The sequence below is a fragment of the Lineus longissimus genome, chromosome 1 (genome assembly GCF_910592395.1).
Source record: "Lineus longissimus chromosome 1, tnLinLong1.2, whole genome shotgun sequence".
NCBI classification, from domain to species: Eukaryota; Metazoa; Nemertea; class Pilidiophora; order Heteronemertea; family Lineidae; genus Lineus; species Lineus longissimus.
This window is the reverse complement of record NC_088308.1, coordinates 8,621,066-8,856,843: the sequence shown is the minus strand read 5'-3', so window position 1 is coordinate 8,856,843 and position 235,778 is coordinate 8,621,066. Positions and strand designations below refer to the sequence as shown.

At 40.8% G+C, this 235,778-nt stretch overlaps 5 protein-coding genes and 1 long non-coding RNA gene across 11 annotated transcripts; 2 read left to right on the top strand and 4 right to left on the bottom strand.

The window, feature by feature from the left end:
* Positions 1-5,708: 5,708 nt before the first annotated feature.
* On the bottom strand, positions 5,709-30,667 carry LOC135487866 (transmembrane channel-like protein 5). 2 transcript variants are annotated; one of them, XM_064772013.1, is made up of 19 exons: positions 30,592-30,667; positions 24,773-25,034; positions 23,056-23,232; positions 22,322-22,550; positions 20,564-20,651; positions 19,916-20,012; positions 19,303-19,478; positions 18,668-18,849; positions 18,049-18,199; positions 17,334-17,492; positions 16,559-16,701; positions 16,084-16,201; positions 15,326-15,519; positions 14,717-14,792; positions 12,892-13,022; positions 11,017-11,181; positions 10,258-10,463; positions 9,932-9,992; positions 8,119-8,230 (listed from the first exon to the last, which is right to left on the bottom strand). In XM_064772013.1, coding segments are annotated over exons 2-19 (2,520 nt in total). In that variant the 5' UTR covers positions 24,939-25,034; positions 30,592-30,667; the 3' UTR covers positions 8,119-8,229. The 2 variants fall into 2 exon arrangements, with proteins under 2 accessions (XP_064628073.1, XP_064628083.1); XM_064772003.1 differs by lacking the exon at positions 9,932-9,992 and having other exon boundaries at positions 5,709-8,230.
* A 35-nt stretch (positions 30,668-30,702) lies between these two features.
* Positions 30,703-36,388, top strand: LOC135487881 (nudC domain-containing protein 3-like). Its single transcript, XM_064772069.1, has 8 exons — positions 30,703-30,816; positions 31,792-31,873; positions 32,030-32,117; positions 32,571-32,811; positions 33,073-33,175; positions 34,137-34,310; positions 35,026-35,214; positions 35,433-36,388. The coding sequence occupies exons 1-8, from the start codon at positions 30,710-30,712 to the stop codon at positions 35,538-35,540; spliced, it is 1,092 nt and encodes a 363-aa protein (XP_064628139.1). The 5' UTR covers positions 30,703-30,709; the 3' UTR covers positions 35,541-36,388.
* Positions 36,389-38,239: 1,851 nt separating this feature from the next.
* Positions 38,240-50,421, bottom strand: LOC135487869 (prostaglandin E2 receptor EP4 subtype-like). 4 transcript variants are annotated; one of them, XM_064772028.1, is made up of 6 exons: positions 50,198-50,421; positions 47,302-47,372; positions 46,107-47,056; positions 41,488-41,907; positions 40,591-40,810; positions 38,240-39,012 (listed from the first exon to the last, which is right to left on the bottom strand). In XM_064772028.1, exons 3-6 carry the CDS (start codon positions 46,581-46,583, stop codon positions 38,903-38,905), a joined length of 1,227 nt encoding a protein of 408 aa, XP_064628098.1. In that variant the 5' UTR covers positions 46,584-47,056; positions 47,302-47,372; positions 50,198-50,421; the 3' UTR covers positions 38,240-38,902. The 4 variants fall into 4 exon arrangements, with proteins under 4 accessions (XP_064628098.1, XP_064628109.1, XP_064628128.1 ...); XM_064772039.1 differs by having other exon boundaries at positions 41,488-41,886; XM_064772058.1 differs by having other exon boundaries at positions 41,488-41,886; positions 46,693-47,056.
* Positions 50,422-54,509: 4,088 nt separating this feature from the next.
* On the top strand, positions 54,510-75,101 carry LOC135487862 (von Willebrand factor A domain-containing protein 3A-like). Its single transcript, XM_064771989.1, has 28 exons — positions 54,510-54,636; positions 55,435-55,639; positions 56,082-56,206; positions 56,582-56,671; positions 57,023-57,077; positions 57,463-57,564; positions 58,049-58,155; positions 60,678-60,803; positions 61,264-61,372; positions 61,799-61,996; positions 62,417-62,555; positions 62,894-62,997; positions 63,466-63,641; positions 64,047-64,166; positions 64,441-64,515; positions 64,727-64,821; positions 65,060-65,305; positions 67,297-67,424; positions 67,896-67,991; positions 68,590-68,782; positions 69,182-69,398; positions 70,815-70,957; positions 71,533-71,677; positions 72,057-72,201; positions 72,636-72,787; positions 73,065-73,191; positions 73,479-73,644; positions 74,022-75,101. Exons 1-28 carry the CDS (start codon positions 54,590-54,592, stop codon positions 74,072-74,074), a joined length of 3,684 nt encoding a protein of 1,227 aa, XP_064628059.1. The 5' UTR covers positions 54,510-54,589; the 3' UTR covers positions 74,075-75,101.
* A 3,913-nt stretch (positions 75,102-79,014) lies between these two features.
* On the bottom strand, positions 79,015-129,015 carry LOC135498926 (uncharacterized). The gene is made up of 4 exons (XR_010449181.1): positions 128,909-129,015; positions 93,145-93,272; positions 80,757-80,894; positions 79,015-80,256 (listed from the first exon to the last, which is right to left on the bottom strand). It is a non-coding gene; the product is annotated as an uncharacterized LOC135498926 (long non-coding RNA).
* A 4,612-nt stretch (positions 129,016-133,627) lies between these two features.
* Positions 133,628-168,095, bottom strand: LOC135498909 (solute carrier family 15 member 4-like). 2 transcript variants are annotated; one of them, XM_064789430.1, is made up of 12 exons: positions 164,712-164,798; positions 142,384-142,645; positions 140,237-140,438; positions 139,362-139,460; positions 138,893-138,942; positions 138,485-138,627; positions 137,891-138,081; positions 137,189-137,391; positions 136,803-136,974; positions 135,972-136,148; positions 135,610-135,735; positions 133,628-134,926 (listed from the first exon to the last, which is right to left on the bottom strand). In XM_064789430.1, the coding sequence occupies exons 2-12, from the start codon at positions 142,399-142,401 to the stop codon at positions 134,727-134,729; spliced, it is 1,581 nt and encodes a 526-aa protein (XP_064645500.1). In that variant the 5' UTR covers positions 142,402-142,645; positions 164,712-164,798; the 3' UTR covers positions 133,628-134,726. The 2 variants fall into 2 exon arrangements, with proteins under 2 accessions (XP_064645500.1, XP_064645506.1); XM_064789436.1 differs by lacking the exons at positions 142,384-142,645; positions 164,712-164,798 and adding an exon at positions 167,954-168,095.
* Between the last annotated feature and the right edge of the window lie 67,683 nt (positions 168,096-235,778).

The window sequence follows — 235,778 nt, the reverse complement described above, 5'->3', positions numbered from 1 at the left end:
GATTTTGGCATTGTAATTATTGGTTGTGACAGTGGTGCCTGGGTGATGAGGACAAAGTACTGGCTGTGACATATAAAAGCTATTCTTGGACAATGAGGACATCATCATCAATGTTGATATGACAGCCATTCCTTGGTTGTGACAACCATTCCTTGGTAGTTAGGCCACAGTTCATAATGATGATTATACTCTAGGATAGTTTCTACAGGCCATGATCCTGGCTGTGAGATATTCTTTGATGATTTGGACCATGTCGTCAGTAGGATGTGACTGCCATTTCATGTATGTGACAACCATTCTGATACAGTAAGGACAGAGTCCTGGCTGTCACATATGAGACCAATTCTTCGATGATTTGGGCATTGTCATAATTGGTTGTGACAATTGATCCTGGGCAGTAAAGCAACAATTCAGATGGTGACTTATGAAAGCTATTCTTGTACAATGGAGACATCATCATCAATGTTGATATGACAGCCATTCCTTGGTTGTGACAGCCATTCCTTGGTTGTGACAGCCATTCCTTTGTTGTTAGGCCAAAGTTCAGATGACGATATATTCCGTGGTAGTTAGGACAAGACATTGTACTGGCAGTGAGATATTCTGAGATGATTGGGACCCTGTCATCAGTAGGATGTGACTGCCATTTCATGTAGGTGACAACCATTCTGATACAGTAAGGACAGAGTCCTGGCTGTCACATATGAGACCAATTCTTCGATGATTTGGGCATTGTCATAATTGGTTGTGACAATTGATCCTGGGCAGTAAAGCAACAATTCAGATGGTGACTTATGAACGCTATCCTTGGACAATGGAGACATCATCATCAATGATGACATGACAGCCATTCCTTGGTTGTGACAGCCATTCCTTTGTTGTTAGGCCAAAGTTCAAATGACGATATACTCCGTGGTAGTTAGGACAAGACATTGTACTGGCAGTGAGATATTCTGAGATGATTGGGACCCTGTCATCAGTAGGATGTGACTGCCGCCATTTCATGTATGTGACAACCATTCTGATACAGTTAGGACACAGTTCTTGGCCAATGAGGACATTATCATCAATGAGGACATTATCATCAATGAGGACATGGAAGCCATTTGGTTCATGTAGTTGTGACAGCCATTCCTTTGTTTTAGGTCACCGTTCAGATGATGATGAACTCAAGGATAGGCAAGGACGGGCCATAATCCTGACTGTTCTCAGATGATTGGACCATGTCGTCTGTAGGATGTGACTGCCATTCAATGTGTGGGACAACCATTCCGACACAGTAAGGACAGTCCTGACTGTGACATATGAAAGCTATTCTTAGATGATCTGGGCACTGGCACTTCTAGGAGTTAAGCACTGGTTGTGAAAGTGGTTCCTGGGTAGCATAAAAGACACCACCCTGGGTATGCCTTTCTTAGATAATTGGGAACTTAGAGAGGACAGGACAGCAGTTTAGTGGTTGTGGCAGCCAATCTTTGGTAGTTATGCCATAGTTCAGAGGATTTGCTTCCAAGGAAATGCTAGTTTTTATTCATATGGCCCAGTGACAGCCATTGGTGATTGTGACAGACATCAACCAATAACGTAAGGCGGATAACATCGGTCGGCCAAGATTTCACATTCGTCTTAATTTTTGTACCTTGACATAGATTGTAGGCTCATTAGGCCATACAAACTGAATATTCCACTGGTGGAAATAGGCTGATGGGACCCAAACAGCAGGCAAACTTTTAATGACAAGAATACTTTATTCAAAATGTACACACTCTATCCTTCCATACATTACAAAGACAATTCTTTTTACATTATTATATCATAATATCACGCACACAGATTTCTTTTGGTGGTACCACAGCACAACTGTCGTCAACTACCAACATCTAAGGTTTGTGTATATGTACATTCTTTGCATCAAAATGAGTTAGGAAAGACACTTTATGACTTATTCCTGGATGGTTTTTGCCTTTTGATCTCGGGTGTTGGCATAATTTATACCAACCCACATTTTCTCAATAAATCAAAGGTGAGGAAGAAATAGGCATAGTTAATATGCCCTGCACTCATTTTGATACCAAACGAAACGCACATCCAAAAATGAACACAAATCTATGTTGTCTGCTGATGCTGATAAAGTTTGACCCTAGTGGGCCAATGAAAACATTTGTCGCTGTCTTTGGTACGACGGTATGTTTGTGTTCATTTCATTCTGATGCACCCAAGAAGTGCCCGTTCAGACGCATTACTAGCAAATAATAATAATAGCCCCTTAACCTTATTTTAATTGCATGATTATTTTGCATCAAGATAAAACTTTAGCAAATTTACATAAATCTTCCCTGTGTAGTGTCCTGAAGAGGTCAGTCTTCATTGATTATGATAGGCACAATCTGTCTTCGAAGACACTTTAATTTTCGTCGCCGTCTGGTGCTGCCATCTATCTTTAGCTGATGGTAACTTTTGCCCGGCTCCAGGCGCTTTCCATAATGTGTGTGTCTGCAGATAGCAACCTTGTATTTGGGAAGAGGTAATCTCGTGTAGCATCCGGAAGGCATGGCGGCTGATCCGATTTGGAAATGAGGAGGTTGATTTCAATATATTATACAATCAGACATTCATAGTTATTACCTTTCGTTACCACGGAAACATTTGTAGCAGAGCGTAGGTGCAAACAATCTACGGAACCTGACAGGTATTAATTTTCGTCGCCGTCTGGTGCTGCCATCTACCTTTAGCTGATGGTAACTTTTGCCCGGTTCCAGGCGCTTTACGTAATGTATCTAGGCGTGTCTGCAGATAGCAACCTTGTATTTGGGAAGAGGTAATCTCGTGTAGCATCCGGAAGGCATGGCGGCTGATCCGATTTTGTAAATGAGGAACTTTGATTTCAATATAATCAGACATTTATAGTTATTTCCCTTCATTACCACGGAAACATTGGTAGCAGAGCGTAGTTGCAAACGATCTACGGAACCTGACGGGTAAAAATGGCCGAGAAAACAAGACCATGAAATGGGAAGCGGAGAAGCCCCGAGAACGAAAGCATGCATGGAAATGTACAGGAGAATTTACGTGATGCACAGGGCCAGGCCGGTGACACGGAGGTCGGTATGAAGAAGAGGATTATGAGTACGAGGTTGAGAGTGATTTTGAGGATCATATGAACAGGGTTCGGGAGTTGAAGGTCTAGAAGGCCAAACTGAAGTCTGCATTCACAAGAAACCGGAAGAAGTTGCAGGTGGGGTTGGAGCAGAACATCGCTCCTGAACAGATTCAAGAGATGTCAAAGTCAGTGGAATTTGCGCAACAACAAGCTATCGAGAACATGACGTCACTATCATACGAACTGATGGCAGGGGGTGATTTAGATGACTTCAATAAAGTCTGTAAGGAGATGGAGAAATTGGAAGCAGAATTTAGGGAGTCTTATGAAGCATTGGATGGCTATTACCAAGCCATGAGAGGCACTAATGAGACCAGGAATGAAGCCCAGATGGCCCCACGTACTCAATCAGCAAGTATGCCAAGTTATCAGTCACAGTCGCACGTCCCTGCTGTTCTGAGTCAGCAATCGTGCCTTTCCGTTCCTCCTCAGTTGCCACATGCATACTCTTCTACGCCAAGTTATCAGTCGCCATATGCTTCAGCTCAGCTGCCACATGCCACCCCTACACCACTTTCGTTAGGCTCTTCAAGCCTGTCGTCATCATTCAGTTAGTCGCCATATGAGTTGAACCAACCATCATACGCCACAGCTATACCGCAGTCGCCATTTTCGTCAACACCCGTGGCTGGGAGATTGCCTGGGAGACCATTTCACCGCTTCCTGTGGAGGGACATAGAAACTGAGAGACACCTCGACACCTATGAGTTCCAGAGGGTCGTATTTGGGGTAAATTCATCACCTTTTCTGGCGCAATATGCCTCCACGCAACATGCTGAGAAACTCAAGAGAGAGTATCCACTCAGTGCAGAGACGATTCTTGTGGGCACATATATGGATGATAGCATGGACTCCGTCAAAAATGAGGGAACAGTCGTCGAGTTATACCAGCAGTTATCCACACTTTGGGACTGAGCTGGAATGCACACCAGGAAGTGGATGTCAAACAGACCAGAGGTACTACGGAGTATCCCAGCTTCAGATTGCGCCACAGAAGTGGATTTGGACAATGCAGAGCTGCCTAATGTGAAAACCTTGGGAGTCCTATGGTTGCCTAAAAAAGATGTCTTCACCTTCAGAATCAACCAGCCAGAAGAAGACACGATCACAAAGAGAACCTTCCTGAGAAATATAGCACCCTCTTTGACCCCTTGGAGTTTCTGTCACCTTACACCATCAGAGCAAGGATACCTCTACAACAACTATGGGAAAAGGGATTGGACTGGGATGACCCCGTGGATAAAAGATGATGTTGCTGCCAAAATCAAAGGATGGTTCGCATAGTTGCAAGATCTTCACAAATTGCAAATTCCGAGATGTTTGAGATTAGAGGAGATTGTAGTGAAGACCTCACTTCACATCTTCACTGCCGCGTCTGAAAAAGCCTATGGAGCCGTGGTCTACTTCAGACAGGAATACTAGTACCAAGGAGCAGTTAGCAGTCGATCGGTCGGATCGAAGTCAAGAGTAGCGCCGCTTCAACCAGTTAGTATCCCGCGATTGGAACTAATGGGAGCTGTTGAGGGACTGCACCTTGCAGAGAGTGTAGGAAAAGCACTGAAAATTGACAGAAGCGATTGGACATTTTGGAGCGACAGTCTAGACACACTGTATTGGGTCCGAGGAGGAGGGCGAGCTTTCAAGCCATTCGTAGGCAATCGTGTCGGAGAGATCCAGAGAGCTACAAACCCCGACCAATGGAGATACGTCCCAACACCCAATAACCCTGCTGATCTACTCACTCGAGGACTCGCCGTGAGCCAGCCAGCTGACAGCACCCATTGGTGGTAAGGACTGTCATACTACATTGAGGACCCAGCGATGTGGCCTGAAAACAAAGTCCAGATCAAAAAACAGAGGCCAACTGACGCTTTGAGAGCTGAGATGAAAAAGCAGTAATGGGAGAAAAACCAGTCCCTTGAGCAGGTTGAGCAGACCTACATTGCAGTCCCAGAAAAGGGAGGATTGATGAGACTAGAGCCATCAAGATATTCTTGAAAAGAAGGTGCCGAGTAAAGGCTCAGGTTAGCAGATTCATAGAGAATTGCAGACTGCCAGTGGAGATACGCCAAATGAGCAACGCATTGGAGCGAGAAGAGATAAAGGATGCAGAAGCTTTCTACATCAGATATGGCCAGACAGCTGCATTTGGAGCCGAGAGAAAGGCCATAAAGTCGAACCAAGAGGTGCCAAAAGGATCCAAGTTATCATCATTGAGACCCACGTTGGATGGAGATGGTGTCATGAGATTGGATGGGAGATTATGCTATGCACGCAAACTTGTAGAATTATTCATAAAATTTACGACAAAAAGAGTAGAATATTTCCCTAGTTGCAACTTCTGCTTTGACAATTTTTTTACACTAATTATGCATTTTGATTATAAAAGGTTGTAAGTGATCTCATGTTATTAAGTACCCCGCAAATGAGCGATTTTTGTCACTGCAACCTGCACTCCGGATCGCATGCAACAAAAATGACTTGTTTGTGTTGGTCATTGCAGGCACCTGCGACAAGAATTGGGATTGCTGTGACTTGCAATAAACCCAGCGATTATGTTTTATCGACAGATAAGCAATCTTTTAATTACTCATCGGAGCGATAATTGTTGAAAATTGAAGCAATAAAATTTTCTTGCATAGTAAAATCAGCAGTTTTTATTTTCAGAGTGTCAAATCTGGTTAATAATAAGACAAAGGTCATGACACAGCATGTTAGAAAACACTGCATACGTTTTCGAACTACAGTCAAAGTCACAAATAACATGACACGCAACTTGCATGCGAGTTGCGCACAAATGATGCAGCAGTGACACGCTTATCTCTCTATGTTTCGCGTATATTACGCGACCTATGCGCTGGGTAGCCAATGACGCGATTTAAGGGATGTCATTTGTGATTTGGACTGTACTGTATCTTCATTTCGTAAGAATAAAGTTTTTTATAATTACATTCTTGGATATGAATATTTTCCAAAAAGCTTAAGAGCAGTTAAATACCTATTATATACATATTGAATCTGGAGGTTGTAAAACCAGGACGGATATACATATACATGTAGAAACAGTTATTTTGAGAAGGAAATGTGCACGGTTATGGTAGAAGAAAAACATACGGTTTTTAAAGCCGGCAATAAAGCTTACCGCCGAGAAGAATCGGTACCCCAGCATACTGAGAAAGAAATCGGCATTCCAGCTCTTGCCAAGCAGGCTAGTTTTCAAACAAAAACTTTCATGTATATTTATGGAGAGTGAAATAAAATGAAATAAAATTCATATGGTATGGTAATAAAATAACATTCACATTGTATGCTGAACACTGGTTGGTTGACCTGTGTCTTAAATATTTTCTTGCCTGTTGTTTGGAGAATGCTCAAAGACAAAATTGGAGAGAAAAAATTAGTTTTTGAAGGCAAACCATATTTCAGGGCACGCTGGAAACGGATTCTTCAGGGTGTGCGCATGCAACAGACAATTTCACAAAATATAATCTTGAACAAAACGTCACCCAATTTTGGATGTACATGTAATTGTAATCAATCCAATTACAACCACTTACTAAACTTTGACAAGAGCAGGTTAAAGATGGTTTGAACCAAATCAGAATAATTAAGGAGCAGATATCAAATATATAGATAGAGATCTACAGAATGTCTTTTTTTACAAATATTGACAAATAGCCAATAGGCTAGTGACAACCACGTTAATACTTAACTTTGACAAGAACTTCTTAAAAACGGTTTGAACCACATTACAAATCACTGAATAAAATAACTATAATTAATAGCAGTAATATACTTTCAGCAGAAACTAATTTTAAAGCAGATAATTGAAACCAATGTTTCATGTACACTGGATTCTCCCTTTGCAGACACCTCGCTATTAAGAACACTAGTTTTGGTCCCAAATTGATTGTTTCCATTCAATTTGACCTCTCTAATCAGGACACCTCCCTATTAAGGACAGCGCTTGTCGGTCCCGTGGGTATCCTTAGTAGAGAGGTTCTACTGTATATATTCAATTCCCTGGGGGTGGTGGTGGAGGCTCGTAGTTCTCAGGTGGGCCATACGACAAGCCCTTGTTGGGCGGGAGAGGGGCGTCATACATCGGAGGTGGGGGTGGTTCGACATAGTTGACCGGGGGACCGTAGTTGGCAGACGAACCATCTTCTTGGGTCACAGAACCCAGAGTCTTGGGTTGCGTTTCCCTATTGTCAGACGCATGACTGTGCCGATTCTCTTCGTTTTCAAGGCGTGCATCAGAGTCGTGTTTTTGGTCATCATGATATGCTCCAGGTAAGCTTTCTCCCACAACATCAGAGTCCCAGGCCATCTTCTTCAGATGTCTTTCTGGGGGAATCGCCTCGCTGGGGTCGTAGCTAGCCGGTGGAACAGGGTCTTGGGATGGACTTGACTGGGGGTGATAGGCCAGTGGGTCGGCATCTGATTCATGGTGAGATTTGACCTGCTCTGTAGGGAGAGGGTCAAAGTCGGTGGTATCGACACCACTGGCGCGTGGCGCTTCATACGTTGCTGGCCCAGGAGGTGGCTTTGAAACGTTTAAAGACGCACGACTACTAGCATGATCATCCGACACTGGTGGGAGAGCTTCCACCGACACCTGATGCCCGACAACTGACATGGGCCTTGGGGCAGGCCCGACATCATCATCTTCATACAGAGGATTTTTCAATTTTGCTTCGTCGACCATCATAAAACTAACATTCAAAGACTCTGCATGATGAGAGTCCACCGGCTTTTGTTTCAACTCCCATATATTCTCGTAGTCCCCAGTCCTGCCTTTTGGCAGTAAAATATTTTCAGATGAACCAGACACTGATACGAGGCCGATAGTTCTCGAGATATCATCTGTCGAACCGACAGAAGTTATTCTGTCTCCTCTTTGAATTTTTGGTGAAAGTCTCGGTGAATGGCATCCCCCAGTCAGATCTACGGTGCTCGTCGATAGAAGATGGGTGTCTCGTGCTTCCTGCTTAAAATCGGCGATCAGCATACTAGAATGAGCCCGTTGCTCCTCGCTCTCTTTTAGGACGGTCTTGACAAAACGACGCCCTAAAAAATAAGATCATATCATTAAATAATGTTTGGTGACCGGTTCAATGGGTGCATTTATTACAAATGGAATAATTATATTACCAGGCTGAATTTCATAATTACAAACATGCAGAACCTCTGAGCGCATCTCTGTCAAGAGAATACCCACTCTTAACAGGATGCCAACTTTGGTCCAAAATGGTCCGGTTCCATTCAATTTAACCTCTGTAATCAGGTCACCTCTCTACGATGTGTCTGCAATACAATAGGTAAGGTAGAATGGGGTATTTGTAGCACGGTTTATTTGTAGCCCCTGCATTGTTTGATGCATGGGGATATAAATCAATATCATAGGCAGGGGCTACAATTGCCCCATTCTACCCTATAGCACCAAGTATGGATTACTTGACTGCACTTACAGTATTTACACAATTCCACATTTAGTACCCGGTATATGCAGTAGGTACTTGTTTCCATTGGACCACGATATATCCAGCAGATAATTCCACATTTAGTACCAGGTACAGGCAGTGGGTACTTGTTTCCATTGGGCCACCATGTACCTAGCAGATTATTTTTCATACAGACACCAGACCGATTTCACCGTCATGATATTTGATACAGAATCACTACACAGGAGTGGTGGGCACAGAATGCCTTTTTATTCATACTAGTGCGGAAATATTTGGCCTTTGGAGGACATTGTTTAAATTTTCAACGTATCCTTCAAAGTGTTACTGAGTGGAATTTTTCAAGTTTCAAACTTGCATTGAATAGGTACATATAAGTTAACAGGAATTATTATCAACATTGAATAAAGGACTGGGGCATGCAAAATACAAAAGCGCTAATCAAAGCACCAACAAAATAAAACGAGCACAATTTTTTGTGTATATTACAAGATATTAGTGTTCAACTGTGGGATAATCAAGTGTGGGGTTTCTAGGTCACTTTAGAATTTTGTAGGGTTTGCCATTATCTGACTAAAACTAGGAGAGAGCAACTCAGATACTAAAACACTTTATAAATTTGTTGATTGCTTGGCCATAAATTTTGGTTACAGTTGTAGTCACAATTGACATACCCTCTGTGGCTGAATGGTTGTTTGTGAGTGTGGGAGGATGATTGTTGTGGGTACAAATTGGGTCCACAATTCACACCGACTCGGTCAGTAAGAGGGACGTATTGTTCCAAACAAAGTTACAATATTAAGAGACACAGAACAAATTTATATCGGTGATCAGCAAACAATACACCGCAAACATAAAGCTGACACGCATGCATAAAACTTTCAGAGGCAAAATTTGGAAACATTAAAAACCGCCGCAATGAACATCGCCACATACAAATGGTTTACAGGGTTGACATATGTTTTTAGTTCCCGCTATTTAGAATTTATTAATCCATTATTGCCGCTATGAATATTTTCTTTTCATTAGAGTGCATAAGTGACCTGTCTTGTCGATGAACTTGTTGTTTGCGCAGTCGAGTGAGACCAGTCGCTGGGTGTCTTTTATGTTTCAAGTGCAGTTGGTCGGGCGTTTTTGTTTTCTAACCTGGCCACTGGGGGTTCTATGCATGCAGCCTAATTAAACATGATGTGAAGCAAAGATAAAACTGCAAACAAAAGCAAAAGCTACTACATGTAAGCGTTAGCCCTGGAGGAAAAATACAATGTAAGCTAAATTGTGTAACGGGAGAACATGCAAGGTATCTTACTAGACACTTCGTTGGTGAACGTCTACCGGAACAGATGAGACATCTGCCGTTGCTGGATTCGCTGGAAAACATGTTATGGTATTATAAATGCGACACTTCTGTCATATATGTGACATATCTCACTGAAGCTTAATGACCATAGCCTCGAAAAATAGATCCCACAGGGCAAGTAAAGATCCCACCAGTTGTCAGAAGCCTGAATTGGCCTCCATACCGCCGGCATGAATCCAATAGGGTTACAACATTGGTAATGATAATGATGTTGATGAAATTATCATTTAGAACCTGTATCTGCCCAAATGATACAAGTTTGTTAGTTTACTTACTTGGGTTAGGTGATGGGTCCCTCTGGACATCCGATACAGTTAACGGTTTGTGCGACGGGAGCCCCCCGCCGATATCCTTACTAATCTCCTGATACATGCGCAGCAGGAAAACCTTATCCTTGCCTTCCAGTTGGACCTGGTGCTTGAGCAGCCCAATCATCTGGTACCTCGTCTTACCCAGCATCCTCAGGTAGTAGGCCCCAATGCTGTAAACAGTGACAAAATTGACATTTTTATCATTCTGTTACCTACTGCTGAAGGACAACCTTGGGACTTACAAGTGTTGTCCTTAATTTGAATGGAAACAAACAATCTGGGACCAAAACTAGTGTTCTCATTAGAGAGGTGATTGCCAAGGGGGTTCCACTCTACTTCCTAAAAAGTTCTGTTAAAGTTTTCATCATGTGGTGTTTTGAAGGCACCTGGGTTGTGTTTGAATCAGCAATCATTATATTCCCCCATACAAGCATCAATAGTTTCTCAATGTAATGAGCTAGAGCGTAGTCAGATAAGAGAGACCCCTATATTCGGACCTTTACGACATGGTGTCGTGACGATGTACAGTGGAACATCCCAGAGCAGACACCTCTCTATCAAGGACAACCTTTCTATTACGGACACTATTTTTGGTTTCCAAAGTGGTTGTTTCCGTTGAATTTGACCTCTTTAATCAGGACACCTCTCTATTAAGGACAGCACTTGTAAGTCCGCAGGGTGTCCTTAATAGAGAGGTTCTATTGTAGTTATTATTCTACTCACCAGAGGGCTACAATACATGCGGCGATGAATCCTTGGGAAGAGATGAAACTAAGAATGCCATCTATGATGCTGTGATCCTCTTTGACGTGGTCCAGTAGGACGAGGATGACATCATACGGACGTTCAAGACCCCGGAATGGACCACATGAAGCCGACGGTTTGATTCTGAAATAGACAGGATGACTATCATCTCCACCAAAACAACCTATAGCATTAAAGGCCTCAATTTGTTAAAAAGATTTAACTTTTAATTTCATAACTTTCAATTGTTCCCCCATGATGTCTACAGTGAATCCTTTTTTATCAATCCCAGGGTAAGTTAGTGTTGAAACCAAAGACCCCTAAAGCATTTCCCCCCCCCCCCGAGTCACAGTAAAAAATTTTTAGACGATGGTCATAAGAATACTACCTCAACTGAACTAAATTGGAGATTCCCACTACAGATAGGTGTAAGGTAATTTAGTTTCTCCAATCCAACAATATGTTTTGAAAATTACATTATTACAAGTTATACAACATGATCAGGATCAAAACTTTTGTGGGAGATCAGCACACCAGCAAACGATACTTGCTTTAAAAAAGACAGCACGATAAAACTATAAAGCACAAGTCAAACAAACCATAAGCTTTCTTCTCCATAAAAGAACAAAAAATTTATCATCACAGAAAAGATGAGCATGTGTTTTAGTAATCTAAGGTACATCTAGTCCAATATTTATATGCAGTAATTTACAATATTGTCCCCCCCCCATACCTCATTGATCCTATGCATTCACATCCCCCCAAAATTGGCATTATTCATCAAGTGAGATTTCAGGGCTCATCATCACAACCACTGAAAAAACACCAAGAACTAAATATTTCTTCTCAATGTATTGGACTGTTCATTAGTGCAGTAATACAAGACATACTCCATAATGCAACAAAATTCAGTGCCAAAAATAACAAATGTGAGTAAAAACCCTTACCAGTTTTGGTGAACATCCCAAAAAAAGAACAAAATGAGGAACCGGCGCGATTTATCTGCCGCGTGGCGCTGCAATCGATCATACCAAAACTCTCCATTTCCAATGCATTATCATGTTATTTCTGAGCCTGAAAACGATCGCTTATGTTCGACCGATTTCAGCGACGTTTGCATCTTCCTGTTTTAAATCTATTGAGCTATCAGTTTCTTAAGATAATTTTGCGGAAAATATGCGCGATGCCAGTTATTGGGCACGTTTTCTGTTGTTGAAATCCTGTGCAAAAATGTACGCAATGGTTTCCCGTGATTGACCTCATGCGACGTCAACAGACCAGAAAATGACGTCATGGCGTCAGAAGGTACGATCGATTGTGGCGCCGCCACTGGCATTTATCTTAACGCCGGTTCCTCATTGAAGCTGACATTCCATCTACTATAATTCATTCAACAGACAATTTAAGACTTGCACATTCGTCCGAGGCCTGACGTCAGCGCTCGCACTGTTGAAAACTTGCGTTTTTGGGACCACTTTTACCTCTGACACATGACAAATCAAGACATGCACCACATCACGGGTTACGTCAGACACATCATGATCAAAGGAGTGTCTGATGCACCAATGATTGTGACGTCATGCAACACTCTATTTGTCACCTTGTCGGAAGTCAATGGATCCGGAACACCAGAGCCCGGTTGTTTGAAAGCCTGTTAGCTTATAATATCATGTTGACATGTTGTTTCATGTACATCAATGCACATGTAACAACATGTGTGCATGATGTTTAAAGCTTACATGCTTTTTGACAACCGGGCCCAGATTTTTGGACACTGTGAGTGCAGTTGTTGGGCCTTGAACAAATGGGTCAGGACCTGTCTTTATAGAAAACGACATAAAAAGCACAACTTACAAAATAATGCTAACAGCCAAGGAGGAGCACATCATGAAATAAGCACAAAATAAATATCCCAGGAAAATGGTGTGGGCTCGTGCAGCACGCCATGGCTTCTGGGAAGGAACACAGTTCATCATAACGCTCAGCTGGAGGGAAATATAGAAAGCATTAGTTAAAATGGTGTTGGGGTGCCGTGTGAAAGTTTGGCATGAAACAACTAAATAAAGTGTCTCAGCCTAAGAACATAGTTCATCGTAATGCTCAGCTGGAGGGAAATATAGAAAGCATTAGTTAAAATGGTGTTGGGGATGCCGTGTGAAAGTTTGGCGTCAAAAAACTTAAAAGTGTCTAAGGCCACCCTTATTTTTATTCATTGGATTACAGATTTTCCTTTCAAAATGATTGTGGAGGGAAAAAACCAACCCTCAATTTGTTGTTTAAACAATTCATTCAAAGTTAACGCATCGCATTGGCAGTAAAATAATACATCAAGTGAGGAGGAAAAGAAAAACAATTTCTTACAATTTTACATGTTTAACTCAATAAGAAAGACGGGAATTGGAGAGATATTGACATGGGGACCATCCATTCATCCTCAACATGGGCAATGCCGTCAACAAACCTATCCGCCATGATGTTAGAACATGGCATTCTGGGTGTGTGGCATTCTGTGACCACGGACATGCACATAATGCCTAACACTGACTGTCGGCAGGAAAAAAATTATCACTTCTGTATAGAATTTGGGCAGTGGAACATTTTTTTTTCCACTTGCGGGTTTCTAATGTGAGGGAATTCCATAATCCAACAAATAAAATAAGCGTGCTAAGGCAACAGGAACAAAGGAAGTTTGGCATTTATTCAAGCAATATTACAACACCCTAGTTGAGGAACACCAGTGTTCAGGATTACGGCATAGTAGAGGACAACAAACAGTGTTTGGAAGCAACAAATCTTGCAGACAGGAATCCAACAATTCTCTCTCAGTGACCTTCACCCCATGAAAGTGGTACAAAAAAAATTTACTATTGACGTTACAAAATGAAGTGTCATTCTAAACGATCGAACTAATTCCTCATGCAAGTTAACAATGGTGAGTTTAAGAAATAGCTCATGCGGCCAACAAAATTAAAGGCGTGCGCCGTTAAAATGGGGTTGTAGATCAGGAAAACAGAGAAGCAGTTATGTAAAATCCAATCTGATTTGATTTGAAGCAGTTATATACAATGCTGTTGTGTATTAATCATACATGCACCTTAGCTGAAACTTGGTATACAACTATGTGTACATCTGTCAACACAACGGAAAAGTTATAATTCATATTTAGTATGTTTTGAGGAAATTTACAAATTCCAATAACAAATTTCAAATTTTTGACAAATGGCTTAGGCCTTTAAGAATGCTTGACAGAACAACATGCATTGGCAGTGGTAATTGCTTTAAGCGTCAATATCGGCGTCCATGCCTTTGTACAAATTTTGCTGAGTCATGAGTGCCAGTGATTTCTCTCTCTTGCATTGTCTTTCCATTGTCTGCCGAGAATTACCGACATGCACATTCTGAGCTATTTTTCAAGTGTGTCGAAGAACTGGTTTGCAAAGACCACTAGGGAAAGAGAAATTACAGGTAGAAATCTTGCCAAAAAGTGTCATCATATAAAACAAGATGGTGTCCACCTCCGAGAGGAAAACTTGATGACTCACCAAGGTGTTTTTCTGTTGTTCTGACCATCGTTCCCAATGTAGTGGTCTCTGTCTGCCACACTCAAAACAAGAATACCTAAGACTAGGAACAATGTCAAAAATGATGTCTGATTCAAGCAAGCGTGTTCGGTACTCACCCTTTTCACATAGAATATCACAACTAATTTAATTATTTGAATGAAAGACAGCACGGGGCAGTAGAAATGACCCAGCCTGAAACATAAATATGAACATTGGTAGTTCATTCAACGAGATAAGGAAAACATTGAACTGTAAATGGCTTTATTTCTGCAGGTCTGAACTTTTAATGAAAATTTACAACTTTACTGTCATTAATTTCGAGAATGGAGTGACTTTTCAATGATAAAACCATTGCTTGGTCATTTTCACGTTTTGTATGCGAAATTTATGAAAATATCAGACAGGTGAAAATAAAGGGGTCTAGAGTGTAACCGCGAAAAATCCTGTTGAGAGTGCAAAGTCGTTTTCAAGAATGGAAAATTTTCAAAGCAACAAAAGTAACTGAGAGAACGTCTTTTGAGACAAAATTGATCAAAAGATTGATTGCTCATTTACGATAATCGCCGATTTGTGGTGTCGTAGTGACCTGCGTGCCAGTATCCAACCTATCGATTACCGGTTTTACCCACAGACGGGAGATCCTTTCGATCTTTTGTTAGGAGTTGCAATTTAAATATCTTGTTTGCGCGGTGCTATTCATAAAGGTAGACAACCACAAAACCTACCAACACAATGCCTGAGAGTAAATAAGATTGAGCGTATTCCTTCCAATCTCAAATTCCGGACTCCCAAGTAATTTACAGCAGCCTTTTGCCATCACACTCCGAAGAAACTCGGCCACAAACGTCACCAGAAGTGACACGATGAAATCGACAATGACAAGGCGGTAGATTTCCTCACCCATAAAGGTCTCCCAGCACTGAAATGTAAGAGATATCGACTTATGATAAGCTATTTAAAGGATGGCAATACATTTGGTAAAAGACCCCACCAAGTGATAAACATGAGTAGCTTACAATGGACCCTGGGGGAAGCAGAGTCCTTAGACCAATAAACCAAACGAGAACCTATAAACTGTAGTCAGGACCGTAAAAATGTTCATCCTACCTTGGAGGAAAAATACTCCAATGAGAAAAACACTTGGTACAAAAAGAACACTGAATAAAATTAAGAAATTTCATATGATACTCATGAACAGGGCACAGCCGACTCAGGCAACACCTTCACAGAATAGGCTTTATACGAATCGGCTCAATATGAATGTGGAGCTGGAGACCCTACTCCAGCTCATGTGCTTCAGACCTGCTCCCTGATAAAGAATTGAGAGGAATACCTTGCCAAAGGGTGCCACCTTGACCACAAAGCTCTGGGGTTCTGTGGTGGAACTCACAAGGACAGCCGACTTTGTTACCAAAAACGAACTGACCGTCTACCGTGCATCACAACAATTCTGGATGCAGAAGAAGAAGAAAATGATACTCACGCCAATACACCTGCTATTTTTTGTATATTGACTCTTGTCCTCAGGGGTCGTACAGCTGACATTCTTGTACCAGAAGAAGATGAGAACACCAAGGTTGACACCCTTCAAACTTATCGTTCTGCAAAAATGGAGAGACAAGGAAGACGTTATGAGAAGTTCTGTGTCTGCTTGACTAGGGCAACTTCTCTTCTCCCCACTAATTTAATACTTTGCATCACGGGCCCACTACAAACCCATTTCTCAAATGTGGAATGCGTATTTTCTTTTTCTTCATAACACCCACCAACCAGCTCCAAAATTCACCTCTCTATTACTGCGAGAGTCAACTGGGACATATATATGTAGGTGATACTACTTTGACTTTGGGAGTGACCCACAGGGATAACTGACTTGCCTAAAGCTAGGAGTTAAGAGCATGGGATTAGGTACTCAACCTCCCAATCTTTCACTCCAATGAAAGAAATCAAAAGATTACCTGAGCATTGTGAGGTACAGCTCCACCTTTGGTCTCTCCCACTGCTCCACTGCACCAATGATGCTGAACGCGATAGGCAAGATCAGGTTAAATGCAGATATACACAGAGGCATCGCCATTTCACTCAACACATCTATGTCATTCTGAAATTTGGATAAAAAACGTATTATTAAAGGGGGAATGTAGGCATGAGCTAGGGGGTTAAATTGGTGGTCTTCAGGAGAATTATATGCACAGTTCAGGGACTTGTTTGTGTATGATTCAGTTATTGATATCTTCCTCGTACAAGCCTGATTGGTTTTGATGTAAGGTGAGATAGGAGAGACCCCTACTGGGTTTTTTTTGTAATTTTATCTTGCCTACCTGGCTACTGCCTATAGTTTCCTTTCAACTAATGAAGATACTGATCAATTGAAATGTTGAGGCAGTTTTTCCTTTAGACTTTTAGGGTTTTGAAGACATACTGTAAGTCAGCAAATTTTAGTGGGTGTTTTTTTGGGGATAACCTGGCTACATGAATCGCAAAAATATAAATTGCAAGAAGATATTTTTGAATTGGAAATCTGAAAGAAATTTTGTAATCCGACAAAATAGCAATCATGAAAATTTTATGTTTTAAAAAAAAATGTTGGCCCATTGCAAAACTAGCCTCCAAGTGGATTCGATAGGCCTCTACCCACAATGGTGAGTTGCACTAAAAGAAACCTAGTTGGCTACACCAAAACAGGTACAAAATTCAGCTGCACAAAAACGACAAGGACAAGAACTTTCTCACCTGTATTGACCTGGTGATTGATATGTACCAGATGAGGTAGCCAGAGCCACCTATGAGCGCCAACACTAACAGATTAGTGACTGTGCGTAGAAACACGAGGCAACATATTTGTCCACATGTCCTCTTCTTTTTCTCTTTGCGAGAGCTTGAGAGATATTCCTGGAAAAAACAAACAGATTCAACCGGAGTGATCGACAAAATGTATAAACCTCATCGCCACAGATGGCGTTTGTTGTGGTCCAACTGACAGCGAAGTCGTTTTTACCCATTGGGATCCAACGGACGCACACGAAAGGTTGAAGCTGAAATGCCTGGCTGATTCTTTTTCGAATGACAAAATGAGAACCACTGACCAACAGATCCTTTCCACCTTCCAATTTTCATGTAAGATTTGAAACTTGGCTCTTGGTTTCGACTTCTTTGTTCACCAGTATAAAAAATCAGAATATTGGGCTTTTCAAATCGTTCTGGCCGAAGGTACCAAGTTGAACTCAGGAATGTGACCAGATCACATTTAACAAAACACAGTGGTGATGCACGACACCAGATTATCCTTAATGTAGGCCTGACAAAATCTCTGTCACGGTGTCAACTAAAGGCGGTATAGTATGACACCGACTGCCCAGGGCTGTATAACATACTATTACAGTTTAGAGACAAGAGGTCAGCCAATTACCTTTGGCCAGATCTATCTGAAAACACTTTTTTTACTTACCTTAAGTTCATTATAGATGGCCTTATGCTTGAGTTTAGCAGTATTTGGTTGGTTGATGCTGAAGTCCCATCCACACAGCACCTTCCCCATGTAGTGATACGCAACCTCACCACTAGCTTCGATGAAGTTTTTCCTGTATGACCGCGCCAAACTGAAGGAAAATATCAAATTCTTAAAAAATAAAATAAAATTTTTAGGAAAATATCAATTGTTTTAGAAAAAAGGCATTACAAGCATCAAAGGAGTCGTTTTAGTCTAGTGGATTGGATTCTCAACAGTGGTCAAGAGGTCCTTGGTTCAATTCCCACAGTTAGCATGAGACTCTAGGCAGGTCTCTTTGTCTACATGTATCTTGCCTTACTCCACCCAGGTGTAGAAAAGGGTGCCGGTCAGAACTGATAGGAGCTCTGATTGAGCAGTTTATCTAAAGTCTACGGAAAGATAGAGGACAGACCGGGTTAGAGTGTAAAGTCGGATGATAACATCTACCGTAGTTGATTTTATACTCTAAACCCCAAAATTTAAACTCTTTTTAGCAACCAATACTCAGAAATTACTTGATATCATACTACCAACCCCAAAATTGAACCTTTTTTAGCTATCATGACTCAGAACTTACGATCTTGCCAAGATTAGGAGACACAGCAGATAGAATCCACCAGACGTGAGCAAGTAGGCGTACGCCATGTCATACGAGAGTCCTGTTAATCCTAGCCAACTGCCATTGCTGTGGCCTGAGAAAACATTGATCGTACCGTTGATGTAAGAACCATAGTACATTTCCGTGGCCTCAAACCAACCCTGAAACAGGAGGACATACATTATTTTATGGGACTGTCGCAGCAAAACCGGGTGCATGTCGCATAGAAGATGAGCCTAAATGACACTAAGAGATAATGGAAGATTTTTGGCACACAAATTTCACAAATGATACACAACAGTGAAATAAACAACCAGTCCGTCGCAACCTGCTAAGCTCAGAGCAACATGCGCCTGGTTTTGTTGTGACGGGTCACATGCCAGTTCCAGGTCCAGTGCTTGCTCCGACACAAGTGCACTGGGATTATATTCAGCCTGGTCTCTACAAGGGCTCTCTGGGGGTAAGATTAGCCTGCAAGGCATGGGGGTGTACCAGTTGGGGAAAATCGTTAGAATTCACAGAGAAATATTCACCATAGATGAAATACATTTGCTGGTTGAGCAACTGGACCCTGGCCTACAATGGTTACAATAAGATACTTTTTCCGTACTTACGGCACCAGTGAGGAGCTCCCTTCCCGTGAAATTTTGATTGCTGACATATCCGGTCGGGTCTTGCTGGTAGAATCTGTAGAGCATCTGCGGAATGATGATAAACGAGACGGAGAGGAGGAACACGGGGATGTTAAGAAACAGCAGCGTCCGCAGGAATGTAAAATACGACACCACACCTGGAAAGATGAGCAACATGGAAATAGCGCCCTGCACTCGTGTGACATGATAATCACTTGTCATCCGGATCTTGGAAAAAATCTTGCATATTGTGACAGAGACTTGACATCAACTTTGTCAGTTATACTACCTGCACTATTATTAACCAGAGTGCCACGGAGCACTTTTGCTATTTATGAATCCAAAAATTGACAAATTTGAGCCATTCACGGGATGTGGTAGATTTTTTGGTCTGGAGGGGGAAGGGCAATGGAGATGTCACTCGTTTGCCTTGGACAGCAAGACATCTAGGAGAAGGTGACTCCAAAATAAAACTCCACCACGCCACCATTGAGTCCCTACGCACACCCATGGAATGCGTCCATCTCAAAAATTCAAAACACAGAGAAGAAGAATCTAAGAAAATCATTTGTAATCTTAATAACTTTATACGAACCTGTGCCAAAGTGCCCCTCAATGAGATGCAGATGTGAGTGCCAGAGATCAAATCTGTACAGCGTATCTCTTATCCCCAGACGCACAGTTCTGAAGCCCTGGAAAAGCACAAGCATAAAATTACCCATGAACAAATCAGGGCTGAGTTGCTCTATCGGCAATATCCAGTAAATTTCATTAAAAACACCATTTTAGGGAGATCATTGGCATGGTCATTTGGGCACCAGACTTACAATGTGAATGACCTTGTTTCCTTGATCAAGTCACTTAACACTACTTGCTTCTCTTCACCCAGGAGTGAATGGGTACCGAGCTGGCAGAGATAGCCATGAATGCTGAACCCTAGCGCTCAGAGGCAGCCGGACTGCATACTCCCAGTGAGTTGACACATTCCTTGGGTTGAGATGGTTGTTCAGGATGCCCCTCCAATCCGACTGCATGCATTGAACAGGGTAGGGACCATGGCCAGAGGAAACGATGACAAAGTGTTTATGGGAATGGTTACGTGGCAAGTATATTTCCACTATAAACGAAGGGCCTAAAGCCTGATCGGACAATTGGTAATATATGTATAAACATGGGTCATGGTCAAGGTTCAGTGGTGTAGCAGTAGACAGCATTCCAAAACACCCGTATACCAAGTACTCACAAGTTGCATGTTGTATTTCACCCTCTTTAACGTTCCCGGCCTGGCTACATTTAACACTTCAGTCCTATCGAAATTGCTCACCCTCCGTCTGCAAATAAGAAATTATTATTTATTTCTCATGCCGTGACATTTCCTTTACAGTCACGTTTTTTAAATTTTGGAAGAAATTTTGGAAAAAGAGAACATGTTATGAGCTCCTTGTAGCACATCTAGCCGTTGGCCATTCCTAAAGAGTTAAAGGAGGACTATTATGAAGTAATGCCAAGCTGTCACCAATGAAGTTACGGAGTTCATGTACAGGTGGCACTCCTGATAAACAATCAAAAGTCTTCGTTTGTAGAATAAGTGAGTACATTTTCTGATCCATCCTCAAAATTGCCACTAAATTACAAGAACTCTGTAATCATTATCACAATGAGAACCCAACATTCTATCGAAACACTCTTTTGACTATTTCGATACCGGCGGGTTTTGATAGTGTATAGTACTCCTGGCCCGCACCCGGTAAAGACTGGGCCGCCTGGATCCTAACCTGACTTAGAAACAAATTCATTGTAAAATAGCTCTCAGGGCTAAGGTCTTCAATGAATTGAGTACAGTGCTGCCATTTCTGTTTTTTCTGGTGTAACCAACCAAAAACCTATAGGGACTCGAGCAAATGATAGAACTTGGGGATGATTTGGCAGTTCGGATTACTGGGGGCAAATAGTATGCGGTGCACAGACCCGGTAAATACCGGGTGCAGTTGCAAAAGAGTTAAACATCAATGTTAAATTGGTATGCAAGTACTTCACAAGTTAAATAAAATATATGTAAAATATTAAAGCAGACAAGATAAAAAGGACAAAATACAAACATGTACTTATCACACAGATGTTTTACGAATATTGTATACCTAACAGACAGATGTTTTGTATGCTGAGTTTTACCCATTATGGGTGTCTTCCTCACATCCTGAGCTGTGATCCTGGCATACTGTTCAGATTTCTCGAATTCCCCCATTGTACAAAGACCACAATTTTACGCAGATGGATTAACAATGCCGAAAAAATCCCAAAAGATGGTTTTGGAACAAGAAACAAAGTCGTCCTCATAGAAATGTCTTCGACAAAATCTGCAAGCTTGTCTCCTTATGTCCCAAATAACATAACAGTATTGAGTTGTGGAGGCCAATTAGAAAATTCCTAGCCAACAGATCTTCATGCAAGGTATCCTATTGATGATAGCAGCAGTTTCTTATCAAATGCTGAAGACATTACAGCTGCAGCTCGAGTACTACACCACAGTAATGCAAGTGGTATTGTCTTTTTTCACACCAACTGATTGGTGACAAGCTGTCAATTGGCAATTGTCTCAGTTTGAGGCAATCAAAGAGAAATTCATCAAACATCAATTGGGCAGTTAGTCATATTGTGTCATCACAAACTCATGTTGTCTTATGAGGAAATATTGCTCAAACACATTTTGATACGAGTCCCTGAATTTTGGCAGCATTGCTTAAAGCCAGGTGTTCACCAAATTTTGGTAACGACCACTTTTGAAAAATGCCCTGTAAAATGAGTTTTTGACGACATCAATACAACCTATCACAAAGCAAGAGGTATATTCTTCTAAGATGCCCAGTGAGAACAAAAGCACGGTGTATGCCAAATTTGGGCGATGACCACTTGCGAAAAATGCCTTATAAATCAAACAATAATACCTACATGTATAGCCAAGCAAGAGGTATATTTTGCGAGACGCCCTGTGACAACTCACCTTATTGTCTTTCTGTTTGTCAGGTTGGTAGGTATGCTTCGTATGTGGTCATCACGTTTGACGTCAGATGCCGTCATCTTCGGATCTGTACCGATATCCTGGATGATGCTGTCGAGGACATCTTCATCTGGCTTCCCACGTAACGTTTGATACATGGTATTCTGTCGTTGGAGTTTTTTCCGTGTGGCAGACCTGTGGATGTCGTCATTGGCTGTGGCATGTTTTCTTGCTGTGGATGATTGAAAGAATCGCAAATGTCAACAATATCTTCAGGTTTATATTGAAAACATCCACCAGTGTCCACCAGCAACCAGTAAAAAAGGTTTTTAACGTCATAAAAATAAAATTCAGAAACATTCAAGCAGGCCATTTTACAAATTTCCTGAATGTATCATAAATTTTGGGTGTGAGATAAGGAAGTAGCTGTCCTAAATTATAAGGAGAGTCTCAACCAGCGGTGGCCATGTTGGATTCAACCAGGAGGGAAACGATAGGGCAAGTTTCTGGAGGCTTGAGATTTCCTACACCTTCCACCTTCCTAGTAGAGGAGGTATGACCCTGGCTGGTTTTCCTCCCTTGACAAGGCCTAACGAAGCGCACTAATTTGTATTATTAACCCAAAAGCAATAATTGACCGGAAATGTGTAAAATAGCATCATTATTTAACTTATGATGCACACGAAAATTTCCCAGTATGCAGTATTGCAGTACTGAAATTATGGCACGAAACTCACACAATCCTCTTTCCTTGTGCCTACTGGGCATCATACTGAGGAGGTCATTGGCATCGGGAGCACTGGATTGACGATATATGTTCGGCTTGCGGTGCCGAAGCTCAGCATTACCATTGTTGTCGATATTGTTATCCCATGGTCCTTCCGCCTCCTCAAATCCAGGGTTTACATGATCTACTACGGAAGAAAGAAAAATTAGAATAATTAGCACAGTAGAACCTCTCTATTAAGGACACCCTCCGGACTGACCAGTACTGTCCTTTATAATAGAGAAGTGACCTGATTAGAGAGGTCAAATTAAATGAAAACAACCAATTTGGGACCAAAACCAGTGTCCTCTATAGAGAGGTTGTCCTTATAGAGAGGTGTCCGCTAAGGGAGGTTCCACTGTATAACTAAAATTTGGTAGCCAACAAAATGTGATCAGGATTAATCAATTATAAAGGGGGTTGTTTTCGGGATGCAGGGATCCGAAAACAGACAGGATTTTCATAATAGACACCAATATTTTAGCGGGATTTGGGAGGGGCAAAATGCTGCGTCAGGAAAACGTTCGTCGGGACAGGCATGGGGCCTTTTCGATAATGCCATAGGATCAACACCGGGACAGGTAACCCAAATTGATGTTGTCTGCGGAAATTTTTCAGGGGTCTACAGAACCTTTGGCCCGAATCTAAGAAAATGGCGTAAAAATAACAGAACAGGCTACTGTAACCCCCTTTATTTTCAGAGCCCTAAATTTTAGTGCAAACATCTTTTTCAGATTTCACTACCAATGAATTCCACGAATGGATGGATTCCAATGATTATATCATAAGATCAGTAAATTTTGTGGCATAAAGGTTTGCGTTTTCACCCTATCATCTGAAAACATTGGATCGTGAGAAAATAAACAGTATTCTCTCTTTTCAACATGAGGCCAGTTTACTCCCATTTTCCCAATTGGCTTCAGTTCAAGGTAAAGTGTGTGCAGAAGTCTTTATTGTCCTATTTACTGATATATTGCCTATAATGGCACAACTGGAGTAGCTAATGTTTTCACCTTTTATGCAAGTGCAACCACGATAGTCGATAGCACTAGCAGTGGTATTCCCCTCTGTTTGTTTGCTGCAGTAACCATTGCTCTCACTGCTTACATGGGGAATGATGTCATAGACTATCAGCACCTCTATCACTGGACGTAATATCAAAATGTTTTCATACCAGTTTAGCAAGGGAATCTTGCACGGAAACAGTGGCTTAGTATACACTAGCAGTTGGTTCAATATGCAGGCTGACTTGTGTTTAACTTAAGCCTTTGATAATTGCTTTTAAAAGCAGGTTTTATCAATTTCTAATTAGCAAGCTCATTAGCACGCAATTCAAGTGCAGTTACAGCATTCAGAGAAAGAGAGGGTATACCTTGTGCTTTACAGTCAAAATCCTGGTCAATTTCAATGATTTTTTCAAATTTACAAAATTTCATGGTCATTAATTTTTCAGATAAGACATGTGAATAAAGAAGGATGTGTATAACCTGTCTATTCTGACAGTGAAAAGACCATTTTTTACCTAGGCTCTAGTCTAATAGTGCAGTAGAACCTCTAAAGCACAGCCTCGGGACTGGAGTGCTGTTTTGCTTAGAGATGTCAAATTGAATTGAAACAACCAATTTGGGACCAAAACTAGTGTCCTTAATAGAGAGGTGTCCGCTAGGGGAGGGTTCCATTGTACTTACTTTGTTCAAGTGGAATGTTTTCTCCTCCATTCTTCTGATGTCTTTGAGGAGATTGCTGGTGCCCAGATCCACTCGGTGAAGGCTGGTAGTACCCAGAACGACTAGGTGAGCCCTGGTTCCTAGCACGGCCAGGGGACTGCTGAACGGGGATTTGTCTTGCATCCATAATCAGCTTGCAGATACTTTCAGTGTATGCGACGTTAGACCAACCATCCTCCACTGATGTCCGTCGGGGAGTGATGAATCATTGATTGGACCAGTTCTGGAGAAAGACGAAAATTGCGTCAGCTCAAGGTCGCGATTAATCAAAAGTTTATCGATAATGGACGAAGGGATGAACGTTCTTGATCTATGGCTCAGAAAGCCGTCAGTCGGATGGCTCCTAATCCAATTTGTAGTGGCGAAACAGTACTTTTCTTGACATACAGCTTGATGTACAACCGGACAAGATTGCCGATTATTGGAAAACGGCCGCATTGTACCATAAATCCGGAAATATTTGCAGCAATTGCAAAAGACACTGTCACTGGTAAAATTGGAGAATATTTCACAAATCGTGTTTTTTCATAAAATCCAACAAAATAAAAAGTATGCAAACATTTGGTGGTTTACAGTACTAGAGCACACAGTAGTCTTTATAAATTATTGATAATACCAAGAATAATTTAAAGCATAGTTTTTTTATATCATCCCAACTTATCCACCTTTGACACAAAACATGGTGCTACAAACTGGTATCCTAGGTTACGAATTCCACACAAAATATCAGGGTAACATGACTACTTGTTATCGGTGATATGGTTTAAAAGCATATTTGCTATTCTTGAGAGTTACATGATAAATGTGTAGGATGGGGAATTCAAAAATTCCCTCAGGCATTCTCTCAGAGTATGCATACTGTTCCTGAATTTCACGGCAGCATTTCTAACAAGCTCAGAAATATCTTTCTAATGATACTCTAGCTCTCCTTACACAACAGTTGATTGACACGGAGTGTTTGCAATGAATGTCAGAGTGTCTCAGAAGTGAAAAATATCAAATAAGGGTTATTTTGTCTGGATACCAAAGAAAAGATGATGAGCACTGCTATGCTGACTGTATGTAGATCATAGATAATAGATTATGATATGATTCTAGTTTCAGACTGGATTTACTGTCATCAATCAGTGTGTGATGAGATTGTCAAAATCTCGAGAGGAATATCAATAATATTATCAAAACAAACTTGCTGATGCCTAGAGGACAAATATCATAATGAGCACTTTGAGGGTAAAGGCAAAAGGAGACCAGGAATCACATAATTATACTGAATTTATGACAACTATGAACTAATACAATTCATATCTCTCAGGGCTATTCATTCCTTAAAGTGAGCCAGTTTATGCGCATCGATCATCATTGTGTGGATGCCTAGACCTTTTCGACAAAGACAAACATATCAGATGTGCACACTCAGAATACGTCAGATGGCCTAAGCAAACTTCGGAAAATACCATAAGCCACTGTTTTAGGTGAAACACATGACTGGTCAGCACCCAAAGAAAATTCATCGAAATCGTCCATTATCAAAAAGGGCTTCCTGGAAACCAGGGACATAAAATCATTGTCATGATGTCCTTGATAGCAGATGACATTGAGAATGACAAAATCACACACCATGCAATTGGGGTGACGTAAAGTATGACAACGGGTGCACGCCAAATTTTCCCATGTCATTCTGTGTGCTAAAAATAACATACAATTTTTCTACTATCTATATAAAGGTTGAGACAAAATTGGAAAAATGTCAACAACTTTCCGAAAAATGTGAAACAGGGGAAGAACAAACAATATTGAAGGGATAACCCGCCTAATCCTTTAAGACCTCATCTATGTATTCTTGATTCTACTTGCCTGTTTTTTAGGAAGGAAAGTGAAGAAAAACCAGTGCAGAAATACATTACAAACACATTCTTTACTACACAATGTAGGGAAACCACTCAGCCCTTTAAAAATGCTTTATGACATGTATGAGTAGGAAAATAACAAGTAACACTAGACATCCGCCTACTACTAGAAGCACATAAATTCTTGGAAGACCATTCAAAGATCAGCAGACGAGCCACTCATAGTCAACCAAAATCAAGATTGACATTAAACCATTGATAATCATGATAAAACAGGGAAGTGAAGAATTTTTAAATAAGTTTTTTCTGATTACATGTAATATTCGATTTAATTTTGGTCGTTTGATATGGACTTGTTCAAATAGATTAAAACTGGCCATTGACATTTAATGTCAGGAGTGAAGTAAGAAGTTCAGCTCTTATGAAGACGAAACCCCTCTATTTTTTGTAACGGGATAAAAATTGGGCATAATTCCCAATACAAATCGATCCTGTTCCTTTCATGCCATGTGATTGGCTGCTGCTGGACTTCGGAAAAGGCCTACTTATTTTTTTATTGTGACTCACGCAAAACAGCGGTTTTTCAATCTTGAACGTTCGATGCAAATTTCTTTACAGGTGCTCACAAAACACGGTGATTAACAACAACACTCAGAGAGGACATTTTCCCCAGACACCGTTACTATAAAATCAGATAGGTGCCACTCCACATGCTCTAGGCAATTGACACCCAATAGGAGAACAGTTAGAGAAATCCTAACCCTAACCCAGGAGTCAATTGGCCATTAAACAACTAACACCAGGGGCGTACATGTAGCTAGCAGGGGGGGGGGGCAGGGAGGCAAATGCCCCCCCCCCAGCCTGCCCTCCCCAGATGTCACCAAAAATGTGTGTTTGACAATGATTTTGGCCGAAAAATTTCAAAAAGTTTCATTTTGTCCCCCCCAGATAAAAAAGCAATGTATGCCCCTGAGCACATTACCCGTTATGCGGGTAGGTCGTATTGAAGTAAATTAGGCATACATGTAGTCATGTTCGTGACAAGACTGACAAGGTATAACCTCGCTTTCAACCCAAACAGCATCATAAAGTCAAGACTTGTAACTTCATAACATTACAATGTTACTGGAGGGTCAAATAATACCCTTTACAGAAGAGCGATACTCAGTCAATTGACCATTATACACAAATAGCACATTACCTGTAGTGTAAGGCGGGTAGGTTGATTTAAAGCGAATTATACATAGGCATAATGTAGGATCAATAAAAAGATTTCCCTGAAAGGATTGACAGGGTAAATTATGCTTTCAACCCTTCCAGCATACTTGTAACTTCATAACACTACAAGGTTACTGGAGGGGCAAATACCAGTGGAGAAGATTGATAGTACTTGACTGTCAATAGCCATGAATTCTATGCAGTCAATTGGTTACCAATGGCCAAGCAATTGACATTTTTAGGACTTGACATTCATTGTTCTAACAGGTTCCGGAGGTCGCTCTCAATAGAGCATTTTTTTACAAAAGGATAAACTGACCTGACTGTTATTCATTTTAACAGGAATCTTTAAAAATATGGTCTTTTACCCCAATTCAAATATTCCACAGAAGTGCATTTGCGTGTATTCAACTAATGTATATGCGAAGCTGAGCAGAATGGCTATTGTTGTAATGGAAAGGCATAACAAATCATCTTCTTCATTGTTGTGTCGCTGTTTCTGGGCGGGACGACTTATTAAATCGGGGGACGACTTATTATCTTGGGGAGACGACTTATGAAGTCGGGGGGACGCATACAGAAGCGAGACTGCGCTTATTTAACTTTACAAAACGGTTACGGCGTACACGTCAGGTATAAGCATGACGCGATTGTCCGCTGATCATGCTCCGGTATGCCGGCCGCACACTGAGCGATTCGTTTGAAGTTGAGAGCAACTCAGCTTGTTGCAGTTAGTTGCAATGAATCGATCGTGTTGATACTCTGAATGCCTCCTTGCCTAATGCTGCAAAATTGTTTAAAGTTCATAATATCAAATACTGAAATAGAGTTGGCAATTATCACAATTTGATAATTTTAGTTATCGACATTTTAGTATTCAAAATACTGTATATACAATGCCGGCAATATGGGCAATTAGTTGGTAATAAAAACTAATAATGTAACTGCCGGGAGCTTCAATTAGGTGACCTCCTCACTCTCAGTATGACATATTGATGGGAGATAATGGTCAGGGTTGAATATCATCATGAATTGATATGATGAACTTATGATGACAGTGTTTCAGATTCAGCCCAAGGGAGATAAATTTCACATTCCCACAATGCACTTTGCCAAGTGTTTGAAGGTAAGTGTTATAGGCCTATCAAAGAAGACGAATCAGAGCCACAACAAATCAAATGCGCACACTCACAGGGGTTCTGCTGGGTTGTTTGTTCTTACAAATTTGCGAAGAAGATGGTATTGCCTTGTATGTTGCCATTTGAGAATTCCATTGTAAATTTTGGAGCCATTTCATTTATCCAGTAGCCAAATTATTAAAAAAATAGCAAATGGCTCCTTTGGCTACTGGTGGCAGAAACCTTGCAGTTGCACTCAGAACACATCAGAAGGCCTAAGCCGACTTCGGACAATGCCTTAAGCCACGGTGACCCCAGGCGAAACGCATTCACTGGTCAGCGCCGAAACAAACTTCTTCGAAAAGGTCTCTAGACAAACAAGAAAGATTCATTTTTTTCAACCAACCAAGAGGTCAGCAGCCTGGCTCTGGTGCTCCCTGGTTCAACTTGAGCCCCTGCCAGTGGAAGAAAAGTTTAATATTTGAAAATATTTTCATATTTGAATACTCTGCCTTGAAACTATTTCTCCACGGTGCGGTTTGTTTATCCACAGGCCACTGAATCAAGTGTCGGTAGGCCCCAGCCTACCCTAACATGCCTAAAGGGTCAAATTATTGTAAAAAGGGTTCAGGTAGTAGAAGAGGGAGCAAGAAATCCAAAGAGGTCTCAAAGAACGGGACCTCTGCGAATTCCTGCTCCTTCTTCTTCCTTTACCCTTCATGGACATTTTACAATCTTTTTTAACCCCTTACCGACCCCTTGTCATTATTGGTGACATGTAACAACTCGACTCTTTAGACGTTAATAGTCTTAGGGCCTAGTCATTTCAATTTGCATTTGTTTTCGGCGCGTATTGTTGATTGAAAGTATCGATGAACAGGGCACAGTGTAGCCGATTGTAAGTAGACTGTGTGACGCACAAGAGGTTGACCTCAAATAAGACCTGGTTTGGCAGAACTGATCCCCCAACTGTCGACTGAGGAAGGTCCAAGCTGCAGTATGAGTAGGCCTATGTACTGAGCATTCATGACAGTATTACTGGAGTCACACTAGCCACCCCTATGTTGGCCTAGGCCTATGATCAGGGAGGGCGAGGATAGGCAGGCTGAAGGAGCCGCTGTGGTGTAGTGGCTTGGACTCTCGACCAGCGGTCAAGAGGTCCCGGGTTCGATCCCCACTGTCGGCGTGAGACTGTAGGCTGGTCTCTCTGTCTTACTTGCCTCTCTGCACCCGACCCGACCCAGGTGTATAAATGGGTACCGGTCAGAAATGCTCAGATTGTTTGTAGCGCTGGTTGAGCAGCTCATCTGAGGTCTACTGAAAGGTTTCAGGACAGACTGGGGTGAGAGTGTAAAGTCGCATGACAACCTATCGTAGTTGATATCAGACTATAAACCCTAAACTTTAAACTTTAAACTTTGAAAAAAAAGTGTAGGCCTATGCCTAGGCCTACACGGTACACCAACCAATTTAGTATAATAGTATCAAATCTTCAACTTTCACATGGCAAAATTCAATAATTACCACAAAACAACGAAACAAACTGCAGCTGAAACAGAAGCACATACTTCTATACAACATTTGATTCAAAACTCACCAAACTTTGAACACTTTTAGAACCAATATCCGCATAAATAACACTTAACTGACTTCGAGTGATTATAATTGTTGCTCCCCGGCGTATGTGGAAAACATCCCACGACGACAACAACAGGATGGCCGGCATGGATCAAAAATACGACTCTGCGCTCCTCGGAATCCTTCAAAATGAGGGTCAAATATCGAATTTTCTCGACACAATCTTCGGTTTCTTGTACAGAAGGTATGCAAGATTCTTTGAGATGGTAAACTGCAACCTTGAAAGCTGTCAGAAGTGTGAAAAGCCGTGTGAAGCTGTGTGATTTTGCAATCCTTTTAGTTTCATTTTTTTATGACAGGTGGCAGCACGTGACTGTGGCGACACATGACGGCTGAACTACAAGTGAAATAACTTGTAACAAATGGTAGAAGCTGTTGAGAGTCACAGCACACCAGCAGCAAACAGAAGACTGCATGCTCTTATATGAAGGGCCACCTACCTCCGTCTGGTTGTGGTTGGACAAGTCTAAGAGTAGACTAGACTTCTAGAGCATCATCTTCACGATCATCCTCACCTGCACAGGAGAAATGCTCGGGTTGTAGCACTGATCAGCAGCTCATCTTAATAAGGGTTGGCAATAGGGACCACCATTTTGGCTAGAACTTGAAATCCCAAAGAAATTAAAACTCCTTCAAAATGGAGGGTGTGAGTCTGTTCTTTGTCTTTCAGAGAACCACCTCCCTGCTTTAGGATTTCGAGTTCTAACCAAACTGGTGGTGCGTGTGTAAGGGTTGGCAATAGGGACCACCATTTTGGCTAGAACTTGAAATCCCAAAGAAATTAGAACTCCTTCAAAATGAAGGGTGTGAGTCTGTTCTTTGTCTTTCAGAGAACCACCTCCCTGCTTTAGGATTTCGAGTTCTAACCAAACTGGTGGTGCGTGTGTAAGGGTTGGCAATAGGGACCACCATTTTGGCTAGAACTTGAAATCCCAAAGAAATTAGAACTCCTTCAAAATGAAGGGTGTGAGTCTGTTCTTTGTCTTTCAGAGAACCACCTCCCTGCTTTAGGATTTCGAGTTCTAACCAAACTGGTGGTGCATATGGCCAACCCTTAAGTTATAATGAATGTCGTAGCCAATCATTCTCATGAATTGGATCAATCATACAATCATAAAATCACCCTATCGTCTAGAATTCTTCATTTTTATGTATTCAGAACTGATTTCTATGTCCTAATGAAAGAGAAAGAGGGAAAGATGGGCTTCCCACCCGGAGTAGCTGCAAACCTCGCCTTCTCCGTAAGTATCTAGTCCAAAGAGGGAGCAAATTTCACTAAGTTACTCATTTACTAGGCGATTGATTAGACGAACATGACCAGTCAGTCTTTAAATATGTGTGGCCATTCACCTCTTCTTTTGCCATAAATCTGTAATGATTGAAATCTATTCCCCCAGGCGTATAAGAAGTATGAGACAATGGCTGCCAAAAATGAAGAGGACAGGCAAGCGAGAGAGAAACGCAACGCCGAGGTGAAATTTTCAGGTATGGAATGAGTGATCACATGCGACATATTTTCATTGTTTTAAGGAAAGAATACCAAGCTGGCTGTCCTCAGTTGTCTCATCAAGATCTCTGGGGTAGACCGAAAATGCAGACCTGAACCAGATGCCGGTGCCACGTTCTGAATCTTCACTGTCGAAATTATTTTCTCTCCACCGAAATCTAATTTCCCCCAACACCTTACTAGTTTAAGAGGGAAAGAAAGAGCTGCATTGCAATGGAACTTTTTATAGAAGTTTGTTTGGGTGCTGACCAGTCATGCGTTACACCTGGAACTTTGGGTCAGTCACAGTGGCTTATATCACTGTTCGAAGTCGGCTTACATGTAGAACTTCTGACATGTTCTGAGTGTGCGCATTTGTCTTGTTTGGGCTCTGATTCGTCTCAGTCGAAAAGGCCTATGGAACTTTTCTCATGTAGAACTTTTCTCATTAGGTGCTGGTGAAACTCCCCCAGTTGCAAAAATCGTGGAGCTCCCAGCAGATGCAGACGCAGCTGTAGAAAGTGGCAGCCAAGACGCTGCCCCAGAACAAAAGGATACTGTTATGGAGGTTGTCCCTGCTGCGGAGGATAGTGCCAAAGAACAAGCTGCTGAAGGAAGTGATACGGTTAAAGCAAAGTCTGTGAAGAATCCAGAGGAGGAGGAGGAGGAGGACAATGATCCAGAGTTTACAAAGTTAGTATACAGTCTACCGGGTAATGTTCACAAGACCTTTGCTCATTATTCATTTGGCCTGAACTCAATTCTGGGTTTGCTGCTGAAATTAAATGCGACATCCCGGTGCAGTGCTTGGCTGCTCATTGATTTTTCAGTAGACCGTGGTTGTCATCATAGACCAACCATAGGCCTTCATGTAGTTCTCATGCTTTTGAAAGTTAAACCAACCCATTCCCTTTTCCTATGAAATAGATGTAACCTCGCATATTTTCATTTCAGAAAACAGAAGGTCTATCAAGCCAATCCGGAAAGTTACAATGGTGCAATAAGAGACAATTACTCGTGGTCGCAGATGATAACGGACTTGGACGTCCGACTGAGTGTGAGTCATTTCATAATATTTCTTTGTCCTTTTCATTATTTCTAGTCTTTATTGGCTAATTTCGATGTGAGATTGAATATGTTTTCCTTATAAATTTTCTTTGCTTCTGCTTTTGTGACCAGGAGAGCAATTGCTCTGGGCAGTACCTAGGCCCTCGCCTTGTAGCATATCGAGCTTTTCCTTCACTGTAGTCTGTGCGATTGTTCCAAGAAGAAGTTGAGTCCCCACCTTGCGCTGTTGGCCTCGCCTCTGGACTGTGCCTCCTGCGCCAATCAGATCTCCCTCTCCCCGAGTTGCTGCTATGTCCACGAACTAGGTTTTAGCTTTTGTTGTATCGCCAGGTCTTCAATTACTCGGGCAACAACATCGGAGAGAGTTTCCGAGCACGAATTTTTATGTTTGAAGTTTGACGCCAGTAGTTTGACAGCAGGGAATTTTTGGTGTCTTGAAAGTTTTATAACAAGCTGCTTGGACAAGGGAATATAACAGCTTGACATGGTGTTATGTGAACTTACTCCATTAGTTGTTGAGTAAGTCACAGGTGCGTGAAGATACTGAAATTATATATAACTATGAACAGACACATCATTACTACCAATTCAGTGTCTCCATGGAATTTTCTAGTTAATGGGGGTTGGATAATGCTGATCTCTCATTAGAAACATTGTCGGAAATTTTAAGAGGGGCGGCAGTGAAAATTACGTAGGGGAAATCTGTTACAAAATCAGAATTTTTTGTGAGGAGGGAGTCTGAGGGGTAATGGTAATGGTGATTCTGTAATGGTGCAGAGATGTGTGCTGATACTGATAGATCACGTATGATTGATTAATTCGGTCATTTTCACGTGCCTGTGACGACATGTTTTTATGGAAGCTTGTGTTGGTAGTGAGCATATCCATCATGCTGCCTGCAGAATGTCCCCCACCATTGCACCACTGACTCCTGGAATGTTGATTTTCAGGTGCCAAAGAATATATTGAAAGGAAAGGATGTGAGAGTGACGATACAGAGAAAACATTTAAAAGCGTCGTATTGCGATGGGACAGAATGGAAGGACATCATTGATGAGGACCTTATGTGGGATATCAACAAGGAAGAGTCCATGTGGACACTTGTACCTGGCGAGCACATTCATGTGAGTTCGACCTAGACTTGGTTGGAGTCATGTTGACAAAAATGTAGGTCAGTGTGACCTATTAATCAGGTCTAGGTGGGTCAAGGTGAAAAGACTCCATGATTCTTGCTCTAGAAATATTTACTATAGAACTAGAAAGTTTTAACCTATTACAGTGGAACTTCCCTTAGCGGACGCCTCTCTATTAAGGACACCATTTCCAGTAAGGACACTAGTTTTGGTCCAAAATTAGTTGTTTCCGTTCAATTTGACCTCTCTAATCAGGACACCTCTCTATTGAGGACAGCACTTGTCAGTCCCGAGGCTGTCCTTAATAGAGAAGTTCTACTGTATTTAGTTTTGCGATTTGCAAAATTTTCAATAATGTGCACTTATGATGATGCACCTGGATGACGCACAAGGTGTTGATAGCCTCACCAAACACTGCAGGGGTCAAAGGCCAAAACCATGGTGGGAGCTAAGGTTTTGGATGAAATGGCAGCTAAAACCGAGCAGTGTTTGGTGGGACAACCAATACCGGCTGTGAGGTGTCCATTTCTTTTCTAAAATACCTCAGACTTGATATGTCTGAGCCGTAATCCTCCAAGAATCTGCTATTGACCCATTTTCTACCACCCCAAACCTGCATTGTCAAAATGAGGCTAAGACTTAATCCATTATAAAACTGAAACATTGTAACTGAGGTGTTTTCAACTTACGGGCCATTTCATTTCAGGTGAACCTTGAAAAAATCCAAGAGAGATGGTGGGAGGCACTTGTCGTCTCGGAGGAAAAGATAAACGTGCGGAAAATTGATGCGAGTCGCCCCATGACTGACCTCGATGACGAGGCACAGGCCAAGATACATGAGATGATGTACAATGAACAGCAGAAGAGGCTGGGAAAACCGCAAAGTCACGAAGCGGTAAGACTTATGGTTACTGAAAACTGCCAAAATTTTGTGGCCATTTTAATCTCGCCTCAATTTGCTATAAGGAAACTTCAACATTTCTTTCACACTCCTGCATACATTATGGTTTTAAGCTGTCTGTGTCAGTATTCTCCTTTGGCTCCTGCTCGGTAACAATGCCCTCAATAATGCCATTGGTCCTTTTAAATGTCTTTCTGTTTCTATTATTTCAGAAGGTGCATGGAATGTTGCAGAAGGCCTGGGACGCGGAGGGTTCCCCCTTCAAGGGGCAGAAGTTTGATCCGTCGAAATTCAACGTGGCTCCTAGTGGTGGAACGTGATGCCATGATTTGTGACCGACGCTGGCTAAGACTTGATCTGTTTGCAATATACCATATGGGTGGGAATATCAGGTGTCAAAAGTAGGCCCAATGGAGAAAAGTGAGAAAAATAGGAAAGCAGAGGGTGCTCATTATGGTCAACTGCCGTCAGAAGTCCAATTCAGGAGCGCTCTCCCTGCAAAAGCCCATGGAATGGCTGAACAAACCTACTGTGCATTAATATTTACTCAAAACGTATCGTTGGCACCCACGAGAAGTGTGGTAAGCTCTGATTTTGAAGCAAAAACTGCCTGTGACCAATAGATTGATATCTTTGTTTACAAAATGACGTCATTTTGATGTCATTACCCTTGGCTGCGCGCGCATACTCGTACATGTATATTAAACAGAGGGGATGACGTCACGTAACAATATCAACTTCCACAATCGTTGTTGGTTTCGCTTGGATACGAGGAGGTTTTTCTCCCCTGTCTCGTGACTTGCATGACATTTTAGAATAAAACGTGAATAGAGTTTTTCACAATAACAGTCTAACATCATCGGTTAAGCATTATCATGTAGTCGAGAGAAATCTCAACAGGACGACGGTTTGTAGCAACTTTTCTTCATGAAAACCATGTTGAAGAGATACGAGAGTGCGCGCGCATGATGTTTACAAATTAGCCATGACGTCAGCAGATATCCATCTATAGACCCAAGCTGTAGGATATCACAGTCGCTATATACTTCAATTATGGTATGATATTGAGATCGATTTCTATCTCCTGGCAATGAAGACCAGTAAGACTGAGTTCCTATATTTGAATTTCCTTTATTATTCTCCAAATATCTCGATCACATATATACAACAAATTGGTGGCCTTAAAGGGGTATGCCATTTATATTTAAAGCTGGTGGCTCAGGAAAATAGGAATGCATTTACACACAATGACAGTTATCATGCATGCAAATTTGCTGACACTTGATGGCATGGTATTTGTTTCCCTGTCTACACCACAGCAAAGTTGAAATTTATATTCTGTAATAATAATGTAATTATTATTTTCACAATTACAAATTTTCAGCAAATGGCGCAGGCCTTTAAGACCGAACTGAACCAAATATTTACAACAAAACTCTAACTTATAACCACATTTGTACATTTCCATCATATTCTGAGTCAACTCATCTTAATATTGCATCAAATCTAGACTTATTCTGATTCAGTGAAGTAAGTCACTTACTAACACTCCCAGTGCCAGACGTTTTTTTGGCTACAAAAAATCCAGTGACAGATTTAAGGCATTCCTACCCCTAATTTCACCCCTTGAAAGAAATATTTCTGATAAAGCTATCTAAAAAATGTCGTTTGGCACTCTGCTCCTTTGTAACAATAGTCGTAGTTCCACCTATCATAAAACCCTGTGTTTTTTCAAGACCCGTGTCTTCGCCGTGTGTAAAAAAACCCGGGGTGCACTTACACCTATCAGTTGTGTTAGGTAATGGTTAATAGCCCCGGCGACAGGTGCGCTGTAGGTAGGGAGCTCTCCTGTGTTTCTTTCCCGTCGGAGGGGGTTTTCGCATGCGCAATACCGAGGCAACTACACCGCGCCATCTGTCGCCGGATCTTAGAACTTGCAATTGCCGTGTCTATTCAGATTCCACCTATCAAAAAACCCGTGTTGAACACGGGTCTAAATTAGCCCCGATTAGCCCCATCGAGCTCGATGGGGCTAATAGACACGGGGATTTGACACACGGGTCTATTTAGACACGGCAATTCATAGGTGTAAGCGCAAAAGACATGGGGATTTGATAGGTGGAAGTACGACTAATGACCCAAAAAAATTTCATTTGGCACAAACAGTGTTAAGTAAAACAGTAGAAGATGTACTCTGAAAGAATACTTGAGCGCAGTGATTAGACATTCATTCATAGTCACAGAGAATACCGCAGTCCTGAGGCATCCTGTTTCCCAGAGTTGGAGGCTCATCTTCTGTGCAACATGCATCTCGTTTTGCTGTGACGGGTCACATTTGGTTATTAAAGGGACAATATAGCCAGTAACTAGACAGGCAAGATAAAGTTACACGAAGTCACCAATAGGGGTCTCTCACATCTCACAGTACATCGAAATGATTCATGCTTGTACGAGGAACATATTTATTGCTGAATCTGACATGACCCAGGGCCCTTACTGTGTATATTAGTCACCTGAAGATGGCCAAATAAGCCCCTCTGCTACTGCCTGGAGTCCCCCTTTTAAAGAGGTGCACGACCAAGACATAAAGTGTGATATGTATACGTGATGTAAACAAAAATACAGAGAAGGGAATCCATTTAAAGCATACTGTTTTAAAATACCTAGGCCTAATACATCGAAATATTTACAAGACAAAATTTGTGAGAACAAGAAATCTGTTCTCAAAGGGCTTGTCAATGAACAACTGAAAGGAATAACCACTGTTCTTACATCAGCTGTTTAAAACCACTTCTGATTGGTTGATCTGGTGTTATGACACTTCTGGTCATGGTGCTGGTTTTACAAGACATCTCTTTTTTGAAGCGGTGGAAATTTTTTGTCACTTTCAAGTAAAATTAAAGGGATTACTGTAAACTCTTTCATTTTGGTGGCCCTAAATTTAAGGAAAATATGCTTTCGGGATTTCACTATCGAGTTCCTTGCAAAGGTTGAAAACCATTGAATCAATTTTTTTTCCATTAGTGTCCTTGTTTGCAGTTACAAGTACTGAGAAAAATAGCATCTTTTTGTAACCTTTTCAATTGTGATTCAGTTTGTATATAATTCATTAAAATGATGTGCTTTTTTATTTGTGAGTTTGGTCTCCTTTTGTCGAAGTCAAACGTGTCATCGCACTGGTCATCAATGGACGAGTCTCTTGTAGGTAGACCCATTTGGATGTATCTTTGCACTACATTACGCAGTGACATCATGACAGTTCCATATGTGACCCGTTCCAGCAAAACCAGTCGCATGTCACTCTAAGCTTGGCAGGTTGAGAAGGACTGTTTGTTCATTTCACTATTGTCTGCCTTTTGTGAAATCTGACGACATCAATTTCTTCTGTATCTCTGGTGTCATCTAGGCTCATCTTATGTGCAACATGCGACTGGTTTTGCTAGAACAGGTCACATATGCATCTCCAGTCATCTTAACACGACCTGCACAAAGTGTACTTTCATTCATAATTTACAAGGATCAAGCCTGAATGTACACGTAACATCGAAGTTCTTCATTGTTATCATCATCATCATCATCATCCTCGCCGTCATCGTTATTATCATCATATCCCTTGGCCTAATGGTCCTGGGGGCAACCTGGCAGTTGAGAACTAATCCTGACTGAAATTAATTTTTAGCATTCATTTCACCACAACTCTGTTGCCCTGATACACAGCTTTTAACTCTTCTTCAAGATCTTTGAACGGTGAGATGTGTATGTCCATGGCAAGGCTCGTACGAAATGTAGATTCTGAAAACAAACATAGGAATGATTAAAGGAATTTCCCTTGCTCTAAATATCAAGCAACATGCTATAAGATTATCGAACAACATGCTGTAAGATTTCATCTCTTTCCGATTACCTGTTGTTTCCCTTACCTTTATCAAACAACATGCTGTTGGATTTCATAATTCAAATTACCTATTTTCTCACTTGCCCTTATCAAACAACATGCCGTTGGATTTCATAATTCAAATTAACTGTTTTTTCGCTTGCCCTTATCAAACAACATGCTGTTGGATTTCATAATTCAAGTTACCTGTTTTTTCGCTTGCCCTTATCAAACAACATGCCGTTGGATTTCATAATTCAAATTAACTGTTTTTTCGCTTGCCCTTATCAAACAACATGTTGGATTTCATAATTCAAGTTATCTGTTTTTTCGCTTGCCCTTATCAAACAACATGCTGTTGGATTTCATAATTCAAGTTACCTGTTTTTTCGCTTGCCCTTATCAAACAACATGCCGTTGGATTTCATAATTCAAATTAACTGTTTTTTCGCTTGCCCTTATCAAACAACATGTTGGATTTCATAATTCAAGTTACCTGTTTTTTCGCTTGCCCTTATCAAACAACATGCTGTTGGATTTCATAATTCAAATTACCTGTTTTTTCGCTTGCCCTTATCAAACATCAAGCTGTTCGATTTCATAATTCAAATTACCTGTTTTTCGCTTGCACTTATCAAACAACATGTTGTTGGATTTCATAATTCAAGTTACCTGTTTTTTCGCTTGCCCTTTATGATATCAAACAACAAGCTGTTCGATTTCATAATTCAAATTACCTGTTTTTTCGCTTGCCATTATCAAACAACATGTTGTTGGATTTCATAATTCAAGTAACCTGTTTTTTTCGCTTGCCCTTATCAAACAACAAGCTGTTCGATTTCATAATTCAAATTACCTATTTTTTCGCTTGCCCTTATCAAACACCATGCTGTTGGATTTCATAATTCAAATTACCTGTTTTTTCGCTTGCCCTTATCAAACAACATGCTGTTGAATTTCATAATTCAAATTACCTGTTTTTTCACTTGCCCTTATCAAACAACAAGCTGTTCGATTTCATAATTCAAATTAACTGTTTTTTCGCTTGCACTTATCAAACAACATGCTGTTGGATTTCATAATTCAAATTAACTGTTATTTCGCTTGCCCTTATCAAACAGAATGCTGTTGGGTTTCATAATTCAAATTAACTGTTTTTCGCTAGCCCTTATCAAACAACATACTGTTGGATTTCATAATTCAAATTACCTGTTTTTTTGCTTGCCCTTTCAAACTACACGCTGTAAGATTTCATGGTTTTCTAATTAACTCTTGTTTCCCTTACCTTTATCAAACAACCTACTGTAAGATTTCATGTCTCTTTAACAACCCATCGTTTTCCTTTCAAGCTACAGTCTTGCCATAAAGTGTTTACATACACCGATGTATAGCTACCAGTTGTTTCTCTAATAATACACTTAACAAGTAACATGCTACATATCATCAATACATGTATAAGATCGCATGTCTGGCTAATTACCCGTTGTTTCCCTTACCCTCGAGCTCCATCTCCTCTCTGAACCGGCCCCGTCTCCTCCACCGGCACAGCCAGCAGCACATGGTCTTGAAGCAACTGACCACCCTCTGTCTGTATTGCTGTTTGATTAAGATGTAGATATAAGGGTCAAGGACGAAGTTCATACCAACAAGAAAGGAGCCGTAGTAGTCAAGAGACTTTGACGTCTTGATGCCGGACGCGTTGATGACAATTATTAACTGAAAGAGAAGTTCATGTTACAGAAATATATCATGCCACGAAACGATTCAAACAGGCATAGCCAGAGAGGGGGATGTCTCCCCAAGAAGTCACCAAATAATGTGTTTTGAACATGATTTTAGCATGAGGATTTCAAGCAGTGTAATTTCGCCTTCCAGAGAGCATTTTATAGGTCTAACTACAGCAGAAAGTGTCCGTGGAACAGAAGATTCTATGATTAAAAAAGCAGAGGTTGTTGGTTTCAATAGTCATGCGCTTTAATTCTTTGTCAGATAGTAGGCTACTAAGAATGACAGAAGAACTGAAGGACACAGGCTTCCTGTTACACCGATACGGAGTACAAGCATTTCCACCTTTAATGAGTTGCTAATGTGGTCATTCGGGGTCGTCATCAGAATTGTCCTACACTTAAAGGATGAGTGTGTTTAGATACTGCCGGACCTAAAATGATATATGTAGTTTGCAGAGTTCCCGAACAGACGGTACTGCTGATTTACACCTGAGGGTGTTCATAGACAATTTATTGAATGCCTGTGTATATTTCCTGATTTGTCCAAGAACGACAAATGCAATGTAAACAGAATCTTTGAACGGCCCGGCATTATCTCGAGACACTACTCCCTTAAATCACTTCGAAGTCGAACATCTTCTTGGCGCTTTCAATGGTTGTACGTACCATAAATGGCGTCCAGCAAACCAAACATACTAATGATAAGATAACGAGGATCTTTGCAAATGAACGCTCAGCCTTGAGCTGTTTCGAGTCCCTTCGTCCGCCAGCCTTGGCGCCCTGTAAGATGACATCAGGCGTCATTTTCTTCTGGCGGACCTGCATTCGGAACAAGTAGATGACAGTGACGCAGTTGGCCACCACGATGATCAGGCTGAGGACCAGGCCCGAGACTGCCTTGGCGTAAGAATAGATGACGTCGAAACTGTCCCAGGACTGCCAGCTTGATTCGCACTGGAGTTCCGTGTGCGAGGGCGAGGGGCTGGCGAAGGTGAGGGACGATAGAGCTATGGTGAAGAGGCCAAAGAATACCAGGGCCGCTTGGATGAACCTTGGCGTCATGGTCTGGAAAGACAGGAAGGTGGTCTATTTTTAGGGATGTCTGCCTGCTCTACCTCGGAGCTGACTGAAAACAACACCACTGTTTATGGCAGTGTCGAAAACCACATTCCACCCAAGAGCCTTTCTACATACCAAGGACCCTTTTTTGGATGTTTGATTATGAAGTGATATTTATAGTTTTCACATAGTGGTGAAATAAGAGTCAACTAAACATTTTTCAAAGAGAATTTTTCGGTCTTCTAAAGAAAATGTGGACCAACCTCGAATGCAAATGGATATCTTATATCATTCATTTAGGTCATTATACTGGAAGATATTACCAAAATTATGACCAATGCCCAACGCTGAAATGACTATCATTCAAGTGGGTATTAAATTTCTTTAATAAAAAAAAAACTTGGCAAAATGTCAGAAACAAAATGTGTTTTTAAAGTCTATTTCTGCCTTTTTTAAAGTTATAAAAATTCCATATAAATTTCTTAGAATTTCGATTAAATTTAGCTTCCCGGTTTGTGGAATGTGGTCCGCTTGTGGAATGCGGTTGTAGACACTGCCACGGTGGACAACATGAAAAGGAAGTTTTTACTAGTTTTTACTAATGATAGTTCTTGTTAATTGTCTATTTATGCCTTTTTTAAAGGTATAAAAATTCCATAAAATTTCTTAGAAAACAAATTTCGATTAAATTTAGCTTCCCGGTTTGTGGAATGTGGTTGTAGACACTGCCACGGTGGACAACACGAAAATGAAGTTTTTACTAGTTTTTACTAATGATAGTTCTTGTTAATTGTTAATTAGATGTGTTTAAAGTGAAGAAAATGTTGAAGTTTCGGTCCAACTGGCTTACTTATGTGGTTTTGTGGCGCCATTTATTACCCGTCGTGGTGAAAAAACTCGACTGGACTGGTCGAGGTTCCCTGGACGACATCGGAATTAACATCGCAATAGCGAGATGATTCAGCCAGACAACCAAGAAAACTAATTGGAACTGTGACCACGGACCTCTAGAAGTCTGACGAACTACATGTACATTCATTGTAACAATTTGATGGGGCCACTGCCATCATGGTGTTCCGTGACAAGATGTGATAAAGAGTCGAGTCCGACCGGTCCGTGGTGATGATTTATCTGGTTTGGTTATCGTCTTCTCCGTAACGATTGTCGGAGGAATCGATCAATCTGATGAAGATTACTAGAATCAGAGACCGGGAATCGGAGATCCTAAGGAATGATGAAGAACCAAGAGATAGGGGAGAGCGGGGTAATAGCGGAAAGAACGTCTTCAGTGGCCATATTTCTCGGTTGCTACAGGTTAAGAGTGAGCAGGGCCACTCGTGAGTGATGCATGCGCATGTTACCACCCTGCAGGAGCGCCCATGTATAACATTTAGAAAGTATTTACCTGAACGCAAAGAAAATGTCACGGACTGTTCTTACTCAATCCCGGACATTTTCGGCATTCTTTTTGTCACCACAGTAAAAAATCGGATGCCTAATGTCCTGAAAACTGTATCAGTCATGGATAAACTAATACAGGTGCAAAATTATGGTATTTATATTGTTAATTGTTAATAATACGAGTAATTTAACCAGTAATCGGAATGTTTCTTTATCCACCCGATATATTAAATCAATGTACGTGTACATTTATGTACTTGATAATAGGCAAGGGCATAATTGTTAGGTACGTTCAGATGCAATGGTGATCACATAATAATGGGTGGTCATTTCCGACATGCAAGGTGACTTGGTAAGCAGGTTCGTGCAATGACACTGAATAAGAACGTCGGAAATTAAATCCGCCGCATACATTATATTCTCAAAGCAATCGACATAGGCGTTGTCTCGTATACGTGATTGGGAAGTTGTCCGCGGAGAAGGAATGGCCATGAGAATTTCTCTCCTCGCCCCTAATGACCGCGAGAATTGACCGGAACAGTAAATGCGGTTGCCAAACACCCTAAAAAGATAAATGGCTCTGCTAATTGCCAGTGGTCGTTCTATTCATCTCAGCCGCAAAGAAATTAATGACGGGAAACGAACCACCACAGCGGGAACCTAAGAATTTTGTACGTAAACATGCGCCGATATACTATAGTATATGCATTATTTGCGGACATTGGTTTTGTCCATAAACATGCGCCGATATGCAATATTCAAAGACATTGATTTTTTTCATAAACATGCGCTGATATGCATTATTTACAGACACAGAAAGTCTACTGAATGCATAATTTTGTCCATTTACACATGCGCTGATATGCGCTATTTGTGGTTCACCTTTTGTTGACATTCGTTTGCAACCTTATATAGCCATTAGATTTAATGAAATCTGGTTCAGGAAATCTCCTGCCGGTGCATCTCTTCGATCATCATTTATGTCTGGGGGAGCTGTTCCCGTATTCGTTATCTTCGCTGCATCCTTCCCTTAACGACGCCAGTGCCCAGGCACCAATGAGAGACAGTTTCCTGCACCCATCTAGGAAATGCACTTGTTGTAACCATAAAAGGGGTGGGCGGTCGATTATCGGGTGGCCCTAAAAAACTAGTCGGAGCAGTAACTGGAGCAATAAGATATAACTTTGCATCCATATTTATGGTTGGTAATGGAAAACGACAGCTTAGTAACGTGTGTGAGGGGAGGAGGATACGACTGACTCTGGATTTTCGAAGATTGGGAACTGAGACACCCACGGGAAAGTATACGTGTGTGCAGCTGGATGAGCAAACATTGAAAAAGAAGTTAAAGCGGGGACCACTTGGGCATGACATACGGTTGGTGAATAGGATATTACAACAATGAACTGCAACAAACAATGCACTAGGATGGGGTTTTACCTTAGGCCAATGTAAGATTTACAAGTCATGTCCATAACACTGGCGAAAATCATTATCAGAGATCAGCATCAGATGGATACTACAGGTTGCGGCGCATGGTGTCAAGCAGAAGTATCATCCTCCTGGCCAGCAAGCTCAATCCCACGCCCAAGTTGTCCCTTTAAAGCGATCAAGGTGCCTCAGGACTGTCGTCACGAGTCACGTGACGAGCTGAGCTGAAGCCTGACAAAGGGTATAGCATGACCGCAACAGCCTTTGTACTTGGACGCAGGCAGCTTTCTAAGAGAGACATCTCTCTAGGGTATTGGCTATGACGCTTTCATCTTCCGGACAGAGTGACCAAATTGGGCTATCGGATTATAAAGCCAACTCTTTAGCAACCTCTTGGCGTGCATTTCCAGGTGTGAGAAGGCGTAAGCTTATATACCGCACTGATTTTTAAATCAGGTTGCCCTAGATTTTAAAGAACTGTTGCATTATATTCTCCGATTTCTTGATACTTAGTTGATTCTGATATATTTCAAAGAGATATTGCAGTGTAGTAAGGACTACATCAGTGAATTAGGTGAATGATCATTTAAACAAACCCTGCGGCGCCATCTTTCGCATGAATAATATCTAGAACAAGCCCTGCGGTGACAGCGTTCGTGCGAAGACGAATAATATCTTAAACGATATCTACGGCGACATGGTTCGCGCAATAACAGCGACATGGATCGCGCAATGACTGAATGATATCTGAAACAAGCTCTTCGTTGACAGAGATTCGTGTGATGACGACAATATCTTAGTCGAGCTCTACGGCAACATTGTTCGCGCAATGACTGAATTATATTTTAAAAAGCTCTGTGCTGACTGGGTACGTGCGATGACAAATACAATCTGAAACGAGCTCTACGGCGACATTGTTCGCACAATTACTGAATGATAAACAACCTCTACGGCAAGATGGTTCGCGCAACGACCGAATAATATATGAAACAAGCTCAACGGCGACACGGTTCGCGCAATGACTAAATAATATCTAAAACAAGCCCTACGGCGACGGAGTTCGTGCGCAGAAGAATAATATCTTAAACTAGCTCTACGGCGACATGGTTCGCGCAATTACTGAATGATATATGAAACAAGCTCTTCGGTGACAGGGGTTCGTGCTATGAGGAATAATATCTTAACGGGCTCTATACGGCGATATTGTTCGCGCAATGACTGAATGCCATTCATAAATAGCCCTGCGGCGAATTATTTCGATAACTAAGTAATGTCTTGAACAAGCCCTACGACTTCTTCACGATGAATGAATGATATCTTGAAACAGGTACCGTGATGGCTGAATAAAAATCCATTATGAGAATAAGGATAATGCAACTAAGTGTGCAACTTACCCGTGTGTACTTGAACGGCATGGACATGGCGAAGCATCTCTCCACGGCCATGCATGTAGCCAAACACTGCGAGAAGTATCCCATAAGAAGATTGGTAAACACCTTGAAGTGACAGTACAGTCTCATGTCAATTGCGCTTTTGGCCGAGAGCCCGATGACGGAAATGATGGCGCTGATCGCGATTGCGCAGAGGTCGGTCCACGCGAGGCATCGCAGCAGCGTCAACGGGATGGATCCGTCAGATCTTCGCGAGGAGAGGATGACAACTGCACATATATTCCCGACGAGGCCAAAGCCATAGAATACGAGAATCAATAGATATTTGAGGTACATGTACTTTGACCCCCTTCCTGCACGTCCTATTCCCAGGCTGGAATCAGGGTCATCAGTCACGTTAAACGCGTTAAAAATCGCGGAATCGTTGGAAAAAATCGTAGAATCGTTCGAGAAAATCGTGGAATCATTTGAAAAGTTCATTTCCAGTTAATTGAAGTACATTGTAAGAACAGTGGAATTAAAAAGAAACGGCCACACCCTTTCTATTGATACATGTCAATAAATTAGACACCAGTTTAAACTGTCTTACCAACGTATAGCCTTTATCAGAGAGAAACGAACAAATGCCAACCTGTGCCGGTGTCTGCCATTAATGGTACATTGTGGCTCACATCATAAACAACCGATTGGCTCTTGACGGACTGACAATACGCTTGCATTTATACTGGCCAGGTTAAGATGATTATTCTATGTATAGCTTTAATTTCGTCCTTGGCCGGCTTTTTTATTGTTGACAGGAGGATTGAACAGTAACATCAGTTTCGATATAGCACCAAGCTCGTCTTTAGGGACCCTGCGAAATATAGTCCGCCGTCGAATGTATAAACAAGGTCGCAAGGTTTGGATGTCATGTCATCAACTGCCTCATTGACCCCAAAACCTCCATCAGTGACCTATAAAATAATAAAGATAAACAAGTTAGTATTAAGTAGGACAAGTTCATTTAAAATAACAATTTCTTAGGCTGGTTACTCTAAGAAGATATACGTGTACTTTGTCACTACATGTTTATATCATCCCATTATCAAGGCCGGGCAAATCGGCGGATTAAGGGATGAGTAACTGTGGGGGAGTTTTATTGATAGACGGACGCCGTCGTTGGGGACCTTTGGCCAACAATGTAACAAATAACGCCTACCAGCAGATTATCAGTGGAATTCACACAAAGCGGCAGACTAAGTTGGAAATGTAGAGTATCTAAGCCGCAGTCTGAAAATTAAATAGTTAAAATAAATATTAAATTGTTTACTAACTCTGTTACAGATTGTGCATGTATATTGCACCGACTGTGAAATTAGTTGGTTTAACTATCAAAATACTAATCAATCCTTAACCATTTTCATGGTAGTTTTTACTACTTTTTTTAGGTGTAGCACCTGATTAATGGTCATTTTTTAATAATTTTACAGTTGGTGCAATAAGAACTGCCTATTAGTTGTACATGTACAAATAAATGTTGTGAGTGCATGGGGACGTGCTGACGTTGAGGGTGTGGAGTCACGTGCCGACGACGCAAGAAGTTTCGAGCCATCCCGGAAAAATTGGCAATTTCGGCCATGATGTGCTTAATTGCACAACGTATATTTGAAAAAAGACTTTGGTTGTCCCCCTTGACCCCCCCCCCTGTGACAACAAGGAATAAGTCATCTTGACCACCAAGAGTTAGGTAACCCCTCATTGAAAGGAAATATACGACTATGAGGTACATGAAGATTAATAACTATCGTAATTGGGGATGGCAGAATGGTATGTGGTGGTATCTGAACTAGTTTAAGCCTACTCTACATTCCCGTCATCACCAGTTTCCGGATACAAAAAACACCTGCCGATTGAGAAATTCAAGAGATTTTCATGGGAGATAGATCTCCCCATAAACTTCTCTGACCCGTCTACCAAGTTTCGCTTTTACTCAATATTGTTTTGCTGATGAAATATTGTTCATGTCCCGGCTCCACGTAGGGTTGGCCATAGGCACCAGCATTTACTCCTTCAAAATCGTGTGATGGCCAATTTCATGGGTGAAACTAAGATATTCCATTTCTAATGGCTTCACCTTAATTTTGCTACAGCCTCGATATAGGTATCCAAAGTGTGCATTATCAGTGTCGCGCTTTAAATTAGTATGACACCGGTTGGGCCGCCGGAGATTGACACGATTCAAATGGCGCTCCCTTTATCGCTCAATTTCCACCAGCCGAAACGTATTCCGGTGAGTGTGTTGTCAATTTCCGGCGCCCATAACCGGTGTCTTACATGTACGTTGTAATGTACTTAGAATCACCAGACTGATTATATATGTGGGTGGGCTTAAAACGAAATCTATTTATCGGCGATTCAATTCAATTCAATATCAAATAGGCCCACTTTCTAATTTTAGTTAGATGTAGGCATTGATATCATATATCATTGTGTGTATATATGGACTTTTCCTTCGGTGAGAAAATCAAAAATGCAAGTCGAAAAATGCAATTCTTGAAAAAAAAAGTTTTCGCCAAAATCGAGCGCGAATGTCAATTATGATAACCGGACAGTGGTCTTAATTCCGTTTTCGTTATTTATTCAGTTAGCAGTTATATCATTGGTCAAACATTGGCATTAGTTTCTCAGGTAAATAATTGATTGCCCAGGCTAGACTAATGAAAATGACGTCATTGTCCATTTATAGACATGTGATTGGACAAAATCCTGTTTTTTGTCGTTGTAAAAAGGGATCGTTACCTAAATCAACTTACACGTAACTAAATCCTTTACCAGCATTCGCCACATATTAATCGTACAAGGATACTAAAAAATATAACGTTCACGTACATGTACGACATTATAAAAGACAGTTAAATTATCTGACGAAAGTATGATTTAGGCCTCATGCGTTTTGGATAACATTGCTTGGAAACCGCAACAATCCAGACCATTATATGATGTCTCATCTACGACTGAATCAGACGTACATTGTCATCTTGTCTGAGTTTCAAGATATTAGCAAGAGCAACAATCTAGTAGCCTAGATCTAAAGTTAATTTTTTTTGTTTAACCCAAATGTTTCAATCAAAGGCGCCTGTTAAAAGACGATTTTGTTATAGGGTCTTATCTTGACGAATCCGTCACTATATTGTTGTAAATTTCTCCGGAATTGCATTTTTTGTCTTGCATTCTTGTTTTTCTCATGACAAAATAAAGAGTATAGGTAAACACTTGAAATGTTTTCTCCACTAATATATGATATCAATATCTAAACAGGTGTACAACTATAAATAAAGTGTTGAGAATTGCGTCTTATCGTGGCGTGTTTTTAAATTTCGGAAGGTTTTTAAAGCCGTCTCGATACATACACTGGGAAAGAACCTGATACCCCTGGTGGTGATCAGGAAAACTATTACACATGTTGGCGTTGGAAAATTGCCACAGAAACATCCTAGAAATGGTGTTTGGCTCACGAATATCATATCGAAAAGTCAAAAGGCCTGTTTTAGCGACAAACTTGGTTTTAAAACATACATGTATTGATATTTCGATCATTAAAAGGGTCAATATTTTGAAATACAAAACGTGGATAGTATAGTATATGTAGTAATGGCGAAAACAATCAGTTACACCGATTTACATTAAGACAGCCTCATTAAACCATGAAATCGACACAAAGGCCAATCTGGGACATAGACGTCGCGTTATGAGGACAGAATATTTCCCTTATGGATCGTTGTGATTAGTTAATAATCTAATAATTTAACATCTCCGAGCAATACAACAATAGTTTTTGTTGGCGTGTTTGTGATCATCAGCAGACTGTTTCATAACTAATGAAAAGGAATACGAATGAAAATAAACAAATAATGGCAGAAACGAAATATCCGTATGGGCACCATCCACTTTGGAGAGTTTTCGTCCATGTTGGCGGACTTCCGGATCGGCGCAACACAGTCGCTCACCTAACACATTGAGTGACATTGACCATGTGCATATTTCTAGAATCTCCAAAAAACGCTCTTGTATAGATGGAATCCATGAAACAAGAGAGGATATATGCGTATACTTACGGGTCGAGATGATGACGGAAGACTTTTCAGTATTTCTCGCCAAATTCAAGAAAGTTACCTGCAGGCAATCCAAAACCGATATCTTAAAATACTATCCGTCACTGAGCGGGACTGTGAAAATGACTCGAAAGTTAGCTTCCTTTTCCAGATTCTAGGTTTAGCCAGAAAGTCACCAGCTAGGTATGTTAGAATTGATGGCCAACATCACATATTCTGACGCTGGTCCTTCCCCGGCGATACTTAGTAAAATTCCAGGTGGAACATTCCGCGCTCAAAGACTCAGAAGAGTCCTCTGAATGAACGTCGCTGGCGCCGCTTACCACCGCCTGGGTCCAACATCTCGGGATGTTGAAAATAGACCTACATCAAATCAAATTAAATCAAGAGACCTCACCAATGCTCTCGAATAAATTGATATCAGCTGCTTGTTATGTGATATGCTTGAATGGATTTTAACTTCAAGAACCATTTTGATGGCATAGTATATATAATGGTTGGCAGCTTTTCAAATCTTTCACGGTAAAGTCGTGATACTGCTTTAGGGCATGAGATCTGTTGGTCTTTCATACAGAAATGGCTTCCAGGAGAAAGACCGTGAATTCTCCAACAGTATAACTGAAAAATCATTAGATAACAATAAACAATGTAATATAGAACGGGATTACAGCCATATTCAAAACTGCCACAATAGCAGGTACATCTGGCCAGGTAAATCCCACGCCCAAGTTGTTCCTGTCAGGGTGTCGCGTGTATGAACTGGTTCATGACTTGGTGACATGATATGACTTCGTTATTCGTTGGGTTGCGGAACCTGTCTAGTCCACTCTCCGACGAAGATTTTATCATTAGCCTTATCAGCAGTGTATGACCGGCCAAATGTAACCTCTTCGTGTTGTACATAAAAGAAGTCCACGTTAACGCACCTCTGCTCTTTCCTCATTACGATGCCACATCGGTCTCCATCGCAAGCGAAATCAGCTCACCATGAAAACTATTGCTTTCCTTATCTTGTGGCATGTGGCGAGCATTTTATTACGATAACAGAACCCAAAATATCCTGTTCCATTTAACTATACTTTAAATCAAAGATTACTCTTCTTCAGTTTGCTATGTACGCACACTTTATCTTGAATCGACATTTTTGTCGAATGAACCGGAGGACTCATTAGAGAGGTTAAGAGGTCGAAGTCATAACGTTAACGCTGACGCAATTTTTCGTTAGGTGTTTTATAAGAAAAGTGCATTTAGTTTCAATCAGCGCCAGTCAGCTACGCACACTTTTGAATTGACATTTTGGTCGGGTGCATGGCCCATTTGAAACGCCCTGACTCCCGCGGTTGCATTACTCATAAGAAGGGTTTTTGAGCCGTTGAAAAATTTCAAAGGTTTTAGCCAACACAAATATGCACACCGTAGGGGTTTTCCAGAGAAGTGAAAAACCCTTTGAGTTTTTTCAGAAAAAGGTTTTTCATTTTGTCAAAAACCTCCATTGGACGCATATCTGTGTTGACCGAAAAGCGTTTAGAGGTTTTCGTGAGATTAAAAAACCTTTATTTCTAATAGCGCACAAGCAATTATGACTATGGAAACGAAAGCTTACAGATTCGTTTACCTATACAGACTGTTCAAATGAATGATTTCTTCGTTCCTGGCAAAGTCTGTTCGCTTTTCGTCCTAATCGATCGTTAAGTTTACACATCAACAGATTCTGGGACAAGTCTGATAAGGACCATAAATTATGAGAAAAGTAATTCATTACGTTTTCATGGAGAGCAGATTTCGGTTACGATGGAAACCATCTTTTTTGCGATGGAAACCTTCATTTTTGGCTTCTGCCTCACAGGCGCATGAAGATTCAGAATTAGTCAGTAAATCAACTATACATGTACACGTATTCATCATTTACCTTCAATTGCTTTGATACCGACTGATGCGCGGTAAGGACATTGTATCGTACGAAGTTCGTTTTAAAAGCCTCGGGGTCAATCTGACCAGAAACTAATGAGCGCTACTGGACAGGACATGGAAAAAAATCATATGCTCTTGCAACGGATCTTTCCGATTGCATGCGAATTGTCCTGAAAGGCAGGTGTGAATGTAAAATTAGTCCCTCCTTGAGAATTAGTCATACTCTCTTGCGATTCTCAAGGACCACATAGGCAGGAGCCATGAGGTTGAGTAAGTTTCGCGACGGCGCCGATTAGGTGTTCTATTCGCGCTTCTAGAGAATAGACTTCCGGGGCAGTCCATTGCGTCATCCTATTGGATCTCCTTATGTGGCCCGTCCAATGCGTCCGGAGTGTAGTAGAGAACGACAGTTTTCGCAACCAAGGCACGGAAGTTACAGTACAATGATTAGGGTTAATTGGACCATTACCGGAACTCCATGGATCTTAATTCCTTGCCACACAACAGTAAGAAAGCAAATTTCCCCTTAAACTAATTGTCCCTGCCTCATCGACGGATTTTTATGTTCATGGGTAGTGAAACCAACGGCCTCGGCCTGGTATCGAACAGATTTGGAAACTGGAAGCCCTTTACCAGAACGTATCAAAATGTACATGTATTAATTCAATGTCACACGAGCGCAAGTAACGGCTGATTGATATGCCCGTGTACATATATTCATAACTGAATGGGAGATGTTTCCAAGTGGCAGCATCCACGAATGGAAGATTTTACTGAATGCTGCCTAACGAGCGTCTGCAGTGGCGGATCCACAAATATGAAAAGAGGGGTGGGGCGCAGCGCCACCAATACATCACTGCAAGGTACGATCTTTAAAACGAGGTGGGGTTTGGGGCCCTCCCCCATAAAATCTGGAAGATTCAAATGCCAAATTAAATACGATGTATGAGTTTCCTGCTCGAATAAGAATACTGAAATACTACTAGGGAAAAGTAGCCATTGGCCAATACAAGGTTTGGTGGAAATACCCATAGTTTCATAGTCTGGTGACAATTTGTCCGTAATTTGGACATTAAAGTATGACATCGGTCATTATTTGTCATGTTCCCCGTGATTCAGCACAAGTTGAGGTCATTACTTGTTTTGACTGATGTCATATTGACATCCTTTTTTTGGTGATGTCAATTTCTTCTCTAAGACAGCAATGCGAAATGTGTATACATGTACATGTAACATGTTCTGGTGATAGAAATTTCCGAGACGAACAAGCCCTACCCCGATGGTAGGAATATATAGACTGAGTTTATTATGGCTAATTACCCACTACAGTAACTGGGACAGGATTGGCAGCCAACGACTAATGAGAGTAACGGTAGCCAGCATCCTGACGGGCAGAAGTTATCAATAATGCTGCTCATCAGGGATTTCCTCTTGTCATGCTTAGGGGTCGTCTTTTCCGCTCGATTCTAGATTTAGCAGAAATGATGGGATATAACTGCACCCTCTATCAGATGTTAAATTAGACCTTCAGTACTTTTCAAGCATTCCGGAAATAGATCATTATATCGCCCGGCGATCCGCTACGCTGTTCTTCCCTTTTGGGGACGAAGTATACAAACCTAAAACTGACAATAGGGGGACCTACTGTTTTTAGAATTGGTTTGCTCGACCTTGGAGGATGAATGATGATGATGATGATGATGATGATGATGGAATGAATGATATGGATGATGCTGATGATGCTGATGAGGATGAGAAGGACAAATGTGAGGGGGATGAGGATGAACTGGAAGCTGGAAGAAGCTATAGAAGAAGAAGCAGCTGGAATATAGGAAGCCAAGCAAGAAGCTGAAAGAAGGAGCTGGAAGAAGCTGGAAGAAAAAGCTGGAAGAAATAGCTGGAAGAAGCAGCTGGTATAAGAAGCCAAGACGCTGGAAAAAGTAGCTGGAAGAAGAAACTGGAAAAAGCAGCTGCTGGAAGAAGAAGCTGGAAGAAGGAGAAGCTGGAAATAGAAGCAGCTGGAAGAAGAAGCTGGGAGACGATAATCGCTCGTTTACGGTGGTCATTACAGGTATCAGCGACAAGAATCGTTGGTCGTAGCGACCTGTGATCAATATCAAACCCAGCAATTACCGGTTTACAAGCAGACGAGAGATCGTCTCGCCAGCGATGTCACCCCGAACAGGAATTCAAATTTGCCGCCAAATTGCAAAGCGCAACTGATAAAAATGGCAGTAGTTCTAACTTTCAAATAAATTGCCAAAAATAACAAAAATTTTTGTAATGCTGTCAGGTTTACGAAAATGCGAGAAATAGTCAATTAGCACTAATTGATAATTGGTCACGTGACGGGCACCTGTTCACTTCCGGGTTTGTGCGGAGCTGAAGCCATTGGCAACAACAAACATAAAGCCTTGCAAAATTACATGGCTTACATCAAATAGAGACCGATTTTGCTGTTTAGCAGACCTCATCGAACAAAATATGGATAATTCGTATGAATTTGAACATGATTACGTTGAGAATGCGGGGTAAGTTGGTGATTTTGAGCCTTAGAAACGTCAGAAATTTGTGAAGATTGCATACCAGAGTGCAGACTGCTAAAATTTTGGTTGAATCATTTGGTTTTTGCCTTTGCATGTCAACTCAATGTGTATCATATTGTAATGCATTGTTGATGTATAGAAATTTTGATGTACATGAATGTGACATGGGCATACACAAAACTTTTTAAAACTTGATGGGTTCTCCGGGGCCCCCATGGTTGCCCGAAAGGAAAGACATACTATACGTGTCACATGACGATAATTGACGTTCTGATAATGATATGATGATACAAATGCTGTTGTTGACTCGGTGACAATGTCAACAACAATGGCAATGCAGGTGATGGTTGGCCTACAGTCTACTGGCCTACAGTACAAATGCTAAATCAGGTAGTCAGGTTTTGCTGGTTTCACCTTTTGTTAGCTAACTTGTATGCACGATGATGCACTACGGCATTGTGTATAACTTCTTTGCTATTTTCCTGGACGACCAGTAATAGCGAACGGCGTACCCCTAAAAGGATTATAGAGTATAGACATCTATTTTGGTGTCCTCAGTTGCACATTCTAGAAATGTGACGTCTGTAGCGTAACGTTGCCACAGCGCTTGATGTCTGGTCTGCATGGGTTCCATCACAGGCCCCTGAAGCCTAATTAGCGGGATTAATGGGCTAAACAATGGGATAGCCCGACAATCCCGCTAACTAGGCTTCAGGGGCCTATGGTTCCATTGATGAAATGGACACATGTAGTAATATGTTAGCAACTATTGTCTTGTTTCAGGGATGAAGACGAGGAGGACATTGATGACATCTTGAATGATCTTGATGTTGATGAAGAGGACGACGATGAAGGCAATGATAGCGATGAACAGAAGACGAGGAAGAGTTTCTTCAATGAGGAAGAGTGGGTTCCTGTTGATACGAAGAAGGCCATGCCGCCAAAAGAATTGCTTGTCACTCATGTTAATCAGACAAAAGATCTCATGGTATGAACATCATGTAATTTTGTGAATTTTTCATGTCGTTCTGGCCAAATGTTCTTAAAGGGACAATATAGGCAGCAGCTAGGCAGGCAAGATAAAGTTACACAAAGCCACCAATAGGGGTCTCTCACATCTCACAGTAGGTCGAAATGATTCACTCTTGTATGAGGGTTATACTTAGTGCTAAGTCTGAAATGATCAAGGGCACTGTGTATACTAGTCACTTAGAGATGGCGAAATTAGCTCCTCTCCTCTTGCCTGGTGAGTTGGCGCAACATTGATTAATTTTTATGTGTGACAAAAAAAGGAAACTGTTGATTGACATTGTGGCCTAAAAAGGTAATAGTAATTCTAAGAGTAGTAAAAATGAAATGTGCACAATCTTATCTTATACATGACCAAGATTTTTTTCATGCAATCTGTAATGAGTTTGTTTTGATTTCAGAGAGTGAGAGATGTATCTGCCTCTTATAGTGAAAACCAGCACTCGGGAGAATGGCTGGAGTCCCACAGTATCGAATCTTTACAACTGACAATCCAACAACTGGTCGAAAAAGGAAAAGTCGGAAAGTGAGTCCCATTCCTATCAATAGGATTACTGTGGTACATGTAGGACACGTTATCCCTTTCTGTAAATCATCTGCTGCATGTAATGTTGGTTTGTTATCTTTGCTATAGCTGGTTGTGAAAATGACCTGCCAATGATGGCCCGTTCGTATTGCCCCGATTGTAGCAGTGCGGGGATTGTAGCAGTGCAGTGCAGTTGCTAGAAAGGGTGTTGGCTCATAACATCATGTTGTCCATGAGTTCTCCTCCTTTGGGAACTGGGTTGGGGTGCAAGGACATTGCAGAACCTATCTAAGTATCATGAAATTGAAAGGTTTGCTGAATCTTTTATTTGATTTAGGGCTTTCTTTCATCTATTCTGTGTTGTTTCATTTTCAGTCCTGCTGTCAATAAGGAGAACGGGAAGTTAAGTCAGCACATCCAGTTTGAAGCTCAAGACATCAATGAATTTGAGTACAAATTACACATGTAAGTTCATTCGAGGAAATCATTTGCTTTTCCAAATGTATTATAGGATAATACAGATCCTCTGCAACCTACTTTTTAAAAATTTCGGAGGAAAGCTGGTCACATACCTACTGGAGCCGTGGTCAACCTCTGCTTTTCCAAGGTTGGTTTGAAACAGTAGGCATAAAATTCTAGGTGTCTCTCCCAAACAAAACTATTCACGTCTGCATAAGGGTATATTTATTGCTGAATCAAACACTACTCAGTCCCTATAACTGTGTATTTTAGTGACCTGAAGATGACCAATTCAACCCCCTAGCTCCTGTCTATATATATTGTCCCTCTTTATTACTGGTATGATCTTTATTTCAGGGCAATTGAAACTTACACAAAAAGAATCAAATGGTTACTACAGGGTAGTAAGCGAGTAAGTTATAGGATAATACAAGATTTTAAGTTTTTTAGTAAATCCACAGTGTATAGTTTGCTAAGTTGCTTTACAAAACAGGGTAAATTTGTCCTTTGATAATGATGATGTCTATCATAATCTCACTTGTCGATGTGACAATGGTCTTTAAGTGTTGCCCTTAATGTAGCTGCGTAGCACCTGCCAAAATGTGTTTGTCTATTTTTAGCACATGGCATATGTCGGGTGCCCATCCATTAGAAATCCTTGTCCACTTATTTACATCTAGTGGTGTTTGATTAATTCAACGACATCATTGCAGACTTTCTAGTGTCATTCGGGATGAACTAAGATGTTGCTATTTTAAGCACAGCTGTCTTATTTGTTTTCATTTTTACCCTTACAGACATTCGGTATGGTCAAAGGGAACAAGGTTGCCGTGTGTATTGATACATCTGATGCCAATACGGGCTTTGGTCGCCTGTCTGCCTTCCAAGACTCTTTGATGGTGAGTTTACTCTTTCCTAACCACGTACCTCCCTAAGCAGAGACCTCTGTAAGCAGAACACTGGCCTAGGTGGGCCATTTCTTTATGTAATCAGGACACCTCCCTGTCAAGGAGAGCATTGTCAGTCCCCAGGGTGTCCTTGATAGGGAGGTTCTACTGTATTAGCTTTCCTGTGGTCATGAAAATGTGACTCGCTCTACCAAAACTAGGCGCTTGTCGCATCTGAACTCGACAGGTTGATACGGACTTGTTGTTCCTTTCCCTATTGTAGACCTTTTGTGAAATCTATTACAAACTGATTTGGTCACATTTCACAAAAGGTCTACAATAGGGAAATGAACAACAAGTCCGTATCAACCTGTCAAGTTCAGATGCGACAAGCGCCTAGTTTTGGTAGAGCGGGTCACAAATAGTCAAGTGTGACCTTTCTGCTCACCTGAAAAACCTGTGTCCGATGCCAACTCTGAATCATTTATTCCTTCAGCATCTGATTGATGAACAGTTAGCCAAGAAGAAGAGTCTGTACATCACCAGCTTTGGCTCGGACGTCAACCCGCTCTGGGACGTGGTCAGAGATGTCAATTGTAGAACGTAAGTCATGCAACACACCTTTTCCTAAACTTTTCTTGACCTATTTGTTCCATATTTTGAATAATTTGAATATTTATGTTAATATCTATAAGGCATATGTATTATCCTCCCTAGCAATGACCAGGCTAACCTTGCACAAGTCATACCTTGTTAACAATTTCCTATCCTGACTTAATCAACTTTTGCAACTGGTACACTTACTTCTGTTAATGAGACTGTTGTGCGGCGGGTGAGAACATTTTGGCCGATATCTTAAATACGCTATCAATGCAGTGCTGCCATCTGTTGATGACTGTATCAGTTTGGTGAGAGTTTCTCGCCTGCCACAAGATGGCGCAGAGAGCGTCGGGTGAGAATATTTCACCAGCCGCAAGAAAAGGGTTAAAGCACCAGTATCAATGAAACCCTAAAAAAAAACGATTTTACAAAACCTGGTAATATTTTGGAAGTCAATTCACCACGTATTTCCAGAATACTTCCTGAATCTGGTACAAAATGCCTCCCTCAGTCTAGAAGGCATACTGAGGGAATCAGGGGCTAATGTTTGCTTCTCTGACCTCTCACACGAGGGCAGGGCCAAAGAAGCAAACATTAACCCTGATTGCCTCTGGATGTCTACAACAAGCAGCTTTAGGGTTCTGTACACACCTTTAGACCCATCTTCCTCCTTGTCACATTCCCTGCAATTTGACCATAATGCTTCCCTTCCTATTTCCTTAAGGCGTAAGGTGTAAGTAGGATTTATAATTCTGTGCATGCTTCATGCAAGCAATTTCAAAATTCATATTGTATATTTATAGTATGAAAACAAGAGTTACATGATCAAATAAATTGTACTCAATTTAGCGTGTTTAGAATATACATGTAACTCTTAACTAAAAAATAATAGATGAGCAAGGTCATGTAATCATTTCTGTCTCAAATATTTTTGTGAGTAAACGACTTGCATCGATATAAAATCAAAATCTTCCAATTGATTTGAATAATTTGAATTTGAATTTGAAGAAAGATGTTGTCTTATGCATGTTCCTTATAAGTGTGTTGATGAAAGATTGGTGTAACTGCAATGATTTGTCATTGAATAGTTCATGTTTATCGTTGTTATTTTCTTGCCAGTGAACTAAAAAATGTTCACTACAAATTTATACGTTATTAACACCAGATTTTTCAAAGATATTAGCAATTACATGTTGCTTTGATTTTTCTGATGATGAAAAAATATTGTTTGTCTAAGTCAATTGATGCATATAGATAGCATCTACAGATATCACTCTAAATTTTGGTTATTACTTATTATGACCAGCATCTTTTCACGTAATGCTTAACTGCCCCAAAAATGAGAGATTTTTTGTTGCAACCTGGGACTATTATCACATGAGACAAAAGTCTTTAGTTGCGGTGGTAGTTACAGGTGCCTCCAACATGAATTGGTTTTCACTGCAACCTACACTAAAAATCAAAGTCGGCAATAACCAGCTTTACCTGTAGACAAGTGATCATTTTGTCACTCATCGCAATGATAATTATCACAGGTCTATATGCCGATAAATCTCTCGTGTGTGGGGCCTTTGCTCACTGCCGCCATTGCCTAACATCACTTCTGATCAAGTCACCGTGTTTTTCTGCCGCAATGCATTCACATGTATGAAAATAAAACCTAATGGCCCTTGATTTGATCTTTACAGCTATTTAACTTGTTTGCATTTATAATATTACCAAGTCTTTATTTATTCTTGATATAACGTATAGGTTTCCTGTGTGTCTAATTCAAATTTTATGTGATGTGATTTGAAAAATGATTGTATAACATCACCAGTGCTAGGTCCAGACCCCCTCAGATCATCCCCATTTCGAAATTTTCTGAGGGAGTACTTGCAGATCCTCTGCAACCTACGTTTTAAAAATTTCTGGGTAAAGCTGGTCACAGAGCTCTTCAGAACGGTGGTCAACCTCCCTGACAAAATACCTCGATCAACCTCCCTGACAAAATACCTCGATCAACCCTTCATACCGATTACTTATATTTACTGCAGCTCCTATTTACGGCATCTGTTCTCTTGCTTTTAGCCAGATACTCCATTAAGAACTTTGAATGAAAATATTCGATTTTGTATCTGTTCAACATGCTCACGATATATTTTGCCACTGTGCACATTTGTGCTAATGTACACATATACTGTGTTGAGACTATTTAGCCGGTTTTGGTGCGTCTGTTAAACATAGGCCTATCACACATAAACTAGCCCTTTGTGCAGGCGCCCTTCAACCGGTTAAGTAGCATTTACACAGTAGTTTGCTGCTGTACACTTTCGTGCAACGGTACTGGACGCATTCGTGAACAGTCTCGACCAGATACAAATCTGGAAGTTTTGCTCAAACTTTGGCCAATTATGGTCATGATGCCGATTGGAAGTCCTGAAAATGGAGTATTATTCAAGCTGTGTATCATCTTCCCTACAAATTGATGCTAAACTTCCCAGTAATTCTCCCTAGTGGTAATTCAAGTCTCTATTGTGTTTCAGTGTGGAGGAAGCCAAGGAGTTTGTGATGGGCCTGCGCCCCAGTGGCGGTTGTAACCTTCTCAAGGCAATGAAACAAGTTATGAAACTCAAGGACATCAATTCAATTCTTCTTGTTTTGGGCAGCGTGTAAGTATAACATGTGATATCAAACAAACCTTTGAGCATTTGACCACTTAAAGGCCTACACCATTCGTTAAAAATGTTGAATTTGTAATTGAATTTCGAAATGTCCAATTGCGGAAATATGTATGAAATATAAATTTCAACATTGCCTTTGTGTAGACTGATATACAAATACTATGAATACCAAGTTTAAACAAATCTGTACTCATGATAACTGCACTACTGCATTGTGTATCAGTGGATTTCTATTGACCACAAGTTATTAAAAACGGTGTACCCCTTTAAAGACCAGCTCTTTAGCCTACTGACATTTTCTCCACCGGACCTCGTGATGCGCTCTACACGAAGTTAGCCTTTGTTTGGCTTATTGGACATTCCCATTGGTTGTACCGGGGAACATGCTATATGGAGACAATGGAAACCCGGCCACAAATTCACATTATTTTCTCTCAACTTTCTTCAGGCCTGACCAAAGTTCCGAGATTCTCTGCGATTACATCAACCAGATGGGGGCTGGGAAAGAAATGCCTCTTCACACGGTTGCCTATGACTGCAGCAATCATCTCACAAACGTAAGTTTAGCCAGTCCTTTGTCAGGTCTGAGGTTTCCTCCTGGTTGCCTGGTTTCCTCCTACTGTACAACGCGTCCAACTTTCAAAAGAGGTAATATTGAGTTTGCTCAAGTGCTCTCGACTCAAAATTTCAAATTCATATGACCACAAGCACGGTGGCACAATGGTTGAGCGTTAGCCTTGTGATCAGGTGGTCCCGGGTTCAATACCCGTCCGGGACCACTCCGTAACCCTCAACTGGCCTGATCTGTCCATGCGTACGTGTTTAGATTGTGCCCTTGGTTTCCAGAGAAGGTTTCTGGATAGGCTTGGTATTAATGTAGTATGATTGTAAAGTGCTTTAAGAGAGTAGTCAGTACATTGAAAAGTTCTATATAAAAACTCACTATTATTTCTATCATTGACCATATACTATTATATTTTCAGCTCACGCTCCGAAAGGTTGCTGAAGAATCCAGTGGCCGATATCATTGCTATACCGCCACTTGTGAGGAGCAGATCTACACCGGGACCGATATCAGCGTGCTCTTGAAGGAGATCCAGAAAGCGCAGGATGTCATCAATAAGATCAAGGAGATGAGACAGGGGATGATGGGGAGTGCGTTAGTTAGTATACTGAATGAGGTGAGTAAAAAAGGAACTACAGTAGAACCTCTCTATGAAGAACACCCTTGGGACTGAGAAGTGCTGTCCTTTAGAGAGAGGTGTCCTGACTACAGAGGTCTAATTTAATTGAAATGACCAATTTGGGAAAAAAACAGTGTCCTTATTAGAGGGGATATCCTGTGTACAGAGATGTCCGTTAATAGAGGTTCTAAATGCATCTCAAGAATTGGCATAGTGATTTGGAAGTTGAACTGAACCCTCTATCATATTGAAATGTACAATAAAAATCTGTTTAGATCAGTTGGTGATAGGCTTCAAATGACATTTAAATAGTCATGAAAATCAGAAATGCATTATAACACAATGCTGTAGTGTAGTGTTGGAGGTTAAAACTAACAAACAAACATTCCCTCATTCTTCTTTTATTCCACCTTTCAGATTTCCCTCGAAGTAGCCAAGCTACCTCAGTCAAGATTCTTGCCCCGTCCACCTGGCCATGACCAACCACTCAAAATCACACAGCCAAAATTCCATCCGTCCTCATCAGCTGACTGGCTCGCACAACATGGGCTCAAAGGTAGGCGGTGAAAGACCAATTTCTGAAAGTTTAACACTTTCAACACCATCTGACATAGATCTATGCCACTTTTTTCGGCCAAAGTTACACCCTCATGCCGCTTATTAGTTCTCTGAGGGCCTCAACGTTTGAAGAACAACAAAAATCCCATCTTCAAGGTGATGAAGGAACTTACTCAGTTTATGCCTTGAAGCCAGTTGTGAAGCAATTCTGACCTGGGAGTTTTTTGAGGGGGTCAGGGAGTGATGAAAAAGGGGTAGTTTTGGTAACTTTTAGTCACTTATGCTGATCCTACCCCGAGGAGATTTTGTCAACTAATTTCCTCCCGCTTTTTCCAGCCAAAGGTCTTGATTTGTATCAAGTTCTATCCCCTAACGCATATTCATACAAGGAGGAATTCATCCCGGTCATTAGGAAGACTGTCATCTCACAGGTGCATGAGGTATGTTACAGAACAATGTCAAAAGTCAGTAGATTGCATCTAGAATCTGTTGAAATACAGTTTGCCAGTGAAAGACCATCATGATAAATCACAAGTGATCAGATTTCTGTTCTGAAATATTGCCACATGAAATACATACATGTAGGGCATTAAAGTCAGCCATTCAAGGGGAAAATGTCTCGGCGCCTAAAAAAGGAGGTTGCCCATGTTGGCTAGGTGATGTCGCATCATGTAAAATCATCCATGTGCAGTGGAACCTCTCTATTAAGGACACCCTCTGGACTGACAAGTGCTGTCCTTAATAGAGAGGTGTCCCGACCAGAGAGGTCAAATTGAATGGAAAAACTCAATTTGGGACCAAAACTAGTGTCCTTAATAGAGAGGGTGTCCTTAATAGAGAGGTGTCCGCTAAGGGAGGTTCTACTGTACATTTTAACTCCTCATAAAATTCTATCTTCTCCTTTATAGAAAGCCATGGCTCAGTTCCAGTGGCACGACGGAAGCATGAAGAACATCCACGTTGACATGACGCAGCTTTTCGAGTACCAGAAACAGCTCGGAGCTGGGGTGAAACTCTACGAGAAGAGGGTCAACTGGCTCTCCAGTGTCAGCAGGAAAATATTTGGAACTATTGTCGACAAAAAGTAAGTTTCTTTACATTCTCAATCACAATTGATATCCCTAAACTCGCTGATGTTGTGTACAGTGGACGTTAATTGCACTGCATGTAGATTGCACAAATTCTCTGACCACAATCTACGTAGCATTTGCGTGAGCTGTGTGCTACTTTACATGCACTTCAAACACAGTAGGATTGCTGTACATTGTGTGCACACAGCTTACATGACAGCAGAGCCTAGGTTGACAGAGGGTATGTTGATTGTGACTGGGACTGTTATTACTAATATTTAAAAAAATTAGAATGTAAGTTTGGTACAGTTATCAATATGCATGACCAACACTATAGTTTGCAAAACAACGTTTATGAAAAGTCTAGCATTATTTCCATTACTCGTCAAGGTTCATTTATTTATGTTTTCTATTTTCAGCCTGGTGATTCTTGTAGATCTCTCTATCTCGAATATCAACTACTTGGTTCACATCCAGCATTCCATACGAATCCTTCTTGAGCAGCAAATGGCCAACAAGGGATACTTTAACATCATAGGGTAGGTGGAATTACCACTGTGTTGCCTTTCACCTTGGTTGCATTGTTAGAATTTTGTTGGATAGGAACCTTCAGGCCAGTTTAAGTAGAAGAGGCCTATGTGTGCATACGGGCCAATTTCCCGTGACTCCTTGGCTGATGTCTAGGCCAGAATCACCCTCTCATCTATTGCCTTTGCCAACAGTCTCTATCACTGTTTGATTTGTTCACTTACTGTTAGTGCTTATTTCATTTTGAGCTGAGAGACGTTTTAAAATATTGACGTCCTTTTTCAGCTTTGGAAGTCAAGCTACTTCTTGGAAGCCGACCATGATGAAAGTGACAGAAGAAAATCTCCAGAGTGCCTGGAAGTAAGTAGAATCGAAGGGACTTATGGCATTATTGAAGGCTATATTACCGAGCTGCTGGCTGCCCACCATCCACTCTACGGTAGTAGAGGTCCCATTATCAAATTACACCCTCGAGGTTTTGAGTATCTCAAAAAGACCCTCCCCTCTGAGGTAAACACTTAACACGTTTATTATATACTTTTATATAATTTCTATATTTACTATTTTCTAGGTGGGTTTTGGACATGCAGTGTTCAGGCAGCAGGAACTTTATGTCAGCCTTACGCTTAGCAGTTGAAAATGATGAGGAGAAGAAGCATCATATAGGTAGGCATCTCATCAGGCTAATGTCATTCAGCTGAGTAGGATTATGATGTAACATTTCTGACTCTGCCAATTATAGGAGCCATTTTTATGGCTGACAATAACCGCGTTGTGTGACGTTGCATACTTCAACAGGGCATTGACGTCCAGAGAGCATAAAATGTTGCTGTCATTCTAAAGTGCATACATGTATATGAAAAGTATCACATCAATTATTAATGATAAAACCATTATCTTGCAGAGGTTGAGGGTATCTATCTGTTCACGAGTGGTATCCCCGACCAGCCAGCAGACGTCATCTGTCAGTACGTCGAGGAATCCGTAGCAGGACGAGATATCAAGTTACATAGCGTGCTATTCAATGTGGACGACTACGACGCCTCTGGTGCTATACCAGGACGATATGCTAATATCACAAAGACGGCGGATGCATTGAGAACATTGGCGCATTGCTCTAACGGTCGTTTCCATTGGTTCAGAGAGTTAGGTAAGCTAACCATTGTGAAGTTGGCAATCCACTCTAACATGATTTCAAAGTGTATTAGTTCGAGTTCTGTCTAAATCTATAGTGCACTAAGAACTAATTAGCTTGGATTTTGGGTGGTGAGCTGATTTTCTCAACAAAAACTAATATGCTTGGATTTTGGTAATGATCAGATTTTCACTTTCTTTGATCATCCAAATCTTATTATCATTTCTAGGGTGCAACTTTCCAGGCAAGAGTCCTGTTCAAATGCTTCCTCCCATCTGAACTTACATTTGTAGTAGTGCTCTAGTTTCCTCTGAGCTGCTATTTTGGCATTAACTGTAGAGAGTGTTATTTGAACAAAAAAGTGGAAGATGTCTTACTGTTAACTGTAGAAAAAATAGTTTGACCTCTGTTATATTCTCAGTAGAAAAAGGCTTTTGAACCCTCTTATCAGTCCCCTCCTTGCTTGGTGTTATGTTTAGTTGTCACTTTCCTTTCTTTTGACAGATACTATTGGTAACAGTAAGATTTATTTTGCATGCGGTTTGGGGTTCCGGCTTATTTTGAAGCTTTCTCGACTGAAATTGCCTCTCTCACCAATTGCAAGGGTGTTTTTGCTCAGGATTTTCAAATTTTGAAACACTGTTCTTTTAGTTTGACTCTGTGTGGTTTCCACATCACAAAGATTTTGAAAACTTGTAAAAGTGTGGAACCATTCGATCAATCAGTACGAAAGTTTTAAACTATAAAAACAACAAAAAACAACAATCATGAGCAGAAACTCCCTTAAAACTTGTTCTTCTACTAATAAATCAAGCTGCTCTTCTTAGTTTTTGATCACGACTAAGCAAAGACAGAAACACAGTCACCACTACCACTAAGATTGCTTCTTGATTCCAGGTTAAGGATTTTTACCTCATTCCCAAAGTTCATTGCATGAAAGGATCCACTATGTTCCCCTTAATTGTCCAGAGGAGGTTCACACCAATTCCTGATGATAAACCCCTTAGTTCCAGATGATTTATAAATGCATAAAATGATTAAAACCCTAAATTCTCTCATGAATACCACAGTTATTAACTGCATGTAAGGCCAGACCTTTTGCCTGAGGTCCTTAGAACAGTGTCAAAGGTGCAATAGGTGTTTGGCTGGTTCCGACCCCTTTTCCTGACTCAGAGTTTTTCTATGCATGATCCACCCCTCTGCAAAACTTCTAAAATGGTTTTTGTATCTCGTGAGCTTGAAGTCACTGGCCAGATGAAGTCATCTCTGTTTGCAGGCAAAAATTACAGAGATGCGGCATAAGAGTCTAATGTCAACGAAAATTTTCATGAACGTTTTATTTTTGTGAGTTATGCAGTGTCAAAGGCAAACTTAAGGAGCATGAAAAGTTAACTCTGATGCATTTACCATTAATTTTGGCTTTAAAGGGGGACTATAGGCAGGAGCTAAGGGGAAAATTGGTTCTCTTTAGGTGACCAATATCCGAAACTAATAGCAAGTGATCCTGATAGTTTTTGCTTATATGCACCTGTATCAAATGCATTCTTGGTACGAGCATGAATAGTGTTGTTGTACTGTCTGATGGAAGAGATCCCTATTGGTGACTTCATGTTACTTAATCTGACCTGCCTGGCTCCTTCCTTAAGACTCCCTTAAAAGAAAACACCAACGTTTGCTCTAAAATGCAAGAGTTTTATATGCAAGGTGTTTGTGCAAAGGTGCAAATGTTACCAAGTGCTTTTGTCCCTATCAATGGTGGCATGCTTGCTCTAGAGTGCACTGCCTTACCATGTGTTTTTGTGGGTATCAGTGCTTGCTCTAGAGTGCACTGCCTTACCATGTGTTTTTGTGGGTATCAGTGCTTGCTCTAGAGTGCACTGCCTTACCAAGTGCTTTTGTGGGTATCAGTGCTTGCTCTAGAGTGCACTGACTTACCATGTGTTTTTGTGGGTATCAGTGCTTGCTCTAAAGTGCACTGACTTACCATGTGCTTTTTTCTGTTCTAGGTATCATAGAAAGTGATGACATCTCCCTGGTGTCGGCCGAGATCGAGAAAGCTATCAACTTCTCCAAGAAATGTGCCATGTTGGTCGACTCAGTCAAGAGGAAGTATGGCAAGAAGATCATCATCAGGGTAAGTTTTCAAACACAAAAAGTCGATAATTGAGAAACGAAAAAGAAATTGTGACCTATCGGATTAAATCGGGTAGTAAGTGATAACAAGGCCTTGTATTGAACAGTCACGGATGATGTAAACAGATCGGATTATGCCATAATTCATCATCAGTACTGATATATCAGGGCTATCATAATAACTAATAAACCCCATACACACCATATCTGAGTATTCTGCCAGCAATTTGGCAAAAATAAATCTAACACACGTTTTAAAGCAAGACGTCTATCGAACACGGCTAATATTTATAAAGACTAGTAAATGCTTTTACTACAGTTGTCTACAGAGATGGCTAGTGTATATGTACATGAAGTTTAAAGTAAAAACATTTACTAGTCTTTTATAAATATCAGCCAATGTCTGTGAGGCATCACAAGATTTTCCCTCTGTACTCATCGGATCTTTCAACTACTCTGTTATTTTCTCCAGGATGATGATATCCAGGACCTGAAGCCTATTGGTGGACCACAGAAGCTGAAGGCACTTCTTCCTCCAAAACCAACAGCACTTTCATTGGCCAGACAGGTAAGATGATGATACAGCAAGATCTGGGGTCCATATTGTAGAATTGGTGTCCAAGTCAAAATGTCCTCATGCCAAAATGTCCCTGGGTTAGAAAGAGTCAAAATGTCCTCACTTTTGAATTCAAAAGATTGCTTCTAAGAATCTACTCAGGAGGTTTTCTACTCTTCAATTGAAATTGATATTTTATTTGAACATAGATTTAAAGTGGTTGTTGCCCTTATGTTTTGGACATATTTTTTGCCTTTGCTTGCACTTACTTGCAACTTTCAATTCGACCTCCGTCTGGTTGAATTTACAAAATCTGGGTGAAAACCAAATTTTACTCTCGAAGTGACATCTAGGATCCCTGCAATAGTCATATTCAGCTTTTAAAGAGTTTGCTAAGCATGTTTTTTTTTAGAAATAGAGTCAGAGGTTCGAAAATGATCAGTCACCACCCTTGTTCTGAACATAACTGGAGCTAAAATCACCAGGAGCCATTGTGAATCTTTTCCAGCTTTGAGATTCCATTCCAGCTAGTGCCACTAAGAAGATGTTACTGCTACTGATAAAGTTCTTTATTAAGTTACCTTTTTATTTGTCGATATTTTCTCTTCAGATGTTGACCGACAAGGATGACGAAAAGCCACGCTCGCGACCATCAAGTGCGCGGAAGGAACTAACTGTCTCCGTCCCCTGTAGGCGGCGCCCCCACTCTGCCAAAGATCCCATGCTCTCGGTCAGGTCGGGAAAAAAAGTTGTGCAATCTGCATTCTACACGGAAGATAAAACGTCCAGGCCAGCCAGTTATGGTGAGTTATGAGCCCGGTGGAGGGTTATCAGCCAAGGGGCGCTCTAAATTACTTGTGTAGATTGTCATGCTGACTCAGCAGCAGTGAGCAAGTCTCCTCCTTTGACATGTTTGAAGGGTGGATATAAGCACAACGCCGGTAGATTGGCATGGTAAAACGTCCTTGTATCCTGAATTTTTGATAGACCCCTCCACCGGGGACAAAATCTCAAATCCCCACTCTCTTTTGCTGGCATATTTTTCATTACCTCCCCTCCTATTCCTGGTATATATTCACACACACGGCCTGTATGACATTATGAAATCAGAAACCTGACTGGCACTCGGCTCAGTTTTTGATGTGACATCTTTCCTGTAATTCCATCCTTGAAAATCATCCATCGTCTTTGTAATTTTTTAGGAATGACCTTCAAGAAGTACCCCGGTCAGCGATCTGTAAGAAAGGCCATTCCAGCGCCCGTCATCCCCAGCAAGGAGGACCAAGTCGCATCTAAGGAATGGCTCAAGATGTACAGCCTCAACAAACTCAAACTAGATCTGGATAAACTGGTTTCAGGACCCGATTGTAAACACATTGAGAAACAAGTGAAGAGCCTTCACAGACACGTGTCCGCAAAGTAAGTTTTTGCCCTCGCCATCTGGTATGTCCTTGATGTGTTTATCAATTTGCCAACCTTATATTTGCTTCAATCAAGACTTTAAACATGTTAAATCGAACAGAGAATCATTAGGGCCTCCTATCTAACTTTTTAGCTCACCTCTTAGCAGAGGTGAGCTTATCCCATACCGTGGCGTCCGTCGTCCGTCGTCGTCGTCGTCGTCGTCGTCGTCGTCGTCGTCGTCGTCGTCGTCGTCGTCGTCGTCGTCGTCGTCGTCGTCGTCGTCGTCGTCGTCGTCGTCGTCGTCGTCGTCGTCCGTCGTCCGTTAGCAGGGCACGTTTCGTAACTGTTAGAGCTATTGAGTTGAAACTTGGTACACATGTACCCTTATGTAATGACACCTGGGAGACCAAGTTTCGGTCCGATTCGTTTCATGGTTTGGCCACCAGGGGGCCAAACGTTAAAAGTGAAAATATGCAATATCTCCCTTAATAGTAGTCGGGAAATTTTGAAAAAAATATGATAGGTACTTCTAGCAAAGGTGCATCATATATCCTCCGGGTTTTTGATTTGACCTCCTTTTCAAGGTCACAGAGGTCAAATGGTGTAAATTGGCCGTTAGGATGTAACGATGGCACGTTTCTAAACTGCAATGACTATTGATACCAAATTTGGTACACATTTACCCCTTAGTCAGGTGATCTCAGGGACCGAAGTTTGGTCCAATATGATTCACCACTTGACCACCAGGGGGCAAAATCCAAAAACCTTAAAAATGTGATTATTCCTTAACTTCTTGCCCGATTGCCACCAATTTGATATCATGGGTACATCTAACCACCATACAGTATATGTCACACAGGTTTTTAATTTGACCTTCTTGTCAAGGTCACAGAGGTCAAATGGCGTAAATTCGCCGTCGGGCCGTAACTATGGCACGTTTCTTAACTGCAATGACTATTGATCACAAATTAAGTACACATGTACCCCTTGGTCAGGTGATCTCAGGTACCGAAGTTTGGTGCGATCTGATTTGCCGTTTGGCCTCCAGGGAGGGGGCCAAATCCTAAATTCTTCAAAATGCCATTATTCCTAGTAATGACTTGCCCGATTGGCACCAATTTTATATCATAGGTACATCTAATTCTAACAACCATTCAATGTGTCACCCGGGTCTTCTTTGATTTGACCTACTTTTCAAGGTCACAGAGGTCGAATGTACTGTAAATTGGCCATTTTGGGGAAATTGTAATTGCTTGGACCTACATCAAACCTAACACTACATGACACAAGACCATGCTCTTCATCCATCTTTCCTCCACATGAGGTGAGCACAATGGCCCTGGCCATTTTTAAGAAATAGGGGCACAATGCTTCCTAAAAATAGTGACTTTTTCATGACAGATTTCTAATCCTCCTCTGCTTGACTCACAGGTACTGCACCATCTTCCCGAGCGTGAATGTGAGAGGGACGGTCAAACATCTACAGCTTCTTCCTCACGAGTTGAACAGATATGAGGAGGTGTTGATGCTGGTGTTGAAGAGGTACTTGAGACGCTTGCAGTGGCTGCTCAGTGGTAGGTATCATCATGATCATGCAAGTAGATGTTGATCAGATGGAAGACTGATGACTTTTTTGCTTTCTCTTTATACATGTATCTGAAAGGCATCGCTTACTCCAGTTAGTTTCATAGCAAGCACGGTAGAAGAGTATGTGGTTGTGAAGTCCCTTTTGCTATAAAATAATGGTCATTGCTCATTTCGAATGGCCTTTTGATGGTTGATGACTAAAAGTGGTAGACAATCGAGAGGAAATGCTGTGCTGTGTTCGAACTGTTCAGAAGTTTCCAGAAGTTTCAAAAAAAAGGTCTTTACTGTCTAGAAAACTTCTATCATTTTGCTGCAAGTAGCTGACTTACAAACGAACTCATTCTCGATGTGTGACCAGTATTCACCTCTGCAAGACATGGCCGATTGTTGCTGTCTTCTTAATGGTTGGGCAGATATACACGACACAAGTGTCCGAATGAAGTCAGTGACTATAATTTATGGTTGGCATCCATAGCTGACAATCTCGTAGTAGTATGACTTTTGTTGTGTACTGTAGTAATATGAACTTGCTTTTATTATGAAAATGTTTTCTCCGTTTTAGGCAGTAGACGCGTGTTTGGTACCGTCGCTCACAGAAAGTGCATGATTCTTGTCGATACGTCTGGTTCGATGGAGGGTCACATGGCTGAGCTGAAGAAAGAGCTTGCTTCGCTAATCTGGGACCAGCTGCACTCGATACAGGCCAAGTATGTGAAATTTAAAAGAGGTGGTATATTAAACTTGGGCCATAGAAAGTGCTATTGTTCAAACTTGTAGGCCAATAAAAAGGTTAATCAGCCCTACTGACACTGCTCTGGGAGCAAATTTTGAACCTGGCCTTGCTGTAAATCATTTGGGCTGGGTAATTCATATCCTGGTACATGCATATTGGATTGAAAGAGTTTGAGGTGTACTTTTGAACATCGATCGTTTTCAGTCTGAAGGGCATTATACCAAGTGTTACCGTATTTCATCATGATCATCTTTGGTATTGTTCTTCTTTTTCGTCTTCTTCTTCTAAAATACCCAATTTCTTTCAGACATAATTCATGTTACTTAATTTGAGTATTTTGGTCTCCCTTTTAGATTCAATCTGATCCGTTTCTCTGGCTCCTGCGAGGTGTGGCAAGACCAGCTGTTACATGCGACAGACGAGAACTGCCACAACGCCGTCCGATGGGTGTCGACACTCCGAGCTGGAGGGAACACATGCACACTGGATGCTCTCGAGGTAAGCATATATAATCGTCATCATCATCTTCATCATCATCATCATCATCGTCATCATCATCCTCCTCTTCATCATCCTCTTCATCATCATCGTCATCATCATCATCAGTCAAGTGCAAAGAAAGCAGCTGAAAGCTTCCTCCAGCTAAATCTAGCCAGGAAATGCCTTCCGTAGTTACTGGTCGTCCAGGAAAATAGAAATGCAGTTATACACAATGCCGTGTCACAGTTATCATGCATGCAAAATTGATGAAACTTGGCATTTATAGTATTTGTGAATCAATTTAGACAACTAGAAATGTTAAAATTCAAATTCAATTTTCAAATGTTTGAATCAATAATGTAGGCCTTACCCACTAGAACCGGTATCCTCGTCCGATATATGAAAAAGTACCGGTATTCAGTCTGATTATTTTTCATCATTTATTCTTGCAGCTTGCTTTCATGGATAACGAGGTGGAGGCAGTGTATCTGCTGACTGACGGCAAGCCCGATAACTCCACCGCGATGGTCCTGAGGGAGGTGGCCAGGATGAACGCCAACAGACATGTGGCAGTCAATACAATATCGTTTAACTGCTCAGACAGGTATGTGTTGTTTTTTGTGTCCAGACCTCACCTTTTTATTGCAAGGGATCCCAAAGGCAAAAAGTAATGCAGGAGAGGTCGGGGTAATTCAGGCTGCGATTTGTTGGCTACGAGTCCTCCTTTGGAGTGGTCTTTACGGGAGGTTTCTCCTGTAATTGCCTGGAAGAACTTTGGGTTGATTTTCGCAACACTATTCAACCTCTATCTTTTCCTTTGTTTAACTCAATCATAGAATAAAAACTAGCTTTATTCTTAATTTCGTCTTCTTCCATTTCAGCACGGCCAATAATTTCTTGAAGCTGTTAGCTGTGGAGACTGGTGGGAGATACCACAGGTGTCATAGTGAGTTCGATGCAGAAATGTTTGCTCATAAGATCCTGTCGCAAGGAGTGGATGATGTGGAGGTATGTCTCAAAGTTCCTTCATGTGTCTTTCTTCCATAAGTTTTTGCACTGTTGCGAATTTGTTGCCAATTCAGTGCCTGTTTGGAATTCATTGTTGAAATTAACAAGGACATGCGCAGCAGTGTGCTTTTTTGTGCAAAGTTATTTTTAGAAATGACCTTGGTCAGACAGGGTGGCTGTCGAGTCAGCAGGTCTGTTTGCATTATTCCAGTCTTAAGCTTTCAACTAAAGCAGGAACTGCCAGCAAACATGGAAAACTATCATGGTGATCTGTTTTATTCTTTCAGTATCCACACCTGCCTGACTTTGAGGGAGATGATCTCAGAAGACTCGGGGCCGAGATTGCCCAGGCGAGGCGCTTCCTGGCCCAAGCTCGACAGTATAGGTCACTCATTGAGAAACACAGCACAAACAACGCTGACCACGATACCAACAGGAATGACCAAACACAAAGTAAGCCATATCTAAATTGATGTTTTTGAAATATCAACCTTCACCGAGTTTATTTCCTAGGGTAGTGGGGTACAGTTTGGGTATGGTGCTGTGTAATTTCATGTACATTGGAACCTCCCATAGCGGACACCTCTCGATTAAGGACAACCTCTCTATTGAGGACACTAGTTTTGGTCCCAAATCGGTTGTTTCCATTCAATTTGACCTCTCCAATCAGGACAACTCTCTATAAAGGACAGTAGGTGTCTGTCCCAGGGGTGTCCTTAATAGAGAGGTTCTACTGTACTACTGTTCCTTCATGCAATTGCTGCATGAATTGATATGGGGGACTTGTCGTAACACTCCTTTGATTCATTGTTTCTTTTCGTATTTTACAGTGCCATCAAGACCTCATTTTGTGATAGGGAGACCAAAAAGTGCCAAATACTAGAAGAACTCTGTGGAAAGCTTCATGTGTGCTATCAACCTATTGATTAGTGCATTGAAACTATTGTTCTGCATGCAGCATTAACTCTTTCAGCCCGTAACTCGTTTGATTTGAAAACCGAGGCAAGTTTCAGAAAATCTGACTTTCAAAATGAGCAGACGATAGCACTGATTGCATGATTGCAGCGCCATCTGTAAACTACAAATCCAATTATAATCGATTGAAAAGCTCGTCGACACATTGTCATATGTTGCTTGAGTCGCCACAAGTGTACTTAAGGGTGAAGGCATCATAAATGACTGTGCGGGGAATTTGAATTTGAAAAACCGCGAGTATACGGTCTGCGGCTGTGAAATCAAACATTGCGGACCGTGTATATACGGCTTGCGGACTGAAAGAGTTGCCAGGCTTGCCTCCTGGACTTGAAACCTGAGTAACATCATCCCAATCTTTCTCAACTGAGATGTGGCACAGCATCAAGTGTTGTCAGCGCTGCATGCAGGAGGATTATTGGCAGGAGTGAGGTGGACCAGTTTAAGTTTCACGAAGTCAACAATAGGTGTCACTGCTTATTACTGGTCTGGAAAGTCCTGCGGGATTTGGGAAATGATTGAGAACTGTGTTAATGGTATGCCCAAATCATGCTCAGTATTTGGATTAGAAAAGTCCTAATACCAAATGTGTGTGTGTTGTAAAGCATCCTCTTTCGTTTTACTCTTTTTCACTTCTATAAGGTCAGTGACAGATATTCAATTCTTGCCACTTTACTTGTCTTTCTACAAGGATATTGTTCCGAGGAGTACCAGGGGGCAATGGTGATGAACCTACCAGTCAGGCTGTAGTGTTTGTGAACAATTCAGTGCATACTTGTGCGAGATGTGTGTTTAAAGATCAACTGACCTATATAGTGATGTAGAGCATCTTTAGTTTTTTCGAAAAAAGTCCAGCGTAAATCCGCCCGACCGGGTTCAGAACCCACACAGACTTTTTATGGCTTGGGAGATTTTTATTTCAAATGCTTCTTTTTCGATAGTTCAAACTTCTACTTTTATGTCTACTGAGTGCATAAGTGTGACATGTATTGTCATTTGATATCAGTTGCGATTGAAATTGGTATAGTGAGTCAAGTCAAGGTCACATCTATGTTTTGTATCGAGGGTACTACCTTGTTTCGTCTTTCTACATCCTAAAGCACCACGCACACAAGTGATTTCAATCGCGGCAACCTTCGATTATAGCTGCTGCTATGTGCAATAATTCTCTTATCTGTGGGTAAAACCGGTAATCGCTAAGTTTGATATTGATTGCAGGCCACTGCGATCAGCGATTTTTATGACAGGTACCTGCGATGACCACCAGACAAGCAATTTTTGTCACAGGCAGTCAGGATTGCAGCTCACAGCAATTCAAATTGCTCGTTTATAAGGCACTTTAAATCAGATGATAAGCCAGTGTAGTATTTCATGACGCTGGTACATTTTGCGAATTTTCTCTTTCATCAAACATTTCTTCTGCTTAATCATGTTAGTCTAGTCAATAGAGAGAGATTCCTTCACAACATTCCTATACTTTTGCAGTGATCTCATTTCATTTATCTACATTATTTGATGGTGTTTTTGAAGTTAATGTGGAAACCAGAATGAGCATCATGTTTTGCTTGAACTGCTCATGGGCCAAGGAAAACATTTATGTCAGTTTGGAAATAAACTAATTTGGGATGACCTATTTTATCATATGTTATCAAATTATAAAAATCTAATTGCCGTGTTTATTTATGCATGCCAGTCCTATTATATTCCACGCCCTAATGCTAGTAGGATCACAGATTATTAAATTATCACTTAGTTGGAGACTTGTCAGGCTTGTGACACTTCTCTGTACTTGTTCACTGCCCTTTAACAATAGCCTCTAACCTTGACCTTTGCCCTGTAACCTTGACCTTTGCAGAGTTGAAGGTCACCGTGTGTCATTTCTTTGATGAAGACTAAAATGGCATTTTGGGTTTCAACTCTTGGCAGTCATATCAAGGTGTATGCTTCAAATCTATTATCTTATAATAAATGGTTCTTATCTATTGTCATATAATAAATGGTCCTTTATATGATATTATATGCAAAGCTGTTGTTAAAACGTATAAGTCTTGGAAAGGGAAACCAACCGACCAGTATTTGATCAAATCTCTTGAATATCCGTCATCTATCCTCTTTAGGGCAGGATAAAAATTGCGAAGATTTTGAATTTTAAGTTCCCATGAGCTAAACTTCTTCTTTTTGCACAGCATACAATAAAACTGAAAACTTTTGCTGAGCTGTTTCATTCTCCTGTTTGCTATGAAAACTCAACTGAAATAATCTAATGGAGATGTCAGACAGACCTAATCTGGCAAAATGAAAATTCTACCAATGTGGTTATAAAGAACGACATGTATGCACAGATGAAAAGTTGTTGTGAAAATGTCCAGCTTAGCAGTTTAACGTAAAAAGCATGATAAGGCATGCATTTTGTTTAATAAACCATTTTTAGTCATAGTTAAGACAGCTGGATCCCTGAGATATCGATCGTAAATGTCCATGTCAGTTTTCATTTGATGTTAAATTTGTACATAGATCTTAAACACTGTAAAATCATTAGGTTTATATTCTGATTGAAATGTTTTTATTTATTGTACATGTAGTATATAGTGAAACAGCACGTATAAATTGTTAAATATTTTTGTATAATTTTATCCCTCTAATAAAGAGATTTATTCTATCCAAATTGTCTCTTTAATTGCCTTCATTTCAGAATTTGGCTAAATCACCCAACTTCATTGTTATCTTAGCATTAGCTACTTTTGATTAAACCACAGTAGGGGGAAATAGCATTTAACATGTAATGATTGAGTCACCGGTACGGCGAATTCATAAGTGGCGCAGTGTCCATCGTCCGTCTTATCCTATTTAAAAAACAGTGGCATATTTTTTTACCGCTGGAGCTATGAACTTGGAATTGTGTACACATGGACCCCCTAGGTCAGATGGCCTCCTACACCAAATTGTGGTTTGATCTTGTTCTTAACTTGGCCACCAGGGGGCCAAAGCTGAAAACGTAAAAAGTGTCGTAAGTCCTACACTAATGACCGTATCGTCACCAAATCCTTTTTTTTAATTGGTACTTCTACTAAGGATAGATGACTTGCTACACCGATTTTCGATATGCAGGTTCGCTGTAACAATGGCCATTGGCCACTGGCCATTTCATTTTGACCAGCGTAGCCAATATTATGCATTGACAAATCAATTCAAATATTCCTATAACACTTACACTATTGTTCAGACTAGTACTATACAAGCCATTACCTTAGTCTGCCTCCGATAACACAAATAAGCGATATTATGGTAAGGTGATTTGTGTTGACAAGGAACTTGATCCCACTGTATTCTGCTTTATGCACTTTTCATTTGGAATCGAGGCAAATGGATCATGTTTCGGATATTGCTCCATCCATTGGTTGATTGAAGTTGCTCTCCTTCAACTAATACTACATCCTGAGATTCAGAGTTTTTCATAGATTTTGCAGAAGAGATTCGTAAAATCATTTTTTAGGCAATTTTGACTAAAAGCAATGATACAGTTTATAAAGATATCATCTATATTACTATATTATTTTAAAAAGTTTGCTACAAATATGTTTGTTTCCATTATCTGTGTCGTCTGCGGCTAAGGCCTTTTCTGTTCAAAATGTTATCAGGCCTTATACCTACTGTTGCAGAGGATTTGCAAATCCACCACATTTATTTGGTATCTGTCAAAAATATATGTTTGGCCCTATGTAGGCCTACTGTTGCAGAGGTTTGTATCCCATTTCCCATTTAGAGTCCAAATCATCATACACTAATTTGTTGTTGTTGAAGCTCTAATTTGGTTACTGGATTAATTACTGGATTAATTGGATCACTATAAAGTGTGTCACTATAAAGTGTGTCACACAACATAAGCAAACTAACTAATTTTCTGCTAATGTATAGTGACCGTACTCCTATCTGCCAGCTAAAAATTCGCCTCAAACCACCTCTGTTCATTACAAATATCCAGAAAGTCCTACCAATTCATAAAAAAACAAAAATAGCAGTAAAAGTAGGCGAAATGGCTAGTAGGCGAAAAGGCAAGTAGGCAAAATGGCTAGTAGGCGAATTGACAAGTAGGCGAAATGGCTAGTAGGCGTCATGGGTAATAGGCGAAATGGTTATAGGCGAAGTGGCTGTAGGCGAATAGGCGAAATGATTGTAGGCGAAATGGCGATACGCCGTTTTACAAAGGCCTATTTTAAAATGACTTGAAGGACTTTTGACTAAAACAATGATACTCTTTGTGAAATAAATTCTTCAGATAAGTGTGCCATATGCCTATAACAATTGATAACGAAGTATCCCCTTTGTGCAAAAGCCACACTCTCTTTGAGTGACCCATTATCCAATGGTATGTCATTCAAGAATGACATCCTCAATGGTCCTCAAGCTAGAGGCTGGGCATCTGAATGATTAATTCCGAAAATTCCGGCGTTTTCTCCTAATCAGTTATCATTCCTTTGGCAGCCCCGTGCAGTGGAGCTCAGGCTTTTGATGATTTCCTGTTTTGAAAGAACACGGATAACTCCAGGATAAATCACTTGGTTTTTTTCAGATTTTTTTGACAGACAAGCGAAGAAATCGTCGAAGAATGTACCCTTTCATGGATCTCTGCGGTTAATAGAGTGTCATCCTTTCGCCAGGTCGTTATCCACCGAGCCTCAGATAGCGCAGCCTTGAAGAGTGCATCCAGGCACCAGTGGTTTTCAATATACTCAGCCTCTCGATATTGTGTATGCGAGGCAGGAGTATGAAAAAACCCTGAAACTCAGTATGTGGAGGATGTGGTGTACGGTATCTTTTCCTGATCATCGAAAGAACTAAGACCCAAACATGTTGTAGAAAGAAATCTGTTTAATACATGGAGTGAGATATTTTAACAAGACACGTTGACATTAAGGTGTATTTTGAAAAATTATTTGCAAGAGACGTGTGTGTATCAGACTCAATCAATCAGATTATGCCAACATGACGCCATTTCATTCTTATAGGAAGAAGCTTGATACGATGAATCCTCTGGTTTTTAACTTCTCCGTATTGACTCCGCCAGTACGCACTAATAACGCATCCTCCTAGAGTCATGACGGTATTTGCCACATACTCTCAATTCTTAAAGGTTGATTAAAACACGACTACAATTGCGAAAAAAATAATCACATGTTTATCTATATACTCTCTGCAGAACTCACGCATGGCAGATACTCCTAATTTGTCGTATCCATTCATGAATGCAAGACGACGAAGGCCAGAAACCTCGAAGTACTGGCCAGGTTGGTGCGAGTTTATTCAATATGTCCTTGTCTAAAAAACATTGCTGTCTGACTTTAATTGAAATGCCATACTTTTTGCAAATTTTTCTCAAGTTGCGCTTCTTGATGAATTGCAGCGGTGAATATTATATTTTCGTGACAGAAACGGCCCTATGATATGCTCCAACATTAAGAACCACTGTCGAGAGTGTACATGAATCACATATTGAAGCTATAACTGCTTATTGTAATGAAATCAAGGGCTATTACGACCATCCGAAAATATCCCCTCCGTGAGTGCAAAGATTGGGGGATTGAAGTAAAAAAGTTTGCATTTGACGAGAATGTTTGGCACTATAGTGCATGGACATCTATATGGCTTTATGTCATGAAAAGGGCGCGGACGCTGGTCAGAGCCTCAGCCAGGGGTTATGTCGAGGACGATGGCGCGGTACATGCCAATCCAGGATGCTTCAGGCGGTGCATAACATTACATATATATCAATACTTTCGATCCGTGGTCACCGCAAGCTCGAGTTAAGACTTTTCAAGGGAAAGGAAAAAAACAAGGCAAGGCATAAAACAAAGAGAACATCGCGGCTTGTTGCGGCGCCATTTCTTGTGTCAGTGTCATTTTTCGAATCACCTGTGAGTGCGATGGGAACTTCCGGTTCCCGATCTCGTTCCCCATCTGGTTCCCCATTGCAACCGTCAGTATCACATGTACTATAGCACACCTTTACCACGTGACCTTCAATGTTTTTGTCACTGCATTCCTCCCCCACGAATGTTTTGCTGCAGTACCGGAAACTGATCTTTGGAATTTTCTCTGGAAGGTAAAATGTTAAAGACGTTGAGGCAACACACTTAAATTGCATTAAATTTTGTGTAAGTTCCTGTTGCCTTTTGACCAACAGGAAGCCCTCTGCTCAATCATGGCTGAACAAGCATCATATACTCAGGTTTCGCACGCCTAACGTCCACTACAGTCAGCCAATGTATGTGTTCATTTTGGTAGGCCCACGACGGAAGTAATTTTTTCTTGATTGATTGACCAACAGCATCAATGGCAATAGTGGCTTGAAAAGAAGGCCTATAATTTCCCCCATTACGGGCCGAGAAATGTGCACCATGTAAAGATCTGGCTGGACGTTAGATGTGGGAAACTCGAGCATATGTCTTCCGAAGCGACTCGGGACTTTTTAAAGCAAAATTTGGTGATTGATTGTCCAATCAAATGTGCATGCAATTTGGTTTACGAAGAAAACGATTCAACGTGGCAACCGAAACATTGCAAAATACGACATTGAGCTTATCTAAAATTCTTACTGTTGTCTACATGTCCAATATACTTCACGCAATACTTGGCATTTTGACTCTCTCCTTTGCATTCCTTCGGCGGCATCCGTCCGTACTCGCATTCTTTATTCACCAGCGAGTTACACTGAAGGCATTTGATGGCAGAAACTGCAAGAATAAAAACGACAAAACGGCAATAAAATACCAGTATCTTCATGAAAAAGTAGAAAACGGTGAAGAAATTATGCAGATTTGTTGCCTTAGATGCATTTGCCAAATTGCATCCAAAATCCCATTCCATCGAATTATTGCTACATTGTAGATATTTGCAAAAAACTCAGAACCTATGAAATATAAATGAAATGAGACATGACGGATACGTATTTTGAGGCCAGTCATTTGGTGCATTCGCTTCAGCAGATAAATCTGTGATACGGAACTACGCGGTGTTAAGAAATGAGGACGAGCAAAATATCACTTCGCTGGTTTCAAAAGGTTTTTATTTGAAATCAAGTGTTTTGTTTGTGCAATGGCAACATTTTTTAGCAATTCACACAACAACATATCTGAGAGTTGACGTAATTACATCTCAGATGAGCCGGATGACTATGTTCCCGTAACAATGCTTTCCAGAGGTGACAGGTGCCGATATAACCATACAGATCGACAAGCCCACAATAGAGCCTATTTGAATGGGCTAATGTTAACATCGCACAACAACAAAATGTATCTCAGATACGACAGATGCCAATGTTACTATTACACGGCAACAAAATGTATCTCAGATACGACAGATGCCAATGTTACTATTACCCAGTAACAAAATGTATCTCAGATGCGACAGATGCCAATGTTACTATTACACAGCAACAAAATGTATCTCAGATGCGACAGATGCCAATGTTACTATTACACAGCAACAAAATGTATCTCAGATGCCAATGTTACTATTACACAGCAACAAAATGTATCTCAGATGCGACAAATACCAATGTTACTATTACACAGCAAGAAAATGTATCTCAGATGCGACAGATGCCAATGTTACTATTACACAGCAACAAAATGTATCTCAGATGCGACAGATGCCAATGTTACTATTACACAGCAACAAAATGTATCTCAGATGCGACAGATGCCAATGTTGCTATTACCCAGCAAAAAATGTATCTCAGATGCGACAGATGCCAATGTTGCTATTACCCAGCAAAAAATGTATCTCAGATGCGACAGATGCCAATGTTACTATTACACAGCAACAAAATTTATCTCAGATGCGACAGATGCCAATGTTGCTACTACACAGCAACAAAATGTATCTCGAGTCAGATGTGACAGATGCCGCTATTACTATTACATGACAGAGGGGAAACACACATTCGTAGCTACAATGACCCACATTATACACGAATTTCTGACCCATGCGACATGGTTCAAAGTGTCAAGTGTGTAGAGTTTGAAGTCGGAGTCAAAATGATGCACAACTTCTCTATTATTGTCTCCGACGATAGATCATCCCAATCATAACGCCTTGCTTTCCAATTGGTATCCAATCTATGTTAAAACAAAGTCTTTCAAATAAAAAATCTTTGTTTGAATGACTCTGGTTAAAAGAAGCAAATTTTAATCAAATAACAGAACGAATCCATATATCCATCTGTTTTTAGCTCACCTCTGGGGAGCTTATACGATACCGTGGAGTCTGTCGTCCGAGGTCGTCGTCCGTCGGCAAGATGGCTAAAACTTGGTGTGATGGTAGCTTTGGACTACTTTCTGGCCTCCAGGCGGCCATGTTGGAAATAATTTTTTGCCTTTTTGAAGCTAATGGTTGTACGCAGAGTGACGAAATTTTTATGGTGGGTGTATCTAATAAGGTTAAATGACATATCACCCGGGTTTTTGAGTTGACCTTCTTTTCAAGGTCACAGGGGTCAAAGTTCACTAAATCACCGATAGGTGGCACGTTTAGTTTCCATTTGAGCTAGAAGGTTCTAAACTTGTGAGGACATATATCCAGCGACCCTCTATTCTACCCCCAAAATTTTTCCCGCTCCGACTTCAAATATGGCCGCCAGACAGTTGAAAATTGAAAATTAAACAAAGTCGGATTGCAACCAAATTCCACGTGATGGTATATATATGTACTTCTACAACATCCTTGATCTAAGGAATTAATACCGAGCTGGCGGTCATTGGTTGTATAATCAAGACCGCTCGGGTAGACCGAAAATGCAGTCCAAAACCCGAGGCGCTTCGCCGAGGGTTTTGGACGTAATTTGAGGTTCTAAAAGGTTTCAAAATTAAACAAATTAAATACGATTTGAAAGGTATATATGTTCCGTTTTCGTCAAAGAATGATCCAGCCTGGTGTCCGGAACTCCGCCATATTGTTGCTTGTGAAGATGACGTCACGCAGCAAGGGAATTCCCAGTCAAGTGTCGTGATTTCCCGAGGCTCTTGCTTCTGCTAGCTCGATTTCTACCATTTCCTCGTCTTTGACCTCTTCTGAATCCTGACTGACGACCTCGAAAGAGTCCTCGGGTATCCTCCCTACTTCACAAATCCCAATATCGGGGAATACTTCAAAATCTCGTGTTCTTGACATTGTTTTGTGGGGCTGAGTCGTTGCTTCCTGGTGAAAATAATTCGTCTGCTAAAATTCAGATTTTATACCTACCCAGGCGGTCATTGGTTACGATACCAAGACCGCTCCGATCAAAACGAGGCGTAATGTATTTTGTATTAGAAACAATGATATACTGTGACTAAGGCCTTTTAGAATTTCAGTCAAATACATCGACCATTGATATCGATATCTTGGTTCAGTAGTCAGAGTGACATTGTCTTCCATGTCATCAAGAAAATTTTCAAAAAATGTTGATATTTTGAGAACATGAAGTTGTCATTTCGTGATATTTGGAAGAATAAATAAATGGTCAATTAGCACTGATATCGATATTTCGCTTTAGCATCAATCAGATTATTAGCTCACCTCAGGAGAGCTTATACGATACCGTGGCGTCCGTCGGCGTCCTTCGTCGTCCGTCTTCATACGTAAGCGGAGCAAGTTTCATGATATGGCCGCCAGGCGGCCATCTTGAAAATTAAACAAAGTCCTATTTCTCCGAAACTAATGATCGGATTGCAACCAAACTTAATGCGATTATGTATCTATGTACTCTTATCAACATCCCTAATTTTTAGTCAAATCCCATGACAAATATGGCGGCCAGGCCGCCATCTTGGAAATCCAACGAAGTCCTAGTACTCTTAAACTGTTGAACAGATGTCAACCAATTTCCATGTGACATGTACACTCTTCAATAACCCTTTATGACCAAAAAGCTATACTTAGATGGTACCGGTAATCTTTTTTGTGCCATTGAGCCGAGAAGAATGATATTAATTCAATGGAATCAAAACTGGTGAAACTAGCCAGAAACTGTTCTCCCCATATCCACTGCAAATGACATGCATTACATTGCCCAAGGTGAGCACATGGTCCCTGGACCATTTAATTTCACAAGTGCTTATTCACGAAAATGGAATCTGAAAGAGTCGTTTCTGGTGGCTTAATCAGGCAGCACTCTGTTGGCTTCAAGGCGTTAGCGTGCCGATCTTCCTCTGATGATCTTGGCGGGATCGATATCTGATTAGACGCTAGGGTACCTCTCGGGGGTCTTATTTCAATGGCTCCTTTGATAGCGAAGATTCAACAGACAAATTGAATTGAAAGCACAAGAAAAACGCAAAGCAATCACGATGTTTAGAGTTACATTGGTGGTTCGAGAGGCAGAAGTTTAGTGTATTATCGTCGAAGTTTGAGGTTTGAGAAACTGGTCTGTAAAAAGTGGATGCGAGTTGCCGGTGTGGAAGGGTTCTTAGTCACAGGGGATGAAGTCCTTGGAACAAGATACCATCATTGTGACCTACAATGTGACTGGAAATGGAAAAGGTGCAAGACAAAGTACTTTGAAGTAATATATTAGGAACAGATAGCATAATTGTCCCCCTCCCCTCCTGGGAAGAAGGAAAAAGTATAGCGGTTAATAGTAAACGACCAGAAAGCTGAACATTTATGATGATGGTGATGATGATGATGATGATGATGATGATGATGATGATGATGATGATGATGATGATGATGTCGATGATGTAAGATCATAGTCGAAACTTGTAGCCTCCCTAGACATGGAGTCACACACCTTCAACAGTCATTGAATGGTGTGGTATCGGCCAGCTGTACTAGATTTACGACTTTCCAAGCCGACACGGCCCTATATGTCCGTCCGCAACCCCAAGGGCGGGCGTGATAAATTTACCTCTGACAACCACCGCCGGTTCACCGCTACATGTGAACATGTACATGGCTAAAGACGACTACCAATCACTTGTAGAGACTAGTATCTGCGTGACGATGGACCAAACCAGTAATTTGGCCAATGTATATCATCGCACTAACATTGGGTACGACCGTTCAGCTAATTACTGCTAGCAGGAGTATCATCTTCTGATGATGCTATACCACTTCAGCTCTACTATGATAACAGGATTGAAGAATTGCACTGTAGTTTGACCAATGCTTGTGAGCAAGCCCTTTGATTTAGGGTTGATTTATCACAGTTTGATCTCGCACATAATAATGGAATGCCAATGCAGGTTCTTTCAAATACGAAGAGTTTGATCCCACTTTTACTATCCAAATTGTCTAGGATGGTGCAACTTCCTGGATGGTGCAACTTAAACTTCAACTTTGTAAAAGCTTCGCCAGATTGGTAATAGGCAGGTTTCGCTATCCTTACGAAGAGCTACGAACGACGAAGTATGAAGTATGTAAATGCACTTTATTGACGATTTAAAATCCCCCCGGTTCCTTGTACAACTTAGTACAAAAGATGATTTAGGAGTGTCGTGTGCATGAAAAGCACAGGACGTGATTACACGACAGACCTTCGTAGTTCGTACTTGCAACAATGCTTCGTTCAAAGATAGCCTAAACGTGAGATTTTCAAAATCTTTCGTATTCGTAAGTCGTAAGTCGTGAGTAATGCGAAACCTCCCTTTTGGTGAGTTTATACGAAGAAGGAACTTGTAGTCAACATCATTATCGGCTGGTTCTTCAAGCGTATAATTGTCGGCGTAGCCTCACCTGATTGGTACGATCTAATTCACCATACGATCGTTAGCAAATTCGGTTATCCACGTGTTAACTCGCATCTTTCATGGCAACCACTCAAAAAGAACGTGGGCCAACATCGATTCGACATACCCAGGGAGTGTTGGGTAGAGCAGATTTCATTCTCTCACGGATCAAATACTGCACATGCTTACGCAGGTTTGGAATCGATTTGCGAGATAGAAGGGGCATGCCTTTTGAAGAATAATACTCCGAGTTTGTGCCATCTTGAGCCAAACTGAGATTTCTTCCTACCCGCCCGACCAACCCCGGAGGGTTAGTCGGGCTGGATAGCGCCACTGGTACCGTCATTTTGCTTTTAGAGTTTGGCAACCCGGGTAGATTTTGCACTTCGATTGTAACTCAAGGGACTCGTGTTCTACATATACTCGAGTTCCAATCGAAGTCGGCCATGATGTTTTCGCAGCTGGGTTCTCACATGCTCGATGTCTCAATCAGAAGTAAACCCATTGGAATGCAATCAAAAATAGGGTGCCGCTAATTCTATCGCACTCCTAGGGTTTCACTTCATCAAGGATACGGAAAACTTGACGAGGCGGCGACTGGTAAATGCGGGGCACAGATGGCAGCACGACGAAATTTTAGTTCGCCCGTCACGACGAAAATGAGTAGTCCGCTGAGGCTGACGAAATGAGCTGAGAGACAAGACCACAATTGATTTTTTAAGCCTTTTAGCAGTTAAATTGTCAATGTTTGACCGCGACGCATCAAATACTGCGTGGGGTTGTGAATCTGAAATTTTAATATGATATTCCGGACAGTCGGGCAAGTAAATGGTGAAAAATAAACTGGTAGTTGACCACGGAAATTTTTTTGATAATCGACAAATTAGACAGACATTGATATTTCCACTCTTTTCAGCCAACTGGCAGAAAAATCTCAAAACACGCCCCCTATTACCCAATTAGCAAAATTCGAAATTAATTTTTTCATCAATAATTTCTTTATATCTGTAGACTTGCCACAACAAATATTTTTTCAATACCTCTCCAAATATGTACTTGAGAGTTAAAAACATGCACTCGTCTAATAGATAGGCCTCGACCCTCCAACCTATGAATATTCTTTAGTGGTCTTGTCTCCTGACAGTCGGAAGCAGTGGGGGATTGACTGGGGCATTACTCATTTTTCAATGATGTACCAAAGCGCATCTCCCTGCACTCGCGGAGTGATACTCGAAATAGATCCTAAAACCCATGCTGGTTTTTGAATCAAGTTCGATTTATATTGTCAATTCATCTGGAATATAATATTGCGCTTTAGATAATAATAATAATAATAATAGAAATTATGATATTATCATTAATTAATATCAAAATCATTATATTGAACCACAGCTGATGTGATGGGTTGGTTGATGTACTATATATACGCCAATTAATCGGCACGGGTGACGTCTTCTCGAAGTGCGTTGTTATTTTTCGCAATTTCCTCAGTCGCTGTAATTCTATAGATCTTTCAGAAAAGCGCTTTGGTGATCGTGTTGCGCGTCTCAATCAGAGGCAAACCTATGGTAATGAAATTAACACTCTAAACTACCACCAATTCTATTGTACTTTTTTGGCTTCACTTCATCGAGGATATCGAAGAGGTGATGAAACGCTGGCCGGTACATGTAGAAGTTTGGATTGCCCTTTGATAGAATGTAATGGGTAACAAAGGATTTAATTATGCGCTTTAATCTCAGTGCTATTATGACGGTCATGGCCTATATACAGAGTGGCCCAGAATCATTTTCCCTCATACAATTGATACACAATAGAATTCCTGTAGTACCGGAGTTTTTTGATAAGTTTAAAAGACTCTGATAGAACTAACTACAAATGTATATACCCTAACCCGCCAGATTATTATGGGGCCTGAAACTTTTTCCATGGGTACTTTCAACTGTTACATTGATTATGCTCTCCATGCAAAAAACCAAGTCAAATTTTTATCCGAACCAAAAGGCGGTCCTGACCCTCTTTTCATGCCAAGGTTAAGTTATACAAGCCATCTCGCTGATTTGCGTGATAAACTATTTGATAGACCGGAAACAGTTTGTACTATGTAGACTCAGATTATCTGAGCCTGTCTCGGCATGCCGTATAGTGTTAACGGCATCGATATTCTGAGAAAAGATGTCGGCAAGAATATGGAAACGGAAATTAAGTATCGGATATCACGGACATGACCCCTGCGTTATTCTCAAAGATACCGTCATGTATACTTTTTGGTTGCGATACGAGTAGTTTTTTGGTCGAAGACTGCGAGATATGATATGGGGTTTCATTTGAATGATCATATGACAACAAACTTAATCAACGGCAATTTTTCCGCCGATATCATGAGTTTATGACGTCACCAGCGGGACAATGTTTTACGCCCCCCATGCATTTCCCTTTGTGTCGAAATAATGTGTGTTGTTTTTTTCGGAGTGTCAACCTCATTCAGCCAGAGAGAGAAACTAAGCAGATGGCAATAACAAAAAAACCGACCGAACTAAATTAATACCACATGTTGCCTGAAACGATACGAATGTACAAAAAAATCACTGACGACATTTCTGATATGAGGGTACTCTCAGGCTGATTTTACAATGTGTACCCATCCAATTTAGAAAAGAAACGCAGCGGAACCCGCATCGTGTCGCCTCCAAGGATTAGGGGAATGTACAGTCTAGCTCATATTATTTTCAACACCTACTTCACGCGATATTTCACAAACTACATGGCGCAGAAAATATTCAAATGTGTTTTTTTAGCATATGTATCAGCAATTTTGTTGGCTGATTATCCTTCATGGCATTGAGAGCTTTTAACGCACGAGTTATTCATAATATGTTTGTGTATACCGTTCATTTAAAAAAAATCATACTTATTACTCCCAATATAACAGGCGATGATGCAGTATGATTACGAGTTTCTCGTTCCTGTGCATAGATCTCCCTGAACGAACTGATGGTAATAAAGCACCAAGCTACGTTGTATATTCATGTAGTAAATGGCGCTCGCGGAGCTCACTTGTCATCTTATCAAGACCCCCCCCCCTGGCCGCGCCAATGCGGGTATGACATGTGAAAAAATCAACCTAATTTCTATGGCATATCATCGATAAATTGAAGATGAGCTTGGCAATTTCTGCACTTTCAGAGCTACAATTACCAGTAAATGGGTGAAAGACGTTCGAGGCATCGGCCTGGAAAATGGTAAATCGGGTATCTCGGGTCGTCTTAAAATGTGTTGTATATTTAATGCGAAGGAAACTGTCTACTCAAAATGGAAATCTGATATTCTTTTCCCGTTTTTGTTTTACGTTGTTCACATTTAACGTTTGTGGTCCTATTGTGTGACGACGCTCTAGGATAGGGTCCAAAAAATGCTTGGTGTAACGACATTGGCTGACTATTATCTCAGGGTGTTAATTTTAAGACCCACCGAGAAAGTACACGTAGCTAGCCAGTAATTCCATTTGATTGCCATAAAGGTCTCACATTGTGCGGATATAGGCCACTTCAAAACAATGCAACTGATAATTAAGGGTGATATCATCTATTGACTGGGACTTGATTTTTCTAAGAACTTAAAATCTCAAATACAGTTATTGAGAATATTCGTATTCCATTTGATTGCCATAAAGGTCTCACATTGTGCGGATATAGGCCACTTCAAAACAATGCAACTGATAATTAAGGGTGATATCATCTATAGACTGGGACTTGATTTTTCTAAGAACTTAAAATCACTCTCAATTCAAATACAGTTATTGAGAATATTCGTTAAGAATAGCAATTACAGGCTATGAAGCAGAAGGATTACGAGTTTCTAGTTTGATAAATCAAATCTCATCGCGCTCGCGGAACTTCGTTGCCTTGTATGATCTCATCGAGAACCCATCATATCCATACGCGTCAATGCGGATGAAGCGGTTTAAAAAAACCAAGCTGATCTCTATGACATATCGCAAATCAAATAAGCTCGGCAATTGTTGCACTCCCCGAGCTACAAATTGTAGTTATTACACCAGAGTGCAGTGACTGAAAGACATTTGAATGAGGCATCGACGTGGTGCCTCGAAATTGCAAAGCCGGCTGCATGGTAACGTCTTTAAAGGACGAATGGAGTTATTGAATGCATTATTATTATCAAACTGCCAGTCAGCTGCCCAGTAGTAGTTCCTATCGCCAACAGCACATATAATGGACAAATTCCAAATCCAACAGAATATTTGCGCTTTTCGGTATTTCATCCCGACTGGACACACGCGAGCCCTCCGTGCAGCGACTATCTTTGTTCGGATCGATGCGCGGAGGTGAGGAACGGCCTCATGATTCGATTACCCCGATTCAACCACGACGCCATCTTGACCGCCACGTTTTTTGCATATCTCGATCATACCCCGGTTACGTTTAAAGGGAGTATAGACCATATAGACCATAAGGTTCGCGATGCCACGACACTGTCAGACTTTGGCGTGGCAAGCAGTGTTAACCGCGAGCCGGCTATGAGGCTCCTCATGATCGTGTTGAGTCCGTCAGGCAGTCACGTAGAGTCATTCAATCTGAAATAAGGATGAGTGGGACATATCGCCTAATGAACAATTGATCGCATTACCGTATTATCGAAAAAGACTTGTATCGATTGAACAACAAGTCTTTATCATCATTTCCCAAGTTTCGACTTTATCAAGGCGATGTTGATTAGTACCACTTCCACTCCGGTTCGTCATCATTTGTGCAGTAATACCATATGGCTTCGAGACCGCTGTGATTACTGAGCTACTAAGTCATTTCCTAATGGTGGCCTCTGTTTCAATTAATGCAATTATTCGCCGTTGCGCCGGAACACTGCTTGCAGATGGCAGATAATGGCAGATCACACTGCCGCATAGACAATGATAGAAGGCATTCCACTGGTCGCGAATCGGAGGTGCACAGTGCTGTGGGACGTGATTGGCTAGCTAATGTATAGTGGTTGTAGTCTTTTTGACGAGATAAACTAGCTCATGTACATGGGTTGTAGTCTTTATGACGTGATACACTAGCTCATGCACACTGGTTGTAGTTTTTATGACGTGATACACTATAGCTCATGCACACTGGTTGTAGTCTTTATGACGTGTTACGCTATAGCTCATGCACACTGGTTGTGGTCTTTATGACGTGATACCAAGGCGTGATACACTAGCTCATGTACACTGGTTGTAGTTTTTATGAAGTGATAGACATAGGTCGTTATCTTATGACCACTCCACATGAGTTCTCCAGATGGGTGAGAACAATATACTGGATGGATACATTAGCAGTAATAATTCATGATGTAAAAAATATGGAAAGTGGGGCCATATAGATTTAGTCTGCAGTATATTCTTTTTTTCTGTTCTAGTAATACCATTGTACGCAGGGGCCGTGATCGCACCAACCTGACCGAAGTGTACGGTTGCGACTTGGAGCATCGAGACTATAAATCAAATTTACCAAGATTGGAGGAGATGACGAAATAGCCAAAAATATGCAAATGGCACACAGAGGATTGGAATCAAGGAGGATACCGCGGTGACGTCACGGCTTTTCCAAGATGGCGCTGCATATTGTAAACAAACTCGATCCACGGCCAAGGGAAAATCAAGTCATCAAAAAAGTTAGATTTTTCGCATCAAATCAGAGTTATTAGTACTTTTCTGCTATGAAATAAGTCTTCAGACAATAAGCTATCATTTGAATAATGAAAAGTGCTGTTTTGATGGGGAAAAATAGGGTTTTTTAAACCAAATAGCCGGGCACCGATCTTCCAAAATTAGCGATAGTTTCAAAACAGTCTCCCAGATATGGGGCAATCTCTTCATTATCATAATGGGATTTGGAGGCATGTTTACAGATTTTACAAGTTCGAGACCTGTATGACCTAAAACTCGCATAGATCCCCATAGATCCCCTCTGTTTGTCGAGTTAGCGCCCCTGTAAGATCATGCATTTTCGGACACTCGAACGAAATCTTCCTGCGGATATCGCGGTTTCGGTGATGATTTAAGGAGAAATTGACTGTTCTTAGAGTTGTATGGGACAGAAATGAGTTCATACTTCATGAATACATGAATATATTATGATATGGGCGGGCTTCTAAGTCAAAACAATAACAAACTCAACTGCATCTCTACTGTATATTGCGTAGTGCATTGCCTAGTGTATTTCGTAGTGTATTTTAGCAGAGACATTATTTCCGCACTTTGGCCACGCCAAACGTCTTTTTTATTCGTGGAAGTTAGCCTGCTCTGTAAATTTTATTTTACACAGGAAGAATCCATACTAGGTATTGCAATAGTTCATGTCTATTGGTGTTTTTGTGTACAGGAGCGCACCAGACAGTTAGACGTGGAGATGTGTTCAGTGCTGGTGCTGTCAGTAGACTGAATCTGATTGGCCATAGCGATCACTAATATGGGTCGGGATCACGTGATGTGACGTCACCGCGGTATCCTCCTTGGATTGGAATTGAACAATTGGGTTGAACAAGTAGAACCGGTGTAGATTTATCACGTCATTCTTTCTCATCGTAGCCGTATGTTATTTGGAGCCGATTCCTTGGTGTTTCTAAGGAAACCTTGTTTTCTCGATTTCTTGAAATACATGACCATACATGACCATAAAGTGGATAACCGCGTCACACTGCATGATTTAGTTTGTGACATTCTAGTCCTGGAATCTTATACAAATTTAATGCACAGTCGAGAAACAGATGACATGTGGCTTGAAATCATCAAGGTAAATGTTGGTACTAGGAGCTCAAATTGGATTTGTTGTTGTTAAATCATCGAAATGTCAAGGATTAATGATCATTATTAAAATGGTCTAACAACCGCTGATCCGAAAAAAAGGTGCACATTCTTATGATATCCTAATGCTGATGATGATTGAAAAAACACACCAGCCTTGCAGTATTTTCATTTAGGCACATAAAATCACTTGCAGCGATTGGGAAAATTGATTCACGCACCAAGTGTATACAGATAACGCGCGAGCGACTACTGGCGTCGCCTGGCGTTAGAAATAGAAAATAGATATACTTGGACCAACAGTCAATATATGTAAATAATTGGTGTACTATTTAAAATTATTCGGGACCGCGGTCGTAACCATCACCGGAGGCCTAGGCATTGGCTATACAATTTCAACTATCCTCATATTTAGAATATGTTATCTGGGAAAATCATCAACATTAGTTAACAGCAAACAAATTTACTCACCGTCGGCAAAATGTGATAGAACTGCTATAAGCAAAATCCATACATCCATGTCGAAAAGAAAGGTCGGAACCATCTCGATCATCGGTTAGGGTAACCCTGCAGGGGCTAGATCATCACCATATTACAACCTGTAAGACAGAAAGTGAACATTCGTTCAAAAAAGTCATCTGCAAACCAATAAAATTCGATTTCACCTTTGTCTTTTCAGTTAACGGGTTCAGAGGACTACGCCGTATTGTCAAAAATTTTAAATTTCTAATTAAAAATTTCTTAAATTGAAAACGCCCAATTGAGCATCCGTATTAAATATAAACTTCAATCTTAGTGTTTTACAAGTGGAGACAGACATACAGATACATATACTAATAGGTTTCAACCAATTCGTATGATTGCAAAACCGCACTGTGTATAACACCATTTTGATTTTTCTGGACCACCCGTAATTACGAACGGCGTACCCATTTGACATTTGACCATTTTCCTGACATTTTAGGAAAACAGTCGAAAACCTGGATGTTCTCTTTGTCTTTTTAACTCATAAATGCAGGTCAGTGGGTATTATGTAGATCTCAATATTTGCGAACAATAAGAAGCTACAAACTAATACATTGTAGAAGTTTGTCTGCTCCCTCTTTCTCTATATCTAAGACAAATTACTGGGGGCTGCTAATTGCGGCTTACCATGAACCGTTCGGCAACCTTCGCCTGCAGCAGAGCTGTGGTCGGGCAAAGCTTCGAAAGACTATCAGAGACCCATTCTGTACTGGTAATATTATCTATCTAATGGGTTTCTATTCTTAAATGTTTACGTGCCCCACTGACGTTGAGCAATAACAACATTCTGAACAATAAATACGGTCTGCTATCTGTTACACCACTCGTATGCTCTGGCGTTATATTCGTAATTTGTTCTCGAATTTGAGATATTCCAATCATGTACATACATACTAAATACCAATTTCAACACCGCTGTTCTGAATTCTAATGAAGAAATTTTATACACACCAAATTTCACGCTTAAGCATGTGTAATAACAGCAGATATCCTGTTTTGAGCTTTGGAGGCTTTCAGCAATATGCACACCCCCACAAAAGTTTTTCACAGCAACGAAAAATCCCTAAATCCCTAAGTGAGTTTGTGGAAAACCTCAACTTTACTGTTGATCCAATTAAATCTTTTTCCTATATTTCTAACGCCGGGGTGTCAGAAGACGCTAATAATAAGTCATAGTGCATGTCTCATGTATCATGCATGCTCGCGTGTTATCTGTATACAATTTTTTGAGCGTGTATAAATTTTCTCGATCGCTGCATGTTTAATATTCAGCGTATGTGTGGACTCGATTTGACATGCAACAATCATCGCAAATCTGCCCAAAACGGCAAGTTTTCTCTAGTTTCGGCGCCGGCACGGCAGCGGCGCGTGTCATTTTCATGATGGAAACGATCATCTGAGTAAACAAACGGTGCCTTTAAGAGAGCAACGGCAAAGTTTGTTTCTGGTCAACAACAGCCTTTCATCCAAGCCAAGAATGGAAGCTTTTAGTTATAAGTACTGAATACCCTGCGATGCCACCATACCCCGCAATGAACTCTATAAAGCGTTTGGAAATTCACAATGCAAAACGTAAATGGAGAACAAATAATTGTACATAAACTAAAGAATAAAAAACAAACACATCCTGTCAACAACAGAGGCAGATGGATTTATTCTTTAGCTTTCTTCACACGAATATAGCTATCGGCCTTTGCAATGTAACTAGCTCCAAACTCATTTTTAAAACTAAGTCCATGTCAGTTTGTGACATTAGTTTTTGCGACAAGTTATACTGTGGCATTACCATTTTACCACCTCGGTATTTTTATATTCATGGCCTATTCTGATTAACTTTTCATCTTTATGGCCAACTCTGATTGAATTTTCATCTTTATGGTCAATTCTGATTTAAATTTTGACTTTATGACCAACTCTGATTTTCAGCTCTGGTCGCCTCGACTGATTTTATTTTTATCTTTGTGACAACTCTGATTTTCGAATCTAATATTCCCGTCTCCTTCTGTTTAGTACGGTGGCTGGGAAAGGACATGGTGATTTTTTTTCTTCATTGACGATATTTAGTTTTTATCTCAGGCGCCTGACTTACAAAAACGAGGCTAGTGAGTTCAAGATGGATGTCTTCGTAAGTCAGTCGCCTGAGATATAGAAATAAACTTCGTCATTGAACAAAAATTCACCATGTCCTTTCCTAGCCACCGTAGTTTAGCATCTGGATAGAGCCATTTTCACGGAGGGACTCTCTCATGAGATACCGATAGTGTATTACTCGTATTATCACTGAATCAGTTTCAGGCGCTAACTCCTCATATTATCCACATCATTCATCCGATATAATTCATTTGTCAGCATCCGATGGTGTCAAACCAATCCTACGCCTTGCTGCAGAATTGTCAATGACAGGTGATGAGATAATCAGCAATCAGTAAAGGTGTGCAATTGACATTAAACCAATACTTGTCCGATTACCAAAGCAGCGGAATGTCCTAAATTACACATTACGAGGGATGAACAGCTGGAAATTATGTCACGTTGATGGAAATGGTTGTTACGTGCAGCAATTACTTCCGTGTCGAAATGGTTCGCAAGGTTATCCGGACTAAAACGCCATGCCTGGCATGCTTTCCATATCTGTACATGTATGAATGAAGCTATATCAGAAAATTTGTCTCATGGACGAAGCATCATACCAACATGACGAGTGTGACATACAAAAAGCGGCAAATGTCGCAGCATGCACAAGAAACTTTCCTGAACGTTCCACCCCATACGTTGACGAAACAGGTGTGTCTGACATCCCCGGGGCCCATTTCCCTCATTGCTGCCTTGCTGATTGATATACGAACATCAAACGGCATGCACCGTCGACGTGATTGTGTCCCGGAGACATATCAGCTCGAGACGGGACTGGCTCAGTGGGCTCTTGGAAGAGGTCACGGTTTGGACTGACCTTTTCGTTTGAACTATTTCATTAGGCAGGTTTCGCAACCCTTACAGGAACGACGAAGTATAAATTACGAAGACTGTTGTGTTATCAAGCCCAGCAGGAATTCAGATACGCGACACTCGTAGTGTTACCACGGTGGCTAAAGGTACCGGTTTGCGAAATTTTTTTCTGCAGGATACTTCTGGCATAGTGTACATCTGACAGCCAATCAGAATTCAAGGCAAGCACGTGTCTTTGTTGACATCATCTTTCCACATGGCGCAATAATGTCAACAATGCCACGTGTTCTGATAATCTTGGAAAGAACAAGTTAGCAAATGGTTAGAGGAGTATATTAGCTAAAATATATTTATTTGCAGTATCTTAACATGTATTTTCATTGTCGAGTGGACTGTATTTATTGGACTTGTCTGTTAAAGGCGCACTGTGCTCGGCAAAATAGCCGAGGTTGAATGTTTATCTGTCAACCGTGTAACTAGTTCTGCTGCATGTATATGCATAGGTGACGCCACCATTCAATTTATTTTGTTTGCTTGTCAAAATGTGTTTTATACAATGGCCCTTCAACAATGTTCAAACTACCAAAATCAACAGCAGACATCGGATACACTGTCCCTTTAATAATTATCAACATTGGCAACACTGTCAGTGTCACTGCCCCTTAAAATTTCACAAATCGCGAGACATCGGATACACTGTCCCTTTAATAATTATCAACATTGGCAACACTGTCAGTGTCACTGCCCCTTAAAATTTCACAAATCAATGCATGCACTGCAATGTAGCGATCAGATCAGCTGATGCCTCTTTTGTACGCATAATATCATCAATTTTACAATGAATCTGTGCAATTCATTCCTAAACACGACGACACAAACCTTGAGTTGTGCATAATTGGGGTCAGACAATGAACTATTGTCACATTCACAGTTGAAGTGGCACTCGGCATGCGACTCGGTATCGTCCATTGTATTTGCATCATCATGCATAAATAAACTGTGTGACGTCAAAGATCGCGCCAATTGTGATTGGCTGTCAGATGTACACTGTGGCAGAAGTATCCTGCAGAAAAAAATTTCGCTACCGGTTTGCCTTAGAAAAGTACGTGCTTGCCTGGAGAGGAAATGACGACACAAAAGAAACATACAGAAGATTAGTTTGCGGGTGAGGGGCCTCACCCGCATTTATTATTTTTATCCGATTGCACCCCTTCAACATTGTAATGGGAGAGCCTTGTTTCTATGGTGTTGCAAGGTAAACCAATACCTTTACCAACCGTGAGTTAAATGCAAGCTTTTCCTTTTCATGCTGATGACCACGGTCGAAATCAATACGCTTAATAGCTATAAATAACAAAAATGACCCGGGAGACAATTTCCGGGGCCACCGCGTTCTTGCCGTTACATTGCGTCCTGTGATTATTACCTATCATGACAGATATACCTCCATCCAATTATTGCTATCATGTATGATTTCGAACCCAGCGTGGTCAGCAGTCGTGGGAGATTAATGGAAACGGACAAAGCATCTTCAAAGCGTCTCCGCTGGATTGGGTAGGTTTTGCGAGCCTTATATACGAAGCCATGATGCCACAAACCACGGAGGGTAATGGTATTGGTTTACCTTGCAACAATAGAAACAAGCCCCCCCCCCATTACAGTGTTGGAGGAGTACAATCGGATAAAGATTATAAATGCGGGCCTTAACGCCCCTCAAAATGAACCAATCTTGTGTCTGTTTCTTTTGTGTCGTCTTTTCCCTCCCGGAAAGCACGTATTTTTCTTTGGCAAACCGATACCTTTACGAACGACGAACGACAAAGTACATGTATGAAGTATGAATTTTATCGACAAGTTCTTTTAAAAACATTCCCCGATTATCACGTGGCTAATGCGCCCATCATTACTTTTAAAATAGCAATTATTGCCTGTCCCGTTCACCCAACAGCAGACTTCATATTGTAAATTCCGACCTCGTTTCTCTTTACACGACATCTTTGGGCCACGATGTCAACTTCCCATACAATGCATCAATAAAGAAGCGGTGGTCATACATGTATACCAAATATTTAATGTTGTAATCATATGAATAATTTTAACATGGAAGCTCTGCGACTAATACTTCATATCGAGAAAATACTAACTCGTCCCGTGGAAGCCCGGGGATGTTTCTAATTAGCAAGGAATCTCGATAGGAAAATGAAATGTCAGTTTTGGCAGGATTACCTAATCCTAACCATAATGTGCGGATGCGAAAGATGAATGCTTTTTCATGATTTTTGCATATTATGGATGGATACACATACATGTAATGTAGGTTGAAATAGATGTACATGTATACTCAGGAGCCGCCGTGGTCTAGTGGCTCGAACCTTGGTTCGATCCACGCAGTCTGATTGGTCTTACTCCACCCAGGTGATAAAAAAGGGTAATAGGAGAATAGGACGCCGAGGTAAGGTGTTTGAGTTACCTCTGTTAAAGTGCGTGTCCATTGAGTACATAAGTATACGATAGGGATGCTATTCGCGGTGGAGAAGATCTTAGAACAGAGCACTTTTTTAAGTTAAACTTTATACTTCCTGTATACATCCTGATACTTAAAGGTATCAGGATACAGGGGTTGAATTAAAAGTAAGTGGGATAAAATCTATCTCGTAGTTGATATCAGACTAAACCCAAAACTTGAACTTGTTTCATAGTTACTCTTTGCGACATGTCCTCTATAGCACACAGTCTTGCAATTATTATTGGCAATATATTATCGACGCGATATATTTATTACCCGACAAATGCCCGATGGCGATGGATAATCGGCAGATTCATGTAATTGGTGGCAAGACAAAAAATCAAAACCTCCGTTTTAGTCTGATCGGAGCTCAGGTCATTCTGATTCCCAGGGTTTCATACCGGGTATTCGAAAAAGCTGGATCGCTGGACTGATGGATTCACTGGTTTGTGACTCATGGATCACCACCGCCTGGATTGGGCGTAGCTGGCACTGTATGAATATATGAGTGTTCATTTATCACAACTGTCTAATCGAATGCCCCGAATCAAGTACATAATCATTGATATTCACACATTGACTCAGGATGTTCTTCAGTTACGATCCAAACCTTCTGTCAGCTCTGCGGTTCATGTAGAACCGCCGGTAAAAGCCGGCGATTACTCTGGTGAAGAGTCTGAGACTGAGGAATCATTGTCGGCAGTGCCAGTGTGTGTACTTGAAGCACATGGTGGGAAAAGCTAAGGGATTTGGGAATTGTGCAATCCATCCAGGCGGTGGTGATCCATGAGTCACAATCCAGTAAATCCGGCAGTCCAGTGATCCAGCTTTTTCGAATACCCTTTTGTACCACCTCATACTATTATTAACAGCAACTGTCATTGGCGAAGTTTAAAGAGCCATTTTGGGCGAGATATACATGTTTGTTGGTTTTTCATACAAAATTGCTTCCAGCAAGACCGTGACTTCTCCAGACAGGATAAATGAAAATTAATCATGAATTGCTTTGACCAGTGCGGGAGAACAGGATGTAACAGTAGTCTTGCCTGATATTCACAAGCCCCATCCAAAACCACCTCGCATTACTTGCAAAAATTATTTTTAGAGACCTGCATTAGTAGGCAACTATGCCGACGCATGGTGGCAAACAGGATCATTGTCCTTCTGACGAGGTAAGTTCGGCGCCCAAGTACTTGAGCCCTTTTAGGGATGCAAGGAGGAAATAACGATGTTTCCTCTTGGCGATGACAAGGTCTTGGGAGTCAAGATCAACCTTGGCGGAAAGAAGACACTCCGTTTTCAATGAAATCTGATCGATTGCGAGGGGGGGGGGGTCCGGTGCTAATTGATGGGTTCCATTGCTCTCGTGATCCCTGGCTGAAGGATAATCAAGTCATACTCGATTGGATTAACTGGGCTCTAAAGGATATGGCCGCCTATTGGGCAAAGCATCTGGTTACTTATTGGCTCGTTGATGTTTCGCCTTGATAAAAGTGAAGCGCAAGATTAAAACGGACGTTGACCACCATCATGGTAATTTTGCCTCGATATAACTGCGATTGTGGTTATATATCACCCTCTTATGGCATTTAAGGCGTGATAAATGGACCTAGACGAGCGCCTAATAGCGCTTTGAAGAACATGACCGCCTCAAGGGTCTTTCGTGACCGATTCCTCACCAGACAGAGCGCAAACACGATCATTAGTTAGTTCTCCTGCGGACCTATATATGTGAGGAAACTCACGTATACCAGACAGATCTCTCAGATCTCCTCTTTCACAAAAAGGAAAATCTCGGCGTGCCTCAACGCGTTATAATAATTGACCTCCTCTATCCTTAACACGATAAGGAGTGCAGGTTGAAAACGTCAGGAGCCATTTCGTATTCTTCCAATCAACGAAATGGGCGGCTATTGATCGGTGTGCGAAGCTTGCGATAAAATCAAGGGCCGGTTGACTTGCTTTGGGTTATCGCATTTCGCCCTCTCGCCATAGGTTATAAACAGATGAAATACTGCTTTTTCACTCAACGTAAATTCATTTTGCAAGTGATATGTACAATGTCCGTGAAACTAAAAAAGGAATACAAAGCAATTCCCGGCTGTCAAGGTGTTGTATATAAGAACATCCTTAAATGATGTATAGCATTGAATTGTGTTCTCCCTGTTTAAGGCATTATTTATATTTCTCATCATTGTTAAGATGGCTTTCGGGTTCCTGGTGGCGACAAATAAATGTTAACAAATTCGGTTTGTTTTTCAACCGGCACATACGGATAAACCTCACTGCTTCGTCGGAGGGTATGAATCGGACGTCAAATTCATCTGTACTCAAACCAACATGTACATGTAGGTTGAGTTGAGCATCGAACATAAGGCACCTAGATAGTCAACTATGTAATGACAACAACAACAGCAGCAGCAGCGATGGCAACGGCGGCGGCAGCATCAGGGAGTAAAAGCAACAACAACAAATACTCTTGAATATCTATAGATACAGAAATGCCGCAGTCGATCGATTTGAGATTCTGGGAAAGGTTTCCATTGTGCTCGCGATCCATCATGGCCCGAGGAGCAAAAGTCAAGTTCATTTGGACCAGAATATCGAAAGGGAAACTTTCTGTATAGCCATATTGTTTGGATTAACTAGGATCTCCAGGCTTTGTGGCCGTATTACCAAGTAAAGCATTAATGGTTCGCTTATTGGCTCATTGGTTTCGCCTTGAGCTATCCTTAACACGATCCTTCAAAGAAGGAGATCACCACTGGTAGTTTTGCCTCTATTATTGGTCCTTTTGCCTCTATATAACTGTGATAATGGGTATAAATCACTCTCTTATAGCTTTGGTACATTGCAATTATGGTAAATGAACCAAGATGCGCGCCCGTTAACGCTTTGACGAACCCGACCTCATACAGGGTCATCTAGACTTGTAGTAACAAACTCGCAAAAGTAAGGTCAGCAACGACAGCTCCAACGGACATTCATGACTGCAATCGAAAGGCAGGGACGGATCCAGGAGCCGTAATGAAGGTTCTCATCAAAGTTCCATGGTGTTTTTAAAATATCATGGATTAATTTCTCAAAATCTTTTTAGGAATTAGGGGGGGATGAGTCTGAGCCCAAAGACTTAAAAAAAACTCTCATCAGAACGCTGTTATTTCAAAAAAGATGTCGACCTCAAATGTTTTTATTTTACTTTCATCCTGTCAAACGGATTAAGGAATGCATGATCAAAAAGAATGTTCAGAGCTTGGTCGCTTTTCAAAAGTTTTTCAATAAACTTATTGTTTGCCATTGAGGATGGCGTGCTGTTATTGGTAATGTAGGAGGGTGGTTTCTTTAGATGATTGATACATATCATACATTGTGCCCTGTAGCGAGCGCATGGACATCTCGAGAACCTTGCCGATTATCAGTCAGTCGATAGAGGGGTGGTAGCCAGATCAAGCTATTTCGCCCCAGCCCGCCGATTAGACTACGCCAGTCCTGTCCACCGCAGCTAGTGTCACTCCTAGATCGACCGACCTTTCCAAACATATTTTTACGAAAAAGAGTCCACATCCTCACAGTTGCATGCCCGTTTGATTTCAGCGATGATTTCCCAATTAGCACTGCAGAGTGGTGTAAACACTGCCAAACATCGGTAAGATTCGTCGAGGTCTCGCAAACTGTTTGAAAAAACGACTTCGAAAATACTCAGTGTGCAGTTTGGGTAGAAACACAAACTATTTCATTATTTGGCCATGCTGGCACAGGTCGATCGAGCAGTACGTTGCCTACAGGAAGTAGAGAGAAGAGACTGACGCAGGTTGATCGGCTGGCGATGGCTTGGTCGGGCAACGATCGGCCCATTGAATATCTTTGCCCGATACGCCTCAAAGTTTTCAGTACCCGGAGTGTTCCGCTGTTCAGTGCTTCTGCCAGGTGACTGATAATCGGAAGAAACCACCATATTTCTGGTCATGGTAGATTACATAATTCTGGGAAAAGTGTACATTCGTAAGATATTGGTCAGCTGCTAATTTCTTCACGCTTTACATCGGTAGGTCGCCACTGGTTTCTGCCAGCCCCATACGTAAGGATTACTAAAGTTTCTCTCTCTGCTCCGTCTGCAGTGGTCGATATTTTTTATTCTTACTATCTTCTTATTTTACTCAGGGTGACGTTTTTGGAAATTTACAACCATGAAAATAAGATATGGATCGGGGCTTCTGTATCGAGTGTAGTTCCATGCATCATACATATACTAGTTTCAGCGATTTCTTTTCTTACCATCTCGAGAAAGCACAATCCATGTAGCTTCGACATATAGCTTCAGGGAACAATCACAGTCTGATATAAATCTATTGTTTCGACTTTCTTATCTTCTTTCTTAGTGCTTGCCAGGATAAACGTCGGCATACATCAAAAGAACAGATGATATTCTGTATAAGTGCACTTCGCAAAAATACTCGCCTGACAGTCAAAACCTTCTCCATCTTACGATATATCGGGTGGCCGAGAAAAAAACGCAGTGTAGTTTATCGCTAGATATCTCAATGAACAACGCATGGAATGACTAGATATGATATCGGCATAAATAACATGTAGCTGCTTTTCTGTGTCGTTTGGTGTGTAGTTTTGTTTTCGTAGTTTTAAGGAATGGGCGGCTTTTCACTGCAGTATGTTTGTTCTTCTTCTGGTTCATCAGTAAACAATTTTTTTGAACGTGTCTGATTGTTCAAGCAAACGCAAAAGTTTGTAAACGAAAATTGCTATTCCGGAAAAATGGATTCTTGCGCTTTTTTAGTGCCCCTATGGAGTGATACTTCCAGCAGTCACATCGAAGGCCTGGATCATACCACAAAAATCCCTCATACAGTCGAAATCACATGTGTTATCCCTAAATTCGCGTAAGTTGCGCGTACATGTAACTACCAAGAGATGGATTGTATATCAAAGAATGATCGATCGAACAGCAGACCATTCAATTTATTTCTTGACATATACGACATTGTCATCTTGACCATTTGGCCAGGATCTGTCCGAAAGATGAAAGATGACATAGAAAACCCCGACATCTCTATCGCGCGCCTCCGAAGCCATATCGGCAAAGGCAATCGAGAAGGGATTTGAAGGGGTTCGGAGGGATTTCTTGTTAGCGTTCCTATTATACGTTTACCGTAGAACAGAAAAATATTTCGCGGCAAAACTTTTGGCGAATGCCGAATGGTGGGCATATTCGCGGCAGTTTATTTTCTCTAATCAAGGCAACTTTTTACCTCCTAAAAATTTAAAACTGTCTAGACATTTGAAATAAAGATCTGAGTAAATAGGCGCTGTCGGTAAGATACCCAATAGTATACTCAAATCCACAGGGCTCACTCTTCCGAGTTATTAAGTTTATTTTTTGTTTTGTTTTCATTTTTAGTTTTTTAAATTAATTAATTGATTTTTAAACAAAGATGGGCATTAAGTACCCAAAAGTCATTCAAGAGATGTGTAATTTGCGTTTGTTAGGTGTAATCATGATACAAGCAGAGTACATGTATATGCAATTGCTTCAAACACCGCTTCGTATGTTTTTATTTACTAAGCTGAGATCGACACAGTCCAACTGGATGTAGCGATGCCTCTGCGGAAACAATGGCAACCTTGTAGCTGAAAAGCAAGAGATTTTCGCAGCAGAATGTTAAAAACTTTCTGTTCTACAGTATTTTTGTCTACATGTATGAACTAGACAACAAACTATAAACTTCTTTGAAATCAAGGTTGAGATTATCCTTTGCCTCATTCCATTCAAGTTCTTTGAGATCCACAATAGAGCCATATCATGTACCGGAGGATTGCAATGGCAAGTCCGAAGCTCTTGATCGGGTCGAGGAACAATTATGTGTTGAGTGCACGGGCTGAGTGGGAAAACATCAAGCTTAGTGAGTCGAGTCGAGTAGCATGACCTTTCCAGGCGATTTTACCTTTTACTTAATACCATTCCCTTGTGCAAATACCTTTTTATAATACCTTATAAAAAGAGTGGCAAGAACGAATTAACGTGCCCATTTGCATGTAAGTCGTACATTGTGTTATTTTGCCTCTTACCCGGCGAGCAGTTTAGAAGAGTTCAGGCCTCGCCCAATACACGGTATATTGTCTTTGAAAAACCCTGCTCGCATTTAGCCCCAAATTACCATTCTTCTACAGTCTTATCAAAGGGTCAGCAGGGCAAATCTTTATATAAATAATCTACCTCCACGAAACAGCTTTATTGGGGGTCGATATACCTTGTGAATACGTCCGTCAATTGAATTACGTCGAATGTATACATGTAGATAACTGTCGTTCGAACTCGGAGATAAATTCGGAGTCTGAGTCGGAAAGCGTGCGCAATATCTCTAATAATCCAAAGATTCCTTTAAGGAAACTGATCATCCAGAATGCGTCAAGACGGCATGGCTAGACAGTAAGTTGAGTATCGTGAAGGCCATTAGCAGACTGGTCAGACTATAATACTAATCGTGCAGTTGACATAAAGCCGCATACTGATGAGATTGGCGTGTCCGGTAAATAGCTACTGTCATTGGCATTCTTAATCCGTGCCTATCACCCATATCCTGTAGCGCTATTATAATCTGAGATAATGTCGCCGGACGCAAAAATCGCCGGTCTATTGCATTCCTGAACAGGCTTTGTAATATATGGCTGGGGTGGCTTTTCTTATGTTTTTAGTCGGGGACCCTAACCTCACTCTTCCTGTTGTAGGTTAGGTCAGGCATCAAACGCCACCTAGGCCTATAAATAGAACGGCGTCGAAAATAGCGGGTTCTCACAAAAATTCTTACATAATATGTACGGTGGATCGGAACTCCTATTTATTGTCACAGTGTATCTATTAAATCCGTGCATCCAAAATGCAAAATCAATTACATAAATCAATTGACTCCGACAGTTGATTATCAGTACAAAAACAACAAACAAACGTTGAAATGAATATCAATTGCGGGCTTTAATGATGATGAGGCAATGGCGGGGTTAGTTATATGAATCTTGAACGCGTGATACAGATAACGAGAAGACCAGCAACCTGTAGAAAGACGAAAGACGAAAGACGCAGTATATCCTGGGTATGCCTGGTATCTTTAGGATGTTGATGTGCGAACCTCCGATCAAGGTAGGCCAAGGGCATAGGAGAAATTCGTGGAATGGCTGCTTCTTCTCATTCGCAATGTTAAGTTTTGCCGCAGTTGCTGCCATTAGCAGATGTGTTGGTTTTAGTTTTGCAGCTTTGGCTGGCGTAATGGTATACTCGATCACATTTGCTCCCAATGTTCTGGTGGGATCTTCATGCCATCGGACTACGCTCCCCGTCTTGAGACGATGCAGTAAATATTACGTCAGTCACCTTGTTATTAGAAATGAGAACTGGTTGTTCGAAAAAGTAGCTGATCAGAGTTACTGATCAAAGTTTTAACCTCATTTTGTGGAATTGAGACGACGTCTACACAAAGATGTTCTCGTGTTGAGACTGGCCTCTCGATCTGTCTTAAGCCAAGGTAAAAACGGCCTAAGGTGTGTTCGGAATTTTGTCTCCATATTCCATGGAAGACTGTAGATAGGCGAAAGACGCGGTATGGATGTCGGTAAGTGCCTGGGTTTAAGGGGATATATGAGCGACTGCTATAGACACATTTTGTTGAGATGCAAAATTTATAGATCCTGAATGTCAGATTGACCTCAGTCAACAATATGTCAATTTGACATCAGTGGATCTTCTTATAATGAAGCGGACAGCACATATATATGGTGACTTATATGTTCAGTTGAGATGCAACATCTATAGTTCATGTCGGGAAAATCCTTTGATGTCAGATTGATCTCGGTCAACAATATACGAATTTGACATCAGTGAATCTTCTCATGTTGAAGCGGACAGCGCATATATATATATATATAATATATGGGGACTTACGGATTTTTTTATCTTGCCATGAAGAAACCCGTAACACAACGGTTTCCATATTGAGAAATCTATAAGACCTGCGTCCCCGGTGATTACTGGCCATCATGGACGCAATACGTTCCTCTTCATTTCGACGAGAAGCTGTAATTGATGTTTCGGTTCGTAAACCAAACCTTGGAGAGCTTACCGTGTCATCGGTATTTCAGTGCAGTGCAATCTGTGGTATATTGGCAAAATGTACGACTCTCAACATACTGCGACAGCGTTCACATAATTTGTGTCAGCTTAGCAGTTTTACAATCTTTCAACTCAGATTTTCCAATACTGGCCGATCTTCTGGTCGTCTGTACTCAAATTGCGCGGAATTGGTAAGTGAAGGTTTAAAGAATGAAAGGTACATTATGTATTCCCTGAATATATTCGAAATGTTGCAGTTTTCTGAACGTGTTTGACGTTTTCCAATTTCGGTTCAACTCTTAGTAGATAGGAAAATAGTTAGTCGAAAAACATGGTGCACAATTGGCCTACATGGTAAAACGCAGATTTTCCACTGTTCAAAGACAGGCACTGATTCTGAGCAAAATACGGTGAAAGAAGGCAGTGTCTCTCCAGTGCATCTTTCTACCACATTTTGGAGATGCTGCCATTTACCATTGTATGATAATGGCGATAGGGTAGAGTTACTACTGATATCGATGATATATCTGTAAATTACCTATGAAACTGAGCATAATGTCAGTGCAGGAAATAGTACCCGAAACGCCAAATACGTGGATTTCACCAAAATGTAGAGTTACTGCTATTTGCCAGTGTTGGGATGTGTTATGATCTGCCATACACATGCAGGGTGATAAAAAACCAACGACGGCACTCAGCCCCCCCCCCCCCAGAGGCCCAATACGGAAAATACCAGTTGATGAGAATCTTCCCAGAAAAATAAAAAAAACGACTAAAATATCTTGGTCCAGTTGGTTTTGTAAAGCGAAGTCGGGAGTAAGTTTGCACTGCTGGTTTGCTTCACAGAATTGAAGAATACTGAACCTAATCAGAATATATAATTTTCCTTCAAGAGATATTGACCATCAACAGGTACAACCTCTCCTAGCGGATACCCCTCTCCAAAGGACACCTTCTCTATTAAGGACACTGCATATGATTGCCGGTAGTCATGGTATAGTACATGTATATGTAAGGCCATTATTTTTTGAGCCAGTCTATATTATAATAGGCAGGTTTCGCAATCCGTACATACGACGAAGTGCGAAGTACGAAGAACTGTCTGGGCACCCAGTCCTGTTCTATTCATTTACGGAAATAACCGAACATTGCCGATCGTGATTTCAAATAAGCGTCAATGATTGCGCAATACCCTGGACACAAGGGTCACAAGGGTAGTGGTGTGGGTCCTTGGGCGCTTGGTATGCAGAAGGGTCACCAAGTGTGAGGTGAAGGTATTTTCAAAAGCAAAGGTCGGTAAAACGCACTCACATACGTTGTGGTAAGGCTTACGAAACCTACCTAACAATACAAGTTCCAGTGACCCCCCTCTCCTCCCCCCCGAAAGAAGGTGAGGTTATGTGTTTGGTGTTTCTATCATCTTTGCCAATCAATATTTCATAGGGAAGGAATCCTTACACTTTACAACGTGTCTTTAACATGGAACCTCCATCAGGATATCACTCAATTTACTTTCATACCCACAACACCACCTTCGTAGCACTCCGTTACACGAAAACGGGCTCAATCGTCAGCATTTTACGATTGAATGCAACGAACAACAAAATCGAGCTGGCATGCTCTCTCAATAAACATTTCCATATCAAAGTGGTTGGGGAGTCTGGAGAATACGTACTTGTGACAAGAATGTACCAAGATGCTGTTGATGCTATAGATGGCGAGGGAAATGTTAAAGGGGAGATAAAATTCACAGGGGTGGCAGGATGGCGTCGATCGTGGTGCAAAAATCGACTACTGATTAAAACATTTCGCACCACTAAATTATCTTGTAAATATAGGGGATTTATAAGATGCTTCGAGGGTAAAAAGGAGACATGGCAGTATCTTTGTGTTGCGAAAATTGTCAAGTTAAGCACATTTTTCGTCGTGGAGCTGACGTCGTATGGACCGGGTCCATATAGCAATGACACGGGTCAAGATCGGTCGATTGCAAGCGCTGGGTCCGAAGACGGCGAATTTATCGAATCTCCTCCGAGATGGTCGGGACTGATAACTTTGAGTGGGTGACGGCTAAGACTACTATTTATGAAATATGAAAAGCGAAGGGTGCTGTTTTCGGGCGTGTACCTAATAGATGATATATTATTGGATTTGAAAAACGACAGAATAGTTTTTGTGCTCTCCGGTGGCAAAATGCTGGTCATGAAGCATTTAATATATTTTAACCAAGGTGTAACTAAAGTCGATAACAGGGACTTCGTGAGGGTCTCAGGTAAAAGCCAGTTTGTCATCCACAAGGACGGTGGTCTAGTACAATTTGATGATAGTCGACCACGTGGTATTACCCAGCTGAGCATGGTTAAATTATATGGGGCTTGTGACAGGTGCCATGTAACAGATGAGAAGACATTCCAACATTGAAGGCCTGAATGCAATAGAGCGTGTCGCGGTCACCGCTTTAGGGAAACTTTGCTGGTATGGTGGAGTTGGCACCTTGATACTTCCGCTTCCCAACAGCCGCACTAGCGGGTAATTTGATGAGCCTAACTTGGCGTTTGAAGTGCCGTTACTTTTAACCCTTGAAAAATAAACACGATGAGAAAAGATATGTTGTATGTTTCATTCAGGATTCAGGAAACCAGAAGCAATGAAGTTTTATGCATTTAGTGCGTTCAGTAAGTTTATTAGCTAATAAAATTGTTTATATAAGATTGGGACAGACGGTATGACATCACAAAATCAGCATCTCATTATCCGTAGACTCCTTTTTAGGTGTAGCCAGTTTGATCTCTAACTTTGGATATTCATAACTCCCTCATCTTTTCATGAAATAAAATACGAACCCTTTACACTCTTGGAAAATAATGGTTTGAAAAACGTTCGTCATCCATATAGAGAGGGTTTTCAGGACAAAAACAACACCCTTATATATTAAAGGTTTTTGATAACGGGCTTTTACCTTCTCTCAAAAACCTTCTACGAGGTGCTTGAATATATTCGTGTTGCTCAAAAACCTTTGCTTCTAAAAGCCTACCACCTCTGGTCGCCTTGATAAAGTGTGCTGAAACCTTAATCGTGCTTTGCCTTCAATCATTAACTGATGGTATTTATCAAGATACTCCGGAACAGGTGCAAAGACAGTTACATGTAACTAAGCTGTCACGTATAGACATCTAAATAATTGATGACGCCCTTGGTCCCAGTTCGACGCAGATGGCTTAATCTGGACATAAGTAACATGATGATGGTTGTTCGTTTAAGTCAGAAACTGACGTGACATTTTTTCTTGCTTCATTAAGAAAATTATATGTATGCCCTTGGTAAATCGTTAAGCGCTGCGCAAACGAGTGATTGAAGTGGCTGCGACCTGCTACTGAGACATGACAACATGACGAGTGCCTGCTATTCAACCAATAAGCATCCTGACATAACCAGTGGCTTTCAATATACTCCGCCTTTCAATATTTCAGACCCCTTGTGGAATCCATACCGTTCAGACGGATCGTAGCGGTAGAAAAAAGCGCCCAATCAGAGCGCCGCAATCAAACGTTGCAGCACAGCTATCCAAGAACACATTTCATTGGTTGTTAGCTCGACTGCCGACGTGTTTGCATTGTGTCTACATGCACTTCGATCGGCGATTTCCGTCATAGCAATTATTCTTCCCCCGCTGGTGTAGGTTAATAATAAATTTTACAATAAATACTCTAAATCAGTGTCAGGCTCTGTTATGTAATGCTACCAGGTGAACCAAGGGATACCTGTTGCCAGAGAATGATTGAATTGAACAAATCTTATATACGAATTATCGGTATTTCGTCTTCTATACGATAGTAATCGAACCGATAGTCAATATGCCATATACTTTTTTGACAGGAAAGGGTCATGGTAATCAAAATGACCAACGAAAAACAAAAAGTCGTCCTAAAGATCGATTCACGTAATTGAATGGGAAAAAATTCTTCCTCTTACTTTTTCCTCGGCGTCTACTCACGCATCCATAGATGAGTTATCCAGGGAGAATTGCCCCTCCAATAAGCGTTTCAGTACCAGAGCAGCCCGCCAGTTTGGTGACTTTGACGGCATGCAGCTTCGGATTGACGCCAGAGAAAGAGCTGCACGCTACAAATGGACTTTGATGGGGTCTTATTTTGGCCCTCCACGAACAAGGATGTTGGTTTTAAATTATACGTCTCATTCAAGAAAACGAAGTAGTCAACCTGCTCAGGGTTGCAAACGAGCGTGGCAGTGCCTAGCATGTGATCAATATGCCATGACCGTAGCCACTACTACGACCACGTTGCTGCTCAAGAAATGATTTGAGATGGGTGTTCCAATTTACTGGATCCTGGACACGGGATTTTTTTGCATGCTGGATTCTGTGGACATCCAAACATTTTCTTTATGATAGCGTATAAAAAGAAAGTGTTGACGATTCTCCCAGATATTCATCGATTGTTCATTCTCCCTCATCGCCGAATTGGTTCTTTTCAATGGTTCACGTAGTAATGACGCATGGGGAATACGTTCACGTTTATGGCTGGCGCGAGTGGACAGAATTCAGAATTATGCCACGGCATAAATAGGAATTGTGGTGCACCATAAATCGACCAATCAAAACCTCGGATTTCGTGAATTATGCCGCGGCATAAATAGGAATTGTGGACGGAAGTGTCATTTATGGAGGACGGAAGTAAATCAGAATTGTGGTGCACCATAAATCAACCAATCAAAACATCGGATCTCTAACATCCGGCGTCCATAAATAGCACTTCCGGCGTCCATATATCGCACTTCCGGCGTCCATAAATCGCACTTCCGTCCATAAATTCGGCTCTCTGATTGGCTGTCTGCTATTACGAATATAGTCGTGGGTCTAAAACGATTATAGTCGTGGGTTGATTCATTTATGTCGTGGTATAATTCAGATTTAATGGTCACCATAATTCATGAAATGCGGGGTTCTGATTGGCTGTCTACTATTATGAATATAGTCGTGGTATAAATCTGATTTATCCCGACCCTTAATTCAGATATTTGTCCACTCCCGCCAGCCATACACGTTGACCCCAGTCATCACTAGAGGAAGAGGTTGTCTTGACAAGGACATCGCCACTTTGTTATCAAAGCGGGTCATATCATAAAAGATACGGGGTGGTTGAACTAGCTTTAGAACATCGGGAATAAAATTGCATTGCAACTAACATGTACGGACATGTACATGTACATGCACACGACCAGCGTATGCACCGTTATTTGGGCCTACTAAAGTTCAATCGTGCTAACTGGCTAGCGACAAGCATTTATAGTTTTAGAAAATATATGTCTTTAAGAGGCATATTCCTATTTAGAATCCATCCAATATTTAATTATTAACTCCCACTTTCACCCATCACAACCATGTACTGATCACAACTTTACATTTCAGTATAAGGTTTTAAAGGTCTACGCCATTTTTTTAAATTTGAAATTTTGAATTTGAATTTGAAAATTTGAAAATTTCCAATTGTGCAAATACGCCCTGAATATAAGGTTCATCAATGCCTTTGTGAAGGCGGATATAAATATACTTCAAAGAACAAGAAGCCTTATCAAATTCGTATGCGCTATAACTGCCCTGTAGCATTGTGCATAACTGCATTTAGATTTTCCTGAATCACCAGTAAACACGAACGGCGTACACCTAAACAACGCCACACTCCTGTCGCCGATGCATACCAAGTCTCTGCCCAAAAAGAATTTCTACTAAAATAATAAACAGTTGACAAAGTTACGTGAGAATCGCGGCATCTTTCATCCTATTCCTTTTCAAAAAGGCTGAGCGGAAACATGGTAACACGAAATCGGAATTGACACTAATTTATCGACCACCACAGGGGTATACTTTAACGTCATTTCACGGAAATTATAGCAATCAAAGAACCAATTTCATTCTCAAGTTGGCGGCACCTTAAATTTAAACGGGGTTAGGTAGCCTTCTTTAGCGCCATCATGACGTGACTTTGAGCTACATGTAAAGTGCATGCACTGTATAAGTACTATTCCGCTGATGCTGACACCAATGATGGATATAAATAAAAACTTTTAGTTAGAATCGGCGATTTGGAGGATTTGGTATCTTTACGGCTTTATTTCATTTTTGCGCTCAGGGATACAATATTTCAGCCATTAAAATCTATCTTTATAAATGTATTTAAAGAGCTATGCTAAAACAATATTCCTGTTATTCTGCATTGTATGTCTGAATTCTCAACGTATTCTGGGGACTTGTCTTTATAGTGATGTTTAGGTTATAGCTCGAGTACGATGCAGGTTTTTTCTGGCCAACCGAAGACGATCTAGCATGAAAGTATATGTAAGAGATCAACAACGCCTTCACTGTTTGCCAGAGACTCAGTGCATAATTTGATCTTGTGCTAGTTATAAAGAAATCGGACCGCGATGTGGGGGCTTCGAGTTAGAATGTCTTTGACGTCTGGGGATCAGGTGGCCGCTGGCCTGGGGATGCTATTAGTAATCTTCATCTTTCTGAGAAAAGTGCTTTTTTCCTATCGGTGGATTATATAAAATCGGATGTCTTTTGGTCTGAGTCTATCGAATTTCTATAAAGGCCGGGACTCTCCCTTCGACGAGCCGGAAACTGGATTTTTACTCGATGAGAGTCTTTCAACTACATGCATCTCCTTTGTAAGATGAATCCCCTCGGCGACATGCACTTTTATATGTTGAGAAAGGCTCGAGAGATAAGCAGGTTTGTCGCGTTTAAATTGTATTCAAAATCTAACGAAAAAATATTTCCTACAGGGCGACCCAAAAAATGCAACCCATAATAGAACATGTAGAAGTTTTTATATTTTTCACAATACATATAATGAGATTTCAGCTCCCGATTTGGTACATGTTATCTCGAGTGGATGTGTGAGTGACCACAAAGGCTGGTTGACTCCTAGGCTTACCCCGGGGAATCATAATCCTGAACTCCGGGTATTCTGTGCCATGTCCAGATTCCGAGTCATCTGGTATTCCTGAATTCCGAGTGCCTCAAAAGGTTTCTCTTTAGTTTTGGATCAGCATTGAACACATTCAACTCTGTTCCGTTTTTCATCAAGTGGTCAAAGTGTGGTAATAAACGGGAAACTATCGACTGCGAAACCACTTTGCTTTGGTGTCCCTCAAGGATCGGTCCTTGGACCGATTCTTTTCCTCGTTTACATTCTACCACTCGGAGAACTGCTTAGAGGATGTGACATTCAAAGGCATGGATTTGCGGATGACACACAGGTCTACAGGGCCATTACTGCCTTGCGCGACAGATCTGCTATCCCTCATCAGGTGAAGGAGCTGAGTGAGAAACTGGCAATCATTCACCAGTGGCTTGCCGATAACAAGCTGAAAGGAAATCCAGATAAGACTGAAGTCCTCCTGTTTGGCACCCCGCAGTCGCTCAGGTCACTGGACATGCATTCAATCGATGTCGCGGGAACTGGGATTAGTGTCTCAAATGTTCCTATTAGAAATCTAGGTGTGCTTTTTGACTCATCCCTCTCTATGGACGCCCATGTGAGCAACATCGTCCGTGTGTGTTCTTATCACCTGCGCAACATTGGCAGAGTAAGAAAAGAGTTGACTGATGAAGCTGCTGGGTGCCTGACTCGGGCGATGGTCCTTTCTCGCCTCGACTACTGTAATAGCAGCCTTGCTGGCTGCAGTCAGTCATCCGTGGCCAGACTTCAACTTGTCCAAAACCGTGCAGCCAGACTTGTTACCAGAACTAGGCGCTCTGATCACATCACGTCTGTCCTGAAGGAATTGCACTGGCTGCCGGTGGAGCAAAGAATGATTTACAAGTTGTTGGTCCTGGTCTACGGAGCGATACATGGCACAGCCCCCGGGTACCTTTGCAGCCTCATCACTCCCTACGTGCCAACCCGGCCACTAAGATCAGGGTCGCAGGATATTATAACTCAGCCAACATATAGACTCAAAACGTTTGGTGGGAGAGCATTCGAGATTCTTGCTCCCCAAATGTGGAACACTTTGGACGCCACACTGCGACAAGAGACCTCATTGGCCACATTCAAAAGTTCTCTAAAGACATTTCTATTTCGAGACTATTTCGGGGTGTGATTCAAACTAGGTGGGGAGCGCCACAGAACATTGCGACAGTGATATGGGGCGCTATAGAAATGCTAATTCTATCTATCTATCTATCAAATGTATTTACTCTGTCATGTCTGTGTTTTATTCTAACGATGTTGTAACGTCCGAATACCAAAAGCTTTCTCCTATTTCGCCGAATGTAGTACATCACAAATGCTTCTTTTGCATTGCCCTGTACTGTTATCTCATTTAAAGAGAGCAACTCGTCGTCTGATTGAGGTAATTCTAGAGAATATGAGCCAGCGTCATGCCCATTATTAGCATTCATGATGTAGCACTTTTTCGCTCCTTTAAATACAACTAAATTTCCCCGAATAAATTTAACCCTATCGTAACACAAATGTCTTGTGGTGAACAGCAGCTTCCTCTCATAAGAATAACGTCTTCTGCGGAAAAATATAGACTACACTTCTTTTAACTCTCATCTCTATTACGTGAAAATTTGAAAATTCATCAAAACAGGCTTCGAAGCCGTTGAAGGTACCTTTCCCGGGCGACCGCATCCGGAAACGTCGCTAACTTGCCCGATGGTCAACACGTTACCGGCTTCGCCTTTTTGTCGATTTCGAAGTAATCAACGAAGAGGTCTTAGATCGGTAAACTAGAGTAGAGGAGACCAATGCTGTCTGAACTTGGCGTAAGCGTTGGTGACATAACCTGTTTTTTGAGCAAAGAAGCCCTGATCCATAAAATACCTTTACATTACTTTGTACTTCGTCGCTCGTAGCTCTTCATAAGGGGTGCGAAACCTGCCTATTTTCGATATTTTCTGATAACCCTTGAAAACTTGTTTCAGATTGTTGCTTGCGAATCTTGGCTGTTTTGTGTAATCAGGAGGAAAATCGTTTTTGTGCTGTTTTCGAATTGGACATATTCAGTTTGTGGAGTCGTATCTTATAAGATCTTATTAGATGTTTGATGTCTGATTTTTGAAAGAAGTTAATAGCTTCTCTAAATTAGATTTAGAATCAACAGTCTTTAAAGAAAACCTGATACATCAATGGTGCTACTGACATTAAACGATTCGGTACGAACCTACTGGCACCATTAACAAAATTAAAACCTGATCTCTGAATGTCAACATCCAATTATGATGCCTATTACCTTTTATCAAAAACTCATTTGAAGCAGTACGTTTTTGCTTTCATCTAATAAGCAATAGAGGTTAATATTTCCCATGTAGTTAATTAAAGGTTATCATATTTTCAAGGGGATGTTTATTTCTCGTTGAAGTCGTTTATTTACAAGTTATCCTTATTTTGATAATATGAAAACATCTTAGGATAATTGAATTGATCAAAACCTTCCTTATTATGGAATTAATCATATTGACTACCAAGTATTTTGCATTTTATCAAGACCCCGGTTGCATTTAAAGGGAGTATAATGACCGTCAAGTTCAGGATAGAAATTCAAATAGCACATTGAAATATTCTGACAACAGTAAAAATATCTGATTATTATATATACTAAGGTTACTTGCAACAATCCTACCGAATCTCTAGCAGAACAGTCTAAGGCTAAATGTCTAAAGTCATCGACTATAATGAATTGGACAAAGTGAGAAGTAAAGTCAAAAGGCTTTTGCCGGAGTTCAAAATATTTTTTGGTCGTTTTTTGTTATGAAATAATAACCTAAATAATAAGAAAAAATTGACGTCCAATAAACATTAGCTGGCTGTTGTCAAGGGACATCTTATAGATATCTTTTATTGAAATATTCTGCTAAATAGTAAAATGTTTTTAATGGATGTGTAAGTTGGAGAAAAATCTCAGCAAGGGAAGTAACGAATTGCCGAATTCCGCTGATGGAGGATGGATGATCAGACGAAGACAATTCAAACCATCATAGGGACTTGCGTCCAGAATTCTAAGTACAGCGTTGTGGTCTTCGTTCAAAGGTAATTTAATGCGGCCAATGAGACATCCTTTCGTGTGGTATTCCACCTTCCTTTGGGCAGGACAGTTTGGTTCAATAGACTCAGATTGATATCAAAGTTCCGTGACTTGCATTAGAAATAATAAATTTTCTGTCTCGTTTGAGCGTCAGCCGGCTCCTATTTCATTTATTTACTTCAAATGGATCCAAGGCGATAATTTGGTTGGGGGCAATGTGGAATTACTATAGATTCAACGGGTTCAGCGCACTTTAGAGCCAGGCCGTCTGTCTGGGCTGGAAATTTTGATGCTATAGCCTTTTATTGTGTCACTCTTGATCGAGTTCGGCCAGACATCGATACTGTAATGGAGTTAATAAGGAATGTTCTGAGCTGACTGTTTACGAGGAATGCTCTATAAATTCATACCTGCAAAAAGTTCGATCCCAAATTTTTTGTGCATGTGTCTGATTTGTTTATTGCATAATCCAAAACTATTATGTTGTGATACTCAAGAGTCACCTCTTTCATATCCATGCTTGCGTTGGCTGATTAATTTCATGGTAACCGGAATATGAATCAAAAACATTGCCAGGGGCTACAAATACCCCATTTTACCTTATGTATATTTTTACTGGAACTTTTGTTTCAATGTAAAAGTTACATTGCTTCCGATTAGAACACTTTCGAATTCACTCATGCCTCGAAGTGTTGTCACGAAATAAAAAAACTAAGCTTTTTTGCGATTGGCCATCGACCTCTCAACAGACAAAAGCGTATCTAGAACATTATCCTCTAAGCCTTCTCCAAACGTTTACCTTAGCAGTTATCAACTCACAACAGGAAATGAACTGGAAACTTGTACCACGTTTTGTAATATCCCCTCAGCACGACTTCCATGGTGTGTTGTTGGCGAAGCTGATCACTATTTGTGCAGCTGATCACGCCGCTCATAAAAATTCATCACGGAACTCGTTAGTTAATCAAACTTGTTAACGAAATTCAAAACCTGTTTTAAAACTATCGATTATCCCAAGAGACCAGTCTGCGTCTTTGGATGACCCACGACATATGTATGAGTACGAAGAGGTATGGGCATTTAAACCCTGCACGGGGGTTGCGCTACAGACGAAAGCTCAACATAATGGCCGCAACAACCGAGAGCTGGAGTCTGTATCCCATTCGAACGTGGCACCATTGCTGCCTTCTCTTATTCGGATTGTCTCTCGAGGTGGACTAGGTTCCATCTTCGATAAAGTACGCCGTCATCACGCCCCTGCTGAAGAAGCATTGCATTTGATAAGAACGTTCTATCTTAGTACACGCCAGTATCAAACGATAAGACATTTAAGTAAACAATAAAAAGGATTAGATAGGCCTATTCCGCTTGTTTACTCTTGTGGTCATTTCCATAAAAATGACACACGCCACTACCGTACTGGCGCCAGAGAAAACTTGCTGTCTTTGCCAGACTTGTGAAGACTGAAAAAATACACCTTACATGAAGCGATCGGTAAAATGCATACACAAATTGCATGTCAGATTACGCGAGAGCATTATGGCTTTGGCATGCATTATGCGGACTGCCTTCTTGCCATCGAAAATTGGAAATAGATACAGTTGGAACGACAGTTTTTTATGTGAACGAACGACTGAGCCCTTTTATCCCTACAAACCGCCAAAATCCTGTCTTCTCAAATAGTACATGTAACCTCTGTCACTCAGAATGCACTTAACACGGGTCTGGCGAGACATGGTTCGAAATGACGTGAGTTATCAAACACGCTAATTGTCAGATCCCGCCGACTACCTCCGTGTTAGTTTTAAAGACGGAAGCAGCCCTCGGCCAACAATCGATGGTTGAGGTGCCTGTGGCCATTATGATTGTGAAAATGATTAAACTTGCACTCGCTTCTCAAACTCATTTTCGAAAATGCAACCTTTTACAATTTGTCTTTTGCAATGTAATTTTTTCATGTGTTTGCTTTGTTGGAGAAAGATCACGCAATATTCGCCGCTGATCAATCCATTATTGTTAATGGTACAACTCATCTGAAATAGTTCACTCTGATACTGCTCGCATCAGCCGTTGAAATCTCCAGACGGGTGAAACTACGCCTGACTGCTTTACATGCTCTACCGTCTGCGTAGTTTCGTGGGCCTGGATAGTGTCATTAAATTTGAACAGGAAGCCAGGTTCATGCAGCGGCATTGAGTTTGCATCATGTCAATATTTTCACTTCAGGGCATTATCATGCCTTGATGGCTATAATAGAAGTGCAATAAAGGAACTTCGTCACTTGAAGATCAATATGAGAAAATAATATGGTTATGGGCCATTTATACACTCTTAAAAATAGTGAGGGTTTTTGATGTTTTGAAAAATCTTTTTGAGTTCCCTAGCCAAGACAAATATGCACCCCGCATAGGTTTCTGAGAAAAAAGAAAAACCGAGCTCGTGAAAACGTCAATGATTTTTTTATTTCCCTGAAAAATCTTTCGGGTGAATAATGGTGTTGGCTAAAAAAATTAAAAGATTTTCAAGCCTCAAAACAAGAGTGTTCTACGTGCCCTCTAATTGCACTCATACAGTTTTTACCAAACCAACGAAGCAGTTGCTTTTATCAACCACCAAGAAATTTTCCGCATTGGCAACCTCCCTGACTATTTCGAGCTCCGTACCCCGCGGCATATCATTGGCTTCGCCCCAATGAGTTCACTTGGCGAGATTATTACGAGAAATGAAAGGAGAAGCCAATGCAGAGTCACATCTTTCAGCATCTCAGAATTGATTAACTTCAGTGGCACAATGTTTCATTCATCATTTCATCATGACAGAAGAATGTTGTAAAAAAGAACGTCAACGCATCTTTTTTTCTGGAGAATTCTCAATATTCAAGATTCATACCGTCAAGTGCGTGAAATTGTCCCAAGGGGTCCAATTGCCGCAACTCTCAAATAAAATGTTGAGCTAAACTATGAATAGGTTTAACACACTGAGTAATATCTTTACACTGCATCTTTCTGCACAGTGATTCAAATGAAATGGACGTTTTACGTCGTATGGTTCAAGCTGTTGGATGGAAAATGAATGGGACCATTTCACCCCAATTAGGACCAATATCGACCCATCTTACGATAGGTATAAATTTAATGAAAACTCTCAATAACAAACTGCACTCACCGGTGGCTGTGTTGCTAGAAAACGAATTCCTCAAATTGGATAAAAACAACCAAAGCCCATTATTGTCCTGAACTGTCACGTTCAATAAACAAGGAAAGATACGACGGTACGTTGACGGGTGTTACTTGATCGGACACAGCACTACCTCCAGGTCAGGAAATTGACATTGTCTTCTTGGCTCTAAGTAACGGCTTATTATAAACCGCGAGATGAGAAATCGCGAAATCGCGAGATGAGTAATCATTATTTTCTGCCACCAGATTTTCTACTTCCCTGGACCATGACAATGGCCAATTTAAATGCTGCTGTCCACTTCTCCATTCAATGATAGTAGGGCCGAAGACAATACAAAGGTTACATGCAAGTGCATGTTCATCTTGACCACAAAGGTTTTTGCAACTTATCAAGATATACTGTGAGTATAATACCACGAGGTTCAGGATGCTGCATGTATCAAGATTATTTTCACGTTACGCCTGGCGGCACAAGTCACCATACACATGACTGACCGATAACACAGGGCATGCACCTGGTGAACGTCTGGCCATCCCTAAAAAATAGCGCGGGATAGTCTGACCATCGAAACTAGGCTATAAATTAGGTTAAATTCCATACATCGCACAGCGGAGTCTATTTCAGTGGGTCAATCAAAACAAGGATAGCTCCCTACTACAGCCTCGGTCTCATGAATGTTCGCCTTTTCATATTCCATATTCATAATACATCCTGTGGCGCATGGTACTCTCACCGAGGTTGGCATCTGGCGATTTCGCATTCCGCATCTCGCGGTTTATAATAAGCCCTAAGAAACTATTAAATGGGCTGTGTGGCGCATTCAATAGGGGATACATTTATGTTTTATGGCCGCTATTTGATACACCTTGTAACTAAACTGCATTATTTTGCACCTCGAGGCGTTTTTTAAACTTTTTGTTTGGTAAATTACCGCAAGAAAGGTCATCAAGTGTACCGCCATGACGTCACCTTAATCGTCATTTATTCCCGTCACGTTCGTGGATAACGAGTACATAGTAAGACCCCAAATAGGAGAGGCGCAGGCAATGCAAATTCATCACCATCAACGCAGGCACTTCCTTCCCAGTTTTAAAGTACCGTACCGTATGTTCATTTTACAATCAAACGTTCAACATAAGCGAATCACGAACGTTCCCGAGCTGTGGTAATCACCGCGTGGTGGGCATATTGACACCATCAACCGTCGGAAGCGGTGTCAAAGGACTTTTCCTGTCACATTTACGCCTAATCTATTGCATCATGTTGAACATGAGAGGAATGTTAAGTCTCAAACGATGCATGATATATATTTTGAAATTGCAAAACAATTTTTTTTGAATCAGCGCTAAACCTTGAGGATACTGACCGATACCCATGTCCGCACTGATCAGTGCAGTGGCGGAGTCTAGCTGCGTCGAGTCTCATGCCAACAGTTTGGTTCGAACCATGGACGTCTTGAACGCTAGCGGCCCCTAGACTACAGAGACTCGTTTCTATATTTCGAATCATAGATGCACATTGCTGATATATGGGCAGAAGTAATTGTCCAAAGCTGACATTAGGTTCAATTCACGTTCACGTCAAATTAATTTCACTAAAAGCCTCCGCAATTTCGCTTAAAATGATGGAAGTCGTCTGAGGACATGTCATAACACGTTATTCACTGTGTCTGAAAGATTACTTCTCCAACAACGGATGCAAAATGAATCGTTTTCGAAATGTCGTTGGGCGTGAATGGGATTTAGTTTATCTGATTTCGTTTACATGCAGAATTAGGGGGGCAATGTGAAAAATCAGTCTTTGACATTAGGGATAACTGCCTGACAAGATGGGTATTGCCCTGCCTCGAATTTAATTGGTCAATACGAGACGGTCGAGTTGGTCCTGCAGTAGCGAAATTTAGTATTACTGGATCGGAAGAAGGTGATGTGAAGTAATAGCCGACAGATTCAGATAATCGACTGGGCACGAACGCCGTTTACTACGCAAGCCTCCTACTGAACCGGCGAGCCAAACGTTGTTTTCAAGCCGACAGCATGGGTCTGTACATTTCTTTGTATACCGCGTGGTGATTGATAAACTAATACACTTCGCGTGTTGAAATATCCTCGACACTTCAGACCCAGGCGCGGATCGAGAATTATAGGGAGGAGGGGTGCAACCTTTGTGAAAAGGGACTGTATGTGCTGGCGATGCCCCCACACTGCCAATATTGCTTAGATGCGTTTACCTGCCATATGCATGGGAATGTGTAACCATGTATTTCCTAGTTGCAAAAAAGATTGTTTTTTACTGAATACTTTTGCACGGTTGCCAAAATGTTATTTCACCACACTGGATCAAAACATTTTGGAATCAGTCCTGACTGGTTTATTGAAAAAATCAAGACAGATTTAGCTGACCGATGAAGGATACTAGGATACTTGAATTCATAAGTTAGGGTTTCATTAAACCAAACCGAACTAAAATTTCCAGCCTGCACTTATCATCGAGTAAAAATCTGACGAAAGTTCACACAAATCCATCGTCTGAACTTATTGTGATATCCATCGCGGAATTGCGCTTTTGTCATGTTTTCTTTCGAGATGTGTTTACTTTGCTCGAGAAGGTTTTCGCAAATCCATTATTGCTAATGACACCACCTACTTCTGCCATTTGATGCACCTAAAATTACCATAAACCGCAAACAAATCGTACATTGTGTGTAAATTGCGCATTGCCGGCATCATGTCAATCATCTCCCTGCTGTGACAGTACATCAGGATAGACTGCAGTAAATGTACACCAGCAGGGCCGTACGTCAAGGCACGGTCGTGGTGATTCACATTTAACTGTACGAAGGGTATTTCGTTCCCTTCAAGCAGTCGGTAATCTTAAGAGCGGTTCAATATACGAATGAACGACAATTCAGCGTTGATAAATTTGTCAATTTACCTTTCAATGAGTACTTATTTAGCCTTACCTCATGTTTTATGCATTATGCAGAATATTGAATAAAGACACGAAATACGCAGTATTGTCGCGTAATACCTCCTACTAGGCCAGGGCACTAGACCACAAGTTCACTTTAAAATGATGGTTGACTGACCTAATCGAACTACAGTTTCTCGCATCACCAAGCACACCACTTCAACGTTCTACACATTCCATGATAAATAATATCACGGATCTATAGATACGTCAAGATGTTGCTGTTTGCATATACGTGTATGAAGAGTATGTTATGTTGTGTCCTCTAACTGTTAACTACACTATAATTTTCTTTGGTTTTTGAGCTGAAAGGTTTTTCAGCCGGCACATGTACAAATATGCACTCCGTTAAGTTTTTGGGTAAAATGAAAAACTAAAAAAGGTTTTAAAATACTTTTTTGAGATTGTTTTTCATATCGCTGAAAAACCTCTTCGGGGTGGAGATTTGTGTTGGACGAATACCATTAAAAGTTTTTCAAAAGCTCAAAAACCTTCATTTCTAAGAGTGTATGCATGATATGCACCTTTATATCGAATACAATGTAATATAATTACATGTACACATGTATATCAACAACAATCTCACCACAGCCTATTATCCTCGTTTACAAATGACATCTTTCTCCCCCCTTCAGTCATTATTCTATGAAACGATACAAAATGGCCATTGTTATATCAATGGCAGAATATGAAGCAAGGTCAGGCAAGGTATCATATTTTCGAAGTCGAGATCTTCCATATTCCATTTGGCAACGATCAAACTACAATGATACATTTTACAGTTTTTCTTAAACGAATAATTCCCAGTTCACGTCGTCAATAAGCTTTTCCTGAAATTCGAACACGTTGTTCCATAAAAGATGTCACTCTAACGGGTGAATGTGACCGGATGAACCATGAAAGATAAAAGAGGAAGCCATGCTAATGAAGCTGTTGCATCTGCTGGCATCGCAGCATTTCGCACAAAGATTCATTCGATTACTTTACTGACAAAAGACTTCATGATAAGAAAACGTTGTCATGTCTCATTGTGTTTTTCGACTGGTCGTAAATCGCACCATTTTTCTTCCGTTTCTGGTGAGGCTGCCTTCACCTCAGCATTTTCTTGTTTATAGCCTCGTGGCACGGTGTACCAACTATTTCCAGACCAATGAATGGTGAAATTAAACTAAGTAGTGGGTATGACACTAAACCTCTCAAATGATATGATAGGTTGCCTGATAGATGCTGCTCTAAATGAGTCCCGTTTAGCCAGATTCATATAATGATGTGCATATCGAGATAAACCCTCACATGGCAATAATGGCCTAGTCATCAATATAGCTAATCGAACATGTTATAAGGTATGAATGATGTGGTGACCTTGGTTTCGTTTACCGGCTAAAGAACAAGAATAACTCCACTGCAGCGGGTTGTAATTGCCAAGAAAGACGTTGGTTTCCGTTCGCCAGAGTGGCAAAGCCATCACTGTCAGGCTTATATCTTCTCTGTGAGAAAGAAATGAGAGCGCCAAGACGTAGGACAGGAAAGAGGCGACTGCAATCTCTCGTTTTAGGACCTGCCACTGCAGACGTAAAGCATCACAAGAGGATGAAAATGGCAGAGTCCGGAAGGTGCCAGTGCAACACATCGGATGACACACCAGAGCATGTGCTGCAGAACTGCCCACTATAGGACACAGAGAGACTAGCCACATGGCCATACGGTGCATTAGTGGTGACAAAGCTCTGGGGATCAAGGGAGGAACAAGATACGAAAGCGAAGTTTATAAGATACATAGACAATGAAAAGAAAAAGAAGAAGAGCGCCAGGAATAGACGTCCCATTAAAAGACTCAATTGTAAGGTATGCGATGAGATTGACCTTGACAGTCTTGAGCCAAAATATAGGGACTTGCATCCAGAGGATGTCATCGGCATGGGTGCCGCTGCCACACTGACACAGTGAATATTTCGCGAGAAATTCCCGAAATCGACCAAACAATATGAATTTCACTGTCGCTTAATCAGCATTAAGATGTCCACTCGTATCCTCCCACAGCTTGCAGCCATCCCGCCCCAACCACTTCGAGAGATAGAGGGCGCACTAAAATGCATTACTGCGTGCAGAATTTAAGACTCTTTCATCCCGATTTGTTTCAAGTAAAACGGACTAATTTAAAACGAAACGAAACATGAGCAAAGAAAAGCACAGGGTCATGCTTTGAAGCAGCTGAAGTGGTCTTTGGATGTGATTCAGTCGATCACCTGTTAGGCAGTTCGGCTACAGCAGAAACTTAACTTCCAAATTGGCCGTTGCCTCATCAAATAAGCGTCACGTTTTGCTCAGACCACTTACGGGCAGCTGATGACTTCTTTACACAGGAGAGCTGGCCAATTTTCCAAAGACGTGGAATGACAAGCACTTAGTCGGACGCTTGATGGACATGACGAATATAGTCAGTCCATCAGTTTTGTTCATCAGTCATCCCGCCTATGATATCGCAATCAGAATTAACAAGTGCACTTCAGTATGGCTTGAATGGATGTCCCGAACACACTAACTGGTCGAATTTGGACTGTACTATTCAACCAGATGATTTATAAAAATCTTTTCACAAAAAAGCTTATAGATTAGGTTTTCTTTCCAGATGAGCGCAGTGGAGCTCTGTTGTGGAGAAAGAGAATGGCCGACCTACTTTTATCATGTGCATTGGTACAATAGGGAATCCAAGTGAATCCGAGGGAAATTGTTGATAGAATTTCTTCTTCGGTATCTGCTCTTCGAGGCAACCACGTATACTAATACAGTATCAAAATATCACAACCAAGTATGCATGAAGAGACTAGCAGTCAGGAAATATAATTGAAAACATAAATCTAAACGCAATAACGGCAATTGAGACAAAAATGACGTGGGTGACTTCCTTTTCAGGAAGCGCAGAGAGGTTACAGGAAGTACACTATAGGTATAGGGCGAGAGAACGTTATTGATATGCCATATTCGTCGGTGTGTGATCTCGTAAATAAGTAGAGTTGCGCTATAACTCACTTACATTACATCTGGAGAGGGGTCCGTGACTAGGAAGTAGTGGCCACCTATCGGTAGCGAATTAGTGTAAATTATGAATGAAACCTTCAACTGCTTTGAAATATTTACTGTCAGGAATTTTTTTCCTGATGGATAAATACAACATGTAGAAATTACAGTATACCGAAGAAAGATCGTGCCACGACAAACGCTGTCGTAGATAACCGATAAAAAGTTATATGAATTAGTCCCCGGTGTATCCAATACGTTTCCACTCGGGGACTAATGGTAATAGCTTTGTAAATAAGATGAAGAGGTGGTGAAACCAATAACGACGGTAGATTTTATGTGAAAAATTTAAAATAAGAGGTTTGAGCTCATAGGGTATTTCTGCCGACAGGAATATTCAACCCTAGAATTTCTTTTATCATGTTTATAGAAATGAAATGCCCCAAAGGGTTTCTGAACTTGTAAAAACCTCGATTGGGTTTCTCTGGTACATGAACAAGTACTTCTGAATATTTTGTGAAAGATGAATATAAATGTGCTATTAGTTTTACAATCTTATCTTTCTTTTAGATCAATATTAATGTTTGGTTATCTTAGCGGTTTGTTTTGTGATCATACATGTCACATTCGACCGGGATAATCGGGTTTATCAATCAACCTTTTCACAAATTCTTGTTCACCCGGAAGACACGCATACATACATGTATCACATATCAGCAGTAAATTACATTCGTTTTCGCAGACAGACACGGATCATCTTATTTGCCCGATCTCGTAGGCTCTGTAACGTTGTATAGCAACTCGACAATTGCAACACGAATCTAATACCTAACCTTGTTTAAGCATTGTCGTGGCACTCTTGTATCAATGTATGTGGCATTGAGGAGGCTGCTCATAGAGAAGGAATGACATTATCCTTTTATTGTTGGTGCTTGGATAAAGGTTGATGTGCCAATAATAGGATAGAATTAATATAATACATAGATTATGCACTGAATCTATGTCCATACCCTCCTCGACACGCCACTGACAATATATCAAAACTTACCGATATTGCATGTCCAGGCCCCCCCCCCCCCGTCAGATCCCCTGGACACATCGAAACTTACCGATATTGGACTTTATTATGCCTTCAGTTCTATCGACAGGTGACAATTGACATGCCTTCATTTGAGTCCGAAGCATAATCAAATCAAACATTTGAAATAAATATAAATACCACGAGACGAAATAATTTCGAGAGGAGCAACCCAAACATGGCAAAGCGGTTTCAAAATATTTTTTCCGATAATTCACGGGATATTGAACAACCTTATACATGTAAAGTAACGTGCTGGTAAACGAATTACGTCTACGTTTTTGACCCATGACATTTCCGGAAAACGCTTTATAAAAATTCAATTCAATTCCTACATTGAATGGGTGTACTAATAAAAAATATAGATACAGCGAATTTCATATCGCCTAGTGCAACCGCAATCTCCATTTGGTTGACTTGGCTTTCCTATTGACAGCAGTACTGGGCGGGACTTCGTATCACTATACAGTTATCAGTAAAACAAAACTATTTCGTCCCTCAAACGAGCAATTTTTGTCGCGCCGACCTGCGATCATAATCGCATGTGACAAAACTCGATCCTTTGTGGGCGTCGCAGGTGCACATATCTCTGCATAAAACATAAAACGATATGCAGCTTCTTTTTACAAAATAATATAATATTGCCTACAACGCTACACTTTCACAAAGCAATTGCACCCGGCAATAGATTTGAACCATCCGGCTAGTAAATTAATGAAACCATATAACACTCACATGTAAAATGCTCCTAAGTGGCTACCTCAACCTGATATTACTCAAAAGTGGTTACCTCAACCTCCCCACTACTTGATAATTTCCTTACATTTTGAAAAATGCACCTTATACATGTACAGTACTTCGCTGATTACACCAAAAATATATAAAGTCTAAGAAAGTGGAAGAAATACAGCCAGCTTATTGGTCAGGGGTGGGAGATGGCAAATACATTTTTTTTTAATTCTTTGGCCACAATCATGTGAAAAACACATTTTTGTATGATTTCTGGGGGGTATTCTCCCCCGCCCTTGCTTGCTTCGCCCTGTAATAACACAGTGTCTTATCCAGCACTCGGTTTATGTATACCAAGTCGGACAATAGGCAGATTTTACTAAGATAAATCCGCCCCTATTAGCGATCGCTCCCAAAGACTGGTTGTTGCTTGACTGTTGTCACAAAACATATGCCTCAAATGATTAAATCAATCTGGTAGTGCCTACTAGGCAAATACGGAAATGATATTATTGAGGTCCTAAAACCCCTCTGGGACATGCGAGTATCCAATATCACGAAGCACGACGAAAGATTTCGCAGTGTGAAATACCCTGTACATGTATTTCTTATCTTAAGGACTTCAGGCCTGATGCATAATTTTATTGTTCGTTTTGATCACATCTTTCCATCAGTAATAAAAATAACGGTCTCGGATTTCAGAAAACTGCCCTTTTTAAAGCAGAAAAAGATTTTGGTGCTTCTGGCGATCAACATTCTAAGTCTTATCCGTTCTTGATTACAGTGATTGCAAATTATACTTCGGATTTTACGCCTTTTATTGAAGTCATTAATATTGAGGGGATAATAATCTGTAGAAATAAAAAGCGAGCCACCGTTACCCGGGACAGAAAATGTAAAGTGCTTAAAGATTCAGAGTGACGCAAAGATCATCACTAGTTCGAATACCTAGATTTTAAAAATTGACGGCGAAAAAATTGGGGCCAGTTTTATGCATTGCTCACTAAGTTATTGGGAGATAGACCCCCCCGACTCATTTAGTTGTCCTGGGTCGCAGTCACACTTTCGTTTTTCTCTGATATATCTGACACTGTAAGAAAGCGTTACTTACCACTATTTCTTTATCTAAAAACACAGATATCCAATGTTATGTTCTAATCCAGATAAGAAGTAAATACAAATTATGTATGGTATCCCTGTCGCAGGGTGGCAACCAGACTGCGGTATTGCCGGCCGCGCTGACGGTTTTGTCTACCATTGAGATGATCAGCGCCACTGGCAGCTGGTCGTCCAATGGAACTACATCCGCATCTTCCGCAATACCCGTTAATGTGTATAAGCTATAACGGCACTTTGGGGGGGGGGGGGTTGCAAAATGCCACTTTAAGAAAAATTTCGGCCAATACCACTGTCAAAACACATTTTTTACGCCCATGTTTATGCTTGTTAGAACCTTAAAGGTGGATTTACTGAGCGCTCTCTTACTATGCATTGCTGCTCTAGACTATAAAACCATCGTTCAGAATGCAATATCAACTTTTCATTAATAGCAAACATACACAAACCAATTGGACGGCGCGAATATCATCTTTCTGCTAATTGACCATTACCGTGCGGAAATAAGGGAAGGTCGCACTTTCATCTAGATGTACACAGTCACGAAAAAGAAATTTCAAAAATAGCAAACAATATTCAGGAACTTATTACACACGCCCGAGGAGAAGATCTTGGTTATTATCCCTAAGGCTGACGTTACATAGGCCTCATTCGTTCACTTCCCACATGTCACGTTCCCCTTAATGCGTTCGTTCCTCACTGAATGCATGCCACAAGGCCGTGCATTCACCGAGGAACGTTAACTAAAGCTGGAACGTGACATGTGGGAAGTGAACGAATGAGGCCTATGTAACGTCAGCCTTAGGCATAAGTTGATGTTTGATTTTCGTCACTGCCCTCAACTAGTTTTGAGCCTACACCAAACAGTTCAACACTTTTACATGACTAAACCTGATGACAGCTGGGTGAGCATTTTCACCCCCCCCCCCCCTAGCTTTACGCCCCTGGACACGTGACTTCGCATATTTTGGGTAAAACGCCACGGAATTGAATTGATAACGCAACAAAAAGACCAGCTTGCCATCACTGATAACATAAAGGAGTATTCCTTTATGATGACTTACGCTTATAACCAAATTACCAACATCTGTTTTTAACGTGACTCAAACACATTGGCGAAGTGCAATGCAGATGCGCCCCTTGTTTCTACTTTTCAGGCTGGAGACTGATATACAAAGCACTTTGAGACTGTTGTACACTATACAGCGCTGCATTTTAGTCCGACTTTCCTGCTCTATCATCTTATGCAGCATATTGCAAAAACAATGTAACATTTGAATTTTTGATAAGCAAGATATGTCTTGCTCATCAATTATTGATTTCCGCCAGGATGACAACTTGATTGGAATCTTAGCAATTATAAGGGAATTTTTGTGATAAACGGTGTGATTATGATGATCTATCGTATCTGTTGGAACCAGGCACTGCGACCCCAAAGATCAATAGTAGGGAGTTTTCGCCTATCCCCCGAAACGCCAACGTGAATGTATATCGCATTGCGAAAACTCCCTGCTGTGAGATTGATTAGTAAACAAGCCGGGTTCTTTTTGGACTGTAACCGACCTTCCGCGAGATCATTGAAAAAGGCTGGTGGGTGTCATCGTCTCTACACAAAGAATGTGCATGTTACAACGACATATACATAAATTCGTACGGTACAATTTAAAAGTACCTGCACAGGAATTTTGTGAATATCTAAAGTTCTCTCTAACTACCAGCAGCCATACGGCGGCTCTAACCAAATGCTTTCTAAACCGGCGTACTCAAAGGTCAGCAGCGCAAGGACGAAATTAGAATGCTTATTTTGTTTCGACAGCGAGGTGGTGTTTTGACGGCCGATATCGCGTTGCCTGTTGTCAGAATTTAAAGTGAGTGTATTTCTATTGTCTGGTATTCATAGAAACCTGTTGACGTCAACCAGATAAAAAAATCACCCCACTCTCATTCTCGAATCAAAATCTAACCCATTTATCAGTAGCTCACACAATTCTTATCTCATTTTTTTTTCGTGAAAGTAACTATTCGTTTTGAATTTGACGGAAGTACATGTCATAGCAATCGACCCACCTTGTCGGTTAACACAGGATTACGTTACGCGAAGATTGTGGTGCTCGATAAATAGCTTCTAGCGGTATGCTATCAGACTCCTTGTCCTGTTTTAAATATCGAATTCAGATCTTCCATTACATAAATTGCTGAGTTGGCTTCTCTTTCGATGAATAGAGGTGAATTTGATTGCCTTTTCGTGTCAGAGGAGGATGATGCGCGAGTTAAGATACAATTGCAAATGGGCCACGAACACAGCAGGCCACGGCCATAAAATCACATGGAAGCAGCATTATTGCATTCTGAATGGATCATGGATCGCCACCGCCTGGATGGGTTGCCCAATTCCCTAATCCCTAACGTTTCTGACCATGTGCTTCAGGTACACACACTGGCACTGCCAACAATGATTCCTCAGTCTCAGACTCTTCACCAGAGTAATCGCCGGGCTACGACCGTCAGTTCTACATGAACAACAAAGCTGACAGAAGGTTTGGATTGTAACTGAAGAACTTCCCAAGTAAATGCGTGAATGATTATGTATTTGTCTACTTGGGTCGGAGCATTCGATTTAGGCAGTTGTGATAATGGCAGTATGTGGCTGAGTTATGCACGGTAGGCCTACCAGTTGGCTACACTATACAATTAGTACAGCATGCAGTGCTAGCTACAGCAGCTGTGGCTGTGTATACGATGTCGATGAACAATCCCCAATCAAGGCGGCGGTGATCCATGAGACACAACCTAGTGAATCCAGCACTCCAGCGATCCAGCTTTTTCGATACACTGGAACAAACCAGACAAGACCAGAACAGACCAGATCACATCCGTGCTCGTCTACACGGCACAGACCAATGTTGATCGATCCGGATCGATCGAGATCGGTTTGGTTCCTTGCTAACGGCCCATTTTTCAACACATATTCTCAGAATAATACTTATACAGATATAGAAACCGTGCGCAGGCAGTTTGTTTGTGGCATGTTTATCCAAACATTTCAGCATACTCAAGCATTTGACCTCGCCCATTATTTCTTGTTCATTAGCCAAAATCAGCCCAGGCGGATACATCTCATCGCATCTCTATTCACCTCTGCCGCATCATTAGCTGGCTAACGTGATCAGCGGGAGCCCACGAGCTGCAGCTGGCTCGTCTCTAATTCGAGGAGATGGTTGTATAGTGACATGTCGCGGGAGATACTCCCTTCCCTTTATGCCCTGTAATTACCGGTGGTGTTTGCCTGTAGTGAACGGGCCCGCTTGCCCAATAGGCGTTAGCAGTAACGCTGGCATTAACTCACCCTTCTGGTACTATTATCAGTGAACGTTTGCGTAACAGAGAGGTTACGCATTATTTATGACTCCCACTCCGACTTCCGCAATCAAATTTGAGAGTGAATGAAAAGTTGTCTATAATAACAACTTCGTCATCGGTCTTACGAACAGGTTCAATTTGGAAACTGAAATGCTATTTTACTGATGCAGGTTGAATATTGACATGAAGATGTTCGACGATTACTGGTAGTGTGCACGTTTTTTTGTGGGCCATCCGATATAAGATAAGAGCCTTTTCTTCACATAAGCGTTTGACTCAATTTCATCATCTTACATTGTATCTATAAATTAGAGACGAACCGCCTTGTTCCAGGTACATTTACCAATGCAACAGATTATAAAAACGATTGGAGTGAACATTTATGTTACGTGAGGTAGCGATATTTTGTTGCGAACAAAACAGAACGCGATTCTCCTACGACTAGACTCCCGGGGCAGTCCATTGCGTCATCTTAATCAGATCTCTTTATGGATTTAAACGTGTGGGACGAGACCGGTCCTCTGTGTCCGGAGTGTAGTTGGGCATGCTTGCAACCCGCAATCCTTCGCCTTCACCGCCATCATCATCTCATATGGCAAATACCAACATGTCGGAGGAAATAAGATGATGGCCAGCCATCTGGCCTTGAAAGCCTGACTTCCTGTGGCGGGTATGCACCCATTACGCCGACATATCTTGCTCAATCCTTTCTTTCTGCGGACGGATGGGACGCAATAGTCTGCAAATTGGAGAGTTTGCGTGTGGTCACATTCCCTTAAGCGAACATTGGTGTTGTTTTGTAATAGAATGAAGATAGGGCTGTACTCACGCACGCTTCATACGTGATAGAAAGGCATTGCCATTTGGAATAGGATCAGTTTACCATGCCTATGAGTAATTCGTTAGAACAGGTGGCCCACGAAAAAGAGCAGACTTTTTGGGCATTACAGCGTTCGAGCAGTTGACCTGTGATATTGCAACTCTTCAGGCGTCAACACGGTGGGTAAAGGTATTGGTTTACCCTGACACTGGTTTACCTCTGCAACACAATAAAAACAAGACCATCTCATTACAGTCTCCAGTAAGCACGTATTTTTCTTAGGCAAACCGATACCTTTTTAGCCCTGAGGTCAAGACATTGATCTCTGTTGGTAGTTCAGTTATGAGGTGTCAATTCGTTCGTGAATTGCAACAACTACATGTACGAGAAAAACCAACTCTCTAGCATTTAAGAAAATGAAATGCCACGAAGAAGATATGTTTTCTTGCATATGCCACTACATACATGCACATGTGGTTCAGATACATATTCGTTGGAAGAAAAGAATCTTAGATACTTAGTTTTAGTTTGATAGTTTATTATATAGCCAAATATAGACTGGGTCGAAGCAAAGCATTAGTTGCCAAGTAGAACAGAATATCAACGGTATAGAATGGTAGCATACAATCCCCCTTGAGAGATAAGAGGTCAGGCCCATGACCCGATCAGCGACCTCCCAGTAAGGACCCCGCGGCACATGTTTGTGGTACACGAGATGCTCGCGGAACCGTGTTGATCTGGCTATGCTCGGAGCTTATTAGGATTTGATTCTCCAGGGTGCAAATGTATCGATGTGTCATGAACATTTTCGTGATCGCAAGTAAGAAAATAGCGAAAACACAGTACAATAATGACAAAGTGAGCCTTGTTGCTATCCTGTAACTCTATGTTGGAGCATGGACTAATACCCTTTAAAACTTATAGTTGTGCTGCCCGGATTCAGATGGAAGCACAATCTCGTCACCCCTTTACCTTTTAGTTATAAATCGTTTAAAGGGGTACGCGGTTCGTAATTACCGATGGTCCAGGAAAATAAAAATGCCAGTGCAATTATACACAATGTCGTACTGCAGTTATCATGCAAACAAATATTGCTGGAACTTGGTATTTATAGTAAGTATTTATTTATCTTTCTAAACAACGGCAATGCTGAAATCTATATTTGGTACGTATTTTCGCAATTGTAAATTTTCAAATCCAATTACAAATTACAAATATCAAATTTTGAACGAACAGCGTTGGTTTTTTGATAATGTATTTTGCATACTCTTATATAATCTTATAAATTACTATTTAAGTGAATGTTTGATGTGGCCCCGTGCCATTCATTCCAAGTGAATACATGTGTACTTGTAAAACACTACCTCACGAATCTATATGTCCTTTCAGTCATGCACATACGTGGTTTCACGTCCGAATTGTCACATGGTGTCAATTGTATATTCTGTATTCAATACACACCATTCTATTCCATATGTCTAAAATGCATCTACTTCACGAATCTGCAAGTGTATACATCCTTTCAATTATTTTGGCCACTGACCGAACCCATCGGTCACAACAACACCGCTGTACGGTGATAAGGACGCAAGCACATGTCAATGTATTGTAGAGTTCAGGTTCTCCGTTGCTTTCATGTTTCAAGACCTCGTTCCGAGTCGCGGGTGTTAAACAAGTGAGCCAGATCATCTGCTAGAGGGTCAATGGATTTTTCCTTGAACCGCCTGTAGATAACGATGATGGGAAGGACGAGGAATATCGCCATGCCGACCGCGGTGCCAAGCAGCGTGTAGAAATGATACTCGAAAATGACCAGCAGCTCATCTGTCACATCTGTAATAAATTAGGATAGTTGTTTGAAGGAAGAAAGTTTACGTAGACGTAATATCTGTGTCTTTTTACTATGCATACTACATGTACATGTAATGTATATTCGACGTCATACAACCCCTCCTGATGGTCTCCGCCTCGTGAACGGAAGGTAGAAGCTTTGAGGCCCGCTGGTAACCCTTTTCCGATGTGGCCGGTTGGTTAGCCGCCAGCTAGTTGAATACAGGGTACTCCTCGCCAGGCGCCTCGCAATAGAGTCAGGAGTTTCGACGAGAAGTAAAGAGTGTCCCATAGCCTATAAGTGTCCAATGGCTATTTCATTCGGAGTTACACAATAATAAGCAAACTATACAATTAAATGTTCAGCAGTTTTTTGAGCTCTAAATGAATCCAATTCATTATTGATTTTGGCATCCTTGTGCGTTAAGTGTTCTTTATGCCCGACCCCCCCCCTCCCAATACATTTGTGTATGCCCCGGAATCCGCGTGTCTCAGCAGTATGAAAGAGAAATATGGGGTCGGGGTTAGGGGTAAGCAATAGGTTGACAAAGTACCAGCTGAAACATGTCAGAAACTAACCGACCTTGCCCTATATATTGGACACATTTTGTTACGGTGCATGGCCTATTGAAGTAAGATAACACCACAATGTCAGGTAATGAACAATGTCTCTTTTTGCAACTTACACTTCTTGAAAATAACTGTCTCTACGACAAAGATGGTCAAAGCTAGGAATGATCCTGTGCTATAGAGCATCCCAACGATGAAGCCCTCAATGTGACGTGGACTTTCCCTGTAGGCAAACTCGGTCCCTGGAAAACAAATAAAAAATCTTTTGATACTAGTCTGACCCGGGGGGGGGGGGGGGGGGTTAAAAGGATGTGTCTTATGACTTCATTTGTCATCTCCAAAAGTGTAATTGTAGGGATTGAATGAAAGGTGGCGGTGGTGGGTCACTCACTTTTCGTTTACATGTTCATGAAATTACCCTTAAAATGATGAGAAAGACCTAAAATAACGCAACAAGCCGATTTTGCACTTTTCGTACCTGGTATAAAGGATAGCACGTCCGCCAAGCCGTTCAAGACATACTGTGGTCCTTGGGCCAAGAACGAGATGCCACTGTCGTGCTGAGTGTCGGGTAGGTCCGTAAGAGCCCCTTTGACAAACGTCTCGAGAATCGCAGCAGCGAGAGCAGAGCATACTAATGGAACCAATCCCGCCACTAAGAAACAACAAACAAGTCAAGCAGTCACGGTGAGAAATTGCAAAAGAAGAGCAGCTGGTTTCTAAATCTGGCATGTTTTCAAATCAACGGTGAGCCGTGATTGCAAGTAGAATACTTTACTCCAACCACAGTCCGTTACCTTAAGGATGTTTCAGTCCGAGAGAAAGCAAAAGGGCTAATGGTCCCAGTACCATGATTACCAATCGTGGTTATTTTTTTAATCGTAGCTGAAAGAATACTAAGAAACTTTGAACTCAATAAGTGCTCCGAAGTGAATTGTTTTCATCATCTTCTACATGCAAAGCTTTCTGAGAGACTATTTTGATTTTTAAAACCTTTCACATTTTTTCTCTCTAATTCGCCAACGTTTACATTCGTTTCTGTTTTGTCCTCATCGCTTTTGGCTCTTGGGCACGAACAACTGGTTGGATTTTCAAAAGTTTGTATTGATTTTTAGTGATCTTAGCTTGGCGACCAGTGAGTAGTTCGCCTTCCACTCGAGCCAAAATCGATGCGGAACGAAAGACGAATGGGCAATAGTGGAGATTTGAAGAGATTCAGACATGTTTTTCCAAAAAGTAATTACGTAACTGCTATACGAGCGTGACCAGATAGCCCAGTTCCTTTGGTTGTGTTGGGGGAATCACTTACGCATGATATCCAAATTAGTCATATTCTTCCAGTGTTGCTTGTATCTGTTGTAAATCTCGATCAGAGGAACGAAGAGCAGGACGACCAAGGGGCAGAACATGTTGATGGAGATGGCTGGAAGTGGGCTTGTATTGCGAAGGTACTCGGCTTGGATAACAAAGGTACTGGTCAACTGGAAAATGAAGAGCTCTGTGTAAATAAGCGTTACCTTTTTGTAGTTGAACGCAGCAGTTATCAACTTATAATATAACTCGTTCCACACTAAAATATTGTACATAGGGTAGAAATGGTTTTTGCGCATCAAGTTTAAATTGGCATTCCCTAAGTTCTCTTTTTCAAAACGAAGATGCTGATTAAAGTGTTTAACATTCAATGTTATACCCTACCTGAGTGCGAAACATATTGAACCCTCCACATATTGAGAAGAGTGCAATTAGAAGTACGACGTTTTTCAGGAGCAGGCGATTGTAGCGTCGCTCGTTCGTGAGTGATGCAGAACTTTCCAAAGAGACATAGTCGTGGTTTTCCCGGCAGAAGCAAGGTAGGCAACGGGAAAAGCCGTTCTTCAGGCGCTGAAATGTCGTCCTTCCTGTAACAAAAGAATTCCAAGCTGCATTTAGTAAGATTATGATGTTAAACAAGAATATTTATTCGGATTGGACAGTACTTTATCTGAGTTGCCCTGCTCATAGTTGCTCAGGTGTCACGGACCAGTTTCGCGGGCACTGTCCGTACAGCACAGTAGTTCCTAAAAAAACCCAAACCCGGCATCGTCTGATAAGGGTATAGTATCAATACCTGTAAATCGAATTTGACGCATGTTCATGAAGGCAGCATGTTTCTTGAGAATTACCTCGAATTAAAAAAATGTTGTCCTTGAGACCACTGGGCGGTAGCATAATAATACCGTACATGTTCTGCTCCGTCCCTCTGCAGGTGAGGTGAATTAGAAGATGAATTGTGGATATTGGACTAGATTAGGCATTTTCTGAACTCGCTTTTAAAATCAGATTGACATGGTCGACAGGGACGTATGGAATATGTAAATCCGAGTTTCAGTAACAAATGGCTATTGATGTTTTTCTTACCCTGTGGTTGGACGATGTTAATCTGTCGCTTCCCGAGAAGAAGTATTGCTAAAGACAGACCGACTGCTATCACTACAACTATTGCATTGGGTAGCAACGTGTTCTCCCCGAAATGCGCCCCTAGCCATCTTAGAAGGAACGGCAATGGCAGGTAACTGATGAGCTTCCCAAGGCTGAAGAACCAATGCTTCCTAGAAGAAAAAATAAAGCATTGAACGACATTTTTATTTCCTCTAGTCTCACTATCGGATTACACTGAGCAAGTGTGGTGAATCACATAAAATACTAGTTGTTCCGTTTGATTCTGCATCAGCGGGACGTAGACAGTGCTTGTGGTATGTCACATTTCTTTTTGTTTCCAGGCTTAACATTTCCTAGACGGCAAAATAGATTTCTGCGGGATACGGGGAAAGGTTACTGATGACATTGGTCATGGTTATTCTTTTACTCGATCGGTAATCCACGGGAGGAAAATCCATCAACATACAAAAATCGAACCCGAGAAACATGGAACCCATAACAAATAGAGCCCTTTTCATTTGGAGAATCGATCATAGAACTCGAGACGACAGGGATCACAGCGCTTCCGCTTACCAAATGAAGAAGGACCATACATTTCTCAGCGTTGGATGAGCAACTTGGTCGATTCCAATCGTATACATATTCGAAATACTGAAACCGTAGCCAAGGCCCATGAACACCAGGGAAACCACATAAAGGGCAATTTTGTTATTGCGCTGAAATATAAGAACAATAGCACGATGGAAATTATTAATTTTTTTAATAATAGGTAGACACTTAAAAAAACCTATGCGAAATGATAATTTTGTCAGCTGCATAATCCTTCTTTAGAATCCGTTGCTTTTTATGTGGACCAAATAGAAGAAGAACGGCTTTCAAATGCCCTGTGTTAGACCTTCTTGCCATTGTGCAGATGCATCGGGTATGTTGGGTCGGCAGGACTACGAGAACAAAAGATAGACGTAATCATAGGAAACTTACATCGATATCGGTCGTCAGTACCAGTGCCAGACTCAGCAATACAACGCTTCCTAAAAAATAAACTACATCATGACAGTTTATATATCAAAACAATACGGAAATAATGCACGGTTTTCCTCGAGAACCATCCGAGAATTTAATAAATCTATATCTCTAAGAAACCAATTCTAAACAAAGATTATTATCAAAATTTCCATCCTGGGAACCTCTTCATCGATACTTTCTGATCATGAATTCACTGCAGCATCACGACTGTAGTTGACAGTTATCATGAGCTCCTGGTATTGACTAATGTTTGTTCAATCAAAGAAATTCCCTATACATGGGAGATATTGTATCGCCACATCGTGAGAAAATTGTGGATTTATCGCCACTTTTTAATGGGAATTATTAAACGTCATGGCGTTTTAATACGGCGATATATCGCAGAAGTGGCGATACTATATCGCGCAACGTTACATGTACATACCAATGAGGAAGAGCACTAAGGAGACGAGAAGGCATGTGTAGCGTGTGATGGCGGTGTCAGAAAGGGCCCCACTTGCACAGGGCACCATGTACACAATCCCTGCAAATAAATACACAGCTAATATGTCTTTTTGTACGTTCATATTCGTAATATAAGTAATTGATATTTTCCGCAATTTTTCGATGTGGATACTTTAATGGTGCCGGATCATGCCATGATGATTGTCATTACGCATGTCCTCATGTTTCTCAACTCGTATAGTTTTGGCCAAAAGTGAATTTGTTAAGCTTATCATTTGGGGACAACATTTCTTTACGTTTAACGTCCGCCCCGGACTAGACTAAGTTTGTTCTGAGTTTTTCAATGATATGGGGGAAACTTATTTTTCTCCCAAAAAATTGATTGTCAGACATTTCTTAAGGTTTACGAAGAAAGATAACGAATTTGATGCAGTTGCTTGAAAAATAGCAAAACTGTTCTGCAACTTAATTGCTCGTCTGTTAAAATGCTGACTACAAGAAAATATATGTTGACAGCTGCAACTCATAGTATCCAACCTAAACAACTGCCCCCGGACGTCTTAAAAGCAAGTTCTTCAGGCAGATCTGGGGCCTTTTTGGACGAGAAGTGATGTTCTGTCCCGAGAGAGGTCTTCGCATGCGCGAACTGAACAAAAATTCAATACGGCCCCAATGAAAATCCCGATGAGTTTCCTTTTTCAGTTTTGCCATATTCAATTAGTCATGTATGTACATGTACAATCATTGCCATGTTTACAAGAATATCTTTAAGTGAGACCTTAACTGAGAGTCATTATCACTAGAGGGAGTATTTTACTTTTAATCACTATTTTTAAAATCCTTGACTGTATTTACCTGAGAAAACGAGATATATGATAACAGCGTTGGTTTTGCTCAGATCGAGACCATCTCGACAGAATGTCGCCACGAAGGGTAGAATGGTGTAACACGCCACACCCTGCAACATCTCTATCAGGAGGACAGCAGCCAGGCCGTATTTATTCCCGGATATTCTTGGTGAAGAGTCAACCACCCTTACAGAGTCCTCGCCAATGATCTATTGGAAGTAAATAAGAGGGGATATACTGACTGTGCAGAGTTAGAATCTTTTGCTTTTTATGTGGACCAAATAGACCAAGAACGGCCTTCAACTGCCCTGTGTTGGACCGTCATGCCATTGTCCTGAAGTATCCGTAATGCTGGGTTGGCAGGACTACGAGAACACAAGACACACCCAATCATTTCGTCTATTTACGGTAGCAAACCCAATCTTGGTATACGAGTATAAGTTGATTTACGAGCGTTGCGTCCATGAATAGCATTCCGCGAAGTTACTATTTATAGCTCACAAGGTCATTTGCATAAGATATTAATGACGTTTTAGGCCCGTGACAGTCGGACATCGATACTTATATCTACGCATTTGAGCTTATTTCAAAGTCAATTATCTTTGACCCTGCATTGTTTTTTTGCATGAATGATACCATAGAGTCAGAGAGAAATATTCAGAACAATTATGTAGTATTTCCAACATTCGGACATGTGCCAGATTGAATCTAACTGCCCTAGTTAGAAAGCCTGAATCCATAACGAAACCGCATGTTTGTCCGACATTGCCTGTAATTCAGCGATGGGGAAATAGAGGGCAGCAGCTGCAGTGACGTCATCTTCGCGGAATGCTATTGGTGCAGGACTTAATGACACGTCAGACCTTTGTAGGTCGCCGTTCATAGGGCTTGCGAAACCTGTCTAATGTACACAGATAATGAGGACGCCCGACAATTGTACCAGTAATCGGCGTTCAATAATTGCTCATGTCTTGCACAAATCGAAATACAATATTTTAGATAACGAATAACCTATTCAGCTGACAGTGAAATATTGAGTGCTCAAGAAAAATCACATGATTGTATACAGATTACCGGTACTACTACTTGAGACATGCGTCATCTCTGTTTATACGCCAGGTTATTAAAAAAATATAAATTCTAACATGTAAGTTTACAATACATGTCTTTGAATCTCGAGGACAGAATAAGTATGTATACATTTGTTCGAACGAGCATACATAGTTCAATCATGATTACATTCTGAGATCAGGTTTTTGATATTCCTACGTCGTATACAAAATATCGAGAGGCGGAGTATATTTAAAACCACTGGCTATGTCAAGATATCATAATTAAGGCCAGGTCCTATCCGTATTTATGCGGAACAACAATGCTACCGACAAATAAAATAAAATTTGTTCACTGACCTTATACATGTATATAGAAGTACGACAGAGCATCAATAAAATTTAGTTTCATAAGGCAAGAGGTTTAAAGGGAATCCAAATCCGCACTGCCCTCATCAATTTAGCTAGAAGTACTGCAGGCCCGCAGCTAGAGTAGGAGGAGAGCGCTAACACCCCACCCGCTGATAAGGGTAAAACGATTTGATCCCCACTATACTCAGAAACCTGTGAAGAAAACGTATAAAATACTGTACGTTAACTTTCTCTTGCCAGTTAAGGCTTATCGACCACCCTGAAAGACGTTTCGTGGGGGTCGATCTTGTGAAGATTTTCCCTTATGATCCTTTGATGAGGCTGTGGAACTTGGGCCTACATGTCGGTGCGAGCAGACTTTGTTTAAAGACACTAGACCGTGTCTTGGGCAAGGCCTGAATTCTCTTAACTGTGAGGTAAGACTTCAAATAACATAATGTATACCTCAAAACGAGAATTTAATACGTTTGACAAAGCAATTGTAAACTGCAAACTGACAAATTTCCACCACCATTTTTTGCGATTCTCAAATAACATCTGAAAAAATTCAAAACTTGCCGATTTTTATCGACGGATTTCGAAATTTCCTTCGTCTACGCAATCAAAAGGTTTTTCTTTGATCAGCAGTTATTATACTCGAACTTTCATCGCGTGGAATTGATACATCTTCGAAATGATGATTTGGCCCATTTTCATACATTAAGATACATAAAATATCTGACAAAAGTATTACCTCTCCACTTTCCATCATGCAGTCTCGTGAACAGTCGCCTCTTGAGCTGCCCTAGTTGGTGCTACCGTGGGAAGATACTGACTTGGCCGGTTCCTCCCAATGGTCTACCGCTGTGACCTGCTTGCTGCCGCCGTGGAAACTATGATTAGCTTGCTGATTTTTCGGAACTGTCTCTAGATTGGTTGCTACTTCCGACGACAATAATTGTCACCGTCAAATAAAAGAACCAGGAAGTTGTCGAAGAGTGTCATGCATATAAGTCCTTCATTGGGGAGAAAAAAAGTAGTTCCAGTTCAGGAAGTTGAAGAGAGAATCATGCTAGAAAGAATTTATTTTTATCTCATTGAGTTTTAATTACTTAATCATGCCTATTAACTACTGAATCATTGCATGCAGGACACAGAGAATAGGCAATAGCCTACAGCGCTCAACTGATATCGCAATGTTTATTTCAAAGCTTTATTGATCGAGCACCAACAACATAAAATGTAAACAGAAAAACAACAACGACGACGACGACGACGACGACGACGACGACGACAACAATACCCTCCCTGACCCTTTTCCGCAGAAAATGAAACTGCAGCTATCTCAAACATTCGAAAACTCTTACAATTCCAATACGATACTAAACGAATTTAAAGTATACCAAGATCCTCTATGACTATTTTAAACTATATCTTAAGTTGTTTTACACTACTAATTGGTCGGATTTTATTCTCGGCCTGACTCTTCGTTCCCGCGCTCCCAGCACTGTGATTGCATAGTGCGATGCACTAGGCACCCGTGTACATTCTGTGAACAGCTGAGCAAACATGGCCGACTTCGAAAATCATTTCAAACTTTTGAAAGAGCAAATACGCAGTGTGGATAATACGAAAAAGCCAAACACTAAGACGAGCATTGGACAATTGAAGGCACAACCGGAAACCCTGTTTTATGATTATTCATGGCAACGGGCCGACGGAAATGACGCGTACAATGATGGAGCTGGAGAAGTAGTCGGAGACGGAGGAGGTGCATATTTCCCGTGTAATGCTAAATTCTATAGTGATCGCTTGACTACATGGCGGAATATGACACTCGCATACTTCAAAGACGCTGAACTCTCCAAATCTATGCAGGTTACAGAATCAAAAATCGCTGGAGGCTCTGCAATCCGCGTGACTATGATTCAGTCGGATTCAAATGATGTAGATACTGCTGATACTGATAGTAAGTTGTATGTTATTCTGAACTTCTATCAAAAGAACTCTTTTGTGATGATACAAGGAGGTGGTTTCATGGATTGGTGCAGTCGCCATTTCACACGCATAAGGAAATCTCTCTCTCCCTGCGAATCGTTGAACCCTATTGTAGCTGATAGTGATACATGTAAGACTCCAGACGAAAATCATACTGCTGATGTGGTGGTTACTGCTGACGTGGTGGTTACAAACTCTGAATCTGATAAATGCAACCTGAATGACCCTGATGATGTGATTGTGAACGCAGAAACGCTGCCTTGTGATGACAATACGGTCATCGACAAAACACCTTCGTCCTCTCAGGATCTTTTCTCAGATGAAGATGTTAATCCTGACTCAGGTGCTGCACAGGGGACGAAAACGCTTACCCCTACTCTACCCTCGCCCTCGCTGGACCATGTTACCAGTTCGAAATCGTGTAAATGCGATGAGGTCATGGACAAGTTCCACTCTGGCTTTCAAGCTCTGGAGAACAACCTCACCTCACTTTCTAAGATTGTGTGTGATATTCAAAAGGACTCTCATATCTCAGTAGATATGGAAGCCATGGAACAAAACTTCGTGTCTTTTGTAAAATCAACACAGAAACTGTCATCTGACATTTCATCTCTTAAGAAAACAATGGAGTCTAACAAGTCCGCCAATGCCAAACGTTTTGAAACTATGAGTGTCCGACTGGATAATACTGACTCGAGGCTGCTTGGTTTCGCTGCCAGTAATGACACCATCAAGGGTGAAGTGAAGACAACAAACGACAGACTAACTGCTGCTTTCGAAATGATCAAATCTATTCAAGGTCAGTTATCTGTCAGAGGACTACACAAGTTTCAAAAACGACCAACTAGACTATTACTCTAAACCATCTAAACGTGCAGCCAAACGTGCAGAACGGTCAGAGAAGAAAAAAATTGAGGTGCCCTGCGAAAACAGATTCGACTCCCTCCCCGATGACGAGGAATTTCACAATGAAATCAATGCGTCCCCTGTAAGATCTATGGTCCGGTCCATCTGCGACGTCCTTCTCGTTGGTTCCTCGCATGTTAAGAACATTCATGCAGGGGCTATGTTTTGAAAAGACAGGGTATCCGTCAAGAAGCACATGCTGGGGGATAAATCGTTTAATGGTGCCTCCGACTTCGTGTCAGACTCGTACATCCAAGCTGAAAAAGCTGTTGTCTTTGTTCTTGGCACAAAAGATGCAACAAACTTTAATCCCGGTGAATGTCGTAAAAACATTCAAACCCTTCTAAAAACAGCGCATGAAAAACATCCAAATGCGAACATTTGTATGGTCAGTGCGCCAGCTACACGTGGTGATCTGGCACTCAACGACACGATAAAGCAAGTGAACGCAATGCTTCAAATTCAGTGCGAGGAGTATGAACCCACAAAGGGTGGCGCATGTTTCCTTGACATCGGTGTCTTTGCAGCTGATCTATACCACGACACTGTACATCTTAGTGTGAAACATGGCGGTGTTGCTCGGATGGTACGTAGGATCGCTGCACAGGTTCGCCCTTTGATCGGTCTTACTGAATCACTCTCTCAGAAAAACACTCGCTCTCGAGGCTCACATGGTTCAGATGACTCATCTTCAAATGAACGATCTAAGTTTCAACAGAGTAAATCGTCCCGCCAGCCAATGCAGACCAGACACAGTTTTGACAGACGGCGTGATCATAACAGTAATACCACTTCGTCTGATCATCCAACACATGGCGTCTTCCTGACTTTTCAAAGTCCCGCCAATCAGTGCAGACCAGTCACGCTATCAGCGGACAGCGCCGTCCTGTCACCATTCCGTCTGCCAATTCAATGCATGATCGTCAACCAGACTTCTCAGAATACCGTGCTATGCCACATTTCGGATATCATCCCGCAAACATGAACAATTTTCAGCGCAATGGACCTTTTCAGTGGTCAATGCCTGTCGTGCATGATCACATGAACATGAAGAACTTCATGAACAATGCAATGCAATTGCCACAAGTCCAGCCTGGTCCTCCACATATGTATGGACCCTACTCTGGCATGCCTGCCTTTCCTCATTTCCAACGTGGATGAGCCTCATGCCTGAACTCTATAGAACTCTGTTATTTCATTATGGTCACAAACTTTTGTTTAACATGCGTAATTGTATTACAGTTAGCACTCTAAATTTAAATGGTTCTGGCATTTACGGATGGAAGCTTTCTGACTCTAGTTTACTGAATAGAATCGCCAAATGTGATATCTTCGGTGTATTAGAATCTTGGACAACAGAGAATTCTTCAATTCAGCTTCCTGACTATTATACCTACAACAAATCGAAACCTATCGAAACATGCCAGACGTGCCTCGGGTGGCATGTTATGTTTCATCAAAAACTCTATCAAAAAGGGTGTCAAAATTCTAGGCAGTAAATCCGAAAACTTACTGTGGCTAGAACTCAAATCTAATTTCTTTAAATTCAAGAAATCAATATTTCTTTGCATTTCTTATATTCCACCTTCTGGTTCACCTCATTTAAATGACACCTGGGAACTATTCCAGGATGAGGTACTTATGTATAAAAGTCAGGGTATGATAGCTCTATCCGGTGATTTCAATAGTCGAATCGGTGGAGAACTCGACTTTATTCAGAAAGATCCCGTCCTCCATTTGCCAATTGGTGACCATTTGAATTATGTATGTGATGATGACAGTATCCCAGTGAGGCTTCATCGTGATAATGTTCTCAACAGACATGGTAAATCCCTGATTGATATTGCTGTTGGAAACAAACTTAGATTTTTGAATGGTAGAGACATTGGTGATTATTTTGGTAACTTCACATATTTTAAAGTATGCCAGGATAAAGTGTTTAAAGCGCAATAGACCACAAACTTGTCTCTGAAGAGCTGTTTGCGTCTGTAAATCATTTTTGTGTACATCCTTTTGATCTTGCTCTGTCCGATCATTGTCAGATTTCTTTTGACATCAATGTACCGGCAGATTTATCAACAAAGGATAGGATTGATGAGTCACTGTGTGATTTGACTCCATTACCAAAAAAGTATTTATGGAATGATGATGGTAAACTGAGATTTGCTAAGGTATTGGAATCTAAGGCAATTAATGCACAGTTACGGTACTTTCAAAGTGTACAATACAGTCACGAACAATCTGGTATAGACGCAGCCATTCGTGATGTGAACCGTATTTTTACTGAAGCTGCTGAGGTCAGTCTAAAAATATCCATAGGCTCTAAACCTCATCAGAGGACAAATCCCAAGAAGTCGCACAAACATTGGTATAACGAAAACTGCAAATCTCTGCGGTCTAATATCCGAAGTTTATCAAAGACTCTCTCCCGCGAGCCCAATAATACTTATCTCGCAGGTCGTCTTCGAGCTATGTGCAACCAATGTAACAAAGCGATCAAAAGAGCCAAAAGAGAAAATAAGGATTTTCTTGTTAACAAGCTATGTGAGTCCGAGAAAAAAGACCCAAAGATGTTCTGGGAAACTATAAAACAATTAAATGACTGTGCTCAGACGCCGGCCCAAAATAATGTCAATCCATCGGTTTTATTAAAGCATTTTGAGGATCTTGCTCTTCCTTCAGACTTTAAAGGTAGTAGTAGTCCTACATGTGGTTCTGTACAGGGATCCAATCCTCAGGCTCAATTACATGATTGTTCCATCTCTGATTCAGAAGTGGCAGAACTCAATAAACCATTCACTATTGGTGAAATTAAAAAAATCCATTAAAAAGCTCAAAAATGGTAAGGCAGTTGGTTTTGATTCAATTTCTAATGAAATGATTAAAACTGGCTCAGATCACCTTTTGCCTCTCCTCACCAAAGTTTTCAATCTAATTTTAGGTAGTTCACTTTCTCCATCTCAATGGAGATATGGTTATATTGTCCCTATTTTTTAAAAAAGGTGACCCCATTGACCCTAATAATTATCGTGGAATTACTATTTCCAGCTGTTTGTGTAAACTGTTCTCATCTGTACTAAATGCCAGGCTCGTATCATATATGGATCGGGATAATGTTATCAGTAATTGTCAGAATGGCTTTAAGAAAAGTGCAAGAACTAGTGACAACATTTTTATCATCAAAACCATTGTTAACAAGTACTTCAGCAAAGGTAAAAAAATATATTGTTGTTTTGTCGACCTTAAAAAGGCATTTGACAGTGTTTGGCGTAGTGGTTTATTCTCTAAAATGATGAACGTCAATATTTCTGGCAACTACCTTAATTATATAAAAAACTTTTATGGTTCTATGTCAAGTTGTATCAAATTCCCTCAAGGGATGTCACGGTTTTTTAAAGTCAAAGTTGGTACTCGTCAGGGGGATGTTCTTAGTCCCACACTATTTGATATTTTTATCAATGATATTGTAAATGTACTGGATCAGACTAATCCATCGCCAGCACTATTAGATACAACCAAATTGTCGTCTTTACTGTATGCAGATGATTTGGTTCTCTTCTCCCTAACCTAACCAGGTCTTCAGACATGTCTCAATGGCTTGTCACAATATTGTAAAACATGGAGACTTCAAATCAATTTGGACAAGTCAAAGATTTTGGTTTTCGAAAAGAAACTCTCAGATCAGGTACCTTTTACACTGGACAATGTTATACTTGATAGGGTGTATGACTTCACATATCTTGGAACATCCATTGACTATAAGGGTTCTTTTAAGTCTGGAGTTGAAGTACTTACCAAAAAAGGCTCCAAAGCTTTTTTTGTTCTGATGAAAACAATTAACTCCAATCGAATAGAACCTCGTACTGCTATTCGTTTGTTTAATAGCTTTATCAGGCCAATTCTCTATAACTGTGAAATTTGGAGTTTCGCTTTTCTCAAGTCACTACGTGACTTATCAACGACAGCAATAAATTTGTCAAACAATTGGATCGTTTTCCATTTGAGCAATTATTGTCTAAATTTTGTAAATGGATCTTGGGTGTTAATAGATTTACATCAAACTGCGGAGTGAAGGCAGAACTAGGACAATATCCTTTCCTTGTATTTATGTTCAAACACACTTTTGATTACCTATCTCATGTTAAAAACTCCAGTAATACAATCCTTAATGAAGCTTATGAAGTTGACAAAAAGCTCACTTCGTCCTGTAGTATCAACAAATCTGTATCAGCAACTATTGATGTGTTAAACACTAAATTTCAGAAAAATCTCGATCTCTCGTCTAGTAGTACTAATGTATCAAATTCACTCGAATTATTGTATCATTTTCATTTCTTCTCTGTATTACAAAATGACAAAAGGTCAAATTCTAGTCAAAAAAACTAACTCAGAATCTACAGAACTTTTAAAACTGAGTACCAATTTGAGCCCTACCTTAATGTTCTAAAAAACAGGGGGCTGTTTTCAAAAATGGCTAAGTTTCGCCTTAGCAATCACAACCTACTCATCGAAAAAGGTAGACACTTTGGTGCTCAGTTAGAAAAGCGTCTCTGTCCTTTTGGATGTAACGTTGTCGAGGACGAGTTTCACTTTTTTGCACGATGTCCCTCTAACAATAAATTAAGAGACGAGTATCTCACAAGTATAAATTTTTATAAATGTAGTCAGTTATTTTCAAATCTGGATTTTATTTCTATTATGAGTAGTACTGACAGTAAGATTATTTTAGATACCGCTATTTTTATCTCAAAAGCCTTTGAAGAAAGACAAACAGCTCTTCAGGGGCACTTATTAATAAGTCATTGTGGTTTTATTTTAATTACCATATACATGTAACTTTCTTTTAAAAATATTTTTGTATGTGTTGTATTTGTATATATGTACTGCCATATTGTCTTATCCTTTGATAGTTGTGCAATAAATTGAATTGAATTGAATTGAATTGTCTTCGTCTAGGCATCTTAAAAACCTACCACTTTGTTTGCTACAACATCGAATCATTGTAAGGTGTCGATGATCACTTCCTGTTATTTTTATTTTTGTTTCAATCAAAAAAGATTGACTGTACGGTTAACCTACGGCAATCCACGGGTGGCCATCCCAGATATTTGAAAAAATACGTAATTGCAATTTATGGGATTTATTCAGCTGTTGGGAAAGGCAAACACAAAGGCCATAGGGCAACTGGAGATTTATTCCTCTCGCGTTTGCTGAACATCTGGCTTGATATATATATTTCTGCCACTTTATTCTCGCTGACTGACAGGTGTTGCTCCTGCTTCGACTCGCATTTAAGTTCATCACACTAACATCAGAGTCCTGAATAGAAAGAATGGGAGTCATTTTTGGACGAGCTATACCATCTTCGAGCCTGTCGAGTCGGACTAACGACTGTGACTTTCTGACTACGAGGGGACTACAAGGCAGGGAGCTCGGTTCCGTAGAATGCCTATTTGATCACGGACAGGCTGAATGCGGTTGGCAGATTATAGCACAAGCTCTCTTCATCGAATGCGAGGCAAAAATGACCGAAGAAAACGTCAGAGACGCACTCAGAAAACTTTACACACGACATCCCATCTTGCGCATGGGGATCACGATGGGTGAATCCGTCAGGGAAAGATATCTGACATATTTCAACAAAGAAATCGAGGCAAATCTGGAAGTCTTAGAATCAGCTGATTGGAAAGAAACCATGCGCAAACAACTTACTGTTAGTTTTAACGGAGAAGGTCTGCAGTGGAGAGTGAAGATGCTGGAAACGAGGTGGAATTCCGAAACCAAAATGTGGCGCCACTCGTTCGTTTTCTGTTACAATCACGCCATTGTTGATGGTTGTACACTGATGAATGTGATCGTGACAGATTTTCGCAGATTCCTAGAAGATAGTGTAGCTGGTCGCACTGACTGCAAGAACATAAAAAGTCTTGAATTGGGGCAATGCTTGGAGAAGCTGTTTCCATCTCTAACGGCCACTAGCTTGGAAAATAATGCTCGTAAGTTACTTGTTCCATTAATCATACCCTTTTATTGCGACAATGTGGCTAATGAATTCATCAAATCTGTTCGACCAAACTATCTGAATGAAGAGGCATCAAGTTTCGAGGGGTCCGATATTGCTATCTTTGAATTAACAAGCCAACAGACGACACGGATAGTTACCAAATCTAAGCAACATGGGGTGACGGTCAACGGGTACATCGAAGCTGCAGCAGCTATTGCTATGGCAAAATTAGTGACGAAATACACAAGTTTGCGTGGTGCCATCTCCCTCAGGACTTGCTTTATGATCAACATCCGGCGCTTTGGAAATCCGCCGATACCGCTAGAACAGGCTGGTTATCTTAGCGCGATGTCATTCATGAATATCTCGGTGCCCACCGTAAAAAATGAGAAGCACGAGGATCGCTTCTGGCGAGTCGCTGAGAAATGCCACAGCTTGGTAAAAAATGTACTGAAGAAGAGAACATTCCTTCACAACAAGAAAGATTATTGTTGCCTTATTCAGAATGAAGACCTTGACAGATTTCGAAACTTCAATCAAGGAAGCATACCTTTCATCAGTTCATTCTTTGTATCCAACCTTGGAAACTGTGAAATAAAACCAGATTGCTCAACAGGGAGACAATTCGCATGCCATGTTGTTTCAACATATTGTTGCAACAACAACAACGATGATTATCGAATTTTTTGTCATTATCCTGTGACACTAAATGGCAGATTATCTTGGACGACGACCTACAGGAAGGATAGATGTCCTGGCGAAATTGCAAGTGAATACCTAGATGACATTCAGGCCATTCTTATCAAGATGGCGGAATAGATGTTCCAATCCTATAGTTAGGTGAAATTAAATCTCCTTAACTGATCTCATGTGTATAATATACATTGTACAAATTAACTGCACTATATACAATGAGTGTGTAGCAACAGTTGCGTAATATATTTTATGGCAAGATACACCAGTCTTGCAAATATATTTGATGTATGAATATATTCCTGTTCATCGGAATATAAATGAGTACGTTGCATACTAGGATACCTATGTGTGATGTTATGCCACTCGATGTGTGTCTGAAGATGACCAAAGTTGACATTTTCCAGCAATTTGATTTTTGGGCTATGATTTTGAAGTAGGATATTTTTCTGTCGAGTCACCCATCTCCTCTTTCCTGGGGATGTGACAAATATCCGTTATGGAATAGCTACGTCCTATTCTTTCGAGCATAGTATTTTGTGTCTGTCGTTTGTCTCCTTTCGTTTGTCGGTGTACGAGTAAAACATGTTTCCCTTGAAAAATGACCAGCCCTATTGCATATTTATTTTTTCTCATATTCTGACGGATCTAGCAGCTTGTACGTATTCTCCTTGAAGGCGCCGAAATGTTACTACTCGGTGTAGCAGTCTTAAATGTGTCTTTCCCTTTTGTCACCGGTTATGGTTTGATTCTACAACCATAACATTCAATACCCGAGAGATAAAAGCCAACAGGAATTTCATTATTTGTCCCGGGACACTCTATCCACTATAAGGTATAAAAGAGTTAGCACACTTACATCTGTGTATGAATGGGCGCATTGGTCCCTCCGCAAACGCCGCCAAATTTGTCCAATGATTTGTCGGCTTAACTATAACTTTGCCGGTGTAAATAAATCGACCAACACGTCGCGAGTGGTCCAGCGTGGCGTTGTCATTTGTCTAGTCATACACGGGAAAGTATCCACCGAAGGTTTAAAAACTCCAACGACAGTTTTGCAACAAGAAAACGCCCGAGTTTTAGCAACTCGATCAACCGAAGGTTTCTCAACGGCAATTAGAAGTTTTAGCAATTCTGCAGTTTGAAAAACTCCAACGAAAGTTTTGCAACAAGAAAACGCCCGAGTTTTAGCAACTCGATCAACCGAAGGTTTCTCAACGGCAATTAGAAGTTTTAGCAATTCTGCAGTTTTGGCACGTCACACATCGAGCACCTTCAGAAAAATAGGTTACTAATGCAACAAGAGAAGAGCAAATTCATTGAAGGAATACATTAAAAAACGCGTCGTGAACAAGTTTAATTGTACATATTGTTTTAATTGGGTTGTTTATATGGCTTGATGAGGCTGTACACTTGGCGTAGTCAGTGTTCCATGTATGCTCTGACACTGCCCTTGACGACAATGTACAGGGGAAACCTTATGAAAATTGCGTTTATTTAGGAAAATTAGCATGCACGACTTGAAATGACATGAGCTTCTATGTTCGAGACGTTTCCTTTGATTTCGTGCAATGGCAAACTGAGAACAATCGAATAAAATCACCTCTGAATTGCTTGCATGCTACGAAAAAAGTGAAGAAATACATATTGTCACGAATTTGGAATGTAAACATTGCCACCGTGTGAGACATACGAGATTGTTCTAACTGTGTTGGAGTAAGTTCTGTAGAGGCGAAGGCAAAATCCCACACCACGACATGAATGGTGTAGGGGATGGCAGTAATGATAAAGATAGCTGTTACCAAAGCTACTAAAGTCATTGCTGTCCTTTCGCCAGCTCTCTGTTCTTTGGTTACAATTGCTCCCATATTTCCCCTCTCAGAACCTTTTGTCTTTATTTTAGCAATAATGATGAGGTTTAGGACAGCTATTATGGCAAATGGTATTATTACTAAAAGGAACACGTGCGTTATTTCATAAAGCCAAGCTATGAGAGAAGGGACGTCAAAATAACAACCTAGTCTCGCAATTTCATCACCCTCAGCCATCCTTTGAAAAATAGCACACGGTAAACCCCAGGCACAGAATGCAATTACAATGACTAGCTGAAATCGCTTAACGGCACCTGTGGTACAAATCGTCGGTGCATTCAACGGGAAAACAACAGCAACAAATCGTGAGAACGTCATAAGAACAATGGTCCAACTAGGTAAGTTTACACCACCATAGGCGATGAAGGTGAACTCTTTACAAAAAAAGTCACCGAGATAATTTGCAGCACTGCGAAAGCGCATTGAAATTAAACCTGAAATATGACAAAGTGAGCTAAACAGCTCCACCATGCTAATAACTTTAGCAACAGGCAACCTTGGCTGCCACTGTGCCGCCGATTTGAAAGCACTATCAGGATGAAAGAATTTTCCAACCATCCAATAGATATCTGCACTGGAGGTAAGTAATATCCAAGAACCTCTTCGAGGAGAGATGGTGCACTTTCCCCTCTGGACGCATTGAGATTGCCAGTGATGCTAGTTTGGGCCATCGGAGGTTTGAGACGAACGCTATATCAGTTAGACGTCAGTAGAAGTCTTTGGAAGGACACTTTTCGAAAGACTTACGAATCGTCCAAATGTATCGTTAGATCACCACTGCTTGAAATATTCTGAATGAATACCTCATTCCATCATTTTTAAACGTCTCCTTCGGCAGCCAAGACTAATGATTACTCGATGACACTTTCTTTCTAGTTTATTTTCAACTCTTTCGTTTCATGAACAACTTATTTTGCATTTCTTATGGAAATTTCCTTCCTCACAAACACAGGCGAAATCGAACGAAAAAATGTATCGGCTGTAAATCAAAATGTGCGGCAAAACAGATCATGCTCATATCTTCTTCCTTATTTGTCACCGGCACTATTTAGCTGTGCAGTCTAAAAGTCTATAGGGGTTGCAACAGAGTAAATCATCCATTCCACTAATAGCAGTTTCCCGCGTTTATTTCGTCTCAACCAAGTCTCGCAATTTCATCATCCTTAGCCATCCTTTGAAAAATAGCTGACGGTAAACCCCAGGCACCGAATGCGATTACAATGACTAGCTGAAATCGCTTAACGGCACCTGTGGTACAAATCGTCGGTGCATGCAACGGGAAAACAACAGCAACAAATCGTGAGAACGTCATAAGAACGATGGTCCAACTAGGTAAGTTTACCACGCCATAGCCGATGAAGGTAAACTCTTTACAAAAGAAGTCACCGAGATAATCTGCGGCACTGCGAAATCGCATTGAAAAGTAAGCTTGAAATGCGACAAAGTGAGATAAACAGCTCCACCATGCTAAGAACTTTAACGACAGGCAACTTTGGCTGCCTTTGTACCGCCGATTTGAAAGCACTATCAGGATGAAAGCATTTTCCACCCATCCAACAGATATCTGCGCAGGAGGTAAGTAAAATCCAAGAACCTCTTCGAGGAGAGATGGCGAACTTTCCCCTCTGGACGCATTGAGATTATCAGTGATGCTAGTTTGGGCCATCCGTACCTTGATACGAACTCTGTATCAGTTGGACGTCAGAAGAAGTATTTGGAAAGACAGCTTTTAAAAGACTTACGAATCGTTCAAATGTATCGTGAGATCACTAATGCACGAAATATTCTGAATGAATACCTCATTCCATTATTTTCAAACGTTTCCTGCGGCAACCAAGAATAGTGATTACTCGATGACATCCTCTTTTCTTATTTATTTTCAACTCTTTCGTTTGGTGAACAATATATTTTGCATTTCTTATGGAAATTTCCTTCCTTACAGGCGAAATCGAACAAAAAATGTATCGGCTGTAAATCAATATGTGCTGCAAAAACAGATTATGCTCATATCCTCTTCCTTATTTGTCACTGGCACTATTTAGCTGAGCAGTCCAAAAGTCTATAGGGGTTGCAACAGAGTAAATCATCCATTTCACTAATAGCAGTTTCCCGCGTTCACTTTTCTAATGTCGGCTTTACATACATTGACATAGAGCTGCACGGTATACGGACACACCGGCGAACAGTGCCATCATAAAGGGTTCTTGACGAAGAAGCCTTTTTTCGCTGCTTTTTTCTTTTACCGTGTCGCTCGATGTAAATCCGGCCTTTATTTTAACGTGCTAAGTGCGGATGATGAAAGTGAACGTATGATCACAAAACACCCAAACTGCACCGGCGTGTATTTTTGAGGGAAGTATCTGGCAAGCCCTGCTTCCCATTTCAGCAACCGGTTATCTACTTTTGAAGGAGAGCCGAACTTGTTGATACTAAGCCTTCTCGATCATTCATGAAAACGCAGTCAAAATGTTCTAGAGGTCTAGCGAAGGCCATTTAGTAATTTGCTGAAACGCTGATCAGTTTCTTGCATTGTAAAGCTAATAAATTACATGTATATCGAATCTAAAAAAGCGAAAATTCATGCATGAGATCGAGGCTACATTAGAAAGCTGTCTTGATTGTGACTTCCACCTTGATGTGGATATTTTTTTCATTCATAGTGAACTGTTACAACCAAATCCCTCTGTCACAATTTTCTTCCTGCAAACATTTCAGATTCTATATATATAGTTGCCGTGAAGCTCATCTCTTAATCAGGTGTCTAGATGTGGTATTATCACCAGAAAAAGTTGAACCTGTTGATTCATAAATCATTGGAAATCCCCGCGCGCGAGCGTAGCTTTACAAACGTCTTTAGGCTAATGTGCAAACGTTAAAATATAAAAAAATAACCCCACTGCATCATTCATCCACAAATTAGGCTCCTGCACTAGCTATACTTCTTGCGGCACAATTTGAAGCGAAAGAAGATCATGTTCCACATGGCCTCTTCGAAATTCTACACTGCGGCACGCACCTGGTATGCAAGAGGACAGCCTGCAGATGCTTAAATGCAGCCGAGTCAGAAAATACTGAGTACTCATCTCGCCATTTCGCAGTTTCTCATCTCGCGGATCGTGATATGCAGATTTTCAGCGCTGTTCGACAGGAAGTTATGTTACTCCTAGTGCATAGTACCATAATACCAGTTTTACAATGCATGGCATATGCTCAGTACAATCAGTGGTGATCAAACAGCAAAATACAAGGTGACCTGCTTACCTCAAATTTTTGTATCACAGGTCGGTATTCGAAGATGATGTCACAAACTGCCCCTGTTAGGTGGTCATGCCTATAAGCCTGATACATGTACATGTATCTTGTTACAGTATGAAGTTTGTACTACGTCTGTCGTCTCTCTTATACATTTAATATTCCAGTTATAATCTACCGAATAGCCTTCGATAACGATACATTTACCAATCTCAAGTATCAACCTTTTGAATTCGATGACTTCCCAAAAAGGAGCTTGATATAATACAACAGATTTCGTATCAAGTGTTTTGTCAAACAACGGCAGTGGAAAACACAACTACTTTATTAATACCTTATCGATTAGTCGAAATAATCCACTTCCGCTGGTAACGTTTGCATGCATTTGATAACGTTAAAATTATTTGTTAACTAGACTATGCGAAAAGCAAGCACATGAATGCACACAGTTCTCTCGCTGACGTTTTATTCAACCATTTAACAAAATTCAATGAAATCTATACCCCAAAATTAACAACATCCACAGTCCTGAACTGGGGAATGCTCGGAGAAGCTGTCTCCGTCTCTAACGGCGAGTAGCTTGGAAAATAATGCTCGTAAGTTACTTGTTCCATTAATCATACCCTTTTATTGCGACAATGTGGCTAATGAATTCATCAAATCTGTTCGAACAAATTCTCCGATTGAAGAGGCATTAAGTGGTCCGCATGCTCTGACACTGCCCTTGACGACAATGTACAGGGGAAACCTTATGAATATTCGGTTTATTTACGAAATTAGCATGCATGACTTGGAATGACATGAGCTTCTATGTTCGTGACGTTTCCTTCGATATCTTGCAATGGCGAACAGAGAACAATCGAATAAAATCACCTCTGAATTGCTTGCATGCTACAAAAAAGTGAAGAAATACATATTGTCACGAATTTGGAATGTAAAAATTGCCACCGTGTGAGACATACGAGATTGTTCTAACTGTGTTGGAGAAAGTTCTGTAGAGGCGAACGCAAAATCCCACTACATGACATGAATGGCGTAGGGGATGGCAGTAATGATAAAGATAGCTGTTACCAAAGCTACTAAAGTCATTGCTGTCCTTTCGCCAGCTCTCTGTTCTTTTGTTACAATTGCTCCCATCTTTCCCCTCTCGGAACCTTTGGTCTTTATTTTAGCAATAATGATGACGTTCAGGACAGCTATGATGCCAAGTGGTATTATTACTAAAAGGCACACGTGTGTTATTTTATAAAGCCAGGCTATGAAAGAAGGGACGTCAAAATAACACCCTAGTCTTGCAATTTCATCACCCTCAGCCATCCTTTGATATATAGCACACGGTAAACCCCAGGCACAAAATGCGATTACAATGACTAGTTGAAATCGCTTTACGGCACCTGTGGTACAAATCATCGATGCATGCAACGGGAAAACAACAGCAACAAATCGTGAGAACGTCATAAGAACGATGGTCCAACTACGTAAGTTTATACCTCCATAGCCGATGATAGTTAACTTTTTACAAAAGAAGTCACCGTGATAATCTGCGGCACTGCGAAAGCGCATTGAAAAGTAAGTTTGAAATATGACAAAGTGAGCTAAACAGCTCCACCATGCAAATAACTTTAGTAATAGGCAACTTGGGCTGCCTCTGTACCGCCGATTCGAAAGCACTATCAAGATGAAGGCATTTTCCATCCATCCAACAGATATCAACACTGGAGGTAAGTAAAATCCAAGAACCTCTTCGAGGAGAGACGGTGAACTTTCTACTCTGGACGTATTGAGATTACCAGTGATGCTAGTTTGGGCCATTGGTACGTTGATACGAACTCTTTATCAGTTTTTTTACGTCAGAAGAAATCTTCGGAAGGACAGTTTTCGAAAGACTTACGAATTGTCCAAATGTATCGTCAGATCACCACTGCATGAAATATTCTGAATGAATACCTCATTCCATCATTTTCAAACGTCTCCTGCGGCAACCAAGACTAGTGATTACTCGATGACACTCTCATTTTCTAGTGTATTTTCAACTGTTTTGTTTAATGAATGTATCGTTAGATCACCACTGCATGTAATCTTCTGAACGAAAAAATCGTTCAATCATTTTCAAAGGTCTCATGTGGCAACCAAACCAGCGATTACACGATCGGGCCGTTTGAACGGGACCAAACCAAACCCGAGCAGACAAGACCAGAATCTGAAGTGAAATAAGTTGATGTTCAAGGTGGCTTTTTCGAAATGCCACCTGTGCCTGGTATGCAAGAGTACTTTAAAAATGCACCCGAGTTAAAAGAGACGGATCCAGTTTGGGTCCTTCTCCCTCCCGATCTCGGGTCAAATTATTGTTTCAAAGAACATTTCAGGATTTTTGTTAAGTTCTTTCTGCTTGGATATATGCAGTTGCTTACATCAGCCTTTGTATTGTCTTCGGCCTAGCGTGAAATGGAGATATTGACGGCAGCATCGGAAATGGTAACTGCCATAATCCAGTGAAGCAGATCAAGGGTCAGATAACAATGATTACTCATCTTGCTATATTTCGCCATTTCTCACCTTGCGGTTCATGAAATGCCGACTTTCTTTGCCGTTCGACAAGCAGTTAGATTACTCCTAATGCATTGTACCATAGTACCAGTTTTAAAATGCATGGCATAAGCACTATGAGAACCTATCACTACAGTCAGTGGTGCTCTAACAGCAATTATAAATTCCAGGTGGATATTTGAAAACAAAGTGATCACAAACTGCCGCTTTTCGGTGGTCATGCATATCAGACTGATACAAGTATGTTGTTACAGACTGTAGTATGTACATGTTCCGTCCTCTCTCTTAAATATCTATAACCAGCCAGTTAAGGTAACGGAATGAATGAGCCTTTGCTAACACGATCCATTAACTATAAATCTCAAGTATCAACCTTCTGAATTCGACGACTTCCCAAGAAGGATCATGATATAGTTATACTGTTCTACAAAGTTTTTATACCATGTATACCAAGACGGAGATCGAGTTGTTTTGGTCTCAGAGAGTCGTAAACTCACTCAATATCCATGCCCACATGGTCGCTGGCATAAAGGTCAATGGGTGATATGAATAAAGACTAGCAAATGCTTTTACTCCGGTTTTGTACAAGAAGGCCTAGTGTAAATGTACATGGAGATTTAGATAAAAGCATTTGCTAGTCTTTATTCATATCACCCAATGTGTCATCTGACCCAGTCAGAAATCTTAATGTTATGTTTGATCAAACGCTGTCAATGGGCCCACATGTGAACAAGCTAGTACAGTGTGCAACATTTCAAATCCGAAACATTGGCCGCATGTGAAAGCTCCTTACGCAAGGAGCTACGAAACTTCTAGCGCAATCAACTGTCATATCCAGACTAGATTATTGTAATAGCCTGCTCGTTGGTGCCGATGAAAATGTACTTGATAAGCTACAAAAGGTTCAAAATCACGCAGCGCGAGTAATCACAGGGACGCGTAAACATGAACATATTACCCCCGTGCTGAGAAGTCTACATTTGCTACCAATCCGTGAACGAGTTCAAGACAATGCTCCTAATATACAAAGCAAGAAACGGACTTGCCCCTGCTTACATATCCGAGCTCCTCCCATCCTGTGACTCCGGGCGATCCCTGAGGTCCGAAGACAAAAATGTATCCTGAGGATCCCCAGGTATCGCCTGGAGACGTACGGTGGCAGGAGCTTCCTTGTACAGGCGGCCAGACTTTGGAATGAGCTCAGCATTGAGATTAAAAAGGCTAAGACTGTTGCTATTTTCAGGTGTGGACTAAAAACCCATCTGTTTAGACGATATTTTGAAACACCGCATTAGAGCAAAATTTGGATTTTGTGGTATATAAATGTAAATTTCAATTCAATTCAATTTTTCAGACAACGGTAATTGAAAATTCATTTACAGAATACTTATCGATACCTCATCAATTAGGCGAAATAATCCACTTCCGCTGGTTTCATTTGCATGCATTAGATATAATTAAAATACGTTATATAACAAGGCATTGCGAAAAGCAAGCACATGAATGCACACATTTTATATTCCACCATTTAACCAAAATTCCCAATTTAATTTATACCCAATTGCTATCGAATAATTCAGTAGTTTCCAATTTTCTGAGATTGATCATAGTCAATGTTTTATGGCAAAGATTTAAAATAGTCCTTTTCTGTCATTGGGCATGCTATATGATACAATGATACAATGTACAGGGGAAACCTTATGAAAAGTACGTTTAGGAAATTAGCAGGACTTGGAATGCCAAGAGTTAATATGTTCGAGACGTTTCCTTCGATTTCACGCAAAAGCAAACGGAGAACAATCGAATAAAATCATTTCTGAATTGCTTGCATGCTACGAAAAAAGTAAAGAAATACATATTGTCACGAATTTGGAATGTAAACATTGCCACCGTGTGAGACATACGAGATTGTTCTAACTGTGTTGGAGTAAGTTCTGTAGAGGCGAAGGCAAAATCCCACACCGCGACATGAATGGTGTAGGGGATGGCAGTAATGATAAAGATAGCTGTTACCGAAGCTACTAAGGTCATTGCTGTCCTTTCGCCAGCTCTCTGTTCTTTTGTTACAATTTGCTCCCATCTTTCCCCTCTCGGAACCTTTGGTCTTTATTTTAGCAATAATGATGAGGTTCAGGACAGCAATGATGGCAAATGGTATTATTACTAAAAGAAACACGTGTGTTATTTCATAAAGCCAGGCTATGAAAGAAGGGACGTCAAAATAACAACCTAGTCTCGCAATTTCATCATCCTTATCCATCCTTTGAAAAATAGCTGACGGTAAACCCCAGGCACAGAGTGCGATTACAATGACTAGCTGAAATCGTTTAACGGCACCTGTGGTACAAATTGTCGGTGCATGCAACGGGAAAACAACAGCAACAAATCGCGAGACCGTCATAAGAACGATGGTCCAACTAGGTAAGTTTATGCCTGCGTAGCCGATGAAGGTAAACTCTTTACAAAAGAAATCACCGAGATAATCTGCGGCACTGCGAAATTGCAATGAAAAGTAAATTTGAAAATTGCTAAAGTGAGCTAAACAGCTCCACCATGCTAAGAACTTTAGTGATAGGCAACTTGGGCTGCCTCTGTACCGCCGATTTGAAAGCACTATCAGGATGAAAGCATTTTCCACCCATCCAACAGATATCTGCACTGGAGGTAAGTAAAATCCTAGAACCTCTTCGAGGAGAGATGGTGCACTTTCTCCTCTCGACTCATTGTGATAACCAGTGATGCCAGTTTGGGCCATCTGTACGTTGATAAGAACCGTTGGACGTCAGAAGAAATCTTCGGAAAGACAGTTTTCGAAAGACTTGCGAATCGTCCAAGTGTATCGTTTTGTCACATATACCCTATTACGTGCGCTGGTCCGGCTGAAAAGATATTAGAAAAAACGCAAAACAAATCCGAAAAATTCATCTAAAGTTGACCAAATTCATCGACAGTGCAACAGAGCCCGACTACATAAGATAACATCGTAGGTCTACTCGCCTGACCTGATAAGATTGCAGAATGGATTTTGAGAAAGATTTGTAAAAGATGCACGAAAAAAAGTATCGCATGGCTGAGAGTGCAGTCCGCCCAGGCAGTAATGATAGCCAGACTGCACGAGATTTTTTCTCGTTCGGTTCGGACCCTGCAACGGTGAAAATCCTTTTCTCTTTTGCAACATTGCAATGGTTGCTAGTTCTGACCCTTTAGTCGTTAATTTTGTGTGACATCGCCGTCAACTTATTAAAAAGTTACGTCATAATTGACGTCTTCACGTCAAAAAACGTTAACTTTCGATGATATTCTGATCCGGCGACTCGGACCGGTCTCTCAGTCGGTTTTCTTATTAATTAGATCACTACTGCATGAGGACAGCCTGCAGTTGCTTAAATGCATCCGAGTTAAAAGCGACTGATCCAGTTTGGCTCATTTTCCAACCCGATCTCGGATCAAATTATTGTTTCAATTAGAACATTTTAGGCCATTTGTTTTGTTCTTTGTGCTTGGACATGCAGTTTCATACAGGAGCCTTTGTATTGTCTTCGGCCTCACTGGCGTTAAATTGAGATGTTGACGGCAGCAACGGATATGTCAACTGTCATAATCTAGTGAAGCAGAAAATCAAGGATTACTCATCTCGCTATATGTCGCAGTTTCTCATCTCGCGGTTCGTGATATGCCGATTTTCAGTGCTGTTCGACAGGAAGTTAGGTTACTCCTAGTACTTCCAACGATAATACCAGTTTTACAATGCATGGCATATGCTCACTACAATCAGTGGTGCTCAACAGCAAATGATAAGGTGACCTGCTTACCTCAAATTTTTGTATCACAGGTCGGTATCTGAAGATGATGTCACAAACTGCCCCTGTCAGGTGGTCATGCCTATAAGCCTGACAGATGTACATGTATCTTGTTACAGTATGAAGTTTGTACTACGTATGTACTCTCTCTTATACATTTAATAATCCAGTTATAATCTACCGAATAGCCTTTGATAACACGATACATTTATCAATCTCAAGTTAATAAACCTTTTGAATTCGTTGACCCAAAAAGGAGCTTGATATTATACAACAGATTTCGTATCAAGTGTTTTGACCGAAAAAAGGCGATGGAAAACACAACTTACTTGGTTGATACCTTATCGATTAGTCGAAATAATCCACTTCCGCTGGTTTCGTTTGCATGCATTTGATACCGTTGAAATTATTTGTTAATTAAACTATATGCGAAAAGCAAGCACATGAATGCACACAAATCTCTCGCTGACATTTATTCAACCGTTTAACAAAAATCCAATGAAATTTATACCCACAAATTAACAACATCCACAGTCCTGAACTGGGGCAATGCTCGGAGAAGCTGTCTCCGTCTCTAACGGCGAGTAGCTTGGAAAAAAATGCTCGTAAGTTACTTGTTCCATTAATCATACCCTATTATTGCGACAATTTGGCTAATGAATTCATCAAATCTGTTCGACCAAACTATCTAAATGAAGAGGCATCAAGTTTCGAGGGGTCCGATATTGCTATCTTGGATTTAACAAGCCAACAGACGACACGAATAGTTACCAAGTCTAAGCAACATGGGGTGACGGTCAACGGGTACATCGAAGCTGCAGCAGCCATTGCTATGGCAAAATTAGTGACGAAATACACAAGTTTGCGTGGCGCCATCTCCCTCAGGTCTTGCTTTATGGTCAACATCCGGCGCTTTGGAAATCCGCCGATACCGCTAGAACAGGCTGGTTATCTTAGCGCGATGTCATTCATGAATATCTCTGTGCCCACCGTAAAAAATGAGAAGCACGAGGATCGCTTCTGGCGAGTCGCTGAGAAATGCCACAGCTTAGTAAAAAATGTGTTGAAGAATAGAGCATTCCTTCACGACAAGAAAGATTATTGTTGGCTTCTTCAGAATGAAGACCTTGACAGATTTCGAAACTTCAATCAAGGAAGCGCACCTTTCATCTGTTCAATCTTTGTATCCAACCTTGGAAATTGTGAAATAAAACCAGATTGCTCAACAGGGAGAGAATTCGCATGTCATGTTGTTTCAATATATTGTTGCAACCACAACAACGATGAAAATGGTGTTTTTTTTTCATTATCTTGTGACACTAAATGGCAGATTATCTTGGACGATGACCTACAGGAAGGATAGATGCTCTTCGGAAATTGCAAGAGAATACCTGGATGACATTCAGGGCATTCTTATCAAGATGGCGGAATAGATGCTCCAATCCTATAGTTAGGTGAAATTACATTGTACGAATTAACTGCACTAAATACCATCAGGGAGTAACAACAGTTGCGTAATAGTCTTTATGCTAAGATACACCAGTCTTGCAAATATATTTGATGTATGAATATATTCCTGTTCATCGGAATGTAACTATTAGGACGTTGCATACTCGGATACCTTCGTCTGATGTTACGCCACTCGATGTCGACATTTGTGATTACTCGATGGCACTCGCTTTTTCTAGTTTTGTTGCAACTGTTTTGTTTGGTGAACAATATATTTGCATTTTTCATGAAAATTTCCTTCCTCACAAACAGAGGCGAATTCACTGAAGCAGAAAATCAAGGGTCAGAAAACAATGATTACTCATCTCGCTATTTCGCAATTTCTCATTTCGCGGTATATGATATGCGGATTTTCATTGCTCTTCGGAAGCACTTAGGTTAACTCTAGTGAAGTGTACCATAGTACATGCACCAGTTTTACAAAGCATGGCATATGCACTATGAGAACCTATCACTACAGTCAGTGGCGCTCAAACAGCAAATGATAAGATGACCTGCTTACCTCAAACTTTTATATCCCAGATTACTATTTGAAGATGAGGTCACGAACTAACCCTGTTAGGTGGTCATGCCTATAAGCCTGAAACAAGTACACATGTATGTTGTTACAGGAGGTAGTATACTTGGTCCGTCCTCTCTCTTAAATATCTATAAGCAGCCAGTTAGCACATTAATTATTAACGAAATGAATGAGCCTTTGATAACACGATCCATTAACTAATCTCAAGTATCAACCTTCTTAATTCGATAACTTCGCAAGAAGGATGATGATATAGTTGTACTGTACTACAAAGTTCGTATCCCATGTATTCCTCAGACAACGGCAATTAAAAATTCATTTACACGATACTTATCGATACCTCATCGATTAGACGAAATAATCCACTTCCGCTGGTTTCATTTGCATGCATTTGATATCATCAAAATTCGTCATTTAACAAGGCATTGCAAAAAGTAAGCACGTGAATGCACACAGTCCTCTCGCTGACAAGTTTTATTCCACCATTTAACCAAAATTCCAAATTTAATTTATATCCAATAGCCATCCAATCATGCAGTGTTTCCAATTTTCCTGGACTGATCACAGTGAATATTTAATGGCAAAGATTTTAAATAGTCCTTTTCTGTCATTGGTCATGCTATATCATACAATGATACAATGTACAGGGGAAACCTTATGAAAAGTACGTTTAGGAAATTAGCAGGACAAGGCATGACATGAGTTACTATGTTCGCGACGTTTCCTTCGATTTCGTGCAATGGCAAACAGAGAACAATCGAATAAAATCACCTCTGAATTGCTTGCATGCTACGAAAAAAGTGAAGAAATACATATTGTCACGAATTTGGAATGTAAAAATTGCCACCGTGTGAGATATACGAGATTGTTCTAACTGTGTTGGAGTAAGTTCTGTAGAGGCGAAGGCAAAATCCCACACCACGACATGAATGGCGTAGGGGATGGTAGTAATGATAAAGGCAGCTGTTACCAACGCTACTAAGGTCATGGCTGTCCTTTCACCAGCTCTCTGATCATTTGTTACAATTGCTCCCATCTTTCCCCTCTCGGAACCTTTTGTCTTTATTCTAGCAATAATGATGATGTTCAGGAAAGCTATGATGCTAAGTGGTATTATTGTTACAAGGCACACGTGTGTTATTTCATAAAGCCAGGCGATGAAAGATGGGATGTCAAAATAACAACCTAGTCTGGCAATTTCATCGCCCTCAGCCATCCTTTGAAAAATAGCACACGGTAAACCCCAGGCAGAGAATGCGATTACAATGACCAGTTGAAATCGTTTAACGGCACCTGTGGTACAAATCCCCGATGCATGCAACGGGAAAACAACAGCAACAAATCGTGAGAACGTCATAAAAACGATGGTCCAACTAGGTAAGTTTATACCTCCATAGCCGATGAAGGTTAACGCTTTACAAAAGAAGTCACCGAGATAATCTGCGGCACTGCGAAATCGCATTGAAAAGTACGCTTGAAATATGAGAAAGTGAGCTAAACAGCTCCACCATGCAAAAAACTTCAGTAATAGGCAACTTGGGCTGCCTCTGTATCGCCGATTTGAAAGCACTATCAGGATGAAAGCATTTTCCACCCATCCAACCGATATCTGCACTGGAGGTAAGTAAAATCCTAGAACCTCCTCGAGGAGAGATGGTGCACTTTCTCCTTTGGACTCATTGAGATTATCTGTGATGCTAGTTTGGTCCATCCGTACGTTGATACAAACTCTATATCAGTTTGACGTCAGAAGAAGTCTTTGGAAGGACGGTTTTCGAAAGACTTACGAATCGTCCAAATGTATCGTTAGATCACTAATGCATGAAATATTCTGAATGAATACCTCATTCCATCATTTTCAAACGTTTCCTGTGGAAAACAAGACTAGTGATTACTCGATGACACTCTCTCTTTCTAGTGTATTTTCAACTGTTTTGTTTAGTGAACACAAAATATTGCATTTCTTATAGAAATTTCCTTCCTCACAAACGCAGGCAAAATCGAACGAAATCTGCTCCAAAAACAGATTATGCTTCCTTATTTGTCACTGGCGCTACTTAGCTGAGCAGTCCTAAAGTCTAAAGGGTTGCAACAGCGTAAATAATCCATTCCACTAATATCAGTTTCCCGCTTTCACTTTTCTAATGTCGGTTTACATTGACATAGAGCTGCACGGTATACGGACACTCCTGCGAACAATGGCTTCATAAAGGGTTCATGACCATGACGCGTTTGTTTGCTGCCGTCTTTGTATGCCGTGTAGCTCTATGTAAACCAGCGCCCAGTTGTTCAAAACAAGATTGTCACTAGCATTGGCTTTAATCTAACTTGGCGTTAAGTGTAAGGGCTTAACTGAAGGAGATAACGCTATGTTAAGTTAACGTCAACGTTAGTGACAAAAGTTTTTTTGAACAACCAGGCACAGGCCTTTAGTTTAACGTGCTGAAGTGCAGATGATGAAAGTGAACGTATGATCACAAAACACCCAAACTGCACCGGTGTGTATTTTTGAAGGCAGTATCTGGCAAGCCCTGCTTACCCACTTCAGCAACCGGTTAAATCTACTTTTGAAGGAGAGCCAAACTAGTTGATACTTAGCCTTCATAAGTATTAATTATTCAAAACGCGGTCAAACACGTCTGGAAGTCTAGCGAAGGCCTTTTAGTAAATTGCTGAAACGCTAATCAGTTAATGCAGTTGTAAAGCTAATAATTACATGTATATAGAATCTGAAAATGCAAAAATTCATCAGATCGAGGCTACATTAGGAAGCTGTCTTGATTGTGATTTCCAATTTGATGTGGATATTTTTTTCATTCATGGTGAACTGTTAAAAACAAATCCCTCTGTCACTGTCACTATTTTTTCCCTGCAAACATTTCAGATTCTATATATATAGTTGCCGTGAAGCTCATCTCTTAATCAGGTGTCAAGATGTGGCATTATCAGCAGAAAAACTTGAACTTATTGAGTCATAAATTATTGGAAGTCCCCGCGCGCAAGCGTAGCTTTACAAACGTATTTTGGCTAATAAAATGAAAATAACCCCACTGCATCATTCACCCACAAATAAGGCTCTTGCAGAGCTAGACTCCTTGCGGCAAAATTTGAAGTGAAACAAGTTCATGTTCAATGTGGCCTCTTCGAAATTCTACCCGCACCTGGTATGCAAGAGGATAGCCTGCAGATGCTTAAATGCAGCCGAGTCAGAAAATACTGATTACTTATCTCGCCATTTCGCAGTTTCTCATCTTGCGGTTCGTGATATGCCGATTTTCAGTGCTGTTCGACAGGCAGTTAGGTTACTCCTATAGTGCATAGTACCGTAATACCAGTTTTACAATGCATGGCATATGCTCACTACAATCAGTGGTGCTCAAACATCAAATGATAAAATGACCTGCTTACCTCAAATTTTTATATCGCAGGTCGATATTTGAAGATGATGTCACAAACTGCCCCTGTTAGGTGGTCATGCCTATAAGCTTGATACATGTACATGTATGTTGTTACAGTATGAAGTTTGTACTACGTCTGTCCTCTCTCTTATACATTTTATAATCCAGTTATAATCTACCGAATAGCCTTCGATCACACGATACATTAATAAGTCTCAAGTATCAACCTTTTGAATTCGATGACTTCCCAAAACGTAGCTTGTTATGATTCAACAGATTTCGTATCAAGTGTTTTGTCAAACAAAGGCAATGGAAAACACAAACCACTTTATTAATACCTTCTCGATTAGTCGAAATAATCAACTTCCGCAGGTTTTGTTTGCATGCATTTGATACCATTAAAATTGTTTGTCAACTAGACTATGCGAAAACAAGCACAATAATACACACAGTTCTCTCGCAGACATTTATTGAACCATTTAACAAAAATCCAATGAAATTTATACCCACAAATTAACAACATCCACCCACAGTCCTGAACTGGGGAATGCTCGGAGAAGCTGTCGCCGTCTCTAACGGCGAGTAGCTTGGAAAATAATGCTCGTAAGTTACTTGTTCCATTAATCATACCCTTTTATTGCGACAATGTGGCTAATGAATTTATCAAATCTGTTCGAACAAATTATCTGAATGAAGAGGCATCAAGTTTCGAAGCGACCGATATTGCTATCTTGGACTTAACAAGCCAACAGACGACACGGATAGTTACCAAGTCTAAGCAACATGGGGTAACGGTCAACGGGTACATCGAAGCTGCCGCAGCAATAGCTATGGCAAAATTAGTGACATAATACACAAGTTTGCGTGGCGCCATCTCCCTCAGGATTTGCTTGATGGTCAACATCCGGCGCTTTGGAAATCCGCCGATACCGCTAGAACAGGTTGGTTATCTTAACGCGATGTCATTCATGAATATCACTGTGCCCACTGTAAAAAATGAGAAGCACGAGGATCGCTTCTGGCGAGTCGCTGAGAAATGCCACAGCTTGGTAAAAAATGTGTTGAAGAATAGAACATTCCTTCACGACAAGAAAGATTATTGTTGCCTTATTCAGAATGAAGACCTTGACAGATTTCGAAACTTCAATCAAGGAAGCATACCTTTCATCAGTTCATTCTTTGTATCCAACCTTGGAAACTGTGAAATAAAACCAGATTGCTCAACAGGGAGACAATTTGCATGTCATGTTGTTTCAATATATTGTTGCAACAACAACAACGATGATTATCGAATTTTTTGTCATTATCCTGTGACACTAAATGGCAGATTATCTTGGACGACGACCTACAGGAAGTATAGATGTCCTGGCGAAATTGCAAGTGAATACCTAGATGACATTCAGTCCATTCTTATCAAGATGGCGGAATAGATGTTCCAATCCTATAGTTAGGTGAAATTAAATCTCCTTAACTGATCTCCTGTGTATAATATACATTGTACAAATTAACTGCACTATATACCATGAGTGTGTAGCAACAATTGCGTAATATATTTTATTGCAAGATACACCAGTCTTGCAAAATTCGATCTATGAATATATTCCTGTTCATCGGAATGTAAATGAGTACGTTGCATACTAGGATACCTAAGTGTGATGTTATGACACTCATGTGTGTCTGAAGATGACCAAAGTTGACATTTTTGAGCAATTTGATTTTTGGGCTATGATTTTGAAGTAGGATATTTTTCTGTCGAGTCACCCATCTCCTCTTTCCTGGGGATGTGACAAATATCCGTTATGGAATAGCTACGTCCTATTCTTTCGAGCATAGTATTTTGTGTCTGTCGTTTGTCTCCTTTCGTTTGTCGGTGTACGAGTAAAACATGATTCCCTTGAAAAATGACCAGCCCTATTGCATATTCATTTTTTCTCATATTCTGACGAATCTAGCAGCTTATACGTATTCTCCTTGAAGGCGCCGAAATGTTACTAATCGGTGTAGCAGTCTTAAATGTCCCACTCAAAATGTGTCTTTCCCTTTTGTGACCGGTTATGGTTTGATTCTTCAGCCATAATAGTCAATACCCGAGAGATAAAAGCGAACAGAAATTCCATAATATTTGCCCTGGGACACTCTATCCACTATAAGGTATAGAAGAGTTAGCACGCTTACATCTGTGTATGAATAGGCGCATTGGTCCCTCCGCAAACGCCGCCAAATTTGTCCAATGACTTGTCGGCTTAACTATAGCTTTGCCGGTGTAAATAAATCGACAAGCACGTTGCGAGTGGTCTAGCGTGGCTTTGTCATTTGTCTAGTCATACACGGGAAAGTATCCACCGAAGGTTTAAAAACTCCAACGAAAGTTTTGCAACAAGAAAACGCCCGAGTTTTAGCAACTCGATCCACCGAAGGTTTCTCAACGGCAATTGGAAGTTTTAGCAATTCTGCAGTTTTGGCACGTCACACATCGAGCACCTTCAGAAAAATAGGTTACTAATGAAACAAGTGAAGAGCAAATTCATTGAAGGAATACATTAAAAAACGCGTCGTGAACAAGTTTAATTGTACATATTGTTTTAATTGCGTTGTTTATATGGCTTGATGAGGCTGTACACTTGGCGTAGTCAGTGTTCCATCTTTGCTCTGACACTGCCCTTGACGACAATGTACAGGGGAAACCTTATGAAAATTGCGTTTATTTAGGAAAATTAGCATGCACGACTTGAAATGACATGAGCTTCTATGTTCGAGACGTTTCCTTTGATTTCGTGCAATGGCAAACAGAGAACAATCGAATAAAATCACCTCTGAATTGCTTGCATGCTACGAAAAAAGTGAAGAAATACATATTGTCACGAATTTGGAATGTAAACATTGCCACCGTGTGAGACATACGAGATTGTTCTAATTGTGTTGGAGTAAGTTCCGTAGACGCGAACGCAAAATCCCACACCACGACATGAATGGTGTAGGGGATGGCAGTAATGATAAAGATAGCTGTTACCAAAGCTACTAAAGTCATTGCTGTCCTTTCGCCAGCTCTCTGTTCTTTGGTTACAATTGCTCCCATCTTTCCCCTCTCAGAACCTTTGGTCTTTATTTTAGCAATAATGATGAGGTTTAGGACAGCAATGATGGCAAATGGTATTATTACTAAAAGGAACACGTGCGTTATTTCATAAAGCCAAGCTATCAAAGAAGGGACGTCAAAATAACAACCTAGTCTCGCAATTTCATCACCCTCAGCCATCCTTTGAAAAATAGCACACGGTAAACCCCAGGCACAGAATGCGATTACAATGACTAGCTGAAATCGTTTAACGGCACCTGTGGTACAAATCGTCGATGCATGCAACGGGAAAACAACAGCAACAAATCGTGAGAACGTCATAAGAACGATGGTCCAACTAGGTAAGTTTATACCTCCGTAGGCGATGAAGGTAAACTCTTTACAAAAGAAGTCACCGAGATAATCTGCGGCACTGCGAAATCGCATTGAAAAATAAACCTGAAATATGACAAAGTGAGCTAAACAGCTCCACCATGCTAATAACTTTAGCAACAGGCAACTTGGGCTGCCTTTGTACCGCAGATTTGAGAGCACTATCAGGATGAAAGCATTTTCCACCCATCCAACAGATATCTGCACTGGAGGTAAGTAAAATCCAAGAACCTCTTCGAGGAGAGATGGTGAACTTTCCACTCTGGACGCATTTAGATTATCTGTGATGCTAGCTTGGGCCATCGGTACGTTGATACGAACTCTATATCAGTTCGACGTCAGTAGAAGTCTTTGAAAGGACACTTTTCGAAAGACTTACGAATTGTCCAAATGTATCGTTAGATCACCACTGCTTGAAATATTCTGAATGAATACCTCATTCCATCATTTTTAAACGTCTCCTGCGGCAGCCAAGACTAATGATTACTCGATGACACTTTCTTTCTAGTTAATTTTCGAGTAAATCATCCATTCCACTAAATAGCATTTTCCCGCGTTCACTTTTCTAATGTCGGGTTTACCTACATGACGTAGCAGCACGGTATACGGACAAGCCGGCGAACAATGGCTTCATAAAAGTTTCATGACGAAGAAGCCTTTTTTCGCTGCCGTCTTCGTATACCGCGTCGCTCTATGTAAATCCGGCCTTTATTTCAACGTGCCGAACTTATTATCACAAAACACCCAAACTGCACCGGCGTGTATTTTTGAGGGAAGTATCTGGCAAGCCCGGCTTCCCATTTCAGCAACCGGTTATCTACTTTTGAAGGAGAGCCGAACTTGTTAATACTTAGCCTTCATGATTATTCATGAAAACGCGGTAAATTATTTCTGGAGGTCTGGCGAAGGCCTTTTAGTAATTTGCTGAAACGCTAATCAGTTATAGTGTTTGTAAAGCTAATACATTATATGTATATCGAATCTCAAAATGCGACGATTCATTAGATCGAGGCTACATTAGGAAGCTGTCTTAATTGTGATTTCCAATTGAATGTGATTATTTTTTTCATTCATGGTAAACTGTTACAAACAAATCCCTCTGGCACAATTTTCTCCCTGCAAACATTTCAGATTCTATATATATAGTTGCCGTGAAGATAATATCTTAATCAGGTGTCTATATGTGGCATTATCACCAGAAAAATTTGAACCTATTGAGTCATAAATCATTGGAAATCCCCGCGCGCGATCGTAGCCTTTCAAACGTCTTTTGGCTAATGTGCAAACGATAAAATGAAAATAACCCCACTGCATCATTCATCCACAAATTAGGCTTTTGCACAGCTAGACTCCTTGTGGCAAAATTTGAAGTGAAACAACCCTATGTTCAATATGGCCTCTTCGAAATTCTACCCGCACCTGGTATGCAAGAGAATAGCCTGCAGATGCTTAAATGCAGCCTAGTCAGAAAATACCGATTACTCAAAATCGATCGAAATCTGCTGCAAAAACAGATTATGCTTCCTTATTTGTCACTGGCGCTACTTTGCTGAGCAGTCCAAAAGTCTATAAGGGTTGCAACAGAGTAAATCATCCATTCCACTTATAACAGTTTCCCGCTTTCACTTGGGTCAAGCGGATATTTCTAATGTCGGGTTTACTTACATGGCATAGTGCTGCACGGTATACGGACACGTCAGCGAACAATGGCTTCATAAAGGGTTCATGACCATGAAGCCTTTGTTCGCTGCCGTCTTCGTATACCGCGTCGCTCTATGTAAATGCGTTCGGTTGTTCAAAACAAGATTGTCACTAGCATTGGCTTTAATTTAACTTGGTGTTAAGTCTAAGGGTTTAACTGAAGGAAATAACGCTATGTCAAGTTAACTGCAACGTTAGCGACAAAAGTTGTTTTGAACAACCAGGCTGAGGCCTTTATTTTAACGTGCTGAAGTGCAGATGATGAAAGTGAACGTATGATCACAAAACACCCAAACTGCGCCGGCTTTTATTTTCGAAGGACGTTTCTGGCGAGCCTGGCTTACCCATTTCAGCAACCGGTTATCTACTTCTGAAGGAGAGACGAACTCGTTGATACTTATATAATTAGCCTTCATAACTATTCATGAAAACGCGGTCAAAAAGGTCTAGAGGTCTAGCGAAGGTCTTTTAGTAAATTGCGAAAACGCTAATCATGCATTTGTAAAGCTAATAAATTACATGTATATAGAATCTGAAAATGCGAAAATTCATGAGATCGAGGCTACATTAGGAAGCTGTCTGGATTGCGATTTCCGATTTAATGTGGAAATGTTTTTCGTTCATGGTAAACTGTCACAAACAAATCAATCTGTCACAATTTTCTTCCTGCAAACATTTCACTTTCTATATAGTTGCCGTGAAGCTAATCTATTAATCAGGTGTCTAGATGTGGCATTTTCAGCAGAAAAGTTGAACCTATAGAGTCATAAATCATTGGAAATCCCCGCGCGCCAGCGTAGCTTTACAAACGTCTTTTGGCTAATGTGCAAACAATAAAATGAAAATAACCCCACTGCGTCGTCATTCATCCACCAATTAGGGTCTTGCACTAGCTAGACTACTTGCGGCAAAATTTGAAGCAAAAGAAGTTCATGTTCAATGTGGCCTCTTCGAAATTCTACCCGCACCTGGTATGCAAGAGGATAGCCTGCAGATGCTTGAATGCACCCGAGTCAGAAAATACTGATTACTCATCTCGCCATTTCGCAGTTTCTCATCCCGCGGTTCGTGATATGCCGATTTTCAGTGCTGTTCGACAGGAAGTTAGGTTCATCCTAGTGCTTAGAACCATAATACCAGTTTTACAATACATGGCATATGCTCACTACAATCAGTGGTGCTCAAACAGCAAATGATAAGGTGACTTGCTTACCTCAAATTTTTGTATCACAGGTCGGTATTTGAAGATGATGTCACGAACTGCCCCTGTTAGGTGGTCATGCCTATAAGCCTGATACATGTACATGTATGTTGTTTGTACTACGTCTGTCCTCTCTCTTATACATTTAATAATCCAGTTAGTACACAATCTACCGAAGAAATAACCCTTCGATAACACGATACATTTACCAATCTCAAGTATCAACCTTTTAAATTCGATGACTTCCCAAAAAGGAGCTTCATATAATAAAACTGATTTCGTATCAAGTGTTTTGTCAAACAAAGGCAATGGAAAACACAACTACTTTATCTACACCTTATCGCTCATTCGAAATAATTCACTCTTGCTGGTTTCGTTTGCATGCATTTGATAACGTTAAAATTATTTGTTAACTAGACTATGCGAAAACTAAGCACATGAATGCACACAGTTCTCTCGCTGACGTTTTATTCAACCATTTAACCAAAATCCAATGAAATTTATACCCAAAAGTTAACAACATCCACAGTCCTGAACTGGGGCAATGCTCGGAGAAGCTGTCTCCGTCTCTAACGGCGAGTAGCTTGGAAAATAATGCTCGTAAGTTACTTTTTCTATTAATCATACCCTTTTATGGCGACAATGTGGCTAATGAATTCATCAAATCTGTTCGACCAAACTATCTGAATGAAGAGGTATCAAGGGGTCCGCATGCTCTGACACTGTCCTTGACGACAATGTACAGGGGAAACCTTATGAATATTCGGTTTATTTAGGAAATTAGCATGCATGACTGAATGACATGAGCTTCTATGTTCGAGACGTTTCCTTCGATATCGTGCAATGGCAAACAGAGAACAATCGAATAAAATCACCTCTGAATTGCTTGCATGCTACGAAAAAAGTAAAGAAATACATATTGTCACGAATTTGAAATGTAAACATTGCCACCGTGTGAGACATACGAGATTGTTCCAACTGTGTTGGAGTAAGTTCAGTGGAGGCGAATGCAAAATCCCACACCACGACATGAATGGCGTAGGGGATGGCAGTAATGATAAAGATAGCTGTTACCAAAGCTACTAAGGTCATTGCTGTCCTTTCGCCAGCACACTGTTCTTTTGTTGCAATTGCTCCCATTTTCCCCCTCTCGGAACCTTTGGTCTTTATTTTAGCAATAATGATGATGTTCAGGACAGCTATGATGCCAAGTGGTATTATTACTAAAAGGCACACGTGTGTTATTTCATAAAGCCAGGCTATGAAAGAAGGGACGTCAAAATAACACCCTAGTCTTGCAATTTCATCACCCTCAGCCATCCTTTGATATATAGCACACGGTAAACCCCAGGCACAAAATGCGATTACAATGATTAGTTGAAATCGCTTTACGGCACCTGTGGTACAAATCATCGATGCATGCAACGGGAAAACAACAGCAAAAAATCGTGAGAACATCATCAGAACGATGGTCCAACTAGGTAAGTTTATACCTCCATAGCCGATGAAGGTAAACTGTTTATAAAAGAAGTCACCGAGATAATCTGCGGCACTGCAAAAGTGTATTGAAAAGTAAGTTTGAAATATGACAACGTGTGCTAAACAGCTCCACCATGCAAATAATTTTAGTAATAGGCAACTTGGGCTGCCTCTGTTCCGCTAATTTCAAAGCACTATCAGGATGAAGGAATTTTCCACCCATCCAACAGATATCTGCACTTGAGGTAAGTAAAATGCAAGACCCTCTTCGAGGAGAGATGGTGCACTTTCTACTCCGGACGTATTGAGATTACAGGTGAAGCTAGTTTGGTCCATCGGTACGTTGATACGAACTCTTCATCAGTTGGACGTCAGAAGAAATCTTCGGAAGGACGGTTTTCGAAAGACTTACGACTCGTCGAAATGTATCGTTAGATTGCCACTGCATGTAATCTTCTGAACAAAAACCTCGTTCAATCATTTTCAAACGTCTCCTGTGGCAACCAAACCAGTGATTACACAATAGGGCCGTTTACACGGGACCAAACCGAACTCGACCAGAACAGACCAGACTCTGAAGTGAAATAAGTTGATGTTCAACGTGGCTTCTTCAAAATGCCACCTGTGCCAGGTATGCAAGAGTGCTTAAATGTATCCGAGTTAAAAGAGACTGATCCAGTTTTGGTCCTTCTCCATCCCGATCTCGGGTCAAATTATTGTTTCAAAGAACAATTCAGGATTTTTGTTTTGTTCTTTCTGCTTGGACATGCAGTTGCTTACTGTAGTCTTTGTATTGTCTTCGGCCTCACTTGCGTGAAATGGAGATTGATCATGATCAATGTTTTATTGCAAAGATTTAAAAAAGTCCTTTTATGTCATTGGGCATGCTATATGATAAAATGATACAATGTACAGGGGAAACCTTATGAAAAGTACGTTTGGGAAATTAGTAGGACTTGGAATGACATGAGTTACTATGTTCGCGACGTTTTCCCCGACTTCGTGCATAGGCAAACAGAGAACAATCGAATAAAATCATTTCTGAATTGCTTGCATGCTACGAAAAAAGTGAAGAAATACATATTGTCACGAATTTGGAATGTAAAAATTGCTACCGTGTGAGACATACGAGATTGTTCTAATTGTGTTGGGGTAAGTTCTGTAGAGGCGAAGGCAAAATCCCAGACCACGACATGAATGGTGTAGGGGATGGCAGTAATGATAAAGATAGCTGTTACCGAAGCTACTAAGGTCATTGCTGTCCTTTCGCCAGCTCTCTGTTCTTTTGTTACAATTGCTCCCATCTTTCCCCTCTCGGAACCTTTGGTCTTTATTTTAGCAATAATGATGAGGTTCAGGACAGCAATGATGGCAAATGGTATTATTACTAAAAGAAACACGTGTGTTATTTCATAAAGCCAAGCGATGAAAGAAGGGACGTCAAAATAACAACCTAGTCTCGCAATTTCATCATCCTTAGCCATTCTTTGAAAAATAGCTGACGGTAAACCCCAGACACAGAGTGCGATTACAACGACTAGCTGAAATCGTTTAACGGCACCTGTGGTACAAATCGTCGATGCATGCAATGGGAAAACAACAGCAACAAATCGTGAAAACGTCATAAGAACGATGGTCCAACTAGGTAAGTTTATACCTCCATAGCCGATGAAGGTAAACTCTTTACAAAAGAAGTCACCGAGATGATCTGCGGCACTGCGAAATCGCATTGAAAAGTACATTTGAAATGTGATAAATTGAGCTAAACAGCTCCACCATGCTAAGAACTTTAGTGATAAGCAACTTGGGCTGCCTTTGTACCGCCGACTTGAAAGCACTATCAGGATGAAAGCATTTTCCACCCATCCAACAGATATCTGCACAGGAGGTAAGTAAAATCCAAAAACCTCTTCGAGGAGAGTTGATGCACTTTCTCCTCTCGACTCATTGAGATTATCAGTGATGCCAGTTTGGGCCATCTGTACGTTGATACAAACCGTTGGACCTCGAAATTATAAATCCCAGGTGGATATTTGAAGACGAAGTGATCACAAACTGCCGCTTTTCGGTGGTCATGCATATCAGACTGATACAAGTATGTTGTTACAGACTGTAGTATGTACTTTTTCCGTCCTCTCTCTTAAATATCTGTAACCAGCCAGTTATCACATAGTTAACGAAATGAATGAGCCTTTGATAACACGATCCATTAACTAATCTCAAGTATCAACCTTTTGAATTCAACGACTTTCCAAGAAGGATCATGAAATAGTTGTACTATACTACAATGTTTGTATACCATGCATTTCTAAGACAACAGCAATTGAAAATTCATTTACACAATACTTATCGATACCTCATCGATTAGGCGAAATAATCCATTTCCGCTGGTTTCGTTTGCATGCAATTGATATCATTAAAATTCGTTATTTAACAAGTCATCACAAAAAGCAAGCAAATGAATGCACACAGTCCTCTCGCTGACAAGTTTTATTCCACCATTTAACCAAAATTCGAAATTTAATTTATACCCAATAGCCATCCAATCATGCAGTAACTTCCAATTTTCCTGGATTGATCATAATCAATTTTTCATGGCAAAGATTTCAAATGGTCCTTTTCTGTCATTGAGCTGCTATATGATACAATGATACAATGAACAGGGAAAACCTTATGAAAATAATGTTCAGGAAATTAGCAGGACTTGGAATGCAAGGAGTTAAAATGTTCGCGACGTTTCCTTCGATTTCGTGCAAAAGCAAACAGAGAACAATCGAATAAAATCATTTCTGAATTATTTACATGCTACGAAAAAAGTAAAGAAATACATATTGTCACGAATTTGGAATGTAAACATTGCCACGGTGTGAGACATACGGGATTAATCAATCTGTGTTGGAGTGAGTTCTGTAGAGGCGAAGGCACAATCCCAGACCACGACATGAATGGTGTAGGGGATGGCAGTAATGATAAAGATAGCTGTTACCAAAGCTACTAAGGTCATGGCTGTCCTTTCGCCAGCTCTCTGTTCATTTGTTACAATTGCTCCCATCTTTCCCCTCTCGGAACCTTTGGTGTTTAGTCTAGCAATAATGATGAGGTTCAGGACAGCAATGATGGCAAATGGTATTATTACTAAAAGAAACACGTGTGTTATTTCATAAAGCCAAGCGATGAAAGAAGGGACGTCAAAATAACAACCTAGTCTGGCAATTTCATCATCCTTTGAAAAATAGCTGACGGTAAAACCCCAGGCACAGAGTGCGATTACAATGACTAGCTGAAATCGTTTAACAGCACCTGTGGTACAAATCGTCGGTGCATGCAACGGGAAAACAACAGCAACAAATCGTGAGAACGTCATAAGAACGATTGTCCAACTAGGTAAGTTCATACCTCCATAGCCGATGAAGGTAAACTCTTTATATATTTTATTTTATACCATTAGGCCCCCTAATACCATTGAGAGACACTGACACATGGGGAACACTGATTGATGTTACACCGTTCATGTGCATGCAATGTACATCATGTACACTGCACAGTAGTAGGCCCTAGGCTATATGATTGATATTGGCATTGGCATTTCATCCAAATGACTATAAAAAAGTCCACGAGTAGGCCCATGTGCCATAATAGGGACCTGTTTCATAAAGCCTAATAAAGTACCTTTTGCCCTAATGCTAGGATAAAGTCACTCCTTAAAGGAAGAACGCGTTTCATAAACGTGACTTTAAAATATCTAGGTTAATGTTACCATTAAGAGTGTTTCAGGTAGTGGTTTTATCCTGTCTTTTTTTTATTTGGTTCCTTTAAACCTGAAGGTAGTCTAGAGTTCCTTCAGTCGCGAGGACTTCGTCCAGGGTAGACGCAGAATCACGTTGCGCTTGATTCAGGAACGGAATAGGCGAAATTTTCGACGAGAACGGGTATTCAGGGATCGATTCAATCCGCTGGATTCCATGAGAGATGATTTATTCATCAAGAGATATCGTTTCCCGAAGTACATATGTTTCGGTTTTGTCGTCAGCTGTCGGAGGAGTTGGAGCATCCTACTCAGAGAAATGACGCCCTCCGGCCAGCATCATTGCAAGTGTGTATAGCATTACGATATTTCGCAACCGGGCATGAACAATCTAGTATCGGTGATATTCACCATGGGAGCACTGCGACAATATCGAGGTGTATTGGCGCTGTGTCATCCGCGTTTGCAGCACGCATTGACCAACACGTTCACTTCGAGAGGGACCTCCAGAAGGTCAAAACCAAATTTTTTGATAACACGGGTTTTCCAAGAGTAATTGGATCGATCGATGGCACCCATTGTCGTATACGCAAGCCTCACATCAACGAAAACGTGTATATCAATCGGAAAGGATACCACAGCATTAATGTCATGCTAGTTTGTGATTGGGATATGATCATAAATTACTGTGTGGCACGTTTTCCAGGAGGGTCTCATGACGCCTTCGTTCTGCACAGTTCAGCCTTCGGCCAGGCATTTGAAAACAATCCACCGAATAGTTGGATGTTGGGAGACTCGGGGTATCCTTGCAAGAGGTGGCTTCTGACACCTCTTGCCAATGCCCAAATCAGACAGGAAAGGGCATTCCAGCGGATGCAAATAAGAGCCAGATGCATCATAGAACGTTGCAACGATCTCCTAAAGCAACGGTTCAGATGCCTCCGCAAGGAGATTCAATACACACCACAAAAGGCAAGCATTATTATTCAGTCCTGCTGCCTGCTCCACAACATTGCTGTCCGGGATAGATTGCCCTTAGTGGAGGATTCAGATGACGATGGCGATGATGACGAGGACTCTGATGATGACGCAGGGGATGATGACTTTCCTCCTCGAGACATGGATGTGAACGGCAATCAAATTCGCCAGCTTGCAATTGAGTTCCGAGTAGAACTCCACTAAAACATCAAATTCAGTATCACTCCGGAAAAACAGGTTTTTTTAAAAGAAAACTAGGTTTTTTTAATCAACTTATGCTTCTTGCAAGTAAACCTAGTTTGATGGAAGAAAACATGGTTTTCTTCTATGAAACTAAATTTTTTAAGAAGAAAACCAGTTTTTTTTCAATAAAACCTGATTTTCTGAATTATTAGACATACGGCTTGCCATACACTCTATCCACCATACGGTATAGAAGAGTTAACACACTTACATCTGTGTATGAATGGGCGCATTGGTCCCTCCGCAAACACCGCCAAATTTGTCCGTTGATTTGTCGGCTTAACTATAGCTTTGCTGGTGTAAATAAATCAACCAATACGTCGCGAGTATTCCAGCGTGGCTTTGTCATTTGTCAAGTTACACACGGGAAAAAAAGGTATCCACCAAAGGTTTAAAAACTCCACCGAAAGTTTTGCAGCAAGAAAACGCCCAAGTTTTAGCAACTCGATCAACCGAAGGTTTCTCAACGGCAATTAGAAGTTTTAGCAATTCTGCAGTTTTGGCACGTCACACATCGAGCACCTTCAGAAAAATAGGTTACTAATGAAACAAGAGAAGTGCAATTTTATTGAAGGAATACATTGAAAACGCGAGAACAAGTTTAATTGTACATATCGTTTTAATTGCGTTGTTTATATGGCTTGATCGAATCTGTACACTTGGCGTAGTCGGTGCTCCATGGCAAAGATTTAAAATGTCCTTTTCAGTTAATAGGGTATGCTCTGACACTGCCCTTGACGACAATGTACAGGGGAAAACTTATGAAAATAACGTGTATTCAGGAAATAAGCAGGCACGACTTTGAATGACATGAGTTCCTATGTTCGGAACATTTCCTTCGATTTCGTGCCATAGCAAACAATCAAATGAAATCACCCCTGAATTACTTGCATGCTACGAAAAAAGTGAAGAAATATATATTGTCACGAATTTGGAATGTAAACATTGCCACCGTGTGAGACATACGAGACTGTTCTAACTGTGTTGGAGTAAGTTCTGTAGAGGCGAACGCAAAATCCCACACCACGACATGAATGGCGTAGGGGATGGTAGTAATGATAAAGATAGCTGTTACCAAAGCTACTAAGGTCATTGCTGTCCTTTCGCCAGCTCTCTATTTTTTTTGTTGCAATTGCTCCCATCTTTCCCCTCTCGGAACCTTTGGTCTTTATTCTAGCAATAATGATGAGGTTCAGGACAGCAATATTTATTTATTCGTGTAAAATACATGTACAATATTAAAATTAACATAACAAGACATTTACAACCAATATACAACTTGGTAAAATGTACATGTACTACACCATGATTGTGGTAACCATGTAGGTCGAGACCTATTATATGGCACCTGGAGAAAAGCAGGGATCGTCGGGATGCAGGCGGCATGCGCACCAACTAGGTAGGCCGACATTTTGCACAGCGGCAGAAAGTGACGAAGGTGCACATGTCATCAACATCCAGACGATCCAACCTGTTGACATATAAAACATTTATTGGGTATATATAAGGTTTAAAAGTGTTCTTTTTTAAAATACGTATTTGAGCCGGGAGACTGTTCCAAAGTTTGGGTGTCCGAACACAGAAAGACGGACCGAACGCTTCCGAGTGGAATCTCGGCTGCCCCAGTCGTAAACCGTCACCCTTTTTAAGAGCCGGGGTTATAAAAACAAGCACTTGGTTTAAGGAATTGAACCCTCGGCTTCGGACCTTGGTTGAGTTACCAAGACACTCGAGGGTGGAGCTAAAATACAGTCCAAACCCGAGCCGATAGGCGAGGGTTTGGACGAAATTTTAGCTCCACCCGAGAGTGTCTTGGTAACTCAACCAAGGTCCGAAGCCGAGGGTTCAATTTCTATTCTAAAATACCTCAAACTTAAAAAGGCCACGAAAATAACTTGAATATGTGCGAATTTGGCAAATTCCATCCATCGCCGGCACGGCCGGAGCGCCGGTAGCGCCATTGTTTACATTATGTTACGGCAACGTTACAGAAAATGAGACATGTACATTTTGTACAGCGCGCATAGGAAGTCCGCATCAGCTCGCTCAAGTGATGCTAAAATCCGCGCAAATGGGCTAATTGGAGCGTTTTTCTCGGCAAATATGTGTAGTGCTCATTAAAAAACTTAGGGTGGTTGATGCTTCCTTGACTGATTTGTGTTTGAAGCAGTGTTTTGAGAGCCTCAAACTTCTGAAGTAAGCTGAAATTCCATTGACGTGACGTGTGGATGGTTCCACATTTTAGTGCAACCCGAGGGAACTTTGGTAGAGCATCTTGGTTGCGTGTCCAAAACACTCCGCTCTCAGAACGAGGCTTATGCATTTTCCATTTAAAAGTTGACTTTACGGTACCAAGGTATTTTAGAATTCAAATTATAGACCTGTGTCTCTCTCATCTGTGGTTTCTAAAGTAATGGAGCGTTGCATTTATAACAGTATTTATCCAGATCTAAGTCCATTAATCTATACAGGTCAGCATGGTTTTTGTAACAGGCGTTCCACCACCACTCAACTAGTTCAATTTCAGCATAGACTGGGCCAGGTTTTAGACAGTGGGGGTCAAACTGATGTTATTTACCTAGATTTCGCCAAGGCGTTCGATTCCGTCCCCACTGCCTCTTATTGCATAAGATTCGTTCATTTGGAATATGCGGACGTCTCCTGACTTGGTTAACATCTTACCTTACTAACAGAAAGCAAAGAGTTATAGTCAATGGCTCGGAGTCGTCACTCCTAGATGTATTGTCAGGTGTGCCTCGGGGGTCCATTTTGGGCTCACTACTGTTCTTATTGTATATTGGCTCACTGTCTATAGTGACCAGTTAAAAGTTGCATGGGTTTTTTAACCTCATTTTGCGATAATTTAACCTCATTTTGCGATAACCTGTCCATAAGGGCTGACCGATTCGGGCGCAATCGGCATCATTGGCTGTGTTTGGCATCATAGGTGTGTCTCGTGAAGTGATTTTGGACAACAATTCTAATTACCTTGGTACCGTAAAGTCAACTTTTAAATGGAAAATGCATAAGCCTCGTTCTGAGAGTGGAGTGTTTTGGACACGCAACCAAGATGCTCTACCAAAGTTCCCTCGGGTTGCACTAAAATGTGGAAACCATGCACACGTCACCCGGAGGGAATTTCAGCTCACTTCAGAAGTTTGAGGCTCTCAAAACACTGCTTCAAACACAAATCAGCCAAGGAAGCATCAACCACCCTAAGTTTTTTAATGAGCACTACACATATTTGCCGAGAAAAACGCTCCAAATAGCCCATTTGCGCGGATTTTAGCATCACCTGATCGAGCGAGCCGATGCGGACTTCCTATGCGCGCTGTACAAAATGTACATGTCTCATTTTCTGTAACGTTGCCGTAACATAATGTAAACAACGGCGCTACCGGTGCTCCGGGCCGGCGATGGATGGAATTTGCCAAATTCGCACATATTCAAGTTATTTTCGTGGCCTATCTTTTTAAGTTTGAGGTATTTTAGAATAGAAATTGAACCCTCGGCTTCGGACCTTGGTTGAGTTACCAAGACACTCTCGGGTGGAGCTAAAATTTCGTCCAAACCCTCGCCTATCGGCTCGGGTTTGGACTGTATTTTAGCTCCACCCTCGAGTGTCTTGGTAACTCAACCAAGGTCCTCCGCCTCGGGTTCAATTCCTTAAACCATCGTATATATCTGTTTTTTTCGTTTTTCCATGTAATTTTGCCACGCCCCTTTTCCAGGGTGTTCTTCATATTGATTTATTATGGTCATATGTACGTACAATCGTACAAGGGGACGAGCTTACTATGTTCCAACAAATCGAGTACATTCGCAAAATGTTGATTTTTTGGAAGCGTGTGAGTAGTGCTAATCGGCCACAAACAATTTATTACATTTGATTCCATTTGATTCCATCGACAAATAAAGAAAAGAACGAATATCGTACCAGTTCGATAGTTTCAGGTTTGATTAGTAAGGTTTGATCCGGGGGTGTGATAATGATATGCTACATTAGCCGATAATCAACCTGGGATCGATGAAGTATTGCAGGTGTATGACTGTATGCAACTAAGCTTATGGTAAGCATTCGGAACGAGGTAATCACGCTTCTTCATTACACCCCGTCATCCATTAATGTTTACATCGTTCACTGCTTGCTTTCCGTACAAAATCAGTAAGTTTTCAGATGTCGAGGTGATGGAAATACTCATCGAAGTGTCAATTAGTTGTCTGTGAATCGCTGGCAGCATTGGTATGACCTGGTTTGGGTGACACTGACTGACAGAGTTGCACTTGCAGCCTGATGCGGATGGCCGGTGAATTCTGAAGTCAACGTATACGTACAGGCCTACAGGTAATATTATCAGTGCAGTGCCCTAGTAAGCGCGCAGCGCCTTTAGGTTGGGGGGAAACCCCCCAAACCCCCTGGTACGGTTGGGAACCTGCTGTAGTTCCTTCCGCCAATTTTTTTGTTTTGATAGGCAGTTTTCTTTGTGTATCTCTTTAGCAGTAACTCAACTCCATCATCATTAATAGCCGGCAAAGAAATGGAAAATGTCCCCCCCCCCGAAAGGTGTCCGGACTAGATAGTCTGGCACTCTGGCAGATTCTAATGTAAAGTGCAAGCTCTATTGAACTCACGCAACTGTCGACATGGAGAGCCCCCACCCCCGTCCTTCTGACATATTTTAGCTAGTGCATTGGGGGAAAGGCCCCTCAACCCCCCTATTGGCCTCTCAATAAGTCCTTCTGAGCTGCTTACCCTGGGGCGAACCTCAAACCTTCATGATGGTGCAGTCCTTTGACACGTTTAACCCAGAGCGAGGAAGAGGTACTCCTTCGATGGTACCCTAACTGCAACCCTCAACCATCATTACCCTTCCTTTTCACTGGCATGATACCTGGGAGCATAAAAAGCCTGCTAGCGAATATTGATTATTCTTTAGAAAAAAACCAGAAGATCTGCAAAACCAATGGTACTCCATAAAAACGTACATTCCTCCTTAAGGTGTCTTCGGATCCCACCACGGCCCATGAGGAATTCGTTCAAAAGGTTTTTTGAAATCTCGAAATAAAATTTTTTTTCCGAAACGCCTGCCCGTCTTTTGCTTCATTATTTCGGGATTATATCCATTTTAAGCATCTTTTGGATATCATTACTAAAGTATCAAAAATCAAAACACATATGTCGGGGGGTAAACCCCCTGAAATTGAAGTGTGATTAAAAAACAGTGTGAATATTCATGTGGTTCTCTCTCGAGCTCAGAATAGTCGAGTTGCTTCATTCGCGCGTTTATCTCTTCTGGCGGCCATTTTAAGTCAAATTTAAGCCATTTGAAACGAATCCATGGACTTGAGAAACATTGTTTACATTGGATACGTCGTATGCACGTTAACCATAGTAGCGCTTCGGCTTTTCTGCTGCGCGCTTATCATGACGACATGGACATGGTCAAGCAATAAGCGCAAGGCTATTGGCCTAGCCATAGTCGAATCGCTAACAGTCACACACCTGCTCACACTGACCCTGTAATGTATTGTAACCAGGCAGGTCAATGAACAATTCATTATTCATATAGTTATGCAGTTGCTGTTTGCATGAGAGGTAGCCTAGGCCTAGGGGTAGGCGAGTTTGTAGCAAAGAAGCCAGAGCGGCAGAGGCACCGCCAGCTTTTCACACCCGGTCGGCGGCCGTGGGTCTTACTATAGCAAACTCGGAAAAAGTCAGTCCAAATAAAGTAAGTAATACTCGGCCAGTGCATCTTATCACCCCTGCCAAGTGTCAACGTCATCCTAAACTCGCTAAAAAGTATACAGCAGACTATACTCCTACTGCACCAGAGCAAGTAGCATGGCATAAACGACCACTTCAATCATCATGCTAATCATTCATGTCATTGCTAATACTAGGCCTAGAAGGTAGTTGATAAAGCTACCTAGAAGGTAGTTGATAAAGCTTGGAATCAGTGAAACCTTGGAACCAGTGATAAACCTTGGAATCAGTCCTAAAAAATGCATAAAAACATGAAATAATGTGATTGGAACCTAAGGTGGTTACGAATCAATATTTGGAGATTATTTTTACATGATCAGATCGGAATTTGACGGTAGTTTAGAAATCAGTCGCATATCCGATTCAACAATCTATATTTTAGAACAACCAAGTCATACCTCGCCTCCAGTGTTCATAACTGATCTCCCAAATAATGGGCATGCACGAAACGCCTACCACACGCCTACCACACTTCCATAATATGGACCAATCAGCGCTCCGCTTACTACGCCACCACACGGGGACTACGGAGCGGTGTGATCATACAGGGTGATACAGAGAAGATTGACTACATCATGCAGTACCGGCTGGCACTTATCCGTACATCATCTTCAACATGACAAGAAACGTAGATGAAGGTTTATTACCGAAGGTTTTAGCCGGGTTTGGGGATGAAAAATGTGAACAAATTCCTTCGCTGTGAGCGATTTCGTGCATCTTCATGTACACATCGAGGGATGTAGATATCTTTTCGTGATGTCACCAGTTCTAAGCGGACACATTTTTTAGATTCCCGTGTGCATGTTTGTCCTATCTACCAAGCTTAATCAGAGCATTATATATACAAAATGATTCTCCTAATAAAAACGTTTTATTTTAGTATATGGAATACAAAACAATCGCAAAACCTTTCTTTTGCTTTCATTGAAAAGAACTCATTAGATATTTGCAATTGCGGCCCGTCATGAATATAAGTTTATTTTTTAACGTAAACAACGCATTTCAAATGCATTCCATGATGACGTCATCCTCCACAAAAAGGTGGTTTCTGGAACTACTGGCAAATTGCTATCAATAAAGTCAGCTGGGACGAGATTGGCAGTTGGAAGGGTATAAATCGTGGAAGGAACGCACCCGATTTCACGCGGCACTTGCACAGTGATTCCACGGTTTAGTACTGACTATTCCAAGGTTAATCACAGGTTCCAAGGTTTCACCGATTCCAAGCTTTATCAACTACCAGCCTAGAACATGTAGAAGATTATGAACAGGCTGTAGGAAAAACCCGGAGGAAAGGCTGGCGGTATGTTTCTTCTGGATTAGGCCTACCCACAAGTATGTCTGTGAATAATTTAACAATCTGTAATGAAAAAGGTGAATTCACTGATGACGGCTCATCCAAGGCAACCAATTTGGCCCCAGGCTTTGGCCAGGCTTATTTGCCTTCTCTTCCCAACAGCGATGGATATGAAAACTCCCTGCACTCCTTCGTGTTCGTGGTGAAGTCTTTTCAATGTATTTCACTCTTTTTAAACAAAGATTAGATTGCTTATGTAAACTCATTCTTATCATGTACATGTATTTTGCAATTAACGTAGCGAGAAGTCACCACTATAACAGATAAAACTTACATCAATACGCCTGCATATTTCACTGGTAGAGTAACCTGGCCCACTAGCACTGGCTCCACCATGTCCACTTGCACTGGAACGACTACAACAATCGTTCGTGCCAACCAACAAAAAAATGTCCGAAAACGAGGACCATCTAATCCGCCGACATTTTTCTAACAAGCCGGCAGTATCATAACCCTGGTATGCAAAAGTTATATGGCTCTTGAACGAACTCCCCAACGCCTCATTATCCACGTACTTCAAAATTGATGCGGAAAAAATTGCAGTACGCTTCTCGTTCTCCGACACTCCCGCCATTTTGGTTTTTTTCTTCCATAACCTCGGCGGACTAATTCCACATCGCCCGCGGAATGCCGAAGACATTAGAAACCTGCACACCAAACGTCGTCGGCTAACTGTACACCTAACGACTTTGCCTCCAGACGTAATATTATAGTAGGAGGAGTACACAGCTTCACACCACAAGTTTGTTGTGGCAATCTACGTCATCATGTCTTTAGTGGCCGCATCAGGGACACCATGCTAAGTCACATAAAGTGTGTCGTGGAGGTGTGTCCGCCAGACTACCGCGTGATTGGTTGACCTAGTTGATATCTGTGTCAATTCGTTGTTTTGCGACGACCAATAATGACGAATCATCAGCAAGAGTATTGACTTGTCGTAGTGGCCGGTAAGGGCGATGGGACGAGGCCTTATCACTAAGTCCGTAGTGTAACTAGTTGTAACAATCCTTCTTGGTTTATGCACATTTTGCAGTATTCATACCCTTAAAGAAGCAAATGCTTTCAACACATATAATCTGTGCCTCTTAATGATTCAGCGATATCTAGAAATCATCACTTGCGTGTTTCCAGGGAATGTGAAGATTTTTTTCATATTTTTGCATTTTTCTCCAAATATAGGGTTTAAAATGTGCCTTAGCCTGATTATACTTCTAAGCTCTTCAATTAGTACTCGCATTTTAGTCTAGTGGTCCGCCATCTTGGATTCAGTAAGTGAACCAATTGGTCCAGTCCCTGTACACATTGACAACATTATAGCAATCATTTCTCACAGTGAGCCATTATCGCCGAAGGGCTTGTAAATGATATTGCTGATGTTGTTAGTGATGGTACACCCATGGATCTTTTTGCCGATGATTCCAAAATGAGTAGAGCAATGATGGCAAATGGTATTATTACTAAAAGAAACACGTGTGTTATTTCATAAAGCGAGGCGATGAAAGAAGGGACGTCAAAATAACAACCTAGTCTCGCATTTTCATCACTCTTAGCCATCCTTTGAAAAATAGCACACGGTAAACCCCAGGCACAGAATGCGATTACAATGACTAGCTGAAATCGTTTTGCAGTGGTACAAATCGTCGATGCATGCAACGGGAAAACAACAGCAACAAATCGTGAGAACGTCATAAGAACGATGGTCCAACTAGGTAAGTTTATACCTCCATAGCCGATGAAGGTTAACGCTTTACAAAAGAAGTCACCGAGATAATCTGCGGCACTGCGAAATCGCATTAAAAAGTAAGCTTGAAATATGACAAAGTGAGCTAAACAACTCCACCATGGAAATAACTTTAATAATAGACAACTTGGGCTGCCTCTGTACCGCCGATTTGAAAGCACTATCAGGATGAAAGCATTTTCCATCCATCCAACAGATATCTGCACTGGAGGTAAGTAAAATCCAAGAACCTCTTCGAGGAGAGATGGTGAACTTTTTACTCTGGACGTATTGAGATTACCAGTGATGCTAGTTTGGGCCATCTTCTGAACGAAAACCTCGTTCAATCATTTTCAAACGTCTCGTGTGGCAACCAAACCAGTGATTACACGATAGGGCCATTTACACGGGACCAAACCAAACCCGACCTGACCAGACCAGACTCTGAAGTGAAATAAGTTGATGTTCAACGTGGCTTCTTCAAAATGCCACCTGTACCTGGTTTGCAAGAGTGCTTAAATGCACCCGAGCTAAAGGTGACTGATGCAGTTCGACTCCTTTTCCAACCCGATCTCGGGCAAAATTATTGTTTCAAAGAACATTTCAGGATTTTTGTTTTGTTCTCTCTGCTTGGACATGCAGTTGCTTACAGTAGCCTTTGTATTGTTTTCGGCCTCACTTGCGTTAAACGGAGATGTTGACGGCAGCATCGGAAGTGGTAACTGCCATAATCCAGTGAAGCGGAAAATCAAGGGTCAGGTAACAATGATTACTCATCTTGCTATATTTCGCCATTTCTCACCTTGCGGTTCATGAAATGCCGATTTTCATTGCCGTTCGACAAGCAGTTAGATTACTCCTAATGCATTGTACCATAGTACCAGTTTTAAAATGCATGGCATATGCACTATGAGAACCTATCACTACAGTCAGTGGTGCTCTAACAGCAAATGATAAGGTTACCTGCTTACCTCGAAATTATAAATCCCAGGTGGATATTTGAAGACGAAGTGATCAAAACCTGCCGCTTTTCGGTGGTCATGCATATCAGACTGATACAAGTATGTTGTTACAGACTGTAGTATGTACTTGTTCCGTCCTCTCTATTAAATACCTAGAACCAGCAAGTTATCACATAGTTAACGAAATGAATGAGCCTTTGATAACACGATCCATTAACTAATATCAAGTATCAACCTTCTGAATTCGACGACTTCCCAAGAAGGATCATGATATAGTTGTACTGTACTACAAAGTTTGTATACCATGTATTTCTAAGACAATGGCAATTGAAAATTCATTTACACAATACCTATCGATACCTCATCGATTAGGGGAAATAATCCACTTCCGATGGTTTCGTTTGCATGCATTTGATATCATTAAAATTCGTTATTTAACAAGGTATTGCGAAAAGCAAGCATATGAATGCACACAGTTTTCCTTCCACCAAATTCCAAATTTAATTTATAGCCAATAGCTATCCATCCAATCATGCAGTAATTTCCAATTCTCCTAGATTGATCATAATCAATGTTTTATGGCGAAGATTTAAAATACACAATGTAGTCCTTTTCTGTCATTGGGCATGCTATATGATATAATGATACAATGTACAGGGGAAACCTTATGAAAAGTACGTTTAGGAAATTAGCAGGACTTGGAATGACATAAGTTAATATGTTCGCGACGTTTCCTTCGATTTCGTGCAAAGGCAAACAGAGAACAATCGAAAAAAATCATTTCTGAATTGCTTGCATGCTACGAAAAAAGTGAAGAAATACATATTGTCACGAATTTGGAATGTGAAAATTGCTACCGTGTGAGACATACGAGATTGTTCTACCTGTGTTGGAGTAAGTTCTGTAGAAGCGAACGCAAAATCCCACACCACGACATGAATGGCGTAGGGGATGGTAGTAATGATAAAGGCAGCTGTTACCAACGCTACTAAGGTCATGGCTGTCCTTTCACCAGCTCTCTGATCATTTGTTACAATTGCTCCCATCTTTCCCCTCTCGGAACCTTTGGTCTTTATTTTAGCAATAATGATGATGTTCAGGAAAGCTATGATGCCAAGTGGTATTATCACTAAAAGGAACACGTGTGTTATTTCATAAAGCCAGGCGATGAAAGATGGAACGTCAAAATAACATCCTAGTCTGGCAATTTCATCGCCCTCAGCCATCCTTTGAAAAATAGCACACGGTAAACCCCAGACAGAGAATGCGATAACAATGACTAGTTGAAATCGTTTAACGGCACCTGTGGTACAAATCGCCGATGCATGCAACGGGAAAACAACAGCAACAAATCGTGAGAACGTCATAAGAACAATGGTCCAACTAGGTAAGTTTATACCTCCATAGGCGATGAAGGTTAACTCTTTACAAAAGAAGTCACCGAGATAATCTGCAGCACGGCGAAAGCGCATTGAAAAATAAACTTGCAATAAGAGAAAGTGAGCTAAACAGCTCCACCATGCAAAAAACTTTAGTAATAGGCAACTTGGGCTGCCTCTGTATCGCCGATTTGAAAGCACTATCAGGATGAAAGCATTTTCCACCCATCCAACAGATATCTGCACTGGAGGTAAGTAAAATCCAAGAACTTCTTCGAGGAGAGATGGTGAACTTTCTACTCTGGACGTATTGAGATTACCAGTGATGCTAGTTTGGGCCATTGTTACGTTGATACGAACTCTTTATCAGTTAGACGTGAGAAGAAATCTTCGGATGGACGGTTTTCGAAAGACTTACGAATCGTCCAATTGTATCGTTAGATCACCACTGCATGTAATCTTCTGAACGAAAACCTCGTTCAATCATTTTCTCGTGTTGCAACCAAACCAGTGATTACACGATAGGGCCATTTACACGGGACCAAACCAAACCCGACCAGACCAGACCAGAATCTGAAGTGAAATAAGTTGATGTTCAACGTGGCTTCTTCAAAATGCCACCTGTACCTGGTTTGCAAGAGTGCTTAAATGCACCCGAGCTAAAGGTGACTGATGCAGTTCGACTCCTTTTCCAACCCGATCTCGGGCAAAATTATTGTTTCAAAGAACATTTCAGGATTTTTGTTTTTTTCTTTCTGCTTGGACATGCAGTTGCTTACAGTGGCCTTTGTATTGTTTTCGGCCTCATTTGCGTGAAATGGAGATGTTGACGGCAGCATCGGAAGTGGTAACTGCCATAATCCAGTGAAGCAGAAAATCAAGGGTCAGGTAACAATGATTACTCATCTTGCTTTATTTCGCCATTTCTCATCTTGCGGTTCATGAAATGCCGATTTTCATTGCCGTTCGACAAGCAGTTAGATTACTCCTAATGCATTGTACCATAGTACCAGTTTTAAAATGCATGGCATATGCACTATGAGAACCTATCACTACAGTCAGTGGTGCTCTAACAGCAACTGATAAGGTTACCTGCTTACCTCGAAATTATAAATCCCAGGTGGATATTTGAAGACGAAGTGATCAAAACCTGCCGCTTTTCGGTGGTCATGCATATCAGACTGATACAAGTATGTTGTTACAGACTGTAGTATGTACTTGTTCCGTCCTCTCTATTAAATACCTAGAACCAGCAAGTTATCACATAGTTAACGAAATGAATGAGCCTTTGATAACACGATCCATTAACTAATATCAAGTATCAACCTTCTGAATTCGACGACTTCCCAAGAAGGATCATGATATAGTTGTACTGTACTACAAAGTTTGTATACCATGTATTTCTAAGACAATGGCAATTGAAAATTCATTTACACAATACCTATCGATACCTCATCGATTAGGGGAAATAATCCACTTCCGATGGTTTCGTTTGCATGCATTTGATATCATTAAAATTCGTTATTTAACAAGGTATTGCGAAAAGCAAGCATATGAATGCACACAGTTTTCCTTCCACCAAATTCCAAATTTAATTTATAGCCAATAGCTATCCATCCAATCATGCAGTAATTTCCAATTCTCCTAGATTGATCATAATCAATGTTTTATGGCGAAGATTTAAAATACACAATGTAGTCCTTTTCTGTCATTGGGCATGCTATATGATATAATGATACAATGTACAGGGGAAACCTTATGAAAAGTACGTTTAGGAAATTAGCAGGACTTGGAATGACATAAGTTAATATGTTCGCGACGTTTCCTTCGATTTCGTGCAAAGGCAAACAGAGAACAATCGAAAAAAATCATTTCTGAATTGCTTGCATGCTACGAAAAAAGTGAAGAAATACATATTGTCACGAATTTGGAATGTGAAAATTGCTACCGTGTGAGACATACGAGATTGTTCTACCTGTGTTGGAGTAAGTTCTGTAGAAGCGAACGCAAAATCCCACACCACGACATGAATGGCGTAGGGGATGGTAGTAATGATAAAGGCAGCTGTTACCAACGCTACTAAGGTCATGGCTGTCCTTTCACCAGCTCTCTGATCATTTGTTACAATTGCTCCCATCTTTCCCCTCTCGGAACCTTTGGTCTTTATTTTAGCAATAATGATGATGTTCAGGAAAGCTATGATGCCAAGTGGTATTATCACTAAAAGGAACACGTGTGTTATTTCATAAAGCCAGGCGATGAAAGATGGAACGTCAAAATAACATCCTAGTCTGGCAATTTCATCGCCCTCAGCCATCCTTTGAAAAATAGCACACGGTAAACCCCAGACAGAGAATGCGATAACAATGACTAGTTGAAATCGTTTAACGGCACCTGTGGTACAAATCGCCGATGCATGCAACGGGAAAACAACAGCAACAAATCGTGAGAACGTCATAAGAACAATGGTCCAACTAGGTAAGTTTATACCTCCATAGGCGATGAAGGTTAACTCTTTACAAAAGAAGTCACCGAGATAATCTGCAGCACGGCGAAAGCGCATTGAAAAATAAACTTGCAATAAGAGAAAGTGAGCTAAACAGCTCCACCATGCAAAAAACTTTAGTAATAGGCAACTTGGGCTGCCTCTGTATCGCCGATTTGAAAGCACTATCAGGATGAAAGCATTTTCCACCCATCCAACAGATATCTGCACTGGAGGTAAGTAAAATCCAAGAACTTCTTCGAGGAGAGATGGTGAACTTTCTACTCTGGACGTATTGAGATTACCAGTGATGCTAGTTTGGGCCATTGTTACGTTGATACGAACTCTTTATCAGTTAGACGTGAGAAGAAATCTTCGGATGGACGGTTTTCGAAAGACTTACGAATCGTCCAATTGTATCGTTAGATCACCACTGCATGTAATCTTCTGAACGAAAACCTCGTTCAATCATTTTCTCGTGTTGCAACCAAACCAGTGATTACACGATAGGGCCATTTACACGGGACCAAACCAAACCCGACCAGACCAGACCAGAATCTGAAGTGAAATAAGTTGATGTTCAACGTGGCTTCTTCAAAATGCCACCTGTACCTGGTTTGCAAGAGTGCTTAAATGCACCCGAGCTAAAGGTGACTGATGCAGTTCGACTCCTTTTCCAACCCGATCTCGGGCAAAATTATTGTTTCAAAGAACATTTCAGGATTTTTGTTTTTTTCTTTCTGCTTGGACATGCAGTTGCTTACAGTGGCCTTTGTATTGTTTTCGGCCTCATTTGCGTGAAATGGAGATGTTGACGGCAGCATCGGAAGTGGTAACTGCCATAATCCAGTGAAGCAGAAAATCAAGGGTCAGGTAACAATGATTACTCATCTTGCTTTATTTCGCCATTTCTCATCTTGCGGTTCATGAAATGCCGATTTTCATTGCCGTTCGACAAGCAGTTAGATTACTCCTAATGCATTGTACCATAGTACCAGTTTTAAAATGCATGGCATATGCACTATGAGAACCTATCACTACGGTCAGTGGTGCTCTAACAGCAACTGATAAGGTTACCTGCTTACCTCGAAATTATAAATCCCAGGTGGATATTTGAAGACGAAGTGATCAAAACTTGCCGCTTTTCGGTGGTCATGCATATCAGACTGATGCAAAAGTATGTTGTTACAGACTGTAGTATGTACTTGTTCCGTCCTCTCTATTAAATACCTAGAACCAGCCAGTTATCACATAGTTAACGAAATGAATGAGCCTTTGATAACACGATCCATTAACTAATATCAAGTATCAACCTTCTGAATTCGACGACTTCCCAAGAAGGATCATGATATAGTTATACTGTTCTACAAAGTTTTTATACCATGTATACCTAGACGGAAATCGAGTTGTTTGGGTCTCAGAGAGTCGTAAACTCACTCAATATCCATGCCCTGATGATCGCTGACATAAAGGTCAATGTGTCACCTGACCCAGTCAGAAATCTTGGCGTTTTGTTTGATCAAACGCTGTCAATGGGCCCAGTGTGCAACATTTCAAATCCGAAACATTGGCCGCATGCGAAAGCTCCTTACGCAAGAAGCTACGAAACTTCTAGTTCAATCAACTGTCATATCCAGACTGGATTCTTGTAATAGCCTGCTCATTGGTGCCGATGAAAATGTACTTGATAAGCTACAAAAGGTTCAGAATCACGCAGCGCGAGTAATCACAGGGACGCGTAAACGTGAACATATTACCCCCGTGCTGAGAAGTCTACATTGGCTACCAATCCGTGAACGTATAGAGTTCAAGACAATGCTCCTCGTATACAAAGCAAGACACGGACTTGCCCCTGCTTGCATATCCGAGCTCCTCCCATCCTGTGACTCCGGGCGATCCCTGTGGTCCGAAGACAAATGTCTCCTGAGGATCCCCAGGTATCGCCTGGAGACGTACGGTGGCAGGAGCTTCCGTGCAGGCGGCCAGACTTTGGAATGAGCTCAGCATTGAGATTAAAAAGGCTAAGACTGTTGCTTTTTCAGGGGCGGGCTAAAAACCCATCTGTTTAGGCGATATTTTGAAACACTGCATTAGAGCAAAATTTGGATTTTGCGGTATATAAATGTAAATTTCAATTCAATTCAATTTTTCAGACAATGACAATTGAAAATTCATTTACAGAATACTTATCGATACCTCATCGATTAGGCGAAATAATCCACTTCCGCTGGTTTCATTTACATGCATTTGATATAATTAAAATACGTTATATAACAAGGCATTGCGAAAAGCAAGCACATGAATGCACACAGTTTTTATTCCACCATTTAATCAAAATTCCAAATTAAATTCATACCCAATAGCTATCCAATCATGCAGTAATTTCCATTTTTCTTAGATTGATCATAGTCAGTGTTTTATGGCAAAGATTTAAAATAATCCTTTGCTGACATTGGGCATGCTATATGATACAATGATACAATGTACAGGGGAAACGTTATGAAAAGTACGTTTAGGAAATTAGCGGGACTTGGAATGCCAAGAGTAAATATGATCGCGACGTTTCCTTCGATTTCGTGCAAAAGCAAACGGAGAACAATCGAATAAAATCATTTCTGAATTGCTTACATGCTACGAAAAAAGTGAAGAAATACATATTGTCACGAATTTGGAATGTAAACATTGCCACCGTGTGAGACATACGGGATTGATCAAACTGTGTTGGAGTAAGTTCTGTAGAGGCGAAGGCAAAATCCCACACCACGACATGAATGGTGTAGGGGATGGCAGTAATGATAAATATAGCTGTTACCAACGCTACTAACGTCATTGCTGTACTTTCGCCAGCTCTCTGTTCTTTTGTTACAATTGCTCCCATCTTTCCCCTCTCGGAACCTTTTGTCTTTATTTTAGCAATAATGATGAGGTTCAGGATAGCAATGATGGCAAATGGTATTATTACTAAAAGAAACACATGTGTTATTTCATAAAGCCAGGCTATAAAAGAAGGGACGTCAAAATAACAACCTAGTCTCGCAATTTCATCATCCTTAGCCATCCTTTGAAAAATAGCTGACGGTAAACCCCAGGCACAGAGTGCGATTACAATGACTACCTGAAATCGTTTAACGGTACCTGTGGTACAAATCGTCGGTGCATGCAACGGGAAAACAACAGCAACAAATCGTGCGACCGTCATAAGAACGATGGTCCAACTAGGTAAGTTTATGCCTGCATAGCCGATGAACGTAAACTCTTTACAAAAGAAATCACCGAGATAATCTGCGGCACTGCGAAATCGCAATGAAAAGTAAATTTGAAAATTGATGAAGTGAGCTAAACAGCTCCACCATGCTAAGAATTTTAGTGATAGACAACTTGGGCTGCTTCTGTATCGCCGATTTGAAAGCACTATCAGGATGAAAGCATTTTCCACCCATCCAACAGATATCTGCACTGGAGGTAAGTAAAATCCAAGAACCTCTTCGAGGAGAGATGGTGCACTTTCTCCTTTGGACTCATTGAGATTATCTGTGATGCTAGTTTGGTCCATCCGTACGTTGATACGAACTCTATACCAGTTTGACGTCAGAAGAAGTCTTTGGAAGGACAGTTTTCGAAAGACTTACGAATCGTCCAAATGTATCGTTAGATCACCAATGCATGAAATATTCTGAATGAATACCTCATTCCATCATTTTCAAACGTCTCCTGCGGAAAACAAGACTAGTGATTACTCGATGACACTCTCTTTTTCTAGTGTATTTTCAACTGTTTTGTTTAGTGAACAATATATTTGCATTTCTTATAGAAATTTCCTTCCTCACAAACGCAGGCAAAATCGAACGAAATGTGCTGTAAAAACAGATTATGCTTCCTTATTTGTCACTGGCACTATTTAGCTGAGCAGTCCAAAAGTCTAAAGGGGTTGCAACAGCGAAAATAATCCATTCCACTAATAGTAGTTTCCCGCTTTCACTTTTCTAATGTCGGTTTACATTGACATGGAGCTGCACGGTATACGTCCACGCCGGCGAACACTGGCTTCAAAAAGGGTTCATGACCATGACGCGTTTGTTTGCTGCCGTCTTTGTATACCGTGTAGCTCTGTGGCTCTACCAGCGCCCGGTTGTTCAAAAACAAGTTTTGTCACTAGCATTGGCTTTAATCTAACTTGGCGTTAAGTTTAAGGGCCTAACTGAAGGAGATAACGCTATGTTAAGTTAACGTCAACGTTAGTGACAAAAGTTGTTTTGAACAACCAGGCACCGACCTTTAGTTTAACGTGCTGAAGTGCAGATGATGAAAGTGAACGTATGATCACAAAACACCCAAACTGTGCCGGCTTGTATTTTTGAAGGCAGTATCTGGCAAGACCTGCTTACCCACTTCAGCAACCGGTTAAATCTACTTTTGAAGGAGAGCCAAACTAGTTGATACTTAGCTTTCATAATTATTGATTATTCAAAACGCAGTCAAACACGTCTGGAGGTCTAGCGAAGGCATTTTAGTAAATTGCTGAAACGCTAATCAGTTAATGCAGTTGTAAAGCTAATAAATTACATGTATATAGAATCTGAAAATGCAAAAATTCGTCAGATCGAGGCAACATTAGGAAACTGTCTGACCAATTTGATGTGGATATTTTTTTCATTCATGGTAAACTGTTGCAAACAAATCCCTCTGGCACTATTTTCTCCCTGCAAACATTTCAGATTCTATATATATAGTTGCCGTGAAGCTCATCTCTTAATCAGGTGTCAAGATGTGGCATTATCAGCAGAAAAACTTGAACCTAATGATTCATAAATCATTGGAAATCCCCGCGCGCGAGCGTAACTTTACAAACGTATTTTGGCTAATAAAATGAAAATAACCCCACTGCATCATTCACCCACAAATAATGCTCTTGCAGAGCTAGACTCCTTGCGGCAAAATTTGAAGTGAAACAAGTTCATATTCAATGTGGCCTCTTCGAAATTCTACCCGCACCTGGTATGCAAGAGGACAGCCTGCAGATGCTTAAATGCACCCGAGTCAGAAAATACTGATTACTCGTCTCGCCATTTCGCAGTTTCTCATCTCGCGGTTCGTGATATGCCGATTTTCAGTGCTGTTCGACAGGCAGTTAGGTTACTCCTAGTGCATAGTACCATAATACAAGTTTTACAATGCATGGCATATGCTCACTACAATCAGTGGTGCTCAAACAGCAAATGATAAAATGACCTGCTTACCTCAAATTTTTATATCGCAGGTCGATATTTGAAGATGATGTCACAAACTGCCCCTGTCAGGTGGTCATGCCTATAAGCCTGATACATGTACATGTATGTTGTTACAGTATGAAGTTTGTACTACGTCTGTCCTCTCTCTTATACATTTTATAATCCAGTTATAATCTACCGAATAGCCTTCGATCACACGATACATTAATAAATCTCAAGTATCAACCTTTTGAATTCGATGACTTCCCAAAAAGTAGCTTGTTATGATTCAACAGATTTCGTATCAAGTGTTTTGTCAAACAAAGGCAGTGGAAAACACAAACCACTTTATTAATACCTTCTCGATTTGTCGAAATAATCCACTTCCGCTGGTTTTGTTTGCATGCATTTGATACCGTTAACATTATTTGTTAACTAGACTATGCGAAAACAAGCACTTGAATGCACACAGTTCTCTCGCAGACATTTTATTCAACCATTTAACAAAAATCCAATGAAATTTATACCCACAAATTAACAACCTCCACAGTCCTGAACTGGGGCAATGCTCGGAGAAGCTGTCTCCATCTCTAACGGCGAGTAGCTTGGAAAATAAGGCTCGTAAGTTACTTGTTCCATTAATCATACCCTTTTATTGCGACAATGTGGCTAATGAATTCATCAAATCTGTTCTACCAAACTATCTGAATGAAGAGGCATCAAGTTTCGAGGGGTCCGATATTGCTATCTTGTACTTAACAAGCCAAAAGACGACACGAATAGTTACCAAGTCTAAGCAACATTGGGTAACGGTCAACGGGTACATCAAAGCTGCAGCAGCCATTGCTATGGCAAAATTAGTGACGAAATACACAAGTTTGCGTGGTGCCATCTCCCTCAGGACTTGCTTTATGGTCAACATCTGGCGCTGTGGAAATCCGCTGATACCGCTAGAACAGGCTGGTAATAGCGCGATGTCATTCATAAATATCACTGTGCCCACCGTAAAAAATGAGAAGCACGAGGATCGCTTCTGGCGAGTCGCTGAGAAATGCCACAGCTTGGTAAAAAATGTGTTGAAGAATAGAACATTCCTTCACGACAAGAAAGATTATTGTTGCCTTATTCAGAATGAAGACCTTGACAGATTTCGAAACTTCAATCAAGGAAGCATACCTTTCATCAGTTCATTCTTTGTATCCAACCTTGGAAACTGTGAAATAAAACCAGATTGCTCAACAGGGAGACAATTCGCATGTCATGTTGTTTCAACATATTGTTGCAACAACAACAACGATGATTATCGAATTTTTTGTCATTATCCTGTGACACTAAATGGCAGATTATCTTGGACGACGACCTACAGGAAGGATACATGTCCTGGCGAAATTGCAAGTGAATACCTAGATGACATTCAGTCCATTCTTATCAAGATGGCGGAATAGATGTTCCAATCCTATAGTTAGGTGAAATTAAATCTCCTTAACTGATCTCCTGTGTATAATATACATTGTACAAATTAACTGCACTATATACAATGAGTGTGTAGCAACAGTTGCGTAATATATTTTATGGCAAGATACACCAGTCTTGCAAATATATTTGATGTATGAATATATTCCTGTTCATCGGAATGTAAATGAGTACGTTGCATACTAGGATACCTAAGTGTGATGTTATGCCACTCGATGTGTGTCTGAAGATGACCCAAGTTGACATTTTCCAGCAATTTGATTTTTGGGCTATGATTTTGAAGTAGGATACTTTTCTGTCGAGTCACCCATCTCCTCTTTCCTGGGGATGTGACAAATATCCGTTATGGAATAGCTACGTCCTATTCTTTCGAGCATAGTATTTTGTGTCTGTCGTTTGTCTCCTTTCGTTTGTCGGTGTACGAGTAAAACATGTTTCCCTTGAAAAATGACCAGCCCTATTGCATATTTATTTTTTCTCATATTCTGACGGATCTAGCAGCTTGTACGTATTCTCCTTGAAGGCGCCGAAATGTTACTACTCGGTGTAGCAGTCTTAAATGTCCCACTCAAAATGTGTCTTTCCCTTTTGTGACCGGTTATGGTTTGATTCTACAGCCATAACATTCAATACCCGAGAGATAAAAGCGAACAGGAATTTCATAATATTTGTCCCGGGACACTCTATCCACTATAAGGTATAAAAGAGTTAGCACGCTCACATCTGTGTATGAATGGGCGCATTGGTCCCTCCGCAAACGCCGCCAAATTTTTCCAATGATTTGTCGGCTTAACTATAGCTTTGCCGGTGTAAATAAATCGACCAACACGTCGCGAGTGGTCCAGCGTGACTTTGTCATTTGTCTAGTCATACACGGGAAAGTATCCACCGAATGTTTAAAAACTCCAACGAAAGTTTTGCAACAAGAAAACGCCCGAGTTTTAGCAACTCGATCAACTGAAGGTTTCTCAACGGCAATTATAAGTTTTAACAATTCTGCAGTTTTGGCACGTCACACATCGAGCACCTTCAGAAAAATAGTTTACTAATGCAACAAGAGAAGAGCAAATTCATTGAAGGAATACATTGAAAACGCGTCGTGAACAAGTTTAATTGTACATATTGTTTTAATTGCGTTGTTTATATGGCTTGATGAGGCTGTACACTTGGCGTAGTCAGTGTTCCATCTATGCTCTGACACTGGCCTTGACGACAATTTACAGGGGAAACCTTATGAAAATTGCGTTTATTTAGGAAAATAAGCATGCACGACTTGAAATGACATGAGCTTCTATGTTCGAGACGTTTCCTTTGATTTCGTGCAATGGCAAACAGAGAACAATCGAATAAAATCACCTCTGAATTGCTTGCATGCTACGAAAAAAGTGAAGAAATACATATTGTGACGAATTTGGAATGTAAACATTGCCACCGTGTGAGACATACGAGATTGTTCTAACTGTGTTGGAGTAATTTCCGTAGACACGAACGCAAAATCCCACACCACGACATGAATGGCATAGGGGTTGGCAGTAATGATAAAGATAGCTGTTACCAAAGCTACTAAAGTCATTGCTGTCCTTTCGCCAGCTCTCTGTTCTTTGGTTACAATTGCTCCCATCTTTCCCCTCTCAGAACCTTTGGTCTTTATTTTAGCAATGATGATGAGGTTTAGGACAGCAATGATGGCAAATGGTATTATTACTAAAAGGAACACGTGTGTTATTTCATAAAGCCAAGCTATGAGAGAAGGGACGTCAAAATAACAACCTAGTCTCGCAATTTCATCGCCCTCAGCCATCCTTTGAAAAATAGCACACGGTAAACCCCAGACACAGAATGCGATTACAATGACTAGCTGAAATCGTTTAACGGCACCTGCGGTACAAATCGTCGGTGCATGCAACGGGAAAACAACAGCAACAAATCGTGAGAACGTCATAAGAACGATGGTCCAACTAGGTAAGTTTAAACCTCCGTAGGCGATGAAGGTATACAAAAGAAGTCACCGAGATAATCTGCGGCACTGCGAAAGCGTATTGAAAAATAAACCTGAAATTTGACAAAGTGAGCTAAACAGCTCCACCATGCTAAAAACTTTAGCAACAGGCAACTTGGGTTGCCACTGTACCGCCGATTTGAGAGCACTATCAGGATGAAAGCATTTTCCACCCATCCAACAGATATCTGCACAGGAGGTAAGTAAAATCCAAGAACTTCTTCGACGAGAGATGGTGAACTTTCCACTCTGGACGCAATGAGATTATCAGTGATGCTAGCTTGGGCCATCGGTACGTTGATACGAACTCTATATCAGTTAGACGTCAGTAGAAGTCTTTGGAAGGACACTTTTCGAAAGACTTACGAATCGTCCAGATGTATCGTTAGATCACCACTGCTTGAAATATTCTGAATGAATACATCATTCCATCATTTTTAAACGTCTCCTGCGGCAGCCAAGACTAGTGATTACTCGATGACACTTTCTTTCTAGTTAATTTTCGAGTAAATAATCCATTCCACTAAATAGCAATTTCCCGCGTTCACTTTTCTAATGTCGGGTTTACCTCCATGACGTAGAGCAGCACGGTATACGGACAAGCCGGCGAACAATGGCTTCATAAAAGTTTCATGACGAAGAAGGCTTTTTTCGCTGCCGTCTTCGTATACCGCGTCGCTCTATGTAAATCCGGCCTTTATTTTAACGTGCTGAAGTGCAGATGATGAAAGTGAACGTATGATCACAAAACACCCAAACTGCACCGGCGTGTATTTTTGAGGGAAGTATCTGGCAAGCCCGGGATTCCATTTCAGCAACCGGTTAAATCTACTTTTGAAGGAGAGCCGAACTTGTTGATACTTAGCCTTCATGATTATTTATGAAAACGCGGTAAAAAAATTCTGGAGGTCTGGCGAAAGCCTTTTAGTAATTTGCTGAAACGCTAATCAGTTATTGTGTTTGTAAAGCTAATACATTATATGTATGTCGAATCTCAAAATGCGACGATTCATTAGATCGAGGCTACATTAGGAAGCTGTCTTGATTGTGATTTCCAATTGAATGTGATTATTTGTTTCATTCATGGAAAACTGTTACAAACAAATCCCTCTGTCACAATTTTCTTCCTGCAAACATTTCAGATTCTATATATATAGTTGTCGTGGAGCTCATTTCTTAATCAGGTGTCTAGATGTGGCATCATCAGCACAAAAAGTTAAACCTATTGATTCATAAATCATTTGAAATCCCCGCGCGCGAGCGTAGATTACAAACGTCTTTAGGCTAATGTGCAAACGATAAAATGAAAATAACCCCACTGCGTCATTCATCCACACATTTGGCTCTTGGACCAGCTAGACTCCTTGCGGCAAAATTTGAAGTGAAACAAGTTCATGTTCAATGTGGCCTCTTCGAAATTCTACCCGCACCTGGTATGCAAGAGGATAGCCTGCAAATGCTTAAATGCACCCGAGTCAGAAAACACTGATTACTCATCTCGCCATTTCGCAGTTTCTCATCTCGCGGTTCCTGATATGCCGACTTTCAGTGCTGTTCGACAAGAAGTCAGGTTTCTCCTAGTGCTAAGAACCATAATACCAGTTTTAAAATGCAAGGCATATGCTCACTTCAATCAATGGTGATCAAACAGCAGATGATAAGGTGACCTGCTTACCTCAAATGTTTGTATCGCAGGACGGTATTTGAAGATGATATGGATGTCACAAACTGCCCCTGTTAGGTGGTCATGTCTATAAGCCTGATACATGTACATGTATGTTGTTACAGTAGTATGAAGTTTGTACTACGTCTGTCCTCTCCCTTATACATTTAATAATCCAGTTATAATCTACCGAATAGCCTTTGATAACACGATACATTTACCAATATCAAGTATCAACCTTTTGAATTCGATGACTTCCAAAGGAGCTTGATATGTTACAACAGATTTCGTATCAAGTGTTTTGTCAAACAAAGGCAATGGAAAACACAAACTACTTCATTAATACATGTACCTTATCGATTAGTCGAAATAATCCACTTCCGCTGGTTTTGTTTGCATGCATTTGATACCGTTAACATTATTTGTTAATTACACTATGCGAAAACAAGCACATGAATGCACACAGTTCTCTCGCTAACATTTCATCCAACCCTTTAACAAAAATCCAATGAAAAATATAACCACAAATTAACAACATCCACAGTCCTGAACTGGGGCAATGCTCGGAGAAGCTGTCTCCGTCTCTAACGGCGAGTAGCTTGGAAAATAGTGCTCGTAAGTTACTTTTTCCATTAATCATACCCTTTTATTGCGACTGTGGCTATGGCTGTGGTGCAAATCGTCGATGCATGCAACGGGAAAACAACAGCAACAAATCGTGAAAACGTCATAAGAACGATGGTCCAACTAGGTAAGTTCATACCTCCATAGCCGATGAAGGTAAACTATTTACAAAAGAAGTCACCGAGATGATATGCGGCACTGCGAAATCTCATTGAAAAGTACATTTGAAATGTGATAAATTGAGCTAAACAGCGCCACCATGCTAAGAACTTTAGTGATAAGCAACTTGGGCTGCCTCTGTACCGCCGATTTGAAAGCACTATCAGGATGAAAGCATTTTCCACCCATCCAACAGATATCTGCACAGGAGGTAAGTAAAATCCAAAACCCTCTTTGAGGAGAGATGATGCACTTCCTCTCGACTCGCTGAGATTATCAGGGATGCCAGTTTGGGCCATCTGTACGTTGATACTGTTCGGTTGTTGGTCAAATAGGACCTGAGTTAATTATTTTGTTACAACATGTATGGTGCTGGCTTGTGGTGGACGCCATCAAGAGACTTGTTTACAAACACAGTTTATTTTAGGCCTATGCACTTACCTTCTTACGTAAGTGCATAGGTTCATTTTCTATCAGTTTTCTTATACTCGCCCCATTCGTGTGCAGAGCTCTGTGGTGTGGAGACCAGAAGAACGTTTGCTCCTGTTTCTCCTTCTTGGACAATTTACTCCAAGGTTCGACGTTTGTGATTAATTCTTTCCAAGCCTATAAATGGAAAGAATGCTTTTCTAACTGTGTGTCGGGCTGTGTGTCTCGAGGGATATTTCAAACTATGTATTGGCACAGACCGACATAGACTCGTGCACATGTGATACAGCTATTTCGTAAAGTCGTTTAAAACAAGTCTCTGTGGCGGCCGCAAGGAGGGGCACTTTACGTTTACGTGTACGTGTACGTGTTGTCGTACTTCCTGTTAGATATATGTACTTCCTGTTGGATGTGTACTTCCTGTTTGTCATTCAAGGCCTTCGTAAACCGTGACTTCTCTTTGTCACTCACTTCCGTTACCGGACTTGCACTCATCCTGTTCTTTTTGTGACGTCATCTCTACATGTACATGACTGTGTTTCTACTGGCGGATGTGTCTTCAGTTACAGACGGAGCGAACTTCTCCTAGCATTCAATGAGCTCTGGTGGTGTTGACACTTATAATATGTTTATGTTTACCTAGCTTGTTCCTGTTATTGTGAATAAAGTGTGTTTGTGTATTTGTGTAAAACAGCTTCAGGGTTTGTGTTTCTTCTGGTAATTTAGTAGTGTTTTTTCATGTAGCTATGGTACAGATACGAACCGTTGGACGTCAGAAGAAATCTTCGGAAAGACAGTTTTCGAAAGACTTTCGAATCGTCCAAGTGTATCTTTTTATCACATATACCCTATTACGTGCGCTGCTCCGGCTGAAAAGATATTAGAAAAAACACAAAACAAATCCGAAAAATTCATCTAAAGTTGACCAAAATCATCGACAGTGCAACATAGCCCGACTTTATAAGACTATAAGAGATTCATAGTCCCCGGCCCGGTTCTTCCACGTGTAGGGGTGCGGGTAGTTCCGCCCCATTGGGCCGGGCCCTTCCGCCGCCGGGATGCCTTCCTCTTCTCCCGGCACTGCCGGCAAGAAGACGAAGAAGGTGAGGAGAGGGGCGCGGCCCTTAAAGGGAAGAGGGTCTTTGACCCCCTCTCCCTCGCCCTCCTCACGGACCCCCGCTAAGCGGCGAGGTCCACGGGGCTCTGGGGGGTTTCGGGCACCCCTTTTGGGGGTGTGCCCCCTAGGGAGGCCTTGGGTTTGAGTGCTGGTGACCCTGGTTCAGGGACACTCCCCAGGGCTAGCCCTGCCCCCTTTCCAAGGGGCACGGCGCCGGGTGGGACTCTGGACGTTTTACGTCCCGATCCCCCGCCGACGCCCCCACCTGTCATGGGTTGGTGAGCAGCGTCTTCCCCGGTGAGCCGCCTGTTTTTTAAGGCGTGCTCCCCGTCCCCCTCCGGGGTTTGTGACGGGGTTGCGGCCGCTGTCCTCGCCGGCGGCAACTGGCACTGTCAGCGCCACGGTTGAGTCCGCGGCCACTCCGAGGATCCGCCACCCCTTCGCTTTGGGGCGGGCTCGTCCGTCCGACCCTCACTCTGTGAGTCGGTCATCTCTTCGGACGTCCCCTGGCGGGGCAAGACCGGTTTTCACTTTCCCGTCTTTGCCGCCGTTCACCGCACCCGGAGGTCCTGCCCGGTGTGGGCAGGGGGTTGGTGATCGAGCACTATTCAGGGGCGAGGGGCCCTGGTGCCCCCCTTTTTTGGGTGCCGTCAGACCGTCCATTTCCCCGGTCCGACCCCACCCTGCTCTGTTTGAGCTCTGATTTGAGCTCTGAGCCTCAGCCTCTTGCTTCCTCTCTCACGGAGGAGCAAAGGCAGTTGCTCAGGAGTCTGACGGACCGTATGGAGGCTTCTAACTTCCATGACAGGTCCTGGACTCGCCCGGCCGAAAGGCCGGTGGCTTTTGACTTAGGTCATCAGCCAATGGACTGTGAGTTTAGCGACTCACAGTCTTTTTCAGCCTCTCAGGCTGATTACCCCTCCGGGGGTGAGGACTCCGCCATTGTCGCGGGTATGCGCGACTTGCGCGCTCTTGTTCGGCAATTTGTGTGCGCAAGACACTTGTCCTCTCCCGACGGTCAACCCCGCCCTCGGTAAGGTGCCGTTCGACTTGTTCGGCGACGCCTCCGAGCAGGAGTCGGATGAGGGCTTTTCAAGAATTGCCGGGCTTTTCATGAATAGCCCTCGTCTCCTGCCCTAATTAGAACCTCCACATGGTTGGATACGGCTCTCAGGGATATAGCGCCTTCTTGCGGGGGTCACCAGCGCGCCCTGGTCTCGACGCTCCCGTCTACGGGACCGGGTGCCTGGACTCAGGCTGGGAAGCGATTCACAACCGCTTCCCCTCCAAGTCTTTCCTACAGACCCGATTATTATCGGGTCTCACCGTCGGGAACCGACCCGGTTTCACTGTCGCCCCTCAAGGACGACATCCAAGTTTCCGGTTTGGTACCCCCTAAAGTCCTCTCTTCTTCGGCCTTAAAGGATGCGAAGAATGATGAGGCCCTGGCTAAAGAGACCCAGGCGGTGTTATCTTACGCCGACCTGACTCTGTGTGCTCTTACCAGGTCCTTAGCCGCAGATGCCTCGGAGGAACAGCGCGTTCTCGCGATGTCTCTCCAGCAATCCATGCAGCATGCCAGTGATCTGGCTGCTAAGCAGGCGGCTAACGCGTGCTAAAACGCCGTGACCTGCTCATCGAGGGGTTGAGCACGGTCAGATCCCAGTTTCTGCGTGGGGCATTAAGGACCGCTCCATTGAATGGCCCTTTTTTGTTCCACGACTCCCTGCCTGACACCATGGGTGCTCAGGCACAGTCGGATCGCCTGATGGAGTCAGTTTCGACTCCCCAGGCCGCCCCCCGCCCGCGTTCCTATGCACAGGCCGCGGGCAGGGGACTACAGGGGTCCCTGTTCACGGACACCTCCCTTTATGGTTGGGGCGCCCATTTGAACGAAGGGGACCTGACCACCAAGGGCACGTGGTCAGAGGAGGATGCGCGTCTCTAGATCAATATCCTCGAGATGCAGGCTGTCATCCTGAGAATATATGTATTGTGATGGTAGGAATCTAGGTAATTCTAAGCTATTTTAACAAAAGCCCTTACAGGCCTTTTTGTCTCAAATTAGCTTAGAAACCCCTAAGAACCAGACACCACAATACATATATTCTATCATTCATTAGATTCCCAGTGAAGCGTTGCAATGAAATGGTCAGTGAAGCGTTGCAGTGAAATGGTAAGGGAATACTAGAGTTCAATGGGTTAATGTAATCATGACTTACTGTATTCCAACAGAAAGTACACGTCAATAGCTTTTTTCCGTGCATTTTACCTGATATATGATGTTGGCACTGTTCACTGCATGTACATAATTTTACTAGTAAATAAATAGAAAATGGCAACAGGATATTTATTAAATACCGAAAGGGCACATAAGATTCCACTTGGTTTAAAAGCTGAGAGGCAGCATCATATCATTACTCATAACCCATCATCTGCTAACCCCAAAGAAACACTGTATGTTAGAATACCGGCATTGCGAGAGAATACATTCTTTGTACCTAAATCTCTTTATCTGTCTGCTGATGTAACCATTTCTGGTAATTCTAAAAATAGTGTTGTAAATAATCTTGGTAGAAACCTAATCTCAAAGATGGTGGTTAAGTGGGGAACAGAGCAGATATTTGACCTTGACGAATACAGTCATTATTCTACATTTAAAGATCTGTGGTTTACAGAAGAAGAAAGAAATGATAGAGTTTTTCAGGGTATTCAGTCAAAAAATCTTAGAGAATTAAGATCAGGAGTCGCTGAAGCTGATGTCACTGGAGAAACAGCTAATGAAAAGACTTTAAAGAAAGTGTTTGACAAGAAGTACAAAATACCATTAGATTTTGAACTATTCCATCATCATGCTCCATTTTACAAGTTTCCAATTCAAGAAGATGTGATTATTGAAATAACTTTAGCACCAAAGGAAGAGATCATAGTTACCGCAACCACAGCAAGTATGGGCTACAAACTAGAGAATATTTGTTTTGAATATGATACCGTAGCCAACAAAATGATTGCTAGTCAATTGAGTAACAAGTACAACTCTGGATTCTCAATATTTTATGATTGGGTAGACCATTTTAAGACAGTCAATGTTACTGCTAATGAAACACTAATTAATGAGAACATCAACTTTCCAAGAATGTCTATTAAAGGATTATTATTACTATTTGTGTCTGACTATGTAGATGGAGCTAGAGATTCAGAGAAGTTTGAAAACCCTAACATAAGTAAAGTGCAGATCACAATAGAGGGTGTTGCCAATCAGGTGTTCCCAGAAGGAATGAGAATGATGGATCAATGGGAGGAGATCAAGAAACAATTTATGTCTGAAGATTTGAAGAAAACTCATGACTGTAACATGACCATGGAAAAATACTATGGTGATTCTAATCACTATGATTTATGGTTGGACCTGAGAACTTCTGAGGATAATCGTCTTCACGGATCAGGAAAGAAGCTCCAGAACACAAAAGATGGTATTCAATTATCTATTACAAAGAAATCTGGAAAGGGACCATACAAAATGCACATATTCGTGGTTTCTGACGCCCAGGTTAACATCCAGAATTCTCAGATTGCTTCACTCCAGCACTGAGGTGCTGCAAGAACAATGTTCGCTCCAACACTGAGGTGTTGCAAGAACAAAAGTTCACTCCAGCACTGAATACTAGATAAATGAGTTTTACTAGTGATTTTCTAAGTAATTAAATGGATACACCAGGAAAGAAAGATATCATAAATACACTGTATCAAAGTTTACTGTTGGCATCAACAACAATTGGTTACTCTATGTTACTGAAAAGGTTCTTGAGAATCAATATTGGTCCCCCAAGTCAGGCCAACCTAGAGGAAATTCTTAAACTGGGAGGAACTGTAGCTATTAGTAATGGAACATTAGAGTACCTTTACGATCAAGGAATCCTACCCAGAAATATTATGAAGTAAGAATAATTTACTTATTTGATAAAAGGTAAATTTGAAAACGAAAATTTGCTTAAGTAAATGGTTACTGTAATGAACATAGATTCAAGTGACTATCCAGATCAGAGTTCAAGTGATTTAACAGTCAATCTCAAGACTGAAATTCAGGATGCATGTAGCATCACTTTAACTTTTGCAGTAATACCTTGTACATTCTACAACATAAGTGCAGCCAGGGAGAATAACCGAATCAAAGTTAAGGGGTTTGATGTGGCAGAGATTACGCTACCAGATGGTCTCTATGACCTACAGAGCTTTTCAAAAGTATTTGCGGATAAGTTGAAAGAAAATAGTATGAGTAGAGGTGCTGTCAGATTTGACCTTGAAGAACCAACAGGTAAGGCCATCTTACATTTCCTAAAGAGAAAAAATGAGGCGCATTATCAGATCTATTTTATTGGTAAAAGTAATGAATTATTTGGCATGAAATCAGAATGGCCTTACCCTTTAGACAATAAAAGTAAGGATGATGTTGTAAGCGAGAAACCCATCAATTTTAGACCAATTAACCATTTTGTTTTTCACTGTGACATAATCGAATCTAATAGTGTATTAAGTAATGGTGAAGCATCTGATGTGCTAACCACAAGACCAATAAAGGAAGCTAATTTTGGGGATTTAATAGCATACACATTTGAGAAACCAATAGCAATTCCCTGTAAACCAAGATTCAATAAGCTGAATATTCGCTTAACTGATGAAAAAGGTGAAATCATCGATCTTAATGGTCATAATGTACAGTACCAATTGGTATTAACTCGAGCTATGCTCTCAGGGACACATCATTGAAATTAAAATTCATTGGAATTAAATGGCTGGCATTGGCATGTTATTTGGATCTGCAATAATCAATGGATTAGCATTCACTGGATCCGGTTACCTTTTTAAAAAACTAGACAAGAATGGCTATGAGACTGAAGTGAAAAGACATGATTTGGCTCAGGAGCAATTACAGAAGGCCTCCACAGAATGGGATGAGCATAGGAAAAGTACCATTGACTTCGTTAATCTTGAATTAAAGAGAGAAAGAGACGCTTCTATTGATTTTAACAATACTGATTCAGCACTTACTGTTTACAATCATTTACATCCAGAAAGAACTATTGTACTACCTCAGCGACCACAATTAAGTGATTACTACCAACCTAGTGATGAAATGAAGAAATACGAGTACCTATGGATTATCCTAGGACTTAGTGGTTTAGGGTTAATAATTTATTATTTTACTAGGGTTAGAAAGACTAAGACAACTGATCGGACACAGTCCTGAGAGCATAGCTCGATGAGAAGCGGGACTAAGATTTTTGATGTGAAAGAGTAAATCCAAATGGATGTTGTAGTCTAATGATCAGTTTTGATCCTTTTTTCATCTTAAGTTCTTCTATGTAGTACTGTCTTTTCTCCTTAGGAATAACACTGTTTTCTTCTAAGGCATCTTTCATGGCTGATTCATCCTTATTAAAAAATAATACTAAAATTCTTATGTTCTCTCTGTAGTCCTTAACAACTGAATTGTACTTCTGAACTAGTAACCAAACAGTGAGATTGTAGTGCCTGCCGGAAAAGGCAAGATTACATAACTCGGACACCTTCTTTTTTGTGTCTCTCAAATTAGCACAGTCATCAATGAGGAATAATGTGTTAGAACCAGCAAAGGTCAGAGTAGCAAACTGAAGCACAAGGTCCAAATTACTGGCCACAGCTTCGGGATTAACTATGTAGACGTTCTTGTCTTGGTAAATCCATTTCCTTTCATATGTCTTATTGTTGAAATATGTTGGACAGAAAATGACTATGTTCTGGAACTTGTGCCGATACTCCTTTTCTAAGAGGTCAAGGGCAAAATATGTCTTACCACAATTGGTAACACCAGAAATTAACATATTGTGTGGCTCGTAAATAAATACTTCACTCATTTAAATGAATGTAAAGGATGACACACAGCAGTATCTAAGGGATTTGTACTACAACCCCAAGAGTCCCGTGGCTTACAGTTCTTTGAGTAAAATCTGGAAACAGGTCAAGGAAGATATGACTTCGTCACGAGAGCAGAGCACAACTTCGTTGTTAGGGACAAAGTCCCGCTCAGGAAAACTTATTAAAAAAAAAGAAGTGAAAGAATTTCTAGAAACACTACCAACTCACCAACTACACAAACCGGCCATTAAGAAATTCACCTTCAGGAAGACAATGGTATCGTACATCGATCAACAGTGGCAAGCAGATCTGGTTGACATGCAAAAATTTGAGAAACAGAATAAGGGTTTAAGATTCATTTTAACAGTCATAGATCTATTTAGTCGTTTTTCTTGGGCTCTAGCAGTTAAGAGTAAGAGGGGAGAAGAAATCAGAGATGCATTCAAATTGATTTTCAGAGAAGCAAAACCAACGAAAATCCAGTTTGATGACGGTAAAGAATTTTACAACAAACACTTCAAGGAACTCTTAACAGAAAATGACATAGAATGGTTCTCCACAAAATCTGATAAGAAGGCAGCAGTAGTAGAGAGATTCAATAGAACCCTTAAAGAAAAAATGTGGCGTTATTTCACCGCTAAGGAGACTGACAAGTGGATTGACGTTCTGGATGACCTGGTCAGCGGCTACAATAACACATTTCACTCATCAATAGGTATGAAACCTGTAGACGCCAGAAAGATGGAAAACGAAGGAACAGTGTGGTACAATCTTTACGGTCTTCACCTCAAAGAGACATTTGGTGATCCAAAGTACAAAGTAGGTGACAGTGTAAGAATTTCAAAGTACAAGTCCATTTTCGGTAAAGGTTACATGCCCAACTACACTGAGGAGGTGTTCCAAATCAAACAGATCATATTTACTCACCCTATCGTCTACAAGCTTGAGGATTACCACAAAGAAGAAATTCAAGGATATTTCTATGAAGAGGAATTGAGCTATGTTCCTAATCCTGACCAGCTAGAGTACAAGATCGAGAAAATCCTAAGGTACAAGACCAGTAAAGGCAAGAAATACGGATTAGTGAAGTGGAAGGGTTACAGTGATAAGTTCAATGAATGGTTACCAGTTTCTGATATCAAATCATTGAAATGAAATAAAGTCTCTAAAGTGACTTAAGTCACAAGAACAAGTTCGAAAAACGTAATTTAAAAAAAAAATGTCCTACTAAATAAAGAAAGAAATGGATGGAGCAATATTTGATAATCAAAATGGTATGATGAATCAAAATGGTATGATGAATCAGAATAATATGATGAATCAGAATAATATGATGAATCATGATAATATGATGAATCAGAATATTCAGAAGTTTTTGTATTATTTGCATCAAAATAATATGTTAAATCAAAATCTGATAAATCAGATCATGTTAAATCAAAATATGATAAATCAGTTTATCTTAAATCAAAACATGGAAAATCAAAACATGGAAAATCAAAATATGATAAATCAGAATAATATGATGAATCAAAACATGGAAAATCAACCTACAATTTATTGTGTTAAGTGCGATGTAACAAAACTTGAAAGTGAATTTGGAAAGAACAGGCGTAATAAACTACTTGATTACTGTAAAGAATGTGGTTCAAGTAAAACCAAGAAATGTGGTAAATGTGGAGAAGTTAAATTACTAAGTGATGGTGAATTTGGTAAAGACGGAAATAGAGGTAATTGCAGATCATGTTTTAATTCATATTACAAAAAGGATTACCTTGACCAAAATGGTAATAGAGACAGACACAAAATTAGAGTTGGTCTAAACCGCATTTCTAAGGGAGAGTGTACCGGTAATTCATCATTCAATCTAGGATGTACAGACAGTTTCTTCTCACAGTTGTTAGAGTACCAGAGGAGTCTATCTCCAATAGGACAAAGTCCCGAGAACAGAGTTCGAATAGTAGAAGAAGAGTTGGATCATGTCTTACCAATCAAGGAATTCAAAGATAAACCTGAACTGTGCTTTGCTTGGTTTAACATTAGACCAATGTCTAAAACACAAAACAGACAGAAGAGTGCTAAAGTAGACTACACACTATTTAAGGATCAATTGGATAGGTCAATGGATTTCATGGTAAAAATGAGAAGTGAAAACTGGTTTGTCTTTCGAGACCAGGATGTAATACCAAATTGGAAAATAGTGATATCACAGCATTTCGGGGATTATCTTCGTGATGAAAATATGATTCTGCTTGATAGATTATCGAATTTAAATAATAACATGAGAATGAACCAGAACATTAACATATGTAGTCAGACAGAAATCATAAACGAGATGATTAAGTTTAATAATAGACTTGAAAGAAATTTACTCTTTGCAGTGAATTGATTTTATTTTACCTAATTAAATGAATAGAACTTGGGGTTACACAAAACGACCACGTAATTGGAAAGAAAGATTAGAACGATTTCATAGAGAATTAGAGGCAGAAGTAGAGTCAAAGTTGGAGTCTGGTCCCGAAAAACCTTTAAAACCTGCTGTGCCTGCTGGGACAGAAAAACCTGTTGGGACAGAAAAACCTTTAAAATTTAATGTACTTCAAAAACCTGTAGTGTCTGTAGGATCAACACTAAACACTAGAAATGACAGAACAACTGATTCTAGTTATTCCCACTAATTAAATGGATGGAGACAATAAGGTTTATCCAGATTTAAGTAATTTAAACTCTGAAAGTAAATTAAACTATGAAAGGTCTGAAAAGCATACAGAAAGTAACCCTCAGGCTTTCAGACTACAACAAATATGTGAGGTTAAGAGTTTCTTAGAAAGCGAGATTGAATTTAGAAGAAAGATATTTTCAAAGTACAAAAAAGCATTTAGCGTAATTACTGGCATTAGCCACTTCCTTAATTTAACTAGCGTAGCAGCCGGATCTGTTGGTGTTTCCGCTCTAGCTGGTGTCATCACGGCACCGATAGGCTTAGCTTTGGGTGGCGTAACAATAGGTAGTGCCATTATTTCATCAGCCTTAGGCTGGGAGAAAAAGAATATTCTAAGGAAAATTGAAAAGCATGAGAATATCAGAATGTTGGCAATTTCAAAACTGAACACAATCAATGATTTGGTTAGTAAAGCCTTAACCGATTCTCACATATCTACAGATGAGTTTACTTTGATTCTCAAGGAGAAGGAGAAATACATTTCGATGAAAAATGCCATTAGGAAAAAACAAAGGGAGGCAAGTTCAGCTGTTGATGTAGAGTCTTTAAAGAAGACTTTTTTAGAAGAAGGAAAAAAACTAGCACAGACAGAGATGCTAGAAAAACTAAAAGTTCAGTAAATCAAACAGGACTCGAGCTATGCTCTCAAGACGAAGTCGGAACCGGACTACGTCCTAATCCTAATGTGGTGTATCACTATCACTATTATCATGACTTCGGTGTTAGGGATGAATTTCACCAAGTAACACTACCATCAGCACCACCCTATTCATTAGTTTAATCTAACTTTGTTCTCTGGACGTAGTCCGACTCAAGCGAAGTTTGAATCGCTGTAATCTATGTAGCCTTCGTAATACATTCCAAATGGTAAGGTGCTTATTCCATCTTCAAGTATGAACCTCTTGTCATCAAAAGGACTGAGGCTTTTTTTGCCAACTTCTTCCAAATAGATTTGGTGTTTATCTGATCTTAAGTGTCTCATCTTGTGGTAAAATGACCTACTCTTTTCAAGACAATCAACATAGTCATCAAATGAGATATTTCTCCTTACTACATTCTTGGCAATACCCTTCAATTTCTTAGAATCGTAATCTTTTGTCGAGCCTTGCTCTCCAGACATAGTCTTGGTCCTGTAAGCGTACATCTTACTTCTCAGGGCAATGAATTCAGTCATCTCTACTCCTCCTAGCTCATCCTTAAAGTAGCCTGGTACCTTCTTCTTACTGGTATCATAGAGTGTATGATCTTTTGGATAATTACTGAAGTCAAAATAGTGTCTCAACTCCTTTAAGTCTTTATTTAAGTCATCAGTATTAATGTTAAGTACAAAGGAATCTGTATCTAGATACAGCAGTTCAATATTTTTCTCACCAAAGTACGGTTGAAGAACTTCATAATAGAATTCATACATTAATAATTTAGACAATTCAAGTACTGAAGCTCCTATGTAGATTGGTTTGTTGAATTTCATTGATGTTTTCCTCATGCTAATAGCAGCATTATGTTCGTCAAATACGCATATCGATGAAAACCTGGGATTGGCCATTACATTCCTGGCTCTCTCCCCGTCCGATACAAATTCAATTTCAACCCTGTTCCTTACATTCTCACAAGTCTTTCCGTAGAACGCATTATTCATGAGCTTAAAATAGTCTTTCTCAAAATCAGTCTTAGAATCCATACGTCTTTTAGTGTTAAAATCAATGTATGGTGCTAACCACTTTGATTGTTTAAAGCTTATCACTGAATGAACCCTCTTAAGTACCATTCCGTGCTTTAGGTAAAATTGTAGCATTCTGTAATGCACTATGTAATTAGTTTTATCCTTTTGTGTTAGTATTAGTTTCTCTACATTTGATCTTTTATCATCACCCAGTAACTCTCTCTGGTAAGGACTTAATTCATCATCTTCAATAAAGAGAGATTCGGGACAGAATGGAAAGTTCCTTGACTTAAATTTAATATTTCCTGGATACTCCAAATCAACCTCTAAGAAGTAGCCTACTTCACTATCACTTGGAATTGCCATAATCAGCTCTTTACTGATAACATTCATGTTAAGTCGAGCTTTGCTCTCGGGACTTTGTCCTAGTCGGACTTTGTCCTGAGAGCATAGCTCGAGTGGATCAATATCTATCATTTCAAAACTACCATAGGGTTGAGGTTCCATCATGGACCAGCCGTAGAGATTATTTGCGTCTATGTAGAGTAGTTTGTGGTGTTCATCTGCCTTGACATGTCTTGTTCCCATAACACCCGAAATTCCACCTCGTATTGCTTTCTCAAAAGTAAGTAAGATGTTGGTATCAGTCAGTAGTTCTAGATTTATTCCTGTGTACTTCAAACCAGCTTGCCAGGTTAGGCCTGGTGCCGAGTAACAGTGACAGGGATCTATCTGAAAGTAGTTCAAATTGACATCCCTGAATTTCTCAAATAAATCAGCTAAAAGGATCACATCAGTTTTGAGGTAGAGGTCAATGAACTCACCGTGATTACTGATCTTGAAATGATCCCATATTACCTTAGCCTCATCATAGGCAGAATCAGGTGCCATTTCATTTTTCAATTCGTCAAAAAACATAGACTTTTCTAGGTAAGTAACATTGTAGCTTTCATGTGATGTGTAAAAAGAGTAAGGTACTGAACCCTTCTTCCTCAATATCTTAAAGTCAGTGGTATTTGGGAACAGCTGTCTGGTAATTTTAAAATCATCATCCAACATTGATTTGGTTATGTTGTCTAAACTGGACTGCAGGAATCTGTACGAGTCCAAAAACCTGAAACAACCGAACTGAAATGAAATGTATTCCTCTGATGTTTTGGCAAGTATTTTCAGTTTCTTGTACTTTGGTAGCTTATTCATTAATTCTTTAATAAATAAGTGAGAATCGTAATTACTGAGATTGTGAAAAAACACTGGAACAAACATAGCTTTCTTTTCATTCAAATTACACGAGTTGTGAGCAGCACCTCGATATCTACCACAGTAGTGATCATGATCCTTGACCTTGTCATATCCCAAAGGTTGATTACAATAGTAACAATGTGTTTCTAATTGATATTTATGCCAGTCGGACTTCGTCCTGAGAGCAGAGCTCGAGTCTTCATCTGTCATTGTTAGAGGAAAGTTACAGTTCAATAAATTAGAGAATTGTTCTTCCATCCTGATTAACCAATTACAGAACACATCTACAACATCAGCACCCCTGTGAGACACATACTGGCTACTGTAAAGGTGTGTGTAGTCTGAGTGAACATAAACACCAACAGCTGATGCATTTTGTTTAAAAAGTTTTTTAGTGGTAACAGTGGTATCTGTCTGAGTTGTGAGAGCAGAGCTCGAGTTATCATTGACTGTTGTGCTTATCGCTTCGAAATCAGCATATATCACAAACGGAACTCTATTTTTGAATGAGTGTTTTTCAAATTTAATTTGTGACCATTTACTGTTAGGTGGAGGCAAAGTAATCTTACAGTAATCGTGTTCTCCACATTTCTTTTTATGTTTATCTAGTGTTGACTTCCTGTAAAAGTAATTCATGCATCTCCTGCAAAGATACACTCTATGAGCTAGTGTCCTGAAGAAAAGATTGATGTCTCTTATGTACATGAAATGGTCCTTGAAATACAACAGATCGATGACATCATCATCATCATAATTCTTGGACAGGTAGAGAGGTTCTAGTTTTGCCTCACAGGTGCTCTTAGCCGATTCGTTCTCTAACTTGAACACATTAGTTTTGAGATTATTATCACTCTCTATCTTAGGGATATCCTTTTGAATACATACAGGAAATGATTTGATTTGTACTCCGTACTGAGAGCAGAGCTCGATTTTGATATCAGTAGTTTTCGAACTCTGTTCTCGTGACGAAGTCATTTGTAGCATATCGGTAGTGATATTGAATGTACTCTCGAGCTCTGCTCTCAGGACAAAGTCCGTCTCTGGATTTTCTTTCAGATATTTAGCGGCCAATAAAGACCAGAGAAAACATTTATTGTCATTTGATTCCACATTTATTACTGCTTTTGTTTTAAATGGTAATTTAGTGTAATGACCACCTTTACACCTCTTGTAAGAACAGATGGTCATGTTACAAGACTCTATTTTATTTAAAGTAAGTCCAGAACCTTGAAAGTACCTTTCCTCAATCTGTGTCTTAATGTAGTTTAACTGGTTGGTTATGGCATAAATTGCCTGGTTCCTTGAAATTATGCTTTCCATTGGAGACTGTATGGGGTGTGTTACACTTTCACCCTGACGATCAAACTGAGCAAATACTGATATGCTAATTTTGTGATGGTAATCATTGAGTTGAAATAATACCTCCTCTAATTTATCTCTGTATTCATACACTTGTTTAGCTTCTCTGTCAATCTTCAAACTAATGGTGACTACAGGCTTGCCAAATTGTTTTACTATTTCTATTCCACTCACTTTCTTTATGCCATCTAGCTCATTTTCCTCAAATGCAAGTTTCTTATCCATAGTTTTAGGGATCAGTGATTGGGCTCGGGGTTGAGCAATAGGGACATAATCCGGATTTAATTTACTTAAGTGACCTTTGGTTCTCCTGTGAATAGCCATATTATTGTAGGATATGTACTTGTCACATGTAGTGCAAAGTATTTTCTGATTCTTATCAGTCATTCTATTTATTAGATTAAAATTTATTAAATTCAATAAATCTCTTGAATTAAATAGAAATGGACTTCATAATCAATGAACAAGAATGTAATGAAGCCAAATTTGAGTACTACTTAACAGACCAATTAGACATAAAATCCATTACTTTGAAATCGATAACCTTTTACAATTCATGGTGGACAGGTGATTTTCTACCAGAGGGAGTAAGGATTTTCTCATTTCTAGTCGAAATAACCAGAATTACAAAACATGAGCCCTTAGATAAAAAATTATGGTGTAGGACATTATTTGCTCCTGGACTTGAAACAGATACACTTGAAAAGGAAGTCATGAAAATTTGCGAACGGCATTTGGAAAATGATTCTACCACAACTAAAGACACCATTACTCAATACACATTTCCATACTCTCGACATTTTAGTTTAAGTGAGTTTTGTGAGGTATGGCAAAAATACATAAAAGAAATTGGAATAAGCCATGTGAAAATTTACTGTGATAACAATAATTACATAACCCTTGAACTTACAGAGGATAAAGAGTACCCTCTGAAAGTAGACAAGTTAGATAAAAATGAAAAAATCAAGATTGAGAGAAACACAGAAGGTTTTCAAATAAGCAAAACCATAAGAGAGGTGATAGAAAAACAGCTCACAGTGGTGAATGAGTGGTTTGGCTTTAAGCAAACTAAATTCACCAAGAAAGGAAAATACTACTCCACAAGACCACTCAACTTTTACAGGAAATATCTATTCCTGCAAGCTAATTTGGTTGACAAAGCTAAGACCCTCTACAACAATAAACCATCTAACATTTTCTGCATCATACCTGTAGAAGATGGTGACCAAATAAAAATGCAGCGATACGAACCGAATTGTAAGAAAACGATAAATAAGTGTACTAATCACATAAAATTCGAAATCACTGATGAGAATGGTAAGCTAGTTAATTTCAGAGGAACAGAGGTTTCTTTAGAGTTAAGAATCGAGCTTTGCTCTCAAGACGAAGTCTGACTGAGACAAGGTCCAGAGAACAAAGTTCGACTCGAGCAGAGCTCTCAGGACGAAGTCTGACTAGGACAAAGTCCCGAGAGCAAAGCTTGACCACCTGATGAGATCATTCCATTAAAGGAATAGTACATTTCTTCTCTTTAACTACAGGTTTAACAAGAGGGTTAATTGATCCCTTCATGACTGCTTCATTCGGACTTTGTCCAGAGAACAAAGTTCGATTCAAGCCTGATCGCTGCTCTTTACTTACTTTTTTAGGACGTTTCTTAAACATGATAAATGATGCTAAAATAATTGCACCTAAACCTAGTACATAGACATAAGTATTACTACTAGATTCACGCAGTGATACATCAGTATTTTGAGATTGTGGTTCTTCTTCCTCTAATTCTTCTTCCTCCTTTTCCACAACTCTGTTGTTTGGTGAGGAGTCCTGTACTTTAAATGTCGTCTTATCCTTTTTTATCCTCTTAAATTCCTTAGATCTTCTACCCAGTTCTCTAGACCATGCTAATTGTTTCTCTGATCGAGGTTTCTTAGACACTGAAACTTTAGTCGGACTTTGTCCTGAGAGCATAGCTCGAGTAGTATCAGTTACAGTTTCAAGTTCCATTTATCTTGGCCGAATTTAATTCGAACTATGTTCTCATAACCAGGTTAATTTAGTCTTCTTTATCATCACTACCTGTGATATCTAGACTTTCATCTATTGATTTGTCACATTCAGAGACAGTCATATTTGGTGTATTCATATTTGATGCAGTCATACTCGATGCAGTCATAGATGATTCCTCATGACAATGACCTAAAGTAATAAGTTTTGTTGAGGCAAGTGCAGTTAGTGCACCCATTCTCAAACTCAACCATCCAAGCCATTTATCCAACTCGTTAGTTATCAAATAATCATTTCTAAGATCATGGTAAAGATTATCTTCATCATCTATTGGTAATAACCACCTTGATAATTTAGTGTAAGCTTTAATTACTGTCTTACCCAAAGAATCATTAAGTCTGGCAGCCATCTTTGTTTCATACATTCTATGGTGTTTTAAGATTTCTTTTTCAGTCATATTATCTAAGTCATTAAAAGTTATTTGTTTATTAAGGAAATCCTTGCTTTTACCAGTTGCAACTAGAATCTCTAAGTCTTGTTTGGCTTTAAGGCCACTATCAGTCAAATAGTTCAAATTTTGTTGATTGCTAGTCGGACTTTGTCCTGAGAGCGTAGCTCGAGTTGAGCCTAGTTGGCAACTAGAATTGACTATTCCTTGACTGGGATTAACTATTCCTTGACTAGGATTAACAAAATTTGAACTATTCAACTGCTTGTTTGAAACTTGTTGATTTGTAGAGCAGTTCTGTTGAAAGTTAGTTCTGTTTTGTTGGTAACTACCAGTATTCTGTTGGTTAGAAGCCCCAACTCGAGCTAAGCTCTCAGGACTCATAACACCAATCTGTTTCATCTGTTGTTCAATCACTGCAGATGTCTGACTATTCATTTGCTGATTATTCATTTAAAATTATGGAAAAATGACTGTTAAGTGCAAAATGCTGTTTTCACAACTTTATTGCATCTTAACACTAGCTCGAGCTATGCTCTCAGGACGAAGTCCGGCTCGAGCTATGCTCTCAGGACGAAGTCCGGCTCGAGCTATGCTCTCAGGACGAAGTCCGGCTCGAGCTATGCTCTCAGGACGAAGTCTGGCTGGTGTAAACTTAATATTACTGATGCAGTTAATGTCTCGACCTGCACTGGCACTCAGTAAAACGTCAAACTGCTTGTCAATATCCTGGTCATATTCCTTCTCAACCTTGTAATTCTGGAAGAAAATACTTTGAGTGAAATCATACCATAATCTCTCCAAATCATTTACTCGCTCCTTGTTGGTTAAAAAAGGTGTAAATATTACATAATCAATTTTCAGCGTTTTAAAGGCTTGGTGTAAAAATACCTTGAAGTTAATGGTGACCTTGACACCACAGTAATGCAGAAATCTAAGGAAAGCATAGTACACTAGTCTAAGGTCAGTGATATTCTCATCGGTTAATTGCGGTTTACCAATTGCCCTGTTAATAAATTCAATGGCAAGAAACCAATCATATTCCCCACAGTGAAATTTAAAAAGCATGGCTTCACCATGTAACCCTTGGTTACAAAACTTAGAGGGGAGAGTGTTAATACCCATTTTTAGGGCTGACTGAAGAGTACTTTCATATCTCTGCTTACTAAGACATTTTCTGTGACTTGAAAAGTAGCACTGTAAATACCCTTCCACAAAGTCCTTTAAATACTTAACTGCCGATTCGGACAGCCGACTCCATCCAAGTTTCCTTAGAATACTGTCAAAGTAACGTGTCTTGTTGTCAATATTGATCTCAAGAGTTTTAAAATCATCGTCGTAAGTAGTCGAATTGCAATTGGTGCAGAATTGATACTTCACAGTTTTAGCTGCGTACCTTGCTGAATTCAAGTTTTTTTGATACTCAAAAAGTGTCCACCTTTTACAATTACGGCAGAATTGAGCATTAGTGTTGGTACTGACGTCATATTCTTTCATTCTTGGCAGGACTACTTTGATTGTCTCAGTCAGACTTCGTCCTGAGAGCTCTGCTCGAGTCAAGCTTTGCTCTCGGGACTTTGTCCTAGTCAGACTTCGTCCTGAGAGCTCTGCTCGATCCATAACCCTAGGACGAATGTATCCTTTAAGATTCTCATTGTTCCACTCGAGCTCTGCTCTCAGGACAAAGTCCGACTCACTAGAATAATAGTCTTTTAATGAGATGTATTTATTCATATTTACATAATAATTATTTTTTAAACATTGTTTTGATAGAAGGTCACCTAAGACCTTTTACGTGATTTTACTGTTTTACGTGATTTTAAGGCTTTAACACCCCCAATTAAACCATAAATTATGGAGCTCACAATAGCAATAACTGCTATGATCAGATGTTCAGCTAGAAAGCCAACAACTGCACCAATTGTTTTCAGGAGAAATGATACGATAGAACCGATGATTCCCGGTAAAGCCGCAGCTGATTTCTTGGCTAGTTCTTTTAGCCATTCAGCAAACTTCTTGAGACCTTCTTTTACTTTATCTGGTATTGATGGTTTTGGTCCTGGTTCTGGTGTAGGTCCTGGAGTTGGGTCTGGTCCTGGAGTTGGGTCTGGTCCTGGAGTTGGTTTTACAGATTTAGTGGCACCACTTAAAGCACTACTGATACTAAGACCTAGAGTTGTAAATGTCATTACAACAGCTGTTATTATGGCGCTAATAGTTACACCATATGTCTTAAAAAGTAACTTTATTCTGTCCTTCAGAGGAATAGTTGAATCTGGTTTCTTTAGAACATCAACAATTAAACGTTTAATTCTTCTAGTTTGTGACTCCCTGTCATTGTCTAACCTCCATACCTTTGACTGTTCCTCATGCAATTTGTCATTTAGTTCATCTATTTGCTTTTTCAACTCCCCCGTGTCTTTAGAATCTTCTTCTACAGACTTTACATAGTCTCTTGTTAAATTATGAATTTTTTTCTAGTTCTTGTATTTGCATGTCCTTATCCCTCTTTACTGTAGCTAGATCATCACCAGCCTGTTTTAACCCTCTAAGTTCTCTCAAGGCATTTTCAGTAAAACCCAGTGTTTTAAGTTCATCATCATTAGAATCTATCAGTTTATCTATTGGTTTGTTTGAACTGTTTACCTCATTAATTACTGCCTGTGTTTCAGGGGTTACTAATGTAGGTTCCCTTACTGGTGGGTCAGGTGCAATCATACCTCTAATCATGTCAGCAAATCTAGTACCAAACTTAGTCTTTAATGTGCCTTCAGCATAGAAGCTTCCATTATCCTTAGTTAAAGGAATTAACTTTATCTTTTCTCCATTTTTATCAGGATATTCAAATAAATTTTTGTTTCCTCGTTTATCTTTTATCAAATCAAATTCAGAATTTCTCGGATTGTAATAAAGTTTGTTTCCATTGTAACTAATGTGTGGTGAAAGATTACTCAATTTTTTCTTGTCATAATTCCAGTTTGATCCTCCCAATGCTTTATCAAGTTTATCCTCTATTGTATCGTAACTTAACTCCTTTTCCATCAATTCAGGGACAATACCTCTTACTCTTTCTGGTGTACTGAATGCAGTTTCAGTAGTAAGATTTTCACCTCCTGTGTTGTATGTTGTGCCGTCATCTTGAAAAGTTCTATTGATTTCACTTGTATTAGGATCTATCTCATCCATTTGGATATATTCACCTCCTGTGTTGTATGTTGTGCCGTCATCTTGAAAAGTTCTATTGATTTCACCTGTGTTGTATCTTGCGTGAATATATTGATTAATTAAATCATCCTTTCTCATTTCTAGAATTTGTTCAAAAGTTCCTGATGATGATGATGATTGTGAATCGTAATCATCCATTTCATAATTTTCACCTCCTTCAGCCATAATTACTTATTTATCTAACCATAAAAACAATCAATGTACCAACAACTGAGTAAAGCATGAATTTAATTGTTTCATGAGTATCATCCACCTTCTCAACTTTGGTGTCAAGTTTAGTAGTAGTAGGAGTATTCTTTGAGGTTTCAGTTGTTTTTGGTGAATCAACATTACTCTTTGGTTTATGACTGGTCTCGAGCTTTGCTCTCAGGACGAAGTCCGTCATTGATGTACCAACGCTACTCTTAACTCTTATTTTCTTAGAACTATTTCCTTCCATCAGTGGTGGTGGTAAGGTCTTTTTGTGGTTAATGTCATTCTTACCGGGTTTAGCATTTTTTGGTGCTATTAAAATGTTATTATTGTAGTTATCCAGCTTACCAATAACGAGTACCATATTTGATCCTATGACATACAATCCTGGTGATATTACATAATCTAGTCTTGTATGAGTGTCACTCACTGCTTTTTGATATCTTTGAATTGAAGTGGGAATATCAGGATGTTGATTAATCGAATCCTTTAATAGTTTGTTAAATTCCTTCTGTGCATCCAATTCTGTACCCGGTACTCCAATTATTGGTGTTCTGGTCAACGCCTGAGCACCCAGAATACAGTAAACATATGTTCTTATTGTATCATTCAACCTCTCTATTCCAGGATTAGAGAAACCATTTGATTTAAATATCATGAATTGTTGATAGGTTTGACATTCATTTTGTGTAATTACATCAAATACATTCTTGTGTCTCCTGACATGATCCTTGATGAAAATATCTGGATATTTGAAATTAGCCATTCCAGCATCCCAGTCTTTACTGAACATCGGTGGCATTCTATTTTCATGAACTTGCATGAGGAAGAAATTGATTTTAGAATCATTGATGTAATATCCGGGATCAGTTATGTTCGGGTTGTAATCCGGTACACTCCATGACCTCCAACCACCGTTATTTTCAAACACCGAGAAATCGTACTCGTCTTTTAAACCAAATTCACTCAATAACCCTCCTAGTTTCCTACGGTTAATGTTATTGTTTGTCTCATTAAAATCACTTTCACCTGGAATTGGTATCTCTAGATTCTTCATGATCTTCAATATTTGATAGTAAACATGAAACCTGTAAATTGACCTTAACAATGGGTCACTGTGATTCAAGTGATCGTCTATTGAAATACCACAACCTGTTGTAGCAAACCAAACAGCCATGTTAAATTGGTTCTGGTAAAACGATAATGGATTCTTTTCCAGTAGCAGACAGTCTTTCTTATTTTTCAGGCTCAAAAACCCAGGTGTTATCTTAGTTTCTTGTAGGCGGAAGAAGTTATTAGTATTAACAGTTACTTCTAAATTAAAGAAGTCATAGGTGAATTTACTTTTATGTTGATTTGCTATTGGATAATACATTTAATTTACTTGAATTTTTTCCTTGAATTTTGGTTAATGAAGACAGTAAACAGGCCATTTATTTTAATGGAATAACCCATTGAACTCTAGTATTCCCTCACCATTTCACTGACCATTTCATTGCAACGCTTCACTGGGAATCTAATGAATGATAGAATATATGTATTGTGGTGTCTGGTTCTTAGGGGTTTCTAAGCTAATTTGAGACAAAAAGGCCTGTAAGGGCTTTTGTTAAAATAGCTTCAAAATACCTATATTCCTACCACCACAATACATATATTCTATCCTGGCCGTGAGGGCCTTTACGTCTCATCTGAGGGGTCACAGGGTTTCTCTTTTCTCCCACAATTCGACGGTGGTCGCTTATATTCGGAGACAGGGGGGGGGACGAGATCCGACACATTGTGCCGTCTCACTTGGGAGCTCATGCAGCTTTGTCGCCGCTTGGATATCCAGCTCCTCCCCCGTCACATCCCCGGCAAGAGGAATATCTTGGCCGACGCCCTTTCAAGGTCGGACCGTCTGGTCCAGACAGAGTGGACCCTCCATCGCGAGGTGGTCTCTCGCCTGGGGGTCCTGTGGGATGCTCCGGTCGTGGACTTGTTTGCGACTCGGTTGAACAAGAGGTTCCCCTGTACTACTCACCCCTCCCGGACGGGGAGGCCTTGGGAGTGGACAGCCTGTCGGCCTCCTGGGACGGCCTCAATGCTTATGCATACCCGCCAACCCCTCTGTTGCTACCGGTACTCAACAAGGTGGCCAGTTCACGGGTCAGATAGCACCGTCCTGGCCGAACCAGACCTGGTTCCCGGTTCTGCTGGAGCTGCTGACGGATCATCCCCGCCGCCTGCCGGCGTGGGACCGTCTGCTTTATCACCCGATCGGCCGGGTCTATCATCAAGACCCTTCTTTTTACAAGCTTCACGCCTGGAGGCTGTCGGGTATTTCCTCCGAGAGAGAGGCTTTTCGGAAGACGTTATCCGTAAAATCGCCCAACCTCAAAGACAGTCTACCCTTGATTCATATGATAGCAAGTTGGCTGTCTTTCGAGACTGGTGTCGGGAGCACAGAGTTTCTCCGGTCGCTCCCTCTCTTCCCAACTTCCTCGACTTCTTGAATTTTCTATTCTCGGTCCGGAAGTTTTCGGTTCAGGGAGAGAAAGGTTATCGCTCCGCCGTTTCGGTCACCTTAAAGCTGACTGAATCGTGGCAACCGTCTTGGGATGACGCTGTTTCATCGTTGCTTCGCAATATGTCTTTGGAGCGTCCTCGCTCCATTCAGCTCTCCCCCAAGTGGGACTTAAGGGTTCTCATGAAATTTCCATTTGAGCCCATGAATCAGGCAGATTTTAAACATCTGACCTTTAAGACCGTTTTCCTGGTGGCTTTGGCCACGGCACAGCGGCGGTCTGTGCTCCATGCTTTAGCCTTTGATAAATTGACTTTCACTGAGAGGGGCGTGGTCCTAGAATTTGTCCCAGGCTTTCTGGCTAAAAACCAGGCGCCGCACACCTCCAGGCGCCCGGTTTTTATCCCCTCGTTATCCGCTACGGTCTCTAGAGACCTTCCGGACAGAACTCTCTGTCCTGTTCGGGCATTGAAGTTCTATTCTAATAAGACTAAGGAGCCTGCTGTTTGCCTAGGCAGGAAGCGCCTCTTTTTGTCTTATAGAGAGGGGTTTACTAGGGAGATAGCTGCAGCCACGGTCGCCAGATGGTTGGTGGCCACCATCCGGATGGCTTATTCTATGACACTCGTTTCTCCAGAGCTTCGTCGCCTAGGCGCCATTACGGCCCACGAGATTCGGGCCATTTCTACTTCGTGGGCCGAGTATAAGAGAGTGGCGCTGAACGAGGTTTTAGATGCGGCTACGTGGAGTTCTCACTCTACCTTCTCCCAGTATTATATGAGCGATTGTTCCAAGTTATAGACGGTATGCTGTCTCTTGGTCCAGTTGTCGCTGCTTAGCACGTGGTCTAGGTGTTTCCCTGCCTAGACCACTCGTCGATTTTCTCTCCTGCTGACTGTCTTGTCCTCCCTCCTTTTTAAGCGGGGGGGGGGGGGGGGGGGAGGAGGGTTGTTCCATAGACTGTCGCCGGGTCCAGCTGTCCTAGGGTTCAGCCGCCTAGGACTTTTGAGAGTTAGTCAGTGAGGCCGCTCCATGTTATTCTGGGGCGTGCTCTCTTTCTTGAAAAAATTTTTTTCCACATTGTGTCTCTTGACGATATGTGCTGAGCTTATACCGTGTTGAGGTGGTTTTGTCCCCGTCTAGATGGGTTTCCCAGTTATGCTTCCCTTTGTTGTCAAAGGGCCTGTTGACCTCTAGCCCGGATTTTTCCCAAGCATTCTCTCTCTGGGTCCCCTGGTCTCACCCGTTGGATTCTGCTGTGCAGCTTGGAGACAGTTCACTTCACTACATGGTAAGTCACCGTTTACCCTCCTTCCTTTAATTGTTGGTATTCGATGCAAAAGTCTGACCTTGGTAGAGTATGAACGACAAAAAAATTCCTTTTCCTGTGGAAATGTCATTTTATTACTTCATACCTACCCAGGTCAGACTACCCGCCCTGCCTGTCCCCACAGCAACGGGACTTACTCGGTTCGCTCGAGTAATAAGTACTATGATGGCGGCTCACACGAGGCAGAGGCTGTATAGGGGCGTCGCCTAGGTGTAGCTAAGCAAACTAGCTAAGAGATTTCTATTATAAATAGATTATTTCTTCCTCGGGTGTGTCCGAATGAAGTACACATGCAAAAGTCTGACCTGGGTAGGTATGAACTAATAAAATGACATTTCCACAGGAAATGGAAATTTTGTGTGACATCGCCTTCAACTTACGTCATAATTGACGTCTTGACGTCTTCACGTCTTGACGCCTTCACAATTGACGTCTTCACGTCAAAAAACGTTAATTTTCGATAATTTTCTGATCCGGCGACTCGGACCGATCACTCAGTCGGGTTTTTTTTCTTATTAGATCACTACTGCATGATAGAGGACAGCCTGCAGTTGCTTAAATGCATACGAGTTAAAAGCGACTGATCCAGTTTGGCTCATTTTCCAACCCGATCTCGGATCAAATTATTGTTTCAATTAGAACTTTTTAGGTCATTTGTTTTGTTCTTCGTGCTTGGACATGCAGTTTCATACAGGAGCCTTTGTAACCGGCCTCACTGGCGTTAAATGGAGATATTATCATTATTATTATTATACAGAATTTATATAGCGCCCTAATCAGAAAATCCGCTCTAGGGCGCTTTACAGAGATAAAACATTCATTGCACACAAATATTGAAAAAGATAAGATATTGATAATACATTTAAAAACTTGTAAAAATTTAAACATTGTAATATCTTTTTAAAAATAAGGTCTTCACTGACTTCTTATATACATCGAAACTGGAAGATGTTGACGGCAGCATCGGATATGTCAACTGTCATAATCTAGTGAAGCAGAAAATCAAGGATTACTCATCTCGCTATATGTCGCAGTTTCTCATCTCGCGGTTCGTGATATGCCGATTTTCAGTGCTGTTCGACAGGAAGTTAGGTTACTCCTAGTGCATAGTACCATAATACCAGTTTTACAATACATGGCATATGCTGGTGATCAAACAGAAAATGATAAGGTGTCCTGCTTACCTCAATTTTTTATATCCAAAGTCGATATTTGAAGATGGAAGTCACAAACTGTCCCTGTTTAGTTAGGTGGTCATGCCTATAAGCCGGATACATGTACATGTATGTTGTTACACTCTGAAGTTTGTACTACGTCGGTCCTCTCTCTTATATATTTAATAATCTAGTTAGTACATGATCTACCGAATGAATGAGCCTTCGATAACACGATACATCTACCAATCTCAAGTATCAACCTTTTGAATTCGATGACTTCCAAGGGAGCTTGATATGTTACTGCAGATTTCGTTAAAATTCGTTATTTAACAAGGTATTGCGAAAAGCAAGCACATGAATGCACACAGTTTTTATTCCACCATTTAACTAAAATTCCAAATTTAATTGACAACCAATAGCTATCCAATCATGCAGTAATTTCAATTTTCTAGATTGGTCATAGTCAATGTTTTATGGCAAAGATTTAAATAGTCCTTTTCTGTCATTGGGCATGCAATATGATACAATGTACGTGAGAAACTTTATGAAAAATACGTTTAGGAAATTAGTACGACTTGGAATGACATGAGTTACTATGTTCGCGACGTTTTCCTCGACTTCGTGCATAGGCAAACAGAGAACAATCGAAAAAAATCATTTCTGAATTGCTTGCATGCTACGAAAAAGGTAAAGAAATACATATTGTCACGAATTTGGAATGTAAAAATTGCCACTGTGTGAGACAGACGAGATTGTTCTAACTGTGTTGTGGTAAGTTCTTTAGAGGCGAAGGCAAAATCCCACACTACGACATGAATGGCGTAGGGGATGGTAGTAATGATAAAGGCAGCTGTTACCAACGCTACTAAGGTCATTGCTGTCCTTTCGCCAGCTCTCTGATCATTTGTTACAATTGCTCCCATCTTTCCCCTCTCGGAGCCTTTGGTCTTTATTTTAGCAATAATGATGATGTTCAGGACGGCTATGATGCCAAGTGGTATTATTACTAAAAGAAACACGTGTGTTATTTCATAAAGCCAGGCGATGAAAGAAGGGACGTCAAAATAACATCCTAGTCTGGCAATTTCATCATCCTTAGCCATCCTTTGAAAAATAGCACACGGTAAACCCCAGACAGAGAATGCGATAACAATGACTAGTTGAAATCGCTTTACGGCACCTGTGGTACAAATCGCCGATGCATGCAACGGGAAAACAACAGCAACAAATCGTGAGAACGTCATAAGAACGATGGTCCAACTAGGTAAGTTTATACCTCCATAGGCGATGAAGGTAAACTCTTTACAAAAGAAGTCACCGAGATAATCTGCGGCACTGCGAAATCGCACTGAAAAGTAAGCTTGAAATATGACAAAGTGAGCTAAACAGCTCCACAATGCAAACAACTTTAGTAATAGGCAACTTGAGCTGCCTTTGTATCGCCGATTTGAAAGCACTATCAGGATGAAAGCATTTTCCACCCATCCAACAGATATCTGCACTGGAGGTAAGTAAAACCCTAGAACCTCTTCGAGGAGAGATGGTGAACTTTCTACTCTGGACGTATTTAGATTGCCAGTGATGCTAGTTTGGGCCATTGGTACGTTTATACGAACTCTTTTTCAGTTGGACGTCAGAAGAAATCTTCGGAAGGACAGTTTTCGAAAGACTTACGAATCGTCCAATTGTATCGTTAGATTGCCACTGCATGTAATCTTCTGAACGAAAACCTTCTTCAATCATTTTCAAACGTCTTCTGTGGCAACCAAAGCAGTGACTTCACGATAGCGCCGTTTACATGGGACCAAACCAAACCCGACCAGACCAGACCAGAATCTGAAGTGAAATTAATTGATGTTCAACGTGGTTTCTTCAAAATGCCACCTGTGCCTGGTATGCAAGAGTGCTTAAATGTATCCGAGTTAAAAGAGACTGATCCAGTTCGGGTCCTTCTCCATCCCGATCCCAGGCCAAATTATTGTTTCAAAGAACATTTTAGGATTTTTGTTTTGTTCTTACTGCTTGGACATGCGGTAGCTTACCGTAGCCTTTGTATTGTCTTAGGCCTCACTTGCGTGAAATGGATATATTAGCGGCAGCATCGGAAATGGTAACTGCCATAATCCAGTGAAGCAGAAAATCAAGGGTCAGGTAACAATGATTACTCATCTTGCTATATTTCGCCATTCCTCATCTTGCGGTTCATGAAATGCCGACTTTCATTGCCGTTCGACAAGCAGTTAGATTACTCCTTATGCATATGCCATAGTACCACTTTTAAAATGCATGGCATATGCACTATGAGAACCTATCACTACAGTCAGTGGTGCTCTAACAGCAAATGATAAGGTGACCTGCTTACCTCGAAATTATAAATCCCAGGTGGATATTTGAAGACGAAGTGATCACAAATTGCCGCTTTTCGGTGGTCATGCATATCAGACTGATACAAGTATGTTGTTACAGACTGTAGTATGTACTTGTTCCGTCCTCTCTCTTAAATATCTATAGCCAGCCAGTTATCACATAGTTAACGGAATGAATGAGCCTTTGATAACACGATCCATTAACTAATCTCAAGTATCAACCTTTTGAATTCGACGACTTCCCAAGAAGGATCATGATGTAGTTGTACTGTTCTACAAAGTTTCTATATGTATACCAAGACGGAGATCAAGGTGTTTGGGTCTCAGAGAGTCGTAAACTCACTCAATATCCATGCCCTGATGGTCGCTGACATAAAGGTCAATGTGTTACCTGACCCAGTCAGAAATCTTGGTGTTATGTTTGATCAAACGCTGTCAATGGGCCCAGTGTGCAACATTTCGAATCCGAAACATTGGCCGCATGCGAAAGCTCCTTACGCAAGAAGCTACGAAACTTCTAGTGCAATCAACTGTCATATCCAGACTGGATTATCGTAATAGCCTGCTCGTTGGTGCCGATGAAAATGTACTTGATAAGCTACAAAAGGTTCAGAATCACGCAGCGCGAGTAATCACAGGGACGCGTAAACGTGAACATATTACCCCCGTGCTGAGAAGTCTACATTGGCTACCAATCCGTGAACGTATAGAGCTCAAGACAATGCTCCTCATATACAAAGCAAGAAACGGACTTGCCCCTGCTTACATATCCGAGCTCCTCCCATCATGTGACTCCGGGCGATCCCTGAGGTCCGAAGACAAATGTCTCCTGATGATCCCCAGGTATCGCCTGGAGACGTACAGTGGCAGGAGCTTCCTTGTACAGGCGGCCAGACTTTGGAATGAGCTCAGCATTGAGATTAAAAAGGCTAAGACTGTTGCTATTTTCAGGTGCGGGCTAAAAACCCATCTGTTTAGACGATATTTTGAAGCACTGCATTAGAGCAAAATTAGGATTTTGCGGTATGTAAATGTAAATTTCAATTCAATTCAATTTTTCAGACAACGGCAATTAAAAATTCATTTACAGAACATTTATCGATACCTCATCGATTAGGCGAAATAATCCACTTCCGCTGGTTTCATTTGCATGCATTTGATATCATTAAAATACGTTATATAACAAGGCATTGCGAAAAGCAAGCACATGAATGCACACAGTTTTTATTCCACCATTTAACCAAAATTCCAAATTTAATTTATACCCAATAGCTTTCCAATAATTCAGTAATTTCCAATTTTCTTAGATTGACATTAGATTGACAGTCAATGTTTTATGGCAAAGATTTAAAATAGTCCTTTTCTGACATTGGGCATGCTATGTTATACAATGATACAATGTACATGGGAAACCTTATGAAAGGTACGTTTAGGATATTAGCAGGACTTGGAATGACATGAGTTACTATGTTCGCGACATTTCCTTCGATTTCTTGCAAGAGCAAACGGAGAACAATCGAAGAAAATCATCTCTGAATTGCTTACATGCTACGAAAAAAGTGAAGAAATACATATTGTCACGAATTTGGAATGTTAACATTGCCACTGTGTGAGACATACGAGATTGATCTAACTGTGTTGAAGTAAGTTCTGTAGAGGCGTACGCAAAATCCCACACCATGACATGAATGGCGTAGGGGATGGCAGTAATGATAAAGATAGCTGTTACCAAAGCTACTAAGGTCATTGCTGTCCTTTTGCAAGCTCTCTGTTCTTTTGTTACAATTGCTCCCATCTTTCCCCTGTCGGAACCTTTGGTCTTTATTTTAGCAATAATGATGAGGTTTAGGACAGCTATGATGGCAAATGGTATTATTACTAAAAGAAACACGTGTGTTATTTCATAAAGCCAAGCGATGAAAGAAGGGACGTCAAAATAACAACCTAGTCTGGCAATTTCATCATCCTTAGCCATCCTTTGAAAAATAGCTGACGGTAAACCCCAGGCACAGAGTGCCATTACAACGACTAGCTGAAATCGTTTAACGGCACCTGTGGTACAAATCGCCGATGCATGCAACGGGAAAACAACAGCAACAAATCGTGAGAACGTCATAAGAACGATGGTCCAACTAGGTAAGTTTATACCTCCATAGCCGATGAAGGTAAACTCTTTACAAAAGAAGTCACCGAGATAGTCTGCGGCACTGCGAAATCGCATTGAAAAGTAAATTTGAAATGTGATAAAGTGAGCTAAACAGCTCCACCATGCTAAGAACTTTAGTGATAAGCAACTTGGGCTGCCTCTGTACCGCCGATTTGAAAGCACTATCAGGATGAAAGCATTTTCCACCCATCCAACAGATATCTGCACTGGCGGTAAGTAAAATCCAAGAACCTCTTCGAGGAGAG

Excerpts from the sequence above, each read along its gene's own strand:
- LOC135487881 (XM_064772069.1), top strand. The coding sequence starts at position 30,710 with ATGGCCGGCATGGATCAAAAATACGACTCTGCGCTCCTCGGAATCCTT. Across the intron at positions 33,176-34,136 it reads ACTTGGACGTCCGACTGAGT|GTGCCAAAGAATATATTGAA; the intron begins GTGAGTCATTTC and ends GTTGATTTTCAG. Across the intron at positions 35,215-35,432 it reads AACCGCAAAGTCACGAAGCG|AAGGTGCATGGAATGTTGCA; the intron begins GTAAGACTTATG and ends CTATTATTTCAG.
- LOC135498909 (XM_064789430.1), bottom strand. Across the intron at positions 136,149-136,802 it reads GACTAATTTGGATATCATGC|TGGCGGGATTGGTTCCATTA; the intron begins GTAAGTGATTCC and ends GTTGTTTCTTAG. Across the intron at positions 135,736-135,971 it reads CGTGCTATCCTTTATACCAG|GGACCGAGTTTGCCTACAGG; the intron begins GTACGAAAAGTG and ends TTTGTTTTCCAG.
- LOC135487862 (XM_064771989.1), top strand. The coding sequence starts at position 54,590 with ATGGATAATTCGTATGAATTTGAACATGATTACGTTGAGAATGCGGG. Across the intron at positions 63,642-64,046 it reads GGAACTATTGTCGACAAAAA|CCTGGTGATTCTTGTAGATC; the intron begins GTAAGTTTCTTT and ends TTCTATTTTCAG. Across the intron at positions 72,202-72,635 it reads GCACACTGGATGCTCTCGAG|CTTGCTTTCATGGATAACGA; the intron begins GTAAGCATATAT and ends TTATTCTTGCAG.
- LOC135487869 (XM_064772028.1), bottom strand. The coding sequence starts at position 46,583 with ATGAACTTTTCAAATGATTCCACGATTTTCTCGAACGATTCTACGATT. Across the intron at positions 41,908-46,106 it reads TGCCGTTCAAGTACACACGG|ACCACCTTCCTGTCTTTCCA; the intron begins GTAAGTTGCACA and ends CCCTAAAAATAG. Across the intron at positions 40,811-41,487 it reads TTTGCTGGACGCCATTTATG|TTAATAATTGTCATCAACGC; the intron begins GTACGTACAACC and ends CTTCTCTTTCAG.
- LOC135487866 (XM_064772003.1), bottom strand. The coding sequence starts at position 24,938 with ATGGATGCAAGACAAATCCCCGTTCAGCAGTCCCCTGGCCGTGCTAGG. Across the intron at positions 20,013-20,563 it reads TGAAATACAACATGCAACTT|GGCTTCAGAACTGTGCGTCT; the intron begins GTGAGTACTTGG and ends GTGCTTTTCCAG. Across the intron at positions 19,479-19,915 it reads TGAGGGGCACTTTGGCACAG|GTGTGGTGTCGTATTTTACA; the intron begins GTTCGTATAAAG and ends TCATCTTTCCAG.